Source organism: Melospiza melodia, unplaced genomic scaffold, assembly GCF_035770615.1.
Source record: "Melospiza melodia melodia isolate bMelMel2 unplaced genomic scaffold, bMelMel2.pri scaffold_18, whole genome shotgun sequence".
In the NCBI taxonomy this organism is placed as follows: Eukaryota; Metazoa; Chordata; class Aves; order Passeriformes; family Passerellidae; genus Melospiza; species Melospiza melodia.
Window position 1 is genome coordinate 12,174,626 of NW_026948525.1, and position 287,164 is coordinate 12,461,789.

The 287,164-nt window shown below is 50.2% G+C and overlaps 1 protein-coding gene and 1 pseudogene across 1 annotated transcript; both read left to right on the forward strand.

Annotated features, from left to right (window-relative positions):
* Positions 1-719: 719 nt before the first annotated feature.
* On the forward strand, positions 720-174,786 carry LOC134433444 (zinc finger protein 271-like; the record flags this gene model as incomplete). Its single annotated transcript, XM_063182293.1, has 5 exons — positions 720-1,078; positions 35,559-35,788; positions 69,023-69,646; positions 80,095-80,104; positions 174,663-174,786. Coding segments are annotated over 5 exons (1,347 nt in total), but the record flags the coding sequence as incomplete, so codon positions are not given.
* Positions 174,787-264,505: 89,719 nt separating this feature from the next.
* LOC134433447 (olfactory receptor 14A16-like) lies at positions 264,506-265,278 on the forward strand (annotated as a pseudogene).
* Positions 265,279-287,164: the final 21,886 nt, after the last annotated feature.

Genomic DNA, 287,164 nt, shown 5'->3' on the forward strand with positions numbered 1-287,164 from the left:
GGGGACCACCAGAACCCCAGAGGGATGAGACTGAAAATGGGATGCTCCTGGTGGCTTTTTTTAATTCACTCTTGATTTTTGGAAATTTTTATGGGCACCAGATAACTTCTGGAGATGGATTTGGTTGGGAGGAATTCCCAATCCAAGGATTCACACCTTGTTTTACCCCAAACCAGGATTTCCCATTCCCAAACCTTCACCTGATGGAGGAGAAGGCTGCGAGGAAGAGGAAGATGCCCCAGGATACCCAGGCAGGTGAGGAGGAAGTCAGTGCCCCTTTCCCCCTTTCTCCTGCTCCATCTCCCAGCCCAGCATGGCCCCCAGCTGCAGGACAACCCTGCTGCCAACGCCGTCCTGCCAGGGATGCACTGGGGGGATCTCCTTCCCCTTCCCTCTGGCACGGAGGCAAATCCCATCCTCTCCTTGTCCTTCCTTCCCCAGAGAAGGAGCTGAGGATGGAGACCAGGGAGGACAAATCCCTGCACCAGAACCTCGAGGAAGAGGCTGTTTTTAGTGGTGCCAGAGTGCAGAATTACAATGGGGAGGAAAAGTTCCAGAGATCCCACAAGAGGAGGGGCTGCAAACCCAGCCCAGGCTGCTCTGAGAAGGAAAGAACCGCATTGAGCCAGGAAGGTGGACAGAGCTTCAGCCAGAGCTTGGAGCTGGTGGCTCATGAGCAACTTCATGATGGGGAGAAGCCCCACAAGTGCTTGGAGTGTGGGAAGAGCTTCAGGCGGAGCTCCCACCTGATCCGCCACCAGATAATCCACACAGGGGAATGGCCCTACGAGTGTGGGGAGTGTGGGAAGGGCTACAGCTGCAGCTCCGCCCTCATCACCCACCAACGCATCCACACTGGGGAGAGGCCCTACGAGTGTCCCCAGTGTGGGAAGAAGTTTCAGACCAGCTCCAATCTCCTCCTGCACCAGTGCATTCACACAGAGGAGAGGCCCTTCCGCTGCCCTGAGTGTGGGAAGGGCTTCAAGCACAACTTTACCCTCATCAGGCACCGGCACATCCACACTGGGGAGAGCCCCTACGAGTGTCCCCAGTGTGGGAAGAGCTTCTCAGACCGCTCGTTCTTTACCCAACACCAACGGAGTCACTGGTAAGGGCAGCCCTGTGAGTGCCCCAACTGCAGGAGGAGCTTCATGCACTGCTCCAGCTTCATCCCCCATGGGAGGACCCACGTTGGTCAGAAACCTTGCACTCTACATTCTCTGTGATGCATGTTGGGAAGACACTGGGCTGGTTATTCTTTTGTTTTGGCCCTAATTTTCTTTGCATTCATCTTCATCCCTTTAAAACAGAGAAAATTGGGGTAAAAATCAAGAAATTCATCAAAGACATCTAAAGGCTCACTTTTTACTTGTGTTTCAGGGGAATCTGGGATTCAGGGAGATAATTGGGAGAATTTGGGGGTTTTGGGGGTATTTGGTGTACTTGTTTCCCTTTCTTGGCACTGAAAGAGACAAGAGGGTTCAATCTGTCACCTAAATGCCACTTAAAACTACTCAATCCCACCCCAAAATTCCTTGATTCCACAACTCTTTGGTGTGGAATGGTGTTGGAAGGGAATTGAGCAAAGTGGGCTTCAAATCAGGAGGGTTGAGATGGGCATTAGGTGGGGCAGGATGGGTGGAATGGGGTTTGGGAGGTGGGAAATGGGGGAAATATGGCTTGGGAAGGGGGTGTTGATGTTCAGGAGTTGTGGGATGGGTCAGGGTTGGGATTGGGGAGGTGGGTTGGGGTCTGCAATGACACAGCCAAAGTTTGGGGATGATGAAGGGAGGGGGAGCCCATTACTGAGTGAGTTTTTTATTAATCCACATTCCTGAAGAGATTTTTAGGTATCTCATGTTTCTGAGGCAGTTTTGGGGCACTCCTCAGCTTTTGGGGGCTTTCCTGAGAGCAGCTCCACGGAGCCCCATTGCCAGGGGTGGTTGCCTTGGGCATGATCTCAGAGCTGTAGCCAGAGTCCATTGCCTCAGTGCTGGAGAGCAGAGAAATGATGAACGGCCCCAGACATCTCCAGTGTGTGTTTGGGGCAGGGAGAGTTCTGCATAGGTGGGGTGGTCACTGCCCCACCCCAGCCACTGCAGCCTCTGGCCCAGCCCCAAAGTGGCTGCCAAGCCCCTGGCACCCCAAAAACCCCACCTGGGAGAGGGACCAGAGCAGGTCAGGCTGTGACAGGGGTGTGACACTGACACGTCCCATGGCCCTGGAGCTCACAGCAGCTGAGACCCAAGACTGACTGTGGATCTCTCTGTCCCTCTCTCTCTTCTCCTGACTTCCTCTTCTCGAAATCTGCATAACTTGAAGTTGAACAGGTTAGAGTTTGCGAAGTCAGTGCTTTGTCAAGTGATTTACTGTAATTCAATGCTGTTTAAGATTTCCCAAGTACCTCATTCTCTGAAGTTTGCAACTAGAAGTTTGTTCTCCACCCTCCTGAGCAGTTTGTTGTTTTCTCCCCTTGGCCATCTGTCCTGCAGGCTCTGCCCCCTGTGTGTGCTGCTCCTCTGCCCTGGCCGGCTGCACTTGCCCATCTCGCTGTGCCCCAGCATTTCTCACCCAGCGTTTCTGTGCCCTCCCTGGGCTCCCTGCACCCAGCGCTGCCGGCTCCTGGCACACAGAGCCAGGGCAGGAGCCCACCCTGCCAAGGGGTTCTGGGGCAGGGCGAGAGCTGCGATGGCTTCTGAGCTCAGCAGCTGCTCCTGGCATGGTTCCATGGAGACGGAGCACAGCAACGCTGCTGAGCATTGTCCCTGCTGAGGGTCACACACTGCCGGGGCACATTCCCTGCCTGCAGGATTGCTGAGCATTGTCCCTGCTGAGGGTCACACACTGCCGGGGCACATTCCCTGCCTGCAGGATTGCTGAGCATTGTCCCTGCTGAGGGTCACACACTGCCGGGGCACATTCCCTGCCTGCAGGATTGCTGAGCACTGTCCCTGCTGAGGGTCACACACTGCCGGGGCACATTCCCTGCCTGCAGGATTGCTGAGCACTGTCCCTGCTGAGGGTCACACACTGCCGGGGCACATTCCCTGCCTGCAGGATTGCTGAGCATTTTCCCTGCTAAGGGTCACACACTGGCAGGGCACATTCCTGCCTGCAGGATTCGTGCCCGACCCAAGCACTGCACTGATGACTCCAGCATTGCTTTCCAACAAAAACGGGAAGGCAAACTGTGTGTAGGTCATGGTATTTTAGAGTGTCTAAAACTCGCCAAGTCATCGATCTTAGAGGTGAGATCCATTTGGAATTAAGTGGATGGGAAAGTAGTGCAAGATGGAAAAGGGGAACATGGAAATAAAGAGAGGAAAACATTTCAGATGGTTTCTTTCCATTTTCATTGCACTTCTGGAAAGCTGTTTCAGTTTTCCAGGAATCTTCTCCACAGTCCTGTCTGCTCTTTTCAAGAACCTTTCCTAGGAAATGAGGTCAAGCTCCTGTCACAAGATGTGTCCCCAACTGCAGCTTCTCTTGGCTTTCAGCACTGTCCGTGCAGCAGGATTCTTGCAGCAAAGCAAGACAAAGGTTTAGAGAACTGGACAACTTGTCCTTTCTTTTCCTGGTGGACTGGGGAGTTGTGCTGTTGGTGAGGTTTTCATTGTGACTGTTCCAACCTTGGAAAACAGGATGTGGTACCAAGACTTGTTGGGGAATGCAACCCTGACTGAATTCAGAGAAAGAATCTCCAGAAGCTGCAGCCGGAAATGGAGAGTTGTGTGATAATCATTCACACATCTCCACAGACACCTGGAAAGTGATCTAGAACATGAAAATTGATTGTCAGAGGCAGTTTCTTTCTGTTTTCAGTTTAGATGATTGTACATCTCTTGTGCTGGTATAAATCAAGAGCATGAAAACAATAGGTTCATGATAAGCAGCAGAACAAGCTGCATCTCCCAGAGTAGAAGACTGAAAGGATCTGAAAAGGAGAAATGCAGGGAATGACTTGGTGAACCTTGCCTGTAAGAAGGGTAATTTTTTCTAAGATTTTCCAATCCATTTCCTTTTGCTTTTCTCCTTCTTATTATGGCCATTTCCATCTAGACTCACCATGAAATGAGTAGCCTGACCTTGTGGAAGTGCATGAAAAATGCCCCGTTCCTCTGCAGGGACAGTCAGGGTGGAACAGGAAGCAGTTTTGATATAATTGTGTGATAGATGAGTAATGCGATGGTTGAGTCTCACAATTAAAAGGCAGATATTATGGATATGTTAAGACAAGTTTTATAGATTTACAATTATGTTTTACACCCCCTTGTGTTGTTATCACAAGGTTACCTGGTAGTTGGGGTATTTGGGAGGGTTGGCTTGTTACTATGGCAACACCTGACTGTCAATCAAGATGTAAGGAAGTGACCTCCACCACTGGACAGTGAAGAAAGAGTTGATTAACAAGATTTGAGAGGGGCTAAAGGGTTAAAAGGTGAAACATCCATTGTGTGGACAAGCACATAGTGGGAAAAAATCCTTTGCTTCCAGTGCCGTTATATTTTCTGTATTCAGTCTTCTGTTGTATTTTTTGAGAAGGTTTTAATAATCCTTTTAAATTTTTGGAAGTGAGCATCATTTCTCACAAATGGGGGCTTGTCCAGGAAATACACCTGGCGGCCTTAGGAGTTTTCAAAAGGGACGCCTCCCGCTACAGATTGGGCGTAGTCTGTCGGACTCTCCCAGTTCCACCAGTGGTTGCAGGCTGTAAGCCCAAAGACACCAGGAGACTGGATAATGAAAAGAGGGGAAGAGCGGTGGGTACCATTCACATAAATATTTCTGGCCAGATTGTGACTCTGTAATTCCAGTATATGAAAGTGAGCTTCATATTAGTAATATACTGGATCCATCCTGGTCCCTTGAAGCATCAGGATATTGGACGGTAGAAAGGAAAAAGGAACAGTGGCACTCATGGGGGGCAGGAAAGCGGGTATCCCATAGACAAGGACCCCATGGCCGGCAGGACACGTAAGACTGAAGGGTTTGTGGGGACTTGTGAACGGGGTTCACCCATTGGGGAAACTGTGTTTGTGCCAGGATGGGGACCCACAGCGGGATTCCCAGCCGGCACACACCACGGGAGCCAGTGAGCTCTGTTGTTACCATATTTCTAGAGTCCGGTACCTTATGGGTGGTTTCCTCACAAGCAGCTCTTCACAGCAGTGTTGTTTCTGCTTCTTCATCAGGGCTCCTCTAAGGCTCTCCCTGACCGGCCAACCCACCCTTTTATCCCAGTTATCTTCATTAGCCACAGCTGCCGCCCATTTAGAACAACTAGGATCGGGGCAAGGCCACTTATGCAATACATATATTTTACTAGGATTCAAAGGCCACCTATACAATACACACTAAGATTCAATGGCCACCTATAAGCTCCACGTGACACTGTGGCTCGCACGGTGCTCAGAGAGGGGGCAGCCTCTGGGGTGCAGCCAGTGCTGTAATTTCCAGGGCCAGCCAAAGCCGGGCTGGAAGCAGGGTGATCACCAAGGGGTTTGCTGCAGGGGATCACCCAGGAGCTGGTGCAGCAGTTTGTGTGCTGCCAAGCCAAGGGGGTCGGGGCAGTCTGGCCACCAAGCCAAGTCGTGTCAGGGCGGAGCTGCTGAACCGAGGAGGTCAGGCTGGGCTGGCTGCTGAGCCGAGCCAAATCAGGGCAGGTGGAGCCGCTGAGGATGAGCCGAGTCAGGCCAGGGGCAGGACCGCAGCTGCCGAGCTGAACTGGGACGGGCAGAGCCTCCGAGTTGAATTGGGGTGGAGAAACCACTGAAAGCTGAACCAAGTTGGGTTAGAAGTTGGATGGAAGCTGCTGAGTCGAATCAAGGCAGGCGGAACCACCAAAGCTAAGCCAGGTCAGGCCAGGGGTGGGACTGCAGCTGCTGAGGGGAATTGGGCCAGGGGCAGGCCATAACCGAGCTGAGCCAGGCGGGACAGGGAGCAGAGTGTTACTGTGAGACCGGAGCATTGAACCGAGGAGGAGAGGAAGGGCAGACACCAATCCGCTGATGCAGAAGCCCCTGGATCGTAAGTTTTTTTTGTTTTTACTTGTCAAAATAGAAGTACAGATTTTTGCTTTTTTTCTCTCCCTTCCCTTTCCTTCTCTTTCCTCCTTTCCTTGTTTCTTTTTTTCCCACCCCGCTTTCCTTTTCCCTTCTGAGAGAGGCAGGCTCTGTCCAGGGCAGGGCCTGTGGTTAGAAAGGTGAGCTCTGTCAGGGCAGGGCCTGTGATCACCAGTCAGGATGGGACTATGTGCAAATAGAGAATCCCCAAGGGGAGGAGTAGAAATTGAAGAGGTACCAATAGGTATACCCCCAGATGGCCCACTGGGAAGGAAACTAGCCCAATGGAAATATGACCCAAATACCAGAGACAAGGATCAGCTCAAAGTGATTCACTATTGCATGGTAGAATGGACCAGAAGGGAAATTAGGAGCAATCATGTATACTGGCCGAGATACAGGTCAGATGAAGGGTGGATGTGTCAGGCATTAAACATCCATGTAAGAGCTAAGAAACCATTCAATCGGGAAGAGAGTGACTACGCTTCCTGCTGTGGGAGGGGGAGACCTCACCCTCAAAGGTGTCATGGTCCGCCCGAGTGAATGGGTAACGGATGATTTTTTGTGCAAAAAAAATAACCAGCAAGGCACAGGGGGTTTGCAGTAACAAATCGACAAAATGCAATTTTATTGAAATAACCACAGCTGATATGCGTTGGTGAGGGAATCTGGGGAAGAGAAGGGTAAGACCAGGGAAGAGGGAGGAAAGGAGGACAGGTAGGGTATAGCTACTGAAACGAGTCGTCATCCTTCGGGGGTCCAGCTGTCGAAGCTCACTGGTGCATGTTGCGGGGAGATCTCAAAGCACGGTCAGATTGCACCCCAAAATATACCGTTTTTCACTGGGGGAAGGGTGGCCGAAATAAGGTTTCCAAGGAGGGAAAAAGAACAGGAACAGAAGGAGGGGTGTTTATTCCATTGTTTTCATGGCTGAATGCTCGCAGGTGCGTTTATTCTGGGCAGTATTCCCCCCTTCGTGCACATCTCCCCCCTGAGCTGGCGAGGTGTTCAGTCCCAGTCTCTGGAAGGGGGTGCCAAGGGGGTTTCTTGTCTTGTCTTGGTTCCTTGATGAGGGGATTCGCATCTCTGTTTGTCTGTCACGGTGGTTGAAGGCAGGCAAGAGGGGTCTTCTCTTTGAGGGGGAAACCACCCCAGAGCTCAGACCAGCCAGGTCAGGAGGGAGGGAGAAAGTCCAGATCTATTGTTCAGAAAGGGAAGCATCCCCCTTTCGAGTTCAGCATGGCATGTTCTGCAAACAACACCTGTGAACACACTGAATAAGGATAATATTTTCTTTCCCAACTGGCTCAACAGTTTTTAACCTTTCAGTGGTCTTTTCTCTTCATGACAATTGTGAGGCAAAAATGAAAGATTTTCGGATAGACTTTCACATAAGGTATCAGAAAATAAAGAATGGACCCATTAGAACACTTACCCCCTCCACCTCCAATAGCTGCAGATGCACCTCCCCTACCCCCTGATGGGCTTAGTCAAAACACCAGAAACAGGGTGGCACAATGAGAGGAAAGCAGATCAGGGGATGGGAACCAAGCAGCAGGAATATATGCCCTGAGGGAAGTACCCCTGTGTGGGATGCAGGGAGGAATTAGATTTGCAGTTGTGACTCTCAGTTCTTCTGAAGTGAGAATGTTCAAGAAATAATTGAAAGGATTACTAGAGGACCTCACTGGGTTAGTGGAACAGTTAGACGGGTTTCTGGGGCCCAATATTTATACATGGGAAGAGATGCAATCAGTAATAACCATTCACACCAGAAGTAAGGCACATGATCCAGGCAGCTGGGATATGGATATGGGAAAGGGGGCATGTGCAAGGACCTCCTGGGGATCTGAAAGTGCCCATAATGTGCCCCACCTGGGACCACAACAGCGCTGGGGACAGGCGTGACATGGAGGAATATAGAACATTGATTATAAGAGGTATCAAAGAGGCAGCTCCCCATAATTAAAATGCTCATAAAGCTTTCAATGAGCAACAAAGAATGAAAGAAACCATGACAGAGTGGCTAGAGAGACTGAGAAGGAATATGAGGCAATATTCAGGGGTTGACCCTGGCACGGTGGCCAGACAGATCTTACTAAAGATAAATTTTGTCACTCATGCCTGGCCAGATATATGGAGAAAGTTAGAAAAGCTTGATGGTTGGCAAGAAAGGAGGTTAGAGGATCTTCTAAGGGAAGCACAGAAGGAGTATGTAAAGAGGGATGAAGGTAAGACCAAGGCAAAAGCCAAGGTAATGGCAACTGCCATTAGGGAAGGAAACCAGCACATGAAGAACAATCCAGGTAAGGGAGGGGGATTCTAGTGTGGGAAGATAGAAGGAGGGGAGATGCAGCTCCTTGGGACTGGGCACAAAAAGGTGAGTTTGGGAAACAGGGGAACTTAGGACCAGACTGCTTTTACTGTAAAGAGAATGGACATATTAGAAGGAATTGCCCCCAGAAGGAAAAGGGTCTATGAGACTGGGCAAAAAGGAGAAGTGGAAGACTAGGGATGTCAAGGGCTCTACCTTCTCATGACAGACTACCATCAGGAGCCCTTGATAACTTTAAAAATAGATTCCAGGAGAAAGAATTTGAATTCTTAGTAGACACGGAAGCTGAAAGAACTTGTGTTTTTAGAATCCCAAAGGGGGCAAGTAGTAGATGCAAAAGGAGAGGAGTTCAAGGTCTCAGTTTTAAAGGAAGTAAAGTTTGAAGGGGCAAATAAAGGAGGAATCAGGGATGTTCTATTAGTTCCAGAGGCAGGGTGCAATCCATTAGGGCAGGATTTACAGGTGCATTAGCAGTTAAGCATTGGAGTATTCTCAGAGGAAGGAAAAATTGTAATTAATCTTCTCCCATTAAGGGAAGAGGATGAGGGCAAAATTAATGAGATGATGTGGGCAAAACTGAAAAATCAAGGCAAATTGAACATGAAACCTATAGTAATAAAATGAATTGATGAGAGCCATCCAGTCCAGGTACGACAATATCCACTCTCCCTGGAAGGGAAATGAGGACTACAGTCGGTGATCCAGGACCTACTTGAGGACAGGACCTTAGAACCTTGTATGTCCCCCCATCATACACCCATATTGCCAGTAAAGAAGTCAGATAGGACTTACAGGCTTGTCCAAGATTTGAGAGAAGTGAACAAAAGAACTCTGAATGGATGCCCAGTAGTGCCTCACCCCTATACACTACTATTTGCCAGTGATAGTAGAACAGGTGACTCATTGGGTAGAGGTGGTACCCACTGTGAAAGCCAATGCCAATGTTTTGAGTGAAACCCTTCTAGAATCAATCAGTCCCCAATATGGAATGGCAAACAGGAATGATTAAGACCAGGGAACTCATATGACATCGAAGATATTGCAGAAAGTTGTTCAGACCCTGGGAATAAAATTGGAATTACACACTCCATGGCGTCCACAGAGTTCCGGTCAGGTTGACAGATGAATGAATGAAACTTTTAAAAGAGCTCTAGTTAAGCTAATGATTGAAACCCAAATGTCATGGACAAAATGTCTCTCTTTGGCCTTATTAAGAATTAGAACCCAACCCCAGACAGATCTGGGGGTGTCACCCTATGAAATGATGTTTGGGTTACCCTTCTGGACCTCACCCCAGAAGGTTGCCATGTATGAGGAAGGGGAAACCAATGCCAAGAAATAAGTTATGTCCATAGCACAAACCTTAGAAGGGCTAAGACATAAAGGGGCAATTCCTCAAACTACTACCCTGGATTTCAGAATCCGTAATATTAATCCTGGAGATTGGGTGATGATTAAGTCATGGAGAGATCAGCCTCTAACTCCTCAGTGGGAAGATCCCTTTCAGGAACTGCTCACCACCAAATCGGCCATGTGAACTACAGAGCAGGGATGGACTCATGGCAACATAGTCTAAGGCCCAGTAGAAGAGCCCAAAGAGTGGACTGTAACATCCAGGCCAGGTGAAACAAGATTGACTCTCAAGCAGAGACTGAAAGACAACCAGAAAAACACCAAGATGCCCAAAAAGTGGAGTCAAGCTTCCACCAGACACCTGTTTTCATGGGTGAGAATTACCAGCATCTTTTGAGGAGAAGTACACAAGGGACTGTAAAAGGTAATAGGACAGCTTCTTTAAGAAAAGAAGACAAAGGAAGGAGGGCAAAGCTGGGTTGGCCTCATTGTTTGCTACCAAGAAGGCTCCATAGTCCTGCTGCGGGTAGCAACCCCGTAGGCATGGTAAGGTAGGGACAAAAGGACATACTGGACCTCTATAATTCCTCAATTGTCTTTTCATTCAACAGGGACTCTTGGGCAGGACCGAGTTGGCCACTGTACTCACCCCTAAGATACACTGACTATGGGTAGCAGCCACATAGGCACGGTAGATGGGAGTCAAAGCCATACTGGACCTCTGTGATGTCCTTTTGTCCATTCCAAATAAGTGTGTCTGAGGAAAATCTGAGATTTTTTTTCACCTGTTCCCACTGTCCTTGCCCACATCAACAGATGGTGGTGTGACTCATTCAAGAGAGAGAGAAAATTTTTTACTTAATTGTTCAAGCAAAATGACTTAGAGAAAAAGAAAAGGGGGAGTTTTATAGATGAGTGATTGTATGGTTGACTCTCAAAATTAAGGGGTGAATATTAAATATATGTTAAGAGAAGTTTTGTAGATGTATAATTATCCTTCCCCTCCCCCTTGCATTGTTATCACAGGACAGCCTCAGTAGTTGGGGAATTTGGGAGGGTCAGCTTGTTACTATGGCAGCATCTGACCTCCAATCAAGGTGTAAGACAGTGATCTCCGCCACTAGACAGAGAAAAAGGAGTCGATTGACAAGACTTTTGGAGGGGCTAGAGATATAAAAGACAGAGCATCCATTTTGTAGATGAGCACATGGTGACTGAATTCTTTGCTTCCGGCACTGTATTCTTTTCTTAATTCAGTCTTCTGTTGTATTTGAAAAGATATGAAAATCAAGACCCTTCTGTTGTATTTTGATAAGGACTTAATAAACCATTGAAAATATTGAAAGTGAAAATCATGTCTCACATGGGGTTGGGGAATCTGAGGCATGGCTGTCCACAATGGACTCCAGTTCCAATGTATAACTCTTCTGACATGGCCAGACCCCCTTAGGAGCAGCACTACAGCAATATCAGGAACAGAATGCTGCAATCACCTCTTCTCAAAAGAGAAAAGTAATAAAATACAGTCTTTAAAATAGGATTACATATTTCTTAGAAGCTCATTGAAATATTTCTCCGTAACTGTAAAAGGAAATCTTCCTGATGAACTGCTCCAGACCAGAGGGAAATCAAGGCAGAGCCATGGTTTGTCAGGATTTGCCTGATCCTAATGAGCTCTGAGTGCATTTGAAGCTGAGCCCTTGAACCTCAGGGCCTGAGAGGAGATTACACAAACCTTTCCAGGAGTCAAAGTCAGAGGAAAGACCCAAAGTGTCTCAAAGCATGAATGGGTCCCACTGAGGTCCCTCTCCAACACAGGCTCCTCATGGACTCCTTGCAGGAGAGAATTGGAGGCCAGGATGGCACAAAAACCTCTCAGAGATGGAGAGTGGAGAAAGAAAAATCCAAAGTACCTTAAAACCTTGAGTACCTCAAAGCATTAATGAGCCCCACTGAGTGTCAGTACAAAGCTCTCAAGGGACTCATTAAAATAGATAATTGGGGCCATGATTGCACAAACCTCTCACAGAGTCTGTATCCAAAGGGCAACAGCAAGTACCACAAAATAACTGAAGTACCTTGAAGCATTAATGAGCCCCACTGAGTGTTGTTACTGACAAAGCCTCTCCAGGGACTAATTACAACAGATAATTGGAGGCCATGATTGCACAAACCTCTCAGAGACTCCAAGGCAAAAGCCAAACCCAAAGTCCTTTCAAAAACCTGCAGTCCCGGGGACCATTCAGGAGCCCCCAGGGCCATTCCTGAGCAAGGCTCCTCAGGGACTCCTTCCAGCAGATCCTTGAGGCCACTGGGATGTGGGCTAGGGGGGGATGCTGAGGGCAGGACAAAGGGCTGACAGTGCCCAGCCTGGCTGGGGCTGTTCCAGGAGGCCCCAGGGCCTCAGCACAAGGTGTCTCCTCCCAGCCCTTGGTGGCACAGCCGTTGGTGGCCCTTGCTGTGCCCCAGGGCACCAAGACTTGGCTTCTCTTTTTCCCCACATGTCATCACTGCCTCCAGTTCTCTGTTCAGCCTGGGACCTGGGGACACTTTCTCTGTTGTGTTCCTCAGTGGGACCCATTAAAAGTCCAAGAAACCTTGGATTTGGATTCTGACTTGGAGTTCTGGAGAGGTTTCTTCAGCTCCCTCTCAGCGACTGATGTTCAGGGCCTGAGCACAAAGCCCCAGAGGCTCATTAAAGTCCTGGTGCTGTGTCTGTGCTGCTGAGCTGGGCTGGGCTCCTGACACAGAGGCAGCTCCTGGTAACCAAAAAGAGCTTCAAAAGCACATTTCTCTTGATGAGCAGCTCTTCTGCCAGCCCAGCAGGGCTGGGGCACTGCCTGCAGCCACCCTGGGCACAGCACAGAGACACAGAGATCTTCAATCAGTCAGGGCTGGGAAGGTGCTGAGAAGTGCCTGGGGCAGAATCACTGCCAGCCCTTGGCACAGGAACCTCTGGCTGCAGGACAATGCAGCTGCAGCTCCTGCAGCCATTTCCTACAGCAGGAACATCGCAATTTTACAGACCCTGTGAGTACATTCTCTGATTTTCTCTTGTGTAGAGCAGTTAGGGGTGCCCAGGGCTGCCCTGCAGAGCAGGGTCCTGCAGCCCAGGGCGATGTCCTGGGGCAGGGACTCTGCTGCTGCCAGGGACAGCTCTCAGCCAGCCCTGGCAGCTGCTCCCGTCACTGGGGGACAAGATCTGGGTGGTAGGAGACAGCTGGTAAGGCTTAGAAGTGTTCTCCTTGTGTGGGGAGGATGCTGCATTGTTCAGAACTGCTCCCAGCATGGCATTTAACTGCACGACATTTCCAAGTAGATCATACAGGGAGCACAGCAAGTCAGGGGCAGCATAGCAGAGGAATTCCTGCTTTTTTAATCTAATGCTCTGGTTTGCCTTGCTGGGAAATTGCTCATAGATATTCATCTCTCAATTCAGGCTGAGAAAAATAAAAAAAAAAATTCTCACAGATCTGAATATACCATGCAGTAGAAGAAATCAGCACAGGGCCCCTTAGAGTAGCATCAGTGTCACTTTTCCAGCCTCATCAGGGTTGCTCTTACATTGCCATCAGAGCCTGCAGAGCCAGAGCATCCCCTGGGCAGTGCCAGAGCTGGGAGGGGTCTGCAGGGCAGAGCTGAGCCCCCAGGGCTGGGCTGGGCTCTGGCAGCACTGGCAGGGCCCAGCCCTGGGCACAGGGAAGCAGCTGCTGGCAGGGACTGCTCCAGGCAGCAGAGCCCTGGGCAGGCAGTGGGGGGAAAGTGCCCCCAGGCTGTGCTGGGATATTTCAAGTCCTCTCCAAACTCAACTATTCCATGATTACTTTTGTTACAGATCCTCATGCCAAGGCACAGCAAATGTCCAACAGCAGCTCCATCAGCCACTTCCTCCTGCTGGCATTGGCAAACACGCGGCAGCTGCAGCTCCTGCACTTCTGCCTCTTGCTGGGCATCTCCCTGGCTGCCTTCCTGGGCAACGGCCTCATCATCAGCGCCGTAGCCTGCGGCCACCACCTGCACACGCCCATGTTCTTCTTCCTGCTCAACCTGGCCCTCAGTGACCTGGGCTCCATCTGCACCACTGTCCCCAAAGCCATGCACAATTCCCTCTGGGACACCAGGAACATCTCCTACAAAGGATGTGCTGCACAATTTTTTTTTTTGCCTTTTTCATCTCTGCAGAATTTTCCCTCCTGATCATCATGTGCTATGACCGCTATGTGTCCATCTGCAAACCCCTGCACTACGGGACCCTCCTGGGCAGCAGAGCTTGTGCCCACATGGCAGCAGCTGCCTGGGTCAGCGCCTTTCTCCATGCTCTCATGCACACAGCCAATACATTTTCCCTGCCCCTGTGCCATGGCAATGCCCTGGGCCAGTTCTTCTGTGAAATCCCACACATCCTCAAGCTCTCCTGCTCACACTCAAACCTCAGGGAACTGGCACTTCTTGTGTTTTCCATCTGTTTAGCACTTGGTTGTTTTGTGTTCATTGTTTTCTCCTATGTGCAGATCTTCAGGGCTGTGCTGAGGATCCCCTCAGAGCAGGGACGGCACAAAGCCTTTTCCACCTGCCTCCCTCACCTGGCCGTGGTCTCTTTGTTCCTCAGCACTGCCACATTTTCTGACTTGAAGCCCCCCTCCATGTCTTCTCCATCCCTGAATCTGGCCCTTTCACTTCTGTACTCGGTGGTGCCTCCAGCCCTGAACCCCCTCATCTACAGCCTGAGGAACCAGGAGCTCAAGGCTGCAGTGAGGAGACTGATGAGTGGGTGGTTTCACAAACATTATACTACTGGCCAATTTCTGCAAATCATTTGGAATAAGAGTCATCTTTGATACTTCTTACGGGTTTGGTTGTGAGAGTTTTTTTCTTTGTTATATTTTTTCCATATTGTCCAAATAGAAAGGTCATTGTTTGTGCCATTTTTCTTTTTGTTTCTCTCTACCCTCCCTGTAGCCACAGATGGTGTCAATGACGGGGTACCCACTTGGTGGTTTTAAAGGAACAAAAGGATCTCCCAGCAAAGTTTTCTGCAGAGATGCCCTTTTGTTACCTTCTCTGGAGCTGCGGCAGCAGTGTCTGTGTGCAGAGCTGGGGGCAGATCAGTGCTGGCACAGCAGCTGTGCCCAGCAGCAGCAGCACTTGGTGTTGCCAGTGCTGCTGCCGTGGCCCTGCCCCGCTGCCCTGGTGGCCCTGGTGTTGCTGTAGGGCCTGAAGTACTAGCAGCACAAGAAATGCTGATCTTCCCCTCTACTCGTGTCACCATTATTCAGTGTAATATTTCATGACCCTCTTCCCTCAGGTGTTTCCAGCTCTCCTGGAATAATTAAATCTCTCATGTTAAAATGACCATGTCTAAAGACATCTCTTCACTAGACCAGCTGCATCAATGCCCTTCCCATTCCTCCCAGATTTCCTCCTCCTGATGCTCTCTGGTCATTCCAGTGCCTCTCAATTGACTGGCTTCATGCTTTGAGCTTCAGGGAGTCGCCATCTTTCTGAAGTTCAAATAAATACCACATTAGTCTACATCTTAATTGCCTTTATATCCATCAGAGAATTACCTTTTCTTTTATCTTTGTATATAACTGTTCTGTACAGAAATCCCTTTGGGATTGTGGACATGTCAGATGCTGCTGGGACATCCCAGAGAGCTGAGGGAAGAGCGGTGATGGTTATTAAACTGTTCACATGTTCAACTTGTGTTTGTTGGCAAGAAACCTTTCTGTGCCTCTGAGTGTCACCAGTCCCTGACCCCAAAGGACACAAACCTGATGATTTGGGGTTTCCACTGCAAGTGCTGCACTTGGACCTTGGCTCTGCACAGGAGAGCTCTTCATCCACTTTCTCTCTTTTCCTCCTCTGGCCATGGAGGGAGCTCCTGACTTCAGTGTGTGACTCGTGTGTGCAAAGTGCAAATCTGGGCAGAATTGGGGCAGGGGGGGTTTGGGGGAACCTTGGGATCTGTGCTGGACACAGGTGTTTTCCATTGCTCTGAGATGTCTGCTGTGGAAAGTGGCCTTAATATCCAGCAGAGGAATGACTTTTGAATTTGATGGAGCTGTGCCTTCCCTTGGCTTTGTTGGCTGACAATAAATGAACATCCCTCTGTGTCTCGGGCAGCTCCTTTTCCAAGGAAAGCAGGTGGGAGCTGGAGCCAAGGAGCTGAAAGCTGCAGGTGCAGCCTGGGCTGGAGGGAGCTCAGATTTGCACAAGGCTGCTCTGAGTGGCAGGGCTTGGATGGGGGAAATGGTGGGGTGGGGGTAGGGACAGAGTCTGATTGATTGTCAGCCATGAAGGGTCTTGATTTTCATATCTATTCAAACTGCATGAGGAGGTACTTGGATTCAATGTCAACTGGAGATTGCTATTAACAGAGGGAAAAAAAACCTAAACAAGACCTAAAATAAGTTTTTCTCCCTGTCTTTTAAAATAGAACATATTCAGTTAAATGCACTTCTAAAATCTGTCTAATTAACCAAAAAATATTTGAAAACTGAAATCAAATTATTCCCAGAGTCTTGGCTTGTTAAGGTGTTCTGAATGTTAATGAGCCCTGGGACACTGAATTCCTGCACTGAAGCTCTGAAGGCTGAACAAGCCTCTGGAGCAGGAAAATTCAGCAGCAGCCTCCAAGTTGCTGAGGATGTCAGCAGCCCCCACTGAGGCCATCCCTGCCCAGAGACCGTGGGGGAATGGGCAGACAAGGAGAGCGTCCCTGGGGCTGGGGCAGCACAACTCAGAGGCACCAGCGGCTCCAGCTGGGAAATGGAGTGTGGAATGTGGCTGGGAAAGCCCTGCCTGGGCTGTGCCAAGCAGGACAGACAAGCCCTGACCCCCAACCCCCAAACAATTCTTGCACGGAGACATTTAAAAGGAATTAAAATTGTTTGTGTACTCTGAGCTGGACTCCCTGGAGAAATACCAACAAGAGATGCTCAGGAGCTCAAAAACAACAAAACAGGAACTTTACTGGGAAATTTAGAAAATGAGAGAAACTTTGGCAAAAGGTTTAATAGGACACTTAATCAAAAAAAAAAAAAAAAAAAAAAAAAAAAACAAAAAAACAAAACACCTCTCAAAGCATGAATTTGGCCTATTCAACTTCACAACCTCTCAGCCTGTTCAGTTTTAGGTAACTCAAAATTTGCAAGAAGAGGGAATTAGAAAGAGAGAAAGACAAATAAGATACGGAGAAGTGCCCACACAGCTACCAACTCCTGTATTCCAGCATTGTTCAAAAGGAAATTCTAAGAGGAGGCAGGGTCAAGATGTGTGCTTGCCTTGGGGTCAGCTTTGAATACCCCTTGGTCTTCCTGGGCCCTTCCCCCAGGGGGCACTTGGGCTCATTTGGTCCCTCAGGAGCTGGGCTGGGGGCTGCAGAGGTGGCTGTGGAGCATTGCCTGTGCTGTGCCAGGGACTGGCAGCCACTGCTGGGCTGGGATAGAGGCTCTGGGGGAATTGGGGTTCCAGGGCAGGGCAGGGCTTGGGTTCCAGGGCAGGGCAGAGCTGGACCCGCCCCTTCCTCCCCCACACATGAAATGTTTTGAGCCAACAATCTCCTCCAGTCTGTCACAACAGGGAATGTTGGAGGTGGAACCCAAATTTGGCCATGGGCACCTGGATGAGAAAGACTGCTCTTTTCCATAGCACAGAGCCCCAGTGTTTGGAAGGCAGATGAGAGCCTCACTAGGCCAAGGTCAGCCAGACTTGTCAGGAACGGCAGAATTTGTCTTGGTGTCGTCTTTGGATTAAGGGAATTTTGAGGTGGAACCCAATCTCAATGGGTACCTGGAGCAACTGGCAGCGACTGAGTCTACACTGGGGGCAACTGGGATTGACTGGGACCATGCTGGGGGAGACTGGGATCAGAGTGGACTAATACTGGGATCATACTTGGAGTGACTGGGTCAATGCTAGGGCCACTGAGAGCAACTGGGATCAGACTGGGAGTAGCTAGGACCATGCTGGGAGTAACTGGGATCAGACTGGGAGGAAATGGCACCACACTGATGGTGACTGTGGTCATTCTGGGATGATACTGGAAGTGACTAGGTGAAGGCTGTGGGCAACTGGGATCATGCTGGGGCAACTGGGATATAGAGGAAGTGACTGTAATCATGCTGGAAGTTACTGGGAGTGGTTATGAGCAACCGGAATCATGCTGGAAGCTACTGGGAGCGACTGGGAGTGAATGGAAACACACTGGGGGCAACTGGGATATACTGGAAGAGACCAGAAGTGACTGGGATCACAGAGGACCCATAGAGGAAGTTAGTGGAAGAATACTGGGGGTATCTGGGAGTGACTGAAATTATACTGGGTAACTTAGGATGACTGGGACCATACTGGAGGCAAATGGCACCATACTGAGAGTGACTGGGTTCATACTGGAATCATACTGGGAGGGACTGGAACTATACTGGGAGTGCCTGGAACTATAGTAGGGGTGAATGGGAACACCTGGGACCATGCTGGGATCATGCTGGGATCATACTGGGAGTGACCGTGATGATACTGGGATCATATTGAGTGTAACTGGAAGTGACTGGGAGCATCCTGGGGGTGACTGGGAGACACAGGGCCCATGCTGGGGCTCAGGGTTGGGGGGAACTGGGGGAACTGGCCCTGCTGGGGCTCAGGGTTGTTCTCCCCCAGGGCTGCCCCGGGTCCTGCTGCCACCCCTGGCCAATAGAGCCAAGGGAAAGGGGACTGCTGAGGGACAGGGGACAGGGACAGCTGAGGGACAGGGGAAAGCCATGGGACAGGGCACAGCTCAGGGACAGGGGACAGCCGAGGAACAGGGCACAGCTGCAGAACATGGCCTGGCCGAGGGACACTGAGCTCCAGCACTTCAGGCTGGTGTCTTTGGGCTCCCAGCACAGTCCCAGGGGCAGAATCCCCTCCAGGAACTGTTTACTTTTAGCTTTGCTCTGGAATATTCCCCAGGAGCCCCTGCAGTGGCTGCAGCCCGGCCGGGTGCCCACGGCCACCAGAGCTGCTCCGGCAGTGCCCTCCTGCCCCAGGCAGGGACAGAACAGCCAAGGAAAGGCTCGTGCTGGGCTCAGAGCAGGGACAGGACACTCCCCTGGCACTGCCACGGGCACAGCAGAGCCAGCCTGGGCAAAGGATTGGGATTGATGTCCCATGGAATCCCAGCAGGGATTACTTCTCATTGCACTGCTGGCATTGCATTGGTCATCCATTCAAATAATTTCCCCATGGAATTCCCATGGCAGTGGGTTAGAGTGGGATCCATTCATGGAATTCTAACCTGACTGGAATGAGAGTGAGATCTGGCCATAGAAATTCCATGGTAATTCCTGCATTCCCAAGTACCCCATTCCTGAATCCCCCATTCCCATAGGAATTGCCCTTCCCCTCCCACACTCACCTGTGTGCTCCAGAGCCACCCAACCCCATCTGATGTATTTCCACCCGGGTGTGTCCCAGGTAATGCTTCGTCTGCTCCACCATGATCCCTTTGGATTCCCAGCACCTCTGGCTGATTCAGATGGCACCATCAGACACTGCAAAGCTCCTGGATCACAGCTGGAAGGAGATGAAATCCCAGCCCTTGTAGCCATACTGGTGAGATCCATGGACGCTCCACTGGACAGGAGGTCACAGCTGGAAACCACTTGCAGCATGTGGAGACCTGGGAACAAGGATAGCACGTATCCATGGAGTTGTGTCCCAGCCTCAGGGAGCCCCTTGGATTCTCATCCCAGCCCCACAGATCCCCCCCCATCCCCAGAGATCCCATCCCAGCCCCTCAGAGCCCTCCATTCTCACAGCTCCCAGCCCAGCCCTGGCTCCCCCCACTCCCCCCACTCTGGTTGTACCGGCCCCGTCTCCAGGGCATTGTCGGCCATGGGCCAGGTCCTGTCCTTGAGCCAGGGCTGGATATCCCAATATCCCAGCTCTGGCCATCCCAATATCCTGACTCAGGCTATCCCAATATCCCAGCCCTGGCTATCCCAATGTTCCAGTTCTGGCTATCCCAATATCCCAGCTCTGTTTATCACAACATCCTGGGTCTGGCTATCTCAATATCCCGGCTCTGGCTGTCCCAATGTGCCATCTCTGGCCATCAGCCAGAGCCATCAGCCCTGGCTATCCCAATGTTCCAGCCCTGGCTATCCCAATATCCCAGCTCAGCTATCCCAATATCCCAGCTCAGCTATCCCAATATCCCAGTTCTGACTATCCCAACATCCCGGCTCTGACTATCCCAATACCCCAGCCCTGGCTATCCCAATATCCCAAATCTGGCTATCCCAATATCCCGGCTCAGGCTGTACCAATATGGCAGCCCTGGCTATCCCAATATCCCAGCTGTGGTCATCCCAGCTCTGGCTATCCTGATATCCCAGTTCTGGCTATCGCGATATTCCAGCTCTGCCTATCCCAACGTCCTGGGTCTGGCTATCTCAATATCCCAGTTCTGGCTATCCCAATCTTCCAGCACTGGCTATCCCAATATCCCAGCCCTGGCTATCCTTATATCCCAGCCTGGTTTATCAATATCCCAGCTCTGGCTATCCCAATATCCCAGCTCTGTCTGTGCCAATATCCCAGCCCTGGCCATCCCAATATCCCAGCTCTGGGTATTCCAATAGCTCAGCTCAGCTCCTCCCACCATCCCTGCTTTCTGTGGCTCCATCCAGCCCTGCTCACTCCCCCAGCGCTCCTAGGCGGTCTCTGAAAGTTCTGAAATTTTCCATTTCAGAACTTTCAAGGAATGAAAAGCTCATTTTGCAGAGAGAATGTTGCTTCTTGATAGTAGCCAGGGCGAAATGTCTAATTCAGAACTATTAGCAATTCTGTTGAATTAGCCCATTTAAATTTAGTTGCAGTGACTTAGAATCCCATTGTTACCAAAGTTTCTGATTTGTCCTTAGCAGCGCTGGTTGTAGAAATAGAGCTGAATAGCATAAAGTGCTGAATAGAAATAAGGTTATAAATTATAGGTAACTTTCTGTCCCTCACACTGCTGTCTGTCCACAGATCACAGAACCAACAGCAGTCTCTCCCCTGGCTCCCTCTGCTCATGGAGAGGAGGCCGAAGAGGAGGCAAATGAGGTGGATGAGTGCCAGCCTCCAGCTGTGCTCACACCACAGCCTGAACATTCTGAGCCAGTAAGTGCCAGCTGTGTGTGCTGCTGTCTTTAGTGCAGGGCAGAGCTGCAAGTTTCTGACCAGCCAGCACTTGCTGTTGCTGGCTGAGGATGCTGAGTGCTGGAGTCCTGCCAGGACCCAGTGTTTGCCCCCAGCCTGTGACAGCTGGACAATGGGCTTTGGTCTGTCATGTTTAGGGACCAGCTTCCTGGCATTTTGATAGGGGCCAGCCTGAAGCAGGAAGGCTCCCTGTTCCCAGAGCAGGGAGCATGTCAAAGACACTGTGCTCAGCCTTGTTGGATACACAGGGGACACTGTGGCATGGAGAGACCTGTCCCCCTGCACAGACTGGCCAAGTAGCTGCAGGCACAAAAAAAAAGTTGATCTGACCACACAAGTTCTTTCTGGTGCTTTGTCTCCACAAACTTCTTGGGTGTGTTTACTTGGGAGTATTTCAGAGACACACTGGGGATGTGGAGTTGCTGCTTGAAGTCAGGGATTTTGGTGCCTTTGTTGCCAGGTTGCTCTTTTGCCTCTTCAGGCAGAGCAGCCAGTAGCAGAGCAGATAGGTGTTTTGAGTCTGCCTGTTTCTTGGTCTTTGATAAGCTGCAAGGAGATGACTGTGTTGTCCATGAAGCTGTGGGGGACCATTCTTGTCAGGCGTGGCAAAAGAAACAAAGGGAGTAGTTCTGAACCCTTCTTCTGAGGCAAAAACCAGACACTGCATGTGTCTGTCGATACCTTCTATTGTGTAGTCTCCTTTGAAAACCACATTTGAAAACTGCATTGGAGCCTAGAGTGGGAGCAAAGCTGCAAGTCCTTGACTGCTGTCCTGTAAAGCTAAAACCAGGGTGTACACCTTGCAATGGTGCCTGCAGTATCTGAAGTGCAATGGGCACCTTTGTGGCTGGGGAGCTGCGTGGGCCCAAAGGACGCAGGGCTGGCGGCCGTGAGCAGCTGAAGATGAGGCAGCGTGGGGCCAGGGGGCCCAGAAGGCCAAGGGCACGGTGGCTGTGCCAGCAGCAGTGGGGCAGCAGGAGCAGGGCAGGGAGCGTGGCCTGTGCTGGGCAGCGCTGCGGCCACAGCTGGAGTGCTGTGTGCAGCTGTGGGCCCTGGGAAGCAGAAAGTCATGCAGGGGCTGCAGCGTGGGCACAGAGGGACAGGGGACCTGGGAAAGGGGCGCAGCACAAGGCCAGGGAGGAGGGGCTGAGGGAGCTTTAGCCTGGACAATGGGGGCCCATGAGGGACCTTCAGGCAGACTTCCATAGATCCCTGCCTTAGATCCATAGAGCCAATGCTCAGCACAAGGGCTGTTTCCCTGCCAAACATCCCTTCACTTCATCCAAGTGCTTTAGACACTGGAGTAGGTTACACTTTCATATTTTGTTGATTTGTTTGTTTGCTAGAAGGAGAAGCCTTGTGCAATTTCTCCTTCTCCAGGGAGCAAGGGAGCTTTTTTCTCAATCTTTCCTGCCCTTTTATAGCACTGGCAGAAATTCTGCTAGAATTTTAGTGTTCAAGGAGGCAGTTCTGGATAATGCAGTATTTTTGCACAAGAACACATAGTTTGGGGCAGGGATGTTGGTGCAGAATGAGCTGTTCTGGTGCCAGACCAGCCAGTAGGGCTTGCCCATCATTTTCAAGTTAACGGCTCCCGTGTCTTTTTGGTTGCCCAGGCAATCAGTGTGTGTTGTGTTTGGGAACTGAGTAGGAAATCAATGCCCTTGCATTTCAGCTGGTGCTCAGAGACTAGAGGAGCTGGGAGGGGCTGGGCTGCATTTCTGATTCCAGCCACTTCAGCACCATCAGTGTGGTCCAGTCCAAGCGAAGAACTTGCCCGAGCACAGATGCACAAAGAGAGCCGTTCCCAGTGCAATGCTCTGGGTCTGATTGCATTCCATAAGGACCCACACGCTCCAGATTCCCCAAGAGTGTGGGTTACTGAAGAAACAGGAGAGCAAATTCAGGATGGCTGCTGATTGGGGCACTGCTACCGAGTGCTGATGTGTGTAGCGACAGAAAGGACAGGATTGATTCATGGTGACTCCCACGTGGGGAATAATGTGCTTTTGCTCCATGATTTAGAAGGTTAAAGAAATGCTTTCTTAAGATATGTTATATTAAACTAGTACTATATTAAAACTATACTAAAGAGATACTTCACTAAAAAGCTACTGAAGAAAAACTCGTGACTGTCTCCAGGCAGTCTTTTATCTAATTAGCTAATCAATCTAAACAACTATCACTAAAATCCAACTAACAAATCACTTTCAGAAAACAATCACTATAACACATTCTTCATATACTAAAAAACAAGAACAGCCAGTACAGATTAGAATTGTTTTCTCTTCTTCTCTAAGTTTCTCACTACCTTCCCTTAAAAAAAACCTAGGAGAGAGAATTATATCTCTCTCCATTCAAAGAATGTAAATACCACAGTACAGTAAAGAGAGATTATAAAAGTGAGATCTGTCTGTCCATCTATCTATCTTTTTAAATCTTCCTGACTCTGCTCCAAAGCAGTGGAAGATGCAAAGCTCACCTAAAGGCATCCCTTCAGGAGAGACAAACAGGCCATGGCAGAAGCAGAGGGAGGCCCTCACCAGACCCTTGAGAAATGCCACCCCTTCCCGGTCAGCTGCCTGAGAGGCTGCTGGAGCTTCAGTCCCAGTGGCCCCTGATTGTAGGGCCAGGGTCACTTTGGAATCTGTGCCTCCCCTCGGGCAGAGAACGACCCAGGAGAGCAGCAGCACAGTGCTTTGGGAATGTGTGAGCCCAGCAGTCTGTGAGTCTTGGCCCACAAAGGGCGTATGGGAAGTTGAAACCCATCTTCTCTTGCTTTCTGTGCAGGTGCTTCTAGAGAAAGAGCAGGAGCACACTGCCTCATCTGAGCTGCCATGCCAGACTCAGGGAGAGCTGTTCCCAGCCCGAGAGCAGGAAGAGCAGCTCAGGCAGCAGGTGGAAGAGCCACAGGAGAATGGCCAGGTGAGCCTGACTGGCCAGGGGACAGAGGGAAGGGCAGGAAGAGGGGCATAAACCAGAGCTCTTGGGACTGAGGAGGCCAGGAGTCCCACAGGCACTGGAAGGACAGAGCCTTGGAATCTGCAGAGATCAGCACCACCACAGGAGGGTTACAGTGGAAACAGAGCTGGGTAGGGAAGCAGAAAGAAGGGGCTGAATAAATGTGATTTTGAGGCTAAAAGAGGGAAAAGCTGAGCTTGATGGCAGCTCTCAGTCACTTGCTCTGCTTTTGTGTGAACAGAACATCAAGGCAGAGCCACAAGCAGAGCTGCCTGAAGCTCAGAGTGCCATCATGGCAGTGAAGAGGAGGAATGAAGACATCCAAGAGGAGAAGAATCTCCCTATGCACAGGAGTAATCAACATAAACAGGTGAATGAAGGAATGGCAGCCACTCCACTCATGAGAGAGAGTCCTTTCCGTTGTTGTTTACAGAAAATTGACGAACAGATGGAGGCACAGCTGCAAGAAACTGAGGCTAGGATAAAAGCAAGGAAGAAGAGGCTAGATGAAAAAATTAAAATCATCAAAGAGAAAATGAATCGCCTCCTTCAGGAGCAAAAGGCTCTAGAAAAGCGAGTGAAATAACAATAGGCACTGCAGTCACCCAAGGGGTGGTTTCTGCCTGCCCTGCCTTTCCAGTGCAGAGCAGCAGCAGGGGGTGGGTGATGCCTCTGAGTGCCATCCTGATGAGGCCTCTGTCAGAGCTGCTCTCAAGGACACTTCCTGCTCTGCTGGATCTCAGCTGATGCTCTAGACAGTGGCATTACTCCTCTGGCCATTTAGCCAGCAGTCATGCGAATGAACTCCTGCTGGCTTCTTCCAGGTCACCCTTTTTCTTGAGGTGTTTTTGCAGGTGAACATGGTCACTCACATAGATTTGGAATACGAGCCACAAGCTGTCTGTATCCCTTGTGAATGCTCCTGTCCTTTTCTTTCCTTTCTTCCCAGTCGATGGCTCCTGGCTGACGGGGACAAGCTGTAGTCTCTGACTGCTTTGTTCTGTTTGACTTGAGGTGGAAGTGTCGCCATCCTACCTGGCAGCCTGCAGAGAGTTCCAGCAAATGACGGGCAACCAAGAGCCCCGAGGCTGGCATGAGGCCCAGGCACTGAACCATCCAGAGATGCTCCAGGATAAGCTCGACCCGAAGAAGGTGCAGGAAAAGAGAATTTCATGGCAGGAGGTAGAACATTAGAATGAGGAGCTGCAAATGTATCTGCAGACCTAGGAGGGGGAAAGGAGTCTTTGGGAGGAACTGGAGCGGTCGTTGCTGCAGTCATCCTTTAGAACAAGAAACTGGCTATGAACTCGAGTAAAAGCAGCCTTTGGTTTTGACCATTTGGTTTCACAAGTGGACATCCAAAGCAATCCAGTTGAGGAGCTCTGCATGTGACTGACAGCAGCTTCCTAAGGGCTTGCATTTCAAATGGCAATCACTCTTGCATTTCAGGGCAATCTCTGCCACACCTTCCTGACATCAACTCATTTCTTGTCTCAGATCTACACCGACTCTGACACTGAAGCTGCTGCAGAAGCCGCAGTGCCGTCCCAAGGAGCCTTTGCTCCCCAGCTGAAGAAGTGGAGCCTGAGCCCTTGGTTTACCTGCCGTGCTGACCCAGCTGCTGCTCAGCAACAGGAGATGGCGGGTGACTCCCTGGAGCAACAGAGTACGTCTGGTATCTTTCTCATCTGAGGGACAGTGTGTTGTGTGCATGTGTCAGCATAGCTGTACCAAAGGGTTCTGCTCAGTTTAGTGTCACAGAAGTGCTGGCAGTGCTCCGAGGCAGCAAGAGAGAGCTCTGGGTGTTCCTGCTGCCTCTGAGGGCAGCTTAGACTGGCTGGAGTTTGCCTGAGCTTCCCTCTCTGCCGAAGGCAGAAGCAGGGATTATTCCTGGATCAGCAGAAGGCTGTGACTGCTTGAGTCCTAGCCACTGGCAGAAGTCCTGCTGCGATCAGTCTCTAGGAGAACACATCAAGCCCTTTGTGATTCTGCAGCACAACGCAATGAATCTGCTTCTTGCCCTTAATAGCTGCCAGTGCTGTGCTCTCAGATAAGATCTGGTAGGGTTGAGACCAGAGCCCAGTGGATTCTGTGTCTACCATCACCTGTTGGGACAAAAAGGGCACTGATCTGTGCCTCAGTGTGGCTGATCTCAAAGCCCATCCTGTTGTGTCTTGAATGGGGGCAACACCTTGTCCGGGGCTCAGGCTCACTCTGGCTTCTTCCCATCAGTGCCTGTCAGTGCTCATGCTGGGGCTTTGCCAGCCTTGTTGTGGTCTCTGCCCTGCCCCTGAGGGCTGTGGGAATGCAGAGGCTGGAGTCTTCCTTAGCTGGGAGGGTCCCGCTGCTGCCCAGCTGCTGCAGCGCGGAGCTGCCTGAGGCCGCAGCCCCTGCTCTGGGCCGGCTTCTGCCTCGCACGGCCTGGACTCACAAGAGGGTCAGCATCTCCTCTGGGCAGCTCTCTGTGTCACAGGGACGCCTGAGGAGCACTGCTGTCCTCTGTGCCCGAGCCCGCCGTGCCGGGTTGGGAAGATGGGGACTTGTGCGGTGCCGAGAGGGCGAGTGCAATGGGAGCAACTGATCCGCGCTGTCAGGGTGAAGAGAAGCGGCGCGGTTCTTCACGCAGGGCACGGGCAAGGGCGTCTTTGGGCTCAGCCTGCTCATAAAGGGTGAGGGTCCTGATGCTGGAAGCCCCGTGGGGATTGGTTCTAGCATGAGCTGCTCTGGTTTACAAACACAGAGGCATTCTTCTGGCAAACTGCTGCAAGGTGGAAAAGATGGGAACACTTGGCAATATTCTGAACTTGGCATCTGTTCAGAGGAATTGATTCTAGATGTCCAGGTGCATTTAATCTTAGCAAGTAAGAAACCTTTTCTAAATCTCACAGTGTTTATTCCCAAGAAAACAAAGGCACTGTTAGTTCCAGCTCTCCTTAATGTTTCTAGATGACAAACTTACTTGCCTAGGTAGGTATTCTCTTCTGGTCTCAGTCTCCTCTGAATGTATCTCCCTGTGCTTCCCTGTGTGCCTGCTGTCAAGAGGTCTCTCACTTCAAAGGATGTTGGAAATCAGTCTCTGTGCCAGCCACTTGTGCTGGGGGCCTGCTGTTCTTTTCTTGGTGTTCCAGTTCCTGTTCCTATTGTTGTTAGCCAGCTGTCCACCAAGGGAGGGCTCAGAGCCCCAGACAGTGGGGCTGCCTTTTGTATCTCCTAGAAGGTGGGATCTCTGCTTTAAAGTGAACATCTTGCATTTTGTTTCCCTCAGGGAGAATGGTGAAGATGGAAAAGCCTATTCTAAAGTATATTGAACTGGAAAATATTGGCAGTGGGTGAGTCCAAGCAATGTTAATTGTACAAAACTATGCATCAGGTGTTTTTCTGGTGGAATAGGTATCAAGTGTGAAGTCAGACAAGCTGCAAATGTGTTCAGGTACTGGGCTCAGATTGTCAGTGCTGATCAGAATTTCTAAGTGTGCTCTGAAGGCATTGTCAGATATCTCCATGCTTCCAGTGTCCTGCAGGTCTTAGGCATTTCCAGCACTGATCTCACACTGTATGGGCTGGCTTTCACTGCAAGATCTAAATGGCTTCTCATTTCTTTGCTTCTGTTTTGTTTCTAGGAGTTTTGGAGACGTTTATAGAGCACTCAACACTGCCACAGGAGGAGAGGTAAATGTCAACAGCCCCTGCAGACTCTGCTGCACTTGAGGGCTTTCCCCTCTGGTGTGAGCTGTGGCTGGAGCTTTGGGCAGAGCTGTGCTGAAAAGGCACACGAAGCACAGACTGGTGCCAGCCCACAGAACACATTTGGGACTTTGTCCTCCTCAGCTGCCGGAAGGAAGGCACGGAGGGCAGCAGTTCCTTTCAGAGAAGGACGCGCTCACTCGCTCTCCATTGCTAAAACAAAGGTGGTGCCTGCGAGCACCTCACTACTCTTTGGGGCTACAGCTTCAGAGTCCTGAATTCTCATTTCTGGCTTCCAGCAAATCCATCTGAAAGTTACTGGTAGTTCCTTAGCCACCTGCAGTTCTGCACTTGGGAACTGCACATAGGGAGAGATCTGCAAGGCATCCCTGAAAGCCCAAAGCCCTGCCCATAGCCCAGGATGTATCCACAGAGTATTAAGGCATGGATTACTTCTTCTGAATCCCAAACCAAGCAGCAGAGAGTGTGGTCAGAGGTCTGTGGGTGATAACTGAGACACCGCTGTTACCAAGTGGTCAAGGCAAAATGTCAGTGGCCCCACATGTCCTGTAACTGGCTCCCAAGGGAGCAGAGAAATGGGCTGTTGGAATGTCAGTTCCTAATTACTGCAGTGCCTAATCACAAGGCAGTTTGGCACAGCTCAGCTGTGCCATTGCAAAATCACTCGCTCCACGTGCCTTGTGGTTTCGTGCCGCCAACCTGTCAAGTTACTGATTTTCAATGTCATTTTAGGTGGCCATCAAGAAAATACAGCTTCAAGGACTGAAGATGAAGGAACTAAAAGTCAATGAACTCATGGTCATGAAGGTGAACAGGAATCCCAACCTGGTCAACTGTTTAGACAGGTGAGTTGTGCTTTTGTCCTATGAATATTTGTTCACATATTGCAAACACGCAAGGTAAAATCCCACTTTGGTCACTGGCAGAAAATAGAGCTGTAATTATTGGCTAATTATTATTGCTCTTTTCATCTCCAGTGGATGGGAAGAGATTGCATTTTGTTTGCATGAGTCTTTGCTGGCACATGGCATTTGAAAATTGTTCAAAAACCCGGATGAGTCGTGTCTTACTAAATCAATGATCTCTATATTCACAGCCACCACTTTGGTTTGGAGCTTGATTTTTTTCAAGTGTCTTCTTACGTCCAGGTAAACTAACAAGGATTTCCCTTGGATTGTTGCCACTGTTTTCCATTGCTATGCATTCCAGGAAGACTAGGTGCTTTTTCCCAGAAACACCATGCATGACAGGCTTTTTATCTGGGCTGTTACTAAACTGCACATTTTGCTTGCTGCCCATCTGAGCCATCTCCTTTTTCACAGCTGCACCTTTCTCCTTGAGACTGCACAGACGGCAAACAATGCACAGCCAAGAGGGGATGTATATTCCTTTATTTTGTCTTTGTCTCAAAGGGATCTGAAAAGAAGGATCAACCCTTCTTTTCCAAACAGCAACCTAGCCATGTACATTCATCTCCATGCCCTTGTTTCCTTCTTTCAGCTACCTTGTGGATGAGGAACTGTCCCTGGTTATGGAGTACATGGATGGAGGCACTCTGAGCAATGTCATCAGCCAGACCTACCTGTCGGAAGATGAGATGGCAGCCATCAGTCGGGAGGTCAGCAATCCCATCTGTGTTTCCAGGGGCTTGGGCAGCATTGTCTGGGAAACAGGGGCTCAGAGCTGGAGTGATTTCCTGTGCCAAGCTTTGTTTCTGTGTTGCTGCTATTCTATGGGCAAGTAAAAGCATCTCAAGGGAAAGGCCTGCCAGTGCCCCTGCACTCCCTGTACTCACTGCCAGTACTCTTCTCTCCTGCTGTTGTATTCTCGCTCTGTCTCTTGTATTTGTATTTGCTGTTCTCCACCTTGCCTCTCTAAATGTTTGCCTGGAGTCTGTCTTCACTGCATTCCTTGCCTGTGAAAGCAGAGGTGCTTGTGGCAGGATTTGAAATGATCAGCAAAGAAAAACGACTCATTTCTCACAGTCCTCAGCTGAAAAGGATAGTAGTGCAGCCAAAATGCTCTTTGCTTCTGGAAAGTGACTGGTGTGATACATCCAAGCCTGTGCTGAGGCCAGCAAGAAAATCTTTGTCATGCAGCCTCCCACCCAAAAGTGATCCGCTTCGCACCAAAGGGAGGGACTTTTCCTTTCCAAACCCCTCCTTTGTCCTCTGCAAGGAAAAAGCACGCCCACTGCAGCAGGAGTCGTCCTGGCTGGTTGGCAGGGGACAGCCTACAACAGCAGGTGCTGTTGCTCTTTCAAAAGCTGATGTGCCTTTCCTCAGAAAGGTCCTGCCCTGCAAGTGTTGGAGCAGCAAGCTCTTCCTCTCAGTGGCCATTACTGTTCTGCCCTTACTCCCCATTCCCCTGGAGAGGGAATCTTTCAGGTTCTTTGTTTTCTTTCTTGTGGGATGAAATCACATCACTCATTTTTGACCTCCTCTTTCTGTTTTCTCTCTCAGTGCCTGCAAGGACTGCAATTTCTTCATTCAAACCACGTCATCCACCAAGATGTGAAGAGCAGAAACATCCTTCTCAGAACTGACGGCTCTGTCAAGCTGGGTCAGTATATTCTTGGTCAGGTGCAGCGTTCCAGGGATGTGGGTGTGGGGCTGCTTGGCGTGACTGCCAGCTCCCCAAAAATGGTGCTGGTGGCAGTGCAGGGACCCCTGCTGCGAGCTGAGGGCACAGTTGCAACATGCACAGAGGTATAAGGAACCACAAGCAGTCAAGAGTAGCCCTGCTCTGTGTGTGTCCCTTCCAGACAGAGGGAGCTATAATCTAAAGCTTCAGGGGAATAAAGTCCACTGCTGTGAGCAGCGTTAAGAAACCTGGGTTTTTTTGGAGGTGGCCAATTCCATACTCCCTTGGCTAAAGCCCCAAGGAAATCGAGCGTGGACAGTTCAACAGGAGATTCAACAGCACATTCTTAGTCTGAGAGTGGGGAATTCTTTTGCTTGGTTTCCTAATTGGAGCTGGCTTTCATGGTTTGCTGTTTTCTCCACAGCTGACTTTGGCCTCTTTGCTCAGCTCAGCCCTGAGCAGGGCAGACGGAGCTCCGTGGCCGGCGCTGCTGGGTGGCTGGCGCCTGAAGTGGTGACAGGTCAACCATGTGGCCCCAAAGTGGACATATGGTCTTTGGGAATCGTGGGCATTGAAATGGTGGAAGGAGAAGTTCCTTCCTGGAATGCAACTCCTGTCTTGGTAAGGTGCAAATACTCACCGATCCCACTGTCTTTCTCACCTGTCCCGTGTTCTGTGTGCCATTGGACAAAATCCCATTGCCATCTGCTGGCACCACTTCCACCAAGGTCCCCTTCTAAAAATGCCCCTGCAACACATCAGCACCTGCTGTAGCTTTGGTTGTATCAGAAAGGGAAGTGGCAGTTCAGAAACCTAACCAGTTCAGAAACCTGCCATTTTGGCCTCCAGCCATGCCTGGCATTTCTCACTTGTTTTTTGAACAATGTTGGAACTCTGTTTCTGAAGGACAAGAATTTTTCAGTGGACAGGGTAGACATGTGATAAACATCCTGAGCAATGGAGGTTAGACCTTCCCAGTTTCAATTTTATAGAAAACATAAGAAAAAAAGGAAAAAGAAAAGTAAACAAAAAGGAAAAGATAAAAAACCTACTACCAAAGCAATGCCCAAGCAGTTCTGCTTGCTTTTTCATTTTTTAAACACAGCTCTTCTCTTCCATTCTGTAGCATCTTTTCCAAATCCTGTGGATCTTCAAAACTTTCAGGCTTTCAAGTCATCTGTACATTGTTCAGTCATGTGTGTGGGTGGCCTGGATAAGTTTAGGATGTGTTTTTCTCCCACTGCAGTTAGAATTGTTTGCCAAACCCTTGGCTGTTTCTGGGTACTTTAACAAGTTGATGAGCTTGCAGGCAGGTGCCTGGGCTGGGATCCAACATGGGCAGTTGACACCGGTGCTGTGTTTCTTTACCACAGGAGCAGGGCCATCCCTGGCCTGCACAGTTCTAATGACAGGGAGGGCTCCAGCTCCCCACCATGGCCAGTGGCTGAGCTCAGCTGAGAGTCAGGATAAAACCCTCTTTGTCCCCTCTGGTGATGTGGGAAAAGGACAGAAAGCCGCATAAATTATTTGTACACAAGGGGAGTGCATTGCCATTTCCGGCTTTGAAATTTTCCTTTGGGTTAAGGAGGATAATAGCAAAGTCTCTTTGGTCACCATCTATTTCAGTGCCACGAGCACAGAGTTATCATGACAGTGGTGGGCATTTTTATGGAGACTCCAAGGCCTCTTGCCATTGTTATTTTTGTCTATTTGAGATGGATTCTGCAAGTTGAGGTTTGAATAGTTCCAAGTTGGTGTCTTATGTTTCTAAATACCATCTTGAAAAAGCAGAATGAGCTCTCTCTCTTGTAGGCCTCTCAAATTGCAGCCCATTGCATTTAGCTGCAAAATCCTAAGTCATGCTAACAGGATGCCTGAAATGGACACTGGTAGAGAGTAAAAAAACTTGCCTGATACAGATGCTATCAACTATTTTTAGTTCCTGACAGTCCAGTATTTCCCTTACCCAAGGACTGTTCATATTTCTTTCTCTTTTTCTTGCAGCTCTCAGTTCTGTGATAACTGAGAAACAAAAATACAAAGTAAGCGTATGCAGAGTAGATGATGGACTTTATGAGAATTAGGGGGCAATTTGACCATACGCTGATCTGTATGATTGCCTTCTTCTGTGAGATTGTAGTGGTGTTGTAATATATGTTGGGAAATAACTAATGCTATAAAAGCATGTATTTCATAAAGATTGCAAAATCCAACCAAGTCTCTGATCACAAGCAACCTGAGAGGCAGGAGTCTATTCAAATTCCAAAATTCCTGAAGGTGGTCAGATAACGATCAGAACTTTAGCCCAAGAATAGACACACCCAGCGTAATGATCACCATTATCCCGAGTCATCGGAAGACCCCTAAGAGCGATCATTGCCCTATTGATAACATCGATCAAGATAGCCAAAGTCACCAGAAAGATATCTGTGAATACGTGACTTCCCTGAATCTGATCAGCGCTGGCTATCAACAAGGAAATGGCGATTGTCCAGCTCTGCACACTGAAAGAACCAACTATGAATATGCAGTTACAAAAGAAACTGGGACTTCTTTGCTCAGGCATAATAAACTATATGAAGCATCCCTACAAGAAGCAGCTCTCGTGAATGGTGGAGGCTCCGATGCAATAGAGGTGGGATCCAGGTTCACCCAGCACTGAACCCGGGCTCGACACTGTCTCTTTGGCTGTGGTGGTTTTGAAGACCATATTTTAGTCGTGGAAAAAGATAAAGAAATCTTTTCGCATTTTTTATAATTTGGCTTTCGACTGATCATTCATAACACTCCCATATAGATGATTCAACATTTGGTGTTTTGCTGCATAAATCAAGAGCACAATCAGTTCATGATAAGCACCAGTACAAGCTGGACTTCCCAGAGTAGCCAACTGAAAGAATCTGAAAAGAAGAAATGCAGGAAATGACTTGGTAAACCTTGCCTGAAAGATGAGTGACTTTTTTTTTCAGTAATCTATAACCCATTCCCTCGACTTTTGGCTTTCTTAACAAGGCCATCTGCATCCCAGATTCCCGATGAAGTGAGAAGCCTGGGCTTGTGCAAGTGCCTGAAAGATGCCCTGTTCCTCTGCAGGGACATTCAGGCTGGATGAGGAGGTGAAGCCCACTCTGGGGCAGCCTTCTCCAAGCTGGAATTTGTGCCGTGCTGGGAGAGAAGGAGGAGGGGGAAAAGGCTGGCGCTGTGTGGCAGGAGCAGGAGTTTTGGCCGCAGGACATTCCGTCTGCGCCGCTGCCCCGCAATGGGCAGCCGTGCCCGGGGCTCTGGGCCTGGCCCCGTGTGTGCTGAGCTGCCTGGGCTGGGCTCAGGTTCCCGCTGGGACTGGGCAGAGCCTGGGCTCAAACTGGGGGCAGCAGCAGTGCAAAACACCTCTGGGTATCTGCATTTCCTGCTGCTGGGAAGGAGCAATGAAGTGAGTCGAGAAGTTCTTGTTTCTTTTTCTCCTCGTGGATTTTTCAATTTAATTCCACACTGCGGAGGCAATTTCTGTGATGGCCTCTGTCAGTTTATTCTATTTCAACAGTGCCAGCAACAGGGCTCTGTTGGAGCGCTGCAAATGTGGCCTGTGTGGCTTTAATTCCCCTCACTTTAGTGCTCAGGGGCTGGTGGACGTTCCAGTATCTGCTGATCTTTATGTCCGAGACAAAAATACTGACTTCACTGTCATGAAAGCACTGTGGGTAGCACCAACTGAAAGAGGCACTTGCAGTTTTATGGATAAAATTCAGGTGGCAAGCAGAAGAGGGCCAAGAGCAGCTGTGATCTCCAATTGCCAAGGCAAAGGCACCAGCAGCCTGCTGTTGTCACCTCAGGGTGAGTAAAACAGTGCTGTAAACAGCGCTGGAACCCGATCCTTTCTTCCTCTGAGGGCTGGCTCAGGGCAGCACAGGCAGGCCCTGAGCAGTCAGGGCTGTGTGTGGGTGCTGGTTGCTCTGCCCCAGAGTTCAGCTGGGAAAAGCCCTTGGGAGCCGAGGCAGGAGCAGGCGGGAAGGGGCCGGCGCTGCTGCTGCTCCTGGCCGGGAGCCCCGGCTGGGCCGGGCCGGCGCCCCCTGCACTGCGGCTGCTGCTGCTGCCAGAGCTGGGCGGGACTCGCGGCTGTGAAGGGACTGAAATGAAAGGAGAACAAGCAGGACTTGACCCCTTCCCCATTTTGGAGGAGCCCTGCACCTAGGGCTGTGAGGGGCCATGAGGGGCTCTGAGGGGCCATCAGTCATGAGGCACCATAAAGGGCCTTGAGAGGCCATGAGGGGCCATGGGGAACTCTGAGAGGCCATAGGGGTCTGTGAGGGGCTGTGGGAGCCCAGGCACCTCATGCAACCAAGGGTCCATCATGTCCCAGCAGGGCCTTGTGCAACCAAAGGGACCATGGTGACACTATGGAGCCTCATGGTATCACAGGTCCATTGTTACACAGCAGCCACAGCAGGACTGCAGAACCAAGGAGGTCATTGTGACACTGCACAACTGTGCAAACTTGTGAGCCTACCAGGGAAAAGGCAGTAGCAATGCCCTGGAAAGACACACCACAGGCTCTGGGCACTCCTCACAGCTCAAGGTGAGAAAAAAGGCTTCCCCATGGTGCTCTGCAGCACTGTGTTAATTTGTCCCAGTTCTGTCCTCTCCATTGGCCTTCTCTACCCCTTTTACACTTACATGTTCATGTTCTGGCGAATTCTCCCTTCCCATTGGTGTGTAACCCTGTCCATGTACCCTGGCATTCCCTACTGGTCCCTTCCCACTGTACCACCCCTGCGCCCTCAGACCATTGGATACCTGGTGCCCTCCATTGCACCCTCTTTCCCTTCATTTATGCCATGGACAATCCTTTCTCTTTGGCCTCTGGACACTTACAGCGTTTCTCTTTCTTTCTCTGTATGTGTGTGTGTGTGTGTGTGTGTGTGTGTATCTGTGTGTCTGTGTGTGTGTCTGTGTGCTGGTGCTCTTCGTGGTTCCTACGCATTGGCACAAGACACTCTCGGGGAAGGTTTTGTCCAGACCACCTAAGACTGCAGCAATAACTCATTTTTTTCATTGACTCTGTGGTGTAAATAAACCATTCTGTCTAATCATGATCAGAAAAAAATCAGAACTGTATTTATATAAATTTATCTGCTATTCTATGATTAATCCTGTGGGACAAATAGCGATAAAGACCAATTCCAATGTCCAATCTTTTACACCTTTGAGAAAGACTGGGGCTGGGATTGGATCCAGCCATTCCCAGTCTCCTCCCTTAGAAGGAATTTTAGAAGTCTAGGGGCCCTGCACAAGTTTGAGGATCCATGGTGGCTGTTTCGTGTAATATCTGCACGAAATATCTACAAGTGTGGGGAGTGTGGGAAGGGCTTCAGCTACAGATCCAACCTTGTGACCCACCAACGCATCCACACTGGGGAGAAGCCCTACGAGTGTCCCCAGTGTCAGAAGAGGTTTCAGAGCAGCTCTAGTCTCCTCCAGCACCAGCGGATTCACACTGAGGAGAGGCCCTTCCTCTGCCCTGAGTGCAGGAAGGGCTTCAAGCACAACTCCGACCTCATCAAGCACCGGCGCATCCACACTGGGGAGAGGCCCTACCAGTGCGCCACATGTGGGAAGAGCTTCAACACCAGCTCTCACTTGACCAGTCACCAACGGAGCCACCAGTAAGGGATCCCTGCAAATGCCACAAATGCAGGAACAGCTTCATCCACCACTCCAGCTTCATCCCCCATGGGAGAACCCACATTGGGAAGAACCCTGGTGATCCATGTTCCCCATGATCCATGCTGGGAAGACACCAGTCCCTTTCCCTGCCCCTACCAGTGTCATGATGTGGCAGTGAAAAACATGAGGGTCTTATCATGGCTGTGTCATTACATTCACTCCCACCTCAGAGAATTTCCAGGTGCAGAAAAGGGAAACTCTCTCTCTCTCTCTCTCTCTCCCTGAGAAGAAGGGTGTCCTTTCCAGACAGGGGAAATTGTGGCCAGGAAGACCCAGTGAGTTGTGTTTTCCCAGGAAACTGTTTCATTTATCCCTTCTGTTATCAATAATGTTTCAGTTCTGTTTGTCCCTTAACTTGTTCCTGTTCCTAATAAATTGTTCTTATCCCAGCCCAGGATCTTTGCCTTTGTGCTTTCCATGGGAGACGGGAGGGCAGTGAGGGCAGCGCGGTTTTAGTGGGGGCAGGAAATTGGGGAATCCCATTCCTGAACCCCCGCCCGTGGAAAACAAGCATCCCAGCCGGTCCCAGCCCTGGTGGCCATGGCAGCAGCCTTGGGAACGGGTCCCTGGCTGGGGCTGTGGGAACCACTTCCCTCTGGTGCCTAGGGACTGGAGTGGAGGGAACGGCTGCAGCTGAGTCGGAGCAGGCTCCGGTTGGATGTCAGGAAAAGGTTTTTGCCCAGAGGCTGCTGGGGCCCTGCCCAGGCTCCCCAGGGAAGGGTCCCAGCTCCAGGGCTCTCTGAGCTGCAGCAGCGTTTGGACAGCACTGCCAGGCCCAGGCTGGCATTGTTGGGGTGTCCTGTGCAGGGCAAGCAGTTGGACTGGAGGATCCTGATGGGTCCCTCCCAGCTCAGCCAATTCTGTGATTCTGGGATCCCATGAGCCTGGGGATGGGGCTGCCAATGGTTGCCATGGCAACGGGCTGTGGCTGTGGCCTGAGCTGGTGTCCATGGCAACCACCCCTGGCATGGGGTCTCCATGGAGCTGCCAAGGGACTGACCATAGCAACAGGGGGGCTGGTGATGGTTGCCTGCTTAGGATCAGATTTGTCACAGGCCCTCAGAGGGATTCCATGGGGACCTTCCAAGAGTCTCCAGGCTGTTCTAGAGCTGGAATGTCACAGGCACAGACAGGGGCTCCATGGAGACCTCCCAGGGCTTTCTGGGGATGGTAAAGAGCCCTGTCGTCAGAGGCAGTCTCAGCCATTCCATGGTGACATCCCAGGGGACCTTGGGCTGCAAAGGCACCGAACTGTCACAGGCACTCACGGGGGCTCCACGGTGACATCCCAGGAGTCCCCAGGCTGCCAAAGACCCAGGATGTCTCAGACATTAACAGGGTTCCTGTCATGGGCAGATATATTTATATAAATATGTATTACCTATTATGGTAATAATTGGCCACAATTGCCTTAATCAGAAATATTTATGCCAGGATGGCATTGGTTGGACTTGATGATCCCAAAGGTCTTTTCCAGTCTATTTGATTCTGTCATTCTGTGATAATTGGGACACTCTGGGGCCATTGTGACACTGCAAGGCCTCATGGAACTAAGAGGACCATGGTGACACCATGCAGCCCCACAGAACCAGGGGTCCACTGTTTTGCTCTGGGGCCAAATGGAACCAGGCAGTGCACCGTGACACTCTGGGTCCTTGTGGAACCACAGAGGCCATTGTGATACTGCAGGGCCTTGTGTAACCAAGGGGTTTCACCATTTTGACACTAGAACACCAAGGAGACCATTGGGAGACTCCAGGGCCCAGTGGAACCAAGGGGCCATTCTGACACTGCGGGGCCTCATGGAACCACGGGGACATTGTGACAGTGCAGGATCCTGTGTCACCAAGGGGTCACTGTGACATGAGGGCCCTCAGGGGATCTGGAAGAACGTTGTGACACTGTGTGGCCTCGTGGAAACAAGGAGTCCATTGTGACACTGAGGGGACTTGTGGAACTACAGAGACCATGGTGACAGTGTGGGACCTCATGTACCCATGGGGCCATTGTGACACTCTGGGGCCTCATGGAACCAAGGGGCCACTGTGAAACTGCAGCACAAACAAGAACATGTGAAGCCCCATGGAACCAAGGAGACCATTGTCACATTTTGGGGCCCCACGGAACCAAGGAGACCATTGTTGCTCTGCATGGTCTCATGGACCAAAGGAGAACAGTGTGACAGTGCAGGGCCTTGTGTAACCAAGAGGCCATTGTGACACTGAGGGGCCCCCTGGAACCTAGGACATCTTTGCAGATGACACCAAGGTGGATGTGAGTGTTGATCTGTGGGAGCATAGAAGGGCTTTGCAGAGAGACCTGGACAGGCTGGATTGAGGGGCTGAATCCAGCAATTTCAGGTTTAAAAAATCCAAGTACCCGGCCCTGCAATTTGGCCCCAGTGTTATAGGCTGGGGATGGAGTGGCTGAACAGCAGCCAGGCAGAAAGGTACCTGCAGGGACTGATGAACAGCAGGCTGGACATGAGCCATCAGTGTGACCAGGTGGCCAAGAAGGCCAGTGGCTCCTAGCCTGGCTCAGGAATGGTGTGGCCAGCAGGATCAGGGCTGATGTGCCAGAACTGATCTGCCCCCAGCTCTGCACACAGACATTGCTGCTGCAGCTCCAGAGAAGGCAACAAAAGGGCATCTCTGCAGAAAACATTGCTGGGACATCCTTTACTTCCTTTAAATACACCAAGAGAGCAGTTCCCCATTGACACAGTCTGTGGCCACAGGGAACATGGAGAGAAACAAAATGAGAAATAGCACAAGCAATGATGTTTCTTTGTGGACAGAATGGAAAAACTAAAACAAAGGAAAGAAATCTCCAAAATGAAACCAACAAGAAGTATCAAAAACTAGTTTTATTACAAGTGATTTGCAGAAATTGACCAGCAGTTTAATGTTCCTGAAAGCACCCAGTCATCAGTCTCCTCAGAGCAGCCTTGAGCTCCTGGTTCCTCAGGCTGTAGATGAGGGGGTTCAGGGCTGGAGGCACCACTGAGTACAGAACTGACACAGCCAGATCCAGGGATGGGGAGGAGAGGGAGGGAGGCTTCAGGTGAGCAAACATGACAGTGCTGATGAACAGGGAGACCACAGCCAGGTGAGGGAGGCAGGTGGAAAAGGCTTTGTGCCGTCCCTGCTCAGAGGGCATCCTCAGCACGACCCTGAAGATCTGCACATAGGAGAAAACAATGAACATAAAACAACCAAATAGCAAGCAGGCACTAACTGCAATTAGCCCCAGTTCCCTGAGTGAGGAATTTGAGCAGGAGAGCTTGAGGATCTGTGTGATTTCACAGAAGAACTGGCCCAGGACATTGCCATGGCACAGGGGCAAGGAAAATGTATTGGCTGTGTGCAGCAGCGAATAGAGAAAGGCACTGGCCCAGGCAGCTGCTGCCATGTGGGCACAAGCTCTGCTGCCCAGGAGGGTCCCGTAGTGCAGGGGTTTGCAGATGGACACATAGCGGTCATAGCACATGATGATCAGAAGAGAAAGTCCTGTTCCAAGGAAGAAGTAAATCAGAAATAACTGTGCAGCACATCCTTTGTAGGAGATGTCCCTGGTGTCCCAAAGAGAATTGTGCATGGCTTTGGGGACAGTGGAGCCCAGGTCGCTGAGGGCCAGGTTGAGCAGGAAGAAAAACATGGGCGTGTGCAGGTGGTAGCTGCAGGCTACGGCGCTGATGATGAGGCCATTGACCAGGAGGGCAGCCAGGGAGATGCCCAGCAAGAGGCAGAAGTGCAGGAGCTGCAGCTGCCGCGTGTTTGCCAGTGCTAGCAGGAGGAAGTGGCTGATGGAGCTGCTGTTGGAAATTTGAGCTGTCTTGGCATGGGGATCTGTAAGAAAAGTAATCATGTAATAGTTGGGTTTGGAGAGGACTTGAAATATCCCAGCACATCTTGGGGGCACTTTCCCCCAACTGCCTCCCCAGGGCTCTGCTGCCTGGAGCAGTCCCTGCCAGCAGCTGCTTCCCTGTGCCAAGGGCTGGGCCCTGCCAGTGCTGCCAGAGCCCAGCCCAGCCCTGGGGGCTCAGCTCTGCCCTGAAGACCCCTCCCAGCTCTGGCACTGCCCAGGGGATGCTCTGGCTCTGCAGGCTCTGATAGGAATGTCAGAGCAACCCTGAGGAGGCTGGAAAAGAGACACTGATGCTGCCTCAAAGGGGCCCTGTGCAGATATCTGTCACTGCCTGCTTTATTCAGATCTGAGACAAAATGTTTTTATTGTTCCATTCTGAACTGAGAGATGAAAATCTATAGGCTCCATCCAGGCAACCCTGAGCAGTATATTAAAAAAGCAGGATTTTCGCTTTTATGCAGCCCCTGCCTTGCTATGCTCCCTGTATAATCTACTTGCAAATGTGCTGCAGTTAAATGCCATGCTAAGAGCAGCCCTGAACAATGCAGCATCCTCCCCACACAAGCAGAACACTTCCAAGCCTTACCAGCTGTCACCTCCCACCCAGATCTTATCCCCCAGCACTGGGAGCAGCTGCCAGGGCTGACTGAGAGCTGTCCCTGGCAGGCAGCAGAGTCCCTGCCCCAGCACAGCACCCTGGGCTGCAGGACCCTGCTCTGCAGGACAGCCCTGGACACCCCTGGCTGCTCTGCACAAGAGACAATCAGAGAAGGTACTCACAGGGTCTGTAGGCATTGGGATGTTCCAGCTTGAGGAGATCATTCCAGGAGCTGCAGCTGCATTGTCCTGCAGCCAGAGGTTCCTGTGCCAAGGGCTGGCAATGATTCTGCCCCAGGCACTTCTCAGCCCCTTCCCAGCCCTGACTGATTGAAACTCTCTGTGCCTCTGTGCTGTGCCCGGGCTGGCTGCAGGCAGTGCCCCAGCCCTGCTGGGCTGGCAGAAGAGCTGCTCGTCAAGATAAATGTGCTTTTGAAGCTCTTCTTGCTTACCAGGAACTGTCTCTGTGCCAGGAGCCCAGCCCAGCTCAGCAGCACAGACACAGCACCAGGACTTTAATGAGCCTCTGGGGCTTTGTGCTGAGGCCCTGAACATCAGTCCCTGAGAGGGAGCTGAAGAAACCTCTCCAGAACTCCAAGTCAGAATCCAAATCCAAGGTTTCTTGGACTTTTAATGGGTCCCACTGAGGAACACAACAGAGAAAGTGTCCCCAGGCCCCAGGCAGAGCAGAGAACTGGAGGCAGTGATGACAGGTGGGGACAAAGAGAAGCCAAGTCTTGGTGCCCTGGGGCACAGCAGGGTCTGTGCCACCAAGGGCTGGGAGGATACACCTTTTGCTGAGGCCCTGGGGCCTCCTGGAACAGCCCCAGCCAGGCTAGGCACTGTAAGCCCTTTGTCCTGCCCTCAGCATCCCCCACTAGCCCACATCCCAGTGGCCTCAAGGATCTGCTGGAAGGAGTCGCTGGGGAGCCTTGCTCAGGAATGGCCCTGGGGGCTCCTGAATGCTCCCCGGGACTTCAGGTTTTTCAAAGGACTTTGGGTTTGGCTTTTGCCTTGGAGTCTCTGAGAGCTTTGTGCAATCATGGCCTCCAATTATCTGCTGTAATTAGTCCTGGAGAGGCTTTGTCAGTAACAACACTCAGTGGGGCTCATTAATGCTTCAAGGTACTTCAGTTATTTTAAGGTACTTGGTGTTGCCCTTTGGATACAGACTCTGTGAGAGGTTTGTGCAATCATGGCCCCTATTATCTATTTTAATGAGTCCCTTGAGAGCTTTGTACTGACATTCAGTGGGGCTCATTAATGCTTTGAGGTACTCAAGGTTTTAAGGTACTTTGGATTTTTCTTTCTCCACTCTCCATCTCTGAGAGGTTTTTGTGCCATCCTGGCCTCCAATTCTCTCCTGCAAGGAGTCCATGAGGAGCCTGTTTTGGAGAGGGACCTCAGTGGGACCCATTCATGCTTTTAGAAACTTTGGGTCTTTCCTCTGACTTTGACTCCTGGAAAGGTTTGTGCAATCACCTCTCAGGCCCTGAGGTTCAAGGGCTCAGCTTCAAATGCACTCAGCTCATTAGGATCAGGCAAGTCTTGACAAACCATGGCTCTGCCTTGATTTCCCTCTGGTCTGGAGCAGTTCATCAGGAAGATTTCCTTTTACAGTTACGGAGAAATATTTCAATGAGCTTCTAAGAAATATGTAATCCTATTTTAAAGACTGTATTTTATTACTTTTCTCTTTTGAGAAGAGGTGATTGCAGCATTCCATTCCTGATATTGCTGTAGTGCTTCTCCTAAGGGGGTCTGGCCATGTCAGAAGAGTTATACATTGGAACTGGAGTCCATTGTGGACAGCCATGCCTCAGATTCCCCAACCCCATGTGAGACATGATTTTCACTTTCAATATTTTCAATGGTTTATTAAGTCCTTATCAAAATACAACAGAAGGGTCTTGATTTTCATATCTTTTCAAATACAACAGAAGACTGAATAAAGAAAAGAATACAGCGCCAGAAGCAAAGAATTCAGTCATCATGTGCTCATCTACAAAATGGATGCTCTGTGTTTTATATCTCTAGCCCCTCCCAAAGTCTTGTCAATCGACTCCTTTTTCTCTGTCTAGTGGTGGAGATCACTGTCTTACACCTTGATTGGAGGTCAGGTGCTGCCATAGTAACAAGCTGACCCTCCCAAATTCCCCAACTACTGAGGCCGTCCTGTGATAACAATGCAAGGGGGAGGGGAAGGATAATTATACATCTACAAAACTTCTCTTAACATATATTTAATATTCACCCTTTAATCGTGAGAGTCAACCATACAATCACTCATCTATAAAACTCCCCCCTTTTCTTTTTCTCTAAGTCATTTTGCTTGAACAATTAAGTAAAAAATTTTCTCTCTCTCTTGAATGAGTCACACCAGCATCTGTTGATGTGGGCAAGGACAAGTGGGAACAGGTGAAAAAAAATCTCAGATTTTCCTCAGACACACTTATTTGGAATGGACAAAAGGACATCACAGAGGTCCAGTATGGCTTTGACTCCCATCTACCGTGCCTATGTGGCTGCTACCCATAGTCAGTTGTCGGTTTCTCGGCTGTTTAGGTGACCTGGAAAGGCCCGGGGTGGCCTTGGACAGCCCACACTTCAAAGGACAAGAAGAGGCTTCAGATCTTTTCTCGGTCTCAGTGTTTATTAATTGTTTATCTAAAAGATTTTCTCTTGGCCCAACAGAGGTCTGCTCAGCAGCCAGCCATGAGCACACTGCGAGCCCCCGAGGCGGTCACCTATCTTTATACTCGAAGTTACATATACATATGTACATATTTATCATTTCTCCCCAATACCTTTTACCCTTATTAACCAGTGCACTTTTAGTAATAACCAATCCCAAAGTGCCAACATCACCACAGAAGATGGAGACAAAGAAGAAGAAGAAGAAGAAGAAGGACAGGACACGCCCCAATTCCTCCATCTTACTTCTTTAGACCCCCCTGTACATAAATCCTAAACCCTGTGTTTCACTCTAATTAACTTATCCCTTCACCATTCACCCAGTGAAATCCTCCCATCCTCATACAGGTGTCGTCTCCTGTGTAGGATCAAAGTCCAGCCACCAGACACTTCTGGCAACATTCCAGGACTCCCGAGCCCCCCAAGGGTGGTCTCGGTCACTCTGCACCTCAGTCCTGAGGTGCTGAGATCCCACAAGGTGGCAACCTTCTGGGGTGAGGTCCGGAAGGGTAACCCAAACATCATTTCATAGGGTGACACCCCCAGACCTGACGAGGCTGGGTTCTTATTCTTATTAAGGCCAAAGGGAGACATTTTGTCCATGACATTTGGGTTTCAATCATCAGCTTGACTAGAGCTCTTTTAAAAGTTTCATTCATTCTGTCAACCTGACCAGAACTCTGTGGACGCCATGGAGCATGTAATTCCAATTTTACTCCCAGGGTCTGAACAACTTTCTGCAATATCTTCGATGTCATATGAGTTTCCTGGTCTGAATCAATCCTGTTTGCCATTCCATATCGGGGACTGATTGATTCTAGAAGGGTTTAACTCACAACATTGGCATTGGCTTTCACAGTGGGTACTACCTCTACCCAATGAGTCACGTGTTCTACTATCATTGGCAAAAACTTCCACCATTGTACCTGGGGAAGCTCAGTAAAGTCTACTTGGATGTTTTGAAAGGGCCTTAAGGCTAGTTCTCAACCTCCCCTGGGTGTTTTCCTAATAATTTTGTTACTTACTTGTTGACATATCACACACCATTCACTTACTTGCTTAGCTATTCTGAAAATTCCTTTGCATCCCCAATCCCTTAGAAATTGATCACTTAGCACTTTTGTACCCCATTGTGTTGTTCCATGTATGCCTTCTAGTATTTTCCTGGCAAAGGCCTTATTCAACATTTGCCTCGCATCTGCTAATCTCCACTTCCCTTTGTTATTTTTCTTGGCTCCCATTTTGAGGCGTTCTTCCTTTTATGTCCCACTGAATATCAGGACTTTTTGCATTTCTCTCATGGGTGTTAGTACTATTATTAGTTTTTCTGTCTCTGATTCAGTTGCATTTTTAGCTTCTAAATTGGCTAAGTTGTTCCCTTGCTCCCCTTTTTGATGTCCTTTAACATAAACCACCATTACTTCCTCTGGTAATTGTAAGGTTTCTAACTCTTGTAAAATAATTTTTTTGTTAAATAGTCCCTTTCCCTTTGAATTGAATAGCCCCCTCTCTTCCCAGATTTTTCCAAAGGTATGCACTATTCCAAAAGTGTATTTTGAATCTGTATATGTTGTTCTCCATTTCCATGCTAATATTTCCAGAGCTCACTTTAGGGCATATGGCTCACACCTTGGGCTGATCAGTTGGAAAGTAACTTTCTCTTTTTTATGGCCACCAACCCTTCATGCACTATAGCGTACCCCAATACCCTGTGCCCCTTTATTACCCGGGAAGATCCATCGATGTACAATCGTTTTCCACCTTGGAGTGGTTGATCTGTTAGGTCCTCTCTTCCTTCAGTTTGATAGTTTATAACCTCTAGGCAATTATGTATTAGTTTCTCATCTGGTTCTCCATACAAAACTGGGCAGGGTTGATTTGGTTACTCAATATTAGCTCTAAACCATTTTGTATTAAGACGGCTTCATAATTTAGCACTCAGGAATCAGTGAGCCATTTCTCAGCCTTTTGGCTCAGGATACTCCTTACTGAGTTTGGGATATATATCTTCAATTTTCCCCGAGAAGTTAATTTTTGCTTTCTGCTAGGAGCAGGGCAGTCACTGCCACAGCCTGAATGCAGGTTGGCCACCTCCAGCTGATAAGGTCTCGTAATTTTGATAAATTAGCCACTGGTTTCCTGGATCCTCCCCAGTCCTGGGCTAACACTCCATGTGCTACCCATTTTTCTATAGCGACAAACAATAGAAGTGTTTGTCTAAGGCAAGAAGACTCAGTGCCAATGCACTGACTAATTTTTGCTTCAAAGCTTCAAACTTTTGTTCATCTTCTTCCCATCTAATCTCTTCTTCAACGAACTTTTCATACAAGAACTGAATGGTCTGCATGTATTCTTCAATCCATAGCCTACAATATCCCAACAGGCCTAAAAACCTTCTGACTTCTCTCTTAGTTTTTGGCCATGGGTGTGACACTATCCCTGTAATTCTCTCAGGGTTCAGCCACCAGCTCCTTTGACAAATCACATGTCCTAGGAATTTACTTCCCACTCTACAAATTGGAGTTTACCTTTTGATACCCAAAGTCCTTGGTTCCCCAGAAAATTTACAACACTATGGTGGATTCCCAAACTTCTTTTTCTTCCCATCCTGAGAAAAGCAAATAATTTACATATTGGATGAGCTTTATCTCAGGTTTAATGGAAAAGAGTTGTATTATTTCTCCTAGGGCTTGACCAAAGAGGTTTGGGGATTCAGAAAACCCTTGGGATAACCCAATCCACTGAAGCTGTTGCTTCCTCCCAGAATCAGGGTCTTCCCATTCAAACGTTAATGTATCCCTACTTCTACTTTCCTCTGCCAGTGGGCACACCCAAAAAGCATCTTTTAGGTCTGTCATGCTAAACCACTGGTGTGCTGTAGGGATAATAGTAGTGTATAGGGGTGAGGCACTACTGGGCATCCATTCAGAGTTCTTTTGTTCACTTCTCTCAAATCTTGGACAAGCCTGTAAGTCCCATCTGACTTCTTTATTGGCAATATGGGTGTATTATGGGGGGACATACAAGGTTCTAAGGTCCTGTCCTCAAGTAGGTCCTGGATCACTGACCGTAGTCCTCATTTCCCTTCCAGGGAGAGTGGATATTGTCGTACCTGGACTGGATGGCTCTCATCAATTCATTTTATTACTATAGGTTTCATGTTCAATTTGCCTTGATTTTTCAGTTTTGCCCACATCATCTCATGAATTTTGCCTTCATCCTCTTCCCTTAATGGGAGAAGATTAACTACCATTTTTCCTTCCTCTGAGAGTACTCCAATTCTTAACTGCTAATGCACCTGTAAATCCTGCCCTAATGGATTGCACCCTGCCTCTGGAACTAATAGAACATCCCTGATTCCTACTTTATTTGCCCCTTCAAACTTTACTTCCTTTAAAACTGAGACCTTGAACTCCTCTCCTTTTGCACCTACTACTTGCCCCCTTTGGGATTCTACAAACACAAGTTCTTTCAGCTTCCGTGTCTACTAAGAATTCAAATTCTTTCTCCTGGAATCTATTTCTAAAGTTATCAAGGGCTCCTGATGGTAGTCTGTCATGAGAAGGTAGAGCCCTTGACATCCCTAGTCTTCCAATTCTCCTTTTTGCCCAGTGTCATAGAACCTTTTCTTTCTGGGGGCAATTCCTTCTAATATGTCCATTTTCTTTACAGTAAAAGCAGACTGGTCCTAAGTTCCCCTGTTTCCCAAACTCACCTTTTTGTGCCCAGTCCCAAGGAGCTGCATCTCCCCTCCTTCTATCTTCCCACACTAGAATCCCCCTCCCTTACCTGGGTTGTTCTTCATGTGCTGGTTTCCTTCCCTAATGGCAGTTGCCATTACCTTGGTCTTACCTTCATCCCTCTTTACATACTCCTTCTGTGCTTCCCTTAGAAGATCCTCTAACCTCCTTTCTTGCCAACCATCAAGCTTTTCTAACTTTCTCCATATATCTGGCCAGGCATGAGTGACAAAATTTATCTTTAGTAAGATCTGTCTGGCCACCGTGCCAGGGTCAACCCCTGAATATTGCCTCATATTCCTTCTCAGTCTCTCTAGCCACTCTGTCATGGTTTCTTTCATTCTTTGTTGCTCATTGAAAGCTTTATGAGCATTTTAATTATGGGGAGCTGCCTCTTTGATACCTCTTATAATCAATGTTCTATATTCCTCCATGTCTCGCCTGTCCCCAGCGCTGTTGTGGTCCCAGGTGGGGCACATTATGGGCACTTTCAGATCCCCAGGAGGTCCTTGCACATGCCCCCTTTCCCATATCCATATCCCAGCTGCCTGGATCATGTGCCTTACTTCTGGTGTGAATGGTTATTACTGATTGCATCTCTTCCCATGTATAAATATTGGGCCCCAGAAACCCGTCTAACTGTTCCACTAACCCAGTGAGGTCCTCTAGTAATCCTTTCAATTATTTCTTGAACATTCTCACTTCAGAAGAACTGAGAGTCACAACTGCAAATCTAATTCCTCCCTGCATCCCACACAGGGGTACTTCCCTCAGGGCATATATTCCTGCTGCTTGGTTCCCATCCCCTGATCTGCTTTCCTCTCATTGTGCCACCCTGTTTCTGGTGTTTTTACTAAGCCCATCAGGGGGTAGGGGAGGTGTATCTGCAGCTATTGGAGGTGGAGGGGGTAAGTGTTCTAATGGGTCCCATTCTTTATTTTCTGATACCTTATGTGAAAGTCTATCCGAAAATCTTTCATTTTTGCCTCACAATTGTCATGAAGAGAAAAGACCACTGAAAGGTTAAAAACTGTTGAGTTAGTTGGGAAAGAAAATCTTATGCTTATTCAGTGTGTTCACAGGTGGTGTTTGCAGAACATGCCATGCTGAACTCGAAAGGGGCATGCTGCCCTTTCTGAACAATAGATCTGGACTTTCTCCCTCCCTCCTGACCTGGCTGGTCTGAGCTCTGGGGTGGTTTCCCCCTCAAAGAGAAGACCCCTCTTGCCTGCCTTCAACCACCGTGACAGACAAACAGAGATGCGAATCCCCTCATCAAGGAACCAAGACAAGACAAGAAACCCCCTTGGCACCCCCTTCCAGAGAGTGGGACTGAACACCCCCCCAGCTCAGGGGGGAGATGTGCACGAAGGGGGGAATACTGCCCAGAATAAACACACCTGCGAGCATTCGGCCATGAAAACAATGGAATAAACCCCCCTCCTTCTGTTCCTATTCTTTTCCCCTCCTTGGAAACCTTATTTCGGCCACCCTTCCCGGTGCAATCTGACCATGCTTTGAGATCTCCCCGCGACGTGCACCAGTGAGCTTCGACAGCTGGACCCCCGAAGGACGATTACTCGTTTCAGTAGCTATACCCTACCTGTCCTCCTTTCCTCCCTCTTCCCTGGTCTTACCCTTCTCTTCCCCAGATTCCCTCACCAACGCATATCAGCTGTGGTTATTTCAATAAAATTGCATTTTGTTGATTTGTTACTGAAAACCTCCTGTGCCTTGCTGGTTATTTTTTTTGCACAAAAAATCATCCGTCACCCATTCACTCGGACGGACCACGAAACCTTAAACATGCTCACCTTTGAGGGTGAGGTCTCCCCCTCCCACAGCAGGAAGCGTAGTCACTCTCTTCCTGATTGAATGGTTTCTTAGCTCTTACATGGATGTTTAATGCCTGACACATCCACCCTTCATCTGACCTGCATCTCAGCCAGTATACATGATTGCTCCTAATTTCCCTTTTGGTCCATTCTACCCTGCAATAGTGAATCACTTTGAGCTGATCCTTGTCTCTGGTATTTGGGTCATATTTCCATTGGGCTAGTTTCCTTCCCACTGGGCCATCTGGGGGTATACCTATTGGTACCTCTTCAGTTTCTACTCCTCCCCTTGGGGATTCATTATTTGCCCATAGTCCCATCCTGACTGGTGATCACAGGCCCTGCCCTGACAGAGCTCACCTTTCTAACCACAGGCCCTCTGAACAGAGCCTGCCTCTCTCAGAAGGGAAAAGGAAAGCGGGGTGGGAAAAAAAGAAACAAGGAAAGGAGGAAAGAGAAGGAAAGGGAAGAGAGAGAAAAAAAGCAAAATCTGTACTTCTATTTTGACAAGTAAAAATAAAAAAACTTATGATCCAGGGGTTTCTGCATCAGCGGATTGGTCCCTGCCCTTCCTCTCCTCCTCGGTTCAATGCTCCGATCCCACAGTCACACTCTGCTCCCTGTCCCGCCTGGCTCAGCTCGGTTATGGCCTGCCCCTGGCCCAATTCCCCTCAGCAGCTGCAGTCCCACCCCTGGCCCGACCTGGCTTAGCTTTGGTGGTTCCACCTGCCTTGATTCGACTCAGCAGCTTCCATCCAACTTCTGACCCAACTTGGTTCAGCTTTCAGTGGTTTCTCCACCCCAATTCAACTCGGAGGCTCTGCCCGTCCCAGTTCAGCTCAGCAGCTGCGGTCCTGCCCCTGGCCTGACTTGGCTCAGCCTCAGCGGCTCCACCTGCCCCGATTTGGCTCGGCTCAGCAGCCGGCCCTCCTCAGTTCGGCAGCTCTGCCCTGACATGACTTGGCTTGGTGGCCAGGCTGCCCCGACCCACTTGGCTTGGCAGCACACAAACTGCTTCACCAGCTCCTGGGTGATCCCAGGTTGGCCGGTCAGGGAGAGCCTTAGAGGAGCCCTGATGAAGAAGCAGAAACAACACTGCTGTGAAGAGCTGCTTGTGAGGAAACCACCCATAAGGTATTGGACTCTAGAAATATGGTAACAACAGAGCTCACTTGCTCCCGTGATGTGTGCCGGCTGGGAATCCCGCTGTGGGTCCCCGTCCTGGCACAAACACGGTTTCCCCAATGGGTGAACCCCATTCACAAGTCCCCAAAAACCCTTCAGTCTTATGTGTCCTGCCGGCTATGGGGTCCTTGTCTATGGGATCCCCGCTTTCCTCCCCGCCATGCGTGCCACTGTTCCTTTTTCCTTTCTACTGTCCAATATCCTGATGCTTCAAGGGACCAGGATGGATCCAGTATATTACTAATATGAAGCTCACTTTCATACACCAGAATTACAGAGTCACAATCTGGCCAGAATCAGTTATGTGGATGGTACCCACCGCTCTTCCCCTCTTTTCATTATCCAGTCTCCTGGTGTCTTTGGGCTTACAGCCTGCAACCACTGGTGGAACTGGGAGAGTCCGACAGACTACGCCCAATCTGTAGCGGGGGGCGCCCCTTTTGAAAACTCCTAAGCCCACCAGGTGTATTTCCTGGACAAGTCCCCATTTGTGAGAAATGATGCTCACTTCCAAAAATTTAAAAGGATTATTAAAACCTTCTCAAAAAATACAACAGAAGACTGAATACAGAAAATATAACGGCACTGGGAGCAAAGGATTTTTTCCCACTATGTGCTTGTCCACACAATGGATGTTTCACCTTTTAACCCTTTAGCCCCTCTCAAATCTTGTTAATCAACTCTTTCTTCACTGTCCAGTGGTGGAGGTCACTTCCTTACATCTTGATTGACAGTCAGGTGTTGCCATAGTAACAAGCCAACCCTCCCAAATACCCCAACTACCAGGTAACCTTGTGATAACAACACAAGGGGGTGTAAAACATAATTGTAAATCTATAAAACTTGTCTTAACATATCCATAATATCTGCCTTTTAATTGTGAGACTCAACCATCGCATTACTCATCTATCACACAATTATATCAAAACTGCTTCCTGTTCCACCCTGACTGTCCCTGCAGAGGAACGGGGCATTTTTCATGCACTTCCACAAGGTCAGGCTACTCATTTCATGGTGAGTCTGAGATGGAAATGGCCATAATAAGAAGGAGAAAAGCAAAAGGAAATGGATTGGAAAATCTTAGAAAAAATTACCCTTCTTACAGGCAAGGTTCACCAAGTCATTCCCTGCATTTCTCCTTTTCAGATCCTTTCAGTCTTCTACTCTGGGAGATGCAGCTTGTTCTGCTGCTTATCATGAACCTATTGTTTTCATGCTCTTGATTTATACCAGCACAAGAGATGTACAATCATCTAAACTGAAAACAGAAAGAAACTGCCTCTGACAATCAATTTTCATGTTCTAGATCACTTTCCAGGTGTCTGTGGAGATGTGTGAATGATTATCACACAACTCTCCATTTCCGGCTGCAGCTTCTGGAGATTCTTTCTCTGAATTCAGTCAGGGTTGCATTCCCCAACAAGTCTTGGTACCACATCCTGTTTTCCAAGGTTGGAACAGTCACAATGAAAACCTCACCAACAGCACAACTCCCCAGTCCACCAGGAAAAGAAAGGACAAGTTGTCCAGTTCTCTAAACCTTTGTCTTGCTTTGCTGCAAGAATCCTGCTGCACGGACAGTGCTGAAAGCCAAGAGAAGCTGCAGTTGGGGACACATCTTGTGACAGGAGCTTGACCTCATTTCCTAGGAAAGGTTCTTGAAAAGAGCAGACAGGACTGTGGAGAAGATTCCTGGAAAACTGAAACAGCTTTCCAGAAGTGCAATGAAAATGGAAAGAAACCATCTGAAATGTTTTCCTCTCTTTATTTCCATGTTCCCCTTTTCCATCTTGCACTACTTTCCCATCCACTTAATTCCAAATGGATCTCACCTCTAAGATCGATGACTTGGCGAGTTTTAGACACTCTAAAATACCATGACCTACACACAGTTTGCCTTCCCGTTTTTGTTGGAAAGCAATGCTGGAGTCATCAGTGCAGTGCTTGGGTCGGGCACGAATCCTGCAGGCAGGAATGTGCCCTGCCAGTGTGTGACCCTCAGCAGGGACAATGCTCAGCAATCCTGCAGGCAGGGAATGTGCCCCGGCAGTGTGTGACCCTCAGCAGGGACAGTGCTCAGCAATCCTGCAGGCAGGGAATGTGCCCTGGCAGTGTGTGACCCTCAGCAGGGACAATGCTCAGCAATCCTGCAGGCAGGGAATGTGCCCTGGCAGTGTGTGACCCTCAGCAGGGACAATGCTCAGCAGCGTTGCTGTGCTCCGTCTCCATGGAACCATGCCAGGAGCAGCTGCTGAGCTCAGAAGCCATCGCAGCTCCCGCCCTGCCCCAGAACCCCTTGGCAGGGTGGGCTCCTGCCCTGGCTCTGTGTGCCAGGAGCCGGCAGCGCTGGGTGCAGGGAGCCCAGGGAGGGCACAGAAACGCTGGGTGAGAAATGCTGGGGCACAACGAGATGGGCGAGTGCAGCCGGCCAGGGCAGAGGAGCAGCATGCACAGGGGGCACAGCCTGCAGGACAGATGGCCAAGGGGAGAAAACAACAAACTGCTCAGGAGGGTGGAGAACAAACTTCTAGTTGCAAACTTCAGAGAATGAGGTGTTTGGGAAATCTGAAAAAGCATTGAATTACAGTAAATCACTTGACAAAGCACTGACTTCGCAAACTCTAACCTGTCCAACTTGAAGTTATCCAGATTTCGAGAAGAGGAAGTCAGGAGAAGAGAGAGAGGGACAGAGAGATCCACAGTCAGTCTTGGGTCTCAGCTGCTGTGAGCTCCAGGGCCATGGGACGTGTCAGTGTCACACCCGTGTCACAGCCTGACCTGCTCTGGTCCCTCTCCCAGGTGGGGTTTTTGGGGTGCCAGGGGCTTGGCAGCCACTTTGGGGCTGGGCCAGAGGCTGCAGTGGCTGGGGTGGGGCAGTGACCACCCCACCTATGCAGAACTCTCCCTGCCCCAAACACACACTGGAGATGTCTGGGGCCGTTCATCATTTCTCTGCTCTCCAGCACTGAGGCAATGGACTCTGGCTACAGCTCTGAGATCATGCCCAAGGCAACCACCTCTGGCAATGGGGCTCCATGGAGCTGCTCTCAGGAAAGCCCCCAAAAGCTGAGGAGTGCCCCAAAACTGCCTCAGAAACATGAGATACCTAAAAATCTCTTCAGGAATGTGGATTAATAAAAAACTCACTCAGTAATGGGCTCCCCCTCCCTTCATCATCCCCAAACTTTGGCTGTGTCATTGCAGACCCCAACCCACCTCCCCAGTCCCAACCCTGACCCATCCCACCACTCCTGAACATCAACACCCCCTTCCCAAGCCATATTTCCCCCATTTCCCACCTCCCAAACCCCATTCCACCCATCCTGCCCCACCTAATGCCCATCTCAACCCTCCTGATTTGAAGCCCACTTTGCTCAATTCCCTTCCAACACCATTCCACACCAAAGAGTTGTGGAATCAAGGAATTTTGGGGTGGGATTGAGTAGTTTTAAGTGGCATTTAGGTGACAGATTGAACCCTCTTGTCTCTTTCAGTGCCAAGAAAGGGAAACAAGTACACCAAATACCCCCAAAACCCCCAAATTCTCCCAATTATCTCCCTGAATCCCAGATTCCCCTGAAACACAAGTAAAAAGTGAGCCTTTAGATGTCTTTGATGAATTTCTTGATTTTTACCCCAATTTTCTCTGTTTTAAAGGGATGAAGATGAATGCAAAGAAAATTAGGGCCAAAACAAAAGAATAACCAGCCCAGTGTCTTCCCAACATGCATCACAGAGAATGTAGAGTGCAAGGTTTCTGACCAACGTGGGTCCTCCCATGGGGGATGAAGCTGGAGCAGTGCATGAAGCTCCTCCTGCAGTTGGGGCACTCACAGGGCTGCCCTTACCAGTGACTCCGTTGGTGTTGAGTAAAGAACGAGCGGTCTGAGAAGCTCTTCCCACACTGGGGACACTCGTAGGGGCTCTCCCCAGTGTGGATGTGCCGGTGCCTGATGAGGGTAAAGTTGTGCTTGAAGCCCTTCCCACACTCAGGGCAGCGGAAGGGCCTCTCCTCTGTGTGAATCCGCTGGTGCAGGAGGAGATTGGAGCTGGTCTGAAACTTCTTCCCACACTGGGGACACTCGTAGGGCCTCTCCCCAGTGTGGATGCGTTGGTGGGTGATGAGGGCGGAGCTGCAGCTGAAGCCCTTCCCACACTCCCCACACTTGTGGGGCCATTCCCCTGTGTGGATTATCTGGTGGCGGATCAGGTGGGAGCTCCGCCTGAAGCTCTTCCCACACTCCAAGCACTTGTAGGGCTTCTCCCCATCATGAAGTTGCTCATGAGCCACCAGCTCCAAGCTCTGGCTGAAGCTCTGTCCACCTTCCTGGCTCAATGCGGTTCTTTCCTTCTCAGAGCAGCCTGGGCTGGGTTTGCAGCCCCTCCTCTTGTGGGATCTCTGGAACTTTTCCTCCCCATTGTAATTCTGCACTCTGGCACCACTAAAAACAGCCTCTTCCTCGAGGTTCTGGTGCAGGGATTTGTCCTCCCTGGTCTCCATCCTCAGCTCCTTCTCTGGGGAAGGAAGGACAAGGAGAGGATGGGATTTGCCTCCGTGCCAGAGGGAAGGGGAAGGAGATCCCCCCAGTGCATCCCTGGCAGGACGGCGTTGGCAGCAGGGTTGTCCTGCAGCTGGGGGCCATGCTGGGCTGGGAGATGGAGCAGGAGAAAGGGGGAAAGGGGCACTGACTTCCTCCTCACCTGCCTGGGTATCCTGGGGCATCTTCCTCTTCCTCGCAGCCTTCTCCTCCATCAGGTGAAGGTTTGGGAATGGGAAATCCTGGTTTGGGGTAAAACAAGGTGTGAATCCTTGGATTGGGAATTCCTCCCAACCAAATCCATCTCCAGAAGTTATCTGGTGCCCATAAAAATTTCCAAAAATCAAGAGTGAATTAAAAAAAGCCACCAGGAGCATCCCATTTTCAGTCTCATCCCTCTGGGGTTCTGGTGGTCCCCTGTCTCAGGGCTGCTGGGGATCCCATGGGTCCTGGGGATCCCTCTCTCCAGGGTCCTGCTTAGGGATGCTGGGGGATTTCAGGGTCCCCCACTCCAGCCTCCCCCCAGTCCAGTCACTTGGGGGTCCTCTCTCTTCCCGCAACCCTGTCCTGGATTAGGGCAAATTTGGGAGAAAACCTCCAAAGGGGTTTTCTCTAAAAAGCAAATTCAAGCAGCCACTCCCCCAACCAGATCAGGAAAAGACTTCCTCGGAGAAAAGGGGAAAAAACCTCTTTATTTAACAGGCAAAGCATTCATCAGCACAAAAAATGAACAACATTAAACAATAAAACCTCTTGCCGCTACAAAAGAGATGACAATCTCAGAAAGTCCTTCTGTGGGCTGTAGCTCTGCTCACTCAGTCTCTAATCAGTCTCATGTCAGTCCTTCCACTGCTGGAAATGCTGCGGCCCAGGCTCAGCCTGGTGGGCCACAGGTGGGAGCTGCCAGCGGTGTTCTGGGTGTTCAGTCCAGAGCAGGTTTAAACAGCTCCAAAGAAAAAGAAAAACCATACTCCAGGGAACTTCTCTGCCTCAGAGAGTTAAAACTAACGAAAAGCAAAGGAGAGCTCTGTCCTGCTGTCTGTCAGCAGACAACTGATACCTTAGGTTTTAAGTTTTTCTGTTCTGTTTTGGTGTGCAGCTTTTAGCTTTATATTAAGTGTTACTGGGATCTTTTCACAGAGTGTTGAAGACAAAACAATCATCTTCTAGCTGGAGACTCAAGGACAATCTCTTCAAACTTCAGGCCCAAAGCATAAACAACATGAAAAGAGGAGGGCGGGCAAGCAAGCAAGGAGGATTAAACTTCATAATTTGAAGCTATTAATTGGGCAGTTAACTCCTATATGCAAATAGACTAAAACTCATAAAAATGTGAGATCTCATGACCAAGCCCTCTTTTGCTCCCATCTTGGAGCCATCCAGGAAGAGCCACAGCTGTGCCTCCAGTACTGCCAGGGTGTGGCCTTTGAAAGCATTTCAGTAAAAATCCACTTTATTCCTATCAGCTCCATCTGGCCACTGTTCCAGCTCCTTAAGGCATCACAACAGTCCAGGAGCAGGAATGTGGAGGAGTGAGTGCAGTGTATGAAAACAAACTACTGCTTCTCCCTCCTCCCCTGCGCTCTCAGAATCAAACTTAAAGGTGCAGAACTCATTTCTGGGCTAAACAGACTGATGGGGTCCGAGCATCATGAAGTCACCCCAGGACACCCCTCTCAGGGTCAGGGGGTCCCGTCCCCGCCTCATCTCCGGGCTGCCGGGGGTCCCCCAGCTCCGGTATCGCCCCTTCCCCTCTCCCCGCCCCGGGGGTCCCCCGTTCCACAGCCCCGGCTCTCATGGGAATCCCCAAAACCAATGTCCCGCCCCGTCGGTACCGGGCCATCCCCACATGGACCCCCCGGACCCTCCCGAGGGGCGATTGCGGCTCCTCTCCCCGCGAAAAAGCTCCTCTTGGGGAGCCCGGGGATATCCGGGGCTCGAGTCCGGGATCTGCCGGCTCCGAACACTCTCCAGAAAATCCTCCCTGAGACCCCTGGCTGGAGCCGGGGCGAGCTCGGCCTCCGCCCTCCCCTGCGGCTCGGGGCTGGGGGCGATGCTCCCGGGGCAGGGGGTGCTGCAGGCTCGGCGTGCGGGCGCTGCGAGCGCCGCGATTCTCCCGCTCCTGCTCCTGCTCCTCCTCTCCCTCCTCTTCCTCCCGCATTTCCTCCGCTGCCAGCCCGGACCCCCCTTTCCCACCGCTCTGCCCCGCGGCCCCGCAGCACCGGCTGCTGGCTGGGGGAGCCCCCGATCGGCCCCAGGGCTGGGCAGGGGCTCGGGGACCCCCCCGGGGCGGATCCGTCCCCCCGGCCCGAGCCCCAAATTCCGCTCCGGGGCCGCCGGGCTCTGCGGGCCCGCCTGGCAACCGGTGAGTCATCGGCGAGAAATGCTCTGGTTGGCTGGAAATTGGTTAGCGCCTCTTCTGATTGGCTGGAATTCTGAAAGGCGCTGCGCCCTGCGGGTGTCCCCGAGAGCTGCGGAGTCCGGGTTGGGGCTTTTTCCTCTTCCTTTCGCTCTGAGAACATTTCTGATTTCTTTCTCTCCCTCGCTCCTTTCCATTTCTTGTTCAGTACAATCCGAGTTCGAGCAGATCGACAGGTTGCGTTCTCACGGTGTCATTTGCACCTTCACTCAGGCGTGAGAACGTCGGAGAGCCCCCCAGCCCCGAGCACCCTCAGCGGTGAGAGGGACACAGAGCCCCTGGTCCCCAGCCCTGCACAGGCATTGCCTGAGGCCAGAGGGATGAAGACTCCCCGAGCATCCCCCAGAGGGAGGGGACAGAGACTGCCCCGAGCATCCTCTGGGCTGAGAGGGACAGAGACTGCCCCGAGCACCCCTGGTACAAGGTGAGAGGGAGGGAGACCCCCCAGGCATTCCCTGGGGTGAGAATGATGGAGACCCTCTGGGGAATGGCCTGGGGTGAAAAGGACAAACGCCTGGGGAATGGCCTGGGGTGACAGGGACAGGGACCCTCCCCAGCCCCTTCCAAGCATCCCCCAGGGTGAGAGGCACAGAGCGTCCCCTGGGCACCGGACAAAATAAACTTTGCAGAAATCAAACTTAACTCTGCATAAAATACTTCAATGAATATTTGCTTTTCCCACAAGTCACGTAATGAAAACGCAAACAAATCCCAAAATTTTATAAACTGACAATAGAAGCTGTTTTGTGGCAAATCTAAATTCTATTGGTCCTGCACAGCTCCAGCTCAGCTGCTGGCAGGTTCCAATAAAATAAAAGTGGAAATTAGGCCCAATACAGAATATGAAAAGGAAGGGGAAGCTCTGTGTAGCTGTCGCAAAGGTGACAGGGACAAAGAGAAAAATTATTCTAACATTTGACAAAGTCGCCCAGCCTGTGAAAAAGCGTGACAGGGACCGAGACCTCCCCTGGAGGGGGCAAAGTGTGACATTGTCCCCTGTGTGTGTGGCCTTCCCAGGGTGGGGGTTTTACACCTGAGCCAGTTTGGGTAAGGGGGGTGGTGTTCACCCACCCAAGCAGGGATTACCCCACTGTTTCAGGTTGCAATGCAAGATGTAACCAAATGCATGTTTTCAATCACCATCTTCATCAACTGCTATAAACAGGTGGGGTAGTGTTCTTTATGGCTTCCATGACTCATCCCTGATAATGCTCTCCAGGTGAGATACGTTCTGCTAATGGGCCATTGAGTGCCACTGCAGGACTGATAAAATTCCATCCTCCCATTGTGGGATGCTCCGCCCAGGGGGAGGATCCAAGCATTCCTACATGGATATAGGCTGAGGCTTTCAACATCAGGAGCAGCTCGCCTACTGGATTCCCAGAGGACAAGAGCTCTATAGCCACCATTGGACCTTCAGAGGAGGACCAGACCCTTCTACAGGATCACTCCTTCGACAGAATCACGTTGATCACTCCAACAGGACTGCAGCCACCATTTAATAAGACTGCTTCCACCACCCTGCCCAGCAGGGTGTCAGGTTATATCCTGACTCTGTCAGTTTAAGGCAGTGTTTCTGTATCATTGCCTTGATCCTTATTTTGTTATTGAATTGGAATTCGTGCCCGACCCAAGCGCTGCACTTGTGGCTCCAGCATTGCTTTCCAACAAAAACAGGGGAAGGCAAACCTCGTGCAGCTCATGGTATTTTAGAGTGTCTAAAACTCGCTAAGTCATTGATCTTAGAGGTGAGATGCATTTAGAACTCATGGCATGGAGAAGTAGTGCAAGATGGAAAAGGGGAGAACAGAAATAAACTGAGGAAAACATTTCAGATGATTTCTTTCTATTTTCATTTCACTTCTGGAAAGCTGTTTCAGTTTTCCAGGAATCTTCTCCATAGTCCTGTCTGCCCTTTTCAAAAACATTTCCTGGAGAATGAGGTCGAGCTCCTGTCACAAGATGTGCCACCAACTGCGGCTTCTCTTGGCTTTCCACACTGTGCCTGCAGCAGGACTATTGCAGCAAAGCAGGTTTGGAGAACTTGACAACTTGTCCTTTCTTTTCCTGGTGGACTGGGGAGTTGTGCTATGGGTAAGGTTTTCATTGTTCCTGTTCCAGGCTAAGAAAACAGGAGGTGGTACAAAGAATTGTTAGGGAATACAAGCCTGGCTGAATGCAGAGAAAGAATCTGCAGAGCCTGCAGCCACAAGTGGAGAGTGTTGTGATGATCATTCCAACCTGTCACTGGACATCTTGAAAATTATCTGGAATGTGAAAATGCTCTGACAGAGGGAGTTTGTTTCTGAATTCAGTGTGGATGATTCCACATCTGGTGCCTTGGTGCATAAATCAAGAGCACAATCAGTTCATGATAAGCACCAGAACAAGATGGACCTGTCAGAACAGCCAACTGAAACAATCTGAAAAGGAGAAATGCAGAGAATGACTTGGTGAATTTTGCCTGGAAGAAAGGGGAATTTTTTATAATAATTATTAATACATTTTGGCTTTTGGTTTTCTTAGCAAGGCCATTTGCATCCCAGATTCGCCATGAAGTGAGAAGCCTGAGCTTGTGGAAGTGCCTGAAAGATGCCCTGTTCCTCTGCAGGGACATTCAGGCTTGAACAGGAGCCGGAGCCCTCTCTGGGGCAGCCTCCTCCGAGCTGGAAATTGTGCCATGCTGGGAGAGGAGGAGGAGGGGGAGAAGGCTGGCGCTGTGTGGCAGGAGCAGGAGGTTTAGGCTGCAGGACATTCCATCTGCGCCGCTGCCCCGCAATGGGCGGCCGTGCCCGGGGCTCTGGGCCTGGCCCCATGTGCGCTGAGCTCCCTGGGCTGGGCTCAGGTTCCCGCTGGGACTGGGCAGAGCCTGGGCTCAAACTGGGGGCAGCAGCAGTGCAAAACACCTCTGGGCATCTCCGCTTCCTGCTGCTGGGAAGGAGAAATGAAGCGAGTTGAGAAGTTCTGATTTCTGTTTCTCCTGATGGATTTTTAAATTTAATTCCACATTATGGAGGCAAATTCTGTGACAGCCTCTGTCAGTTTATTCTATTTCAACAACGCCAGCAACAGGGCTGTGTTTGAGTTCTGCAAATGTGGCCTGTGTGGCTTTAATTCCCCTCATCTTAGTGTTTAGGGGCTGGTGGGCATTCCAGTATCTGATGATCTTTATGCCTGTGACAAAAATACTGACTTCACTGTCATGAAAGCACCGTGGGTAGCACCAACTGAAAGAGGCACTTGCATTTTTATGGATAAAGTTCAAGTGGCAAGCAGAAGAGCGCCAAGAGCAGCCATGATCTGCAATTCCCAAGGCAAAGGCACCAGCAGCCTCCTCCTGTCACCTCAGGGTGAGTAAAAGAGTGTTGAAAACAGCGCTGGAACCCGATCCTTTCTTCCTTTGAGGGCTTACTCGGGGCAACACAGGCAGGCCCTGAGCAGTCAGGGCTGTGTGTGGGTGCTGGTTGCTCTGCTCCAGAATTGAGCTGGAAAAAGCCCTCGGGAGCCGAGGCAGGAGCAGGCGGGAAGGGGCCGGCGCTGCTGCTGCTCCTGGCCGGGAGCCCCGGCTGGGCCGGGCCGGCGCCCCCTGCGCTGCGGCTGCTGCTGCTGCCAGAGCCGGGCGGGACTCGGGGACAGGGACCGGACACGGGGGAACAGCAAAGGCCCGGCGGCTGTAGGGATGGTGGCACTGGGGCCGGGGCCAGCACAGAGCTTCAGCCTACAGTTAACCCTGAGGGAAACGCCGGGGAAAGGCTCCATTTCAGCCTTTCTGCACTTGTGGCTGTGAAGGGACTGAAATGAAAGCAGAACAAGTAGGGCCCAACCTGTTCTCCTGCCTTGGGTGGAGCCCCAAGCCTGAGGCTGAGAGGGGCTGTGAGGGGCTGTGAGGGGCCATCAGTCATGAGGTGTCATGAAGGGCCTTGAGACGCCATGAGGGGCAATGGGGAACTCGGAGATGCCTTAAGGCCCTGTGAGGGGCTGTGGGAGCCCAGGCCCCTCATGGAACCAAGGGTCCATCATGTCCCAACAGGGCCTTGTGTAACCAAATGGACCATGGTGACACTATGGAGCCTCATGGTATCACAGGTCCATTGTTACACAGCAGCCACAGCAGGAATGCAGAACCAAGGAGATCATTGTGACACTGCACAACTGTGCAAACCTGTGAGCCTACCAGGGAAAAGCCAGCAGAAATGCCCTGGAGAGACACACTGTAGGCTCTGGGCATTCCTCACAACTCAGGGCGAGGAAAGAGGCTTCCCCATGGTGCTCTGCAGCACTATGTTAATTTGTCCCAGTTCTGTACTCTCCCTTGGCCTTCTCTACCCCTTTAACTCTTATATGTTCATGTTCTGGTGAGTTCTCCCTTCCCTGTTTCCCACTGCTGTGTAACCCTACCCATCCACACTGGCATTTACTATTGGTCCCTTCCATGTGTACCGCCCCTGAACCCTCAGAGCATTGGATCCCCGGTGCTCTACTCTGCACCCTCTTTCCCTGTATTTGTACCCTGGACTCTACTTTGTTTTTGTCTTTGGCCCCTGGACACTTTCAGCATTTCTCTGTGTGTGTGTGTCTGTGTGTATGTGTGTCTGTGTGTGTGTCTGTCTGTGTCTATGTGCTGGTGCTCTCGTGGTTCCTACCCATTGGCACAAGAAACTCTGGGGGAAGGTTGTGTGCAGACCACCTGAGACTGTAACAAAAACTCCCTTTTTTCATTTACTTTGTGGTGGGAATGAACCATTCTGTCTAATAATGATCAGAAAAAATCAGAGCTGTATTTATATAAATTTATCTGGTATTCAATCTTTAACCCTGGGGGGAAAATTGCATTAAAGTTCAATTCCACGTGTCTAATCTTTAACACCTTTGACAAAGTCTGGAGATGGGATTGGATGCAACTGCTCCCAGTCTCCTCTCTTAGAAGGAATTTTAGAAGTCTAGGGGCCCTGCAGGGGTTTGAGGATCCATGGTGCCTGCAGTATGTAATTTCTCCATCTCATGTCTCAGCAGGAGTTTCTCCAAAAAAGAAATAAAGGTTTTGCCTGAAGCTCCCACTGTGCCCATGACAGGAACCCCTGTGAGTTTCTGGGACACCCCAGCTCTTTGGCAGCCTGGAGACTCCTGGGATGTCACCGTGGAGCCCCCGTGAGCGCCTGTGACAGATCGATGCCTTTGCATCACAAGGTCCCCTGGGATGTCACCATGGAATGGCTGTGACTGCCTCTGACCACAAGGCTCTTTACCATCCCAAGAAAGCCCAGGGAGGTCTCCATGGAGCCCCTGTCTGTGCCTGTGACATTCCAGCTCTGGAAGAGCCTGGAGACTCTTGGAAAGTCCCCACGGAACCCCTCTGAGTGCCTGTGACAAATGTGATCCTTAGCAGGCAACCATCACCAGGACCCTGTTGTTATGGTCAGTTTCCATGGCAACCATCCCCAGCCCCCTGTTGCTATGATCAGTTTCCATGGCAACCATCCTCAGCCCCCTGTTGCTATGATCAGTTTCCGTGGCAACCATCCCCAGCCCCCTGTTGCTATGGTCAGTCCCTTGGCAGCTCCATGGAGACCCCATGCCAGGGGTGGTTGCCATGGACACCAGCTCAGGCCTGCAGCCACATGTGGCCCGTTGCCATGGCAACCATTGGCAGCCCCATCCCCAGGCTCACGGGATCCCAGAACCACAGAATTGGCTGAGCTGGGAGGGACCCATCAGGATCCTCCAGTCCAACTGCTGGCCCTGCACAGGACACCCCAACAATGCCAGCCTGGGCCTGGCAGCGCTGTCCAAACGCTGCTGCAGCTCAGAGAGCCCTGGAGCTTGGACCCTTCCCTGGGGAGCCTGGGCAGGGCCCCAGCAGCCTCTGGGCAAAAACCTTTTCCTGACATCCAACCGGAGCCTGCCCCGACTCAGCTGCAGCCGTTCCCTCCACTCCTGTCCCTGGGCACCAGAGGGAAGAGGTTCCCACAGCCCCAGCCAGGGACCCGCTCCCAAGGCTGTTTTCACGGCCACCAGGGCTGGCACCAGCTGGGGTGCACAGTTTCCAGGCGCCGGGGTTCAGGAATGGGATTCCCCAATTTCCTGCCCCCGCTAAAACCACGCTGCCCTCACTGCCCTCCCGACTCCCATGGAAACCACAAAGGCAAAGATCCCGGTCTGGGATAAGAACAATTTTTTGGGAACAACAATGATATAAGGAACGAATGGAACAGAAACAATATTGATAACAGAGTGTATAAATAAAACTGTTTACAGGGAAAACTAAAACACAACTTACTGGGTCTGCCTTGCCACGTATTTCCTCCTGCCTGGAAAGCACACCCTTCTCCTCAGGGACAGAGAGAGAGAGAGAGAGAGTGTCCCTTTCCTGTCCCTGGCAATTCTCTGAGGTGGGAGTGAATGTAATGACACAGTCATGGCAAGACCCTCATGTTCTTCCATCCCACATCATGTCATTGGCAGAGGCAGGAAAAGGGACAGGTGTCTTCCTAGCATGGATCCGAAGGAAAAATGGATCACCAGGGCTCTTCCCAACATGGATCCTCCAACTATGGATGAAGTTGGGGCAGTGCACAAAAGTCCTCCTGCATTGGGGCATTGGCAGAGCTTCCCTTCCAGGTGCCTCCGTTGGTGTCTGGTTAAGACAGAGATCTGGGTGAAGCTTTTCCCACACTGGGGACACTCGTAGGGCCTCTCCCTCTCCCCAGTGTGGATGTGCCGGTGCCTGATGAGGTTGGAGTTGTGCTTGAAGCCCTTCCCGCACTCAGGGCAGCGCAAGGGCCTCTCATCCGTGTGAATCCGCTTGTGCCGGAGAAGACTGGAGCTGCTCTGAAACCTCTTCTGACACTGGGGACACTCGTAGGGCCCCTTCCCAGTGTGGATGCGTTGATGTATGACAAGGGCAGAGCTGGAGCTGAAGCCCTTCCCACATTCCCCACACTCATAAGGCCAATCCCCAGCGTGGATCCTCTGGCTGATCAGAGTGCTGCTCTGCCTGAAGCTCTTCGCACACTCGAAGCACTTGTGGAGCTTGTGCCCATCATGAAGCTGCCCCTGGACTACCAGCTCCAAGTTCTGGCTGAAGCTCTGTCCACCTTCCTGGCTCAGGGTGGGTCTTTCCTCCTCAGAGAACCCTGGGTTGGGTTTGGAGCACCTCCTCCTCATGGGGGATCTCCAGGGCTTTTCCTCCCCATTGGATTCTTTTCCCATGGAGCCACTCAAACCGGTCTCTTCCATGTAGTTCTGCTGTGGGGATTTGTCGTCCCTGATCTTGATCCTCAGCTCCTTCTCTGGTAGAGTAAGGACAAGCACAGGATGGGATTTCCCTCCGTGAAGAGGGATGGGGAAGGAGATCCCCACAGTGCATTCCCAGCAGGATGGCATTGGCAGCGGGGTTGTCCTGCATAGAAGGGATTTTCTGGGCTGGGAGATGGAGCAGGAGAGAGGGGGAAAGGGGCACTGACTTCCTCCTCACCTGCCTGGGTGTCCTGGGGCATCCTCATCTTCCTTGAGGTGTCTTCCGCCATCTGGCCGAGTTTTAGGAATGGGATATTCCAAAACAAGGGAGGAAAACAAGGGATGAGCACAATGAGCTTTGTACTGGTTTAAAGGCAAACCTGAGGAAGAGTCTAAGCCAGAATTCAAATTCAGTAACAAAATAAGGATCAAGGCAATGATACAGAAACACTGCCTTAAACTGACAGAGTCAGGATATAACCTGACACCCTGTTGTTCAGGGTGGTGGCAGCAGTCCCAGTAAATGGTGGTTGCAGTCCTGTTGGAGAGATGAACACGATTCTGTCGAAGCAGTGATCCTGTAGAAGGGTCTGGTCTTCCTCTGGAGGCCCAGTGGTGGTTCTGGAGCTCTTGTCCTCTGGCAATCCAGTAAGCAAGCTGCTCCTGGTGTAGCAAAGCGTCAGCTTATATCCAGGTAGGAATGCTTGGATCCTCCCCCTGGGTGGAGCATCCCACAATGGGAGGATGGAATTTTATCAGTCCTGCAGTGACACTCAATGGCCCATTCACAGGAGATATCTCCCCTGGAGGGCGTTATCAGGGCTGAGTCATGGAAGAGATAAAGAACACTGCCCCACCTGTTTATAACAGTTGCTGAAGGTGGGGATTGAAAACATGCATTTGGTTACATCTTGCATGGCAACCTGAAGCAGTGGGGTAATCCCTGCTCAGGGGGTGAACACCACCCCCCTTACCCAAACTGGCTCAGCTGTAAAACCCCCACCCCAAAAAGGCCACACACACAGGGGACAATGACACACTTGGCCCCCTCCAGGGGAGGTCTGTTTCACAGGCTGGGGGACTTTGCCAAATGTTAGAATAATTTTTCTCTTTGTCCCTGTCACCTTTGTGACAGCTACGCATAGCTTCCCCTTCCTTTTCATAATCCGTATTGGGCCTATTTTCCACTTTTCTTTTTTTAGAATGTGCCAGCAGCTGAGCTGGAGCTGTACAAGACCAAAGGAATTTGGATTTGCCACAAAATAGCTTCTATTATAAGCTTATAAAATTTTGGGATTTATTTGCCTTTCCATCACAAGTGACTTGTGGGAAAAATAAATTCAAGGCATTTTATCTACGGTCAATTTTGATTTCTGACAAGAAAAAACATTACTTTGTCTGGTGCCCAGGGGATGCTTGTGAAGCCTCTGTTCCTCTTGCCCTGGGAGATGCTTGGGGGGGTTTTTCCCTGTCCCTGTCACCCCAGGCCATTCCCCAGGGGGTCTCCATCATTCTTACCCCAGAGAATGCCTGGAGGGTCTCCCTCCCTCTCACCCCTGTGCCAGGGGGTACTCAGGGCAGTCTCTGTCCCTCTCAGCCCAGGGAATGCTTGGGGCTCTCTGTCCCCTCCCTCTGGGGGATGCTCGGGGGGTCTCCATCCCTCTGGCCTCAGGCAATGCCTGTGCAGGGCTGGGGACCAGGGGCTCTGTGTCCCTCTCACCGCTGAGGGTGCTCGGGCCTGGGGGGGCTCTCCGACCTTCTCACACCTGGGGAGGCCGAGGGGGGTCTCTGTCCCTCTCAGCCCTGCTGTGACCCCACCCAAACATCATCGGGCTCAGAGGGACAGAGACACCCCCAAACCCCCAGAAGGGCTGAACCTGGGATTTGGTTTGGGGCTGAGGATTTAGGAAGGGGCTGGAATTGGGGCTGGAATTGGAGTTGGGGTTGAGATTTGGATTAGTGCTGGGATTGGGGTTAAGGCTAGACATGGGATTGGCTTTAGGGCTGGGGTTGGGGTTGGGTCTTGGGATAGATGAGTCTGAAACTGGGATGAGAATAAATACAGAACTGTGAGTGTGTCTAAATGTGGAGTGAGACTGAGACCAGGATCAGGGTTTGGGATTGAGCTCACCCAGAGCCCAATGATGTTTGGGTGGGGTCACACCAGGGCTGAAAGGGACAGAGACCCCCCTGGCCTCCCCAGGTGTGAGAAGGTCGGAGAGCCCCCCCAGCCCCCAGCACCCTCAGCGGTGAGAGGGACACAGAGCCCCTGGTCCCCAGCCCTGCACAGGCATTGCCTGAGGCCAGAGGGATGGAGACCCCTTGAGCATCCCCCAGGGTGAGGGGACAGAGACTGCCCCGAGCATCCCCTGGGCTGAGAGGGACAGAGACTGCCCTGAGTACCCCCTGGCACAGGGGTGAGAGGGAGGGAGACCCTCCAGGCATTCTCTGGGGTGAGAATGATGAAGACCCCCTGGGGAATGGCCTGGGGTGACAGGGACAGGGACAAACCCCCAAATCCCTCCCAAGCATCCCCCATGGCGAGAGGCACAGGGACCCCTCGAGCATACCCTGGGCACTGGACAAAATAATTTGGCAGAAATCAAACTTGACTCTGCATAAATCACTTTGATGAATATTTGGTTTTCCCACAAGTCAGATGTGATGAAAATGCAAACAAATCCCAAACATTAATAAACTGACAGTACAAACCATTTTGTGGCAATTCCAAGTTCCACTGGTTCCTGCACAGCTCCAGCTCAGCTGCTAGCACATTCTGATAAAAGTGTAAATTCAGCCCAATACAGATATCATTAAAAGGAAAGTAAACTCTGTAACTGTCACAAAGGTGAACAGGGATGAAGAGAAAAATGATTCTCACATTTCGCAAAGCACTCAAGCCTGGGAATTCAGGAGTTATTTGGGAATTTAGCTACTTGAGCTGAGCTTCTTGTAGGACTTTTAGCAGCCTTGTGTTCCTCACCATGGGGTGAATGAACCTTGTCAGTCTCGCTGGTATCATTTGCTCCCTTTCCTCCTGTGATTTTAAAAAAACATTTCAAGGAAGGATGTCACAGACATTTTTTCATAAAATCCTCTCTTTTAGGATTTGTCCTTTCTGTGAAGCTGGGGCCCCAGAAGAAAAATGCAAACAATAATTATCTGCTGATTTGGAATGTAACAGGAGCATCTGTGATTGGTCTTCTGTGAGTGTTTGGATTTGCTGACCACTCACGGGAGAGTTGGTCCTTGCTTTCTGCTGGACACAGAACTTTGTTATTCATTCTCTTCTTTCTATTCTTAGCTTAGCAAGCCTCTGCAACTTTTCTCTTTATTCCTTTTAGTATAGTTATAATGTATTATATATCATATATCAATAAATCCAGCCTTCTGATCATGAACCAAGATTCTCATCCACTTCTCTCACCCTGAAGACCTTCATCAGGTTGCTGTAATAGAAGGACAACAAAATATTTTCTTTACTCTCCAGGCCCACAAAGGCGATTTACCTCATTGGTTCTCCCATAAGTCACTCAGAGAAATCTGCAGCCCAGTTTCAAAGAGTTCCTCCAGAGAGAACCACAACCTCCTCAGAGGAGGGAACCATGGTGTTGTCAAAGGAACTTGGGGTCAGAGAACAGTGCCTAAACTCACTGTGCCAAAATAATTTCACAGTCTGGTGAGTCTGGTTAAGAAAAGTGTTAGAGAGATTCCTCTGCCCCAATTAAGGTGATAATGAGACCAAACCCAAAATGAATTTTATTGAAAAGTAAATGGGATAGAAAAGGGGGGACAGGAAGGGAATGACAGGAAAAAGAGCCCTCCCCTGGGGCAGGGCAAGTGTGACATTGCCCCCTGTATGCGTGGCATTCCCAGGGTGGGGGTTTTACAGCTGAGCCAGTTTGGGTAAGGGGGGTGGTGTTCACGCCCTGAGCAGGGATTGCCCCACTGCTTCAGGTTGCCATGCAAGATGTAACCAAATGCATGTTTTCAATCACCATCTTCATCAACTGTTATAAACAGGTGGGGCAATGTTCTTTATCTCTTCCATGACTCAGCCCTGATAACGCCCTCCAGGGGAGATATCTCCTGTGAATGGGCCATTGAGTGTCACTGCAGGACTGATAAAATTCCATCCTCCCATTGTGGGATGCTCCACCCAGGGGGAGGATCCAAGCATTTCTACCTTGATATAAGCTGACGCTTTGCTACACCAGGAGCAGCTTGCCTACTGGATTGCCAGAGGACAAGAGATCCAGAACCACCACTGGGCCTCCAGAGGAAGACCAGACCCTTCTACAGGATCACTGCTTCAACAGAATCACCTTCATCTCTCCAACAGGACTGTAACCACCATTTACTGGGACTGCTGCCACCACCCTGAACAACAGGGTGTCAGGTTATATCCTGACTCTGTCCGTTTAAGGCAGTGTTTCTGTATCATTGCCTTGATCTTCATTTTCTTTTAAATTGTAATTCTGGTTTAGACCCTCCCCAGGTTTGCCTTCAAACCAGTACAAAAGACAATGTGCGCACCCTTTGTTTTCTTCCCAGAACAGGATTTCCCATTCCCAAACCTTGATTGGATGGAGAAGGAGGCTGTGAGGAAGAGGAAGGACACCCAGATAGGTGAGGAGGAAGTCAGTTCCTATTTCCCCCTCTCTCCTGCTCCATCTCCCAGCCCAGCACAGCCCCTGGCTGCAGGACAACCCTGCTGCCAAAGCCATCTTGCCGGGGATGCACTGGGGGAATCTCCTTCCCCTTCCCTCTGGCATGGAGGCGAATCCCATCCTGTCCTTGTCCTTCCTTCCCCAGGGAAGGAACTGAGGATGGAGACCAGGGAGGAAAAATCTGCATGGCAGAACCTCGTGAAAGAGGCCGTTTTGAGTGATTCTAACGCACAGGAATCCAACAGGGAAGAAAAACCTCAGACATCCCCCATGAGGAGGGGCTCCAAACCCAGCCCAGGGTGCTCTGAAGAAGAAAGAGCCACCCTGAGCCAGGAAGGTGAGCAGAGCTTCAGCCAGAGTTCAGAGCTGGTGGTCCATGAGCAGCTTCATGATGGGGAGAAGCCCCACAAGTGCTTGGAGTGTGGGAAGAGCTTTAGGTGGAGCTCCCACCTGATCAGGCACCAGAGGATCCACACCAGGGAACGGCCCTACGAGTGTGGGGAGTGTGGGAAGGGCTTCAGCTACAGATCTGTCCTTGTGACCCACCAACGCATCCACACTGGGGAGAAGCCCTACGAGTGTCCCCAGTGTCAGAAGAGGTTTCCGAGCAGCTCCGGTCTCCTCCAGCACCAGCGGATTCACACAGATGAGAGGCCCTTCCTCTGCCCTGAGTGTGGGAAGGGCTTCAAGCACAACTCGGACCTCATCAAGCACCGGCGCATCCACACTGGGGAGAGGCCCTACCAATGCGCCACATGTGGGAAGAGGTTTCAGACCAGCTCCAGTCTCCTCCAGCATCAGCGGATTCACACAGATGTGAGGCCCTTCCACTGCCCTGAGTGCGGAAAGGGCTTCAAGCACAACTTCACCCTCATCATCCACCGACGCATCCACACAGGGGAGAGGCCCTACGAGTGTCCCCAGTGTGGGAAGAGCTTCACCACCAGCTCTCACTTGACCAGTCACCAACGGAGCCACCAGTAAGCGATCCCTGCAAATGCCACAAATGCAGGAACAGCTTCATCCACCACTCCAGCTTCATCCCCCATTGGAGAACCCACATTGGGAAGAACCCTGGTGATCCATGTTCCCCATGATCCATACTGGGAAGACACCAGTCCCTTTCCCTGCCCCTACCAGTGTCATGATGTGGCATTGAAAAACATGAGGGTCTTGCCATGGCTGTGTTATTACATTCACTCCCACCTCAGAGAATTTCCAGGTGCAGAACAGGGACACTCTCTCTCTCTCTCCCTGAGAAGAAGGGTGTCCTTTCCAGACAGGGGAAATTGTGGCCAGGAAGACCCAGTGAGTTGTGTTTTAGTTTTCCCAGGAAACTGTTTCATTTATCCCTTCTGTTATCAAGATTGTTTCAGTTCTGTTTGTCCCTTAACTTGTTCCTGTTCCTAATAAATTGTTCTTATCCCAGCCTGGGATCTTTGCCTTTTGTGCTTTCCATGGGAGTCGGGAGGGCAGTGAGGGCAGCGTGGTTTTAGCGGGGGCAGGAAATTGGGGAATCCCATTCCTGAACCCCGGCGCCTGGAAACCGAGCACCCCAGCTGGTGCCAGCCCTGGTGGCCGTGAAAACAGCCTTTGGAGCGGGTCCCTGGCTGGGGCTGTGGGAACCTCTTCCCTCTGGTGCCCAGGGACAGGAGTGGAGGGAACGGCTGCAGCTGAGTCGGGGCAGGCTCCGGTTGGATGTCAGGAAAAGGTTTTTGCCCAGAGGCTGCTGGGGCCCTGCCCAGGCTCCCCAGGGAAGGGTCCCAGCTCCAGGGCTCTCGGAGCTGCAGCAGCGTTTGGACAGCGCTGCCAGGCCCAGGCTGGCATTGTTGGGGTGTCCTGTGCAGGGCCAGCAGTTGGACTGGAGGATCCTGATGGGTCCCTCCCAGCTCAGCCAATTCTGTGGTTCTGGGATCCCATGAGCCTGGGGATGGGGCTGCCAATGGTTGCCATGGCAACGGGCTGTGGCTGCAGGCCTGAGCTGGTGTCCATGGCAACCACCCCTGGCATGGGGTCTCCATGGAGCTGCCAAGGGACTGACCATAGCAACAGGGGGCTGGGGATGGTTCCCATGGAAACTGACCATAGCAACAGGGAGCTGGTGATGGTTGCCATGGAAACTGATCATAGCAACAGGGGTCTGGTGATGGTTGCCACGGAAACATCCCATAGCAACAGGGGTCTGGTGATGGTTGCCATGGAAACTGACCATAGCAACAGGGGGCTGGGGATGGTTGCCATGGAAACTGACCATAGCAACAGAGGGCTGGGAATGGTTGCCATGGAAACTGACCATAGCAACAGGGGTCTGGTGATGGTTGCCACGGAAACATCCCATAGCAACAGGGGTCTGGTGATGGTTGCCACGGAAACATCCCATAGCAACAGGGGTCTGGTGATGGTTGCCATGGAAACTGACCATAGCAACAGGGGGCTGGGGATCGTTTCCTGCTTAGGATCAGATTTGTCACAGGTCCTCAGAGGGGTTCCTTGGGGACCTTTCAAGAGTCTCCAGGCTATTCCAGAGCTGGAATGTCACAGGCACAGACAGGGGCTCCATGGAGACTTCCCAGGGCTTTCTGGGGATGGTAAAGAGCCCTGTGGTCAGAGGCAGTCACAGCCATTCCATGGTGACATCCCAGGGGACCTTGGGCTGCAAAGGCACCGATCTGTCACAGGCACTCATGGGGGCTCCACAGTGACATCCCAGGAGTCCCCAGGCTGCCAAAGGGCCAGGATGTCCCAGACATTCACAGGGGTTCCTGTCATGGGCAGATATATTTATATAAATATATTTTCTCTATTATGGTAATGATTAGACAAAATTTCCTTAATCAGAAATATTCATGCCAGGATGCAAGAGACGTAAAATATATTATACAGAGCACTAGGAAATTATTTCAAAGCAACTGTATTAAGGAAAATCTGTAATTAAGCAGAGATTTATGTCACTCCCCCAGACCAATGACCATGGGCAATTCCCTTTGGCTCAGCCTGCAGCAGTGACCTTCAGGGTGTCCCCACCACTGGGAGGAATCCCCACACCCCTCAAGAAGGGAAATGTCAGGAGATGCTGCCATTAAAATTTGGGATGGGGCTTTTCTCATCTGAAGTGCTGCCCTGTCAGTCAGATGTGCCCAGGCTGGGCCAGCTCAGCAGCTCTGCAGAAGCTCTCAGTGGTGTCACTTGGTTGTTCCTTTCTCTGGGGATTTTTCCAGCTCTTCCACAGCTTCCCCTCCCTCTGAGGATGTTGAACTTTGAGATGGAGGAGTCAGGCCGGTTTCAGCATTATTCACCCCCAAAGCAGTGTGACTGCCCTCCTTCATTGCTTACTGGGGGCTTTGCAAACAGGACCTTGCTGGAGTTGTTGGAGCCCATTGCAGGCAGAGCCTCCTGCTCCAGCAGGAACTGCCTTTCCTGTGCCATCAGCAGGGCAGGTCCCACTGCAGGAAAAGCCCCAGGCCAGCCCCAGCACAGGGAAGGGCTCGGGCACAAGGGCAGAGTGCCGTGCTGGGAGCTGTGCCAGGGAGAGCCTGAGGCACCAAAGGCACCTTGGCAGCAGCAGCTGCTTGCAGGCCATGGCCAGAAGCCTCCCTTGGCAGCCCAGCCTGGTGGCCACCACTGCAGAGCTGCTGCCTCAGGGCTCATTCCTGGCTGGGCTCTGAAAAGCCACTTCTGCCCCAGGAGCCTGACTGGGAAGCCATTGGCCCCAGCACCTTGGGGACAAGATATTAATGACAAAACTCTTCATGGCAGCAGAGCCAAGGCAGGGGCAGAGGAAAGGGCAGAGCCAGGCCCAGGGGACAGGGCTACCATGGTGATGGCTTTGAGGTCACTGCCCCAGCAGCAGCCTGGCTGCCCTCAGCAGACATTCTGGCCAGAAGCCTTGTGAGGGCACCCAGCACATCAGAGAACCCACAATGCAGGAATTCTGTCACTGGGGATGAGCGGGTTTCAATGGGAGAGGTTGCACAAAGCTCCTGCTCTTGGACAATTCCAGGGATGGGGAATCCACTTCTCTGGAAAAACAGCTGCATTTTCCTGCCACTTTCTTAATTGTAAAATATTTCCTCCTTCTAACAAATGTTATTTTGTCCCCATTCAGTTTAAAGATACTGACCCATTTTCTGTCACGGTAGGATTTAGGAGAAAATAACTAAAAATGCTATTTTTCCCTTTTCACAGACCTTGGAGAGGACTCAAAAATCTCCCAGAATGGGGTTTGGAGGCCTCATCACAAAACCAGCAGGGAGAGTCTGCGGCCTCTGTGGTCAGTGGTGTAGAGACTGAGGATTGAAAGGGAATAGCCTGGGAGGGATGGATGGGTGGTTTCAGAGAGGCTGGAGCTTTTCTTCATAGTAGGAATAAGACTGAAGAAGACCTAATAGCACCAAGTGCAGCTTGGGAGGTCCAGACTGAACACCAGCAGAAAGGAATTTCCCTGTCAGGGCAGGGCTGTGGTGCAGCATGTCCCCAGCAGGAGCCTGGAGCAGCCCCAGGCTTTGTGTGGGCAGGCAGAGGCAGGCAGGAGGCAGAGCTGTCAGCAAAGGAAGGGCCCAGCCAGGTGGGGCAGCCGGGGATATTGACAGCCTGCAGGGGCAGAGGCGAAGGTTTGCTCAGCAGCAGAGACACCTTTCCCTTGCTTGTCCCCACCTGTCATCACTGCCACCAGTGTTCTTCTCTACCTGGAACCTGGGGACATTTTCTCAGTCCTGTCTCTCAGATGGATCTATTTAAAGTATGAGAAACTTCAGTGTTTCACCCTCTTTTTGAGTCCCTGAGAAGGTTTTTGGAGCACACTTTGAGGGACTGAGTCTGATGCAAAGAGCACCAAAGTCCCAGAGGCTCATTAAAGTCCCTGTGCTGTGTCTGTGCTGCTGAGCTGGGCCGGGCTCCTGGCCCAGAGGCAGCTCCTGGCAAGGGCAGCGCTGCAGAGAGACAGCTCTGGCCAGGAGCAGCTCCTGTGCACAGCCCAGCAGGGCTGGGGCACTGCCAGGGCCCCTCAGGGACACCAGCAGGGCACAGACAGAGCTCACAGGGGCTCAGCACTGGCAGGGGCTGTGGGATGGCCCAGAGGGGGCTGTGTCACAGCAGCACCTCTGTGGCTGTGTCATAGAGGCACAGAGCAGCTGCGATGTCAGCAAGGGGCTGAGTGACAGCACAGAGTGGGCTGTGTGAGGTCACAGATTGGGCTGTGACATCACAGAATTTGTTGTGTGAGGTCACTGAGCAGCTACAGCGTCATAGAGGGGACTTTGTGACATCACAGAACAGGCTGTCAGATCATGGCATGGCTGCATGACATCATAGAGCTGGCATTGAGGTCAAAGTATGTGCTGTGACCTTACAGAGTGTCAGTATGACATCACAGAGAGGGTTTTGTGACATCACTGAGGGGGGTTGTTACATCACAGAGCTGGCTGTGACATAATAGAGTGTGAGGCCATAGAGCAGATCCTGCCATCTTAGAAGGTGGCTCTGTGACATCAGGGAGTGGGCTGTGACAACACTGGGTGGCTGTGTAACATCACAGAGCAGGCTGTGACATCACAGTAGAGATTGTGAAATCATAGAGTGACTTTCTGACATCACAGAGACTTCTGTGACATCACAGAGCAGCTGTATCACATCATAGCGTGGAGTCTCAGAGTTGGCTCTGGGATATCACAGGGGCAGTGTGACATCACAGGGGCTGTGTGACATCACAGGGGCAGTGTGACATCACAGGGGCAGTGTGACATCACGGGGGTAGTGTGACATCACGGGGGTAGTGTGACATCACAGGGGCAGTGTGACATCACAGGGGCTGTGTGAGGTCCCTGGGGAGGTCACTCTGCCCCAGCCCCCCTCACAGTTCCCCCCAGAGCAGTCCAACCCTGTTCGTGCACAGCAGGGTCCCCTGTCCCCCCGGGTCCCCCCGCCCCCAGCCCCACAGCCTCCCCCAGAGGATGTTCCACGAGATCGACCCCAGAGCCTGACACTGGGACGGGGGGCCGGGGCCCTGGGGTGGAATAGAGGGACAGGGACCCCCCGGCAGCATCCCCGTGTCCCCCAGGGCCAGAGCCTGGGCCAGGGCTCCTTCACCCTGTTACCAACGAGGCCTTGAGAGCGCTGAAAAAATCCCCAGCAAGGGAGCAGCAAAAACCAGACTGAATATTAAGGGACAGCAGCACAAAGTTCCTTGGCAAGAGTCACTCTGCTGGTGACTGGACACTTCAGGCACAACAATGAAACAAAGCAACAACAAAACCAAACAGAATCCAAACAATCAAACCAGAAATTTACTGAGAACTGGGGCTTTCATTCCTAAGGAAAAGAACTGTCCTTCTTATCTAGGTGCCCATGGCCAGAATTGGGATTTCACCTCCAGTATTCCCTATTGTGACAGAGTGGAGGAGTTTCTTGGCTCAAGACATTTCCTGTGTGGGGAGTGTTGCAGTGTGTTGCAATTTCCTGTTTTAAACTTCCCAGCCCCTTCCCAGGTGTGGCAATATCTCTCTTCCCCTTCCCCCTCGCCCCCTGCAGGGCTGTCAATCAGTCTTAACATTCCAGCAAGGTGGTTGCTCAGGTTCAAAAGATGCCCCTGTGCCCAGAGGTCATTGGTCTGTCTGGGTGTCATCGTTGCCTGAGACCCTGCCCCTCCCCCCTGGTTGGTGGCTCACCTGTCCCTTCCCTCCCCCTTCCCCCGGAGCCTAAAAAGTCACTCAGGCCATGCGGTGAGGATTCTGTTGGAGATGTTACCTAAGATTCAGACGTCTGTGACCATGGAATAAACTCTTGATATTAACCCTCCGGCAGAATCTGTCTCCTTTTCCTCCTCACCTTAGCCTGAAGCCTTCTCACCTGAGGCAAACTGAGTTTCTACAAGCCAGGACTTGTTTCGGTGCTCAGCTGCACCATCCAGCCAGCCAAAAGTGTCTCTGAGGTGAAACACCACAGTTGCCGCCTTTGGCCCAGGAGCAGGGGTCAGAGGAGCCCAGGCACAATCTACCTGGTAATATTGGATCTTATTCCAATAGGGGAGGAAGGGGCAGGTCCAGCCCTGCCCTGCCCTGGAACCCCAGCCCTGCCCTGCCCTGGAACCCCAATCCCCCCAGAGCCTCTATCCCAGCCCAGCAGTGTCTGCCAGTCCCTGGCACAGCACAGGCAATGCTCCACAGCCACCTCTGCAGCCCCCAGCCCAGCTCCTGAGGGACCAAATGAGCCCAAGGCCCACCTGGGGGAAGGGCCCAGGGAAACCAAGGGGTATTGAAGGCTGACCACAAGGCAAGCACACATCTTGACCCTACCTCCTCTTGGAATTTCCATCTGAACGCTACTGGAATCCAGGAGTTGGTACGTCTGTGTATGCTCCTCTGTATCCTTTTTGCCTCTCTCTCTTTCTGTCCTTTTCTTCTATTTTGTTCCTTTTGCAAATTTGAGAATTGTAAAATTCAAATAGCTCAGAGTTTGTGAAGTTGAAAGGGCCAAGTCATTGCTTTAAGAAGCGTTCTGTGTTGATTGAATGTCATATTAAATATTTTGCCAAAAATTCTCTGATTTTCTAAAGTTACCAGTAAAGACTGTTTTGTTCTTTTGAGCTCCTGAGGATCTCTTGTTGGTATTTCTCCAGGAAGTCCAATTCAGAATACAGAAACAATTGTAATTCCTTTTAAATATCTCCTTGACAGAGTTTTCTACTGGATGGAATTTAAGGCTTTTGTGCCCTGCTTGGCCCAACCCAGGCAGTGCTTTCCCAGCCACATTCCACACTCCATTTCCCAGCTGGAGCCGCTGCTGCCTCTGAGTTGTGCTGCCCCAGCCCCAGGGACGCTCTCCTTGTCTGCCCATTCCCCCACGGTCTCTGGGCAGGGATGGCCTCAGTGGGGGCTGCTGACATCCTCAGCAACTTGAAGGCTGCTGCTGAATTTTCCTGCTGCAGAGGCTTGTTCAGCCTTCAGCTCTTCAGTGCAGGAATTCAGTGTCCCAGGGCTCATTAACATTCAGAACAGCTAAACAAGCTAAGCTTCTCAGAATAATTTGATTTCATTAATAATTTGTTCAAATCAAATGTGTGGTTAATTAGTCAGATTTCAGAAGCCAATTCAATGTGAATACCCTGAATTTAAAAAAACAGCAAGAAAATATTTTTTAGGTCCTGTAATTTTTTTTTTACTAGTAATTCATTGAAATGTGCAATCTCCAATTGACATTGAATCCAAGTACCTCCTCATGCAGTTTGACTGGGTATGAAAATCAGGACCTTTCATGGCTGACAATCAATCAGACTCTGTCCCTACCCCCACCCCACCATTTTCCCCATCCAAGGCTGGCACTCAGAGCAGCCTTGTGCAAATCTGAGCTCCCTCCAGCCCACACTGGACCTAGCCAACAGACCACAGCTGAACAGGATATAACTTAGTAAAAATTACTATATTAAAATAACAATCACACAATTACAAACTCTTCCCTGAACTATGTGCAATGTCCCAGCATGTCTGATGAGTCCACTGTTCACAACTGATTTGCATACTAAAATTAATTTTTGACTATTGTGGTTCTGTGATAGATATAAACACAATTAAGTTCTTGTATCAGGATTCTTGTCCTGGACTGAGGACAGAACAGCTCAAACAATTCCTGATTTGCAAATCTATCAGTGGTGGATGGAGAAGGGAGGTCAGGCTGCTCTTGGTGTTGAGGAAATGCTGAAAGCAGCCTGACTCATTTCATCTGCTCATGCCCTGGCTGATCTCCCCTCTTTCCCCTTCCACCCATTGGATTTTGTCTCCCCCCAGTCCCCTGTGAAGAGCCTGGCTCTGTGTTCTCCATCCCCTCCTTGCTGGCACTGCCAGGCTGGGATGAGGAGCCCCTCAGCCTTCCCTGCTCTGGGCTGCACAAGCCCAACTCCCTCAGCCTCTGCCCACAGCCCAAGGGCTCCAGCCCCACCTTGGAGGCCCTTCCCAGACCCTGCTCCAGCTGCCAGACATCTTTCCTGCCCTGGCCAACCCAACCCAGGCCCCAGTGACCTGGATAATCCCCGTCCTTGATGTCCTGGTCACACAGCCCTGGTCCCTTGTCCCCTGTCAGGCTCTGGGGTGGATTGTGTGGAACATCCTTTGGTGGAGGCTGTGGCTCCAGGTGGGCTGGGGGGATCCTGGGGGACAGGGACCCTGCTGGGCATGGACAGCGTTGGAGTTGTTGGGAGAAACTGTGAGGGGGAGCTGGGGCAGAATGACCAACCCAGTGACCTGACAGAGCCCTGCTGGGATGTCACACAGCGCCTCTGTGATGTCACACAGCCCCTCTGCGAGGTCACAGCCTCCTCTGTGATGTCACAGCCCATTCTCCAATGTCACACAGCTGGTCTATGATGTCACACCAGAGTCTGTGATGTCATTGTCTGCACTGTGATGTCAGACCTCTGCCCTGTGATGTCAGAGCTGGATCTCTGATGTCACAGAGGCAGACTATGATGCCATGGCTGCTCGATGACCTCACATAACCCACTCTGTGATGTCATAGCCCACTCTGTGACCACATGGTACCAGATGATAAATTGTCTTCACCAGGTGAGCTCACACCTGGAGCTTGTTCTCCACAACCCCAGGCCTGTGGAAACCACACAATGCCCATTGTGTGAGAAGGGGAACTGGAAGTTCAGCAGCCTCAGTGTCCTGCCAGCTCAGCCAGGCCCACTGGAACATTGGGATCCACGACCACCAGGGACCACCAGGGAGACCCCCAGTACAGGAGAATGCCTGGGTAAGGGGGAGGGGAAATATATTAATGATTTCAGGGAAATGATTATCATATGTATTTTTAGTCCAGGACAATCAATGAATATGTATGCAAAATACAGAATATAAACAGAAACTTTCCTGTACTCAGCATGCACAGCTTTGGGAGGAGCTCTCCCCCGTGCATCCAGCTGAATAAAGAATGCTGCTTCTTAATGCTACATTGGGGTTAAGGAATTTTCTGTTTTACTAAATTTTTGGTAACACTCCCACTGCCAAGGAAAGCTCTGTCTGCTGCTGTTCACAAACAGAGAAGGGCTGGTGGCAGATGTGTGGCTCAGAGTCTGCCTGGGGCACAGTGACCATGAAATAATGAAGTGTTCAATGTTCTGTGAAAGAGGGAGGGGCAGCAACAAAAATTCTGCACTGGAAATAGGAAGGGCAGACTTTAGCCTGTTTAGGCTGCAGATTTGGGGAATACCAAATCAGGTACTGATTGCTTTAAGGGAAACAGCCCTTTACAACAAAGGGATCCAGGAAGAATGGACACATTTCAAGAAAGTAATCATAAGGGGGAAGAAGCAGCCTGTCCCAGTGTGGCAGAAGATGAGCTAGTGAGGAAAATGACTGGCCTGGCTGCCCATGGAGCTTTTCTGGAGACTCAGGGGTGGAAAAAGGACCAGCAACTCAGGAAGTCTTTAAGGGTGTTGCTGGGTCATACAGAAAGAAAAGCTGAGAGTTGAAAACTCTAATAAAACTTAACCTGGAGGGTTCAGCAAAAAGAATAAAAATGTTTTCATAAAAAAAATAACAGCAAAAAGGAGGAGTAGGAGAACCTCTACTCTTTATTGGTTGCAGTAAAGAATATAGTAACAAAAGATAAGGAAAAGGCTGAGCTACTTTACCCCTAGTTTGTTTCAATTTTCAATATTAGGAAAGGATATCCTCAGGACAAGTGTTCTCCTGAGCTGGTAGATGGGCACAGGGAGCAGAACAGCCCCTGGAATCCAGGAGGAAGCAGTGGGTGACCTGCTGAGCCACTCAGATGCTCAGAGGTGAATGGGATCAGACAGGACCCATCCTAGGGCAATGAGGGAGCTGTGGATGAGCTCCCCAAGCTGCTCTCCATCATTTACCATCAGTGCTGGCTCAGCAGGGAGATCCCAGAGGACTGGAGGTGCCAGTGTGAGCCCATCCCCAAGAAGGGCTGGAAGGAGGATCTGGGGACCTCCAGGCCTGTCAGCCTGACCTGGGTGCTCAGCAAGGTTATGGAACAGATCATCCTGAGTGCCATCACAGGGCACCCCCAGCTGATGGGAACAAACTTTATGGCTGAGTGCAGAGGCCAAGACAAACCTGGGTGGTTTCCTGCCATCCCCCAGCCCTTGCTGGCCCCAGAGCTGATGGCATTTGTGCTCCCTCAGGTTCATGTCCCACACCAACAGCATGGGGGTGCTCCCCCTGCTCTGTGCAATGCGAACAGGGGCTGCTGAGCCAGTGCTGCTGTGTCTGTGCCTGCAAGGATGGGGCACCTGTGTGAGCTGGGGGAGAGGCCAGGGCTGCAGAGGGGGGATGTTGTTGGCAGCTCCATGGGGACGCTCTGGGACACTGCACTGGGCTGTGCAGTGCACTGGGGATGGATCAGCCCCTGCTCTGCTGCTCCTTCCCATCTGCCCCAGGGCCATTGCAGAGCACCAGCTGTTGCTGCCCTTGGCTGCCATGGCAACCCTGGGACAAAGCGGTGCCAGGGCTGTTCCAGGTACAATTGCAGTGACACTCGTTGGTGCCACCAGGTGCCATGGCAACGGCCACAGGGACCCGGTCATTGATTTGGTGCCATGGCAACCAATGCCCGGCGCTGTTGTGGTGGTTGGTGGCCATGGGAAGCTGCCCTGGCCCCTGGCTCAGGGCTGGTGTCAGTGCCCAGAGCCAGAGGGGATCCCTTGCTGGGGGCTGTGCCATGGCCACCTGCCCTGTGCCGCGCTGGCCGCTCTGGCACCAGGAACCAGCAGCCACCGACACTGCCAGGGCCAAAGGCCAGGTCAGCCAGACAGAAAGGGGCGGGGCTGGGCACTGTTTCCATGGCAACCGGCACTGGGGGGACACCTGGGTCACCTGTCCTGGCAGTTGCCATGGAAACCCCTGGCAGGGACTGAGGGCACAGCCCCTGGCACTGAGACACTGCTGGGCCGGGTGCTGAGCACAGGGCTGGGCACGCAGAGATGGTTTTGTTCTTGCTGAGCTGCAGCACAGCCAAGGCCTGTCCTGCCCCTTGTCCAGCCACGCTGGGGAGGGGCTGGGGCTGCGGGGGAGCTGGGCAGGGGACCCCAACTGAGCCCGGGCACACCCCAGACCAGAGCACATCATGCTCAGGGTGTGAAGGGGGAAATTTTGGAGGGAGGGCTTTTGCCTTGCCAGGTAACACTTAGGCAAGAGGGGGCCCTGTGTCCCCAGTGGGCAGGGTCACTACCAAAGACACAGACACCAACTGAAGGAATTGTGTCATTTCTATCATGCACAGTTGCAAAGAATTACAAAAGGATAAGCTCAGCAATCCATCATAACTCATCATTACATTTTGATGACCAATCCCTTGGTGAAACACTGGAGGTGTTTGTGACAGACAAAGATTCTGGCTGACTTTCAAGGTACACCTTACAGACATCAGGAGTACTTTAGTGACACCGTTCTTCATTCTTTTTTCTCAATCCCATTGGAGTTAGGAACAAGAATTCTGTTGTGCCTGGAGCTGGCACTTTTTTAATTCCAGAATAATGCCCCAGGCCCTTTGCTGTTCAGCTTTCCCATGCTGTCTGTGGCTAACAAGGCCTGGGGGGCCCTTTCCCCTCTGGCTGGAAGGGGCCGGGTCCCAGTCCCTGAGGGACACCCAGGCTCCTGGATGGAATTCCTGTGCAAGTCCCTCAGTGTCACAGCAGCCTTCAAATGGAGCCCTGTGGATCAGAGCATTTTCCACAGGGGCCCGTGGGGCAAACAAGGAGATCTGGTCTGGCAGGATGTGTAAAACAGTATCCTGGCAGATCTACTTGTTCTCACACAGAATCCTTGGCTGCAGGGACACATTCCCATTGTTCCTGCCCAGGTTCCAGGACTCAGAGTTGTCTTTCCTAGGAGCTGCTCCTTCAGCTGCCTCAGAAGGGCCTTTTGGCCTCTGGACCCACAATCTGGCTCCATTATCAGGTCTGCTGCATCCAAACCCTTTATCTCCACAAACGGTGGTGACTGGAGGTGGATCTCCTTTTTTCAAAATCGTTCTTAATATTGCAAGATCAATAATTGTGCTACCCTGTCATGGGGTTGAATAATCCAATCCTGGTCACTATAGCTTAACAGAATTACTGTAATTTCTCCTTAATATTCTGCATCAATTCCTCCTGCCATGACAGGAACGCTTTGCAAGGCCAAGCTCCAAGGGAGCAGTTACCAAAGCAAAGTGTCCTGGAGGAATCTGAACTCCTGTTTCAGTACTGATAGCTCTCATTTGCTTTGAATTTCTCCTAATGAATTCCAATGCATGAAGGCCCAGCCCTGCAGCCTCTGGGCTGGCCCTGCCAGGGGCCATCACAGCCAGAACAATTTCCCAGGCAGCCCAAGTCTCACTGCCCATGGTTGGATTTGCAAACTGGGGGCAGCCGTGCACAGCCAGGGGGTTTCATTTTCCCAGTGGGCCATTGTGAAGGGCATGGAGCACATCTGGGAGATGGGTTCTCCATGGACAAAGGTTCCCATCTCCTCATTTTTCCAACTGCTCTTTTAACAACCCCTTCACCCGTGCAACCAATCCTGCAGCTTGTGCATAATCTGGTACATGAAAAACCCTGCAGGCTTAATCACTGTATTTTTCATAGGAACAGACAAAGCACTCTGCATCACAGTATCAGCAAACGCTGCAAAAATAGCCAATTTCCTCCCTTCCTCCTTTTTCATTGTATACAATCTCACAAAGTTGGCAACTGACATTAAGGTCCTGGCCAATCCTGTTCTGTAGGGTATTTAGTGTTACATCCTTGAGCAGCCAAAGATACCAAATTAGTATTGTCAGCACTATTTCACATTATTCTTATTTTATATGTACATATTGTTATAGAAATATAGATATAGATATGTAGATATAGACACATATATATATAAATCCATAAATATAAACATGAAGGTCTTATTATCCTATAAATATGTATATACTTATTTATTATATTATTATTTCACTTGCACAGGTGCATATGAGCTAAGATTAAAACCTTCTTCTGTTGATCCATGTGGGAGCATTCCAACAATAATTGTTCCTTCTGAAGGTGCTGTGTCCAATGGACTCTTAACAAATTCATCTTTGTCTGCCTAAACCCACAAGGTCTTTTCCTTTTCCATTTGCAATTTTTGGGTGCATTTGAAGCCATCCAGGGGTGCAGCTTCTTTTACCCGACTGCCCCACTGCCCACACAGGGCTCCAACCTCAGCCCATTCCAGAGCCAGGGAACTCCAGGGAAGGGCTTCCCAGCTGGGAATTTCTGATGGCACTGATTCCTCACATTTACATTGAACAAGTGACATTTTGTTGGGATCTGGCCAGACTGTGACAGTTTTGTTTTACCAGTGGGCAAAGTCAGCACCAAAGACACTGACTCCAACTGAAGGAATCAGTGTCATTCACTGCAGCTCCAAGCAGCAAAGAATCACAAAAGGAGCAGCTCAGCAATGCACCCAACCATCCCCACCACAGATTGCCTGCAGTGATTAAGAAAGGTCCAGCAGCATTTACCCTCAGCCTTTACCATCCCCCAGACCAACACAGCAGCTGGGGAAGCTGTCACAGCCAAGGGCTGCAGAGCCACTCCTGGGCACTGGGAATTCCTGCAGGTGCCTCCAGCCCCAGGTGAGGCTCCAACCCCGCTGGGAGAGGGCCCAGCTCTGACAGTGCTGAATGAACAAACTGACAGCACTGCTAGTGTGGCAGCATCTGCTTTCATCCTCCTCTTGGGTCCCTCCCAAAGCCTGGCCAGGGCTCAAGGAGGAACCAAGGGAGCTGACTTTGATCCTTCAGCCCCAAACAAGGCCAGATGTCAGATTTCATGGCCTTGTCTGGCTTCTAAATACACAAAGGTCAATACATGTCTCACTAATGAGTGGCTACATCTATTACAGGGCCTAATGACCATGCATATTTCATCAGGGAGCAGATACAAAGATAACCTTTGCTTGGAAGGTTCATCCAGAGGCCACCTTTGGCTCAGGGCCTGCTGTCCAGGCCTCACTCAGGGCTGGTGTCCAGGCCTTGGCACTTCAGGGACGTGGTTTAGTGCTGGACTTGGCACTGCTGGGTGAGCGGCTGCACTGGGTGAGCTCAGAGGGCTTTTCCAACAGAAAGGATTCTGTGATTCCATGATTATATCCACTGCATACAGCTGGGGCTATTTTAGCAGCATTCCTTTGCTCCAAAAGTTCCCTCTTGCCCAGCTCCTGTGGCCTGAGGCTTCAGCTCCTTCAGCTCCTGGTGCTGAGCTGCTCATGCTGAACGAGACGGCTCGGAGAGAAGAACACAGTCCATGCAATTCCTTCTGGGACACGGAGAGGGGAGGCTGTGCAAACAGGAGCATTGTTTGCTGTGGCCTCCTCTCTGCCCTTCACGCCTTTCAGCGCTTTGAACCAGCCAAGAGTTTTCTCCAAGAGTGCAATGGAGCAGCTGCTCCTGCTCCCGGGCCTGGCTCTCTCCAGTCTCTGCCCTTGCCTGCTTCTGTCCCTCATGCTGTGCCCTCTGTTCCACCAGGGCTCGGTGGCTGCTGCCCAGGACTGTGGCACTGGCACAGATCCAGTGCTCCAGAGCCTCCTTTCTGTGCCCTTGCAGCTGCCTGGGCACAGCAGCCTTTTCCATCTGGAAGCTCCCCATGCACAGGGAGTGCCCAGCTCCGTTCCTTGCACAGCCTCCAGGAGCCCAGGGCTGCCATCTCCAGTCCCTGCTGGCACTGGGGGCTCCCAGGTGCCTCAGGCTGCTGTGACACCGCTGCACACGGGAGGCAAGAGGGGCAGGGGCTGTGCTCAAAGTCAGCTCCATCTGCTGCTGCTGCTGCTGCTGTGGGGTCATTTGTGCAGTCCTGGCCCAGAGTCAGGGATCCGATCCTGCCAGTCTCTTCCAGCCCTGGCTGCTCAGAGTTTGGGCCTTGGAGCCTCAGGTGGCCAAAGGCAGCTGCTGCTGGTCCCTCTGTGTGCCCGGGTTCAGCAGTGCTGCTCCATCAGTCTGTGCCCAGCAACGGGGAAAAGCCTCAGCCCTGCAGGGCCAGGAGCTGCCGGGCTCTGCCTGAGCAGCTCAGCCAGCAGGGAGGGAGCTGCTCCACACGGGAACCAGGAGCAAAGGACATTTCTTCTGTAGGACATGTTTTCTATTTAGAGGGAAAAAAAAGGAAAAAGGAAAAAAATAGGTAAATTGTAAAAGATAAGAATAAAATCCAAGTGTTAGTGAAAAAACATAACCCAATGTTAGTGAAAAAACCAAAATATAAATGCAAAGATACATTCTTTGCATTAAGAGGTAAATGATCTTTTTCAAAAGAGAACTCAGTTCTTTACATTGTAAATGTGCTGATGGCATGGATCCATCTTACTGACCTCAGCAGCCTCTTAAAAGATTTTGGGCTTTGTTCCCAACACTGGTATTTGAAATTGTGGTCAAAGCAAGAGGAAATCGCTTTGTGCCCTTCCAGCTCCAAGCCGGACTGGGAATGGAAACTCTGTCAAAGCCCAAATCCTTTAGAAGATGACCTTCCTTCTCAGCCTGGGAATGAGCTGCACATTCCCTTTGAAACTGCCAAGAGTTTCTTAGAGTCACAAAGTCCCACTTACGGCTTTTTGCTCTGGTTTGGAAGTGCAGAAGGGCAATTCTCCATCCACCAGCTCCAGACTGCACTGCCTCAGGAGCACGGCCCACTCGCCAGCTTTGGCCCACTCGTGGCACTTCTAGAGGAGGAACAAAGTGCAATTGCACAATTCCAGCCAGTCAAGAAGGAAGAATGGGACAGACAAAACACCCTGTGCAGATCCAGGCGTTCAGCTGGGACTGTGGAGAGTTTGGGTCCTTGCCAGTTGGATGTGTGTCCCCAGCTGCAATCTCTGGGCCTGCAGCACAGTCTCACTCACCTGCCAAAGCAGAAAGCTCAGGCGCTGTGCTCACAATGGGCTCGTCTGATGCAGAGCTGTCAGAGCAATGTGAGTGCAGAGCCAGCCCAGCTGGGCCCAGGGCTGAGCCCAGCAGAGCCCTGGCAGAGCCCAGAGCAGCCTCAGCACCCGCAGAGCCCGGCTGCAAGGAGAGAAAGCAGAAACCGCCCGTCAGCTGAGGGCTCCTGTGCCCTTGTGCCAAGGTCTGCGGTGCCCAGGCCATGCTGGCTGTGCCCAGAGCTGTGCCCAGAGCTGCCCATCCCTGCTGCCTTTGGCACAGAGCAGGAGGGCAGTACATGTGCCCAGCCTGCAGCCAGCCACGGCACATCCAGCCCTCAGCAGCTGCCCAGAGCAGGATGCTCCTGTGCTCGCTGCCATCTCCCAAAAGCTCTGATCCCACCCTGCCAAGCACACAGGGACCCACCTCACGCCAGCCACAGCTGCAAGAAAAGCTGCTCCCAAACCATGGCCCCAGCCTTCTCCAAGGGCACGGCCCATCCACGCCACAGCTGCTCCCCAGCACTTCCCCATCCACACTGGACCACCTGGAATGCTTCCTCTGGAAAAACAAACAACACATTATTGAAAAGAGATTAGATGCAAAAAGGGAAAACAAGGAAAAATGGAAAAACTCTTATCTCTGTCAGAGCCTTGAGGAAGGCCCAACTCCTACATGGTAGGGAAAAACCCAGCCATGGCTGAGGAAAGCCCACATTTTCTCTCTTCCCCCCTGCACTGCCCCCCAAAATCACAGTGATCCCAAAGCAAACAAGGGCTGCTTATGGCCTCTGACAGCCCATTGCTCAGGGCTTGCCAGCGCCCCAGCCCCTCAGGGGCTGCCCCAGCCCGGCCAAGCTGCCCGGCAGCAGCGCCGCAGCCCCACAGCAGCTCCAGAGCAGCCCCATCCAGAGGCACCTGGGAGCCCTCAGCAAGGCAGCCAGCAGCACCCGGGCAGGAGGATACAGAGGGTGGTTCCTGCCTGGCACAGGGCTTGTGGCCATCTCCAGGCACCGCTCTCACAGGGATCCCCGCAGCCCCGGGCCCTGTCCAGCCACTCTGTGGGCAGCACAAAGGCTGCAGCAGAACCATCACAGGCCAAGGGCCTTCTGGCCATTTCCCTTTACCCACTGCACGCCTGGGCAGCTGGCTGAGCGCAAGCACCCTTTTCCCCCTGCAGGGCCTCAGGACCCCTCAGCCTGCTGTGCTGCTGAGCACAAGCTCCCTTTTCACCCTTTCCTGCCTCTTGCCCTGCAGACCCTGGGCAGCAAAGAAAAGCTCCTGGCAGTCTGTGTATCATAACACATTCTAGAATTGAATTATTTACAATAATCTATAATATATACAAATATATATCATGACATATACTCTATATTATTTATTTACAAACTAGATAAAAAAGGGAAAAGAAGAAAAGAAAAATCTTCAAGAAAAGGAAAATTACCCCTGGCTCAGGTTGCCCCAGCAAAGACAGCCTCCCAGATCAGCTCTCCTCCTCAGTCATCTGGCAGTGCAGCAGCCGAGCCCCGACAGGCGAGGCCGACTCCGCCATGCCCTGTGCAGCTGATCATGCAGCCTCCAGATGGTGGAATATCGCCCACGCTGTATTGCCCGGAGGACATGCAGTGTTTCAAGTGCCAGCTGCGACACGGCACTGCTCGTGTCCTCTGTCAGGGGTTCCAGGGCTGCAAGAGGGAGGAACAGAGGCACGGTCAGAGCCGGATCTGCGGGGAGCCCAGGAGAGCCCCCTGCCAAGGCCATCCCAGCCGGGTCTTGCCATGGCCAGGAGGGAGCAGAGAGCAAGGGGATCAGCCCAAAGCTGCTGTCCACCAATGGCCCACGTGGCCCTGAAAGCTCCGTGTGCTCTGCCCATGGGAGCAGAGCCCTCCGCAGCCGGGGCAGGGCTTGCAGCTGCCCCGGCAGCCCCCGCTGTCAGCCGGCTGCCCTCACTCACCAGTGCAGATCAGCTGCAGCTCTTGCTGCTGCCCCCTCAGGCGCCGCCCAGCCATGCCTGTGAACACAGAGCCTGTCACGGCCCCAGCGGCACAGCTCCCTGCCAGCGGCGCTGCCGGTGCTGTGGCCACACGGGCTGCTGGCCCGGCAGGGCTCAGCCCGGCCCTGTCCGCACGCTGCCGCCCCAGGGCACGGCTGCCAGAGGGCGGAAGCAGCGATGCCCAGGCCAGGTGGGGCTCCACAGCGCCCCAGGGCACGGCTGGCGCTGCCGGGGCAGCAGGCGGGGCCGGGGCCGAGCTGCGGCGGGCCGGGGAGGGGAGGGGCAGCCCGGGCTCGGGACTCACCCATGAACCTGATGGCCGCCTCTCGCAGGGGCTCCTGTGGGCTCTCGAGGTAGCGCATGGCCTGGCGCAGGTGCTCGGCCGCTCGGCTCCTGTCCTCTGCCAGCTGCAGAGAGCGGCAGGAGGGAAGGGTTGGCGCGGGCTCAGCCCCTGGGCCGGGCGCTGCCTGCGCCCAGCCCCGGCCCCCCCTGCCCGCACAGCCCTGAGGCGCGGCCAGCAGCCGCTGGCCAAGGGCTCCCGAGAGGAGGGGGCAGCGGGCCGGCTGCTGCCCGGGGAGCCGCGGTGCCGCCCTGCAGCCCCGCCGGGCCGGGGCTCCATGGGCACCCGGCTCGGGCCCACGGGAGCCTGGAGAAGAGCCCGCGCGGCCTCTGCGTGCAGCACCGGGCAGGGGCACAGCTGCCAGCCCCGCACACTGAGCACCGCCCTCAGGGGCCTTCTCCAGGCTGAGGCTGGGGCTTGCAGGCCATCCTTACCAGGAGCTCAGTGAACTTGGAGAGTTTCTCTTTCTTCACAGTTTTTTCAAGAGCTTTCCTTTTCAGGAACTTGACCGCACAAAGCAGCGTTTCCCGAGAAGTCTGGAGAACAGCAGAGATGCGGAGATGGCCCCAGAGCCCAGGGCACAGGAGCTGCAGCCTGGAGGAGGCTGCAGTCCAACAGGCGCAGGGCAGGAGGCAGCCGAGCCCCCTGCCAGGGGGACAGCAGCAGCCCACGAGTCCTCACCTGTGCCACAAGCAGATTCTCATTATGGCAATGGAAGAGCAGTGGCAGCAGGCTCTCACACACTTGTGTCATCAGGAGCGTTTTTCCTTCTTCTTCTACAGCAGACATCAAGTTTTGAAAGACAGTCATGGAGAGCTGCTGCACCTGGCTGTCACCCTGTAGAACAGGAAGGCAGCAAGAGCTCTGCAGCAGCTGATTCTGGACCACATTGGCACAGGCCTGCATCTGCACAGGGCACCAAGTGACCGGGCAGCAGCCAGTGGCCGTGGCTGGGGGCACAGAGCCTTACGTTGTCAAAGAGTGGCAGGAACACCTTAGCCAGCTGCAGGGCCATGGGGCTGGGTATTGGGGCACCATTATCCAGGAACAGATAGTCCAGTAGCATGGTGGTCACCCTGACCTGCGGGAGCTCCACGAGCCCTTCAGTCAGGCCCCGCATTCTTTCGGCCTGCGTGGAAGGCAAGTTTGTGAAAGGCCACCCTGCTGCTGCAGGGCCCAGAGGCCAAAGGCCTGTCCTGAAGCACTGGGGCAGCTGAAGCGGGAGGCAGGAGAGCTGGGGGCAGCTGCCCCAGCGCACAAAGCCCAGGCAGGGCCAAGCGACTGCGTTGCCCAGCCCCACGCTGCCTGCACGGCTTCTGCCACTGCCCCCTTCTCACCAGTGGGGAATGGTCCCTGCGCGGGAGGAGGACCCTGAGCAGCTGGCTGCCAATGTCTGCACGCTCCCTCCGCAGCTGCCATGACAAGACATCCATGATGCTGTCCCTGCAGTCCCTCAAGTCCAGGCACTCGAGGACCTGCAAGGCACAGGGCAGTGACGGGGGAGCCGGCCGGCAGGAGCCCGGAGCCGCATGGGGCTGGGCCCAGGCAGCAGCGCAGGGCACGGGCACCGTCCCAGGCATCTGAGAGGGCAGAGAGCTGGGAGGCAGCTCAGCCAGGTCATGCTGGCCTTCAGGCTCACCTCCGCAAGGAATGCCAGGGCAGGGAAATCCCAGTATGGCATCTCTTCACTGAGCATGTCAAGGAGGCAGCATAAGATGCTTTTACACAAGGGCCTGGATGCATGGCACATCTCCCTGCAAGGCAGAAAATGGCATTATGATCCTGAGCCAGGGGGCAGGGGGGGGAAGCCTCTCCCAGCACTGACTCACACGGTTCTTGTCTTTCCCCACCACCCACTGCCAGGGGACCTGGGCCCTTTGAGGTGTGGCCGCTCCTGGGCACCCCCTTTCCCAGCCTTTTCCAGTCTGCTTGGCTGTCGCTCGTCCCTTTGGCCCCAGCCACGGGGACTGTGTGGGACAGCCCGGGCACAGGGCACAAATGCCAGGAGCAATGGGGAGAAGGGGGGTCTCACCCGGCCAGCAGAGCCATGGCAGAGTGGTGGGTATCGACGCAGAGCAGCGTGTCCCAGCCACACTTGCCTTCCATTGAAACCACCACCTGCTCACACTGGAGAAGGCAGAGCAGGGACTGCAGGGTCTGCACTGCAAACCTGTGGGCAGAGAGCAAAGCCCAGGTCACACTGGCAGCACTGGCTCCTTTGCAGGCCACATGGCAGGGACAGGAGGAGTGGGATGGAGCACCTGTTGGGGCTGGTGGCAAGGCCGTGCTCTTCCTGGCATTTCTTCCAGAAGGTATCCACCTCCTCTGGCATCTCTTCTGTGCTGAAGAACACTTGGAAGAGCAGATGCACAAACAGGTGGGGGAAATACAGCGTCACTACACGTGGGACACGGGGCTCCTGGAGGATCTTCCACATCACCACGGTTGCCTGCAATGGACAAAGCCCCCCGAGACAGCGCTCAGTGCCGAGGTGTGCGTGTGGCAGAGCCTGAGCAGGGCAGGGAGAGACCCCGAGAGACCTTGGCAGGGGGAGCACGGGGCCTGGTGGGCCTGAAGCTGCCACTGGGGCAGGTTTCAGGCCAGCGCCTGAGGCAGGGAGATGCAGTGGGGGAAGGAGGAAGGAGAGCTGCTGGAGAGGCAGCCTTGGGGCCAGCAAAGGCCAGTGTCAGAAACTCACAGCAAGGCCAAAGACACCCGTTTCGTCCCCATCGGAGGTGCACGTGCTGCGCTCTGGCCAGCTCCCCAGCACATCCAGGAGTATCAGCTGCACTGGCTCTGCAGTCCTGGGCGAGCACAGGATGGTCTTCCACATGGTGATGGCAGCTCTGCAGGGTTAGAGCTCTGTCTCAGGGCGGGTCTCAGACACAGCACCGTGGCCTGGGCATCCCCAGGGGCCCGGGCTGACCACCGGCTCTGCCTCTGCCCACTGGCCCTTGCCAGCAGCAGCCAGGCAGCCCAGCCCTGTGGGGACAGAGCCCTGAGGGGCGGCAAGGCAGCATGGGAGCAGGCTCGGGGGCTGATGTGCCAGGGCTGGGAAAGGCAGCAGCCAGAGGGCCCTGGAACTCTCTGTTGGTCACACACCTGGGCCAGGTGGTACAGGGTGATGGGCTGGGGAGGCCTGAGCCCTCTGGGCAGGTGGGCCCCATACCTGTCACAGGACGGGGCCACACGCAGGAGCGTCACCACTGCGTCATCCGGGTGTGCTCTGGTGAGATTCAGCAGGGCCTTGTCCAGCCTCTGCTCGGCAGAATCATTGGCCACAAGCCACTGGTGGATGTACCTCACCATGGCAGGCACCTGGAGAAGGCAGGGGACACTTGGAAAGCTGCCAGAGGGAGGAATGTCCCCAGCTGCCCCAGAGAAGTGCTTCCCTTGCCTCCACACTGCCATGGCCTCAAGGCTTACAGTAAGCAGCAGGCGTGGCTTGGGAGGCCAAGCAATTGTTGGGAGGATGGAAGTCAGGCCACAGGCTGCTTACTTGCTTTGCACGGGAAGGACCCTCCTCCACAAGCATATCCAGCAGGGCAGCACTGGTGTTGGTTTTGAAGATGGGAGGGTATGCTCTGAGCTCAGTGCCCATGACGCTGGTCTCTTCCTCCCGAATCCTCTTCATGAATTTGCCAACAATCTGTAGCAGAAGGGCAAGAAGCCGGGGATGTTGCATGGAGTGCTGCACACACGGTGCTGGGCTGAGCAGGGACAACAAGCCCAGCCCAGGTGGGGGTGGCTGCAGGTACCTGCGCTGTGCTGCGGAAGAGGCCACGGGTGCGTTCCTGCTCCTGTGTGCGCTCCAGGGCTGCATCTGGCAAAGAGCGAGCGCAGTCAGAGCTGAGGGGCTGCAGGAGAGGCCAGAGAACACAGCCCAGCACTGTGCTCCCCAGGCAGGGATGCTCCAGGGCGATGGAGCACGGCCACTGCAGGGTGTATGCCCGGCCCCTCTTCCATCCTGTCCGTGGGCATTTTCCCAGGGGATGGGATGGAATGGGATGGGGCCAAGTTGGCTGCAGGCTCCAGCCCTGCAGCCCATCTCTGCCACTCACCCTCCTGCGGTGGAATGAACGGCACCACCTCTTCAATCTCCTGCGCTGGGGTAGCTCCAGGGCCTTCTTCCTCCTCCTTCTCCACCCAGGCCAGCTTGGGCGCTCTCGGGGCTCTCTGCTCCATGGCTGTGCCTGGAGCGCGCCCCAGCAGCGAGCCCAGCCGGTGCCGCTCCTGCAGGGCCTCCTGCGCCTCACCTGCGGGCGGGACGCGGCGGTCAGCGCTCGGCCCGGGGCCAGCAACGGCCCCCGAGCGCCCCTCACCCGCCCCGGGCCGGCCATGCCCCGGCGTTCCATCTTCGGAACGCGGCACGGGAGGCTCGGGGCCGGCGGCCGCGCTGCCGAGCGGCGGAGCTCGGGCCGGGGAAGCCGCAGCGGAGGCGGCGGGAGCGGCCGCGCCGCCTGTGTCCTCCGCGGGCCCCGGGAGGAGCCGGGGCCGGGACCGGGGCCGGGATTGGAGCCTGCCTCGGGGCCGGGGCCGGGCTCGGGCCAGGCGGAGCCGAAGGGCGGCGGTGCTGCCCCCGCACCAGGCACTGATGCCCGCCCAGCCGCGCCACCGCCAGCACGGCCAGAGCCGGGCGGAGGCGAGACCGCGGTGGGACGGCCGGGGCCGGGCACGGGGCAGCCCCGCCCGGGGCCGGGGGCGGGCCGGGGGCATGGCCCGGCCCGGCAGGGGAGAGGGAGGCGGGGAGAGGAGAGGGACGCCGGGCAAGGGACCCCGAGGGAAGGGTGCCCGACAGCGGGAAAGGGAGAGAGAGAGCAAGAAAGAGAATAAGAGAAAGAAAAAGAGAAATCGAATCTGTTTTTGTTGCTTCTTCCGCTGCTGCTGCCGCCGCTGCTGCCGCTGCTGCTGCCGCCGCTGCCGCCGCTGCAACTGAAGCACCGGGGCCGTTCGTCCCCGTGTCCGTTCCCCGCTCGCCCCACGAGCCCCACGTTCGAGCCCCGCGCGCCCCGGGGACAGCCCCTCCGTCTGCCCAAACACGGGAACTTTGCAGTGCTGAGCCCGGATGCAGAGCCCTGACTCCTGCGCACTGGCACAGCGATCCCCTCGCTTGCTGCTGGGCATTGTCCTTGCTGAGCGTCAAACACTGTCGGGCCACCTTCCCTTGGGGTAGGATTCCTACCTGACCCCAGCACTGCACTTACATCTCCAGTGTTGCTTTTTAGTAAAAACAGGGGAAGGAAAACTGTGTGTGGCTCATGGTATTTTAGAGCGTCTAAAAATTACTAAGTCACCAATCTTAGAGGTGCTATGCATCTGGAATTACTGGGGTGGAGAAGTAGTGCAACATGGAAAAGGGGAGCATAGAAATTAATAGAGGAAAACATCTTGGATTGTTTGTTTCATTTTCATTTCCCTTCTGGAAAGCTGTTTCAGTTTTCCAGGAATCTTCTCCTGTCTGCTCTTCCCAAGAATCTCTCATGGAGAGCAAGGTCGAGCTTCGGTCACAAGATTTTCCATCAGGAAATTATGCCACGGGTGAAATTTTCATTGTGACTGTTTGTGCTGGTTTAGGGCAAATTTGGGGAGGAAACCTCCAAAAGGGGTCCGTCTAGAAAGCAAGTTCAAGCGGCCTCTCCCCCTACTAGTTCAGGAAAATTCTTCCCTTGAGAAAAGTGAAAAAACCCCAGTTTATTTCACAAGTAAAGTATTCACAAGTATGATAAATGAATAATATTAAATCAAACCTCTGACAGTGCTGAAGAGATGGCAAATTCAGAAAGTCCTTTTTGTGGGTTGTAGTTGGCTCACTCGGTCTCTCCTGAGTCCCTCTGGTGCTGGAATGCAGCGTCCCAGAGCTCGGTGGGCCACAGGTGTGAGCTGCTGCCAGGGTTTGTCTGGGTTTTCAGTCCAGAGCAGGTTTAAACAATTCCAAGAGAAAGGAAAGTCACAGTCCAAAGGAACTTCTCTGCCTAAGCTAGCTAAAACCAAATTGCTAGACCTGGGCTGTGAAGGCATCGGGAAATTTCCAAATCTGGGCACTGGCGGTCCCAGCAAACACCAGAGCTGGATGGTGCTGGAGCCAGAACCTGCAAATTTCAAAATTATGGCTTTCTGTGCCAGCAAATCACTGCACTTGGGCTGTGCTGGCACCAGGTATTTTCCAAATCTGGGTACTGGGGCAGCAAACACAAGATGTAGTCGGTGCCAGACCCAGTAGCAGAAAGTTGCCGGGTTTTGGCTTTCTGTGCCAGCAAATTGCTGCACTTGGGCAATTTCCCAGCACTGGGAAATTTCCAGATCTGGGCACTTGCGCAGCAAACACCAGATCTGGGTGGTGCTGGTGGCAGCACTGGGAAGCTGCTGGGTTCTGGCTTTCTTTGCCAGAAAATTGCTGCATTTGGGTTGTGCTGGCACTGAGAAATTGCCAAATATTAACTTTCTGTGCCAGGAAATTGCTGGAATTATGCTGTGCAGGCATTTGAAAAATTCCGGATCTGGGCACTGACGGTGCCAGCAAACACAAGATCGGAGTAGTGTAGGCACCAGGTATTTGCCTGGTTTTGCTTTCTTTGCCAGCAAATTGCTGCACTTGGGCTGTGGCGGCACAGGGAAATATCAAGATCTGGGCATGGGCGGTGCCATCAAACACCAGGTCTGGGTGGTGACAGTCTTGGCACCAGAAAATTGCTGCCTTTTGTCTTCTTTTTACAAAAAATTGCTGCACTTGGGCTGTGTTGGAATAAGAAATGTCCAGACTGGGGTACGGGCAGTGGCAGCAAACACCAGATCTTGGCATTGCCGGTGCCGGCAGCAGAAATTGCCAGATTTTGGCTTTCTTTACCAGAAAATTGCTGGACTTGGCTCTGCCAGAACAAGGGAATTTCCAGATCTGGGCACTGGTGGTGGCAGCAAACACCAGAGCTGGGCGGTGCCAGGCCCAGTAATGTTGGAAATGAATTTGTAGAGAATTTTTAAGGTTTGATAGAAGGTTTCTATAGTATGTATACAAGTGTCACGATCCGTCCTTACGAACGCGTTTTGTGGTAGCTTGTGGGTTGATCTCAGAGTGCAAAAAACACCGACACGGTAGAGAGAGTTGCTGCTATAACCAAAACAAATGTACCTTTATTGAATAACCACAGCAAAATGCATTGAGGAGGAACTGGGGGAAAAAGGAAAAATAAGGAAAAAGAGGGAGGAAGAGAAAGGAAGGTATAGAGCTACCAACTGTTTTACTAGGCCAGGACTAGACCCAGAGCTAAGCAAACTCATTCAGCCAGGTGACATTGTGCGACATCAGAAGCTGGCAACCATGAGTACTTTGCTGTCAAAAGGTTACAGTTTGCACTGGGCCCAGAAGTGTTTTTCCCTAAGGCAAAGCAAATTGAAATGTGAAGTTTCAAAGCTTCAAATGACTATGAAAGGAAACTGCAGAATAATTTCTGGAAGGGCAGCATTGTCAATGATCATGCAGCCCACCAACAGCTGGAGCTGAATCCAGAATTGCTTCTTCCAGCTGTTCAGGAATTCATTCCACTGGCAAGCACTGGTCCATGGGAACAAATGATCCCCTAGCTCTGGGCTGAATGGCAGCCAGGCTGCAGTGCAGATTGGAGGAGCCCTTGTCACTTGTTTTTGGCCTCCCAGTGCACTCATCCTTCTGTAAACAAGGTGCAAACAACACAGCTGCACTGCTGTCCTGGGTAAATATACGTACAGGTGACTTTGCCAAAGCAGTGTATCATTTCCCAGTGAAATACACGACCTCTTCTTACCTATGGAATTGTGATTGAAGACATCTGTGAGCCAGATCTGTGAGAGATTGCAAAGGAGCAAAGCTTTGGGATTTGGGCACACTTCTCTTGGTTTCTTTGCTCAGGCCGTTGGTGAGCACAGAACACACCTAGGTAAAAAACCTTTGACTAGACAGGATCTTTTGGATCTATTGTCCCCCAAACATGTCAATGTGTGGCCCTGTTACAATGACAAGTTGAAAACAGCAGCACAAATGACACAAAGAAACCATGGCCAAAGAGGAAGAGGAGAGGCCCAATGAGGAAAGGATGTGGTGAGACACTGGCACATGGAGTGAGCTGCACTCCCATAATCTCTAGGCTAGCAGGTCATGGTCTCACATTCTCCTCCTGATTTATTTAAATGTTATTTATTTATTTTTGTTTTTCATCATCAAAATAAAATATATACCATTAAAAATATGTCATCAAAACTTAAAGACAGAATCAAAAGACATTAATTCAAAACTACATCTAAAGATCAGAACATATGTACAGCTGTAACTATCAAGCCTAACACATCAATCCTATTCTTCAAACACTCTTCACACAGGCGGCAGCTTCTTCCTGAGCTTGGAGGAAAGAGAGCTCTTCTGGATGGGAGGCGAGGACTTTGTGGGTGAGGGAACATTGGAAGTGTCCGGAGAAAACTTCCCAGTAAGACTGTAACCAGCCAGATCTGCAAAATGGAGACACAAAGTTTAACAGAGAGGCAAAGTTTAACAGAGGCCACCATGCAAACCTAAAGCATCTGAAGCTCCATAATTCCTGGGACACATTTCCTGGAAATGTCCAAACAGCTGCACAGGGAAACATGCTCCTGCTGGCAGACACTGAGGCAGGCCAGGGCAAACCCTGAGCCACTTGCCCAGAGCTGGCACAGGCCCAGCCTGGCCTCTGGGCTGCCCTGGGACAGCAGGGAGCCCAGAGCCCTGTGCTCCCCAGGAATGGCTGAGCTGCACATGCACCCTCCTGCTCCTCTGCCTGCCCCACAGCTCAGCAGCCCCACAGCTCCAGGGGCACTGGCAGCAGCACAGCTCATTGCAGGGGCACATGCAGGGCACAGCTGTTCCCTGGCAATGTGCGCAGCCTCTCTGGGCTGCCACAAGACCCTTCCTGCCAGCAGAGATTGGCCCAGCTCCCCCCTCACCTCTGCGTGAGGCTGAGCCGTGATTGCCTTCACCTTGTCCTCAATCTGGAGTTGCTTCAGGCCCCCCATGCCATGACTAGGAAATGTGGTGGAGAGAGTGGGGGCAGATGCACACCCTTCCTTAGGATTTTGTCATTTTTGGCACAGCTCAAAAGGCAAATCTAGAGGTGTCCAACTCAGCGCTTCCTCAGCTTTCTGGAGAACATCTCGCCTTCACCAGCCCAGCATTTTGGAGAGGTTTTCCCGCACGTGTGGAGGCTTGCTGGCAGCACATTCCTTCAGCGGGGTGCCCATCACCTTGCAGAGGGCAGAGGCCAGCTTGGTGGCCACGGTGCGGACGTTGGCGCTCCGCACAGGCAGCGCCTTGTTCTCCAGGCAGGGCCAGAGCACGGGCAGGGCGTCGCGCTGGGCGACTTCAGGACTCCTGGCATGAACCCCCTGCACAAGCACTGCCGGGACAGACACAGCTCCTTACCCACCAGCCTCAATGCAAACAAGGATCTGCCTCTGCTTCTGCTTCTTGCCAGCCTCTCTGGCCAAGAGCAGCAAAACAGCACCCAGAGCCCCTTGGTCCAGAAATGGGCAAAGCAGCTGATCATCCTGGAAACAGAACCACCCACGCCTCAGCACTAACTGTTTCAACCAGAGCCCTTGTCCCCATGGCAGACTTCCTACCTTTACTAAATTATTTCACAATCTCTGCATGAACAATGAATGAAATGTCCAATTGCCTTTGATTTCCATTAAGAAGTTGTCTAAACCCGCACTGAAGATGTGGAAATGTACCATAGAGAGGAAATGGAGAGATTTCTAATAAAAGGGATGATTCAGTTTTTGTAACTTTGATGTCAAGTGCCAGATGCTTAATCTGGCTCCTCCCTTTGCTCAATGGCACACAGCAAAGGGCAGGATTAGAACACACCTCAAAACTCCAGCCCACCAGAGATGGCTGCTGCCTGACAGCTGGATGAGAAACATCAGTGACCAGCTGGGGTCTTTGGCAGAATGCTTTTGGGGCTTCCAACAAAGAGCTGTTTCAAACCTCAGGGCATCTCTAGAGAATTACCCAGACCGCATTGCCTTGGCATTTGGGCATCTCCACATTTTAATGCCACTTCCCCTCCCAATGGTAATGGCACTTTTTCTTATATGTCCACTGAAATAGGGGCATAGAGAAAGAAAAATGCTACACAGGGGACTGAAATGTAACCAAAACACGAGTGTTTTCTCATATTGTCTCTGAAATCTCTCTGCCCATTTTCTGAACTGAACTGTATCAAACACGGACAAATGTTTACTAGCAACAGGCTCCTTGCAACAGGCAGATTTGGCTAAGAGATGAAAACCTGAAATGCTCTGGAGACCATTCTTATTTTCTGATTGGACAAAATGTTATTCAGCAGCAATTTAATATTCTGCGCCGGAAGAGACTTGATTTTCTCTATGCTGTTAATCCACCAGCAGACATCAACATTGAAAGAGCTCCTGCAAGTACTCAAAACCAATTCTGCTAAGCAAGAAAGGGTTATGGTACCCATTTTAAAATGGGAATTCATTTGAATTTAAATGCAATTAAAGACATCAGTGACTACTGAATGTGAGGAACAGCTGTCCGGTCCTGCTAAATCTCAGAGAGAACATCTGCTTTTTCTAAAGTAGTCCTAATTTATGGTTAATTCCTTTATTTGAAAAAGAGATCAAAAGAAGTGCTAAACTAAATGTCCTATTGCTGGAGATCTATATTTTTCAAATGCTCTTTAAAGGGCCTTTGACATTCCCAATCGCTGAACATGCCCTTTTGAGATTCCTAATGAAGATACAAAGTGTATTAAACCTTGCATTTAAAGATGTTGGCATAATTAGCAGTGGATTTAGCCCCAGTTAAAGCAAGGCTATCAATAATCTTCTCTGCTATGTATTGAGATTATCCTTTTTCCATTCCTTGGCTATTGCTGACACAGCAAGCTCCTCTGAGGAATCAATTATCAGCTGCATTTGTAGCATTTTGGGCAGCGCTGACACAGGCAGACACTGCTTGCACACCCTGAAAGGCTCAGTCCAAGGCCCCTCTGACAGCACAGGCAGGGAGCCTCAGCACTCTGCTTCTGTCCCTGTGCCCCAGAGGCTGCCTTGCACTAAACCTGTGCCTCTGATACCTCTGTTGAGTTCTGGCCTAAGCTGTGACCCCCAGGCTCTGCACGGTTCAGCCTCAAAACTTTCCAAGAGAAAAACAAGAATTCTGTGAGGACAAAACAAACTGATGCCCTGAAACAGCATTTGCCACCATTTCCCCTCAAAGATCACAGATGTCCCTGAGCTCCCCAGAGAGGAGCCAGCTGGGGCATTTTTAGCCCTCCCTTTGTTGGAGGTGGTTCTGAGATGCCCCAGTGAGAGCTCAGCCCCAGGCCGAGCGCTGCCCCCATCTCAGGTGCTGCCCAGCTCTGCAGCAGCCAGGGAAAACCTGCCAAACCCACCTGCCTTGGCTATGGGGCAGCAGGGACACGCTCAGCACCTCCTGGTTTGGAGGAGCTGCTCTGCTGTGTGCTCACAGGCATTCCCTGTAAATGCTCCCTGGGAAGAGCTCTTGGCTCAGAAGGGGAGGCCAAACCTGTGATACGCTCGGTGACATCCAGCAGGGCTTGGCCACTCAGGTGATTCCATTGGTAGCTGAACTCTTTCAGCAGGGACACTTTATCTACAAGGGAAACACACGCTTCTGCTCACTTTTCTCGGGTCATAGGAGAAAGGGCAGGGCCAACCCCATTCTATAAAATCAAGCACATTTCTGCAGATGTTTGAATCCTATTCTTTCCTTCTAGCATACGTGGCAGAGTTTTAAATTCCAAAAGAAAAGCTCTCCTCTCACATTTGTAAATCCAAAGTTGTCTGCTGTAGCAGGAGCTGTGTTAAAACATTTCACATCAGGGACCTTGAGAGTTCAGTCACATGGAAGCAGTGAAAAGGTTTTGCATCCCAGAGCACAAAGGAAGAGCCCCATACTTGGGACACAGAAAGGCACTGAGTCAGGCAGTTCCTGAGATCACAGAGCAGCTGGGGAGGAGAAAGTGGAAACTCCTCTTGAAGACCTGCCTCTTCAACACGCCTTTTTTCAGGCATATTCCCCCAGTATGGAATTTTCAGAGCTGACATAAATGTGTGTGGCAAAGGAATTTAGAGCAGCCCTTGCCTATGTAGTTAATTGCTGTGGCCATCTTGCCCCATGCAAAACAACAGGTGGAACAAGGCGTCATTGACAGCTGGGTTTATACCTGTTTGTTCTAAAGAAATGAACTTGGTGAATCACAAGTTCCCCTTTGAAAATAGAAGACAAAGAAGAAAAGTGGAAAATAGGCAGCTAATGCCTCTAATGTAGAGCCTCCCAGGTGGCTGCTCTGCAGAAGCTCTGATGGTCAGTGTCCCTTCATGCCAACAGCAAAGCTGTTCACTTGGGAAGTCAGACGGGGCCCAAGCAAACTCCAAACCCCCTTTGCCTCTGAACTGTAGCAGAGCTGCAGTCCAGGACTTGCTCTTCAGACAAGCAGCACAGAGCCAAGGGCTCCTGGGACTGTTGGGAAATGCTGATCCCATTCCAGCCTGTTGGGGATGGTGCATAAGGACTGCACCTGCACAGCCTCTGGTGGGTGTCAGCTGGAGGGTTCCACAGACAAGAGCAGCTGTCAAGGCACTCAGCGCTCTCTTGTGCAGGAGAGACAGAGACGAAGCTGAGGAGAGTCCCTGCCAGGGCTCAGCCTTAGCCAAATGAGCAATGGATTCTCCCAGTGCTTTCACAGCTGCCCCACCAACCCTGGGATCCTTTGAGTTCAGGCTCTTTGTTATTCCCTCCACCAAACCAATGATCACCGGGTTCAAGGCATCTTTCAGGGCTCCTGTGATTTCAGCCAGCACATCCAGCGCCCTCTGCTTCACTTTCTTGTGGCTGTCAGATATTCTCAGGACAAAATAATCAAAAATTTGTGAAGAGAACAAGCAAGGTGAAAGCTGGATTCAAATGTCCTTGTTTGAAGAGTGGATGGAGCAGTCAGCAATGTCAAAGATGAAAGTGATTCTTTCTGCCAGGTCAGCACTCGCTTGCACAATTTCACTGTTTTCCTGGGGGCAACTCACTGGAATTGTGGCACAACCTCATGCTAGTTGAAAGATTTTCTTCTGTTTTTAAGAGGTTTGGCTGGGGACAGAATAGTTCCTATGGTATTTCTCTCCATCTATAAATCATTAAATCAATTCCATTTCTAAATGCTAAAGAGTACATTTGCTTTGAATGGAAGCAGATGTTTACAATGCCTGTTTTTCTATACAGTTGCCTCAAGTACTGAGGGCAATTATGATTTTTCCAAAACTATGGCTGGAGGAGATCTAAGTTTTCTTTTGTTTGTTTCTGAGCCAGTGTCTGGAGAAGTGCAGGGCCCTGATCAACTCTTCCAGGATCCAGACCATTTCTCTAAGTAACAAGTAGACTTCTGAAATGTCATGTGCTGTACAGCTCTCATTAGAGCAGGTTCAGTCCCTTGACAGCCTCATTATCAGGCACCTTTTGCTGGAAAAAGGGAAAAAGCAGCTACTGGGAGGAGAAGGTAGAGATGAGTCCTTAGCTGTTTTCCTCCTTTCCCAAAGAGAAAAACAGACCCCCAAGAAGGGAGAGCACTGTCTTTACCAAGAGGAATAGGAACAAGGATGGAAATGAGTAGCCAGAGCTGTGCCTGTGTAAGACAAAATGGAGTATATAGAAGTGTTCTTAAAAAAAGCAGCTGGGTTTAAACCAATCCAGCCTGATACTTCTCTTCCCTGTACAAACCCATTTTTGGTCTAGAGAACAATTGCCATGCTTTCAGGGGCTGGATTCCCTTCACTTCACCCAGCTGGGAGTAGGAGAGAGCAGCAGTTACACCAGCAGAAAATTCTGACATCATCTGATGAACAGCAGCAATAGGCACCTGCCAGAAAAATACAGCTGGACTGAAACAACTTGTCCTGAAGCCTGGACCTGAATTAAATTTTTTCTGGGTAAGAGGGACCAGCATGTCCCAAACAGCCAGGACAGAGTGCCAAGACACACTGAATTAACTTTGCTGCTACAGGCTTAGGAAAGGAGCTAAAGGAAAGGAGCAGTGAAGATACCCTACATACTTGGGCAATGTTAGTGGAGATGAGCTGGGGGCTGGTTTTGCAGAGGTCTAGGAGGAGTTCCACTCCTTCCATCCTTGTCTGAGACCCCTTGGCTTCCAGGAGATGGTAAAGCTTCTGGAGCAGCTCCGTTTCTTCCACAGGTGGATGTGACATGACCTGGGCTTTTGCACAGTGTAGGAGGTCTCCATCAGAGGGAGATTTCACCCTGGAAAATAAAACCAAATGAGGACCTGTTGGTTATAATTATTGTAGCATGGCATCCCTGTCGAGGAAATAATTAGCATTGACTCCATGATTCCAGAAGGCTGATCAATTGCTATGCTATGCTATGCTATGCTGAAACTCATTGCCCTTAGAGACAGTCTGATAGAGACAGACCAGATTGGTCAATTGAATCCAAAACACCATCACCAGTGGCCAATTAAGAAATTACCCTTTGGTAAACAAATCTCCATAGCACATTCCACATGTTCCACCCAGAAGGTATGAGACTCTGGAAATATGATATACATCAATATGATTACAACACTGTTTGAATTTACTTGTCCCAAGTCATGCAGCAGAAACTTGGCCCTCTCCCAGCCTCCACAACACTGCCCTTGCCACGGCACTGGATCGTCTGAGCTGCAGCCAATGGGTGTCTTTTTGTCTCTCCATTTTTGTGGAAACCCCTCCAGAGAAGTTGTGTTCAGCACAATGCAGAAGTAGACATTTTTTATCCTAGAGCATATCCTAGAGTAGGGAAAGGAAACAATCTGTGGCATTGGTCATCTCTGCCAGAAAGTTTTTCCTGAGGAAGAGACGTGTAAAGCCTGTCATGTGCTTTGTCACATCTAAGAAAAGTGCTCAGTACCATTTGGTAGCAGACAATGTGGCCTGGGGCTCCTTTGAGCCATCCTTCCTCTCCTTCACCGGCTCTTTGACAGATGGGCATTGAGCCTTCTGGTTTTCCATCTCCTACAAAGACACAGAGAAACCTCATCAATCTTTAGAATATAAAACAGGAAATTCCCTGTTGAAAACATAAGTTAGAACGAGGATCACTGCTACCAAGGCTTAGGGAAACATTTCCTAACTTACAGATGGAAACAGACCAGAGATTCAGTGATGCCAACTCTTTGTTTTCAATAGCCCAAGGCAGGTTATGGTCGCTACCAGACTGAGCAGCAATCTAAAATCCCAAATTCCTTAGTCTTGAGCACAAATGGGAATAATGCAAACTGCTAGGTAACAAGTGTTTGTAAAGGAATCAACAGAATAAATTGGACTCTTTTGGGGGTTGGCCCGTTGTGTTGGAAGTCAATTTGGTTCAACACTCACTCTCCCTGTGCCTGCACAAAGGCAGGTTCCCTTCTGAAATGTCGATAACAAAATATAAAATCCTCCCCCAAACAAACAAAGGATTTTCCACTTGATGCTGCTGAATTCACCAAGCTTCTTCCAGCTCCACAGGGCTGCACAGCAGGGCAGTATTCTCAAAAGACAGACAGTAATTGTAGTAACTAGGATTGACTTGGATATCTTTTGTAAATTTGGGGATTTTCTTGGCCCTACTACTTCCAGTGTCGTTTGCAAAGACTCTGTTATCTTCAGAAGCACAGTTCTCACTTAACTGCTTTACAGGGGGCAGGGTAGGGAGAGCATGGTGGGGGCTTACACTTAAATGTAAACCCATTTTCCCCTCTTTCCCTTTCCTCTCTGTGACCGATATTGAAAATATTCAAAACCCCACTTTTTCCCTAATAATATCAGTTCCTTTGTGGTCTGCAGATGAACAGGCTGAGGATTAACAGCTCATTCCCAGGAGCAAAATGATTCAGCAGATGAGCTAAAGACAGATTGGGTATCTTTGATCTCATATTAGCAGAGGCAATACTTGCACAAAGGAGACATTTCTCCTGCCAAGCTCTTACTTTCTTCTTAATTCTTGTCAGAATATCTTCCAGGTCACGGGGGGAAAGAGATCGTTCCAAAAGATTTTAAATTGTTGATGGTTGAGCAACATCTTCACCATCTCCTGTCCATTATGCCTAAGGAAGGAAGGCAGGAAGGAAGCAAAACAAAAGTGAACAAACATAGGAAGAGTGTTAACAGAAGGGGCTGATCCCTTAAACTCATCAAGTGCAATCCCGGCACGAGAAGGCATTACCTACTCAGCAAAGAGGGAGATTTACCTCACTTGACACTGCACAGTGCTGTCAGCTGAACACAAGAGGCAAGAGGAGAACAGAACAGAAAAATACCATTTCACTCTGAAACTGGGGGTGTGCTTCTGTGGCATCAAAGGATCCCAGGGAACAAGCAAAACACATCTGCTTTGTTGTCAGAACCTATTAGCAGTGTCTTGTGGCCATTGCACAGTAATTTGCCTTTCTTTAACTGGCAGGGAAACCAGGACAAAACACCTCATGCATCCTATTGATTATTCTATACTATGGGTATGCACAGGGGCAGCTAGTTGCTCTGCTAGTTGCTCTTGGAAGCTATTAATTGGAATTTCATCACCAAAGGAAGGGGATTTTGGTGGTTTGGGTTGATTTTGCCACTAGGAAACCACAGTTTTCTTCAAGAAGAAATGTGGAGCTCACTGAGCCACAGATAACAGCATTCTAGAAATCTGCAGAACAGGTTTAGAAAGACTGAATATGTTGGCTAAAGACCCCTGATATATTTCTAGGATAATCTGAAGTTAATGAGAAATGGATGTTTGGGATCCTTCAGTGATGAACATCAGCCAACACTTTGTCTTTTTCTTGTGCACCTAAGGCCAAACAGAAGTGTTGGACTGGCTGATCTGAGATCTTTGGATCTCAGTAAAGAATCCTTCAAGCCACAGGAAAAAGGTGGCAATGCTCCTTTTTGCTGGCCAACCTCAGGTTTCCCAGTACAGCCATTTGCCCAGGCAGCCCAGAGCAGTGGTCACTGTGCCAAGGCTGACAGAGCTCAAGATGAGTTTGGATAATGCTCTCAAGCACATGGAGTGACTCTTGGGGTCACTGCACATGGCCAGGAGATGGACTTGATGATCCTGATGGGCCCCTTCCAACTCAGCATATTCCACGATTCTATGACCCTTGTTCACACCGTGAGGTAACTTCATATTCCCTTTAGTTTCCACTCTTGTGTGGTTTCACCTTTACAGCCAGACACAAAGCGGTTTTCCTGTTTTAGGAGGTGAAATGAAGATCATTACCTTGTGTCCTTGTGACAGTCCTGAGCAAGCTTCCCTGCCACGTGTGGCAGCCTCTCAGCCCTGGGGGTGCCTGCGAGCTGGGTGACTCCAATTCTCTCCACCAGGGACAGGAGGAGTTGGGCCGCACACTCGCGCACCGGGGCGGGGCGGCTGCTGGGGAGGAGAGAGCAAACCCTGGGCACAGGGACAAGGAGCAGCGGCAGCGCCGGCCTTGGCCAGAGCTGCTCCCTGCCCTTGCTGGGGGAAGGAGCCTGGGCTCTCCCTGCACCTTCAGACACCTGCAGAAGGCTCTGTCCTCAGCTAAACACAAAGGTAGCATTGCACACTAGGCCTGCCTGCACGGAAGAGGGAGGAATTCAGTCTCCCTGCACTGTCTGATACTCAATTTCTTTCACAGTATTTACTCTGAGAAAGATTAAAGAAATAGATGACAGATGAATAATTTAGAAATTTGGAACAATTGATGCTGACCCATCAGAGGGCACCCAGTACACAGAGCTGCAGCAGGATTGAGGCTCTTTCCACCCATTTATCCCCAAATCTGCAGACCTTTGGACAACAACAAATGAAGGGAAAACACCTTGTGGGCCATGAAGTCGCAGAATATCCAGCAATGCAGCCTGTTTCTTCTGTGAGGCTTGGCAATGGATCCATCTGAATGTTTTACCCTATTGCAAAGCTGAGGAAAGTGTGGCAGGCAGTTTAGCCAGGCTGTCCTGTTCTAGAGAGTGTCTCTTGGGAACTATCAGGCCCAGCACCAACATTTAAGGCAGCATTTGCTTCAACTGTCCCATGGCAGTCAGCCTGTGAAGGTGCCTGTAAATTGATTCATCATCTCAAGGCTAACATGAAACATCACTTTGAATAGAAAGTAGAGCTCTAAGGCCATGACAGTCATACAAGACTCCTTTGGCAGGAGCTGCACCTGCTGTGCAGGCTGTGCCACACCCAGCAGATTGTCCCCCATGTGCTCCACGCCCCAGCAAGGAGCCTCCTCATTTCTCAAGTTAATGGCATCATGAGGAGACATGGTTTTCCCAGGGCCTCAGTGGTTAGCGCTGTGAAATACCAAACACTGCTCACAGCTGCAATTGCAATTGCCCCTCTGCCCACAAAAGCACAAGGCTCTATCCTTGGCCTTTGCAGGCACTTTCCCTTCCCCATCAGTCACCACATCTAGGAAAATCTGACCGACTGGGAGAACTCCAGGAAGCAGCAGGAAGCTGAGTCAGAGGAGCTTTAGTTTGGACATCAGGGAAAAAGGTTATTCACCCAGAGGGTGGTTGGGCACTGGAACAGGCTCTCCAGGACAGTGGTCACAGCACCAAGCCTGACAGAATTGAAGGAGCATTTGGACAACAATCTCAGGAACTTGGTGTGACCCTTGGGCTGTTCTGTGCAAGGCCAGGAGCTGGACTCGATCGTCCTGATGGGCCCATCCAACTCCCCATATTCTGCAGTTCTGTGATTCTGAGAGCTAATAGGCTGCAGGAGGGCAGAAATAGGTGACAAGAGGAAAGAAGTGAGGTTGGTTGGAGAATCAAGTCACTGAGTTCACAGAAGATGCAGGATACAGGACCCTTCCCTCCCACATTCCCATTCTCTGTCTCATCCCTTCTCCCTCCCACACACACAAAGGTGAAAAACATCACTAAAAGAAGAAGAACCTACTTGACTCCCATGTCCGTGAGAGCAGTCATTGCTCGTGCAGGAGTCACATTCTCCACCAGGATCCCCAGGGTCTGACTGCCCGCTTTCTGAACAAATACTGGGGAGTTGGACACCATCTGGAGAAGGAGCCGAGCAACCTCATCCACCTCAGAGTCCATGTCCTTCTTCAAGGTCACAGAGAGCTCGCCCAGAGCGACAATGGCAGAGCAGGACACCTTGGAACGGAGGTTGGTCACCTGGGGAAGTCAAGAGGGGAAACATAAGAATCACCTTGAAAAGAAAACCAGTTGCCTTCAATAGAAGTCCCAGGAAATGACAACATATCCCACTGTGTCCAGAGGAGCATAAAATTACAAGAAGAGCAGGAGAGCACAAGCACAGAAAGGCACTTACTCTGGCACCAATTTCAGGCCTCAGAGCTGCTCACTGCAAGCCAAAAAAAAAAATTTCATTCAGTGTTCTACTTAACCCTTCTAAAATGTCCACAGCTTTGATTTTAGGCCCTTTTACTAGAAAATTATAGCAAGGGCTGCTTTCAAATCATAAAGGCACAAGTCATAAAGATAAAAGAGTCAGGTGCTCCTGTTCAAAAAGCCAACAAGCTGTTGAAGCACTCAGCCAGGAAACAGAAAACACAGGCTCAGGTCTACAGAATAATTTGCAGTGTTGAATTACAGCTTGGGCAGAGACTGGGACTCTGGCAAATAACATCATCAGCATCTCAGTTTCTGCATTTGCACATTGCATTATAAAGGCACCACACACAAAGATGAGTGTCAGATACCCGACCTGCCAGTAAATACAGCTGCATGTACCCACAGATCCTACAGACAGCTGACAGACATTAGAAATCTCAGATCTAAAACCAGAAATGAAGGCAAACCCTGAGCACACATGGAGATGAACAAGCACATACCTACTCTACACACCGTGTATGAAGTATGGGGGACAGTTCAGAACAATGTTCTCACCTTGCTGGTAACTGCCTAGCAAACCTCACCAAGTCTGCAAAGCAGGACCTCTGAATGGGACCCAGCCAGGTGTTGGATGGTGAAGAGTCCCTTCTCGTTCAGCTCCCTGAAAGGCAGAAGATTGATTTTTCTCTCCACCAAGGCAGCACCCTCTGGAATGACCAGGCTGGCAGCTCAGTTGAACAATGGGAGGTGCTTTTCAAGGAGCGCTTAATGAAATCGTGGAACGCGTTGCCCCAGGATGCTGTGGCTGTCAAAAGCACACACAAACCCAAGAGGCAAAGAGAGGGGTTTCAGAGTGGCCATTTGAGAAGACAGCCTTTCTGAAATCTCTGGCACATGAGGCCCCTCTGTCACTGCTTCCTAGGAGCTGTGAGACCGGGCCATGCTGCTGTTTGTTGTCACCTCCCTGTACCTGTCCCTGAGACACAGTGCCACCAGGCTGTTATTGGGGCATTTTCCTTCTTTGCCAGCCCCAGCAGGCATTCAGCAGAGAGAGTCTGCACTGCCACTCTGGAGCTGAGTTTCCACTCTGTGATCTCGGCCTCTCTGTCTCCCCCTCCACTCCCCCTCACACATTCCCCAAAAAAGCAGCAGGATATCTGCTGGGACCCCCTCAGCCTGCAGGAAGGACAAGTGGGTCCTGGCCTCTCCTGACCCACAGCACAGCTTTTTTCATCCCAGCATGGAAATATAAAAACTGTATTATCACATCACACAGAGGGCCAGGAGCTTTATATTTTGGCCGCAAGTGTCCACAGGGCATTGGGGAAGAGGAGAAAAAGAGTGTTTTGCAACAAGCAACCCGGCTACTCAGGCAGGATGGTAGGAAAAGTGTCTGGAAGCTGCTTTTAGGACTTTGGTTGTTCTGCTGAAGCTTCTGACAGAGCTGATGGGCAGATCCCAGAGCTGTGGAGAGTTCCTGAGAAATTTGTCCTTGGATATGCCTACGAATGCTCTCCCAGCCATGAACTGCCATCTGTGTCCTGTCCATATGTTACTGCCTTGACTGTTGAGTGTCTGAGGTGCCTCTTGAGGCTGCTATGGACCTCCTTCACCAAGGAATGGATTGTGATACAACATCCCTTTCTGCTGATGTTTGGGCACTGACAGAGCCTGGACCACTCTGGCTGGAGCTTGGGCTCTGGCCAAGCAAGATTGCAAATGAGAGCAGCTCATGGTCCTCAGCTCTTCCCTGCTGCTGTGACACACAGACATGGCCATGGGGACAGAATGGAGCTGCCCCATCTGCCAGGGCACTAAGAAGGATGTGAATTTTTCTCTGCCCTGTCACCACCAGTTCTGCCTGGGCTGCATCCTGCAGTGGGCAAAGAGAAATCCAGCGTGCCAACTCTGCAGAAGAATGATAGAAGGTGTCAGGTTTTCTGAGTAGGATGAACAGGACTATATACAATTTGCCATCAGCTCCCCCAAACAATTGCTAGAGCCCAGCAGGGAGAGAGCCTGGCCCCCTGTGAGAGTCTGGCAGAATTTTCCCTCATCTGCCTCACGATTGTCCTTGGGAGACCACTGAAGAGAAGACCCCCCCCTGTCTAGAATCTGGCTCTGAAGGAGAAAAGTCACACGCCACGGGCCCTGAGACCTGAAAGCTCAGTGTTGAGCTATTGTTTTCACAGGAGTGTTTGCTGTATGCTAAGAAGAGGGCACCATGCCCTGTTTGCAACAATAGCAGCTTTGGAAGCTGTCCCATCCCTTGGCCTGGCTGGACATCTCCTGAGTTTCAGGTGGTCTCCCACAGAAGACCCTCACCTGTTTTACAACCACTGTGACAGACAGACTGAGATGTAAGATGCTTCCCCACCAAGGACTGAGACATGAAACTCCTAACAGGCCCCTCTGCTCCTTCCAAGGACTGGGACTGAAACCCCCAGCCCGGGGGAGGTGTGTGGGGGAGGCAAGCTGACCAAAGCGAGATGTTTGCCTGCAGGTTGTGACCACTGGACCGAGAACACAATGGCTCTCATTTACTGCTGAGAACATGGACTACCTGTTACATCTGTTCCCTACTGTATCTGTTTCCCCCTCCCCCTCACAATTTTCAGTAATAAAAACCTCTGAGTTAGCTAGAGCCTTTGAGATCTCCCCAGCGTAGCAGGCGGATCCTCGGCTAGACTGGACCAATAGACTTCGTCTCTGCCTTGGTAGCTATATCCCCTCTCCCTCTCTCTCTCTCTCTCTTTCTCTATCTTTTTCTACCCCTAATCCCTCTATTGCATTTTTGCTGTAGTTATTTCAATAAAACTACATTTTATTTGATTATCACTGCAAACCCCCTTGTACTGTGTTGGTTTTTGCACTCTGAGATCATTCCTATGAACCATCAGGTCATCTGTTCACTAGGACGGACCCTGACACCCCCTTGCTGAAAGCAGCCCCGCAGACCCTGTGATGGCTGCTCCATCTTCCCCACAGGGAACACTGTCCCCAGCTGAGCAGGGGGCTGCAGGACCAGAGCCTGTGGATGGCCTCCTGCCCAAGGAGTGGGCCGAATTTTTCAAATAACAATGTCATCTACTGGACCAAATGTGGCCCTGGCTGCACCAGAAGCTGGAGGGAATATGCCAGCACCAGAGATGGCTGGTTAAGGAATCCATAGAGCAGCATCCTGCACGCCCTCTGTGCCTATGGTCAAGTTGCCAAAATCTTGGTGCCAGTACTGCAGCTTCTCCTCTGTAGCAGTCTGAATTGCTGCTAGCATAGTCCAGGGTAAAGAAGCAAAAAGGACCTTTGCATAATCTCCACAGATGTTTTATTCAGCTGTGCAGGCTGTCTCCACAATTCCTCCTGTTTTATATTATTAGGAAAGCTTCTCTGAAGGATCAGCTGAATCAACACAAAATGACAAAAACCATCAAAAGCGCTCATAGGACAATTGTTCAAAATGCAAACAATTCTGAGTTCCCAAAGTTCCAACAGCTTTCTTGGAGTGTCTTAGATCTGGCAGGAGGGATGCAGAGTTTTCTTAGCACAGTTTATCAGGAAGCTGAGTCATACATACTGAACCTCTGCTCCATGGCCTCCTCACTGCCATCGTGCAGCAAAGAGGCCCAGAGGCTGCTGTGCTCTGGTCCTGTCAGGGATGAACACAGCGGCTCTGTGGCCAGTGCCAGCTCCAGCAGCTCACAAGAGGAGACTCCTTCCAGAAGCTCTGCTGGCTCCAGTGTGGCAGACCAGCAGAGCCCACTGGAAGCCCCCCTCCATTGCAGCCGCCCCCAGCTGCGCCCATGATCACTGCAGAGCAGGAGCTGCCCCAGAGGAGCCGCGGCAGGAGCTCGTGGCAGTGGCAGGTCCCTGTGCCCCGGGCAGAGCCAAAGAACCTCTGCTCCTGCCTGGGACAGGGGCTGCTCACCCTGGTGTCCCACCGAGAGGAGGGATCCTGGGCCCCAGACTCTGCCCAGCCCTGCAAAAGGCCACCCCGCCAGCAGTGCCAGCAAGGTTCCTGCAGCCATTCAGCCAAATCAGAGGAAACAAATGTTTCTTTAGCTGACACAGTCTCTGCACACAGCTTCCTCCCCCTTCTCCTGGTGCCTCTCCCTGGCTCCAGCAAGAACTGCAGGAAATGCTGTGTGAGCCATGATGATGGAAGAACTACTGATAAAAACACTGCGGCGATGCTTTCAGAGGAGTCATGAATGGAAGACTGACCAACCTTCCAGCCAATGGTATGCCAAAAGTTTCCATTCTTTAAATAATTGATTGTAATTAATGACTAAAAAGAAAGATACAGAAACAAATTAAATCTCCCACAGCTGCTGGCTTTCCTCAGGCTCCATGGTCTATGTATTGCTAGACTTGCTTCATCTAGGCAGAATATTAACTGCCCTGACTTGTTGGAGACTGACCACAAGGTCTCATCTGTGGTGGGCAGTCACTAAAATTAGCTCAGCAGAGGCATCTTCAGCTGTCCAAGTGTAGCAGAAATACATATTCTCTGCTTCATGGCTGTGTGGCAACAGCTGCTGGTGTGGATTTGTCAGCGTTGCTTCATGGATTACTCCTGGGAAGGAATTGTGTGCACAGGCACAGTATGATGGCTTCGATCTGCTCTAATTACTCCAATTGGATGATGGCCAGAACTTTTAGGCAAAAAGCATCATGACAGAATAATTTACAATATTCTCCATACTACTCCTGTGGTTTGGATTTTCTTACTGATTAGGTTCAGTGTCTGGCCTCAAAAAATCAGTCCAGAGAGAACAGGCAAACCTCAGCTTGCAAGTTAGAGTGCAAGTCTTTAATCTGCTGGTTTTGCAGCATGTACAAACAACTTTTCAACATATTTGCAAATAAATCTCTTAGTTCTTGCTATACCTATCCAGAACCTGACTCTCCCCTCGTTTTATTCTGAGTTGAAATCCAAGCATTATTTTTTTTTTCTGGACAGGAAAGTAAGAACCAGCTGCAAATACAGACTACAAGTGTGAATCTGTACTGCAGGAACTGAGCTGTAGCTTGGAATTAAAGGCAAGAAGTGATGCCATGTTAAATGTGAACGTTTAGTGCTGACAATAGAGCCTTCTGCAATGCTCCACCAACCCATGGTTCACATTGCTACAAACTCTTTCTGGTGTTACAAAGAGTGTTGAAGAGCTGGCTGTAAGTAAAAATATAGCCAGAATGTTAATTTTTGTTAATATGACAGACAATGACTATCTAATAATTCAGAGCTCATGGAAGTGAGTATTCAGATTTCCACTTAGTATGTGCTGGCAGTTTTAATTTGAAATCAACAGGTTTCTCCAAATCAAGTTATCCATAGGAATTAATTTACTCTATGATCTATCTAAAAATGCCTCATTGTCTGCTAAGTTTAGTAGAAATTTGCAAAGTCAACAGTCCACAGATTTTCTTGTTTAGTGGCTATTCTGCAAGAAAGCTTTTACAGACTAATCAGTTTGGATGTAATTAAAATGCCAGTACATTTCATCTAGCCATTTTGGTATTAGAACAAAACCATATGACTGCACAGCCTGTTAAAAAATATTTTCAAATAAATTTTCAAATCAACAGTCTGAGTAGGACTCAGAATAAAAACTCTACCAAACTTCAACTCCATTGGAAGATTCCCTTGTCACCCTGTGAATCAGCTCTACATTCAGAAGATTAAAAGTCCCAATGATGGTGGTTTTGGTATGGTTAGGAATTGGGGAAGGGTCTTCTTCCTTCTCAGCTCCATGCTGCAGTGCCTTTGGGATGTGGCCTGCTGGCCGTTGTTTGTGCACCCTGGTGTTTCTCCATGAGGCAGAAAGTGCAATTGCATTTCCAGCCCAGAGCCCATGAGGAGTGGGGCGTGCAGAGCTGTGCCAGACCCAGGCCAGCAGCTGTGCCTCAGAGGGTTTTGGTTCCTGCCCAGGGCAGCTGGTGCATCTCTGCCGTGAGTGCCTCCCCTTCCAGGTGCCCATGGACAGCAGGTGCAGGGTTCTGCAAGAGGCATGGAACAGGGTGGGGATGTCTGCTGGCAACAGAGTGCAGCGGAGAGCAAACAGTCCAGGATGGTCCTGGAGTGTGTGACAGAGAACTCCTGACACAGCTGGTGACTGAGCCAGTGAGGGAAGGCACTGCTGGGCCTGCTGTTTGTGAGGAGAGAAGGGCTGCTGGGTGACAGGAGGGTTGGAGGCGGCCTTGGGCTCAGGGATCACAAAATGCTTGTGTTTGATTCCCAGAGAAGGAATGAGAGATGTTGGGGAAGTGTTGACCTGCAACAAATTGTGAATTTGTTAAGCTTTAACAGGCAGTGCTTAGTCGTACCTTCCCTCACAGCAGTGGTTAATGTGTGCAAGTGGATGTCTTAGCCTTGAGAATAAAGACAGTGGGCCTGCTGAGGAGGTAGCTGCAATGCATTCAAGGAGAAGGCTCTTAACCATGGAAGGAGAATTTGAGGAATGGGATGTTCACCCCATGACCACCAGAGACCCTCACAAGAGACCCCTACTCTAAATGTCAGTAATTTTGGGGAAGTGATTTAAACATGTCAAACACTTTGTGAGAATGTTTAGCCTGTGAGTTTGAGCAAAGTAATGAATAAAAGTAATGAAAGTAATGTCTTAGTTCCATGGATACTAACCCGTGGGTGTGCATGTTTCAGGGAAGTGATTCCTCATGAACCCAGCACTGAAATAAAGTAATGCCTCTTTTCTCACACTGAGCTGGCAGTGTGGATTGGGCCCTGCTCGGTGACGTTCATTTTGGTCATTTCTATTGAAGCATAAGGAATTGTTGAAATGAAATCTTTTCCAGCTGTTTCCTTTGGTTTACCTGTTTGAGGGTTAAAATTGTGTGCTGCAGGTGTGCTGGGTGTGTGCAGAGCAGTGCAGCCCCAGAAACCCCTTGGCTTGCCCACAGGTGATCATGCCTTGTTGCCAGGTGTGCCCAGCTGTGGCAGGGGAAGGAGCCCGCAGCGCAGTGGGCACCGTGCCCTGCCCAGCCGGGGCTCTCTGGCACAGAGCAGCAGCAGTGCCAGCACCGTTCAACCCGCTCCCTCCTTGGCTTCCCCTGGCACACAGAAGCCTCTGGAAATCAGCACCGCCAGTGGCATTCCCAGCTTGGAGCAGCTGCTGCTGGCAGGCAGATGCTGCCATTTTAACTGCTGCCAAAGGAGAAGAAAGGCAGAGATGTACACGCACCGGAGCCCTGGGCATGTCCAATAAAGGTGAAAATATGTGGGGAGATTTGTTAGGAAACATTTCAGCTGTGATGCCAACAGTGGCTTCTCTCCTGGTTCTGTGTGTTCTAGACGAGTAATGCAATGGTTGGCTCTGACAATTAAGAAGCAGATGTTATGTGGATGTTCAAATGTGTAGTGATGGTATTGTAATATATCCTCCCATAGTCCTCTTTCCCGTCCCCCTTGTAACAGCCTGGGTAGTCAGGACATTTGGGGAGGGCTGGCTTGTGACCAGCAGGCAGGGTGTAACAACACCTGACCTCCAGTCAAAATACAAGAAAGTAATCTCCACCAATGGACAGGACAGAAAGAGTTGACTGACAAAACTTATAGAGGGGCTAAGGGTATAAAAGGCAGAGCATCGTTTTTGTAGATGAGCACATGGCTGCTAGTCACAGAGACTCCCAATGCTGCAATTTTTCCTTATTCAGTCCTTTGTTAAGGTTTACTAAGCCTTTAAAATGTTAAAAGTGAGAGTCATTTCTCACATGTGCAATGCTGTGGGCCATTGTCTTGGTCTGGTTTCCTTTGCTTGTGTCCCATCTGAGTGCTCAGCTGGGGTACAGGCTGTAGGTGCTTGGGGCACCCTTGGAGTTCCTATTGGATCCCTGAACAACAGGGTTTGGCCCATGAGGGGAATTTGTGCTCCTTTGTGACAGAGGAGAACTTCCCAGGCTCTTTTGTGTTTGCTGTAGGGAAATTGCTTTGTAGGGTTATTGCTTGGCATAAATTCACAGACCAACATGGAGCGTTTGCTTTGTGATGTCAGGGCATGGTTGCCACCTTGTTGTAGTGACATCAGAAGGTTGCCTTGGTGCACAGAAGGCCTGAGTGTCAGAGCAGCCCTAGTGTTTGTTCAGTTGTGAACTTTTCTGGCTGGGGAATTTGTCAGTGGGTAGCTGCCCACTGACAAGATCATTGTTTTTTCTATTATTTATCTAACTTTCAAAAATGACTATGTTTCACCAACTGGCCATGGCAGCTTTTGCTGTATATGGCATTTCTTTCTCCATGTATTACATGACACACTTCACCCATAAGTAGAGGTTTCCCTTCTACTAAGGTTTGGATGTAACCTAACCTGGCTTTTGTATGTATTCCTGCTCTTTCTTGGTGGCTGAGTTTCTGATTTTGAAACAGAAAGAGCATTAGGATGCCAGTGGTTTGGTAAAGCTCCTGTCAAGAGGTTCAGCTAAAAAGGGTGTGTCTGTAGCCACAGGGGCAGCATTTGCAGGGGAACCTGCAGGGCTTCCGTTCCCTCCACAGGAGAGTCTGTGGCAGCAGAGTCTGTCAATTCCTCAGGTTGCTGGGACAAGCAAGACACCTTTGAAATTGTAGACTGGCAGAGCTTCTTGGAAGGCCTTCTAAAAACTCTGTAGTTGTTCCCAGAATTCAGAGAAAGCTTATTTCTTTTTAACTTTTGTCATGAAAGGATTTGACTGTCTAACTTAATAACCTTTTACTGAGTGCTAAATAGTTATTCCCTTTGAAAGGTAGTGCAAAATCTAAAGCAGTGAGTGTCTGCTCCTGAACCCTAGAGGTGCTGCTGTGCTCTTCCACAATAGAACTGCCACAGCTCAGGGGAATTTTGGGAAGCTTTTCTGGGCAACTGTTTCCTGCAAGTTAATCAGAATTAGTGTGTTTAACTGACCAGAAAAAAAAAAGAGTACCTGAAGGAGAGGATTTTAGAAGCTGTTTTATGTGTTTGGTAGAACAGGAGCATTGAGTGTTAATGAACAATTTGAATTTTCTTGGTCATATTTGTATCCATTTACTGGCAAAACAGGCTGAAGCGTAGGCACAAGCAAGAATATTGTCCTGATCCCTTGCTGGATGTGTAAATGAAATGTGTCTGCTGGAGGGATGTTGTGAAACGGGAAATCATCTCTGTTTGGGTTGACTTGTTCTGTGGGATTCAGCAGCCCAGGCAGTTTTCTGACAGCATCTGGTTCATTTTCCCTTCCCACTACAGGTCACCTGAAGCGTGTATTCAGCAGTGCTGAAGATCCTGAGGTGAGTGAGAAAGGAACATTTCATGCTCCTGGTGTTTAAGAATTGTGGAGCAAGCTGAGAGCTTGGCCAGTAGCAACAGAGTGTAGACAGCCAGCTAGGAAGGCTGAAAGAAAATCCATTTTCATGCCTGAAGAAAAATAACAAAGTGCGAAATGGATATTTTAAATTTCTATATCAGAGCTTTGAAGAACTACAAACCTAGTGTTGCAGAGAGAACCTTGCTTGCTGACGACAGATAGGGTGGAATATTTACATAGGAGCAATTTCCTGTACAGTTGAATTAGACCATTTTAATTTAGTCAGAGTCCCTTAGAATTCTATTCCTATCAAACTTTATGATATCTGCTTAGAAGATATCGTTGTAGAACAGGAAGGCCATCTTGCAATGGTGCCTGCAGTATCTGAAGTGCAATGGGCACCTTTGTGGCTGGGGAGCTGCGTGGGCCCAAAGGACGCAGGGCTGGCGGCCGTGAGCAGCTGAAGATGAGGCAGCGTGGGGCCAGGGGGCCAAGAAGGCCAAGGGCACGGTGGCTGTGCCAGCAGCAGTGGGGCAGCAGGAGCAGGGCAGGGAGCGTGGCCTGTGCTGGGCAGCGCTGCGGCCACAGCTGGAGTGCTGTGTGCAGCTGTGGGCCCTGGGAAGCAGAAAGTCATGGAGGGGCTGCAGCGTGGGCACAGAGGGACAGGGGAGCTGGGCAAGGGGTGCAGCACAAGGACAGGGAGGAGGTGCTGAGGGAGCTTTAGCCTGGACAATGGGGGCTTATGAGGGACCTTCAGGCAGACTTCCATAGATTCCTGCCTTGGATCCATAGAGCCAGTACTCAGCACAAGGGCTGTTTCCCTGCCAAACATCCCTTCACTGCATCCAAGTGCTTTAGACACTGGAGTGGGTAACACTTTCATATTTTGTTTGTTTGTTTGCTAGAAGGAGAAGCGTTGTATAATTTCTCCTTCTCCAGGGAGCTTTTTCTCAGTCTTTTCTGCCCTTTTCCAGCACTGGCAGAAACACATCACTTTCAGGCTAACAGCTCCCGTCTCTTTTGGCAGCCCAGGGAATCAGTGTGTGTTGCGCTTGGAAATTGAGCAGGAAATCAATGCCCTTGCATTCCAGCTGGTGCTCAGAGATTAGAGGAGCTGGGAGGGGCTGGGCTGCATTTCTGATTCCAGCCACTTTAGCACCATCAGTGTGGTCGAGTCCAAGAGAAGAACTTGCTCGATCACACATGCACAAAGAGTGCAGTTCCCGGTGCAGTGCTCTGGGTCTGATTGCAATCCATTAGGACCTACATGCTCCAGATTCCCCAAGAGTGTGGGTTACTGAAGCAAAAGGAGAGCAAGTTCAGGATTGTAGTTGAGCAGGGCACTGGCTACCAAGTTCTGATGTGTGTAGCAACAGAGAAGACAGTAAAGAGAGATTTCAGTAATGAAATCTATCTATCTATCTATCTATCTATCTATCTATCTATCTATCTATCTATCTATCTATCTATCTATCTATCATTTACATAATTGAATCTTCCTGGCTCTGGTCCAAGGCAGTTGGAGGTGCAGAGCTCACCTAAAGCATCCCTTTCAGGAGAAGATTAGAGACATGTTCCCTCGACCAATTCTGAGCAGGCAGAGATGTTTTCCCCTCCAGATATTTTTTTCCCCTCAGAGTTGTTTTCCTCCTCCAGCCTCTTCTGCCCTCAAGTCCCCAGTTAATTCTTTAAATTTCTGCCTGTCCTAGAGAAGTGCAACCATTCCATGTTTAGGTGGTGTTTGGTGACTCTGGTCACACATGCATTACGGGACACATGGTTTCCTTCACTGGCATCCCCAGGGCTGTGTAACTGCATTCGTTCATGGGGCCTTAGGAGAGTCTTCTCTTTCCCTCAGCAGCAGCAGCAGGGAGCGGTGGCAGGGTCAGGACCAGGAGGAAGAGGTGGCTGCCCTGGCCCTTTGCTCCCGGGCCCCAGGCCAGGAGGGCTCTGGCTGCAGCAGGGCGCTCTTCGGGCAGCCCCTGGCAGCCTCTGCACGGAGCACGGCACGCTGCCCTGTCCTGCTTGTGCCACTTTTCTTCAGCAATACCCTAGCTCCTCCTCACAAGGAAAAAACTCCAGCAATCTAAAAAGAGATCATTCAAGTACAGTTCTACCTGCCTTTGCATTGTAGTTCAGGGCATGTATTTTTTTGTCTATAATTTCATTATTTTTATGAAAACATGCATTCATATCTTCACATTTTTGTGGTTTTAATTCATATAGCTAAACACTGTGTTTTAAACTCTTGATTTATTGCAGTTGGTAATTTTCAGTCAGTATATTTTAAAATGTCACCAAACAACACCTTTTGGGTAGTTTTTCTCACTCTTAAAAAAAACCCCATAAGCCATTTTAGTCTCTGTCTCTCCAAGTTGGTTCATATCGGCCTATTTTAAATCAGAGCTACAATACTTTTATAGGATTTAGAGAGGTCCAATAAAATGCACACCAGTGATTCCTCTTGTGGAATATCATGGCCCTACCATAAATCCTCTATTTACTTTTTTTTCTCTCATTAGCTCAACTGCAAACACATGTTTAGTTGCAAAATTACAAGATAAGCAAAATCAAAAGGATGTGAGGGGGCTTTGGGAGCTCCTTGCTGATCTTTCTGCTTTTTCAGCTGAGCAAGTCCCTGATCCAGGCAAAGAGATTGCACTTAGTGCTACACAACCATTTGGCTGGAACTCTGCTGATTTCTAGGAACAGCTGGAGGCCTCTGTCTCCCCAGGATGTTTTGGCTGAGCCAGGCTTTGCTGGGTTTTGGCTGCAAATACCATTGCCCTTGCTCTCCTATATCCACAATACCATGGCTGGGAAAAAACTGCCACGTGGACCATCTTCCAAAGGCACTTTGGTCTGGAGTTTGTCAATGAACGAGAGCCTCATCCACTTCCAAACCACATGAAAAAAATTATGAAAGAGAACTTCCCATCCTTAACAAACAACTGACAATTCACAAGTGGATCTAGAGCTTCTTTACAGAATGAAAAGGAAGGCAATCTTCCAATGGAGTTGTGCTTTCGGGAGTTTTTTTCTGACTCCCACTCCCAGCTGGCACTGGAAAAAGTCACATCTCTGCAAGTGTCAGCATCTTCTGTCTGCCATCAGTTGTTTTGCTGCAACAATCAGAACAGGCATCAGACTGGAGAGAGGCTCAGCTGATGCTAGGAACAGGAGCTGCCCCGAGGAGAAAAAAGACATGAACTTTTACCTCCCAAACCCATCTCCCCAGAGGCTCAAGCAGGATTCCTCTGGTTCCCAGAAATACAAAGAAATAGGGCTGAGAAGACCCTTTGCAGCTATGTGTTCATGCCCAAGACTTTGCTGAAGGCATTTGGGTTTTGCCTTTTTTTCTTTCCTATCTTTTCTGTATTCCTTGCACATCAATTTAGAGCTCTGTAGGCGACTCAATTTGGGACTACTTTTCCCAGTCCTTTTCCATGGCCTTTGCCTAAGCAGAAAGACAAACTTCCAGAGCTCCAAGCGCCAGGGGGTAGAAGGCCCCAGTGTTATCTTGGTTCTTCCTGGGACAGACCCCTCCAGGGAGATGGTGGACTCACCATCCCTGCAAGCCTTTGAAAGAAGATTGGATGTGGCACTCGGTGCCGTGCTTTAGTTGAGGTATTAGGCCATAGGTTGGACTCGATCATTTTTAAAGTGTCTGTCTTCCAAGCCTGTGATTCTGTGATTCTGTGACTGAGGCAGCTTTTCCTGCAGCCCTGGAAAGGGCTGCGGGGGCCCTTGGCCAAGGATGGGGATCAGGGCTCATGGAAAAGAAGCAAAGGGCAGAAGGTGAAGGCTGACAGGGCAGAGCTGCCCCAGCGCGGCGCAGAGCGAGCCTCATGACCTCCTCACTGTCCCCGATGGTGACCCAGGCATGGGATGCAGCATGGGAACAGAGCCTGTCACTGCTCCCAGTGCCCTGCCCTGCTCTTCCCTGCCTGCCTTGCCCTTCCCTGTCCTGCTGGATCCTGATGTGCTGTGCCGAGCTGAGCCGAGCCCGGCCAGCGGTCACGCATTTCGGGAATGACCCACCCCTGTGCCGGCCGCTGGTGTAATGAACATACCACTTTGTAACTTTGACTAGTTAGAGAGTCTTTGTCCCTGATTTTCAGTTTTAACAATTCAGGGAGCTTTTGTTTTCCATGACAGAAGTAGAGTTCCTGCAAAGGGAAACACACCCAAAAACTAATAGTGACCCAGCCTTCCCTTTGCTTCCCTTTTCCTTCCCTCACTGCTACACCGCGCTCTCATACCAGGACCTCAGTGCTGCCTCACCTGAGCATTTAGAGCTGCCTCCAGGCCTTTCCAGGCTAAGTGCAGGTACTCAGGATTCTGAGGTTTTCCTAGCTTCTTGGGAGAAGGTGTTTGCTTCATCTGGACTTCTTGGGGTTTCATCGGAGGAGCCAGGCACAGGCAAATTTTATCTCCACTGTGAGCTCTTGATTCTTCTTGTTCCCATGAAACTTAAATGCCAGCCTGAGCTCATTGTTCCTCTGGTTCCCGTAGACCCTCACAACCCTTCCATGACCTCTCCAGAGAGGAGCAGCTGCACATCTTCAGAGCAGCAGTTGCCAGCCCGCATCCCATCAGGTAGGGAAAGAGCTTCTACCCTTGCTTTTTAGAGAGTTATTTTAGGCAAGAGTTAATACACAGATCAGTGTTCTATTTGTCCTTGATTTTCTATAGTTTAAATAATTTTTCTGCTGACCTATCTCATGACTTCTGCTTAGCTCTAATCACAGTTCTGCTGCCTCTGGGGCCTTCCTGTTGCAGCTTTCCCCAAAACCCTCTAATTTTGTGGATTCCCACAATTCCCCCTCCTGTTCACCTAAAAAGAAACCTTCACAATTATGTTGTTTATTACTTGTGTTTCGTAGCCTTACTGTAATATTTCTGCTTATTACCTATTTAAAGCATTTTCTCGCTTGCACTAAGCATTGCTATATTACAACACAGCAATTTTAATGCTGTGGAAGTCCAGTCAGTTCAAAGGACATAAATTATGCCTGACAATAGTTAGAAGTCATTGTTCAAAAAAGTCTTGTTGATTCACAGGTCTTAATTCAAAACCTTCCTCCATGTCCATACCTTCATCGACCATCTCTGTGAGATTTTGAGAACTCTCTGTGAATCCATTTCCTACCTCTCTCTCTCTTGTGTGATAAAAACTTCTTTGATAGTTTTGTCCATCATTTGTCACACACACCAAAGTATGCAAGGTGTGACTACTAGTATCCCTACCAAAACCCCCAACACATATAGAGACCTATTCTACAAAGTTCTGTTAGCCAAGGTGCAAAGCTCCATTCTTGGAACAGATCATCTAACCATGACCCACCATCTTCTTTAATTGGAGCTGTCAAATCTTTCAGCTTTTTTATGCTTTTGTGGATAGATTCAGAATGATCTGACAAGTTCGTACAACATAGTCCTTCAAATTCCTCACAACCATGCCCATATACCAGTAAAAGAAAATCAATTGCTGCTCTTTTGAAGGGTAGCAGGTCTGACAACACTATTAACATCAGTCAACATATCACTGATTGCAGTGGATGTGGCATTAGTTTGTTTACTCAGCCAACATTCAATCCAATCTTACTGTTTCAATGCCACTGCTGAAGCCAGTTGGGGTAAAAACAAACCTGCTGAAACTCTTTTTGCAGCCCACCAAGGCATGAAATCACTCTTACGGTTTTCATTATAATGACAAGCAGATCTTGTTCCCCTTAGTTTCTTCTTAATGACTGCCTTGGCACTAGGTGCTATCACAGTGAGCATTCCAATGCTACATGGGCCACCCTCAAGGTGTGATGATGGATTGCCTTGCCAAGCCCAATCTCCACAAATGAACAATATCCCTTGGGCAATTGTGGTGGATATTGGTCAGCCTCAGAAAGCACATCCCAACTTTTTGAATAATTACACCAAAAACCTAGGTTTCTGTGTGCAAAATTATGGGGAGTAACATTGTACTTTGGAGGATCACGTTCTCGCTAATCATTAGCTATAAATGTAAGGCAAAAATCTATTGTTAAAGAACCAAGGATTTCTAATTCTTGGGGTTCAGGAACTGCTTTGGAAAGTTCTTTGGCCCAAACGTTCCAATTCAATACAGGATTGTTTCCATTGTCAATTTCACCAGGCTCACCGTTGGATTGCTTTTTGATCAATGGCAAATCTTTTACGGGCACACCAACCAGACAGGTTGAGAAAGGCTTTTCTGGTTCCGAATGAGACAAACATATGGTATCCGAGCCTGCTGCCTTAGCTAAGGTCAACCAGACATTTGGTTTTGGTGGTTCAACAGGCAAATCTGCACGACAAGAAGCAATTAAAACCCACCAACACCAGCATATAATTTGATTTTGCTCTATCTTTTTCATGACATAATTTTTTGGCAAAATCCTCACATATATATATCAATTTTAAAACTTTGCTTTTAAACTAAAGATAAGATTTCACCTTTCAGATACAATAGATGGGATCTAAGCTGTAACAAAAAAAAACCAGCCCTTCAGGGCTCCGTCCCATCCCATCGTGTCCCATCCATCCTGACAGTCTCACAGGGCTGCTGTCCCATCAACATCTGCTCTGCTCCAGTGTAAAACAGGGCCCAGCATGGTGCCGGGATCATCAGAGAGCTGAGGTGTGTGCTGGAATTCAATGCCCTCCCCATCCCACAGCAGCCCTGCATTTCCCTCCTGCAGCCTTGGTCTCCAGCACAGCCATGGAGGCTCTTTGGGCTCGGGACTGTTCCTGCAGCCCCCAAGGGCAGCTGAGCTCTGCCTTTGGCACAGTCAGGCCTGGCCAGCGCAGGCCATGCTCAGCAATTGCTTGTGTGTGCCTGGCCTTGCTGTCAGCCCTGGCAGCGGCTGTGGGGCCCCTTTGTGGCCCTGTGCTGGCCCAGCCATGGTGGCCCAGCCCCTGTGCAGGCCCAGCCCAGGCCAGGAGCATTGCAGCTGGGAATGTCCCCTGTGCCGTGGTGCCCACAGCAGCCTTGGGGCTCTGTGCCCCATGGCCTCCCTGCTGGGCAGCCTCTGCCAGCTCCTGCAGAGCCCATGGCCCCTCTGGGGCTGAACAGACAGCCCTGCCCCAGGCTCTGCCAGCCTCTGGGCCAGCAGAGAGGCAGTCAGGGCTGGCCATGGCCGGGAACAGGACCTGAGCCCTGCAGGAGGATGGAGCTGGGCCACAGCCAAACTCAGCCCAGGCCAAAGCTGGGCTCAGCAGCCAGGGCTGCCAATGCATGGGCACAGAGGCTGGTGCTGACAAATGTCCTGCACCCCCTCCCTGCTCTTTCCATGCCACCAAGTGCACAGAGCAGCCTTCTCTCTGGGCCACTTGCCTGTTTGCAATGCCTTGCACAGGCGCTGGCCCTGCCCCACAAGGCCTGGCCTGAGTCCTGCCCCTGCACGCTCAGCCAGGCTGAGATGGACACTGATGGTTTCTGGGCCAGGCTCTCTGAGCCAAGCCCAGCTCCCTGCAAGCTCTGCCAGCTGCCCTGAGCTCTGGGCAGCACCAAGGGCCTCTCCCCAGCCCAGCCCTGCCGGCTCTGGCCCCACAGCTCTGCTCAGGCCAGGCTGCTCTGGGCACTGCCCCACAGCCTCAGCCCCTGGCAAGGGCACAGCAGCAGCTGCAGCTGCCACAGGACTCAGCCCCAGCCATGGGGGAAGATACTTGGCCAAGGCCAAAGGAGGCTCCCTGGCTGCCCTGCTCTCCTCGGGCTGAGGTGCTGAGAGCTCTGCAGCCCCTGCTGCCAATCCCATCTACCCAGGGCAGCACAAGAGCCCCAGCCTTGGGGCCCTCAAGAGCTGCTCCTGCTCCAGGCCCAGGGCCCATGCCAAAGGTGGGGCAGCCACAAAGCTGTGCCCATTTCTGTTCTTTGCTGCTCTGATGGGGATTGGTTCTCAGCCACTTGGAGTTTGATGATGAATTTTCCTCCTGCAGAGGCCTCTTCTTTCTTGAGCTCTTCAGTTCAGGAATTCACGGGAAAAGGCTCATAAACATTTGTTCAAAACACCTGAACAAGAAAAGCCACAGGGAATACTCCAGGTTTTCAATTCTTTCGTAGTTAATTAGACACATTTCTGAAGTGTATTCAAACTGAATATACTGTATTGAAAACAATGAAGAGAGAACTGATTTATCCTGTTAAATTTTCTTTTCCTGTTTATAGAGTGATTTCAGCAATGTCCAATGGATATTGACCCCAGCACCTTCTAATGCAGTCTGAATAAATATTAAAATCAAGAGCTTTAAAGCTGATGATCAGTAACGCTTTGTCCCCACCACTTACCCACAATTTCCCTCATCCAAACCCTGAGAATCCTCTGGATCAGGAACAGGTAAGATACCATCCCTGGAAGTGTATAAGGAAAGACTGGATGTGGCACTCAGTGCCATGGTCTGGGTGACAAGATGATGTTGGGTTCCAGGTTGGACTTGATGCTCTCCAAGGTCCTTTGCAGCCTGGTTGATTCTCTGATGATTGTGACACTAAGCAAGGCCCTGGGGAAGCAAGGGGCCATTGTGACACTAAGCAACGGGCCTGGTAGCACTAAGGGGCCAATGGTGACACTGTGTGTGACATGGCAGCACAGAGCCAAGGGGCCACTGTGACACTGTGGGGCTGAATGGAAGCAAAGAGTCCATGGTGACAGACAGTCTGGGTCCTGCTGGAACCACAGAGGCCACTGTGACCCTGCATGGCCTTTTGGAACCAAGGGGCCATTGTGCCACTGTGGAACCAAGGAGACCCTTGGGAGAGCGTGGGGACAATGGAATCAAGTAGACAGCATTGCAGCATTGCAAGGACTCTGGGAACTGAGGGAACAATTATGACACTGTGGTGCCCCATGGAACAAAGGATCCCTGGTGATACTGCAGGATCTTGTGTCGCCAGGGCTCCACACTGCAGCACCAAGGAATTCATTGTGGCAATCTGAGGCCTCATGGAACCAAGAGGCCACTGTGACTCTGCAGGGCCTTGCGGTATTACAGCGTCCTGAGTGGGTCGCTGGGGATGGTGAGAGAAAGACGGTGAAGAATCTTGTTTCTTGATCAGAAGGCTGGATTTATTGATATATGATATATAATACATTATAACTATACTAATAGAATAAAGAGAGAAGTTTGCAGAGCTGCTAGCTAAGTTAAGAATAGAAAAGAAGAAACTATAACAAAGTTGTGTCCAGGGACTCGGTCCCCTGCTTGTTCCTGTGATTGGCCGTTAATTATAAACAAGCACATGAGACCAATCACAGAGGCCCCTGTTGCATTTCACAGCAGCTGATGATAATTGTTTACATTCTCTTCTGAGGCCTCTGCCTTCCAGAAGACGCAGAAATCTGAAAGAAAGGATTTCTGTGAAAAAATGTCTGCGACATTATGGAACCATGCAGAGCATTGAGACGGAGCTGGACCTGGTGTCATGATGGGGCCATTGTGACACTGCAGGGCCCCATGGAAGCAAGGGGCCAGTGCAGCTCCTCAGGGACTCCTGGAATGAAAGAAACATGTTTGAAACCATGGTGGCCCTTGGGAACAAGAGGCCATTGTGACACTATGGAACCAAGGAGAGCATTGCTGCACTGCCAGACCTCGTGGAACCAAGGATCCACTGTGACACTGCAGGGCCTTGGGGGACCAAGGGCAATTGTGACACTGTGGGGCTCAGGGATCCAAGGGAATTTGTGACACCAAGGGGCCCATGGAACCAAAGGGACATTGTGACACTGGGAGGCCTCATGGAATCGTGGAGACAATGGGACACTCTGGGGCCCAATGGAACTGTGGGGACACCAAGATGTTTGGGAGTGTGGATCACCTGGAGGGTAGGAGGGCTCTGTAAAGGGCCCTGGACAGGCTGGATCCAGGGCCCAAATCCAACAAGGTAAGGTTTAACAAATCCAAGTGTCAGGTCCTGCACTTTGGCCACAACAACCCCTGCAGTGCTGCAGGCTGTGGACAGTGTGACTAGACAGCAGCCAGGCAGAAAGGGACCTGAAGGGACTGATGGACAGCAGACTGGACATGAGCCAGCAGAGTGCCCAAGTGGCCAAGCAGGCCAATGGCTCCTGGCCTGGATCAGGAATGGTGTGGCCAGCAGGGGCAGGGCAGTGATTCTTCACTTGTGCTAGGCACTGGCTGGGCAGTACTTCGAGTGCTGTCTCCAGTTCTGGGTCCCCCAATTTAGGAACGCCATGGAGGGGCTGGAGCATGTCCAGAGAAGGACAACAAGGCTGGGGAGGAGTCTGGAACACAAGTCCTGTGAGGAGTGGCTGAGGGAGCAGCTGGGGTTGTTTATCCTGGAGAAGAGGAGGCCCAGGGCAGACAAGGTCGAGTCAGGGCACAGGTTGGGCTTTATGATCTCCAAAGACTTTTCCAACCTTGCTGATTCTGGGATTCTCTGAAACCACCCTTGGAGCAGTTGCAGGAGGAGCCCTGGGCCTCCTCTTCAGAAGCTCCAGCTGCCCAGGTCCCTCAGTTTCTCCTGCCAGCCCCAAAGCCCATCCTGTCAGTCCTGCAGAGCCTCTGCAGCTCCTCTTCACTGCCCAGAACAGGGAGCCCCAGAGCCAGACACAGCAGCCCAAATGTGCCCCCCTGGCCTGGGGTGCCTCTGGCAAGGGAGCAGCACCAGGCACTGCAGGAGCCTGCAGACAATTCCTGCAGCACTTGTAGGATGATCCTGCTCCCCAAGGGACATTCCCATTGTGCCAAGTAAGGAACTGCAATGGGGAGTGGGGCCAGAGAGGGAAGGGCAAACAGGGATGGGCTGTTTGCAGGGCAGGGAACAAGGCTGTGTTATAGGAAGAGATTTGTAGTAGGAAGAGTAAAGAAAGCAAAGGTGAAGCCAAGGAAATGCTCAGGGCAGTTTGGAGGTGGATGCCAAGCAGCCCTGGCTCTGAGCAACAGCGTCTGCAGTGGGACAGGAACCTCCCAGCTGATGGGAACAAACTTTCTGGCTGACTGCAGAGGCCACAACAAATCCGAGTGGTTTCCCTGGTGTCCCCAAGCCCTTGCTGGCCCCAGGGGCTGATGGCATTTGTGCTCCCTCAGGTTCATGTCCCCACAGCAACAGCATGGGGGTGCTTCCCCTGCTCTTTGCAATGCAAACAGGGGCTGCTGAGCCAGTGCTGCCATGTCTGTGCCTGCAAGGATGAGGCACCTGTGTGAGCTGGGGGAGAGGCCAGGCCTGCAGAGGGGGGATGTTGTTGGCAGCTCCATCAGGACGCTCTGGGACGCTGCCCTGGGCTGTGCAGCGCACTGTGGATGGATCAGCCCCTGCTCTGCTGCTCCTTCCCATCTGCCCCAGGGCCCTTGCAGAGCCCCAGCCATGCTGTTTGCCCCCAGCCTGCCCACAGCCAGCCTGGGGCTGCTCACGGGGCTTTTCTGTGCTGAGCATTAGCCTGGGTGTGTTCTTGAGAGAGCCTGGGCAAGGAGCCTGGAGCCCCCAGAGCCTCGCCTGAGGCGTCAGCGCTGCCCCAGCAGTGCCCATGGCTTCTCCCTGCTGCAGCCCCAGCACTGCCACCCCCAGGACTGTGCTTGGCCCCGAGAGCACTCAGGCCCTGCAGCAACACCAGGGCCACCAGGGCAGTGGGGCAGGGCTATGGCAGCAGCACTGGCAACACCAAGTGCTGCTGCTGCTGGGCACAGCTGCTGGGCCAGCACTGATCTGCCCCCAGCTCTGCACACAGACATTGCTGCTGCAGCCCTAGAGAAAGCAACAAATGAGCAAAAAGATTCTGCAGTTTTCTGTAGAAAACTTTTCTGGGAGTGATCATCATTTCATTTAAAGGCACCAAGAGTGCAGCCCCTCATTGACACAGTCTGTGGCCACAAGGAAGGTGGACAGAAAGAAAATGGCCAATTGCCCAAACAATGAAATTTCTTTGTGACAATAAGAAAAAAGTAAAACAAAGGTAAAGAAACTCTGTAATGAAACCAAGAAGAAGTATCAAGTATTAATTTTATTATAAGTGAATTGCAAACACAGGCCTGCAGTTTAATATTTCCAAAACCATCCAGTCATCAGTGTCCACACTGCAGCCTTGAGCTCCTGGTTCCTCAGGCTGTAGATGAGGGGTTCCAGCGCTGGGGGCACCACAGCGTACAGAACTGACAGGGCTAGATCCAAGGATGGGGAGGACATGGAGGGGGGCTTCAGGTAAGAAAACATGGCAGTGCTAATGAACAGGGAGACCACGGCCAGGTGAGGGAGGCAGGTAGGAAAGGCTTTGTGCTGTCCCTGCTCAGAGGGGATCCTCAGCACGGCCCTGAAGATCTGCACATAGGAGAAAACAATGAACACAAAACAGCACAATAATAAATTACCAGTAACTACAAGAAGACCAAGTTCCCTGGGGTAGGATTTGGAGCCGGAGATCTTGAGGATCTGTGGAACCTCACAGAAGAACTGGCCTAGGGTATTTCCACGCCACAGGGGCAGGGAAAATGTATTGTCTGCGAGCAGCAGAGCATTAAAAAAGGCACTGGCCCAGGCAGCGGCTGCCATGTGGGCACAAGCTCTGCTGCCCAGGAGGGTCCCGTAGTGCAGGGATTTGCAGATGGACACGTAGCGGTCGTAGCACATGACGGTCAGGAGGCAAAAATCTGTCGTAGCATAAGAAACAGAAAAAAAAACCTGGGCAGCACATCCAGTGTAGGAGATGTTCCTGGTGTCCCAGAGGGAATTGTGCATGGCTTTGGGGACAGTGGTGCAGATGGAGCTCAGGTCAGCGAGGGCCAGGTTGAGCAGGAAGAAGAACATGGGCGTGTGCAGGTGGTGGCTGCAGGCTACGGCGCTGATGATGAGGCCGTTGCCCAGGAGGGCAGCCAGGGAGATGCCCAGCAAGAGGCAGAAGTGCAGGAGCTGCAGCTGCCACATGTCTGCCAATGCCAGCAGGAGGAAGTGGCTGATGGAGCTGCTGTTGGACATTGGCAGTGCCTTGGCACACAGATCTGTATAAAAAGTATCCATGGAGTAGTTGGGTTTGGAGAGGACTTTAAATATCCTAACAGCCTGGGGGCACTTTCCTCCCAACTGCCTGCCCAGGGCTCTGCTGCCTGGAGCTTCCCCTGCCAGCAACTGCTTCCCTATGCCCAGGGCTGGGCCTTGCCAGTGCTGCCAAGGCACAGCCCAGCCCTTGGGGCTCAGCTCTGCCCTGCAGACCCCTCCCACCTCTGGCACTGCACAGGGGCAGCTCTGGCTCTGTCGGCTCTGATTGCAAAGTCAGAGAACCCTGAGGAGGCTGGAAAATTGCCACTGATGGCGCCTGTGAGGGGTCCTGTGCTGATTTCTGTCACTGCATTATTCAGATCTGAAAAAAAGGTGTTTTTTTCTCAGCCTGAATTGAGAGATTAATATCTATGGGCAATTTCCCATCCAGGCAACTGAGGGCAGTAGGTAAAAAAAGCAGAAATTCCTCTTTTATGCAGCCCCTGCCTTGCTGTGCTACACGTATAATGTACTCGGAAATGTTCTGCAGTTAAATATCATGCAGGATCAATTCTGAACAATGCAGCATCCTCCCTACACAAGGAGAACACTTCCAAGCTTGACCAGGTGTCTCCTCCCACCCAGATCTTGTCCCCCAGCACTGCCAGGGCTGGCTGAGAGCGTTCCCTGGCAGACAGCAGAGTCCCTGCCCCAGCACAGCGCCCTGGGCTGCAAGACCCTGCTCTGCAGGACAGCCCTGTGCACCCCTGGCTGCTCTGCACAAGAGACAATCAGAGAATATACTCAAAGGGTCTGCAGGCATTGGGATGTTCCAGCTTTAGGAGATGGCTCCAGGAGCTGCAGCTGCATTGTCCTGCAGCCAGAGGTTCCTGTGCCAAGAGCTGGCAGTGATTGTGCCCCAGGCACTTCTCAGCACCTTCCCAGCCCTGACTGATTGAAGCTCTCTGTGCCTCTGTGCTGGGCCCGGGGTGGCTGAAGGCAGTGCCCCAGCCCTGCTGGGCAGGCAGAAGAGCTGCTCATCAAGAGAAATGTGCTTTTGAAGCTCTTCTGTGTTACCAGGAGCTGCCTCTGTGCCAGGAGCCCAGCCCAGCTCAGCAGCACAGACACAGCACAAGGACTTTAATGAGCCTCTGGGGCTTTGTGTTCAGGCCCTGAATATCATTCCCTGAGAGGGAGCTGAAGAAACCTCTCCAGAACTCCAAGTCAGAATTCAACTCCAAACTTTCTTGGACTTTTAATGGGTCCCACTGAGGTTAACGACTGAGAAAGTGTCCCCAGGCCCCAGGCAGATCAGAGAACTGGAGGCAGTGATGACAGGTGGGGACAAAGAGAAGTCAAGTCTTGGTGCCATGGGGCACAGCAGGGTCTGTGCCACCAAGGGCTGTGAGGAGACACCTTGTCGTGAGGCCCTGGGGCCTCCTGGCACAACCCCAGCCAGGCTGGGCACTGTCAGCCCTTTGTCTTGCCCTCAGCATCCCCCGCTAGCCCACATCCCAGTGGCCTCAAGGATCTGCTGGAAGGATTCCCTGGGGAGCCTTGCTCAGGAATGGCCCTGGGGGCTCCTTAATGCTCCCAGGGACTGCCGATTTTTCAAAGGACTTTGGCTTTGGCTTTTGCCTTGACGTCCCTGAGAGGTTTGTGCAATCCTAGACCTCCAATTATCTGTTTTAATTAGTCCCTGGAGAGCCTTTGTCAGTAACAGCACTCAGTGAGGCTCAGTAATGCTTCAAGTTACTTCAGTTATTTTAAGGTACTTGGTGCTTCCCTTTTGATACTGACTATGTGAGATGTTTGTGCAATCACAGCCCCAATTATCTACTTTAAAAAGTCCCTTGAGAGCTTTGTACCTACACTCAGTGGGGCTCATTAATGCCTTGAGATACTCAAGCTTTTTAAGGTAGTTTATGGATTTAGGAATACTTTCAGGTACTTTTAAGGATTTTCCTTCCTACACTGAGTCTCTAAGATCTTTTTGTGCCTTCCTGGCCTCCAATTCTCTCCTCCAAGGAGTCCATGAGCAGCCTGTGTTGGGTATCATCTTCCCCTTTTCCGTTTTACAACAAAGATGGAACTGAAAGAATTTTGTAACACTGTTTAAAAGCAGCCAAACAAAGATGGGAAAATTAACAATACAGGAACAACCACTAAGAGAGTTAAATGTCCTGTTTTAGCTAGACATCATCCAACCCTTTTGTCCATTGCATTGGAAGAGGTTATTGAACGAGTCTTTGTTTTCCACTTGAAGCTTCTTGAACCCTTTCTTCAGTGCCTGAATGCACTTGTGGATTGACTAGCTGTGGCTGGAGAGGTTCATGCAACACATACCCTCAGAGTCTACACAGCCATGCCCATGTGCCCAGAGTAAAAATTTTATCACTGTTCTTCAAAGTGGCACGTCTGATGGCCCCTATGTCTGAGAGCAGGCCACTCAATGTGAGGGAGGTAGCATTGGTTTGCTTATTTAACAGGCACCCAAGATGGTCTAATTGTCCTAAAGCTTTAGCTGCTGCTACCTAAGGTAGTCCACACTGGGAATGCTACCATCCAATACCTGGATTAAAGCTTGCAAAGCCATCTCTTTGATATCATCCAATACTTCTCTGAAGATACTTGCTGCTTGATCATCTGGTAGGTGTTGCCTTCTGATGCAAGGCAAGGCAACCTGGCTCTGAGGAAACGGCACAGCGACCCAAACTCTCCAGGGTCACTCGGGCCAAGAACACACGCAGGCACCAGTATGGTGGACGGTCCAAGGCCCTTATTGTCCTGCCTCGTCGGGTTTTATACTTGGGAAAGTTTTTCTCTACGTCAGGGTGTCTTACCTTACTGTAATTGGTTAGTAAGGAGTAGAAAGTTACTAATGTTAGGGGGGACTACATTCTTGCGTGATCCCTTATCAGTAGGCGTTAGGGGGAGAGGAATCCTGCTGCTTTCCGTGACATCACGAGATTTTCCGAACGCCTGACCCTATCTACTACAGGTAGGCTGTGTTGTCCTTCTCTAGCTAGATGGTTGATTGTCAATTCTACCCTTGCCTCATTATTAACATAGTCTGCTATTAATTGATTTAGTAAACACTTCCGTCTCCCTTCCCACAGGGTGTATTCTGTAGGTGACAAGAACATGGTCATATCATAATATATTTTAAATCATAGGGAGTTAAGATGTGCTGTAAACATGGCCCTCATTTGTCCATTAAAACAAGGTAAGTCTTTTCTATGGTCTTTAACTGCCCTACACAGATCCTTGATTTGCTTGTAAACCAATGGCTGATACCTGGGATTCTGCCCCCTACTTTCATAAGATACCAGGACAATGAAGAATTTCGAGACTATTTGCCAGTCTTCTTCTTTTCCCAGGGATCTTCTGGGGTTGAGGGGTGAGGTGGCTCTGAAGAGTCCAAACTGTCCTCTGGGGAGGAAGATTAACTCAGAGCAGAAACATTCAGATTAGAAGTAGTGTGACAGTGGAGCTTAGTATCTTTGATCCTGGGGTTATATTGTTGCTGGAGGCAGAGGCAAAGGGAACTGCCATTTTGTCAGGTGTTGGGGAGGAAGGGCCTTGATCAGGATAGCAGACTTCCAGGCTGGCCTTCTGGAGGCATGGCCCAGGGTGGATGTGGAATGATTGGCAGTGGGGCATGACCCACAGTTCTGGGGGTGGAGTCTGGAGGTTCATTCAGGGCAGAAGAGAAGGTTGTGGTAGCAGGAAGTGGAGGACCCAAGATGGAGGGAGGATGGTCAGGCTCAAGGGCATCTGGAAAAATTTTAATAATCCACTTCACGATTGATTTTAATTTTTTCTTTGAATATATTTGGGCATGATCGTGAGAATTAACTTAAAGCATCGCTGTATGCTCCTTTCTACTTTGGGAATCCGGCTGTCCATTTTTCTCTTTCTCTGCCTCAGGTAGAACAGCCACTGGAGCACTTCAAATCAATTATGGGATGTGGATGTGTATTATAAAAACACAGTGGCAAAATGGGTGATAATTGTCCTGCATTTCCCCAAACCCACCTGCAATCCTACGCAGGTGAGACCGTCGTTGTCCCTGGGGATCCTGGCCAAGGTCCCTCAAAGCAATGATGAATCTTTGGGCCCAGTACAATCAAAAATCCCGGAGAGCGCTGGTCTATCCATCAGCTTACCTCAGCTGACATGACTGAATATCAGGGTCTCAAGGTTCAGGCTACAAGGGTCTCAATGAGGTTGGCTGTAACAAACCATTCTGGTTCCCTAACTTCACGGCAAGGGTGGTGAAAATGAAAAGAAGCAGATGCTGGGGAAGAGGAAACAGGAAAGCCTTATAAATATGATTGCCTGGCAAAAGATTTTGAGAATATGGAAACTATAAGCGAGATTGAAATGAAAGCAAGCTTTGAAATACCAAGCCTTAGTTACTGAACAAATGGAAAACAATAGTGTGGCCAGCTGAAGGTAATCTTCTTTTGAAGAAACAATACCTCCTGCTTGCAGACAGGTCCAAAGGTCAGAGAAGACCCTACTAGTATGGCAGAAGATGTCCAAAGAGTAGTTTTTATGGTTTAAAATGTAACACAGTATGGTAATGTAATGATTCTAATAGTCTGTTTGTAAATGCTAAAGGATTTGTATCTTGTATTATATTGTTTAGTGAAAATTAGAATATGCAGCAGAGAAGAAGATTTATTGTATTGTAACGGGAACTCCCCTCCTCTTTTGGGCATCCATTTTGGGCGCCTCTTCTGAGCTTCTCTTTCGGGCCTGCTCTGAGCTGTGGCTGACAGTTCTAAACAAGGCTCCTGCTGCCACACCCATTGCAACAAACCCCAAGTTCCAAGACCTGGCTTCAGAGATCTTTCATCTCCGTCTGTCCCAACCGTCCTACCTGCCAATGCTACAACAAGCAGGATCAATGGAGTTGCTCAAAAAGAACTTTAGTAACAGGCTGAAAAACAATTAACATGGAAAAGTTGAACACAGTATGAGGGGTGGGATTCAAAGACCTGAGGTAAAGGCGAAGCAACAATATATACACTTGAGGGTAGAACACTCTAGAACAATAACCATATAGGTGACACAAGTAACCAGTAGGGGAGGAGAACTTGGACAACTTAGCATAACAACACTAAAGGCTTATGGGGGAACTCTCAAACTCACCCTAAGTTAAAGAAATGATTCCCAGGGCTTGAAACTCGCGCCAGTTCTACCAGTGTAAAATCTGGCTGACTCTGAGTTACAGCCGGGCCAACTCCCACACTGCTGGTTTGCTCTGGTCCTTTGGGACTATGTGGCCCAAGAGAGCCACAAAGATGTCCTGGGTTCCACAAGGCTCTACAGTGTCACAATGGTGCCTTGGATTCATGGTGCTCTGCAGTGTCGCAATGGCCCCTTCATTCCACAAGTCTCCCAAATGTCCCATTGGTCTCCATGGGAAGGAAACCATGGAGCCCTCATGTTTCAGGAGCTGATGAACAGCAACCACCAGAAGCCAAGGCAAGACCTGTCTGTCCTGGCAGGTTTGCTTGGACCAACTCTTGGATATTTGAAATTATGAATGTGGAGTCCTAATTTAAAACATTTGTGTCTGGAGAAGAGGGATGGGGGTTTCTTCATAAAAAGAAAAGCAGAGAGCCCTTTCCAGTGTTTGGAAAACAGGTGAGTGCTGCCCCTCAGGAGTCAAAGACCAGCCAGACTTGTCTGTCCTGGCAACTTGTCTGGCAGGAATACTTGGATACACAGAAATTTGGAGGTGGAATACTAATTTTGGCCATGGATACCTGGAAAAAATGGACAGTTCTTTTCCATAAAAAGAAGAGCCCAATGTTTCAGGGGCAGATGAGAATGGCCTTCCACATTCCAAGGTCAGCCAAACCTGTCAGGTGACCCCAGGGAAACCAAGGCAGCCACACCTATTTCATGTTGCCTTGGTTCCACAGGGCCCTGCAGTGTCACAATGGTTTTCTTGCTTCCATGATGCCCTAAGGTGTCATAATGGCCCCTTGGTTAGTCAAGTCCTAAAGGATCTCAATGGTCTCCATAGTTCCACAAGGCCCCACAGTGTCCTAATGGCCTTCGGGTTCCATGAAGCCTTGCTGTGTCACCATTGCCCCTTGGTTCCATTGGAGCTCAGTAGTACAACAATGATTCCCTTGATTCCACAACTTCCCATAGTGTGACAATAGCCTCATGGAAGCATGGGACCCTACAGGGTCACAATGTTCCTTTGGTTCCATGGGGCCCCACAGTGTCACAATGGTCTCCATGATTCCATGGGGCCTTGCAATGCCACAATGCTCTCCATGGATCCACAGCGCCCCGCAGGATCACAAGAGCCCTTTGGCTCCACAAGGCCCTGAAATGCAGCAATGGCCTCTTGGTTCCACAAAGCCCTGCTGCTTCACACTGGGCCCTTGGGACCATGTAGCCCAAGAGAGACACAAAGATGTCCTTGGTTCCATGAAGCCCCACAGTGTCACAGTGGTCCCTTGGCTCCATGCTGCTCTGCAGTGTCACAATGATCCTCGTGGTTCCACAAGTTCCTACAGTGTAACAATGCGCTTTTGCTCAAAAATGCCCTGCAGTGTCAAAGTGGTCTCCATAGGAAGGAAAGAACCGAGCCCCAGGTCAGATGAGAGGCAGTCCCGAGAGGCTGAGGCTAGCCAGAATTGATTGTATTGGCAGATTTTGTTTGGGAGCAACCCTTGGATATAGGGAATTTTAGAGGTCGAATCCTAATTTTGGCCATTGGAGCCTAGACAAGAAAGACTGTTCTTTTCCATAGAAATGGAAACCCAGATCCCCAGTGCTTCACAGTCAGATGAGAAGTGGCCCTTGGCGTGTCAAATTCAGGGGGACCTGTCAGACAGTCCCCAGGAGGCCAAAGCAGGCAGACCTGTTCCATGCTCCCTTGATTTCATGGGTCCCTATACTGCCACCCCATACTGTATTCTCCTTGATTGCATGAAGTCTTGCAATGTCACAATGGCTTCTTGGTTTCATGAGCCCCAACAGAGTCACAAGGATCCATTGGTCCCACGCAGACCTGCTGTGAAACAATGGCTCCTTGTTTCTATTTTAAATCAATCACAATCAAACCTCAGTTTGATCATTCATCCTTGCTTCCATAGGGCCCATGATTTGCACAATGGGTTCCTTGATTCCATGATTCCTGGATTCCACAGTCTCACCATAGTTTCCTTGGATCTCCATTGTCACAACTGACCTATGGTTCCATGAGGTTCTGTAATGTCACCATGGTCACTATCAGAGGCTGGATGAGATCAATGTCCCGAGACACCTTGGGATGCTCGGAATGCCGGTGTGGGGCCAGGGCTGGGGCGGGCCTTGGTTTGTGGTGGCACAGAGCCCCGCCCCCGGGCCAGCCCTGGCAGAGCTGTCAATCACACAGCCGGAGGAGTGATAACTTTCACAGACTTGCTTCTGTGGCCACTGGAGCTGACAGGTCGGTTAGCTGCTCTCAGAGTGACCGGTGGAGACTACGAGTCCTTCCACTCCCAGGTTCTCTATGAGAATCCCGAGTAGTGGCTCCGTCTGCGGCGTGGTGATGCAGGCGAGAGCAGGACTGCGAAGAACTGTGGTAAAGGAATGAAGGAGCGGACATGCATGTGGATGCCATGGCGCTTTATTTGACCCAGGCAGGGCCAGTGACGGTGTCAGGGAAAAGCCGTTAGGGAGGCATTTGAAAAGGGGAAGGGGGTAATGGAAGGAGACACGAGGGACCAATGAACAAAGCCCAGGGGATGAGCGAGAGACACAACTAAACCAATAGGAAGGGCCAAGGGGAGGGAAGAGGCTCGGGAGAAAAATCATATGCTAGGTGAGGAATGATTGACATAAAAGATTCTCGACATAGAGGGGATGGTTACAATGATTGACAGGTAACAGGTGGGAGGAACAAACCATTAGGATGGAGAACGTGGGGGGAACTGAGGGTCAAACAAAAAACTTAACTTATGAAAACTAACCAACTTTACAATAAACCCATATAAAACACACACAATGCTACAATTTTCTGCTGATTGGCAGAGCTGCCAATCAATAATACAACAGGCAGAGCTGGTGCTACTCTGACTCTGACTGGGCAAGTGACTGGCAGTCCCACCTCAGGGGCAGGCCCATGAAGGTCCAGGGGGTTAAAAGCCGGAGCACGAGGCCAACCTGTGGTCTGGATCCTGCCTTCTAATGGGGTTCCTCTGTCGGCAATGCTGGAACCCCAGCAGTTGGCACCTATGTGCGTGTCTTTCTGTAGATCTTCTGTCTTTCTGTTCTCTATTTCTTCTTCTAATCCTACTTACCTGGAATATTTTTGAGTAACTAAACATCTTAAGGGTAAATGTTTTTAGGTTAAATGGGCAAAGTAAATGAAGGCAATGCTTTGATAAGAGTTTTATGTTGAAGGGGATGTTGTATTAAATGCTTTGCCCAAGTTCCTTGATTGTCTCTATTTTGCCAGTAAAATTTTGTGTAATTTTGACCTCTTAGCTCAGTTGGTTAGGGCAGGGTGCTGGTATCACTGAGGCTGTGGGTTCAATTCCTGAGTGGGCCATTCACAAGAGCTGGACTTGATGATCCTTGTGGGTCCCTTGCTATTCTATTAAGAGTATTCTTTAGCATCTGTCCGTGTTGAGAATATCTGGTTGGTGTTTCTCCTGTCCACCAAACTCAAGGGAAGGAACCTTTCGTTACCCCCAGCATTTCAGTGTTCTGGGGTGTTCCAGCCCTGCAGGCTCACAATGGCCTCTTGTTTCCATGAGGCCCCACAGTGTCCCACTGGCCCCTTGGTTCCATGGGCCCCAAAAGTGCCACAATGATCCCCTTGGTTCCAACTCTTCCTACTGTGTCCCATGGGCCATTGGTTCCATGAGGATCTGCAGTGTCACAAAGGTTTATTACATTTGTCCTTGCTGCCCCTCACATCCCACTGCCCCACAAACAGCCCCAAGCCACCCGTGAGGGACAGGCCCTGCTGTCCCAGGCTGGGCTCAGGGCTTGGCCTTTCTGCTTCCCCCAACCAGCCCAGGCCTTGCTCAGCATTGCAGTTCCCTGCTCAGAGCCTTTGGCTCCCTGCAATCCTGGCCTCAAGGATCTGCTCTCACCAGGCCCTGGGCAGCCTTTGGCACTCCCTGCCCTTACTGGGGCCCAGTGATGCTCCAAGGGACTTGGACTTTTTCTGCTGATTCCTTGAGCAGCTTCTTCAGCCTCCTCTCAGTGCCTGAGGGTGCTGGACTCAGCCCCAAACCCACCCTGGGGCTCAATAAAATACAGAAAGCCCTCAGGGGCTCTTTCTCTTCCTTCAATTGTCTTGAACTCTCCAGTACTTGAACAGCTGATGGGAGTCAGTTTGGAGTTCTGTTAAGGAGGAAGACTTCGAAGTGCACCTCATGACATTTTTTGTTTACTAAATGAATCTTTTTTTATTTTCCATTTCAGAGAAGAGCCAATAGAAGCATTCCCTAGATGATCTTGATGCTGAATGTCTCCTTAGGAGGTCTGTGCATGGAAAAGAATGAGCTCCTTGAGGGCTGACCCTGTTTGGACAAGTTGCTCCTCCCCCCAGCCTCACCATGTCTGACATGGCCCACTGTGCCCTGCAGCAGAACCTTGTGCCCTGAGCTCTGCAGCTCCATGTCCCAGCCCATTGCACCATGTCCCCCCTACTCTCATCAGGGCTCTGCCTGCACACAGGCCCAGGAGAAGTTTTCCTTTTGGGAAGGAAAGAATGGAAAAGCCTGAGCAGGTTTCCTGAACAACAAACCCCACTCAGGAGCCACCTGCTCAGTCCAGGCTGCCTGGAATGGTGTCACCTTTCTCCAAGGGACAGTGTGAGCAGAAATGATCTCTGGAAGCAGAATTCTCTGAGTCTCTGTGAAGGTCCGCCCGAAATAAACGGGTGATGAATGATTTTTGGGTGCAAAATAACCAACACAAGGGGCACAGGGGTTTTGCAGTAACAAATCAACAAGGTATATTTTATTGATTATAACCACAGCTAAGTATGCGTTTGGTTAAGGGATCCGGGGAAGAGAAGGGTAAGACAAGGAAAAAGGGAGGAAAGAAGGTCAGGGAATGGGGTATAGCTACCAAAACGTGATGTCTTCGGAGTCCCGCCGCCGAAACTCGCTGGTGCACGTCTTGGGGAGTACTCAAAGGACAGTCGGGCCGAACCCCAATATATATACTGTTCTTGGTTGGGGGAAGGTAACTGAAATTAGGTTTCCATGGAGGGGAGAAGTCCATTGTTTTCATGGCCGAATGCTCACAGGTACGTTAAGTTTTCCCCCTCCCTGAGTTGGGAGGGAGTACAGTCCCAGTCTCTGGAAGGAGGTTGCCAGGGGGGTGCCATGGGGGTGCCATGGGGGTGTCAATAGGATGCCAGAGGGGTTCTTGGTTCCTTGACAAGGGCATTCGCATCTCTGTTGGTCTGTCACGGTGGTTGGAGACAGGCAAGAGGGGTCTTCTTATGGAGCGGAGGGGAACCACCCCAGAGCTCAGTCCAGCCAGGTCAGGAGTTTGGAAGAAAGTCCAGTTCAATTGTCCAGAAAAGGGCAGCATGCCCCCTTCGAGTACAGCATGGCGTGTTCTGCAAACATCACTTGTGAACACAGTAGATAAGCAGGAGACTTTCTTTCCCAACCGGCTCAGCAGCTTTAACCCTTCGGTAGTCTTTTCTCATGACAATTGTGAGGCAAAAATGAAGGATTTTCGGATGGACTTCTACACGACCCCGTGACTCACGATTGTCTTGAGGAATCTTCATCAGCAGAGCTCTAGAGTGTCTTCGAAACTCGTTGCACGTTGGTAGCATAACCCCGGAAAAGTAGGGATGACAGGAGAGAGGGGATAAAAGGGGAAGAGAAGGAAAAGAAAAAGGGAAAAGGGGAACCAACAAACATAAACATAATTAATATTGATCATCATAACAACTTCACACGTGGTTATTTGTTACAACAATCTCAAAAAAATTAAGATTAATTTTAACAATTTCATAAATATTAATCAATTAAAAAGCAATATAACAGTTTCAAAATGATTAAAACAAATCATAAATAATCAAAACAACAAACAAATCATAATATAATCATCGTCTTTTAAAATTATTTACTAAAGTAACTTTCAGTAAGTCATACTTGATATTTAAGAAGTTGTTCTAAAGCACGTATGCTTGATTCATAACCGTTTCGTATCAAGTGTTTTGGGGACATCTATTGTATCTAGTACATCAGCTAAGCGATGTGCATTGACTACAGCTGACAGTTTCTTAAGCTTTTTCATCATTCTCCAATTCAAAATGAATAGGGCTGCTGACAAGATAAAGCCAAGCGTAACTAGGATCAAAAGAACAACAATTGGATGGCACACACTGTTCAGGACACCTGTGGCAGTAGGTGACCACCCAAAGAGAGTATCCCACCACCTATGCTCAGCATCCTGCTTTACCCTCTCCATAACCCGGTGTATTTGGTTCACGTTGTGATGAACAGTCACCAAGGTCTTCTGTCCGCTCTCCTTGATTTTCTCGAGGATGTCAATCAGGTCTTGATGGAGCAATAGTTGTCTCACGAGGGTGAGGTTCATTCCAATAGGAGTGGGCATCAGTTTCTGGATCAGTGTGTAGTTGGATTGCAGTAGGTGGTGAGAAGTAACTGGAGCTTCATAAGAGAAATCGCATCCTACTATCTTAGTAAAGTTACAAGCACAAAAATTTGAATGATTCTTTGTATCTACTACAACATCTTCTACAAAGACAGAATCACATGTCGTTCTAAAGCACGCACAGCCATTGCCTATGTATATAAGAACTGTCTGGGTATCCTCCTGTGGACGAATCTCGAAATGACAGATGTTCTGCTCTGTGTCTAAACAGATATCCTGAGCTACAATTGCATTGCTTTCACAGATAAACCCTTGCTGTTCTCGGACAACACAAGTTTCCAGGTTAACCATTTGTCATCAACCTGACGGGCCCATCCCCTATGTTCAGTAGGATAGAGAACAGCTCCGTCATGATTTAATCCTAATGCAATAACAGGGAAGACCAAATGTACAGAGGCATTGCGTATGGTTAGGACAAAAGCAGTGGCTATGTTTGAAATGGGATCATAGGTAAAGTTCACCAGGTTCCACCAGGATTGGAATTCTCTTTCAAATTCAGTGGCACTGTCCCAGATTATTTTCCGAATTTCTGTGGGGAAGGTGCCTTCCTCGCCCTCTCTTATGATTGCAGCAGAGACAGATTGCATCCACAATTGTGCCTGGACACAGCTGAGGGCTAAGGAAACATTGTTCTGTGTAGCACTAAGTGCATCAATTACCAATTTGTGATCATCCACATTCACTCTTTCCCAATTTGGCAAAATGTTTGACAGCAGCCACTGGTGTGTCCCTAAGGCTGACAGAGATGACCTCAGTGGTTGCTGCAGTCCGGCCAGATCTCTAGTTGTAGCAGCTAATTTGTTCATTAGTACTTCAGAGTCAATGCTATTCAGAATTCCCAATCCTGTACCCACAACACCAGTCACATCCCTTGGTGTTCTCTTAAAAGATCTTCGTTTCCGAAGCCTAGTGGTCCAGCCTTCAAAAGAGGTTTGCAGGAATGGAGAACAGGCTGGTTCAATATCTGAAACATTGTTCTGCATTAGCAATTTGACTTGTTTGAGAGACCATGCCGGATTGAACAATATTTGTTGTTGGCCAGTTTTCCTGATCACATAAGGTCCAATCTCGAAAATTATTGGGATGAGTATGACCGGTGGTATGGGTGTAGTGGTAACAGTGGTGACAGTGGGAGCAGTAGTTTCAACATTAATTATAAATTTAAAAGAAAGGCCTTGAGTATCTTTGGCCCAGAGACAAATTACTTCTGTAGTGCCAGTTAATGTGAAACTGTACCAGCAATCCCATATGCTTGGGTGTGTGCAGATTTGCTGCTGTTCGTTTTCCCGATCTGTGGAAACACTGATTGACCTTGCTTTGCTGTAATTAGACCCATTAACCATTCGGCACCCAACACTAATTTTTTCACCCACTACTCCATGAACCTGCCAGGTTCTGCGTCTTTCCCATTCTTGTCTGGTGTACAGCATATCCTCATGTGTAACTACTGTTAGCAAGTTCAGACCCGTGACATCTCCCATAGATCCGGTGGATTGCAGGAAGGCATGAGACCAGGGCCACTCGAAGGAGTTCCCTGCTGCTCCTGCCATTCGAGATGTGAAGGTAGAAAAAAGGCTCTCACTTAGGGTCTGAGAGAGTGTAATTACAGCACTCGGTGTGGGTTTTGGTACAGTGTTTATCTTAAATGTGTAAACCAAGCCTCTCAGTCCTAATGGACTAGCTGTGTCATTCTCCCAGCGACATGTCACGTAAGTGGATTTGGCCAAAGTAAAACTGTACCAGCAATCAAGTGATCCATCATTACAATCTTTTGTAATTGCAACATTGGTGGTTTTGGCACTAGAAACATAACTACCAACATGTTCCTGGCGACAACACAGAGTAAGGGGACTTTCTATTTTGGAACAACCCCATTTCTTTGTGGGACACAATCTTGCTGAGGGGATGTTCAGATAATTCTTTCCGCCTGCTTCCATAAAATTTCCAGCAATTATGATGGAGGTGGCCTTTTCATGGAGGGTTCCTTCCACTTTTCTGCATGTTACTACAATTGACTCACCAACCGTTCCCGTAAGGGTTCTCATCAACTCATTCTGGTCCCACCTCCACTCATTCGGGCGGTACACCTTGGAGTCATGCTGCACTAGGGTTGCCAGGCTCGGGTAACGGCCCTTGGGATAGGTTCCAAGGGCACTGGTGTGCTGAACAATGGCTTCAAGCCACAGCTGCTCACCAGGGGGTTGTCCTTGAAATTGCGGTAAAATGCAGAAAAGTATTAGCAAGGTTATCATGTTTTCAGACGACTCTCATGTCCCTCGGGGTTCACCTGTAAAAGCAAGAACAACAAAAAATCCTGCCACTGAGAGGCAGAAAGGAGTTTAAAATGAGGGGATTATCCAGCGTGTGTGTATGCGGTGGTCTTTTCCAAGAGCGTCAGAGGCTACCCATGCATATTTATTCAGAGGGGTTTTCAGCACAAGTGGTACTTCGCCCACCGAGGGGAGGTCCACTAAGACAGGTTGTCCAGGGTAATGCGATGGATTGTTTGCATCGTTGGGACCTTCCAGCGAAGGGATGATGCTTGGAGGTGTGGGATAAAAGGCAGTGACTTTGGGGCAGCCATTCACCCCCCACCTGCTATTTACCCCTTTAACAGCCTCCCACAGTCGACAGTCCCAGCTTGCTTTGTGGGGCTTAAGGAACCGCTTTAAAAGGCCATTTGTCCTTTCTACGATCCCGTTAGCCTGAGGGTAGTAAGGAGTGTGAAAGGTCCACTTTATGCCTTCGGCTTTGGCCCAATCCTGAACCACCTTGGCAGTAAAGTGAGACCCGTTGTCAGACTGAATTTCTTGTGGCTTTGGAAAAGTTCCAAACCACCCCTGCAAAGCTTTGACTGTATTTTCACCTGTGGCCCTTTTAAAAGCATCAGCTTGTACTAACCCAGATACAATTTCCACTCCTACTAACACAAAATGTTTACCTCCTGATTTCTTAAAAGGGCCAATATAATCTATCTGCCACGCATCCCACAAGCCTTTACCTTTCCTCAAATGCAGAGGGTCATCCTCTAAAGGATGCCTTTCCAGTCGCTTGTGGCACTGTTCACAGGCCGATATGCATGTTTTACACATTTCCCTGGTGACTGGCCAGCCACGGGCATGTGCTTCCTGGTACAGATCTTTGGCACCTGTGTGCTGCCTTTTTACATGTAACCATTCTAACAGTTGATTCCAATCCTCTGAAATAGTTTCTTTTTTCAGGGGGCTAAGCCTTGCTAGTTCATCAACTTTGTTGTTCCATTCACCTGCTTGATTCCCATCAGTTTGATGAGAAGCTACCCAACCAACCAGAAAGTTTCCTTTACTGGTGATTTCTAGGATTTCTTTCCATTTATCTTTCTGCCAAACTGGAATTCTGTTAACTTCCCAGCCATTCTGTTGCCAGAAAGGGAGCCACTCATTGCAGCCTTTGTATACCGCATATGAATCAGTATAGATGTAAACAGGAGAAGTGTTTTGTGCCTCACGCTGGAAAACACTCCAGAGGGCTATGAGTTCTCCTACCTGAGCGCTGCCCTCCCCTTCTGTGATAATCTTTTCACCAGATGAAATATATAAGGCAGCCGCCTTATATTTCAAATTTTTCCTTCCCGCTTTGAGGAAGCATCTGTAAACCAACAGTTCGCTGCTATTTCAGGTGAGAATGGTGGTGCTATTTTTATTACAGAAGCAGGTTTGTCTTGGCTACTATCTAGGCTCTCAGTATCTTGTATTGCTAAGAATTTTGCAGCATCTTCTGTGACAGAAAAGCTATTGCAGTAATTGTCGACGGAAGGGAACCAGGACATCAGTTTGATCATCACAGGCTCGATTTTATTGATCAGTACGGCGGGTTAAATACAGTTAATAATGAGCTTCATACATATTGCAAAAGTTGAGCTCAGGATTGGTCAGCTTGCATATCAGCACCTACGCCTACTTCTACATTCCTATGGTTCTACTTTTGATACTTTCTACATATTCTTAGGATGTATTCAGGACTAATCTCAACTCCCTATCCTCATGTTGCAGCAAGGTCGCTGCTGACTCTTCCTTTTAGCTTGCTGACTGCTGACTTTTCTCCTTCAGTTTAACCAGTGGCATTATATCAGTGTGGCCTTTCTCAGCTAACCAATTATTAATAATGCTCTCCACATTTCCCCCGTTTTCTTCTTGTGCAAGGAGATTAGTTTGCCATGTTTTTGCTATTGTACGGCTGACCATGTTTTGAATACAGTTAAAAATACAAGGCAAAATAAGCAAAAACAGTAAAATTACACCCAGCAGTCCTATAGCATAGATCACAAGGTTCCTCAGCCACGGTCCGAGTCCTAAGCCTTTAAGCCATTCGTCAATTCCTAAACCGTCTTCTTCCTTAAGTTTGTGAAGTCCCTGTTGTAACTCTTTTATCTTAGTGTGAATGGACACTGAATGATCAGACAGATTCATGCAACACATTCCCTCGAACTCTTCACATCCATGCCCTTGTGCTAAGAGCAAAAAATCTACAGCAGCTCTGTTTTGCAAAACAGCATGGTTAACACTTTGCACATCTGCAGTTAGCATGTCTAGAATTTGTGATGTCTTGTTCAGCTCATTCTTTGCCCAGCATCCTAATTGTTTTGCCAAATTCATGGCTTTATTGGCAGATCCTCCTGGTAAGATAGTTGAAACCACTACCTGTTTGAATGTGCCCCAAAATCGTGGATCTCCTATCTTGCTGCAGTCTAAGTCATGTATGCTACGTTTTCTCCTGTTTGAATTTTGACTCAGCTGCATTAGCAAGGACACATTAGGATGAAACAGTGACAATTTTCCCAAAAAACAGGGTCCACCTTGTGGTTTAGGTGGTATACCATTCCATGCCCTGTCTCCACAAATCAAAAATATTCCTGTGGGTAATTTCATTGGTGCTGTGATATTTGTGCCGTTACATTGACTGTAATGCTGTGGAGAGAATTCACTCACATTCAGGGATGAATCTAGGGTGGCCCATGTTTCTTTAGGTTGGTTTAAATTCTGAGCACCCAAAAGTTTGAAGCTAAACCATCCACCAGCTGTAGTGTTAGATATGCTGGCATTTGTACTTCCAAAAAGATCCAGTTCTTCAGGAGGAGAATGCAAAGAGGTGTTAAGTGATTGGATTAGTAAGCATTGACGATAGCCATCACTCTGACCTGCAGTATACCCTTGTTGCACCGGCAATGTGATGTTTGACATGTTAGACATACATAAGGTTTGATTGTTTATCAAACTGCAAAATTCTCCAGGAGACCACATCGGAAGTCCCACCAGGCGTGTTCGAAATGGGTTAGTGACTCCTCCAAGACTAAGACAAAGTGATGATTGGTTAGTTTGATTAGCCAGTGTTACCCATAAATTTTCCCTTGGTTGACTAAAGTGTGTTACTCCTACTGCTTCACTTGCTACAGCATTGAGCAGTATAACAAAAACAAACCTCATTTTTCTTTCTGCTTGCTTTGCTCCTCCTTTTCTTCCTTCTGCTTACGTTGTTTTTCCTTTCTTCGCTGTCTTTTCCCTGGTTTGCTAGATTGTCTATTGTAGGGCTGAGTCAATTCTTGAATATACTGATCTAGTTCTAAATCAGCATCCTTGCTCACAAGTATAGCACGAGGTAAGTTTGAAGGCAAATCAGCTTTGCAGCGAGCCGCTATGATGCGTGAGGCTTTAGTAATTTCAAATATTCTAAGGTTTTCCTGTAACTTCCACCTAAGATATGCTATAACCACTTGTTCTGCACTCTCAAAGAGCTGTAATCCTGTCCGTCCTGGCAGGCCAGTACTTTGTTCAAGAGCTCTAACCCAGATATGATTTCGAATCCACTTTCCAAAACAAGATGTACACCATAAATATCCCAATGTCTTCTGTGAATACCAATAAACCTGATTACAATCTGCACAATGCAAAGCTACCCATGCATAGCATTTATCTTTATCCTTTTTGCAAACATAACAAGGAAGCGAATGTAAGTAAGGACCAGTATAAAATTGTGTATCTTCAACCCAAAGCAACCAATTCAATGGTGGTGATCACAAAGCCTCTTCAGCCTTTTTACTATATGAGGCTAACAACTCAAGGTCCTTCTTTAACACAAGGTGTATCTTATTTCGTAATCGTAGTTCTTGTTCGTTATCCTCCTCAACAACTATATCCTCCCGAGGGTCCCACAACAGTAAAATTGTTCTAATCATAGAAAATTAATTAGCAATCACTGATACCCCTATTCAAATGAGACCGTTCCCTTTTTTGCCTTCTTTTTCTTATCTGTCTTCAATCTTGCTGCTCCTAATTTCACTGGTCCTGCCACTTTCAAACTTAATTTTTGCAACTTATCAATGCAGCAATCCAATGCTCTATCAGGATCCCCTTGGAAGGGTCCTACAACTGAATGCTGTGTTAAAGGCACTAATTTCCTACACCTTATAGAAACTATATGTGATTTACTTTGAACCTTAATTCTATTTACAATACATTGTATTTCCCATCGATAATAAGCAAGAACCTTCTGTTCAGGAGACTCATAAAGATTTAAAGCTATATATGCGTTTTGCCCCGTTTGTCTCCTCAATTCATCTTGCCAGCTCTTTCCCCACGTATGCTCATGTTTACAAGTATGACACCACAAGTCCCGTAATAATGATTGTTCTATCCAAAAAGTTCTTTTACAACCCCCACAACGTAGAGCTATCCAGGCAGCACAATGTGGATTGTGACAGTCAAGGCAATGTAGTTTCGCTGGATCTGTTAAATGAAAAGTTGATAATGAGTCAATGAAACCAATCAACTCCAGGCCGTCCGATAGTGACGTGTCAGTGCTCTGTCCACCGCTTCCGAGTACCCCTTCAATTGAAACAGTAGTGGTTGTAGGACTAGAAGCAGTTTCTTCCCCAGTCGCTCCCTGTCCTCCTCCGTAAGGCGATCCACCAGAGGCTGCATCAAAAACAGGTTTAGTCCACTTAGCAGGCACCCACAAAGGCCCTGTAGGTGAGGAAACACAAAGATACCCCTGACCCCAATATAATACTTTTGCAGGTTTTTCCCATAATCCTGTACTTGGGTTCTTATACTTAACCCAGACCTCTGTTTCCTTAGTATTTTCCTGACCTGACCTTGGATGATGTTTCATTGCAGGGGGGGTATCATCTTCCCCAAAAATGCATAAATGATTAATCACATACAAAACCTTAGCCAAACATGCTTGTGGATCTGTCAAATCTTGATGTTTTTCAATATACTGCTTAAGGGTACCGTTTGCTCTTTCCCGTAAAGCTTTCCTTAACTGTATCAGTAACTCATACAATCGTTTATTGTTCACTTCCTTAATTGCTGCTTCCTCTATTCGTTTGACTACTCCTGCAACATACATGGAGTCTGTGATCACATTTAAAGGCTCCTGTAAGTTGGACACTGCCCATACTACTGCTAACAATTCCAAAGTTTGTAAGCTATCTGCAGGGTCTGCTGTGAGGAGTTGATGCTTCCATTGTCCTTTTTCTTGCCAGGTAACAGCAGCACGCCTTGATTTCTTTCCTGCATCTGTAAAAACTGTAATAGCTCCTTCTATGGGGTTTTCTTCTCTTAAAGGTCGAGTAATCCAGTTCCATTCTGTCATCCATTGCAAAACTCTAGGCACTAATTTACTAGTCTCTACTTTAGCAGGTGACATCAATAATGCTTCTTGTAAATTCTTTGAATTTATCAAGTACCAGTCCAAGGTTTCTTTTTCCATAGGCAATCTAATAGTAGCAGGTTCTCTACCATCCACTTCAAGAATTCTGAGACGCCCCTTTTTGATTAATGCAGCCAATTGTTCAATTTTTGAAGATATTGTTTTCTTATGCTGTAGTGGTGGTGACAACCATTCCAACACCCATATCTCCCCCGTTTTCTTTTGCAACTGAGAGAGAGCACCAAGTAAGTGGCAAGGGCTATTCCAAATAGTTAAGGTCAATGGGGTGGTCGAGTTGTCGACGAGACACATACCCTTGCTGTACACAGTTACTAATTTGCTGCAAGGCAAGACGATGCTCCTTTGTCAGGTGTACAGGAGTAGTAGGGTCCACACCTTTTAACAAGGGCCGTAGGGCTTCTAATAAGTGATTTGGTATTCCCACAATAGGCTTCAGCCACTGTAAGTCTCCCAGCAACTTCTGTGCATCATGTAGAGTTTTAATGTCCAATTGTAATTCCAATTTTTGTGGTATCACTATTTGATCCGTCAAAGTCCATCCCAAATATTTCCAGGGCTTTGTAGTCTGAATTTTCTCTGCAGCAATAACAAGTGAATATGCAGCAAGAGTATTTATAATGGTGTTAATCTGTAAAGAGGAGAATGGCTGTTGCTGTGCAAACAAAATATCGTCCATGTAATGATATATTATAGTTGCTGGCCATTTACGACGTAGTGGCTGTAATGCTGCATCAACATAAAGCTGACATAAAGTGGGAGAGTTGCGCATGCCCTGCGGAAGAGATGTCCATTCAAATCTTTTATCTGGTTCCCCACGATTTATTGCTGGTAAAGTAAAAGCAAATCTCTTCATGTCATCAGGATGCAGGCCAATAGTGAAAAAACAATCCTTTAGGTCAATAATTAAAAGTGGCCAGTGTTCTGGAATCATAGCTGGATTTGGAAGACCAGGCTGTAAGGCCCCCATAGGTTCCATTTGGTCATTTACAGCCCTCAAATCATGTATCAAACGATATTTCCCTGATTTCTTTTTGATTACAAAAATAGGTGTATTCCAAGGGCTTGTGGACAGTCGCAGGTGTCCCTTTGTATATTGTTCCTGTACCAATTCATGGGCATGCATAAGACTCTCCCCTTTTAATGGCCATTGCTTAACCATCACCGGTGTATCTGTTTTCCAGGTGAGTGGAATGGGGAAAGTCCAAGCAATGGCAATTACCCCAAAGGGTGCTGATTAGTTAACACCACTCCCAATTGTGTTAAAATGTCCCTTCCAATTAAACAGGAAACTGTAGGAGGCAATTGAACAATTGAAAACACAGCAGATATTTGTTGATTCTCAATGCACACAGACAAAGACGGCGACCTGCTTGCCAATGTAAATCCTCCCACTCCTGTGAGCATGTTTGATGAGGGAAATAGAGGCCAATGTTGTGGCCAAGCTTCTGGAGAAATGATGCTAGTATCTGCTCCTGTATCCAATAATCCATAAAGGGTTATGCTTTGATGCCCATAGGTAATTTCAACCTTTTGTTTTGGTCTATTTTGTAAATCCACAGTTAACAGTGTAACACCAGTAGAGCCAAAACCTTTTTCATCCCGTGTTTGCCCAGTAAATGATTGTATTCCTGATGTCATTTGTGACAGTGGTACCAATTGTGCAATGCGTTGTCCTTTTGTAATTTTAATCGGAGGATAAAGGGTGTAAGCCATAATTTGTATTTCCCCTGTAAAGTCCGCATCGATAACACCAGGCAAAACAAATAATCCCAACATAGTTATAGAGGAACGTCCCAGCAACAATGCTCCACATGTTTGTCCATTTAATATAAGAGGACCCTTTATTCCAGTGGGTATCCTCTCAGGCCGGTTTGTCATTAGTGTGACGTCTACTGCTGCTGATAAGTCCAGGCCGAGGCTCCCGGTTGTTGCGGGTTGCAGACAGGAGGTAGCAGCGATGTCATGGCAGCTGCTGGTGTCTCCGATGTCACGGCGGCAACTTGTATCTGTCCCTCATTGCCGCATCAGTAACACTTGATGAATGGTCTCGAGCCTCTTTACGTGACTGCCAGTGAGCCGCTTTGGAGAGGAGCAAGAGCAGCTAACACCTGATTTTGAGTAGACTATGCTTTTGCAACCCTAATCCTAATTCCTTTCAGGCTTCTGCTATAAATGCCTGTGAAGCTGTTGGCATTAATGCCATTCGCTCTAATGCTTCCTCAATAGTCCAATTTGCCCCTAAAGTAGCTAACACTCTCTGGGTTGCTGGATTGCTATTTTGCAAGGCACACCTGCTTCAATAGCGCCCCCTTCATGTAATCTGCCACACCTGCACAATCTATAGCAGTAGCTGCTCTATCAATAAAATTTCCAAATGATTCTTCCCTTCCTTGCTTAATACCCATATAAGCCGGTAACCCTCCTGGCTCTTTAACCATATCTATTGCAGCAGGCACCAACCTCATAGACTCTCTAAGTTTATCAGCTCCCGATATCATCTGTGCCTCTGTACGCAAATATGCCCCTAAGCCCATCAGCTCCTCTACTGTCACCCCATGTAATGGGTCTCCCTGGGCTCGTTGTACAGCAACCAATTCATTTACCAACGCGTGCCAATGGGCATTAAATAATAACTGCTGATGCTGAGTGAATATCAACCGAACTATTCCTCTTAAATCATTAGGACATAAAACCTGAGTATTAAAAAGATAATCTAACATTTGCTTAACAGGTTCACTTTTTACTCCAAACTGACTAATCGTAGAACGTAGCTGAGTTAACAGCTTCCAATCTAAGGGAGTATATTCTGCTATATTATGCTTAAGGTTCCCCTGTGCATCATACTGTGGTGTGTATGTAACTGGACATGCAAGACTAGAAGCTATTTCCACCGCCTCACCATCCCCCATTTGCATCACTTCTTTCACCAAAGCAGCCCAAGCTTGCCTCCTCTGTTTAGCCATCTCCCCCCATGGATCACGGTGTGCCCCTGGGATGGGATCTGGCCCTTTAAGGGTGCTATGCTGCTGGTGCTTCGGTGCAGACACCGAGGTTTCGCGCGGGGGGGGCAGTGAAGCAGAGGCTGGCTCGTGCGGGGGAAGCGGGAGCCCCCCCTCCCCCGCTGGAGCTGACAGTGAAACCGGAGCCGGCTCACACGGAGCCAGCCTGCGGGGGGGAACCAGCCCCCCCGCTGGAGCCGGCTCGGGAGGGGGAGGTGACCCCCCCACCGAAGCTGTAACCGGAGCCGGCTCACTGAGGGGTAGCGGCGGAGGCAAGGCTGGCGGCGGAGGCGAAGCTGGCTTGCCCCTCCCCCCACCATCCAACCCGCCTGAAGCTGGTGGCGGAGGCAAAGCTGGCTTGCTTCTACCTCCACCATCCGACTCGCCCTCCCCCTCTGACAGGAAAGGTGCAGACGGTTCCACTGCGCCTATAGAGAAATCCTCCACACCATTTTGCTGGGGACTCTTAGGCATAAGTACTTTAGTTACAGAGGGTGCCAGGGGATCATCTTCACGACCATACCCTATATTCCTCTTATGAGCTTCTGTTGCCCTTTCTGCTGCCTTTCTCTCAGAGACCTGCTGAAGTAACGTGTTATACACCACCCGCCATAACTTCCCGAATTTCTTTGCTGACTTATCATCGTCTAGTACTGTATCCCACAATATTTCCCCAAACTTTCTCCACTCTGATAACTCATGAACTGTATGAGGATTAGAAAAGATACCCTTAGCATGGCCATAAGCTAATAACCCTGGTAACTCCTTTTTTAAATCTATCCCTTTTATCCCACGCCGCTCTAAATAGGCGGTAAATAAATCATATGCCGCTTGCCTATCCATACCTATTAATCAGCGCGCGCTGTTGCAGCTCTCCAGGCTCCGGCGGACACGTATTGGCTTAAGTCACAGTTGTGAACCTTAAGGGTGCTTCAAATTCCGGCACCATCCCGGCTGCTGGGACCCAAACCCAACTTCAGGACCGTGGCGTAATCCCTTTTTCTTTTAATCCGAGAAAAAGGGCAGAGATTCGGTTATGCCCGCATTCTCCACCATTTGTCGACGGAAGGGAACCAGGACATCAGTTTGATCATCACAGGCTCGATTTTATTGATCAGTACGGCGGGTTAAATACAGTTAATAATGAGCTTCATACATATTGCAAAAGTTGAGCTCAGGATTGGTCAGCTTGCATATCAGCACCTACGCCTACTTCTACATTCCTATGGTTCTACTTTTGATACTTTCTACATATTCTTAGGATGTATTCAGGACTAATCTCAACTCCCTATCCTCATGTTGCAGCAAGGTCGCTGCTGACTCTTCCTTTTAGCTTGCTGACTGCTGACTTTTCTCCTTCAGTTTAACCAGTGGCATTATATCAGTGTGGCCTTTCTCAGCTAACCAATTATTAATAATGCTCTCCACAAGTAATGCTCTATTTGAGCATACCATTTCCTGACTGATGATTTTTGAGCTATGCCGTCAGGTGGAGGGGTCCCATTTGTGACAGCTTTAATTACCTTGAAGGGACCTCTCAAGATGATAGCTTGCTGTCGTGTGATTTTTTCTAGTTCAATGAGAGCTAAGCTAACAACAAACAATCCTTTTTCCCAGGTAGTGTATCTTTTTTCAGCATCTTTAAAACCACGGGAAAAGAAGCTGACAGGCCTTGTTGGGCCTTCGGGACCTCGCTGCCAGATGTGTATTGATAACCCTGAGGAGGCAAATCCCCATTCCACTTGGAAAGGGTCTTTAGGATGGATGGGCCCCAATGCCTGATGTGCAGTGGCTTCAAAAATCAATAACTGCAGTGCTTCCTCCTGAGAAGGAGTCCAATCCCATTTGATTCCTTTCCTCAGTAAATTGTAAAGGGGCCTAGCAATGATTGAGAAATCTGGGATGTGTTTCCTCCAGAATACTGACAGTCCTAAGGCTTGCTGGAGGTCTTTCTTGTTTTCAGGCATTTTCATCTGCTCTAGAGAAGTTAAAGTGTCAGGTGGGATGCATGTGCTGCCAGATCGCCACCAAATTCCCAGGAATTTCACTTCCTGAGAAGGCTTTTGGATTTTCTCTGAGGGGATCTTTAAATCAAGGCTCTCCAGATGAGAGATTATATTCTGCTGGAGATCCCCCACCTCTTTAATTTCCTCTCCTCCTACCAAAATGTCATCAGTGTATTGTTACACAGCTACAGTGTCAGGTTTAGTTATTTTTTCTAATTCTTTTGCTAAAGCATGATGTGCTAGAGTTGGAGAGTGTTTGTATCCCTGAGGGAGTCTGGTGAATGTGTACTGTTGTCCCTCCCATGTGAATGCAAAGCGATCCATGTCCTCTGGCTGTATAGGTATCATGAAGAACATGTCTTTAACATCTATGGTTGCCATGATTGTGTGAGCCTTTTCTTGTATTGATGTTATCAGTTCAGCTAAATTTGGCACTGCTGCAGTCAGAGGGTCAGTGTTGGCATTCAGCCTACGGTAATCAACCGTAAGCCTCCACTTCCCGTTAGGCTTTCGGACTGGCCACACGGGTGAATTGTATGGGGAGTGTGTGTTAACAATTATTCCTTGATCACGCAATTCCTGAATAACTGGTTTGATGCCTTCTCTAGCTCCAGAAGGCAAGGGATACTGTTTCACATTGATTGTTTTACTGTAAGGCAGTGCGGGTGCGGTCTGAAGCAGTCTAATGTTAAGTTGTGGAGTGCCAAAAGACCAGAGGAAACCCTCAGTGTCTTCCCACTGTCTTCCTGAGAGGACATCCATCCCTAGCAGATTATTCGGTATGTCCCCAATTATCATTTTGATAATCAATTGATTTTCTTCTCCAGGGAGTGTTATTTTGACTAAAGCAACGTTCATGGGTTCTATGGTTCCTAAAGCATTAAGAACGCAGCATTGCTTTTTTGTTGGAACAACTCCACACTTCTGGGCATCTCTGTGTGTTAGTGCAGAGATCTGGGCTCCCGTATCAACAATGTAGGTTACCAGAACTTTTTTAGGACCCGTGATTGCTGTAATTAACATGTCTCCTGATTTATTTTTTGTGAGCCTTCGTAAGTAAACCCAATCTCCACCCCTTCGCTCACCTGTAAGCGGTGGAGATATTAGTTTCCCGAAAGCTCTGTTGGTGAAGTTTCGTTGTTTGTGATTTGGGGCACGGGCGGGTGGGCAGTTACGTTGCTTAGATTCTGTGAAAGAAGTTGCGAAAGAGTTACTTCCGGCTTACTGCTGGTGCTTTTCAGGAGACATGCAGCCAGGGTTTCACTGTCCAAGTTCTGTGAAGGAAGCTGAGAAAGAGCTAATTTTGGCTCACTGGCTGTGTTCTGTGGGAGAGGCTGAGATGCAGCCTCACTGCCCAGGTTCCGAGGGAGAAGCTGGGGAAGGGTTAACTTTGGCTCATTGCTTGTGTTCTGTGTGAAAGACTGTGATGTATTGTGTGTACTGAACTGTGTACTGGTAGGAGCGTTTGTTAATTTCTGGTGAGGGAGGGGGATCGGTGCACTGGGCTGGGTATTTGATCTCCTGAAATTCCAGTTAGTTATGATTTTCTGCAATTTTTCAAGTGGTAAACCATCCATTATGTCCCGGGGAACCCCCTTCTTTATTCCCAGCATCCACCAGCGTTGTCTGTTGGAAATCTGTTTTCTTGGTTCTATGTTTTCAGTGTTAGGGGTTCCCATAAACCGGACACCTTTTGTTTTTTCAGATTTTTCTTCCAGGGTTTTTACAGGCCCATACTGTCTGCAATAATTTATTAAATCAACTGCTACCTCACCCCATGTCCAAATCTTGCGGTTACTGTTAGATGTGTCAGATGGTGTTGTGGGAGCATGTGTTGGTGTGTAGGGTGAAGGTGCAGTGTCAGTGGATTCAGACTGATCAGTGGAGTTGTTAAGAAGTCTTTCTAATCTATCTATTGGGCTAAGAGCCATAACTGTTTTCTGAATAGTGATTGCGGTTGATTTCAATGTTTCTGGAAGCCCACGAATTAAAGGGGTCATAATTTCAGGCTTCACAGGCAATTGCATTGGGGATTCAAAACCAGGAATTAATTTTTTCTCATGAATCATTTGCAAACATGCAGCTTTTTGTACACTTTCTAGGATTTGGTCAGGGGTAGTGGCAATTGCTACGGGATCACCCCTTTCCAGGGGATTTATTCCCCCGGCCCAATAGGCTGCACGTTGTGTTAGAGACCAGGCATCACGCTTATCGCCTGTTGTTAGGAAAACACCGTGTCCCCAGTAACCACTGGCTTCTTGTTCAGTTAACTTAATCTGGTCTCCACCAGTGAGAGAAACACGGAACACATATTCTGTTTCTGATTCGTGGGGGAGGCAACCAAATTCCTTTTTCAATTTAGCTAATTCGGTAGCGCTGAATGGTGTTTGTTTGGTTGTTATGTGGGGATCCGTGTCTTCATCATTAATGTAATTATATTCAGTTTTAATAAAAGGTCTCAAATGAGGACAACAATTTTCCCCACAATTTTTAGCTATTTCAGATTCTTTTTGTTTTGCTGCCTCAAGTTCTTTGTAAGGATAAATCTTTTTAATGCAAGGTGTTACTTTTTCTTCCTCCTCTGTAGAGGAGTTGATTTTGTGTATGGCTTTGGTGTGTTCTTCCCTAAGAGCAGCTCGCAGTGTGTAAATTTCATTTCTGTCCTCATTTAACTGTTTTTGCAAAATTTCAACCAAATTTTGAAGGGAATCTATAATTACCGTTTCCTCAGTTCTCCGTTTACAGCGGTTTTCTATGGCTGCAGTAAGGCATGCTCCAAGAACTGAGCAAAGAATGTTTTTATTTTTACCCATTTTGAATTTTGATTCAGGTTGCAGAGAACATATTCTATCAATGACATTTTCCAAATTAAACCAATTGTTCTCTGCCCAAGTTTCTCCGCCAGACGACGGTTTGGCATGATATTTAGCAAGCAAGGTGTAAAAGTCAGCTTTTGCTTTAGAATTGAGATTTTCACTCATTTTTGTGTGAAGGGACTAGGACTATACCAGGGAGCTGATTTGCGAACTCAAGTTACACAATCATACAGACTTTTGTTCCACTCTGTCTCCCTAGCTAGCTGAAGAAACCAAATCTGTCTGGAAGGCACTGTTTTAATCGCTTCAGATTGTCCCTTCCTTTCCAGACAGTCCAGACACACACACTCACACACACAAATGTTTTCTCTGTGAGGGGACCAGAAACCTAGAACAGGGAAAAGCCACTCAGCCTTCGCTGCGCCGCCCCTCGCTCCCTGTGTAGGTGAAGGGACAATATCTGTCTAAAAGGCACTGCTTAATTACTTCAAGTCTGCCCCTTCCCTTTTAGACAGTCCAGGTACACAAAATACAGCAGTAAAAAACAGTAACAGGTTCAAATTCAGCTCAAAAACAACAGTAACAGGTTCAGATTCAGCTCAAAAACAACAGTAACAGGTTCAGATTCAATTCAAATACAACAACAACAACAACAACAGTATCAATATCAGTATCAATATCAGTAACAGCATCAATATCAGGATCAGGAGAAATATCAGTGTCAGTGTCCGTGCCGGTAAAATCAGTATCAGAAATTACAGTAACAATTTCCCCTGCTTTTGCGCCGAAAAATCTTTTGTGTCAATTCCGGAGCCTGTGTGCTCAATCGAGCATGAGATTTGGCTTTGGCGTGTGTAGTCTGTGAAAGGTTACAAACCACACAAAACCTGCAAAATCTCACTGGCTGCTGGAATCCTTGTCTGTGACGCCAATTATGTGAAGGTCCGCCCGAAATAAACGGGTGACGAATGATTTTTGGGTGCAAAAATAACCAACACAAGGCACAGGGGTTTTGCAGTAACAAATCAACAAGGTGCAGTTTTATTGATTATAACCACAGCTAAATATGCATTTGGTTAAGGGATCTGGGGAAGAGAAAGGTAAGACAAGGAAAAAGGGAGGAAAGAAGGTCAGGGAATGGGGTATAGCTGCCAAGACGTGATGTCTTCGGAGTCCCGCCGCCGAAACTCGCTGGTGCACGTCTTGGGGAGTACTCAAAGGACAGTCGGGCCGAACCCCAATATTTATACTGTTCTTGGTTGGGGGAAGGTAACTGAAATTAGGTTTCCATGGAGGGGAGAAGTCCATTGTTTTCATGGCCGAATGCTCACATGTACGTTAAGTTTTCCCCCTCCCTGAGTTGGGAGGGAGAACAGTCCCAGTCTCTGGAAGGAGGTTGCCAGGGGGGTGCCATGGGGGTGCCATGGGGGTGTCAATAGGGTGCCAGAGCGGTTCTTGGTTCCTTGATGAGGGGATTCGCATCTCTGTTGGTCCGTCTCTGGTGGTTGAAGACAGGCAAGAGGGGTCTTCTTATGGAGCGGAGGGGAACCACCCCAGAGCTCAGTCCAGCCAGATCAGGAGTTTGGAAGAAAGTCCAGTTCAATTGTCCAGAAAAGGGCAGCATGCCCCCTTCGAGTACAGCATGGTGTGTTCTGCAAACATCACTTGTGAACACAGTAGATAAGCAGGAGACTTTCTTTCCCAACTGGCTCAGCAGATTTAACCCTTCGGTAGTCTTTTCTCATGACAATTGTGAGGCAAAAAATGAAGGATTTTCGGATGGACTTCTACACCAAGGCACTCCAACCCCTCACAGAGCAGCATTTCTGCCACATTTCCCCAGCACAGGCACTCCTGTGTACACACAGACACAAAGAGTCAGTGCAAGGCACCTGCGAGAAATTCCCCTGAGGGCAGGGAATGCTCACTGGTGATCTTTGGTATCTCCCCAGCGGGCGAAGGTCTGAGCCTGGAGGAGTGGGGGGATCGGCCCAGGCTCTGTCGTTGTTCAGGATCCCCGAGTGCAGCAAACGGGAGAGTTCCTGGCTGGGAGAGGCCCCACTCAGAGGGAGTCGCTGGCCCAGGAGAGCTCCAAGGGCTCCTTTTGGAGCGCTGTTTGCAGGGCCCCAAGAGAGGGGCTTCAGTCCCAGCAATGGCTCATCCTGGCCACACTTGGCACCAACAGCTTTCTTTGGCAGTGTGAGAACAGGGATGTTGTGCCACGGAGGGAACAAACACAGTTCCCAGGGCTACTCCTACAGAAAGCAGGAGCTGGTTGGGCAGCAGCAGTGCCTGGAGCAGACAGTGTTTGTGATGAGCTGCAGAGGAGCTGAGCCCAGGGGCTGTTGGCCAAGGCCGAGGCCCAATGAGCATTTCTCAGCTGGCAGGGTGGCCTGAGAAGGGGAGGGGGGAATGCAGCAGCGCAGGGCCCATGGAACCAAGGGACCATTGTGACACTGTGGGGCCCTTTGAGACCAAGGGACCATTGTGACACTGTGGGGCCCTGTGAGACCAAGGGACGACTGTGACACTGTGGGGCCCTGTGAGACCAAGGGACCATTGTGACACTGTGGGGCCCTGTGAGACCAAGGGACCATTGTGACACTGTAGGGCCTCATGGAATCATGGAGACCACTGTGACATTGCTGGGCCTCATGGAACCAAGGGAATTGTAGTGATACTGTGTGGTCCATGAATGTAGGGATCATTGTGACACTGGCAGGCCCCATCAAACCAAGGGTCCACCGTGACTCTGTGGAGCCTCATGGAACCAGTGAGACAATTGTGACCCTGGGATTCCTTACAGAACCAAGAGGATCATTGTGATACTGTGGGGCCTTGTGAAACCAAGAGGCCTTTGTGACACTGCAGGGCTGCATGGAACCAACCATTGTGACATTGTGGGGCCTCGTGTCATAATTGGTCCCTTGTGACACTGTTGACCCAAAGGAGAACATTGTGACACTAGAAACCCCCCGGGTCCAAAGGGCCATTGTGACATTTCAGGGCTCATGGAACAGAGGAGTCACATGATATTGTGGGGCCTGGAGAGCTACGGAGACCATTGTGACACTGCAAAGCCTCATGGATTCGTTGGGACCATTGTGACACCACTGGGCCTTATGAAACCCAGGGACCACTGTGACAATGCTGGACTTCATTGAACCAAAGGTCCATTGTGACACTGCAGGTCTTCTTGTAATCAACAGGCGATTGTGCCTGACTGGTCCAGCTGAACTTGGTACATTGAGAGTCTCCTCATCTGCTACTGAAATACTGGGGCTCTGTGTTTTCCTTCTCATGGAAAAGAACTGGCCTTCTCCTCCAGACACCCATGGCCAGAATTGGGATTTCACCTCCAAAATTCCATATATCCAGAGATTGTTCCAATAGGAAGATTGTCAGGACAAATCTGGCTGGTAATGGTTTCACAAGGGTCACCTTTCATCTGTCCCCAAAACTCTGGGGAAGGCTTTGTGCTTTCCTTCCTTTGGGAAAGAACTGTCCTTCTAGTCCAGGTGCCCATGGCCGAGATTGGGATTTCACCTCCAACATTGTCCATTGTGACAGACTGGAGGAGATTGTTGGCTGAAAACATTTTGTCAGGGGCGGGGTGGGGAGGAAGGGGTAGGTCCAGCCCTGCCCAGCCCTGGAACCCTGGCCTTGCCCTGTCCTGGAACCCCAATCCCCCCAGAGCCTCTATCCCAGCCCAGCAGTGGCTGCCAGTCCCTGGCACAGCACAGGCAATGCTCCACAGCCACCTCTGCAGCCCCAGCCCAGCTCCTGAGGGACCAAATGAGCCCAAGATCCACCTGGGGGAAGGGCCCAGGGAGACCAAGGGGTATTTGAGGCTCACCACAAGGCAAGCACACATCTTGACCCTACCTCCTCTTGGAATTTCAATCTAAAATGTGCTGGAATCCAGGAGTTGGTACCTCTGTTTGTGCTCCTCTGTATTTTTTTGCCTTTCCCTCTTTCTGTCATTTCCTTCTATTTCTGTCCATTTGTAAATTTGAGTAATGTAAAATTCAAATAGCTTAGAGTTTGTGAAGTTGAATGGGCCAAGTCAGTGCTTTAAGAATTGTTCTGTGTTGATTGAATGTCGTTTTAAACCAGTTGCTAAAATTTCTCTCATTTTGTGAAGTTACCAGCAAAGTCTGTTTTGTTGTTTTGGGGTCCTGAAAATCTCTTGCTGGTATTTCTCCAATACATCCTACTCAGAGGACACAAACAATTGTAATTCCTTTTAAATGTCTCCTTGAGAGAGTTTCTTGGGGAATGGGAGTCAGGGCTTGTGTGTCCTGCTTGGCCCAGCCCAGGCAGGGCTTTCCCAGCCACATTCCACACTCCATTTCCCAGCTGGAGCCGCTGCTGCCTCTGAGTTGTGCTGCCCCAGCGCCAGGGACGCTCTCCTTGTCTGCCCATTCCCCCACGGTCTCTGGGCAGGGATGGCCTCAGTGGGGGCTGCTGACATCCTCAGCACCTTGGAGGCTGCTGCTGAATTTTCCTGCTGCAGAGGCTTGTTCAGCCTTCAGCTCTTGAGTGCAGGAATTCCGTGTCCCAGGGCTCATTAACATTCAGAACAGCTGAACAAGCCAAGCCTCTGGGAATAATTTGAGTTTAATTTTTAAATCTTTTGTGGTTAATTAGATGAATTCCAGGAGTCTTTTCAAGGTGAATAGATTCTATCTAAAAAGACAGTGAGAAAAGATTACTTAGGCCAAATTTCGGAGTTTTTTCCCTGTCAATTTATTGATACATGCTATCTCCAGCTGACACTGAATCCAAGGAACTCCTCATGCAGTTTGAATAGATATGAAAATCAACACCATTCATGGCTGACAATCAATCAGACTCTGTCCCTACCCCCACCCCACCATTTCCCCCATCCAAGCCCTGGCACTCAGAGCAGCCTTGTGCCAATCTGAGCTCCCTCCAGCCCAGGCTGCACCTGCAGCTTTCAGCTCCTTGGCTCCAGCTCCCACCTGCTTTCCTTGGAGAAGGAGCTGCCCGAGACACAGAGGGATGTTCATTTGTTGTCAGCCAACAAAGCCAGGGGAAGGCACAGCTCCATCAAATGCAAAAGTCATGCTTCTCCCTGGCTCTATACCACACCTGATTCCTAAAGCCTGTCCTATTTCCTTCATTCCTCCTTTGCCAGGGACTTTCTGGTACAAGGGAGCTCTGCTCTGGCTATGGAGAAAGGTGGAAGTGCCACCACTGGAGTGGGAAGCACAGCTCATCAGGTTTGTGTCCTTTGGGGGTCAGGAACTGATGAGACTCAGAGGCACGGAAAGATTCTCTTCATGGCCAACAACCACAGTTGAACAGGACACAATTTAATAACAATCACGCTCTTCCCTGAGCTATGTGCAATATTCCACCAGCGTCTGATGAGTCCACCAAACACAAGTGGTTTCCATATTAAAAGTAATTTTAGACAAACGTGGTTCTGTGATACATATACACACAAATGAGTTCTTGTATCAGGATGCTTGTTCTGTAGTGGGGACAAAATAGCTCAAACAATTCCTGATTTGCAAAGCTGTCAGTGATGAATGGAGAAGGGAAGTCAGGCTGCTTTTGGTGTTGAGGAAATGCTGAAACCAGCCTGACTCATTTCATCTCCTCCTGTCCTGGCTGATCTCCCCTCCTTCCCCTTCCACCCATTGGCTTTTGTCTCCCACCAGACCCCGTTGAAGAGCCTGACTCTGTGTTTTCCATCCCCTCCTCGCTGGCACTGCCAGGCTGGCATGAGGAGCCCCTCAGCCTTCCCTGGCTGGACAAGCCCAGCTCCCTCAGCCTCTGCTCACAGCCCAAGGGCTCCAGCCCCACCTTGGAGGCCCTTCCCAGACCCTGCTCCAGCTGCCAGACATCTTTCCTGCCCTGGCCAACCCAACCCAGGCCACAGTGACCTGGATAATCCCTGTCCTTGATGTCCTGGTCACACAGCCCTGGCCCCTTGTCCCCATATCAGGCTCTGGGGTGGATCCTGTGGAACATCCTTTGGTGAAGGCTGTGGCTCCAGGTGGGCCGGGGGGGATCCTGGGGGACAGGGACCCTGCTGGGCATGAATAGGATTGGACTTGTTGGGAGAAACTGTGAGGGGGAGCTGGGGCAGAGTGACCAACCCAGTGACCTGACACAGCCCTGTTGGGATGTCACACAGCACCTCTGGGATGTCACAGCCCGTTCTCCAATGCCCCACAGATTGTCTGTGATGGAACAGCCTATCTGTGATGTCACAGCTGGCTGTGTAATGTCACAGAGGCAGTCTATGATGTCCTAGCCCACTCTGTGTCCTCCTGTAACCAGATGATAAATTGTCTCCGCTAGGTGAACTCACACCTGGAGCTTGTTCTCCACAACCCCAGGCCTATGGAAGCCACACAATGCCCATTGTGTGAGAAGGGGAACTGGAAGTTCAGCAGCCTCAGTGTCCTGCCAGCTCAGCCAGGTCCACAGGAACATTGGGGTCCACGACCACCAGGGACCACCAGGGAGACCCCCAGGGTCTGGAAGAACACATGGATAAAGGGGAGGGGAAATATGTTATTGATTTTGGGGAAATTATTATCATATGTATGTCTAGTCAGGGACAATCAATGAATATGTGTGCAAAATACGGAATAGAAACAGAAACTTTCCTGTGCTCAGCATGCACGGCTTTGGGAGGAGCCATCCCCTGTGCATCCAGCTGAATAAAGAATGCTGCTTCTTAATGCTACATTGGTGTTAAGGAGTTTTCTGTTTTACTAAAGTTTTGGTAACACTCCCACTGGCAAGGAAAGCTCTGTCTGCTGCTGTTCACAAACAGAGAAGGGCTGGTGGCAGATGTGGGGCTCAGAGGTTGCCTGGGGCACAGTGAGCATGAAATAATCAAGTGTTCAATGTTCTGTGAAAGAAGGAGGGGCAGCAACAAAACTTCTGCACTGGAATTAGGAAGGGCAGACTTTGATCTATTTAGGATGCTGATATGTGGAGTACTAAATCTGGTACTGATCTTTTTAGGGGACACAGGCCTTAAAACCAAGGAATCCAGGAAGGATGGACACATTTCAAGAAAGTAATCTTAAGGGGGAAGGAGCAGCCTGTCCCAGTGTGGCAAAAGATGAGCTAGTGAAGAAAATAACTGGCCTGGCAGGGCATGGAGTTTTTGTAGGAACTCAGGGAAAAAGAGCGAGCAACTCAGGAAGTGTTTAAGGATATTGTTAAGTTATGCAGGAAGAAAAGTTGAGAGGTGAAAGCTCAATTAGAACTTAACCTGGTGATTTCTGTAAGAAGAATAAAAAATGTTTTTATAAAAAATTTATAGCAATAGGAGGGAGCAGGATAACCAAAACCCTTTATTGATTGCAGTTGAGAACAGAGTAACTGAAGATAAGTAAAAGACTAAGCTACTTAATATCTTGTGTCAATTTTCAATATTAGGACAGGCTGTCCTCAGGACAAGTGTTCTCCTGAGCTGGTAGATGGGCACAGGCAGCAGAACAGCCCCTGTAATCCAGGAGGAAGAAGCTGGGGACCTGCTGAGCCACTCAGATACTCACAGGTGTGTGGGATCAGATGGTATCCATCCCAGGGGGATGAGGGAGCTGTGGATGAGGTCCCCAAGCTGCTCTCCATCATTTACCATCAGTCCTGGCTCAGCAGGGAGGTCCCAGAGGACTGGAGGTGCCAGTGTGAGCCCATCCCCAAGAAGGGCTGGAAGGAGGAGCTGGGGAACTCCAGGCCTGTCAGCCTGCCCTGGGTGCCCCCCAAGGTTATGGAACAGATCACCCTGAGTGCCATCACAGGGTGCCCACAGGATGGCCGAGGGATCAGAGCCAGCCAGCATGAATTTAGGGGTGGCAGGTCCTGCCTGACCAAACTTATCTCCTTTTATGATCAGGTGACCCACCTGTGGATGCAGGAAATGCTGTGGATGTTGTGTGCCTGGACTTCAAAGCCTTTAAAACCATGAGCCACAGCATTCCCTGGAAAAACTGCAGCCCATGGCTTGGACATGTTCACCCCTCCCAGGGTAAAGAGCTGACTGGAGGCTGGGCCCAGAGAGTGGTGGGGATGGTGCTGCACCCAGCCGGTGTCCAGGCTCTGGTGGTGTCCCTCAGGGATCTGTGTTGGGCCCAGTCCTGTTTAATATCTTCACTGATGATCTGGGTGAGGGGATCGAGTCCACCATTCACAAATTGCAGATGGCACCAAGCTGGGTGTGAGTGTGGATCTGCTGGAGGGCAGGTAAAGACGACACAGCCTTAAGCTGCACGAGGGGAGGGTTAGGCTGGACAATAGGAAGAAGTTCTTCACAGAAAGGGTGAGTGGGCATTGGAATGGCTGGCCAAGGGGGAGGTGGCAGAGTCACTGTCCCTCTGCAGTGGCACTTAGTGCCATGATCTGGGTGACAAGGCAGTATTAGGCCAATGGTTAGACTTGATGATCCCAAAGGTCTTTTCCAGCCTATTTGATTCTGGCATTCTGTGCACTCTGGGGCCATTGTGACACTGCAGAGCCTCGTGGAACTGAGAGGACCATGGTGACACAGTGCAGCCCCATAGAACGAGGGGTCCATTGTGGTGCTCTGGAGCCAAATAGAACCAGGGAGTGCGCCATGACACTCTGGGTCCTCGTGGAACCACAGAGGCCATTGTGACATTGCAGGGCCTTGTCTAACCAAGGGGTTTCACCATTTTGGCACTGCAAAACCAAGGATACCTTTGGGAGACTCCAGGGCCCAGTGGAATCAAGGGGCTGTTCTGACACTGCGGGGCCTCATGGAACCAAGAGGACATTGTGACAGTGCAGGATCCTGTGTAACCAAGGGGCCACGGTGACATGATGGGGCCTCCAGGAATCTGGAAGAACGTTGTGACACTGTGTGGCCTCATGGAAACAAAGACTCCATTGTGACACTGAGGGGACTCGTGGAGCCACAGAGACCTTGGTGACAGTGTGGGACCTCATGTAACCATGGGGCCATTGTGACACTCTGGGGCCTCATGGAACCAAGGGCCCACTGTGGAACTGCAGCACCAATGAGAACATTGTGACACTGTGAAGCCCCATGGAACCAAGGAGTCCATTGTCAAATATTGGGGCCCTATGGAACCCAAGAGACCAGTGTGACAGTGCAGGGCCTAATGGAACAAGGAGGCCATTGTGACAATGAGAGGCCTCATGGAACCAAGGACATCTTTGCAGATGACAAGGTGGGTGTGAGTGTTGATTCAGTGGGAGCATAGGAGGGCTCTGCACAGGGACCTGGACAGGTGGATCTTGGGGGTGAATCCAACAAGGTGAGGTTTAACAAGACCAAGTGCCGGGTCGTGCACCAGGGCCACATTAACCCCTGCAGTGATACAGGCTGGGGACAGAGTGGCTGGACAGCAGCCAGGCAGAAAGGTACCTGCAGGGAGTGATGGACAGCAGGCTGGGCATGAGGCAGCAGTGTGCCCAGCTGGCCAAGAAGGCCAAAGGCTGCTGGCCTGGATCAGGAATGGTGTGGCCAGCAGGAGCAGAGCTGCTGTGCCAGCACTGATCTTGCCCCAGCTCTGCACACAGACATTGCTGCTTCAGCTCCAGAGAAGGGAACACAAGGGCATCTCTGGAAAAAAACTTGGCTGGGAGATCCTTTATTTCCTTTAAAGCCAAAAGAGTGTGGCCCCTCATTGACACAGTCTCTGGCCACAGGGAAGTTGGAGAGAAACAAAATGAGAAAAGGCAAAAACAATGACATTCCTTTGTGGACAATATAAAAAACTAATACAAAGGAAAAAAAGAACAAACCACAACCAAAGCAACAAGAAGTATGAAAGATGTCTTTTAGTAGAAGTGATTGGCAGGAACTGGCCAGTAGTTTAATGTCCCTGAAAGCATCCAGTGATCAGTCTCCACACTGCAGCCTTGAGCTCCTGGTTTCTCAGGCTGTAGATGAGGGGGTTCAGGACTGGAGGCACCACCGAGTACAGAACTGTCACTGCCAGATCCAGGGATGGGGAGGAGATGGAGGGGGGCTTCAGGTAGGCAAAAAACCCAGTGCTGATGAACAGGGTGACCACAGCCAGGTGAGGGAGGCATGTGGAAAAAGCTTTGTGCCGTCCCTGCTCAGAGGGTATCCTCAGCACAGCCCTGAAGATCTGCACATAGGAGAAAACAATGAACACAAAAGAGCCAAAAGCTAAACAGGCACTAACTGCAATGAGCCCAAATTTCCTGAGATAGGATTTGTAGCAGGAAAGCTTCAGGATCTGTGGGATTTCACAGAAGAACTGGCCCAGGACATTGCCATGGCACAGGGGCAGGGAAAATGTATTGGCTGTGTGCAGCAGAGCATGGAGAAAGGCACTGGCCCAGGCAGCTGCTGCCATGTGGGCACAAGCTCTGTTGCCCAGGAGGGTCCCATAGTGCAGGGGTTTGCAGATGGACACATAGCGGTCGTAGCACATGATGGTCAGGAGGAAAAGCTCTGCTGAAATGAAGAACATAAAGAAAAACACCTGTGCAGCACACCCTGTGTAGGAGATGTTCCTGGTGTCCCAGAGGGAATTGTGCATGGCTTTGGGGACAGTGGTGCAGATGGAGCCCAGGTCGCTGAGGGCCAGGTTGAGCAGGAAGAAGAACATGGGCGTGTGCAGGTGGTGGCCGCAGGCTACGGCGCTGATGATGAGGCCGTTGCCCAGGAGGGCAGCCAGGGAGATGCCCAGCAAGAGGCAGAAGTGCAGGAGCTGCAGCTGCCGCGTGTCTGCCAATGCCAGCAGGAGGAAGTGCCTGATGGAGCTGCTGTTGGACATTTGCTGTCTCCAGACATTGGAACCTTTTCAAGAAGTAATTACGGTGATAATTGAGGGGAGATTTCTCACAGAAAAGGCAAAGCCCTTTCTCATAGATCCTTTCCTGCCACTAAACAACTACCCCTGTCTATGTCTCAGAGATCTTCCTTCAACTCTGTTGCTGGAGCCCTGATTGCTGCTGGCCAATGTTGTGTGAGGAGCTGGACCTTGGTCTGCAGGACACCTGGGAGTCAGCCCTGACCCCCAGTCAGTGCAGGGGCACATTAAGGGCAGAGGCCAGTCCTGGTTTTGGGATTTGTATAAAGAATGTTGAGTCAAGGCAGAGGAGCTGCCTGCATGAAGGGATGGGGATTGCAGGAGGTAGAACAAGAGATTCTGCTGCATCTAGGGAGAACAGAGAGTCCAGGGAGTCAGGCGGATTGTCTGAGGCTTAGTGCAGACTGAGGGGAGCTGCTCTGTCCCTCTCTCTTGTTCCAGCTGCCCTGCACTTGCACCTTTCTGAAATCCACTCCTGCGTTAGCCTGGGCAGCCAGGAGACACTGCTGAGAGCAGAGGGATCCCTGGCACACAAAGTGGCTCCTGCCTTTCCCGGAGTCAGGACAGTGGGCTCATTGCCAGCCTCCCAGGCTGCCCTGCCCAGAGCTCTCCGAGCACAGGGAGCTGGGACACCCCATTGCTGTGCTCAGCCTGCACAGGAGGAGCCCAAGGGCTGGGCCTGGCCCTGCAGCTGGAACTACCATTGCAGAGAGCCCCTCAGCAATGCCAGCAGCACCTGGGCAAGGCAAGGAGACAGAGAGAGAGCCGGGCCCAAGGAAAAGCCTTTCCCTGGCCAGCCCCTGCCAGGCAGCAGCAGGGCGGGACAGTGGCCCTCAGGCCCTGGTCAGCAGGGAATGGGCACATGGCCGCAGAGATGCCCTTCATCTCTGGGGCTGCTCTGCCGGCCCAGGAGGGACTGAGGGCCCCGAGCCCCCGGGCTGAGGGCTGTGCTGGCTGCGAGGGGACACAAGAGCTGTGCTGCTCAGGGCAGTGTGTGCCCTGCAGGGCAGGCCCAGCATGTGCCACATCTGGCCTGCAGCAGGGCTTCCCTCAGCACTGCTTCCCTCCCTCCCCGCCCACGGCTCTGCTCCTGTGGCCCCGGGCTCCTTCCCTGCCAGAGCTATCAGAGCCCAGCCCCTGGGCCAGCCCTGCCCTGCAGCTGCTGGGCCCTGCAGGGATTAAAGAACAGCTCCCCCAGCCTGGGCACCATGGAAAGCTGACCCTGCATGGATCTGGAGGCTGGGCAGGTGCAGACACTTGCTGAGGTGCCAAGGAATCCTCAGGGTGATGATTTAAGAGTCCCAGCCCCTGCTCTGCCATGAACAGCCGAGTTTCCATTGCCCCCAAGCTGAGCCAGGGAAAAGTGGAAGCACAGATTCAGGAAAGCAGAGACCTAGGTAGGAAACTCCTGCCCTGAATGAGTTCATGACAGGTCCTCTCAGAAATGAGCAGGGCATGAGCTGGAGCTCTGGGCAGCCTTGGCTGCAGCCCCAGCTTCACCGCCTGCAGCCGTCCCTGGCAGCAGGAGCCATCCTGCCCTGTCCCTCTGACGGTGCCCAGGGCAGCACTGCTCTGCAGGACATCCGCCTTCTCCTCCTCCTCCTCCTCCTCCTTCTCCTCCTCCTCCTCCTCCTCCTCCTCCTGTGCCACAGAGAAACTCAAAGAGTCCTCCTGACACATCCCCCAGGCTGTGGGGTGTGCTGGCTTCAGGACATCCCTCCAGGAGCACAGGGGACATTGCCCTGCACCCACACACTCACCATGCACAGGGCTGTGAAGATCTTTCCCCAAGTGAAGTCTCAGCTCAATGTCTACCCAATCCTGACTGCCTTCAGCCTGTCTCTGCCTGGCTCCTGTCCCCTCAAGTGCCTGCAGGCAGAGCCCTCAGCCCTGCTGGGCTGGGAGAGGAGCTGGCCCTGGGAAGAGCTGTTCCTTTAAAGCTCAGCAGCACAGACACAGCACAAGGACTTCAATGAGCCTCTTGGGGCTTGGGTGTTGTTTACATCAGACTCAGTCCCTGAGAGAGCGTTCAAAAAACTTCTCAAGAACTCAAAATTAAATGAAACACTGAACTTAAAAAAAAGTTTTAATGGATTCTGTGGAGAGACATGACTGAGAAAGTGTCCTCCACTTAGAGCAGGACACTGGAGGCAGTGATGACAGCTGGGGACAAACAAGGCAAAGGTGTCTCTGGTGCTGAGAACACCTGGATGTGTTTGAGGAATGCAAAGGGCCCAGGCCTGAGCCCCAGCCCCTGGCCAGGCAGATGCTGTCCCTCCCTCCTTGCTCAGGGCTCTTCCCGGGATAGGCACTGGCATGTGGGGATGTGCAATGCCAAGGGCAGGAGCATGGGGCAGCCCCTGCCAGACTGCTGAGCAGGAACAAGGAGGCAATGAGGCCCCAGCCCTGCAAGGGTCACTTGTCTCCTGCTCCTGCCTCAGGCCCAGGCCCAGCAGCCATGGCCAAAGTGCTGCCCAAGTTGGCTCTGGCAGGGCTGTCTTGCAGCTGCTGCCCATCCCTGTGCCCTGTGCAGCCCAGGCTGTCCCACGGTGTCCCTGCCCTGCACCTCTGTCCCTGCAGGCTGTTGGCATCCCCCATCTGCCCCAGCTGGCTGAGCCCTTCCTTTGCTGACAGCTCTGCCTCCTGCCTGCCCACACAAAGCCTGGGGCTCACCCAGGCTCCTTCTGGGGGATGTGTTGCACCACAGCCCTGCCCTGCAAGGGAAATTCTCATCTCCTCATTTCCAGTCTTGGTCTCCCCTTCTGCATTTGTGGTATAATTTCTCTATCTGGCTGTTTCCCATTATGGAGAAAAAGCTCAACTGTTTCATAATCCACCCTTCCAGCCCTTCCAGGCCACTGCTGTTCTATCCTCAGTCTCTTCACAGGTGAGCCCTGGTACATCAGCCTTCATACATGAGTTATGTTCTTGAGGCCTGCAAATCCCAGCCTGGGAGATATTTCCGCACACTCCAAGATGTTTTCAGATGAAAACATTCTGCTCATAGTCTTAGAATATCACCAGAGGCCAAGACCAGGCAGAGCTGTCTATCCGGCCAGCTTTTGTCTGGGAGCAATCCTGGGATAGATGGAATTTTGGCAACCAAATTCCAATTTTTGCCATGGCCACTGGGCAAGGCCAGTTCTTTTTCCATAGGAAGGCAGGCACAGAGCCCTGGTGCTTCCAAGGAAGATGAGATGTGACCACCAGAAGCCCAGGCCAGGCAGATCTGGCAGGTTTTTCTTCTGCAAATACCCTTGCATACAGGAAATTTTTAGTGGGGAATACCAATTTTGTCCATGGGGTTCTGAAAAGAGAGACAGTTCTTTCCATAGGAAGGAAAGCATGGAGTCCCAGTGTTTCATGGGCAGATGAGAGGCAGCCCTTGACATTCCAAGATCTGCCAGACCCTGGCCCCTGGGAGGCCAAATCAGGCAGAGTTGTTCCATGTTCCCCTGGTTCTATGAGGCCCCACAATGTCCCAGTGGCTCCGTTGCTTCCATCAGGGCCTGAGGTGTCACAATGGCCCCGTGGTTACATGAGGCCCTGAAGGGTCCTAATGGTCTCCATGGTTCCATGAGGCCCCACAGAGCCATGGTGGTCTCTTGGTTCCATGAAGCCCCACGGTGTCACCATGGTATCCCAAAGTGTCACAATGGTCTCCATGGTTCCACCAGGTCCTCACAGTGTCACCATGGTCTCCATAAGAAGGAAACAACCAAGCCCCAGTGTTCCAGGGGCAGATGAGGGGAAGCCACCAGAGGCCAAGGGCAGCCAGATTAGATGATGCTGGCAGATTTTGTCAGGGAGCAATCTCTGGATATAGGGAATTTTAGAGGTGGAATACCAGTTTTGGCCTGGAGAAGAAGGACGGTTCTTTCCCATAGGAAGCAAAGCACGGAACACTGGTGTTTCAGGGCCAGATGAAAGGCGGCCATCAGAGGCCAAGGCCAGCCAGAGCTCTCTGTCCTGGCAGCTTCGGTCTGAAAGCAGCCCTTGAATATAGGGAATTTTGCAGGCGGAATCCCAATTTTGGCCATTTCTGCACATATCTATGATATCTAGGATGGTTTTTTCCACAGGAAGGAAAGCACAGAGCCCAAGTGTTTCAGGGGCAGAAGCAGAGAGAGAAGGCTCCTGAGAGGCCAACTCAGCCAGACCTTTCTCTCCTGGCACCTTTCATCTGGGGGAAATCCTTCGATATAGGGAATTTTGAAGGTGGAATCTCAGATTTGGCCATGGGCACCAGGATAGGAAGAAGAGTTCTTTTCATTAAGATGGAAAGTACCGAGCCCCAGTGTTTCAAAGGCAGATGAGAGACAGCTCTTCAGAAACCAAGGCCAGCCAGACCTGTCTCTCCTGGCACCTTTTGTGAGGGAGAAATCCTTGGATATAGGGAATTCTGGAGGTGGATTCCCAACTTTGGTCATGGGTGCCTGGATGTGAAAGGTGCTTTTTTCCCATAAGAAAGAAAAGCACATTGATCCTGTTGCGTTCTCAAGGCGTGGCGACCTGGTTCTTAGTGCGGCACGGTGGCCCTAACCCCAGGGTCACTCAGTCCATATGCTCCTGACACCAACATGGTGGACAGCAAATGGCATTTATTGAGGGGTCACAAGGGTTTTTATAGCTTGGGCAGTCAGTGTCAATTCCTTCTGCCCACGTCTGGCTGGGTGTGGCCAGGTGCGGAGCAAAGGTCTGACTGCAGGGGGGGGATGTCCTGACTGACCGTACAGCCCGATTTCTTCCGCACGCAGATCTCTAACTCTCCACATTTCCCCCCTCCCTCATGATTAGTAAAAATCGTATAAAGTTATAAAATGTAGAGGTTACAAAATTTCATGGGTTAGTAAAATTAATATAAAATTGTAAGCGTGTCAGTAACTGGCACGCCTTAAAGTAATTGTCGGCGCTCGACAAACATAATATTAACCGTTTCTAAATGCTTTTTAACGAATAGCACCAGTTTGTTTAATATGCAAGGCCCGAAGATTAGGGTTAGTAAGATTATAGCGAGTGGGCCAATTAGGGTAGAAATCAGGGTGGTGAGCCATGGGGACCGGTTGAACCATGACTCGAGCCAGCCCTGTTGAGCTTCTCTGTCCATTTTTCTTAGGTTTAGCCAGTTTCTCAGTTCGGCCACGGAGTCTCTCACGACTCTGGTGTGGTTCGCATAAAAGCAGCATTCCTCTTTCAAGGTGGCACACAGGCCTCCTTGCTGCATGAACAAAAGGCCCAGTCCATGGCGATGGTCTGGCTATTACTTTGAAAGCAACACGAATGGCTTCTCGGGCAGCACGGGTTGTTGTCATAACCTCAGGGGCCCGCAGGCCCTCAGCTTCCGCCTGGGGGGTGATCATAGTGGGATCTGTGCCCATTAGCCTCTGTATGCTGGAGTTGTGCAGTGGATGGTCTGCCCCTGTTACTAAGGCTAGCTGCTTTACACAATTGTCCTCCCATTCCTGTTTAAAAACGATCATCCCCGCCCCATCGAAAATCATCCTGCAAGTCTGTTTGATATCAACAGGAAAGCATATAATTGCCTCCAAAAACGCTGTCAATGAGTGTGGAAACCATGGCAGAATTAATCCCCCTGTCTACAACCGCTTTAACAATTGCCTGCACGTCTTTCGGGTTTCCTGGGGACTAGGTTCTTTGATTTCTGTCTGCCCGCTTCCCCAAGGACCGGGAACACCAGTGTGGCAGACGGAACCCACTCCACGCAAGCCATTTTTATTTTCTGCCTGTCTGTAAGCAGGGTTTGATCTTTCTCTGATATCCCCTTAACCCACGCAGGAGCGCTGTAGCTAGTGATCTTGTATGCCGCTGCTCCCTTTTTGTTACAGCCCAAGTCGGTGTCGGAATCCTCCGACCAACTTTCGAGCCCATCTCAGCTTGAGTCAGAGTCCAAGCCAGAAGTTGACTGGCCGGAAATTTCCGGGCTGCTCAGCCGTTTTCTCGGGCTCCGACCCCGCCCCTTCTTGTAGGGGTTGGGCCGTTCCCTCCTGCTGGGCTCCCCCTGCCTCCTGCTGGGGGAGGTCCTTGCCCTATAAGGACCTAATTTAAATTGAGCGCTTTGATTGATCTTAGGCTCCTTCTCGGGGGCCGCCCCTCCTCCCCGCTCACCCACGCTTGCGCTGTTCAGCGAGTCTTCTGCATTTCTGCCCCCCGTGTCATCATTCCAGCCCTGGTCACTTGCTCCAGCGCCATTATCAAATGCATATGGCGGGGGTGCGTTTTTATCAACCGCTTCGGGGTCCGATACTATAGCAGCATTCCATGCCTCCTCTGCTAGCCCCTGCCAAAATGGCCACGCGTATTCCTCCCCCTCCGATGGTGAGTCCGGTCGCTGAGGGGGTTCTGGTGTTCGCGCCTCCGTGCACCCGACCGGGTCAAAGTCCTCCGCTGTTTGCGTCGCTGCCCCTACCCCCAACTGCGGCGTGGCTAATAAACAAGTTCGCACGGCTTTCCAAGTTTCTTGCTCTTGCTGAGCTTTTTGCAGAGCCTGGATAACTCTGCCCCATGATTTGAGGGCTTTCCCTGAGCCTGAGGACATGGTTTCCTCGACAAAACCTTCGTGCAAATATCCCAAATCTCCGGATGGAGAATTTCTACTGGGCTTTCTATAGCCCCAAGCTTAATCAGTCTCGGCACTACGAGACATAAATCCTTAAGCTTACACTCGATACCCCACTGCATGTGGATCTGACTTATGACCTTCGTGATAGCATCCATGCTCCTCGCTGGTCTGGGGGCGTCCCCCCCACTGCATGAGGCCAGCTGTACAGCCACCGGTCCCTCGTCCAGGCAATCCCTGAATCCTGGGCGACGATCGTGTCCCGGGTTTAAGGCACCAGATGTTGCCTTCTCAAGGCGTGGCAACCTGGTTCTTAGTCCGGCACGGTGGCCCAAACCCCAGGGTCACTCGGTCCATAAGCTCCTGACACCAACGTGGTGGACAGCAAATGGTGTTTATTGAGGGCTCACAAGGGTTTTTGTAGCTTTGGCAGTCAGTGTCATTTCCTTCTGCTCACGTCTGGCTGGGTGCGGCCAGGTACGGAGCAAAGGTCTGACTGCAGGGTGGGGGGGGGGGGGGTCCTGACTGACCCTACAGCCCGATTTCTTCCGCACGCAGATCCCTAACTCTCCACAGCATCCACACTGGAAAGAGGCCCTACGAGTGTCCCCAGTGTGGGAAGAGGTTTCACACAAGCTCCAATCTCCTCCAGCACCAGCGGATTCACACAGACAAGAGGCCCTTCCAATGCCCCGACTGCGGGAAGGGATTCAGAGACAACTCCACCCTCGTCACCCACTGGCACATCCACACTGGGCAGAGGCCCTACGAGTGTCCCCAGTGTGGGAAGAGCTTCACCCACAGCTCTCACTTGACCAAACACCAACAGAGGCACTGGTAAGGGAAGCCCTGGAAATGCTCCAATTTCAGGAAGAGCTTCATGTACCACTCCAGCTTCATCCCCCATGGAAGGATCCACGTTGGGCAGAGCCCTGCTGACCCACATTCAGTGATCTGTGCTGGGAGGACACCTGGCTGGTTATCCTTCTGGTTTGGCCCCAATTTCCTCTTGATTTTTCTTTATCACTTCAAAACACCTGGAATAGGAATAAAAAGAAAGAAATTTATCAAAGATGTCTAAAGTTCCATCAGTTAACAGATACTTGAGCAGCAATTTATCGTTTTGGGACATATTCTGGAAGATTTGTGGTCCTTGGGGGACTTCAGGAAGTGTTCTCCCTATCTTTGCACTCCAAAAGTCAAGATGGATTGATCTGTCACCTCAAAATGATTCAGTCCCACTGAAAACACCTCAATCTTACCCTCAAGGGGCTCAATCCCATTATAAATTGCCTTGTTCCCACCTCAAAAAAACTCAGTCCCATGCTAAAATTACTCAATTCCACAGCCTCCAGGCTGAGATGGGATTGGATACAGACTGGGAGAAGTGGCATCCAAATTTGAGGGTGTGGGATCGGGATTGTGGGGGACTGGGTGTGTGGGATGTATTTTGATAGTAAATAAAATTTTCAAAACTATTAGTTTCTGTCCCAATTATTTTCCATCAGTTCCAGTTCTGTTTTTCAGAGTGTCACCTTCTCAGCTGATTGTGTTTGTGTCCTCCTTTCTCTCCTGCCTTTCTCTGCCTGCTCTGTTTCAATCTCAGGGTCTCCCTTGAGCCAGGGCAGCTCCCACCAAACACCCTGCCCTGATTTAATTCCCAATCCATGAGCTTCAACAGCCATGGGTGAAGTTATGAAGGCTGGCTGTGAAATGTCACTGTAAGATCTTGCTCCACTTGGCCTTTGGCTCCTTCTTAAGAGCTTTGCCTTCAGAGGCAGGAACATCTTTTCCTGGCTGGGAACTGGAATTCCAGCCCCTGGGAGTGTGTGCCATGGATCCCAGAGGGGCATTCCTGAGGCTCCAAGGGTGCTGCTCCTGCCGTGCCTCCCAAGGAGCTGTGCAGGGCCAGGGGACAAAGTCCAGCAGCTCTCTTGCTTCTGCAGTGCCACAAGGGCCCCTGGTTCCATGAGTTTCTGTACTGTCAACAGCAGTTCCTTGGTTCCCATGATGCCCTGCTGTGTCACTATAGATATTTGGTGTCATGAAGTTCTTCAGTGTCACAATGGCCTCCCTCACTCCATGAGCTTCCGCAGTGTCACAATGGCTTCCTTGGATGGGCAGTGTCACCATGTAGCCCTGCTGGGTCACCATGGACTCTTTGGTTCCATGAAGTTCTGGGAGGTGTGTCCATGGTCTTCTTGGATCCACAGTGTCACAATGGACCACTGGATCCACGTGGCCCTGCTGTGTCACCATGGCCCCTTAGTTCCATGGCAACCCAGTGTCACAATTGGCTCCTTGCTTCCATGTCACTTCCTCAGTGTCAAAATGGCCCCTTCATTCCATGAGGAACACAAAAGTTTCGTAGAAACATTGAGCAAATCTGCTGAACACACCTGAGAACATTTGTTTGCATTCAAGAGAGAGGTTAAAGGTGAGGATGGCACCAGCAGCTTCCATCTGCAACAGAGATCCAGGGAAAGGACAGGGACAGAGAATTCAGCTGCAAGACTCAGAGAATTCTGCTTCCAGAGATCATTTCTGCTCACACTGTCCCTTGGATAAAGGTGACACCATTCCAGGCAGCCTGGACTGAGCAGGTGGTTCCTGAGTGGAGTTTGTTGTTTAGGAAACCTTTTCAGGCTTTTCCATGCTTTCCTTCCCAACAGGAAAACTTCTCCTGGGCCTGTGTGCAGGCAGAGCTCTGAGGAGAGCAGGTGGGACATGGTGCAATGGGCTGGACATGGAGCTGCAGAGGTCAGGGCACAAGGTTCTGCTGCAGGGCACAGGGATGTCTGTGCCAGGGGGGCCATGTCAGACATGGTGAGGCTGGGGGTGAGGAGCAGCTTGTCCAAACAGGGTCAGCCCTCAAGGGGCTCATTCTTCTCTGGGCCCAGACCTCCTAAGGAGACATTCAGCATTAGGATCACTTGGGGAATACTTCTATCAGCTCTTCCCTGATCTGGAAAATAAAAAATACTCACTTGATTAAAGAAAAAAAGTATGAGGTGCATTTTGAAATCTTTCTCCTTAACAGAGCTCCAAACTGACTCCAATCAGCTCCCAAAGCGATAGAAGGAAGGAAGGAAGGAAGGAAGGAAGGAAGGAAGGAAGGAAGGAAGGAAGGAAGGAAGGAAGGAAGGAAGGAAGGAAGGAAGGAAGGAAGGAAGGAAGGAAGGAAGGAAGGAAGGAAGGAAGGAAGGAAGGAAGGAAGGAAGGAAGGAAGGAAGGAAAAGAGCTCCTGAGGGCTTTCTGTATTTTGATGATCCCCACAGAGGATTTGGGGCTTAGTCCAGGACCCTTAGGCACTGAGAGAAGGATGAAGAAGCTGCTCAAGAAGTCAGAAGCAAAATTCCAAGTGCCTTGGAGCATCACTGGGTCCCACTGAGGGCAGGGAGTGCCAAAGGCTCCCCAGGGACTGCTGAGAGCGGATCCTTGAGGCCAGGATTGCAGGCAGCCAAAGGCTCTGAGAAGGGAACTGCAATGCTGAGCAAGGCCTGGGCTGGTTGCGGGAAGCGGAAAGGCCAAGCCCTGAGCCCAGCCTGGGACAGCAGGGCCTGTCCCTCATGGGTGCCTCGGGGCTGTTTGTGGGGCAGGGGGATGTGAGGGACAGCAAGGACAAATGTCATAAATGTGTGTGACACTGCAGATCCCCATGGAACCAAGGGGCCAGTGGGACACTGTGAGGCCTCATGGAAACAAGAGGCCATTGTCAGCCTGCAGGGCTGGAACACCCCAAAACACTAAAATGCTGGGGATAACCAAAGCTTCCTTTCCTTGAGTTTGGTGCACAGGAGAAACACCAATCAGATATTCTCAGCATGGGCAGATGCAAAGAACATTCTTGGTAGGAAGGGACCCACGAGGACCATCAAGTCCAGCTCTTAAGTGAATGGCCCACACAGGGATTGAACCCACAGCTTCGGCGATACCAGCACCATGCTCTGATCAACTGAGCTAAGAGGTCAAAATGACACCAAATTTTACTGGCAAAATATGGACAGTCAAGGAAATTTGGCAAAGGGTTTAACCTAAAAACCTTTAACCCTTAAGATGCTTAGTTACCCAAAAATGTTCCAGGTAAGTAGGATCAGAAGGAGAAGAAATAGAGAACATCAGAAAGACAGAAGATCTATAGAAAGACACTCACATATGCACCAGCTGCTTGGGCTCCAGCGTCACCTAATGGAAGAACCCCAGGAGAAGGCAGGATCCAGACCATGGGCTGGTCTTGTGCTCTGGCTTTTAACACCCTGGACCTTCATGGGCCCACCCCTGGGGTGGGACTGCCAGTTGCTTGTCCAATCAGAGTCAGGCTAGGCACCAGCTGTTACTGTGTGATTGATTGGCAGCTCAGCCAATCAAAGTGGGGTTGGCACAGCATCTGCTGTGTGATTGACAGCTCTGCCAGGCCAGGACAAGGGGCGGGGCTCTGTCCCACCACGAACCAAAGCCTGACCCGGCCCTGGCCACACACGGGTATTCCAAACATCCCAAGGTATCTCGGGACATCGATCTCATCCAGCCTATGACAGCGACCCGAGTGACAATATGGAACCTCATGGAGCCATGAGTCACTTGTGAAAATGCGGGTCCAAAGACACTATGGAACCTTATGGAATCAAGGAGATCATTGTGCAACTCAGGGGCCCTATGGGCGCAAGGGTCAGTAATCAAACACTGGGGTCCATAGAAACAAGGAACTGTTGTGACACAGCGGGGCCGCATGGAGCCAAGGGAACCCTGTGACTCTGTTGGGGCTCGTGAAACCAAGAAGCCATTGTGACACTGCAAGACTTCGTGGAATCAAGGAAACCGTTGTGACAGTGTGGGGAAGCATTTAAAAAAAGGGAACATGGAACAGGTTTGCCTGGTTTGGCCTCCTGGGGACTGTGTGACAGGTCCCACTGAATTTGACATGCCAAGGGCCACTTTCCATTTGACTGTGAAGCACTGGGGCTCTGTGTTTTCCTTCCTGTGGAGAAGAACTCTCTTTCTTGTCTACGCTCACATGGCCAAAATTAGGATTCTACCTCTAAAATTCCCTATATTCAAGGGTTACTCTCCAAAAAAATCTACCAATACAGTCAAGTCTTGCCAGCCTTGGCCTCTGGTGACTGCCTCTCATCTGACCCTGCACCAATGGGGCTCACTTGTTTCCTTCCTATGGAGACCATTGTGACACTGCAGCGTGTTGTGGAGCCAAAGGGCATTGTTACACTGTAGGAACCTGTGGAACCAAGGGGATCATTGTGACACTGTGAGTGCCATGGATCCAAGGGGCCACTGTGACACTGTGGGGTCTTGAGGAGCCATGGAGACCATTGTGACACTCGGGAGCCTTGTGAAATGCAGGGCATCATAGTGACACTGCAGAGTACCATGGATGCAATGAACCATTGTGACTCTGTGGGGCCTCATGGAACCAAGGACATCATTGTGGGTCTGGTGGGCTTCATGGTCCCAAGGGGCCAGTGTGAAGCAGCGGAGCTTTGTGGAACCAAAGGGCCGTTGTGATCCTGCAGGGCACCGTGGATCTGTGGAGAGCATTGCAAGGCCCCGTGGAATCACAGAGACCATTGTGACACTGTGGGGCCCCATGGAACCAAAGAGCCATTGCGATCCTGCAGGGGCTCATGGAAGGAAGGGGCCATTGTGATACTAAAGGAACTTGTGGAAATAAGAGGATCATTGTTGCACTACTAGGCCCCAATAGAACCAAGGGGCCATGGTGATAAAGAGGGGCTTCATGGCACCCAAAGACCATTAGGACACTGTGGGGCCTTGTGGAACCATATACACCATTAAGATCCTTAAGGACTCGTGTAACCAAGGGGCCATTATGACACCTGAGGGCATCATGGAAGCAAGGAGCCATTGTGATACTGCAGGGCCCTCTGGAAGCAAGGGAACATGAAATAGGTATGACTGCCTTGGTCTCCCAGGGGTCATCTGACAGGTCTGGCTGACCTTGGAATGTGGAAGGTCACTCCCATCTGCCCCTGAAACACTGGGGGCCTGGGCTTTTCTTTTTATGGAAAAGAACTGTCCATTTTTTCCAGGCGTCCATGGCCAAAATTTGGATTCCACCTCCAAATTTCTGTGTATGGAAGGATTGCTGCCAGACTAAAGCTGCCAGGACAGACAGGTCTGGCTGGTCTTTAACTCCATAGTGCCAGCATTCACCTATTTTCCGAATACTGGAAAGGGCTCTGTGCTTTTCTTTGTATGGAAAAAATCATCCTTCTCCAGGCACAAATGTTCTAAATTAGGATTCCACATTCATAATTTTGAATATCCAAGGGTTGCTCCAAGCAAACCTGCCAGGACAGACAGGTCAGGCTTGCCTTGGCCTCTGGTGGTTGCCGTTCGTCAGCTGCTGAAACATGGGGGCTCCATGGCTTTCTTCCTATGGAGACCAATGTGACATTTGGGAGCCTTGTGAAATGAAGGAGCCTTTGGAACACTGCAAAGCACCATGGATCCAAGGGACCATTGTGACACTGTGGAGCTTCATGGAACCAAGGACATCATTGTGGCTCTGTTGGGCTGCATGGTCCCAGGGGGCCAGTGCAAATCAGCAATGTGGGAGTTAGCCCGGCTGTAATTCAGAGTCAGACAGATTTTACCCCGGAAGAACTGGACGTGAGTTTCAAGTCCTAGGAATCATTCTTTTAACTTAGGGTGAGCTTGAGAAATCCTCCATAAGCCTTTAGTGTTGTTATGCTAAGTTGTCCAAGTTCTACTCCCTTATTGGTTTATTGGTTACTTATTTCTTCTATATGATTATTGTTCTAGTTTTCTAGCCCCAAGTATCTATGTTGTTGCTTCCCCTTTGTCTCAGGTTTTAGGATCCTGCCCCTTGTACTGTGCTGAATTTCTCCATGTTTATTATTTTTCACCCTGTTATTAAAGTTCCTTTTAAACAACTCTGTTGATCCTGCTCCTTTTCATTTTCACCACACTCACCCTGAACTCAGGGAGCCAGAGATGTTTGTCACAGCCACCCTCATTGGGACATTTGGTGCCCAAACAGGGACCATGACATTCCAGGATCCCTGTGTCAGTCACGTCGGCTGGGCTTAGCTGATGGATAGGTCAGTGCTCCCTGGGATTTTAGATTGTGTCGGGCCTGGCGGATTCATCGTTGCTTCAAGGGACCTTGCCCAGGACTGGCAGGGGCAACGATGGTTTCACCTGCATAGGATTGCAGGTGGGTTTGGGGAAATGCAAGATATTTATTGCCTATTTTGCCATTGTGTTTTTACAGTATGCACCCATGTCCCATAATTAATTTGAGGTGTTGTGGTGGCTCTTCTCCATAAGGCAAAGAAAGAAAAATGGCCAGCCATATGTCCACAGTAGAAAGGAGTGTATATGGATGCTTTAATTCTCACTGTTCATGATGAAATATTTTCAAAGAACGAATAAAAATCAATCACGAGGTGGATCATTAAAAAATTTCCTGACACCTCTGGTGTCGAAATCCATACCACTGAATTTTGAGACTAAGTGGAAGTTAAATTGTACTACCTTTTGATCAAAAGGGACTCCATTGCATCCCACATACTCCCCATCATCCACACCACCCTTGAGACCCTTCACCAGCCAGCAGTGTGTTGAAAACTCAATCCATTGGTCACTCCGAACTCGGGACCTCACCCCAAACCTGCCTTTATCAGACCTTCCACGATGGTCTAAGATGGCGATGGCCATGCTCTCTTGGAGTATCATGCCCTGGAGAGTTAAGATGGAAGGAGCCTGAACGTGGCTCGAGAGCCCGACCATCCTCCCTCCATCTTGGCTCCTCCATTTCCTGCTACCACAACCTTCTCTTCTGCCCTGAACGAACCTCCAGACTCCACCCCCACAACTGTGGGTCACACCCCCACGGTCAATCATTCCACCTCCACCCTGGGCCATGCCGCCAGAATGCCAGACCAGTTGTTTGCCATCCTAAATCAAGGCCCTTCCTCCCCAACACCTGACAAAATGGCAGTGCCCTTTGCCTCAACCCTCCGGCAACAATATAACCCCATGGTCACAGATACTAAGGCCAACTGCCACACTATTTCTAATCCAAATATTTCTCCTCCAAGTTATTCTTCCTCCTTAGAAAACAGTTTGGATTCCCCAGAGCCACCTCACCCCTTTAACACCAGAAGATCCCTGGGAAATGATCTGGAAATAAGCAGTTAAGGAAGGAGACTGGCAAACAGTCTCAAAACCCCTCATTGCCCCGGTATGTTATGAAAGAAGGGGGCAGAATCCCAGGTATCAGCCATTGGTTTGAGGGGAAATCAAGGATCTGTGTAGGGCTGCTACAGACCATAGGAAGGACTTCCCTTGTTTTAATGGCCTAATGAGGCCCATGTTTACAGCACATCATAACTCCCTATGATTTAAAATATATTATGACCATGTTGGTGTCACCTACAGAATGCACCCTGTGAAAAGGGGGATGGAAGTGTGTACTAAATCGATTAATAGCGACTATGCTAATAATGAGGCAAAAGCGGAATCAACCATCTAGCTGGAGAAGGACAACACAAGCCTACCAGATGACCAAGCAGCAGGTATCCCTAGAGAAGTATTGGATGATATCAAAGAGATGGCTTTGCAAGATTTAATCCAGGTATTGGATGGTAGCATCCCAAATGTCGACTACCTTGGGTGGCTGCAGCTAAATCTTTAGGACAATCAGACCATCCTGGGTGCCTGTTAAGTAAGCAAACCAATGCTACCTCCCTCAAATTGAGTGGCCTGCTCTCAGACATAGAGACCATCAGACATGCCACTTTGCAGAACAGCAATAGAGTTTTTACTCTGGGCACATGGCCATGGCTGTGTAGACTCTGAGGGCATGTGTTGCATGAACCTCTCCATCCACAGCTAGTCAATCTACAAGGGCATTCAGGTACTGAAGGATGGGCTCAAGAAGCTTCAAGTGGAAAAAAAAGACTGGTTCAATAAACTCTTCCAGTCCAAGGGACTAAAGGGTTGGATGATGTCTAGCTAAAACAGGACTATTAATTCTCTTAGTGGTTGTTGTTGTATTGTTAATTTTCCCATGTTTGTTTGAATGCTTTTAGAAAGTCTTACAAAATTCTTTCAGTTCCATCTTTGTTGTAAAACAGAAAGGGGAAAGATACCCAACACAGGCTCCTCATGGACTCCTTGGAGGAGAGAATTGGAGGCCAGGATGGCACAAAAACCTCTCAGAGACTCAGTGAGGAAAGGAAAATCCTTAAAAGTACCTAAAAGTATTCTTAAATCCATTAAGTACCTTAAAAACCTTGAGTATCTCAAAGCATTAATGAGCCCTGCTAAGTTTCAGTACAAAGCTCCCAAGAGACTCATTAAAGCAGATAATTGGGGCCATGATTGCACAAACCTCTCACAGAGTCTGTATCAAAAGGGAAACACCAAGTACCTTAAAATAACTGAAGTACCCTGAAGCATAAATGAGCCCCACTGAGTGTTGTTACTGACAAAGCCTCTCCAGGGACTAATTACAGCAGTAATTGGAGGCCATGATTGCACAAACCTTTCAGAGACTCCAAGGCAAAAGCCAAACCCAAAGTCTTTTGAAAAACCTGCACAGAGGCTCCCGGCACAGAGGCAGCTCCTGGCAAGGGCAGCGCTGCAGAGAGACAGCTCTGCCCAGGAGCAGCTCCTGTGCACAGCGCAGCAGGGCTGGGGCACTGCCTGCAGCCACCCTGGGCGCAGCACAGAGGCACAGAGTGGTTAAACTCAGCCTGGGCTGGGAGCACAGAGCAGAGCTCACTCAGGGCTCACTAGAGCAGAAATCAGCCCAGGTTTGAAACAGTCATTCCCTGGCTGTGGGAAGAGAAGCTGCAGTTCCTGCCAGGATCTCCTGGAGCTGGCACATCCCACAGCTTTGAGGACCTTTCAGGAGGACTCTCAGAGCTGCTCCAGGGCAGGGCTGTGGCCCTAGGGCAGGGCTGGCTTTCCCTGCTGCCCCAGCCCAGGCACAGCCCAAGGCAGCTCCTGTTGCCAGGCTCTGCTGCAGGGCTGAGCAGCCGGGGCTGCAGCCAGGGGTGCCCAGGGCTGTCGTGCAGAGCAGGGTCCTGCAGCCCAGGGCGCTGTGCTGGGGCAGGGACTCTGCTGCCAGCCAGGGACAGCTCTCAGCCAGCCCTGGCAGCTGCTCCCAGCGCTGGGGAGAAGCTGTGGGGGGAAGGAGCCACCCTGAGCAGGGCAGGGGCTGCTGCTGAGAGGGGCTGGGTGGGGCAGGGCTGCTCGCAGCTCCAGACCAGCCTGGGCACAGCTCCGGAGGACACTTCCCAAAGAAGGTAAGCCAGGGATTGCTGGAAAGGTCAGGAGCTTTCCTGAGAGTGTTTTCAATTTCCTACTTAGAGAAAGATGGGAATGTTGGGGTGGTGACAAAAAGTTTTTTGTATTTTTACATTTTTATATATTCGTAGGTCTCTAAATTACTATTCTATAGTTACAATACTATAATCCTTACTTAACTCTACTAAAATCTTAACTGTATTAAACCACTATTATATTCTTATATAGCTTTAATCCTGAATTAAATCTAGTATGTTTCTTTACCTTTCTCTTAATAACCTGACTGTCTAAATATATTCCTAAAATTCTATATAGTCTTATTCTTTTATATAGTCCTGAAATACTATATAGTCTTCTAGGAACTGGACATATAGGAGCATTTTGGGTTTTGAGAATGATCAGAATATGAGCAGTCATTATAAAAAGTGAAGGCAAAGAAGCCTTTGGACCTACTCCAATGGGTTGACCCAGGGGTGTGTAACTAGGGAAACTGAATCTCCTTTTGGATGTTCCAGTTAAATATCCTAATTATCAACCTTAATAAATCATTGAAATCAGGAGATCGGTGTACCACATCCTGAAAGGGACACCTGGAAGCTTCCAATAAGTGTCTGATTTTTACTTTACTTTACTCTTCTAACACTGCTGCAAGGTTTTTTTTTTTTCTCTTTGGATTATAGACAACAGGGGGGTGAGAGAAGCAGAACAGGAATTGTAATTCCAGAATCACAGAACATTCTGAGTTGAAAGGGACACACAGGATCATCAAAGTAATGTTTGAACATTTACAGAGACTCCAGAACTGTAACTTTGGATGGTCTGTCTCTCTGCTGCTAGCCTCCCAAAGGGCCCTCAGCCATTCCTCAGCCCTGGACAGCAGCAGCATCACCTCTGCAGGGCCCAGCAGGGCTCTCCTGAGCTGCCCTTGCCCAGCTGCACACAGAGCCTGCCCCAGCCAGGGCTCTGCACACAGGCAGGTTTCTGTAGGGCCCTGGCCAGGGCACACAGGCTGGGATGGGCTCTGTGAGCACGGGCAAGGACAAGGCTCCTGTCAGGAGGGAATGTGCAGGCCCAGGGAGATGCTCAGGGAAGGAGAGGGGGCTGAAGAGAGCAGAGCTGGGGCAGGATGAGGGCACGGTTGGTGTGTGGGAGGTGCCAGGCACAGCTGGGCACGGGAACACTGTCCTGAGTGCCCGGCTGTCTCTGCCCTGCCCTCTCAGGCACAGCACCACAACATCTTCTCTTGGTTCTGCCCTGCCCTGATATTGACCCTGTTACCTGCTGCTCTCAGGGAGGCTCTGGCATTTGCAGCAGCTGAGTCAGGCACTGCCATTGGCATTCCTGCCAGGCAGGGGTGTGTCCATGGGAATGGGGTGTCCAAGCTTCCCTGGCACCTGTGGGGCTGTTGGCAAAGCAGTCCATGGGAAAGGGGAATGAGCTGAGCCCCCTCCCTGAGATCCCATCATGGGCACAGCCAGGGATCTCCTTGCTGTGCCCTTCCAAGCTCTGAGCTGCCCCCCTGGGTGCAAATCTGTGCCAGAGCCTCTGGGAGTTGCCGGAATGTCCCCCGGGGAAGGGCAGAGCTGCCACAGCTGAGGAAATGCTGTTGGGTTTGCCAAGGGGGCCGTGAGTGTCCTTGGCACAAGGAGGTGCTGAGACCTTGCCCAGAGACCTTGAGAGAGAGTGAGAAATTCAGGGATCCCTCTGCTCTGGGTAGGGTCTGGTTTATCCCATGGTGATCCAGGAGTGTGATTGTGCTCTGATTGCAGCCTAAGGTGCAAAGCCAGAGCAGCTGGGAACAAGCCCATCCAGCCCCTCACCTTCCTTTAGCCACAGGGAATACTTTCCCTCTCACATCTCTAAATGGGAAACTCTGAGTGCAGCTGAAATGCTGGGGATTTCTGACCTCAGAGAGCCAGGAATGATGTGTGGGGAGGCAAACAATTCCTAAAACCAACTCCTGCCCTCTATTTCCTTTAGAAATGGGAGTGCAGACACTACCAAGCCTTTCTGCATTAGGAGTGGTTCCTCTGACAAATCCTGAATATCCAGCCTTGTCCCTCTGCCCCATGGCCACAAACCCAGGGCAGTGGGGCAGGGATGGCTCCTTGAGGGCCCCCATGCACAGGCCTGGCTGCTCCTGGCAAACTCAGCCTGCACAACTGGAGCTCAGGAAGGGGACCCAGGTGAAGGTTTTCCCAGAGAAGGAACAAGGGTGAGTCCCAGCAAGGCAGTCTGCAGGGAATGGCCCAGGTTTGGCTCCAAGCAGCCTCTCCTGACTTGTCACTGTCCTTTCTCCATGAACAGGTCCCCATGTGCAGCCCCAGCAAATGTCCAACAGCAGCTCCATCAGCCACTTCCTCCTGCTGGCATTTGCAGACACGCGGCAGCTGCAGCTCCTGCACTTCTGCCTCTTGCTGGGCATCTCCCTGGCTGCCCTCCTGGGCAACGGCCTCATCATCAGCGTCGTAGCCTGCGGCCACCACCTGCACACGCCCATGTTCTTCTTCCTGCTCAACTTGGCCCTCAGCGACCTGGGCTCCATCTGCACCACTGTCCCCAAAGCCATGCACAATTCCCTCTGGGACACCAGCACCATCTCCTACATTGGATGTGCTGCTCAGCTCTTTTTCTTAATGTTCTTCATTGGAGCAGAGCTTTTCCTCCTGACCATCATGTGCTACGACCGCTACGTGTCCATCTGCAAACCCCTGCACTACGGGACCCTCCTGGGCAGCAAAGCTTGTGCCCACATGGCAGCAGCTGCCTGGGCCAGTGCCTTTCTCTATGCTCTCATGCACACAGCCAATACGTTTTTCCTGCCCCTGTGCCATGGCAATGTCCTGGGCCAGTTCTTCTGTGAAATCCCACAGATCCTCAAGCTCTCCTGCTCCAAATCCCAACTCAGGGAAGTGGGACTTGTTGCTGTCAGTGCCTGTCTGGTATTTGGCTGTTTTGTGTTCATTGTTTTCTCCTATGTGCAGATCTTCAGGGCTGTGCTGAGGATCCCCTCTGAGCAGGGACGGCACAAAGCCTTTTCCACCTGCTTCCCTCACCTAGGTGTGCTATCCGTGTTTATCAGCACAGGCACGTTTGCCTATTTGAAGCCTCCCAACATTTCCTCCCCATCCCTGGATCTGGCCCTGTCAGTTCTGTACTCAGTGGTGCCTCCAGCCCTGAACCCCCTCATCTACAGCCTGAGGAACCAGGAGCTCAAGGCTGCAGTGTGGAGACTGATGACTGCATGCTTTCAGAAACATTAAACTGCTGGGAAATATCTGCAAAAAATTTGTAATCAAAGTCATCTTTGCTACTTCTTTTTGGCTAAACTGTGGAGGTTCTTTTCCTTTGTTTTATGTTTAAATATAGTCCAGAAAAAATGTCATTGTTTGTGCCATTTCCTATTTTTTTTCTCTCCATATTTCCTATGGCCACAGACTGTGTCAATGAGGGGCTGAACTCTGGGTGACTTTAAAGGAAATAAAGGACTTCCTAGTAGAGTTTTCTGCAGAGATGCCCTTTTGTTCCTTCTCTGGAGCTGCAGCAGCAATGTCTGTGTGCAGAGCTGGGGGCAGATCAGTGCTGGCACAGTAGCTGTGCCCAGCAGCAGCAGCACTTGGTGTTGCCAGTGCTGCTGCTGGGGCCCTGCCCCACTGCCCTGGTGGCCCTGGTGTTGCTGCAGGGCCTGAGTGCTCTCGGGGCCAGGCACAGCCCTGGGGGTGGCAGTGCCGGGGCTGCAGCAGGGACAGGCCATGGGCACTGCTGGGGCAGCGCGGACGCCTCAGCCCAGGGCCTGGGGGCTCCAGGCTCCTTGCCCAGGCTCTCTCAAGAACATTGCCAGGCCAATGCTCAGCACAGAAAACCCCCGTGAGCAGCCCTAGGCTGGCCGTGGGCAGGCTGGGGGCAAACAGCATGGCTGGGGCTCTGCAAGGGCCCTCGGGGAGATGGGAAGGAGCAGCAGAGCAGGGGCTGATCCATCCCCAGTGTGCTGCACAGCCCAGGGCAGCGTCCCAGAGTGTCCTGATGGAGCTGCCAACAACATCCCCCCTCTGCAGCCCTGGCCTCTCCCCCAGCTCACACAGGTGCCCCATCCTTGCAGGCACACACACAGCAGCACTGGCTCAGCAGCCCCTGTTTGCATTGCACACAGCAGGGGGAGCACCCCCATGGTGTTGGTGTGGGGACATGAACCTGAGGGAGCACAAATGCCATCAGCCCTTGGGGCCAGCAAGGGCTGGGGCACACCAGGGAAACCACTCAGCTTTGTCCTGGCCTCTGCACTCAGCCAGAAAGTTTGTTCCCATCAGCTGGGAGTTTCCTGTGCCACTGCAGACGCTGTTGCTCAGAGCCAGGGCTGCCTGGCACCCCCCCAAAACTGCCCTGAGCATTTCCTTGGCTTCACCTTTGATTTCTTTCCTCATCCGTGTTCCAGATTCCTTCTTGTTGCCCATTGCTGTCCCCTCCCCTGCAAACAGCCCATCTCTGTTTGCCCTTTCCTCTCTGGCCCCACTCCCCATTGCAGTTCCTGACTGGGCACCATGGGAACGTCCCTTGGGCAGCAGGATCATCCTACAAGTGCTGCAGGAATTGTCTGCAGGCTTCTGCAGTGCTTCCTTCTGCTCTCTTGCCAGAGGCACCCCAGACCAGGGGGGCACATCTGGGCTGCTGTGTCTGGCTCTGGGGCTCCCTGTTCTGGGCAGTGAGGAGGAGCTGCAGAGGCTCTGCAGGACTGACAGGATGGGCTTTGGGGCTGGCTGGAGAAGCTGAGGGACCTGGGCTGCTGGAGCTGCTGAAGAGGAGGCCCAGGGCTCCTCCTGCAACTGCTCCAAGGGTGGTTTCAGAGAATCCCAGAATCAGCAAGGTTGGAAAAGACTTTGGAGATCATCAAGTCCAATCTGTGCCCTGACACTGCCGTGTCTCCTCTGAGCCTCCTCGAGGATAAACAACTTCAGCTCCCTCAGCCACTCCTCAAAGCTCTTGTGCTCCCTCCCCAGCATTGTTGCCTTTCTCTGGACACGCTCCAGCCCCTCCATGTCCTTCCTAAATTGGGGGCCCAGCACTGCAAACAGCACTCGAGGTGCTGCCCAAGCAGTGCCCAGCACAGGGGAAGAATCCCTGCCCTGCTCCTGCTGGCCACACCATTCCTGATCCAGGCCAGGAGCCATTGGCCTTCTTGGCCACCTGGGCACACTGCTGGCTCATGTCCAGCCTGCTGTCCATCTGTCCCTGCAGGTCCCTTTCTGCCTGACTGCTCTCCAGCCCCTCTGTCCCCAGCCTGTAGTGCTGCAGGGGTTGTTGTGGCCAAAGTGCAGGACCCGGCACTTGGACTTGTTAAACCTCACCTTGTTGGATTTAGGCCCTGGATCCAGCCTGTCCAGGGCCCTGTGAAGAGCCCTCCTACCCTCCAGCAGATTCACACTCACACCCAGCTTGGTGTCATCTGCAAATTTGGTGGTTTTCTATTTTTTTCACACATTTGATAATCATTTCCCCAAAATCATTACAATATTTCCCCTCCCCTTAACCCATGTGTTCTTCTCTCCTGGAGGTCTCTGCTGGTCCCTGGTGGTTGTGGACCCCAATGTTGGGGCCTGGCTGAGCTGGCAGGACACTGAGGCTGCTGAACTTCCAGTTTCCCTTTTCACACAATGGGCATTGTGTGGTTTCCACAGGCCTGGGGAAAACGAGCTCCAGGTGGAGAACGAGCTCCAGGTGTCAGCTCAGCTGGTGGAGACAATTTATCGTCTGGTAACATGAAGTCACAGAGTGGGTTATGACATCACAGAGTGGGTTATGTGAGGTCACTGAGCAGCTATGTCATCATAGGCCATCTCTGTGACTTCAGAGATCCAGCTGTGACATCACAGGGCAGACTATGACATCACCGACTCTGGTGTGACAGTCGAGACCAGCTGTGTGACATTGGAGAATGGGCTGTGACATCTCAGAACAGGCTGCGACATCACAGAGGGTCTGTGTGACATCCCAGCAGGGCTGTGTGAGGTCACTGTGTTGGTCACTCTGCCCCAGCTCCCCCTCACAGTTTTTCCCAACAACTCCAATGCTGTTCATGCCCAGCGTGGTCCCTGTCCCCCGGGACCCCCCGGCCCACCTGGAGCCACAGCCTCCACCAAAGGATGTTCCACAGGATCCACCTCAGAGACTGACATGGGGACAAGGGGCCAGGGCTGTGTGACCAGGACATCAAGGACGGGGATTATCCAGGTCACCGTGGCCTGGTTTGGGTTGCCCAGGGCAGGAAAGATGTCTGGCAGATGGAGTAGGGTCTGGGAAGGGCCTCCAAGGTGGTACTGGAGCCCTTGGGCTGTGAGCAGAGGCTGAGGGAGCTGGGCTGGTCCAGCCTGGAGCAGGGAAGGCTGAGGGGCTCCTCATCCCAGCCTGGCAGTGCCAGCCAGGAGGGGATGGAGAACACAGAGCCAGGCTCTTCACCGGGGACTGGGGGGAGACAAAAGCCAATGAGTGGAAGGGGAAAGAGGGGAGATCAGCCAGGGCATGAGCAGATGAAATGAGTCAGGCTGGTTTCAGCATTTCCTCAACACCAAGAGCAGCCTGACCTCCCTTCTCCATCCACCACTGATAGATTTGCAAATCAGGAATTGTTGGAGCCGTTTTCCCCACACTCCAGAAGGAGCATCCTGATACAAGAACTTAATTGTGTTTATACCCATCACAAAACGCTGTTTGTCTGAAATTAATTTTAGTATGGAAATCACTTGTGGATATTGAACATCAGATGCTGCTGGGACATTGCACATAGCTCAGGGAAGAGCGTGATTGTTATTAAATTGTTTCCTGTTCAACTATGGTCTGTTGGCCATGAAGGGAAACTTTCTGTGCCTCTGAGTCTCACCAGTTCCTGACCCGCAAAGGACACAAACCTGATGAGTTGTGGTTCCCACTCCAGTGGCTGAACTTGCACCTCCCTCCATCCCCAGAGCAGAGCTCCCTTGTCCCTGAGAGTCCCTGGCAATGCATGGATGAAGGAAACAGGACAGGCTGGGGGATCAGGGGCAGGGCACAGCCAGGGATTTGGGGTGGCTGTGAGCCCAGGGCAGGACCCGGCCCTTGGCCTTGGTGAACCTCGGCCAATTGTTCTGGGCCCATGGCTCCAGCCTGGCCAGATCCCTCTGCAGAGCTTCCTGCCCTCCAGCACAGCCACACTGCCACCCAGCTTGGGCTCACCTGGGAACTGACTGAGGGTGCCCTCGATGGCCTCATCCAGATCAGCAATAAAGAGATTGAACTGACCTGGCCAAAATCCTGAGCCCTGGGGACAGCCCTGGATGTGACTCCATTCCTCAGCTGCTCTGAGTGCCAGGAGTTGGGTGAGGGAAATGGCGGGGTGGGGGTAGGAACAAAGTGTGATTGACTGTCAGCCATGAAGGGTCTTGATTTTCATATCGGCTCAGACTGCATTAGGAGGTGCTGGGGATCAATATCAACTGGGGATTGCTGATATCAATCTATAAAGAAGAAAATAAAACAGAACAAAACAGTTCTCTCTGCAGTGTTTTCAATATGGTGTATTCACTTTGAATAGACTTCTGAAATCTGTCTAATTAACCACAGAAGATCTGAAAACTTAGATTATTCCCATGGGATTTTCTTGTTTGGGGTGTTTTGAACAAATGTTTATGAGCATTTCTCACTTAACTCCTGAAGTCAAGAGGTACTGGGGACCAATATCAACTGGACATTGCTGATACCAATCTATAAACAAGAAAAGAAAACTGGACAAAACCAGTTCTCTCTGCTTAGTTTTCAATATACCATATTCATTTTAAATACACCTCTGAAATATGACTAAGTAACCACAGAACAATTGAAAACTTCAAATTTTCCCAGGTGGTTTTCTTGTTTAAATGTTTTAAACAAATGTTTAATAGCCCTTTTCACTGAATTTCTCAACTGAGTAGCTCAGGAAAGAGAAGGCCTCTGGAGGAGTAAAATTCATCAGCAACCTCCAAGCGGCTGAGGATCCATCCACATCAGAGCAGCAATGAACAGAAATGGGCACAGCTTTGTGGCTGCCCCACCTTTGGCATGGGCCCTGGGCCTGCGGCAGGAGCAGCTCTTGAGGGCCCCAAGGCCGGGGCTCTTGTGCTGCCCTGGGCAGATGGGATAGCAGCAGGGGCTGCAGAGCTCTCAGCACCGCAGCCCGAGGGGAGCAGGGCAGCCAGGGAGCCTCCTTTGGCCTTGGCCAAGCACCTTCCCCCATGGCTGGGGCTGAGTCCTGTAGCAGCTGCAGCTGCTGCTGTGCTCTTGCCAGGGGCTGGGGCCGTGGGGCAATGCCCAGAGCATTTGTCACAGCCAGCCTCTGTGCCCAGCCCTTGGCAGCCCTGGCTGCTGAGCCCAGCTTTGGCCTGGGTTGAGTTTGTCTGTGGCCCAAATCCATTCTCCTGTGGGGCTCAGGGCCTGTTCCCAGCCATGGCCAGCCCTGGCCAGTCTCTCTTCTGGCCCAGAGGCTGCCAGAGCCCGGGGCAGGGCTGTCTGTGCAGCCCCACAGGTTCCAGGGGCTCTGCAGGAGCTGGCAGAGGCTGCCCAGCAGGGAGGCCATGGGGCACAGAGCCCCAAGGCTGCTGTGGGCACCACGGCGCAGGGGCCGTTCCCAGCCGCAATGCTCCTGGCCTGGGCTGGGCCTGCACAGGGGCTGGGCCACCATGGATGGGCCAGCACAGGGCCACAAAGGGGCCACGCAGCCGCTGCCGGAGCTGACAGCAAGGCCAGGCACACACAGGGAATTGCTGAGCATGGCCTGCGCTGGCCAGGCCTGACTGTGCCAAAGGCAGAGCTCAGCTGCCCTTGGGGGCTTGCAGCAACAGTCCAGAGCCCAAAGAGCCTCCATGGCTGTGCTGGAGACCAAGGCTGCAGGAGGGAAATGCAGGGTTGCTGTGGGATGGGGAGGGCATTGAATTCCAGCACACAGCTCAGCTCTCTGATGATCCCGACACCATGCTGGGCCCTGTTTCAGACTGGAGCAGAGCAGATGATGATGGGTCAAGAGCCCTGCAGGGCCATCAGGGACCTGCAACTTACAAGGTGCTCTGTTCTCCCTCAAGTGCTCTCTGAGAGATCCAATCCCAGCTGGGCATCTCAGGGCACAAGTGGCACTGGCTGTTCATGGGCACATAACTGATGTCAGCCTGGATAGGGGCACAGCTTTTATTACCTGTTAGTTTCATAAAATACAAGCAAATCTTTATTATCTGGGTCATTTAAGTACTGTTAAGAAATGGCACAGTTTTCCCATCTGGAACAGGAATTTCCTGGAGGCGTACAGATGGCAGGAGGAAAAATACTGATCTTGCCTTCTACTGGTGTGACCAATATTTTGTTTATTACTTCCTCTCCATTTTTCTTCAGGTGTTTTCAGCTCTTCTGTTGAAATGGCCATGTCTAAGCACATCTCTTCCTTTACAGCAGGTGGATCTATGTACTTCTACTGCTCTCTGTTTTCCTCCTCTAGATGCTCTCTGGTCATTCAAGTGCCTCTCAATGACTGGCTTCATGCTTTGAGCTGGATGAAATTGCTCAATATTTCTGAAGTTCAAATAAATATATAATAAATATCATCTTAATTGTGTTTTTATCTATCACAGAATTACCTTATGTCTTTGTCTAAAACTGTTCCTGTACAGAAATCTCTTGGGGATGGTGGACATGTCAGATACCGCTGGGACATCACAGAGAGCTGAGGAAAGAGCTGTGATGGTTATTAAACTGTTCAAATACTTAATTTGTGTTTGTTTGCAAGAAACCATTCTGTGCCTCTGAGTGTCACCAGTCCCTGACACCAAAGGACACAAACCTGCTGAGTTGTGGTTCCCACTGCAGGGGCACTTGGACCTTGGCTCTGCACAGGAGAGCTCTTCATCTCCTTTCTCTCATTTCCTCCCCCTGGGCATGGAGGGAGCTCCTGACTTCAGCCTGTGACTCGTGTGTGCAAAGAGCAAATCTGGGCAGAATCAGGGCAGGAAGGGTTTGGGGGGACCTTGGGATCTGTGCTGGGCACAGAAGGTGTTTTCCATTGCTCTCAGGCTGTCTGCTGTAGAATGTGGATTTAATACCCAGCAAAGGAATGACTTTTGCATTTGATGGAGCTGTGGCTTGCCTTGGCTTTATTGGCTGACAAGAAATGAACATCCCTCTGTGTCTCAGGCAGCTCCTTCTCCAAGGAAAGCAGGTGGGAGCTGGAGCCAAGGAGCTGAAAGCTGCAGGTGCATCCTGGGCTGGAGGGAGCTCAGATTTGCACAAGGCTGCTCTGAGTGCCAGGGCTTGGATGGGGGAAATGGTGGGGTGGGGGTATGGACAGAGTCTGATTGATTGTCAGCCATGAAGGGTCTTGATTTTCATATCTATTCAAACTGAATGAGGAACTACTTGGATTCACTGTCAATAAGAGACTGCACAGACTGATTTGTGAACAGGAAATGTCCCAAACAGGACCTTAAAAATCTTTTCTCACTGTCTTTTTAAATATAAGGCATTCACTTAGAACACACTACTGAAATCTATCAAATTAACCACAAACATTTGAACACTTAAATCAAATCAACACTTAAATCAAACTCCAGAGGCTTGGGTTCTTAAGGTGTTCTGAGTGTTAATGATCTTTGGGACACTGAATTCCTGCACTGAAGAGCTGAAGGCTGAACAAGCCCCTGCATCAGGAAAATTCAACCGCAGCCTCCAAGGTGCTGAGGATGTCAGCAGCCCCCACTGAGGCCATCCCTGCCCCGAGACCGTGGGGGAATGGGCAGACAAGGAGAGCGTCCCTGGGGCTGGGGCAGCACAACTCAGAGGCACCAGCGGCTCCAGCTGGAAAATGGAGTGTGGAATGTGGCTGGGGAAGCCCTGCCTGGGCTGTGCCAAGCAGGACAGACAAGCCCTGCTCCTATCCACTAAAAAACAACTCTCTCAATGAGATATTTAAAAGAAATTACAATTGTTTGTGTACTCTGAGATGGACTCTCGTGAGAAATACCAACAAGATATTCTCAGGAGCTTAAAACAACAAATCAGCCTTTACTGACAACTTTAGAAAATCAGACAAGCTTTGCCAAAAGATTTATTATGACAGTGTAGTGGTTTTTAGTTTGTTAATTTAAGATTTTTCTAACCTTGAGATTTTTTAATTAATTTATTGATGAGCGTTCTGGGTTTTAGTTTCAGTTAATTATTTATCAATTTACTTTTATTACTTTTTAAAACTCTTCTATGTCAAACTATGGCAGATATTTGATCAACAAAAAACACTTCTCAAAAGCATTGACTTGGCCCATTCAACTTCACACTCTAAGCCTGATTAACTTAATGTTAATCAAAATTTGCATGAGCACAGAAACAGAAGAAGAAGACATAGAATGAGAAAGACCAAAAAGATACTGAGAAGCACACAGACAGCTGCCACCTCCTGGATTCCAGCACTGTTCAAATGGAAATTCCAAGAGGAGGTGGGATCAAGATGTGTGCTTGCCTTGTTGTCAGCCTAAAATACCCCTTGATCTTGCTGGGCCCTTCCCCCAGGTGGGTCTTGGGGTCATTTGGTTCTTCAGGAGCTGGGCTGGGGCTGCAGAGGTGGCTGTGGAGCATTGCCTCTGCTGTGCCAGGGACTGGCAGCCACTGCTGGGCTGGGATAGAGGCTCTGGGGGAATTGGGGTCACAGGGCAGGGCAGTGCTGGGGTTCCAGGGCAGGGCAAGGCTGGACCTGCCCCTTCCTCCCCCACACACTAAAAGTTTCAAGCCAAAAAATCTTCTCCAGTCTGCCACAGTAAGGCAATGTTGGACGTGAAATCCCTATTCTGGTCATGGGCACCTGGCCGAGAAGGACAGCTCTTTTCCATAGGAAGGAAAGCACAGAATCTTGCCAAGTGTTTTGCAAGATGAGAGGTGACCCTCATGAAACCACTGCCAGCCAGACTTTTCCTGGCAATATTCCTATGGGAACAATCCCTGGATATAAGGAAATTTGGAGGTGAAACTGCAATTCTGGCATACGTGCCTGGAGCAGCATGTCAGATCTTTTCCATAGGAAGGAAAGCACGGAGCACCACTGTTTCAATAGTGGATGAGACCCTCAACATGCCAAGGTCAGCCTGACCTCTTGGGCGGTCAAACCAGCCAGACCTGCACTGTATTCCTCTGTTTTTATGGGGCCCTGAAGTGCCACAATGGTGCCTTGGTTCTGTGAGGCTCCACACTGCCACAATGGCTCCTTGATTACAAGAAGATCTGAAATGTCACAATGGACCCCTTGTTTGATGGGATCCCACAGTGTCACAGTGGCTCCCAGGTTTCAAAATTGTCCCAATGATTCCATGAGGCCTTGCAGTGTCACAATGGTCTCCATGGTTCCCCAGGCCCCACAATGTCTCAGGACTCCTCTGTTCCATGAGCCCTGCAATGTCACAATGGAGCTTTAGACCCTGGAGTTTTGCAGTGTCACAATGGTCTCATTTTGGTTCCACAGTCTCACAATGGTCCATTGATGACAGGAGGTCCTGCAATGTCACAATAGACCTTTGGCTCCATGCAGCCGTGCAGTGTCACAAAGGCCTCTTGGTTTCACCAGGCCCCATAGTATCAAAATAGTCCTCTTGGTTTTGTGGTGACCCCCAGGGTCACAATGGTCTCACTGGTTCCATGAGGCCTCACAGTGTCACAATGATTTGCTTATGGATCCTCATAGTGTCACAATGATCTCCATGATTCCATGAGTCCCCTCAGTGTAACAATGATCTTCTTGGCTCCATGGTGCCCCACAGTGTCACAATGGCCCCTGGGTTCCATGAGGCTGTGAAGTGTCACAATGGCCTCTCCATGATTACATAAGGACTTGCAATGTCTCAATGAACCTTTGGATCCATGGGGTCTTGCTGTATCACAATGATCCCTACATTCCATGGAGCCACACAGAGTCAGCACGATCCCCTTGGATCCATGAGGACCAGCAATGTCACGGTGCTCTCCATGATTCCATGAGGCCCCGCAGTGTCACAGTGGTCCCTTGGTTCTATTTGCCCTGTGCTGCTGCATTCCCCCTTCCCCTTCTCAGGCCACCCTGCCAGCTGAGAAATGCTCCTTGGGTCTGGGCCTTGGCCAACAGCCCCTGGGCTCAGCTCCTCTGCAGCTCATCACAAACACTGTCTGCTCCAGGCACTGCCGCTGCCCAACCAGCTCCTGGTTCCTTAGCAGCAGCCCTGGGAAGTGTTTGTGTTCCCTCAGTGGCACAACATCCCTGTTCTCACACTGCCAAAGAAAGCTGTTGATGTCAAGTGTGGCCAGGATGAACCATTGCTGGGACTGAAGCCCCTCTCTTGGGGCCCTACAAACAGCGCTCCAAAAGGAGCCCTTGGAGCTCTCCTGGGCCAGCCACTCCCTCTGAGTGGGGCCTCTCCCAGCTGGGAACTCTCCCGTTTGCTGCACTCAGGGGTCCTGAACAACCACAGAGCCTGGGCTGCTTCCCCCACTCCTCCAGGCTCAATCCTTGACCCACTGGAGAGATGCCAAAGGATCCCCAGTGAGCATTCTCTGCCCTCAGGGGAATTGCTCACAGGTGCCTTGCACTGACTCTTTGTGTCTGTGTGCACACAGGAGTGCCTGTGCTGGGGAAATGTGGCAGAAATGCTGCTCCCTGAGGGGTTTAAGTGCCTTTGATAGCTGAGCCACTCAGGCCTGTAAGGGTGAGTCACAAGCTGTAAGGTATGTTAAATGCTCCTAAGGGTTGTTCTTTTACTAAGTAATGAAGTTTAGTATAAGTTATAAGCTAAGCTGAATATTGTTAAGTGTTATTCAACTGTGAAATCATTAAGTCCTAGGTTATAAGTAAGGTTAAATACTGTCAAGTGCTGTTCTTTTGCTAAATGCTGAAGTCTAAGGTATCAGTCAAGATCTGTTAAGTTTGGGCTCTGTTTAGCTTTTAGGCTGCATTCCTTTTTTCCTTGCCCACACTGTCCTTTAGCCACACACACATGCATGCACACACACATGGACATTTCATGGTTCATTTCTGGTTTGATTGCCTGAATTTTGTTTGGTTTTGTAGTTGCTTTGTTTCCTTGGTGTGCCTGAAGTGTCCAGTCAGGAGCAGAGTGACTCTTGCCAAGGAACTCTGTGGTGCTGTCCCTTAATATTAAATCTGCTTTTTGATGATCCCTTGCTGGGGATATTTTCAGCACTCTCAGCCCCTCGTTGGTAACAGGGTGAAGGAGCCCTGGCCCAGGCTCTGGCCCTGGGGGACACGGGGACGCTGCTGGGGGGTCCCTGTCCCCCTGTGCCACTCCCAGGGCCCCGGCCCCCCGTCCCCGTGTCAGGCTCTGGGGTCGGTCTTGTGGAACATCCTCTGGGGGAGGCTGCGGGGCCGGGGGAACCCGTGGGGACAGGGGACCCCGCTGTGCACAAGCAGGGTTGGACTGCTCTGGGGGGAGCTGTGAGAGGGGCTGGGGCAGAGCGACCTCCCCAGTGACCTCACACAGCCCCTGTGATATCACACAGCCTCCTGTGATGTCACACTGCTACCTGTGATGTCACACAACCACTCTGTTATGTCACACACAGTCTCCATATGATGGCATTCAGCTGCTGTGTGATGTCAGAGAGCAGCTTTGTGATGTCAGTCACCCTGTGATGTCACAGCCTTCTCTGTAACATCACACAGCTGCTCTGTGATATCATACTCCATGTCACAACCCACACTGTGATGTCACAGAGCCGCCTTCTATGATGTCACAGCTAGCTCTGTGATGTCACACCTCCCTCAGTGCTGTCATACAGCCCCTTGCTGACATCCCAGCTGCTCTGTTGCCCCATGACATAGTCCCAGAGGTGCTGCTGTGAGACAGCCCCCTCTGGGACATGCCACAGCCCCTGCCAGTGCTGAGCCCCTGTGAGCTCTGTCTGTGCCCTGCTGGTGTCCCTGAGGGGCCCTGGCAGTGCCCCAGCCCTGCTGGGCTGTGCACAGGAGCTGCTCCTGGCCAGAGCTGTCTCTCTGCAGGGCTGCCCTTGCCAGGAGCTGCCTCTGGGCCAGGAGCCTGGCCCAGCTCATCAGCACAGACACAGCACAGGGACTTTAATGACCCTCTGGGGCTTTGGTGCTCTTTGCATCAGACCCAGTCCCACAGAGTGTGCTCAAAGAACTTCTCAAGAGCTCAAAGTGAGACTGAAGCACTGAAGTTTCTTGTACTTTAAAGAGATCCCTTTGAGGGACAGGACTGAGAAAGTGTTCCCAGGTTCCAGGGAGAGCAGAACACTGGAGGCAGTGATGACAGCTGGGGACAAGCAAGGGAAACGTGTCTCTGTTCTGAGCACACCTGGATGTTTTTCAGGAATGCAAAGGGCCCAGGCCTGAGCCCCAGCCCCTGGCCAGGCAGATCCTGTCCCTCCCTCCTTGCTCAGGGCTCTTCCCGGGATGGGCACTGGCATGTGGGGATGTGAAATGGCAAAGGCAGGAGCATGGGGCGGCCCCTGCCAGGCTGCTGAGCAGGGACAAGGAGGCAATGAGGCCCCAGCCCTGCAAGGGTCACTTGTCCCCTCGTGGCCTCAGGCCCAGGCCCAGCAGCCATGGCCAAAGTGCTGCCCAAGTTGGCTCTGTCAGGGCTGTCTTGCAGCTGCTGCCCATCCCTGTGCCCTGTGCAGCCCAGGCTGTCCCACGGTGTCCCTGCCCTGCGCCTCTGTCCCTGCAGGCTGTCGGCATCCCCCGGCTGCCCCACCTGGCTGGGCCCTTCCTTTGCTGACAGCTCTGCCTCCTGCCTGCCTCTGCCTGCCCACACAGAGCCTTGGGCTGCTCCAGGCTCCTGCTGGGGACGTGCTGCACCACAGCCCTGCCCTGTCAGGGAAATTCCTTTTTCCTGGTGCCAGTCTGGGCCTTCCCAGATGCCCTTAGCATTAATTCTTCGTCTCTCTGGGTGTTTTCCATTATATCAAAATGATCCACCATCCCTGAAGTTGCTCTTTAAACACTCTCATGGCTCTGCTCCACTGTCCTCTGTCTCCAACCCACTGAGCACAGAGCTCCATTGTCCCTATACAGTGCTCATGTGCCCAAGGCCTCCAAACCCCTCCTTGGGACACCTCTGGGCCCTCTCCAAGGTGTTTCCAAATGAAGACATTCAGTTCATAGTCTAAAAAAATCACCAGAGGACAGGGCCAGCCTGACCTGTCTGTCCTGGCTACTTTTGTCTGGGAGCAATCCTTGGATATATGGAATTTGGGAGGCCAAATTCTAATTTTGGCCATGGTCCCTGGACAAGAAGGCTGGTTCTTTTCCAGAGGAATGAAGGAACAGAGACCCTCTGTTTCAGGGGCAGATGAGAAGTGACCACCAGAGGCCAAGGCCAGCCAGGGCTGGCAGGTTTTGTTTTGCAAGATACCCTTGCATAGAGGAAATTTTTTAGGGAGAGTACCAATTTTGGCAATGGGCATCTGAAAAGTGAGATAGTTCTTTTCCATAGCAAGGAAAGCACGAGCCCCAGTGCTCCAGGAGCTGATGAGAGGCAGCCCTTGACTTCCCAAGATCAGCCAGAGCTGTCATCACGTGGCCCCTGGGAGGCCAAGCCAGCCAGACCTGTTCCATGTTCCCTGGGTTCCATGGGGCCCCACAGTGTCCCAACGGTCCCTTGCTTCCAGGTGGCCCTTGGGGACGTGGTTTTGCGGTGATGATGGTGCTGCCAGGGTGCCGTGGCACTAGGTGAGCATCAGGGTCTCTTCCCACCTCGATGACTCTGGGATTCCCTGCTGAGCGCTCTGTCACCAATCGTGTCCCACGCGTGCTGTTTAGGGCCAGCCCCAGCAGTGACTGTGGGTGCTGGGGAGATGCTCCAGGCGGGCCGGGGCAGCTGAGGCTGTGGGGCCATGTCCAGGCCGAGGCTGCCCGTGTGGCTCCCTGGGGCCCCGCGCAGGGAGTAGCCGCCATCGGCTGGCCCAGGCTGGGCAGGGCCATGGGCACTGCTCCTGCAGCTGCTGCGCCAGGCAGGCCCAGCAGAGCAGCGCCCACAGTGCCCGCCTGAGGCGGCCGGGCCGTTTGCTCGGGGCAGCGCTGCTGCCTGCGGGCCTGCGCTCCCAGCTGGCCAGCTGAGGCGCCGCCAGGGCTCTGCGGGGCAGGTCCCTGGCTCTGTGGCCCTGCCTTGGGCCCCTGCTGGCCCACGGAGCCTTTGCTGCACAGGGAGGGAAGTGAGGCACACAGGGACTCCGCTGCCTGCTCCCCAACCCAGACCTCCTGAGGGATGGGTAGTGGTAGCCCATCTGCCACACGATCTGCCAGCCTTTGGGCCCTGCCTTCTCCTTTGGACAGTTCGTGGATGCTGACTTCATCCCAGTCACTGTCCTCCTCCTCCTACAGCAAGGGAGTGGGCCCGAAGCTGAAGATGCTGTTACCTTCACAGCAGTCCTGTGGCAGGTCTGTGCTGCTGCTTTCTTCCTCCGTGGAATCATCTCGGAGTTCTCTGAGCTCTGGTTCACTGCAGTCTTCCCAGCTGGAGAGGTCTTGGGAGCTGCTGAACTCTCCTTGGGACAGCTCTGGCTCTGCCTCACCTTGGCAGTCTTGGGACAGCTCAGTCTGGCTGTGGGATTCCCAGTCTTCATCATTGCCAGCTGAGGTGCCCTCCTCACTCTCCTTCTCTGCCAGCACTGAGCTCTGCTCTGCCTCTTCCAGCTGCTCCCTGGGGGTTTGGACTCCCAGTGGACTGGGTGAGGGGCTGGAGGGCAGCAGGGGCTGTCTGGAGGAGCAACTGGGCTCTGTGTCCCTGCTGATGGCACCTCCTCCCTGGGGGCAGGAGAATGTGCCTGGTTCTCCTGGCTGTTCACACTTCCTTCCCCTCACTGGCTCAGCTTTGGCTCAGTCACCTCCTTTTCCATTGGGGGCAGCTCCTGGACTGTTGCCCTTTGTTGCCACTGGCGGGGCTGTTGCTGTGCCTGATCTCCCCACAGCACCCTCACAGCCACCTTCCACTGCTGCAACTCATGGGCACTCATTGCTCTGCATGGGGACGCTTCCTTGGCTGCCATTGCTGGCACCGACTGGGAGAATTCATAGCTTGTGGCCTCTTCCCTCAGGCCAAGCTCTCGGGCCCCAACATCTCCCCACTTGTTATCTCTCTCAGGTTTCTTCTCTTCCTCCTCCTCCTCAGTGTCTGACCGTGGCCACGCTGAGGCACCCACTGCCCCCACCAAGTGCCCGCTGAGGGCCTGGTCTTGCCCCCAGCTGGGCAGGGGGCTGGGTGACTGGAAGGAGTTGAGCTTTGTCTTGCTCTCTTCCATCTTGGAGCTCCTGTAGCATGGACAGATCCCGGGAGCTGCTTCCTTCCAAGAGAGCAGCTGTCACGGGACTGGGCACCCCAGGGCTCTGCGCCCCTTATATACACCCTCAGTCACGGTGGGGCTCTCTGATGTCACAATGGTCTCTGGGCACTACCATGTCCTACATCATCAAGGGCCCTGTGTGACAAAGGGCCACACCCAGCAACCCTTCAGCGGCTGAGCCCACTGGAAGCTGCATGGAGAAGCCCCTGGCCTTGGGCACTTGCAGCCCTTGCTGTGCCCAGGCCCTTCCCACAGTCCCACTGTGCACCCACTGTATCATGGTCCTACTTGACAGCCTGACCTGCACCCTCAGAGCCCTGCCTTGGCAGAGTGGGCACGAGCCATTGGCCAGATGGACGCAGCCGGGCACTTGTGGGCAGTGGCTCCATGTGCAGCATCAGACTGAGTATGGGGGACTGTTGAGAGTTTTTTGCAGATTGAGGAGTTCTTGCTAGACAATGGCCATATTCAGCCGATGCACAATCCAGCCGGCTTGTACTAATGGACAATGGACACATCCACAAACAATGAATAATGGACATATTCAGAAATGGGGCCGGTACATCCTTGAAGAAGATACAAGAAGAAGAGTTGTTAAGACTCAGAAGGTTTGTCAGTGAGCTTGGGAAAGAAAGAAGAAAGTGAGCCATGGTTGGGCCAGATGACCACAGCAAGACACATGAAAAATTAGGTGATCCAAACAGCATTCTAATTTAGACGCGTGAGCAGCTAGGATTAACCAATCATGTATTAGCTAGAGACGCATGGACAGTAGAGATTTATTATAAATATAGTCTTTTTAGGGATAATAAATTTGGCTTCACTGGATCATATTGGTTATGGTGTGATGTCCCTGAACCTCCACACCGCACATTTCTAGTGAGAATGCAGGCAGGCCCAATGTCACAGCGCTAAAGGGACTCAAGGTCGGCAATTTTGCTGATGTGCAGAGGATCGGAGCCAACGCTCGAGGAGTGGAGAAGCTGGTCGAAAGTATCCTCACTGTCCCAGGGAGAGGGAAAGGTTACTGGAGCTCCGGTCGTAGATGACTTGAATCTCACTCTGATCAAGGTGAGCGGCCGGGGAGGAGATGGGGTCTGAACATGAAAGGGAAGGTGTTCAGAAACTCCTCCAACATATCCTCTCTAAGAGAGAACAAAAGTATGATGCTTCCAATTTGAAGGGACTACTGCACTGGGATTGGGACCATAATCTCATAGCAGGAGCACAAGTTTCTTTTGAGATTTCGACATGGGAAGCTGTGGGGCGGATGTTGTGGGATAGCATTGCATCTGGCAGGAGTGAGGCAAAAGAGGGGTCTAAATATGCTATTTTGGGGAAAATTATCATAGAGGTGTTGCAAGCCTTAAAGGCAGAGAGGAAAGCTGCTGCTGTGGCTTGCGGAGCCCTTGCCTCCGAGCCAGAACAGCCTCAGACATTTCCATAACTTCAGTTCAGCAACTGTTTTCTACCACCTTAGATATTCCCTCACACAGCCCACAACCCCTCAGCTCAGCATCGAGCATTACACCGACTGCGCCTCCAGCTCAGAGCAGGAATAAGGAAGCTGCTGCCTCTTTGGGGGGGTTAGCCTGCAGACCAAAGGACAGTTGTATTTAGAGTTTAACAGCTGTTGACCACAGAAACGAAACATGCTGTAAGGGAAAAGGATAAGGAAGGAGATGTTATTATGAATAGTGCTTCTATTGAAGAGGATTTAAAATCTTTAGTGGACAATTTGCAAAAAATGGTAATTCAACAAAAGGATTCAGTTGTCTCCAAAAGAGACTATTCTTTTGAGAAAATGGACTTGTCAATGACAGTGGGTTCAGACAGACAACCAGGAAAGCGGTTACCACCCTCTCAGTTTGTCTCTGAGCCAGCGTTCTTACCGGGTAAACGAAATCCTCCTTGTCATGCTGTAAAGAATGTGGAATTAGAGTTGGAATGTGACCCTGAAATTGAAGCAGCTCATAAACAAAAGTGAAAGGGAGTTATTACAGAAGCTATTGTAGAAGGGACTTTTCTCTCCAATGATGTAGAGGCTTTTCCTGTAGTAACTAATGCTGCAAGTAGAGTTTGAGAACCTTTCAACTGGAAGATTTTAGAAAAATTGAGAGCTGCAATTTCACAATTTGCTTGAAAATCCCAATGTGCACAGTCACTTCTGCAGTATATTTTTACAACTATCACATTAATTCCAGCTGATGTGCATACCCTAATAAGACTTAGAATGCCACCCCATCAGCAGGTGATGTTTCATAAAAGCTGGGAGGAAAAGTGTGCTCAAGAAGCAGCAAGACCTAGAGTGCAGGGTGATCCTCTGTATGGTTTAACAGCACAACAGTTACTTGTCAAGTGACCCTGGGCTACTGCCCCTGCCCAGGCTAGGAGCATTGATCAAGTCTTACAGATGAGCCAACAACTAGCATATAATGCTATCCTTGCACTTCCAGATAAGTTACACCCCATGTCTTTTACACAAATTCACCAAAGAAGAATGAAGACTTTGATAAATTTTTAGACAAATTGCATGAAGCTATCTATAATCATTCTGATTTAAATTCAGACACAAAGATACAATTGGATGGACTTTGGGATCATTTCTCCATTCCAAATGGCTTTCCCTTCAGTCACAAGAGCCTTCCATCTCTTCCAAAAATTGCCTGCTGAAACTCTTTTTCTCCCATCCAAATCAGTTCACTACTCCAGCATAACCCTTGAAGCATGGACAGACAACTCTTCAACAAATTATAGTAGAAAAGAAGGGTATTTATTGCAGCCCTGGTCACATGTGAACTAGTTTCCAAAGACATGTGCAAGGAGTTGCAGACTCCTGCTCTCTATTTCTACAGAAAAGGTTTTACATTAGGTTTCTAAGGACCCATAATACATAATTATTACCTGCCTGCTTCGCATTTTTATCAGCTGAATATATATTACAGCTGCGCAATTGTATTCCCTTAACTGGATTGGTGGGATTTTGAAATGAGGGAGTGGTTGTATGGGAGGAAGAAAGAAGTCTTCCTCATGGTGAACTCTCCTCCCATGGCCAGTTGGCAAGGCCTTTTGACCTGCTGCTCATGGTCCAAGCCTCTCCTAACTGTTCAATTATTCTTAAGGCAAGGTCTTTCTATGGTCTCTGCTTCTTCACAATTGCTTCCTCTATCCCTGTCACTCCTAGCTTTATGTTCCTAATATATTTGGTACTCTTTAACTAAGGCACATGATTTCTGCTAGCTGTATTACTAACTTACCTTCTTACCTCATTTTAAAATCTTAACTAAAATATGCAATCTTCTACTATCCCAATTCTATTCCCAGCTGGGCCCTCGACCCATCTGCACTTTTCAATTGTCCTCATTACACTTTCAGCTAACCCCTTGACTCACCTCAGGCCCATCCCCGACTGCCTCTCTCCCAGCAGCTCAGAGCTGCATTGCACAGCGCTTGCTGTGCACCACAGAGCACAAAGCAGGCTGGCCTGGTGGGCCTGAATATTTCTGCCAAACACTCTGCATCTCACACCTTTGCTCTGGCTCAGTGCAGAACTGCAGGATTGCAAGTGATTCCTCCCAGAGCTGCGTGAGGCGCTGGCTCCTGCAGATGGGCCCTGCCAAGCTGTCCCTGCCTCACGCTGGCCTGGCTTCCCCTGGCACAAGTGCTGGGCCTGAAGGAGCTGCCCTGTGCTCCAGCCTGCCGAGCAGCCCGGCTCCCTGCCCCGGTGCCCAGAGTGCTGCACACACTGCTGGCCTTTGCCAGGAGTTGCAGGGCAGCCGGCAGAAGAGGAGGAATCCTCAGCCAGCCCAGCGGCCCGTGGCTGCCCTTGGCCTTTCTCTGCTCCTGGGCACACTCCAGACGGCCAATGCCTCCAGGCCGGGCTGTGCCCAGCACGGCTGCACTTCCCCTTGGCAGCAGCCAGCTGCCACCTGGGCTCTGAGAGCGGAGGATTCGCCCGCTCCCAGCAAGAGGCACCCAGGGCCCGGCTGCTGCCTCTTGCAGCTCCAAGGGCCTCCTTCCAGCCTGCCTCTGCCGGGGCTCAGGCTGCTCCGGCCTCTGCCGGGGCTCTGCTGGGGCTCCAGCCCGGGCAAGGCTGGGCCCGCTCTCACCTCACAGGCGCTGACAGCTCTGCACCACAGGAGACCTTCCCGAGCACCCTCTCTGATCTTTCTGCTTTCTACTTGAGCAAGGCTTTCCTCCAGCCAAAGAGATGATTGCATTTAGGGATCCAAATCCAAGTGGCAGGAGCCCAAATGCTCTCCAGTCACAGCTGAAGGCCTGCATCTGCACAGGGTGTTTGGGCTGCCTCATTCTTCTTTTGGTTTTGCTTTCAAATGCCATTGCCCTTTCTGCCTCAAATAGAAGTACCAAAGCTGGCCAAAAACAGACCAGTGGTCCATATTCCAAAGGCAGTGTGGTCTGGAGAGGATGAATGAAGAACATCCTTCCCCACTTTCACACCATGCCAAAGACACTGTGTCACTTTCCACCTTTAAGAAACAAGAGACAACTCAGAAGGAATTTTTGAGCTTATTTGCAGAGTGAGAAGGAAGGGAATCTTCAAGGTGAGGTGTGGTTTCAGAAACTTTATTCATTTCCAATCCTACTCTGCAGTCCTATTAGAAAATCCTACTCTAACCCTAACCCTAAACCTATCCCAAATCCTAATCCTAATCCTAATCCTAATCCTAATCCTAATCCTAATCCTAATCCTAATCCTAATCCTAATCCTAATCCTAATCCTAACCTACAATCCTACTCTAAACTGGTTGAGGAATAAATGGTCCTGATGTGATTGTCACGTTCTTGTCTCCCTCCTCTTCTTCACTGAAACAATCAGTGGCACCAGGCTGGACGCAGGCTCAGCAAATGTTACAAATGGATGCTGCCCAAAGGGAAAAAAAACAAATCAACAAAAAACAATGGACCATGACTTTCCAAGATCAGTGCTTCACAGGATTCCTCTGGCTCCTAGAAGGATACAGGAGGAGGACCAATGGGACCATCTACACCTCCAACTTTATGTGCAGGAATTTGCCATCACAGGCAAACCTGGTCCAGAATCCCACTCATCCATTTATCCAGGTGTCTTCATCTTGCTGAGATTTTTGCCTTGCCAGTGCTCTAGAAATTGTGCTTTCTTTGTCCTTGGAGTTTCAACTTTTCAGGAAACTCCAAAGCCTCACACTGGTCCCTCTCTTTGAAAGACAGGCACTGTGCTGATTTCCACTGGGAGACAGAGCAGTGTCTACCATTCCATGCCCTGCCCCTCGTGTGCTGGATGGCACCTTCCTTCCTAGCAGGGCCAGCCCAGTGGCACTGGGCCCTGCAGTTCCCTCTCTGCCACACAACCTGCCAGTAACCCTGGCACAGTTCCCGTCTGCTTGAGCGTGCCAGGCAGCAGATGGGGCTGGGCCAAGTCCCTCCCAGCTGTCCCTGTTTGCATGGCAGAAACCTCTGAGGGTGGGCTGGGGGGCACCAACCAGGGCCCCTCAGAGGCTCACAGTGAGCCCCCCACAGCCCCTCCTGCCCACAGCCAAATCTCTGACCCCTAGGCTGGGACTGGCTTCCTTGGGTTCCTTCACCACCATTTCATGTCTCTGAATCCTGCATTGCTCTACTTCAATTCTTTTGCCATTAGATAAAACTGAACACCCCACCAAATTACAAAAGAAGGTGACAGAAACAGCCAGAGGACCTCTCTGACTCAGGAAATGCAGAGGGAGCTGGAGTTATTCAGTTTTGTGAAGAACGGGCCCCAGGGAGACTTTATTGCCACTTTCCAAGACTTCAGAGTGGCTTTGAAGAAAGTGGGCGACACCTTTTTTAACAGGGCCAGACACAATAGGATGGGGGTGAATATTTTTAAACACAAATAGGATCTAATCAGAACTTGTTTACTCGGAGCATGGTGTGACCCTGGCACAGCTTGCCCCAAGAACTTGTAGGAGCCCCATCCCTGCAACCATTCCAGCTCCGGTGGCAAAGGGCTCTGAGCAACCTGATCTCTATTTAAAGATGTCCCTGCTCATTGCAGGACACTTGCACCAGAGGACCTTTACAGGACCCTGCCAGCCCAGCCCAGTCTAGGATTCCTCACCATTTTCATTTGAAGAGCAGCAAGAGTGGAGGTGAGGAGGAAGGGGGCTCATCTGATGCCTTGGGCTTGAGTGGAGGAGGAGCCCATCCCTCAGAGCCTGTTTCACCTGCAGCCCCTTCACATTTTACCTGCAGGAGCTCCTTGGCAGACCAGCGCCGCGCCTCGTCTCTCTGCAGGCAGCAGCTCAGGAAGTCACGCAGGCAGGATGAAAATAGGTTGGGCTGCTTCAGCTTTTGTCTTCCTCCTGTGGCTATCAGGAGTTGAGGCTGGGGAAAAAGGAGACACCAGGCTCCACCTGCTTCTTTCCCATCTGTCACTGCTTTCCCAGATCCCATTGATTAAGCTCCACTCTGCAGTGGCAGTTTCTGCCCTGGCAGAGATCCGGAGATGACTTTTCTTTACCAACCAAAACCCCAAACCCCAATGCACCACAGCTTCTCCAACATCCCACAGATCTTGCCTTGGCAGCTGATTTCGTTGATTGACCTAGTTAGTGGGAACTACATCACCACAATCACATTTCCTTCCCTGAGGATTCATACCAACTTGAGAGGCTTTTTGGAAGAAGGACTTTGCTATACTAACTCTACTCTATCCAAGGGTTAGTATACGAAAAGTATTTCTGCAGTGCTTCTTGGTCCCTTAAGCACAGCTGCCATAAAACAAAATGAATCAAGCTTTTTGCTTTGTTCTTGAAAACAATGGGAATTGGAAGGAAAGAAAGGAAATGCACCAGGTATTCCTCAGGTAAGGAAACAAACATTGGGAATCTCATCTTCAACACAGACACATTAAGATGCATGCACAAATGTACTGGCATGAAAACACCTGCTTGGACATACAGGAGCCACCTGCAGCTCTGTCTCTCAGCAGTCTGAAAACTTCTGCTTTCCTTACATGGAAAAGAAAAACCTTTCATGGTCAAATAAGAAGGAGAGGTTCCATCCCTACGGTCACCCTCTGCTCAATTGGCTACTCAAGTCAATGCATGAATGCTAGGCCCATCCCAGAAAGTGCCAGGAAACAAATGGGGGGTTCTGACAGGCTCTCCACATCACCAGGCTCTGGCTTGGTGACGGGCAGATTGTGGCTTGGGCTAGGAGAGAAACACGGTCACTGAGTGTTTCAGCAGCACTGCACAAGAAGCAGAAGAGACTCTGTGGCCTTTACACCCTCATGCCCAGGTTTCAGGCATGTTTCCCAGTGAGAAGAAACTGCACAGGGGGTTAAGTTCCTCTCTAAAAACCAGTGCCTTAGCAACTTTCTTGTGTTTGGGCTTCTTTTCTTCATTTCTGGAAATGTAACACCACTTCTGAGAGGCTTGCCTTGTGGTTTTAGGGGCATCTTCGCAGCCAGATAAGTGGGAACAACTTGAAACCCAAAGCAAATGTTGCCTGAGAAGAGCTGGGGAGTGTTTGCCTGTGGTGAGGCTTGAGCTGTCTGGCAGTCCCCTTCCATGATGTGCAGAAACATCCAGCTGCTCCCCAGAACTCAGTCCCTCTGGGCACGCAGGCCTCTGGAAACACCTGAGGATTCCAGCCTTTCTCCTGCTCAAGAGCATCTAACCTAAACTGAGCTCCAGTTTCTTCAGCAAGGCCAAGGATGCTCACTTCCATGCAGCTGACAGTGTCCATGGAGCTCAGCAGGTCTTTCTGATACTCCTCAGGCCAAGGAATTACAGTGTAGATTGGCAAGACATCGACTGATCATTATCCAGTGTGGTTCATGTGGAACCAAGCTCTAACACGCTGACAAGTCAGAGGCAGAGAGCTCATTCTGCTTTTGCAAGATGGTATTTAGAAACATAAGACACCGACTTGGAACTATTCAAACCTCAACTTGCAGAATCCATCTCAAATAGACAAAAATAACAATGGCAAGAGGCCTTGGAGTCTCCATAAAAATGCCCACCACTGTCATGATAACTCTGTGCTCGTGGCGCTGAAATAGATGGTGACCAAAGAGACTTTGCTATTATCCTCTTTAACCCAAAGGAGAATTTCAAAGCCAGAAATGGCAATGCACTCCCCTTGTGTACAAATAATTGATGCGGCTATCTGTCCTTTTCCCACATCACCAGAGGTGACAAAGAGGGTTTTATCCTGACTCTCAGCTGAGCTCAGCCACTGGCCATGGTGGGGAGCTGGAGCCCTCCCTGTCATTACAACTGTGCAGACCAGGGATGGCCCTGCTCCTGTGGTAAAGAAACACAGCACCGGTGTCAACTGCCCACGCTGGATCCCTGCCCAGGCATCTGCCTGCGAGCTCATCAACTTGTTAAAGTACCAAGAAACAGCCAAGGGTTTGGCAAACAATTCTAACTACAGTTGGAGAAAAACACATCCTACACTTATCCAGGCCACCCACACACGTGACTGAACAATGTACAGATGACTTGAAAGCCTGAAAGTTTCAACGACCACAGGATTTGGAAAAGATGCTACAGAATGGAAGAGAAGAGCTGTGTTTAAAAAATGAAAAAGCAAGCAGAACTGCTTGGGCATTGCTTTGGTAGTAGGTTTTTTTCTCTTTTCCTTTTTTGTTTAGTTTTCTTTTTCCTTTTTTCCTATGTTTTCTATGAAATTTAAACTGGAAAGGTCTAACCTCTATTTCTCGGGATATTTATCGCATGTCTACCTTGTCCACTGAAAAATTCTTGTCCTTCAGAAACAGAGTTCCAACAGTGTTCAAAAAACAAGTGGGAAATGTCAGGCATGGCTGGAGGCCAAAATGACAGGTTTCTGAACTGGTTAGGTTTCTGAACTGCCACTTCCCTTTCTGATACAACCAAAGCTACAGCAGATGCTGCTGTGCTGCAGGGGCATTTTTAGAAGGGGACCTTGGTGGAAGTGGTGCAAGCAGATGGCAATGGGATTTTGTCCTATGGCACACAGAACATGGGACAGGTGAGAAAGACAGTGGGATCAGTGAGTATTTGCACCTTACCAAGACAGGAGTTGCATTCCAGGAAGGAACTTCTCGTTCCACCATTTAGATGCCCACGATTCCCAAAGACCATATGTCCACTTTGGGGCCACATGGTTGGCCTGTCACCACTTCAGGCGCCAGCCACCCAGCAGAGCCAGCTACGGAGCTCTGTCTGTCCTGCTCAGGGCTGAGCTGAGCAAAGAGGCCAAAGTCAGCTGTGGAGAAAACAACAAACCATGAAAGCCAGCTCCAATTTGGAAACCAAGCAACTGAATTCCCCACTCTCAGGCTAACAATGTGCTGTTGGATCTCCTGGAGAACTGTCCATGCTCGATTTCCTTGGGGCTTTCCAAAAAATCCCAGGTTTCTTAACGCTGCTCACAGCAGTGGACTTCTTTCCCCTGAAGCTTTAGATTGTAGCTCCCTCTGTCTGGAAGGGACACACACAGAGCAAGGCCACTCTTGACTGCTTGTGGTTCCTTATACCTCTGTGCACATTGCAACTGTGCCCTCAGCTCGCAGCAGGGGTCCCTGCACTGCCACCAGCACCATTTTTGGGGAGCTGGCAGTCACTCCAAGCAGCCCCACACCCACATCCCTGGAACACTGCACCTGACCAAGAATATACTGACCCAGCTTGACAGAACCGTCAGTTCTGAGAAGGATGTTGCTGCTCTTCACATCTTGGTGGATGATGTGGTTTGAATGAAGAAAATCCAGTCCTTGCAGGCACTGAGAGAGAAAACAGAAAGAGGAGGGCAAAAATGAGTGATGTGATTTCATCACAAAAGAAAGGAAACAAAGAATCTAAAAGATTCCCTCTCCAGGGGAATGGGGAGCAATGGCAGAACAGTAATGGCCACTGAGAGGAAGAGCTTGCTGCTCCAACACTTGCAGAGCAGGACCTTTCTGAGGAAAGGCACATCAGCTTTTGAAAGAGCAACAGCACCTGCTGTTGTAGGCTGTGCCCTGCAAACCAGCCAGGACGACTCCTGCTGCAGTGGACGTGCTTTTTCCATGCAGAGGACAAAGGAGGGGTTTTGAAAGGAAAAGTCTCTCCCTTTGGTGTTTAGTGGATCACTTTTGGGTGGGAGGCTGCATGGAAAAGATTTTCTTGCTGCCCTCAGCACAGGCGTGTAAGTATCACACCAGTCACTTCCCGGAAGCAAAGAGCATTTTGGCTGCACTACTATCCTTTTCAGCTGAGGACTGTGAGAAATGAGTCTTTTTTCTTTGCTGGTCATTTCATATCCTGCCACCAGCTCCTTTGCTTTTACTGGCAAGGAATGCAGTGAAGACAGACTCCGGGCAAACATTTAGAGAGGCAAGGTGGAGAACAGCAAATAAAAATACAAATACAAATACAAGAGACAGAGTGAGAATACTACAGCAGGAGATAAGAGTACTGGCACTGAGTACAGGGAGTGAAGGGGCACTGGCAGGCCTTTCACTTGAGATGCTTTTACTTGCCCATAGAATAGCAGCAACACAGAAACAAAGCTTGGCACAGGAAATCACTCCAGCTCTGAGCCCCTGTTTCCCAGACAATCCTGCCCAAGCCCCTGGAAACACAGATGGGATTGCTGACCTCCCGACTGATGGCTGCCATCTCATCTTCTGACAGGTAGGTCTGGCTGATGACATTGCTCAGAGTGCCTCCATCCATGTACTCCATAACCAGGGACAATTCCTCACCCACAAGGTAGCTGAAAGAAGGAAACAAGGGCATGGAGATGAATGTACATGGCTAGGTTGCTGTTTGGAAAAGAAGGGTTGATTCTTCTTTTCAGGTCTCTTTGAGACAAAGACAAAATAAAGGAATAGACATTTCCTCTTGGCTGTGCATTGTTTGCCATCTGTGCAGTCTCAAGGAGAAAGGCACAGCTGCAAAAAAGGAGATGTCTTAGATGGGCAGTAAGCAAAATGTGCAGTTTAGAAACAGCCCAGATAAAAAACCTGTCATGCATGGTTTTTCTGGAAAAAAGCACCTAATCTTCCTGGCATGCATAGCAATGAAAACCAGTGGCAACAATCCAAGGGAAATCCTTGTTAGTTTACCTGGACATAAGAAGACACTTGAAAAAAATCAAGCTCTAAAACAAAGTGGTGGCTGTGAATATAGAGATCATTGATTTAGTAAGACACAAATCATCCGGGTTTTTGAACAATTTTCAAATACCATGTGCCAGCGAAGACTCATGCAGACAAAATGCAATCTCTTCCCATCCACTGGAGATGAAAAGAGCAATAATAATTAGCCAATAATTACAGCTCTATTTTCCACCAGTGACCAAAGTGGGATTTTACCTTGCATGTTTGCAATATGTGAACAAACATTCATGGGACAAAAGCACAACTCACCTGTCTAAACAGTTGACCAGGTTGGGATTTCTATTCACCTTCATGACCATGAGTTCGTTGACTTTTAATTCCTTCTTCCTCAGTCCTTGAAGCTGTATTTTCTTGATGGCCACCTAAAATGACATTGAAAATCAGTAACTTGTTGGTGGCACGAGACCACAAGGCACGTGGAGCGAGTGATTTTGCAATGACACAGCTGAGCTGTGCCAAACTGCCTTGTGATCAGGCACTGCAGTAATCAGGAACTGACATTCCAACAGCCCATTTCTCTGCTCCCTTGGGAGCCAGTTACAGGACACGTGGGGGTACTGACATTTTGCCTTGACCACTTGGTAACAGCGGTGTCTCAGTTATCACACACAAACCTCTGACCACACTCTCTGCTGCTTGGTTTGGGATTCAGAAGAAGTAATCCATGCCTTAATACTCTGTGGATACATCTTGTGATATGGGCAGGGCTTAGGGCTTTCAGGGACGCCTTGCAGATCTCTCCCTATGTGCAGTTCCCAAGTGCAGCACTGCAGGTGGCTAAGGATCTGCCAGTAACTTTCAGATGGATTTGCTGGCAGCCAGAAATGAGAATTCAGAACTCTGAAGCTGTAGCCCCAAAGAGCAGTGAGGTGCTCGAAGGCACCACCTTTGTTTTAGCAATGGAGAGCGAGTGAGCGCGTCCTTCTCTGAAAGGAACCGCTGCCCTCCGTGCCTTCCTTCCGGCAGCTGAGGAGGACAAAGTCCCAAATGTGTTTTGTGGGCTGGCACCAGTCTGTGCTTCTTGTGCCTTTTCAGCACAGCTCTGCCCAGAGCTCCAGCCACAGCTCACACCAGAGGGGAAAGCCCTCGAGTGCAGCAGAGTCTGCAGGGGCTGTTGATATTTACCTCTCCTCCTGTGGCAGTGTTGAGTGCTCTATAAACGTCTCCAAAACTCCTAGAAAAAAAAACAGAAGCAGAGAAAGGAGAAGCCATTTAGATCTTGCAGTGAAAGCCAGCCCACACAGGAGATCTCTGCTGTAAATGCCTGCAGGACACTGGAAGCATGAAGATGTCTTTGACAATGCCTTCTGAGCACACCTAGAAATTCTGATCAGCACTGACAATCTAAGCCCAGTGCCTGAACACATTTGCAGTTTGTCTGACTTCACACTTGATACCTATTCCACCAGCAAAACACCTGATGCATAGTTTTGTACCATTAACATTGCTTGGACTCACCCACTGCCAATATTTTCCAGTTCAATGTATTTTAGAATAGGACCTTCCATCTTCACCATTCTCCCTGAGGGAAACAAAATGCAAGATGTTCACTTTAAAGCAGAGATCCCACCTTCTAGGAGATACAAAAGGCAGCCCCACTGTCTGGAGCTCTGAGCCTCCCTTGGTGGACAGCTGGCTAACAACAACAGGAACAGGAACTGGAACACCAAGAAAAGAACAGCAGGCCCCCAGCACAAGTGACTGGCACAGAGACTGATTTCCAGCATCCTTTGAAGGGAGAAACCTCTTGACAGCAGGCACACAGGGAAGCACAGGGAGATACATTCCCAGGAGACTGAGACCAGAAGAGAATACCTACCTAGGCAAGTAAGTTTGTCATCTAGAATCATTAAGGAGAGCTGGAACTAACAGTGCCTTTGTTTTCTTGGGAATAAACACTGTGAGATTTAGAAAAGGTTTCCTACTTGCTAAGATTAAGTGCACCTGGACATTTAGAATCAATTCCTCTGAACAGATGCCGAGTTCAGAACAGGAGGAATATTGCCAAGTGATCCCATCTTTTCCACCTTGCAGCAGTTTGCCAGAAGAATGACTCTGCATTTGTAAACCAGAGCAGCTCATGCTAGAACCAATCCCCACGGGGCTTTCAGCATCAGGACCCTCACCCTTTATGAGCAGGCTGAGCTCAAAGACGCCCTTGCCCGTGCTCCACGTGAAGAACCGCGCCGCTTCTCTTCACCCTGACAGCGCGGATCAGTCGCTCCCATTGCACTCGCCCCCTTGGCACCACACAAGTCCCCATCTTCCCAACTCGGCATGGCGGGCACGGGACAGAGGACAGCAGTGCTCCTCAGGCGCCCCTGTGACACAGAGAGCTGCCCAGAGGAGATGCTGACCCTCTTGTGAGTCCAGGCCGTGCGAGGCAGAAGCCGGCCCAGAGCAGGGGCTGCGGCCTCAGGCAGCTCTGCGCTGCAGCAGCCGGGCAGCAGTGGGACCCTCCCAGCTAAGGAAGGCTCCAGCCTCTGCATTCCCACAGCCCTCAGGGGCAGGGCAGAGACCACAACAAGGCTGGCAAAGCCCAAGCATTAGCACTGACAGGCACTGATGGGAAGAAGCCAGAGTGAGCCTGAGCCCTGGACAAGTTGTTGCCCCCATTCAGGACACAACAGGATGAGCTTTGAGATCAGCCACACCCAGGCACAGATCAGTGCCCTTTTTGTCCCAACAGGTGATGGTAGACACAGAATCCACTGGGCTCTCTTCTCAACCCTACCAGATCTTATCTGAGAGCACAGCACTGGCAGCTGTTAAGGGCAAGAAGCAGATTCATTGGGTTGTGCTGCAGAATCACAAAGGGCTTGATGTGTTTTCCTAGAGACTGATCTCAGCAGGGCTTCTGCCAGTGGCTGGGACTCAAGCAGTCACAGCCTTATGCTGATCCAGGAACAATCCCTGCTTCTGCCTTCGGGAGAGAGCAGGGAAACCCAGGCAAACTCCAGCCTACTCCTCAGAGGCAGTAGGAACACCCAGAGCTCTCTCTTGCTGCCTCGGAGCACTGCCAGCACTTCTGTGACACTAAACTGAGCAGAACCCTTTGGTACAGCTATGCTGACACGTGCACACAACACACTGTCCCTCAGATAAGAAAGATACCAGACGTACTCTGCTGCTCCAGAGAGTCACCCGCCATCTCCTGTTGCTGAGCAGCAGCTGGGTCAGCACGGGAGGTGAACCAAGGGCTCAGGCTCCACTTCTTCAGCTGGAGAGCAAAGGCTCCTTGGGATGGCACTGCTGCTTCTGCAGCAGCTTCAGTGTCAGAGTCGGTGTAGATCTGAGACAAGAAATGAGTTGATGTCAGGAAGGTGTGGCAGAGATTGCCCTGAAATGCAAGAGAGATTGCCATTTGAAATGCAAGCCCTTAGGAAGCTGCTGTCAGCCACATGCAGAGCTCTTCAACTGGATTGCTTTGGATGTCCACTTGTGAAACCAAATGGTCAAAACCAAAGGCTGGTTTTACTCGAGTTCATAGCCGGTTTCGTGTTCTGAAGGATGACTGCAGCAACGACCGCTCCACTTCTCCCAAAGACTCCTTTCCCCCTCCTAGGTCTGCAGATACATTTGCAGCTCCTCATTCTAATGTTCTACCTCCTGCCATGAAATTCTCTTTTTCTGCACCTTCCTCAAGACGTGCTTATCCTGCAGCATCTCTGGATGGTTCAGTTCCTGGGCCTCATGCCAGCCTCGGGGCTCTTGGTTGCCCATCATTTGCTGGAACTCTCTGCAGGCTGCCAGGTAGGATGGCGCCACTTCCTCCTCAAGTCAAACAGAACAAAGCAGTCAGAGACTACAGCTTGTCCCCGTCAGCCAGGAGTCATCAACTGGGAAGAATGTAAAGGACAGGAGCAGATTAGCAAGGGATACAGACAGCTTGTAGCTCGTATTCCAAATCTATGTGAGTGACCATGTTCACCTGCAAAAACACCTCAAGAAACAAGGTCACCTGGAAGAAGCCAGCAGGAGTTCATTCGGATGACTGTTGGCTAAATGGCCAGAGCAGTAATGCCACTGTCTAGAGCATCAGCTGAGATCCAGCAGAGCAGGAAGTGTCCTTGAGAGCAGCTCTGACAGAGGCCTCATCAGGATGGCACTCAGAGGCATCACCCACCCCCTGCTGCTGCTCTGCACTGGAAAGGCAGGGCAGGCAGAAACCACCCCTTGGGTGACTGCAGTGCCTATTGTTATTTCACTCGCTTTTCTAGAGCCTTTTGCTCCTGAAGGAGGTGATTCATTTTCTCTTTGATGATTTTAATTTTTTCATCTAGCCTCTTCTTCCTTGCCTTTATCCTAGTCTCAGTTTCTTGCAGCTGTGCCTCCATCTGTTCGTCAATTTTCTGTAAACAACAATAGAAAGGACTCTCTTTCATGAGTGGAGTGGCTGCCATTCCTTCATTCACCTGTTTTTGTTGATTGCCCCTCTGCATAGGGAGATTTTCTCCTCTTGGATGTCTTCATTCCTCCTCTTCGCTGCCATGATGGCACTCTGAGCTTCAGGCAGCTCTGCTTGTGGCTCTGCCTTGATGTTCTGTACACACAAAAGCAGAGCAAGTGACTGAGAGCTGCCATCAGGCTCAGCTTTTCCCTCTTTTAGCCTCAAAATCACATTTATTCAGCCCCTTCTTTCTGCTTCCCTACCCAGCTCTGCTTCCACTGTAACCATCCTGTCCTGGTGCTGATCTCTGCAGATTCCAAGGCCCTGTGCTTCCATTGCCAGTGGCACTCCTGGCCTCCTCAGTCCCAGGAGCTCTGGTTTATGCCCCTCTTCCTGCCCTTCCCTCTGTGCCCAGGCCAGTCAGGCTTACCTGGCCATTCTCCTGTGGCTCTTCCACCTGCTGCCTGAGCTGCTCTTCCTGCTCTCGGGCAGGGAACAGCTCTCCCTGAGTCTGGCATGGCAGCTCAGATGAGGCAGTGTGCTCCTGCTCTTTCTCTAGAAGCACCTGCACAGAAAGCAAGAGAAGATGGGTTTCAGCTTCCCATACGCCCTTTGTGGGCCAAGACTCACAGGCTGCTGGGCTCACACGTTCCCAAAGCACTGTGCTGCTGCTCTCCTGGGTCGTTCTCTGCCCGAGGGGAGGCACAGATTCCACAGTGACCCTGGCCCTACAATCAGGGGCCATCTGGGACTGAAGCTCCAGCAGCCTCTCAGGCAGCTGACCGGGAAGGGGTGGCATTTCTCAAGGGTCTGGTGAGGGCCTCCCTCTGCTTCTGCCATGTCCTGTTTGTCTTTCAGTAGTGACTGACACCCCGCCCTGTCCCACAGCTCCATCCTGGCTCTGCAGGGGCTTCCTGGGTGAGCTCACTCCTTGTGAGAGACACTTCTGGAGTTCACCTTCTCTTCAGGCCTGCACCAGCATTCCTTCCTCCTGACATCCACACTCTTGTTAGAAAACCGGGTCATTCAGGAGATAAGGATGCATGCAAAGATCTCTGATGGAAGTCAGAGAACCCCTATGGCCACCTCAGTATATGGAGGAGGACCAAGGTGTTTCTTTTCCCTCTTTTGTCAACGGAGAATTCTGACCAGCACTAACAGAGTTTCTCAGAAGGCCCCATTAATGAATGCACTTACACAGCCCTGGGGATGCCAGCGTAGGAAACCATGTGTCATGTAATGCAAACCATGTGTCATGTATGAGCAAAGTCACCAGACGCCAGATACAGCATGGGATAGTTCCACTCCCTCAGGACATGCAAAAATTTAAAGAATAAAAAGAAGGCTTCAGGGCACAAGAGGCTGGAGGAGGAAAACATGAGGGGAAAAAACAACCATCTCTGGATGGGGAAACATCTCTGCCTGCTCAGGATCAGTCAATGGAACTTGTCTCTACTCCTCTACTGAAGAGATGCCTTTAGGCGAGCTTTGCATCTTCCACTGGTTTGGAGCTGAGCCAGGAAGATTCAGTAGACAGATAGACAGACAGATCTCACTTTTTAAATCTCTCTTTACTGTGCTGTGGCATTTATATTCTTTGAATACAGAGAGATATAGTTCCTCTCTCTCTCCTAGGTTTTTTTTAAAGGAAGGTAGTGAGAAACTTAGAGAAGAAGAGAAAACAATTATCTCTACTGGCTGTTCTTGTTGTTTAGTACATGTAGAATGTGTTACAGTGATTGTTTACTGAAAGTGATTTGTTAAGTGGATTTTAGTGATAGTTGTTTAGCTTGATTAGCTAATTAGATAAAATCTGTGTTGTGACTGTCTGGAGACAGTCACGAGTTTTTCTTTAGTAGCTTTTTAGTATAGTATCTCTATAGTATAGTTTTAATATTGTACTAGTGTAATATAACATAGTTAAGAAAGCATTTGTCTAACCTTCTAAATCATAGAGTCAAAGCACATTATTCACCACGGGGGGGTCACCCTGAATCAATACTGTCCTTTCTGTCGCTACACACATCAGCACTCGGTAGCAGTGCCCCAATCAGCAGCCATCCTGAACTTGCTCTCCTGTTGCTTCAGTAACCCACACTCTTGGGGAATCTGGAGCATGTGGGTCCCTATGGAATGCAATCAGACCCAGAGCATTGCACTGGGAACTGCACTCTTTGTGCATCTGTGCTCAGGCAAGTTCTTCTCTTGGACTCGACCACACTGATGGTGCTAAAGTGGCTGGAATCAAAAATGCAGCTCCTCTAATCTCTGAGCACCAGCTGGAATGCAAGGGCATTGATTTCCTGCTCAATTCCCAAACACAACCCACACTGATTCCCTGGGCAGCCAAAAGACACGGGAGTCATTAATCTGAAAGTAATGTGTTTCTGCCAGTGCTGGAAAAGGGCAGGAAAGATTGAGTAAAAGCTCCCTTGCTCCCTGGAGACAGAGAAATTGCACAAGGCTTCTCCTTCTAGAAAACAAACAAATAAACAAAATATGAAAGTGCTACCCACTCCAGTGTCTAAAGCACTTGGATGCAGTGAAGGGATGTTTGGCAGGGAAACAGCCCTTGTGCTGAGCATTGGCTCTATGGATCCAAGGCAGGGATCTATGGAAGTCTGCCTGAAGGTCCCTCATGAGCCCCCATTGTCCAGGCTAAAGCTCCCTCAGCCCCTCCTCCCTGGCCTTGTGCTGCACCCCTTGCCCAGCTCCCCTGTCCCTCTGTGCCCACGCTGCAGCCCCTCCATGACTTTCTGCTTCCCAGGGCCCACAGCTGCACACAGCACTCCAGCTGTGGCCGCAGCGCTGCCCAGCACAGGGCCACGCTCCCTGCCCTGCTCCTGCTGCCCCACTGCTGCTGGCACAGCCACCGTGCCCTTGGCCTTCTGGGCCCCCTGGCCCCACGCTGCCTCATCTTCAGCTGCTCACGGCCGCCAGCCCTGCGTCCTTTGGGCCCACGCAGCTCCCCAGCCACAAAGGCGCCCATTGCACTTCAGATACTGCAGGCACCATTGCAAGATGGCCTTCCTGTTCTATAACCACATCTTCTAAGTAGATATCATAAAGTTTGATAGGAATAGAGTTCTAAGGGACTCTGACTAAATTAAAATGGTCTAATTCAACTGTACAGGAAATTGCTCCTATGTAAATATTCCACCCTTTCTGCTGTCAGACAGCAAGGTTCTCTCTTCAAAACTAGGTTTGTAGTTCTTCAAAGCTCTGATATAGAAATTTAAAAAAACCATTTCGCACATTGTTATTTTTCTTCAGGCATGAAAATGGATTTTCTTTTGGCCTTCCTAGCTGGCCCTCTACACTCTACTGCTACTGGCCCAGCTCACATCATGTTCTACAATTCTTAAACACCAGGAACTTGAAATGTTCCTTTCTCACTCACCTCAGGATCTTCAGCACTGCTGAATACACACTTCAAGTGACCTGTAGTGGGAAGGGAAAATGAACCAGATGCTGTCAGAAAACTGCCTGGGCTGCTGAATCCCACAGAACAAGTCAACCCAAAGAGAGATGATTTCCCGTTTTACAACATCCCTCCAGCAGACACATTTCATTCACACAGCTAGCAAGGGATCAGGACAATATTCTTGCTTGTGCCTACACTTCAGCCTGTTTTGCCAGTAAATGAATACAAATATGACCAAGAAAATGCAAATTGTTCTTTAACACTCAGTGCTCCTGTTCTACCAAAGACATAAAACAGCTTCTGAAATCCTCTCCTTGAGGTTCTTTTCTTTTTTTTAATCAGTTGCATGCACCGGTTCTCATTAACTTGCTTGAAACAGTTGCTCAGAAAAGCTTCCCTAAAATCCCCCTGAGCTGTGGCAGACACTCACTGCTTTGGAGTTTGCATTTCCTTGCAAAGGGAATCACTATTTTAGCACTTTGAAAAAGGTCAAGTTAGACAGTCAAATCCTTTCATGACAAAATTTAAACAGAAATAAGCTTTCTCTGAATTCTGGGAACAGCTGCAGAGTTTTAGAAGGCCTTCCAAGAAGCTCTGCCAGTCTACAATTTCAAAGGTGTCTTGCTTGTCCCAGCAACCTGAGGAAATGACAGACTCTGCTGCCACAGACTCTCCCGTGGAGGGAACGGAAGCCCTGCAGGTTCCCCTGCAAATGCTGCCCCTGTGGCTACAGACACCCCCTTTTTAGCTGAACTTCTTGACAGGAGCTTTACCAAACCAGAGGCATCCTAAAGCTCTTTCCCTTTCAAAATCAGTAACTCAGCCACCAGCAGGAAGACATACAAAAGCCAGGTTAGGATACACCCTAACCTAAGTAGAATGGAAAACTCTACTTACGTGCAAAGTGTGTAACGTAATACGCGGAAAAACAAACACCATAAGCAGCAAAAGCTGCTGTGGCCAGATGGTGGATCATATTCCCAGAGCTGTGCCAGTCTTCTCCAACACTAGAAAAACAAATGGCCTCTCAGAGTGCAACTACCCACTGACCAATGCTCCAGCCAGGAGGGTTCTCCTGATGTGAGCAAGGCTGCTCTGACACTCAGGCCTTCTGTGCACAAGGCAACCTTCTGATGTCACCACAACGATGTGGCAACCATGCCGTGACATCACAAAGCAAAGTATGACAAAGAAAAGCATCACAAAGCATGTTAGTCTGTGAATTTATGCAAAGCAATAACCAACCTTCCGTACAGCAAACACAAAAAAGCCAGGGAAGTTCTTTTCTGTCACAAAGAAGCACAAATTCCCCTCATGGTTCAGGGGATCCAAGGGGAACTCCAAGAGTGCCTCAAGCACCTACAGCCCGTACCCCAGCTGAGCACTCAGATGGGACACAAGCAAAGGAAACCAGACCAAGACAATGGCCCACAGCATTGCACATGTGAGAAATGACTCTCACTTTTAACATTTTAAAGGTTTAGTAAACCTTAACAAAGGACTGAATAAGGAAAAATTGCAGCATTGGGAGTCTCTGTGACTAGCAGCCACGTTCTCATCTACAAAAAGGATGCTCTGCCTTTTATACCCTTAGCCCCTCCAAAAGTTTTGTCAGTCAACTCTTTCTCTGCTGTCCATTGGTGGAGAATACTTTCTTGCATCCTGACTGGAGGTCAGGTGTTGTTACACCCTGCCGGCTGGTCACAAGCCAGCCCTCCCCAAATGCCCTGACTACCAAGGCTGTTACAAGGGGGACTGGAAAGAGGACTATGGGAGGATATATTACAATGCCATCACTACACATTTGAACATCCACATAACATCTGCTTCTTAATTGTCAGAGCCAACCATTGCATTACTCATCCAGAACACACAGAACCAGGAGAGAGGCCACTGTTGGCATCACAGCTGAAATGTTTCCGAACAAATCTCCCCACATATTTGCACCTTTATTGGACATGCCCAGGGCTCCGGTGCGGGTACATCTCTGCCTTTCTTCCCCTTTGGCAGCAGTCAAACCGGAACCATCTGCCCACCAGCAGCAGCTGCTCCCAGCTGGGAACGCCACTGGCGGTGCTGATTTCCAGAGGCTTCTGTGTGCCAGGGGAAGCCAAGGCAGGAGCGGGTTGAACGGTGCTGGCGCTGCTGCTGCTCTGTGCCAGAGAGCCCCGGCTGGGCAGGGCACGGTGCCCACTGCGCTGCGGGCTCCTTCCCCTGCCACAGCTGGGCACACCTGGCAACAAGGCATGATCACCTGTGGGCAAGCCAAGGGGTTTCTGGGGCTGCACTGCTCTGCACACACCCAGCACACCTGCAGCACAGAATTTTAACCCTCAAACAGGTAAACCAAAGGGAAACAGCTGGAAAAGATTTCATTTGAACCATTCCTTATGCTTCAATAGAAATGACCAAAATGAACGTCACCGAGCAGGGCCCAATCCACACTGCCAGCTCAGTGTGAGAAAAGAGGCATTACTTTATTTCAGTGCTGGGTTCATGAGGAATCACTTCCCTGAAACATGCACACCCACGGGTTAGTATCCACGGAACTAAGACATTACTTTCATTACTTTTATTCATTACTTTGCTCAAACTCACAGGCTAAACATTCTCACAAAGTATTTGACATGTTTAAATCACTTCCCCAAAATTACTGACATTTAGAGTAGGGGTCTCTTGAGGGTCTCTGGTGGTCATGGGGTGAACATCCCGTTCCTCAAATTCTCCTTCCATGGTTAAGAGCCTTCTTCTCCTTGAATGCATTGCAGCTACGTCCTCATTAGGCCCACTGTCTTTATTCTCAAGGCTAAGACATCCACTTGCACACATTAACCACTGGCGTGAGGGAAGGTAGGACTAAGCACTGCCTGTTAAAGATTAACACATTCACAATTTGTTGCAGGTCAACACTTCCCCAACATCTCTCATTTCTTCTCTGGGAATCAAACACAAGCATTTTGTGATCACTGAGCCCAAGGCCGCCTCCAACCCTCCTGTCACCCAGCAGCCCTTCTCTCCTCACAAACAGCAGGCCCAGCAGTGCCTTCCCTCACTGGCTCAGTCCCCAGCTGTGTCAGGAGTTCTCTGTCACACACTCCAGGACCATCCTGGACTGTTTGCTCTGTGCTGCACTCTGTTGCCAGCAGACATCCCCACCCTGTTCCATGCCCCTTGCAGAACCCTGCACCTGCCATCCATGGGCACCTGGCAAGGGGAGGCACTCACGGCAGAGATGCACCAGCTGCCCTGGGCAGGAACCAAAACCCTCTGGCAGCACAGCTGCTGGCCTGGGTCTGGCACAGCTCTGCACGCCCCACTCCTCACGGGCTCTGGGCTGGAAATGCAATTGCACTTTCTGCTCCATGGAGAAACACCAGGGCTGCACAAACAGCGGCCAGCAGGTCACATCCCAAAGGCACTGCAGCATGGAGCTGAGAAGGAAGATCCTTCCCCAGTTCCTAACCATACCAAAACCACCATCATTAGGACTTTTAATCTTCTGAATGTAGAGTTGATTCACAGGGTGACAAGGGAATCTTCCAATGGAGTTGAAGTTTGGTAGAGTTTTTATTCTGAGTCCTACTCAGACTGTTGATTTGAAAATTTATTTTAAAATATTTTTTAAAAGGCTGTGCAGTCATATGGTTTTGTCCTAATACTAAAATGGCTAGATGAAATGTACTGGCATTTTAATTACATCCAAACTGATTAGTCTGTAAAAGCTTTCTTGCAGAATAGCCACTAAACAAGAAATGAAAATCTGTGGACTGTTGACTTTGCAAATTTCTACTAAACTTATCAGACAATGAGGCATTTTAAGGTAGATCATAGAGCAAATTAATTCCTATGGATAACTTGATTTGGAGAAACCTGTTGATTTCTAATTAAAACTGCCAGCACATACTAAGTGGAAATCTGAATACTCACTTCCATGAGCTCTGAATTATTAGATAGTCATTGTCTGCCATATTAACAAAAATTAACATTCTGGCTATTTTTTTACTTATAGCCAGCTCTTCAACACTCTTTGTAACATCAGAATGAGAGTTTGTAGCAATGTGAATCATGGGTTGGTGGAGCATTGCAGAAGGCTCCTATGCCAGCACTAAATGTTCACATTTACCATAGCATCACTTCTTGCCTTTAATTTCAAGCTACAGCTCAGTTCCTGCAGTATAGATTCACACTTGTAGTCTGTATTTGCAGCTGGTTCTTACTTTCCTGTCCAGAAAAAAAAATAATGCTTGGTTCTCAAATCAAAATAAAACGAGGAGAGAGTCAGGTTCTGGATAGGTATAGCAAGAACTAAGAGATTTATTTGCAAATATGTTGAAGAGTTGTTTGTACATGCTGCAAAAACAGCAGATTAAAGACTTGCACTCTAACTTGCAAGCTGAGGTTTGCCTGTTCTCTCTGGACTGATTTCTTGAGGCCAGACACTGAACCTAATCAGTAAGAAAATCAAAACCACAGGAGTAGTTTGGAGAATATTGTAAATTATTCTGTCATGATGCTTTTTGCCTAAAAGTTCTGGCCATCATCCAATTGGAGTAATTAGAGCAGATCGAAGCCATCATACTGTGCCTGTGCACACAATTCCTTCCCAGGAGTAATCCATGAAGCAACGCTGACAAATCCACACCAGCAGCTGCTGCCACACAGCCATGAAGCAGAGAATTTGCATTTCTGCTACACTTGGACAGCTGAAGATGCCTCTGCTGAGCTAATTTTAGTGACTGCCCACCACAGATGAGACCTTGTGGTCAGTCTCCAGCAAGTGAGGGTAGTTAATATTCTGCCTAAATGAAGTAAGTCTAGCAATACATAGACCATGGAGCCTGAGGAAAGCCAGCAGCTGTGGGAGATTTATTTTGTTTCCGTATCTTTCTTTTTTCTAATTTATTGCAGTCAATTATTTAAAGAATGGAATCTTTTTGCATACCATTGGCTGGAATGTTGGTCAGTCTTCCATTCACGACTCCTCTGAAAGCATCACCGCTGTGTTTTTATCAGTAGCTCTTCCATCATCATGGCTCACACAGCATTTCCTGCAGCTCTTGCTGGAGTCAGGGAAAGGCACCAGGAGAAGGGGGAGGAAGCTGTGTGCAGAGACTGTGTCAGCTGAAGAGACATTTGTTTCCTCTGATTTGGCTGAATGGCTGCAGGAACCTTGCTGGCACTGCTGGCGGGGTGGCCTTTGGCAGGGCTGGGCAGAGTTTGGGGCCCAGGATCCCTCCTCTCGGTGGGACACCAGGGTGAGCAGCCCCTGTCCCAGCCAGGAGCAGAGGTTCTGTGGCTCTGCCCGGGGCACAGGGACCTGCCACTGCCATGAGCTCCTGCCACGGCTCCTCTGGGGCAGCTCCTGCTCTGCAGCGATGATGGGCGCAGCTGGGGGTGGCTGCAATGGAGGGGGGCTTCCAGTGGGCTCTGCTCGTCTGCCACACTGGAGCCAGCAGAGCTTCTGGAAGGAGTCTCCTCTTGTGAGCTGCTGGAGCTGGAGCTGGCACTGGCCACAGAGCCGCTGTGCTCATCCCTGACAGGACCAGAGCACAGCAGCCTCTGGGCCTCCTTGCTGCACGATGGCAGTGAGGAGGCCATGGACCAGAGGTTCAGTATGTATGACTCAGTTTCCTGATAAACTGTGCTAAGAAAACCCTGCATCCGTCCTGCCAGATCTAAGACACTCCAAGAAATCTGTTGGCACTTTGGGAGCTCAGAATTGTTTGCATTTTGAACAATTGTCCTATGAGCGCTTTTGATGGTTTTTGTCATTTTGTGTTGATTCAGTTGATCCTTCAGAGAAGCTTTCCTAATAATATAAAACATGGTGAACTGTGGAGACCCTGGGGGGGCATTCCCTGGTCTAGGGAGACACAAGAAGCTTCCCTCAAAGAGCTGTTAGACCCCATTGGCTCCTTCCCCTGTTCCTATGTCTGTTCCTGTGTTCCTGAGCCACACCTTCCCTATTCCCTGATCGGCCCCCTTATCTTTGTACTGCCCTGAGATCAGGGTCAGCCCCCAGGCCCCTGTGGAGACAAAGTGAGACCCTCTGTGTGTGGCTGCTGGGAGCTGAACATCTCCCTGCACAGCTGAATAAAACATCTGTGGAGATTATGCAAAGGTCCTTTTTGCTTCTTTACCCTGGACTGTGCTAGCAGCAATTCAGACTGCTACAGAGGAGAAGCTGCAGTACTGGCACCAAGGTTTTGGCAACTTGACCATAGGCACAGAGGGCGTGCAGGATGCTGGTCTATGAATTCCTTAACCAGCCATCTCTGGCGCTGGCATATTCCCTCCAGCTTCTGGTGCAGCCAGGGCCACCTTTGGTCCAGTAGATGACATTGTTATTTGAAAAATTGGGCCCACTCCTTGGGCAGGAGGCCATCCACAGGCTCTGGTCCTGCAGCCCCCTGCTCAGCTGGGGACAGTGTTCCCTGTGGGGAAGATGGAGCAGCCATCACAGGGTCTGGGGGGCTGCTTTCAGCAAGGTGGCCAGGCTCTCTCCCTACTGGGCTCTAGCAATTGTTTGGGGGAGCTGATGGCAAATTGTATGTAGTCCTGTTCATCCTACTCTGAAAACATGACAGCTTCTATCATTCTAATGCAGAGTGGGCACGCTGGATTTCTCTTTGCCCACTGCAGGATGCAGCCCAGGCAGAACTGGTGGTGACAGGGTAGAGAAAAATTCACATCCTTCTTAGTGCCCTGGCAGATGGGGCAGCTCCATTCTGTCCCCATGGCCATGTCTGTCTGTCCCAGCAGCAGGGAAGAGCTGAGGACCATAAGCTGCTCTCATTGGCAATCCTGCTTGGCCAGAGCCCAAGCTCGAGGCACAGTGGTCCAGGCTCTGTCAGTGCCCAAACATAAGCAGAAAGGGATGTTGTATCACAATCCATTCCTTGGTGAAGGAGGTCCATAGCAGCCTCAAGAGGCACCTCAGACACTCAACAGTCAAGGCAGTAACATATGGACAGGACACAGATGGCAGTTCCTGGCTGGGAGAGCATTCATAGGCATATCCAAGGACCAGTTTCCCAGGAACTCTCCACAGCTCTGGGATCTGCCCATCAGCTCTGTCAGAAGCTTCAGCAGAACAACCAAATTCCTAAAAAGCAGCTCCCAGACACTTTCCTATCATCCTGCCTGAGTATCTGGGTTGCTTGCTGCAAAGCACTCTTTTTCTTCTCTTCCCCAATCCCCTGTGGACACTTGCAGCCAAAATAAAAAGCTCCTGGCCCTCTGTGTGATGTGATAATACAGTTTTTATATTTCCATGCTGGGATAAAAGAAAGCTGTGCTGTGGGTCAGGAGAGGCCAGGACCCACTTGGCCTTCTTGCAGGCTGAGGTGGTCCCAGCAGACATCCTGCTGCTTTTTTGGGGAATGTGTGAGGGGGAGTGGAGAGGGTGACAGAGAGGCCAAGATCATAGAGTGGAAACTCAGCTCCAGAGTGGCAGTGCAGACTCTCCCTGCTGAATGCCTGCTGGGGCTGGCAAAGAAGGAAAATGCCCCAGTAACAGCCCGGTGGCACTGTGTCTCAGGGACAGGTACAGGGAGGTGACAACAAACAGCAGCATGGCCCGGTCTCACAGCTCCTAGGAAGCAGTGACAGAGGGGCCTCATGTGCCAGAGGTTTCAGAAAGGCTGTCTTCTCAAATGGCCACTCAGAAACCCTTCTCTTTGCCTCTTGGGTTTGTGAATGCTTTTGACAGCCACAGCATCCTGGGGCAACGCATTCCATGATTTCATTAAGCGCTCCTTGAAAAGCACCTCCCATTGTTCAACTGAGCTGCCAGCCTGGTTATTTCAGAGGGTGCTGCCTTGGTGGAGAGAAAAATCAATCTTCTGCCTTTCAGGGAGCTGAAGGAGGAGGGACTCTTCACCATCAGACACCTGGCTGGGTCCCATTCAGAGGTCCTGCTTTGTAGACTTGGTGAGGTTTGCTTGGCAGTTACCAGCGAGGTGAGAACATTGTTCTGAATTGTCCCCCATACTTCACACACAGTGTGTAGAGTAGGTATGTGCTTACTCACCTCCATGTGTGCTCAGGGTCTGCCTTAATTTCTGGTTTAGACCTGATATTTCCAATGTCTGTCAGCTGTCTGTAGGATCTGTGGGCACATGCAGCTGTATTTACTGGCAGCTCGGGTATCTGACACTCATCTTTGAGTGTGGTGCCTTCATAATGCAATGTGCAAATGCAGAAACTGAGACACTAATGATGTTAGTTGCCAGAGTCCCAGTCTCTGCCCAAGCTATAATTCAATGCTGTAAATTATTCTGTAGACCTGAGCCTGTGTTTTCTGTTTCCTGGCTGAGTGCTTCAGCTGCTGGTGTTGCTTTTTTGAACAGGAGCACCTGACTCTTTTATCTTTATGACTTTTGCCTTCGTGATTTGAAAGCAGCTCTTTATTTATTTTCTAGTAAAAGGGCCTAAAAACAAAGATGTGGACATTTAAGAAGGGTTAAATAGAACACTTAATGAAATTTTTATTTACGCCTGCAGTGAGCAGGTCTGAAGCCAGAAATTGGTGCCAGAGTAAGTGCCTTTCTGTGCTTGTGCTCTCCTGCTCTTCTGTCCTTGTATGCTCCTCTGGACACAGTGGGATGTGTTGTCATTTCCTGGGACTTCTGTTGAAGGCAACTGGTTTTCTTTTCAAGGTGATTCTTATGTTTCCCCTCATGGCTTCCCCAGGTGACCAACCTCCGTTCCAAGGTGTCCTGCTCTGCCATTGTCACTCTGGGAGAGCTCTCTGTGACCTTGAAGAAGGACATGGACTCTGAGGTGGATGAGGTTGCTCGGGTCCTTCTCCAGATGGTGTCCAACTCCCCAGAATTTGTTCAGAAAGCAGCCAGTCAGAGCCTGGGGATTGTGGTGGAGAATGTGACTCCTGCACGAGCAAAGACTGCTCTCATGGACATGGGAGTCAAATAGGTTCTTCTTCTTTTAGTGATGTTCTTCACCTTTGTGTGTGTGGGAGGGAGAAGGGATGAGACAGAGAATGGGAATGCTGGGAGGGAAGGGTCCTGTATCCTGCATCTTCTGTGGACTCAGTGACTTGATTCTCCAACCAACCTCACTTCTCTCCTCTTGTCACCTATTTCTGCCCTCCTGCAGCCCATCAGTTCTCAGAATTACAGAAGTGTAGAATATGGGGAGTTGGAAGGGGCCCATCAGGACCATTTAGTCCAGCTCCTGGCCTTGCCCAGAACAGCCCAAGGGTCACACCAAGTGCCTGAGATTGCTGTCCAAATGCTCCTTCAGCCCTGTCAGGCTTGGTGCTGTGACCACTGCCCTGGGGAGCCTGTTCCAGTGCCCAGCCACCCTCTGGGTGAAAAACCCTTTTTCCTGATATCCAAACTAAAGCTCCTCTGACTCAGCTTCCTGCTGCTTCCTGGAGTTCTCCCAGCCTGTCAGATTTTCCTAGATGTGGTGACTGATGGGGAAGGGAAAGTGCCTGCAAAGGCCAAGGATAGAGCCTTGTGCTTTTGTGGGCAGAGGGACAATTGCAATTGCAGCTGTGAGCAGTGTTTTGTATTTCACAGTGCTAACCACAGAGGCCCTGGGAAAACCATGTCTCCTCATGATGCCATTAACTTGGGAAACAAAGAGCATCCTTGCCCTCATGGAGCACATGGGGGACAATCTGCTGGGTGTGGCACAGCCCGCACAGCAGGTGCAGCTCCTGCCAAAGGAGTCTTGTATGACTGTCCTGGCCTTAGAGCTCTACTTTCTATTCAAAGTGATGTTTCATGTTAGCCTTGAGATGATAAATCACTTTACAGGCACCTTCACAGGCTGACTGCCATGGGACAGTTGGAGCAAATGCTGCCTTAAATGTTGGTGCTGGGCCTGATAGTTCCCAAGAGACACTCTCTAGAACAGGACAGCCTGGCTAAACTGCCTGCCACCCTTTCCTCAGCTTTCCAATAGGGTAAAACATTCAGATGGATCCATTGCCAAGCCTCACAGAAGAAACAGGCTGCATTGCTGGATATTCTGCAACTTCACAGCCCACCACGTGTTTTCCCTGCATTTGTTGTTTTCCAAAACTCTGCAGATTTCGGGATACATGGGTGAAAAGAGCCTCAGTCCATCTGCAGGTCTCTGTGGTGTGCATCTGCCCCTGCTCTCTCCATTGCCCTTCCTACTCATGGCATGGGGGGCCTGAAGCAGCTCCAGGTTGAGGACAAGATGAAGGGCAGTCATGGCTCAGCCTCACACAGAGGTGAGGGGGAGCTGGGCCAATCTCTGCTTGCAGGAAGGGTCTTGTGGCAGCCCAGAGAGGCTGAGCACATTGCCAGGGAACAGCTGTGCCCTGCATGTGCCCCTGCAATGAGCTGTGCTGCTGCCAGTGCCCCTGGAGCTGTGGGGCTGCTGAGCTGTGGGGCAGGCAGAGGAGCAGGAGGGTGCGTGTGCAGCTGAGCCATTCCTGGGGAGCACAGGGCTCTGGGCTCCCTGCTGTCCCAGGGCAGCCCAGAGGCCAGGCTGGGCCTGTGCCAGCTCTGGGCAAGTGGCTCAGGGTTTGCCCTGGCCTGCCTCAGTGTCTGCCAGCAGGAGCATGTTTCCCTGTGCAGCTGTTTGGACATTTCCAGGAAATGTGTCCCATGAAATATGGAGCTTCAGATGCTTTAGGTTTGCATGGTGGCCTCTGTTAAACTTTGTGTCTCCGCTTTGCAGATCTCACTGGTTACCGTCTTACCGAGAAGTTTTCTCGGGACACTTCCAATGTTCCCTCACCCACAAAGTCCTCGCCTCCCGTCCAGAAAAGCTCTCTTTCCTCCAAGCTCAGGAAGAAGCTGCCGCCTGTGTGGAGAGTGTTTGAAGAATAGGATTGATGCGTTAGGCTTGATAGTTACAGATGTACATATGTTCTGATCTTTGGATGTAGTTTTGAATTAATGTGTTTTGATTCTGTCTTTTAAGTTTTAATGACATATTTTAATTGTATATATTTTATTTTGATGATGAAAAAAGTAAATCAATTACAAAATTGAAAAAACCAAGAGGAGAATGTGAGGCCAGGGCCTGCTAGTGTAGAGATTATGGGAGTACAGCTCACTCAACGTGCCAGTGTCTCACCACATCCTTTCCTCATTGGGCTTCTCCTCTTCCTCTTTGGCCATGTTTACTTTGTGTCATTTGTGCTGCTCTTTGTTACTTAGCATTACAACAGAGTCACCTGTTGACCTGTTTGAGGGACAATGGATCCAAAAGATCCTATCTAGTCAAAGGTTTTCTACCTAGGTGTGTTCTGTGCTCACCAAAGGCCTGAGCAAAGAAACCAAGAGAAGTGTGCTCAAATCCCAAAGCTTTGCTCCTTTGCAATCTCCCACAGATCTGGCTCACAGGTGTCTTCAATCACAATTCCATAGGTAAGAAGAGGTCATGTGTTTCACTGGGAAATGATGCACTGCTATGGCAAAGTCACCTGTATGAATATTTACCCGGGACAGCAGTCCAGCTGTGTTGTTTGCCCCTTGTTTACAGAAGGATGAGTGCACTGGGAGGCCAATAACAAGTGACAAGGGTTCCTCCGATCTGCACTACAGCCTGGCTGCCATTCAGCCCAGAGCTAGGGGATCATTTGTTCCCATGGACCAGTGCTTGCCAGTGGAATGAATTCCTGCACAGCTGGAAGAAGCAATTCTGGATTCAGCTCCAGCTGTTGGTGGGCTGCATGATCATTGACAATGCTGCCCTTCCAGAAATTATTCTGCAGTTTCCTTTCATAGTCATGTGAAGCTTTTAAACTTCACATTTCAATTTGCTTTGCCTTAGGGAAAAACACTTCTGGGCCCGGTGCAAACTGAAACCTTTTGAAAGCAAAGTCCTCATGGTTGCCAGCTTCTGATGTTACACAATGTCACCTGGCCGCATGTGTTTGCTTGGCTCTGGGTCTAGTCCCAGCCTAGTAAAGCCCAGGCAGGGTGGCACGTAGCAGGGAAAACTGGTCCATGAGCTTATAGAGTTGCCATCAGCAGCAGAGTGAATGTGCCCTGTGGGGATTCCTCTGGAGACAAAATGAGGGACGTGCTCCATGCCACAATATTCTCTTAGATCTTTCTAAAATATCCTAGAAAAGGCTGTGAAACTTCACATCTCCTTGCACACCCACTGTTTGAAGAGGGGCATTTTTGTCCCTCCTCAAAGTCATTGCTCTTGCACATGAGAAACATGAACATCAACCAACAGGAATGATGCACGGTCCCGCTGCTGCTGCTGCAGAGCACTGGGCAGTGCAGACCGGGGTGTTACCAATATGAGCACTTAATTAGCATTTCATGCTCCTTCAAGCTGTCCAGATCTCAGGGCTTTTTGTTTCAAAGTAGCCACTGCACCATCTCTAGGGAAGAACAGGAAATGGTAAACAGCGACTGCCAGCCTTGCAGGGGTGTGGGGGAAAACCTGAGGTGTCTGCATCAAAAGATGAATGGGAAGAGTGTAATTGCCAAAGCAAACACTTCATTAGGATAGCAGCACCAGTTCTTTACTGCATGCTTGCATGAAGATCATGTGGGATCTCCTTTTTGTATCTCATGCAGAAAAGGAGCTCTTAATAATACCACGCCACTTAAACCAGATTGGGATGCAGCTCTGTAGTGGTTCACAATGAAGCAGACTGCCTGCTGTGTCACTGCCAGCCCTGGTGAGCCTGCGAGGGACTGTAGTGTATCCCATGCCTGTTTTGCCTCCAAGCAGAGCTTGATTTTCCTCATTAGTGTGGAGTAAATACAAGAGTAACAAAATGGACAATTAAACTGGCCACTTTGGAGGATATGCTCATGCTTTCACACATCAGTCCTGTACCTCATGCTCCCAATGCTTGTTACTCATCATTAAATATTTTAACAAAAAACCTCAGCTCTCATGTTACATCTGAATAAAACTGCATCAGATCATCAAGAATTCTGCTGTCAGGAACAAGACAAGAGCCTTCCAACACTCACCTGCAGCTGTCCTGGATTTCTGCAGCCCTTTGTGAAAAGATGCGGCAGACAGAGTGTTTGGAGTTGGTTTGGGCCTTTATGAAAGATCTGTGGAGCAGTGTGCAGGGCTCTCCTGGCAGGAAACTGTTTGTCCAAGCCCAGGGACACGGTGCCGGCAGGAGCGGAGCGGCCCCGCTCCCAGCCCGAGAGTCTGTGAGCTGAGCCACGCCGGGGAGAAAAGGCAGCGAGGGGCTCCAGCCCAGCTGCTTCACTGCCCTGCCCGCCCCATGGAGCTCTGCCATGGGAGAAAGCCGACGCCGGACGAGCCCCCGAGCTTCCATCAGCTGCTGGAACTGCTCCATGACAGCTCCTGTTCTTCCGAGAGAGACCCCGGCGCCTTCTTGTAACGCGTGTCATGGGGGGATTCTGTTTGATAATAAACTGTTGGGGTTTTCCACTTTCATCTATCAGTAATAATTTCCTATTGCTGGAAAGGGGTTGTTGGAACCCTTTAGAGGAGATGACTTATTGCACAATATCCTGTTTGAAGTTGTCTCAAACTGTGTGAGACAGATGGCTTCACACAGGAGCATCCCCAAGGCTGCTGAGGGGAAGGCACAGAGGAGGACAAACCCAGTATTTCTGAGGGAGACTCCTTGACAGCAAACCAACCTGAGCTGTCAAACAGCAGCTCTGATGTTTCAAGACATGGGCCACAGGGGAAACCTTGCAGTGTGTTTGGTCCAGGCTGGGCTATGCTCGAGGCAAAGGTGTGTCAGTGTGTTGGATAATACTCTTTTCTTGACCTAGAGATGGGGACACTGAGAGGTGTTTTAAAAACTTTTATTCCATTTTCAGTCTCATGAGAAGGATGAGACAATACAGATGTTATAATTCACGCCATCACAATCAGAAGCCAACTACTTCCTAATTATAATACATTTTAGGCGTTTCTTGGTCTATCAGCCTTTTTGCCATGCCATGTTGTAGATGCCTTAAAGCCAATTTTTTGATACTACTCCTAGTGGGTCCCACTACAATGCATCTTTCATAGCTCTGTTTTTCCAAAGTCTTATTTGCAAGGCCATCTTTTGAAACTTTTATCTAGCTCCATTTCTCTCTTAACAATATCTGTCCTATTCCATGGAAATTTTTAAGTTAGCATTCCTTGTCTCAAGATTTATATACATATTCATACTTTGTGGGCCTTCTATTAGGCTCTAAAAACTTCCTATAAAACCATTTCCCACATCAGTGCACTTGGCTCCTTCTCTCCTCATTGTGCCTGGCAAGCACAGGAGCCCAGAGCTCCTGCAGAACCCATCACAGCACTCAGTGGGAGCAAACTTGTGTCCAGTCCTCGCCTGGAGCTGTGGTGCCCAGCATTCCACCACATTGGAATGAGGAACAGTTCCTGCTCTTTCAGAAGGAGCTAAGGAGGTTTGGCCTTCAGATCAATTGTCTGCAGGCTCCTGCAGTGCCTGGTGCTGCTCCCTTGCCAGAGGCACCCCAGGCCAGGGGGGCACATCTGGGCTGCTGTGTCTGGCTCTGGGGCTCCCTGTTCTGGGCAGTGAGGAGGAGCTGCAGAGGCTCTGCAGGACTGACAGGATGGGCTTTGGGGCTGGCAGGAGAAGCTGAGGGACCTGGACTTCTGGAGCTGCTGAACAGGAGGCCCAGGGCTCATCCTGCAACTGCTCCAAGGGTGCTTTCAGAGAATCCCAGAATCAGCAAGGGTGGAACAGGCCATGGAGATCATCAAGTCCAGCCTGTGCCCTGACACCACCTTGTCTCCCCTGAGCCTCCTCTCCTCCAGGATCAACAACCCTAGCTCCCTCAGCCACTCCCCACAGCTCTTGTGCTCCAGACCCCTCCCCATCCTTGTTGCCCTTCTCTGGACACACTCCAGCCCCTCTATGCCCTTCCTGAATTGGGGGCACCAGAACTACAAACAGCCCTCGAGGTGCTGCCCAAGCAGTGCTGAGCACAGGGGAACAATCTCTGCCCTGCTCCCGCTGGCCACACCATTCCTGATCCAGGCCAGGAGCCATTGGCCTGCTTGGCCACCTGGGCACACTGCTGGCTCATGTCCAGCCTGCTGTCCATCAGTCCCTGCAGGTCCCTTTCTGCCTGGCTGCTCTCCAGCCCCTCTGGCACCTTGTTGAGGGAGGCGGGCAGGGAGGGAACAGGTCCAGATCCAGTCCTTCCTGAAATGTGGTGTTTGCTGGCACTGCCAGTTCCCAGATTTTGACATTTCCCTATTCTGGCACAGCCCAAGTGCAGCAACTTGCTGGCAAAGAAAGTCAAAACCAAGCAAAGACCTGGTACCTACAGCAACCCGATCTCGGGTTTGCTGACACCGCCAGTACCCAGATTGGGAATGTTTCAGATGCCTGCACAGCATAATTCCAGCAATTTGCTGGCACAGAAAATAAGCATCTGGCAATTTCCCAGTGCCGGCACATTCCGCACCAAGATCTGGCATGCGCTGGCACTGCCAGTGCCCACATCTGGCAATTTCCCTCTTCTGGCACCACCCATATCCAGAATTTGCAGGCAAAGAAAGTTAAAACCTGGCAATTCCCCCTTGCCAGCACCGCCCAATCTGGAGTTTGTTGGCAGCAGGATCCCAAGAAAGATGGAAGGAAAGAAGGAAAGAAAAGAGGAAGGCATCCAGACTCAGTCCTTCCTGGAGCCTGGAGCCTGAAATGGGCTGTTTGCTGCCACTGCCAGTGCCCAGATCTGGAAATTTCCCTATTCTGGCACAGCCCAAGTGCAGCAATTTGCTGGCACAGAAACCCAAAACCTGTGGCAGCTTCCTGCTACTGGCTCTGGCACCGCCCCCACATCTTGTGTTTCCTGCACCAGAACCCAGATTTGGAAATTTCTCAGTGCAAGCAGAGCCCAAATCTGGCAAATTTCTGTCGTTGGCAATGACACCACCCAGATCTGGTGTTGGCTGGCAGTGCCAGCGCCCAGATCTGAAAACTTCCTGGTGCCGGCACTGCCCAAGTCCAGTGATTTGCTGGCACAGACAGCCAAAGTTGGGAAATCTGCAGGTTCTGGCACCAGCATCATCCAGCTCTGGTGTTTGCTGGGACAGCCAGTGCCCAGATTTGGAAATTTCCTGATGCCTTCACAGCCCAGGTCTAGCAATTTGATTTTAGCTAGCTTAGGAAGCGAAGTTCCTCGGACTGTGGCTTTCCTTTTTCTTGGAACTGTTTAAACCTGCTCTGGACTGAAAACCCAGACAAACACCGGCAGCAGCTCACATCTGTGGCCCACCAAGCTCTGGGATGCTGCATTCCAGCACCAGAGGGACTTAGAAGAGACCGAGTGAGCCAACTACAACCCACAAAAAGGACTTTCTGAATTTGCCATCTCTTCACCACTGTCAGAGGTTTTATTTAATATTATTCATTTTTCATGCTTGTGAATACTTTACTTGTTAAATAAACTGGGGTTTTTTTCACTTTTCTCGAGAGAAGTCTTTTCCTGAACTAGTAGGGGGAGGGGCCATTTGAACTTGCTTTCTAGACAGACCCCTTTTGGAGATTTCCTCCCAAAATTTGCCCTAAGCCAGCACAAACAGTCATCATGCAAATTTCACCAGTGGCATAATTTCCCGGTGGCAAATCTTGTGACAGAAGCTTGACTTTGTTCTCCATGAGAGATTCTTGGGAAGAGCAGACAGGAGAAGATTCCTGGAAAACTGAAACAGCTTTCCAGAAGTGAAATGAAAATGAAAGAAACAATCCAAGATGTTTTCCTCTATTTATTTCTATGCTCCCCTTTTCTATGTTGCATCCCAGTAATTCCAGATGCACCTCACCTCTAAGATTGGTGACTTAGTGATTTTTAGACACACTAAAATACCATGAGCCACACACAGTTTTCCTTCCCCTGTTTTTACAGGAAAGCAACACTGGAGATGTAAGTGCAGTGCTGGGCTCAGGTAGGAATCCTACCCCAAGGGAAGGTGGCCCGACAGTGTTTGACCCTCAGCAAGGACAATGCCCAGCAGCAAGCGAGGGGATCGCTGTGCCAGTGCGCAGGAGTCAGGGCTCTGCATCTGGGCTCAAGGCTGCAAAGTTCCCGTGTTTGGGCAGACGGAGGGGCTGTCCCCGGGGCACGCGGGGCTCGAACGTGGGGCTCGTGGGGCGAGCGGGGAACGGACACGGGGACGAACGGCCCCGGTGCTTCAGTTGCAGCGGCGGCAGCGGCGGCAGCAGTAGCGGCGGCAGCAGCAAAGAGATATTTTGAATACTCTCTTTCTTTCTCTTCTCTCTTTCTTTCTCTCTCTCTCCCTTTCCCGCTGTCGGGCACCCTTCTCTCGGGGTCCCTTGCCCGGCGTCCCTCTCCTCTCCACGCCTCCCTCTCCCCTGCCGGGCCGGGCCATGCCCCCGGCCCGCCCCCGGCCCCGGGCGGGGCTGCCCCGTGCCCGGCCCCGGCCGTCCCGCCGCGGTCTCGCCTCCACCCGGCTCTGGCCGTGCTGGCGGTGGCGCTGCTGGGCGGGCATCAGTGCCTGGGGCGGGGGCGGCATCGCCGCCCTTTGCCTCCGCCTGGCCCGAGCCCGACCCCGGACCCGACGCAGGGTCCAGTCCCGGCCCCGGCCCCGGCCCCGGCCCCGGCCCCGGCCCCGGCCCCGGCTCCTCCCGGGGCCCGCGGAGCACACAGGCGGCACGGCCGCTCCCGCCGCCTCCGCTGCGGCTTCCCCGGCCCGAGCTCCGCCGCTCGGCAGCGCGGCCGCCGGCCCCGAGCCTCCCGTGCCGCGTTCCGGGAGCGAACGCCTGGGCATGGCCGGCCCGGGGCGGGTGAGGGGCGCTCGGGGGCCGTTGCTGGCCCCGGGCCGAGCGCTGACAGCCGCGTCCCGCCCGCAGGGACGGCGCAGGAGGCCCTGCAGGAGCGGTACCGGCTGGGATCGCTGCTGGGGCGCGGCGGCTTCGGCAGAGTCTTTGCGGCCACGCGGCTATCGGACGGCGCCCTGGTGAGCGGCGGGGCCGGCGGCGGGCGCAGGAGGAGGGGATGGAGGAGGAGGAGGGCGGAGGGCGGAGGATGGGGCTCGCAGTGCGGGCGGCGAGCTCACCCCGCTGCTGCCCTTGGCTTGCAGGTGGCCATCAAAAGGGTGCCACGGAACCGCGTCCGGCACTGGGGCAAGCTGGTGAGTGAGCGGGGCCGGCAGCCGGGGATGCCGGCCGGGGATGAGCTGGGGCCCGGCACGGTGGGAGCCGCCAGGACGCCCCGAGGGAGAGCGGGCGTGGGGCCAGCACAGGGCGCAGAGCATCCTGGGCTGGCTGAGGGCTTCCCCAGGCCTGGCACGGCATCGGCCCCACGGACGGCATCGTGCTCCTCCCGCAGCCCGACGGCACCAGCGCACCCCTGGAGGTCGTGCTGCTGGCCAAGGTGTCCACTGGCTTCCCCGGTGTGGTCCAGCTGCTGGAGTGGCTCGAGCTCCCCAACTGCATCGTGATGGTGCTGGAGCGGCCAGAGCAGTGTCAGGACCTGCAGCGTTTCATTCGGGCACGGCGGTTCCTGCCCGAGGAGGAGGCGCGGGAGCTGTTCCGCCAGGTGCTGGAGGCCGTGCAGCACTGCACCAGCTGCGGGGTCCTGCACAGGGACATCAAGCCAGAGAACATCCTGGTTGACCTGGACACCGGGCAGGCCAAACTGATTGACTTTGGCTGTGGCACCTACCTATAGGACGCAGTCTACACTCACTTTGCAGGTGAGCCTACACAGGGCTGTCGACGGAAGGGAACCAGGACATCATTTTGATCATCACAGGCTCGATTTTATTGATCAGTACGGCGGGTTAAATACAGTTAATAATGAGCTTCATACATATTGCAAAAGTTGAGCTCAGGATTGGTCAGCTTGCATATCAGCACCTACGCCTACTTCTACATTCCTATGGTTCTACTTTTGATACTTTCTACATATTCTTAGGATGTATTCAGGGCTAATCTCAACTCCCTATCCTCATGTTGCAGCAAGGTCGCTGCTGACTCTTCCTTTTAGCTTGCTGACTGCTGACTTTTCTCCTTCAGTTTAACCAGCGGCATTATGTCAGTGTGGCCTTTCTCAGCTAACCAATTATTAATAATGCTCTCCACATTTCCCCCGTTTTCTTCTTGTGCAAGGAGATTAGTTTGCCATGTTTTTGCTATTGTACGGCTGACCATGTTTTGGATACAGTTAAAGATACAAGGCAAGATAAGCAAAAACAGTAAAATTACACCCAGCAATCCTATAGCATAGATCACAAGGTTCCTCAGCCACGGTCCGAGTCCCAGGCCTTTAAGCCATTCGTCAATTCCTAAACCGTCTTCTTCCTTAAGTTTGTGAAGTCCCTGTTGTAACTCTTTTATCTTAGTGTGAATGGACACTGAATGATCAGACAGATTCATGCAACACATTCCCTCGAACTCCTCACATCCATGCCCTTGTGCTAAGAGCAAAAAATCTACAGCAGCTCTATTTTGCAAAACAGCATGGTTAACACTTTGCACATCTGCAGTTAGCATGTCTAGAATTTGTGATGTCTTGTTCAGCTCATTCTTTGCCCAGCATCCTAATTGTTTTGCTAAATTCATGGCTTTATTGGCAGATCCTCCTGGTAGGATAGTTGAAACTACCACCTGCTTGAATGTGCCCCAAAATCGTGGATCTCCTATCTTGCTGCAGTCTAAGTCATGTATGCTACGTTTTTTCCTGTTTGAATTCTGACTCAGCTGCATTAGCAAGGACACATTAGGATGAAACAATGACAATTTTCCCAAAAAACAGGGTCCACCCTGTGGTTTAGCTGGTATACCATTCCATGCCCTGTCTCCACAAATCAGAAATATTCCTGTGGGTAATTTCATTGGTGCTGTGATATTTGTGCCATTACATTGACTGTAATGCTGTGGAGAGAATTCACTCACATTCAGGGATGAATCTAGGGTGGCCCATGTTTCTTTAGGTTGGTTTAAATTCTGAGCACCCGAAAGTTTGAAGCTAAACCATCCACCAGCTGTAGTGTTAGATATGCTGGCATTTGTACTTCCAAAAAGATCCAATTCCTCAGGAGGAGAGTGCAAAGAGGTGTTAAGTGATTGGATTAGTAAGCATTGACGATAGCCATCACTCTGACCTGCAGTATACCCTTGTTGCACTGGCAATGTGATGTTTGACATGTTAGACATACATAAGGTTTGATTGTTTATCAAACTGCAAAATTCTCCAGGAGACCACACCGGAAGTCCCACCAGGCATGTTCGAAATGGGTTAGTGACTCCTCCAAGACTAAGACAAAGTGATGATTGGTTAGTTTGATTAGCAAGCGTTACCCATAAATTTTCCCTTGGTTGACTAAAGTGTGTTACTCCTACTGCCTCATTTGCTACAGCATTGAGCAGTATAACAAAAACAAACCTCATTTTTCTTTCTGCTTACTTTGTTTTTTCTTTCTTCGCTGTCTTTTCCCTGGTTTGCTAGATTGTCTATTGTAAGGCTGAGTCAATTCTTGGATATACTGATCTAATTCTAAATCAGCATCCTTGCTCACAGGTATAGCACGAGGTAAGTTTGAAGGCAAATCAGCTTTGCAGCGAGCTGCTATGATGCGTGAGGCTTTAGTAATTTCAAATATTCTAAGGTTTTCCTGTAACTTCCACCTAAGATATGCTATAACCACTTGTTCTGCACTCTCAAAGAGCTGTAATCCTGTCCGTCCTGGCAGGCCAGTACTTTGTTCAAGAGCTCTAACCCAGATATGATTTCGAATCCACTTTCCAAAACAAGATGTACACCATAAATATCCCAATGACTTCTGTGAATACCAATAAACCTGATTACAATCTGCACAATGCAAAGCTACCCATGCATAGCATTTATCTTTATCCCTTTTGCAAACATAACAAGGAAGCGAATGTAAGTAAGGACCAGTATAAAATTGTGTATCTTCAACCCAAAGCAACCAATTCAATGGTGGTGATCGCAAAGCCTCTTCAGCCTTTTTACTATATGAGGCTAACAGCTCAAGGTCTTTCTTTAACACAAGGTGTATCTTATTTCGTAATCGTAGTTCTTGTTCGTTATCCTCCTCAACAACTATATCCTCCCGAGGGTCCCACAACAGCAAAATTGTTCTAATCATAGAAAATTAATTAGCAATCACTGATACCCCTATTCAAATGAGACCGTTCCCCTTTTTGCCTTCTTCTTCTTATCTATCTTCAATCTTGCTGCTCCTAATTTCACTGGTCCTGCCACTTTCAAACTTAATTTTTGCAACTTATCAACGCAGCAATCTAATGCTCTATCAGGATCCCCTTGGAAGGGTCCTACAACTGAATGCTGTGTTAAAGGCACTAATTTCCTACACCTTATAGAAACTATACGTAATTTACTTTGAACCTTAATTCTATTTACAATACATTGTATTTCCCATCGATAATAAGCAAGAACCTTCTGTTCAGGAGACTCATAAAGATTTAAAGCTATATATGCGTTTTGCCCCGTTTGTCTCCTCAATTCATCTTGCCAGCTTTTACCCCACGTGTGCTCGTGTTTACAGGTATGACACCACAAATCCCGTAATAATGATTGTTCTATCCAAAAAGTTCTTTTACAACCTCCACAACGTAGAGCTATCCAGGCAGCACAATGTGGATTGTGACAGTCAAGGCAATGTAGTTTCGCTGGATCTGTTAAGTGAAAAGTTGATAATGAGTCAATGAAACCAATCAACTCCCGGGCCGTCCGGTAGTGGCGTGTCAGTGCTCTGTCCACCGCTTCCGAGTACCCCTTCAATTGAAACAGTAGCGGTTGTAGGACTAGAAGCAGTTTCTTCCCCAGTCGCTCCTTGTCCTCCTCCGTAAGGCGATCCACCAGAGGCTGCATCAAAAACAGGTTTAGTCCACTTAGCAGGCACCCACAAAGGCCCTGTAGGTGAGGAAACACAAAGATACCCCCGACCCCAATATAATACCTTTGCAGGTTTTTCCCATAATCCTGTACTTGGGTTCTTATACTTAACCCAGACCTCTGCTTCCTTAGTATTTTCCTGACCTGACCTCGGATGATGTTTAATTGCAGGGGGGGTATCATCTTCCCCAAAAATGCATAAATGATTAATCACATACAAAACCTTAGCCAAACATGCTTGTGGATCTGTCAAATCTTGATGTTTTTCAATATACTGCTTAAGGGTACCGTTTGCTCTTTCCACTATTGCCTGTCCAGTAGAAGAGTGTGGAATACCTGTCACGTGCTTAACAGACCACTGATTCAAAAATTTCCGGACCCTAGCACTTACATAACCTCGACCATTATCTGTTTTGATACTCTTTGGAACTCCCATAACAGCGAAACAACTTAACAGATGTCTGATAACCTGTATAGCTTTCTGTCCTGCCTGAGCCGTAGCCCATATGTAATGACTATATGTGTCTATGGTGACGTGCACATGCTTGACTTTACCGAATCTAGCTACGTGTGTAACATCCATTTGCCATATCTCATTTATTTTTAAACCTCGAGGATTAACCCCGATGCCTAGACCTATCCCACCATTATGATAACTACATGTTGGACATGCTCTGACAATGGCCTTAGCTTCTGACAAACTCAGCTCAAAGTGTTTTGCCAAACCTCTTGCATTTTGATGATATCTACTATGTGCTTCTCTGGCCAATGTGTGCTTGTCAATAGGACAAGAATTATCAATGGGTAGGGTAACCAATTTATCTGCACGTTCATTCCCTTCTCCTAAACCTTCAGACCACTTATGGCTCCTGATATGAATCACAGAATATGCTGCATTTCTTTCTCGTAAAGCCTTCCTTAACTGTATCAGTAACTCATACAATCGTTTATTGTTCACTTCCTTAATTGCTGCTTCCTCTATTCGTTTGACTACTCCTGCAACATACATAGAGTCTGTGACCACATTTAAAGGCTCCTGTAAGTTGGACACCGCCCATACTACTGCTAACAATTCCAAAGTTTGTAAGCTATCTGCAGGGTCTGCTGTGAGGAGTTGATGCTTCCATTGTCCTTTTTCTTGCCAGGTGACAGCAGCACGCCTTGATTTCTTTCCTGCATCTGTAAAAACTGTAATAGCTCCTTCTATGGGGTTTTCTTCTCTTAAAGGTCGAGTAATCCAGTTCCATTCTGTCATCCATTGCAAAACTCTAGGCACTAATTTACTAGTCTCTACTTTAGCAGGTGACATCAATAATGCTTCTTGTAAATTCTTTGAATTTATCAAGTACCAGTCCAAGGTTTCTTTTTCCATAGGTAATCTAATAGTAGCAGGTTCTCTACCATCCACTTCAAGAATTCTGAGACGCCCCTTTTTGATTAATGCAGCCAATTGTTCAATTTTTGAAGATATTGTTTTCTTATGCTGTAGTGGTGGTGATAACCATTCCAACACCCGTATCTCCCCCGTTTTCTTTTGCAACTGAGAGAGAGCACCAAGCAAGTGGCAAGGGCTATTCCAAATAGTAAGGTCAATGGGGTGGTCGAGTTGTCGACGAGACACATACCCTTGCTGTACACAGTTACTAATTTGCTGCAAAGCAAGATGATGCTCCTTTGTCAGGTGTACAGGAGTAGTAGGGTCCACACCTTTTAACAAAGGTCGTAGGGCTTCTAATAAGTGATTTGGTACTCCCACAATAGGCTTCAGCCACTGTAAGTCTCCCAGCAACTTCTGTGCATCATGTAGAGTTTTAATGTCCAATTGTAATTCCAATTTTTGTGGTATCACTATTTGATCCGTCAAAGTCCATCCCAAATATTTCCAGGGCTTTGTAGTCTGAATTTTCTCTGCAGCAATAACAAGTGAATATGCAGCAAGAGTATTTTTAATGGTGTTAATCTGTAAAGAGGAGAATGGCTGTTGCTGTGCAAACAAAATATCGTCCATGTAATGATATATTATAGTTGCTGGCCATTTACGACGTAGTGGCTGTAATGCTGCATCAACATAAAGCTGACATAAAGTGGGAGAGTTGCGCATGCCCTGCGGAAGAGATGTCCATTCAAATCTTTTATCTGGTTCCCCACGATTTATTGCTGGTAAAGTAAAAGCAAATCTCTTCATGTCATCAGGATGCAGGCCAATAGTGAAAAAACAATCCTTTAGGTCAATAATTAAAAGTGGCCAGTGTTCTGGAATCATAGCTGGATTTGGAAGACCAGGCTGTAAGGCCCCCATTGGTTCCATTTGGTCATTTACAGCCCTCAAATCATGTATCAAACGATATTTCCCTGATTTCTTTTTGATTACAAAAATAGGTGTATTCCAAGGGCTTGTGGACAGTCGCAGGTGTCCCTTTGTATATTGTTCCTGTACCAATTCATGGGCATGCATAAGACTCTCCCCTTTTAGTGGCCATTGCTTAACCATCACCGGTGTATCCGTTTTCCAGGTGAGTGGAATGGGGAAAGTCCAAGCAATGGCAATTACCCCAAAGGGTGCTGATTAGTTAACACCACTCCCAATTGTGTTAAAATGTCCCTTCCAATTAAACAGGAAACTGTAGGAGGCAGTTGAACAATTGAAAACACAGCAGATATTTGTTGATTCTCAATGCACACAGACAAAGACGGCGACCTGCTTGCCAATGTAAATCCTCCTACTCCTGTGAGCATGTTTGATGAAGGAAATAGAGGCCAATGTTGTGGCCAGGCTTCTGGAGAAATGATGCTAGTATCTGCTCCTGTATCCAATAATCCATAAAGGGTTATGCTTTGATGCCCATAGGTAATTTCAACCTTTTGTTTTGGTCTATTTTGTAAATCCACAGTTAAAAGTGTAACACCGGTAGAGCCAAAACCTTTTTCATCCCGTGCTTGCCCAGTAAATGATTGTATTCCTGATGTCATTTGTGACAGTGGTACCAATTGTGCAATGCGTTGTCCTTTTGTAATTTTAATCGGAGGATAAAGGGTGTAAGCCATAATTTGTATTTCCCCTGTAAAGTCCGCATCGATAACACCAGGCAAAACAAATAATCCCAACATAGTTATAGAGGAACGTCCCAGCAATAATGCTCCACATGTTTGTCCATTTAGTATAAGAGGACCCTTTATTCCAGTGGGTATCCTCTCAGGCCGGTTCGTCATTAGTGTGACGTCTACTGCTGCTGATAAGTCCAAGCCGAGGCTCCCGGTTGTTGCGGGTTGCAGACAGGAGGTGGCAGCGATGTCACGGCAGCTGTTGGTGTCTCCGATGTCACGGCGGCAACTTGTGTCTGGGCGCGGCCCCCATGATTCGCGCTCTGCAAATGGTTTCCCGACCGGCGCCTACAAGCCGTAGTGTTGTGGGAGCTGGATCGACAGTGTTGACACCATACCCCAGTTGCTCGGCACGTTCGGCGTGTATGTCCTTCGTTGCCGCATCGGTAACACTTGAGGAATGGCTTTGAGCCCCCTTGAGTGAATGCCAGAGAGCCATTTCGGAGAGGAGCAAGAGCAGCTAGCACCTGATTTTGGGTGGACTCTGCTTGCTTTTGCAACCCCAATCCTAATTCCTTTAAGGCTTCTGCTATAAATGCCTGTGAAGCTGTTGGCATTAATGCCATTCGCTCTAATGCTTCCTCAATAGTCCAATTTGCCCCTAAAGTAGCTAACACTCTCTGGGTTGCTGGATTGCTATTTTGCAAGGCACACTGCTTCAATAGCGCCCCCTTCATGTAATCTGCCACACCAGCCCGATCTATAGCAGTAGCTGCTCTATCTATAAAATCTCCAAATGATTCTTCCCTTCCTTGCTTAATACCCATATAAGCCGGTAACCCTCCTGGCTCTTAAACCATATCTATTGCAGCACGCACCAACCTCATAGACTCTCTAAGTTTATCAGCTCCCGATATCATCTGTGCCTCTGTACGCAAATATGCCCCTAAGCCCATCAGCTCCTCTACTGTCACCCCATGTAATGGGTCTCCCTGGGCTCGTTGTACAGCAACCGATTCATTTACCAACGCGTGCCAATGGGCATTAAATAATAACTGCTGATGCTGAGTAAATATCAACCGAACTATTCCTCTTAAATCATTAGGACATAAAACCTGAGTATTAAAAAGATAATCTAACATTTGCTTAACAGGTTCACTTTTTACTCCAAACTGACTAACCGTAGAACGTAGCTGAGTTAACAGCTTCCAATCTAAGGGAGTATATTCTGCTATATTATGCGTAAGGTTCCCCTGTGCATCATACTGTGGTGTGTATGTAACTGGACATGCAAGACTAGAAGCTATTTCCACCGCCTCACCATCCCCCATTTGCATTACTTCTTTCGCCAAAGCAGCCCAAGCTTCCCTCCTCTGTTTAGCCATCTCCCCCCATGGATCACGGTGTGCCCCTGGGATGGGATCTGGCCCTTTAAGGGTGCTATGCTGCTGGCGCTTCGGTGCAGACACCGAGGTTTCGCGCGGGGGGGGCAGTGAAGCAGAGGCTGGCTCGCGCGGGGGAAGCGGGAGCCCCCCCTCCCCCGCTGGAGCTGACAGTGAAACCGGAGCCGGCTCAAGCGGAGCCTGCCTGCGGGGGGGGACCAGCCCCCCCGCTGGAGCCGCCTCGGGCGGGGAAATGGGCCCCTCCCCCACCGAAGCTGTAACCGGAGCCGGCTCATTGAGGGGTAGCGGCGGAGGCAAGGCTGGCGGCGGAGGCGAAGCTGGCTTGCCCCTCCCCCCACCATCCGACTCGCCCTCCCCCTCTGACAGGAAAGGTGCAGACGGTTCCACTGCGCCTATAGAGAAATCCTCCACACCACTTTGCTGGGGACTCTTAGGCATAAGTACCTTAGTTACAGAGGGTGCCAGGGGATCATCTTCACGACCATACCCTATATTCCTCTTATGAGCTTCTGTTGCCCTTTCTGCTGCCTTTCTCTCAGAGACCTGCTGAAGTAACGTGTTATACACCACCCGCCATAACTTCCCGAATTTCTTTGCTGACTTATCATCATCTAGTACTGTATCCCACAATATTTCCCCAAACTTTCTCCACTCTGATAACTCATGAACTGTATGAGGATTAGAAAAGATACCCTTAGCATGGCCATAAGCTAATAACCCTGGTAACTCCTTTTTTAAATCTATCCCTTTTATCCCACGCCGCTCTAAATAGGCGGTAAATAAATCATATGCCGCTTGCCTATCCATACCTATTAATCAGCGCGCGCTGTTGCAGCTCTCCAGGCTCCTGCGACACGTATTGGCTTAAGTCACAGTTGTGAACCTTAAGGGTGCTTCAAATTCCGGCACCGTCCCGGCTGCTGGGACCCAAACCCAACTTCCGGACCGTGGCGTAATCCCTTTTTCTTTTAATCCGAGAAAAAGGGCAGAGATTCGGTTATGCCCGCATTCTCCACCATTTGTCGACGGAAGGGAACCAGGACATCATTTTGATCATCACAGGCTCGATTTTATTGATCAGTACGGCGGGTTAAATACAGTTAATAATGAGCTTCATACATATTGCAAAAGTTGAGCTCAGGATTGGTCAGCTTGCATATCAGCACCTACGCCTACTTCTACATTCCTATGGTTCTACTTTTGATACTTTCTACATATTCTTAGGATGTATTCAGGGCTAATCTCAACTCCCTATCCTCATGTTGCAGCAAGGTCGCTGCTGACTCTTCCTTTTAGCTTGCTGACTGCTGACTTTTCTCCTTCAGTTTAACCAGCGGCATTATGTCAGTGTGGCCTTTCTCAGCTAACCAATTATTAATAATGCTCTCCACACAGGGCTGTGCTCCCGCTGCTGACATCTCATGGCCCAACATCTCCCATCCCAAGCTGGCTGTGGCAGCGGGGATTCTCCTTTTGCTGCCAGTCAGGGCACTGAATCTTCAACTGAGTTGCTTTAGAGCGGGGTTGGGTGGGCAGCCATCTTCCAGCCCTGCTGGCAGCCTTTGCCAGCCACTCTGCCCAGGACTGGGGCTGTGCTGGGGCAGCCAGCCCGACCAAAACCCCCGTGGGTGGGGTAGCAGAGAGGGAGGGCGGAACCTGTGCCCCAGCCACTTTGGTGTGCAGAAAAGAGGAAGGGCTTGGGCTGCTCCACTCGCCCTGTTTCCCTGGCTTCATAATATTTTTGGGGCAATGCAGGCAGGGAGGATAAGGGCAGGTTTTTTCCCCAGCATGGAGTGGGTTTTTCCTTTGCATGTCATGGTCGGGCCTAGCCAGGGCTGCCCTCTTCCAGCACCAGAGGCTTCTTTTCCAACCCTAACTTTGTGCACAAGTCCCAGGTGCTGGCGAGAGGGCAGTGGTCACCCTGTGTGCCCCTGATGCAGCCCCTGCAGGCGCAGGGATACTGGGGCCAGGCTCTGGGAGCAGCAGCATCCCCCTGATGAACTCCATCTGTATTCCATAGGAACACTGTCCTACAGCCCCCCAGAATGGAACGACTTTGGCTGGTACCATGGCGAGGCAGCAACGGTCTGGTCCCTGGGCATCCTGCTGCACCAGATGGTCTGCGGGGAGCACCCTTTCAGGAGGGGCCAGAACCTCAGCTGGGGCCAGCTCCCGCTGCCACAATGGCTCTCTCAAGGTGGATCCTCTTCTCTGGGCATGGGGGGAATGCCAGTGCTGGGAGACAGCAGCGGGGTCGTGGGCATCCCACTCTGGCAGCTGCTGAGGAGGTGGCACATGTCCTGCTCTCCTCCAAAACAGGGAATTGATGGGAAAGTTTAGGCCCAGCTCTGAGCACATCCAGCACGGCCTGGGCACGGGAATAGTGGGCTAAATCAGACAGGAGCCTTCTCTGGCTGACTGCCACTTTCTGCTTTCTCTCCCCAGAGTGCAAAGACCTGATCAGGTGGTGTTTATCCGTGAACTCCTTGGACAGACCCGCACTGGAAGACCTGTTCTGTGATCCTTGGATGTGGGATATTCCTGTGCCATAGAAGAAGGGAGAGAGCCACAGGCACCCTTTGATCCAGAGCCCTGGTAAGTTCCTGCTCCACATATGCCTTGGCAATGAGAAGCAAAGGAACCCAGAGCTTTTTGTGCTGCCAGTGTCACTGCACCGGGGTCATGGGATGGGAACACGCAGCCCTTGTGCTGGAGCTGAGCTGCTCTGCCCAGCACTGGTGGCTGCCATCCCAGCTGGTTTTGCTTGTCCTGGTTCCCTGACAGCTGGGGCCCTGGGCAGAGCCCTGAGAGCCTGGTCTGCCCCCAGGGAAGGAGAAGGAGCCCCTGCAGAAGCTGTTCCGGGTGGGGATGCTGCTGCTGCTGCTGCTGGAGACAGCGAGGGTGACATCAGGGATGACAAGCTCTTCCTCAGCCTGGCCACGGGAGGCTGAAGGTGATGCACTTTGATTCTGGCACCTTCTTCAAAGCCAAACTCCACAGGGAATTTGCAGATGAGTCCCCACCCGGGGAAATTCTGCCAGATTTGGGCATTGCCCAGCCTGGCTTGGAGCCAAAGGCTCCCCCTTTGCTGGGGCAGATGCAGCTCATTCTTCAGTCGCTGCCCAGCTGCTTTTGGCAGGGCTGGGGCATGGGCTGGGGTGGGTACGAAATGGGAGTGGGCTCCTGGCTCTGCCAACAGCCCCCAGCACCCACCGTGCCCCAGGCTGGGGCTGGGGCTGGGGCAGCCAGCCCAACACAAACAAAGCCCCATGGTGGGAGCAGAGGTGGGGCTCCAGAACCTGTGCACAGCTGCTTTGCTGTGCAGGCAAGGAAGGGCTTGGGCTGCTCCACTGCCCTTGTTTGCTTCAGGGTCACTGTGATTTTGGGGGGCAGTGCAGGGGAGAAGAGAGAAAGTGTAGGCTTCCCTCACCAGTGGGTGGGTTCTTCCTTGGCATGCAGGGGTTGGGCCTTCCTCAAGGCACTGACAGAGATAAGAGTTTATAGCATTTTTATTGTTTTCCCTTTTTGCATCTAATCTCTTTTCAATAATGTGTTGTTTGTTTTTCCAGAGGAAGCATTCATGGTGGTCCAGTGTGGATGGGGAAGTGCTTGGGAGCAGCTGTGGCGTGGATGGGCCGTACCCTTGGAGAAGGCTGAGGCCATGGTTTGGGAGCAGCTTTTCTTGCAGCCGTGGCTGGATTGAGGTGGGTCCCTGTGGGCTTGGCAGGGTGGGATCAGAGCTTTTGGGAGCTGGCAGCAAGCACAGGAGCATCCTGCTCTGGGCAGCTGCTGAGTGCTGGATGTGCCCTGGCTGGCTGCAGGCTGGGCACATGTGCTGCCCTCCTGCTCTGTGCCAAAGGCAGCAGGGATGGGCAGCTCTGGGCACAGCTCTGGGAACAGCCAGCATGGCCTGGGCACCGCAGACCTTGGCACAAGGGCACAGGAGCCCTCAGCTGACGGGCGGTTTCTACTTTCTCTCCTTGCAGCCGGGCTCTGCGGGTGCTGAGGCTGCTCTGGGCTCTGCCAGGGCTCTGCTGGGCTCAGCCCTGGGCCCTGCTGGGCTGGCTCTGCCCTCACATTGCTCTGACAGCTCTGCATCAGACGAGCCCGTTGCGAGCACAGCGCCTGAGCTTTCTGCTTTGGCCAGTGAGTGAGACTCTGCTGCAGGCCCAGAGATTGCAGCTGGGGACACACATCCAATTGGCAAGGACCCAAACTCTCCACAGTCCCAGCTGAGCGCCTGGATCTGCACAGGGTGTTTTGTCTGTCCCATTCTTCCTTCTTGACTGGCTGGAATTGTGCAATTGCACTTTGTTCCTCCTCTAGCAGTGCCACGAGTGGGCCAAAGCTGGCGAGTGGGCCATGCTCCTGAGGCAGTGCAGTCTGGAGCTGGTGGATGGAGAATTGCCCTTCTGCAGTGCCAAGCCAGAGCAAAAAGCCGTAAGTGGGACTTTGTGACTCTAAGAAACTCTTGGCAGTTTCAAAGGGAATGTGCAGCTCATTAGCAGGGTGAGAAGGAAGGTCATCTTCTAAAGGATTTGGGCTTTGAGAGAGTTTCCATTCCCAGTCCTGCTTGGAGCTGGAAGGGCACAAAGCAATTTCCTCTTGCTTTGAGCACAATTTCAAATACCAGTGTTGGGAGCAAAGCCCAAAATCTTTTAAGAGGCTGCTGAGGTCAGTAAGATGGATCCATGCCATCAGCACATTTACAATGTAAAGAACTGAGTTCTCTTTTGAAAAAGATCATTTACCTCTTAATGCAAGGAATGTATCTTTGCATTTATGTTTTGGTTTTTTCGCTAACATTGTGTTATGTTTTTTCACTAACACTTGGATTTTATTCTTATCTTTTACAATTTACCTATTTTCTTCCTTTTTCCTTTTTTTTCCCTCTAAATAGAAAACATGTCCTACAAAAGGAATGTCCTTTGCTCCTGGTTTCCGTGTGGAGCAGCTCCCTTCCTGCTGGCTGAGCTGCTGAGGCAGAGCCCGGCAGCTCCTGGCCCTGCAGGGCTGAGGCTTTTCCCCGTTGCTGGGCACAGACTGATGGAGCAGCACTGCTGAACCCGGGCACACAGAGGCACCAGCAGCAGCTGCCTTTGGCCACCTGAGGCTCCAAGGCCCAAACTCTGAGCAGCCAGGGCTGAAAGAGACTGGCAGGATCTAATCCCTGACTCTGGGCCAGGGCTGCACAAATGACCCCACAGCAGCAGCAGCAGCAGCAGATGGAGCTGACTTTGAGCACAGCCCCTGCCCCTCTTCCCTCCCGTGTGCAGCGGTGTTACAGCAGCCTGAGGCACCTGGGAGCCCCCAGTGCCAGCAGGGACTGGAGATGGCAGCCCTGGGCTCCTGGAGGCTGTGCAAGGAACGGAGCTGGGCACTCCCTGTCCATGGGGAGCTTTCAGATGGAAAAGGCTGCTGTGCCCAGGCAGCTGCAAGGGCAAAGAAAGGAGGCTCTGGAGCACTGGATCTGTGCCAGTGCCACAGTCCTGGGCAGCAGCCAGCGAGCCCTGGGGAACAGAGGGCACAGCAAGAGGGACAGAAGCAGGCAAGGGCAGAGACTGGGAAGAGCCAGACCTGGGAGCAGGAACAGCTGCTCCATTGCGCTCTTGGAGAAAGCTATTGGCTGGTTCAAAGCGCTGAAAGGCGTAAAGGGCAGAGAGGAGGCCACAGCAAACAATGCTCCTGTTTGCACAGCCTCCCCTCTCCGTGTCCCAGAAGGAATTGCATGGACTGTGTTTTTCTCTCTGAGCCGTCTCGTTCAGCATGAGCAGCTCAGCACCAGGAGCTGAAGCCTCAGGCCACAGGAGCTGGGCAAGAGGGAACTTTTGGAGCAAAGGAATGCTGCTAAAATAGCCCCTACTGAATGCAGTGGATAGAATCATGGAATCACAGAATCCTCTCTGTTGGAAAAGCCCTCTGAGCTCACCCAGTGCAGCCACTCACCCAGCAGTGCCAAGCCTAGCACTAAAGCACGTCCCTGAAGTGCCAAGGCCTGGACACCAGCCCTGAGTGAGGCCTGGACAGCAGGCCCTGAGCCAAAGGTGGCCTCTGGATGAACCTTCCAAGCAAAGGTTATCTTTGTATCTGATCCCTAATGAAATGGGCATGGATTTTAGCACTGAGATAGATGTAGCCACTCATTAGTGAAACATGTATTGACCTTTGTGTATTTAGAAGCCAGTCAAGGCCATGAAATCTGACATCTGGCCTTGTTTGGGGCTGAAGGATCAAAGTCAGCTCCCTTGGTTCCTCCTTGAGCCCTGGCCAGGCTTTGGGAGGGACCCAAGAGGAGGATGAAAGCAGATGTTGCCACCCTAGCAGTGCTGTCAGTTTGTTCATTCAGCACTGTCAGAGCTGGGCCCTCTCCCAGCGGGGTTGGAGCCTCTCCTGGGGCTGGAGGCACCTGCAGGAATTGCCAGTGCCCAGGAGTGGCTCTGCAGCCCTTGGCTGTGACAGCTTCCCCAGCTGCTGTGTGGGTCTGGGGGATGGTAAAGGCTGAGGGTAAATGCTGCTGGATCTTTCTTAATCACTGCAGGCAATCTGTGGTGGGGATGGTTGGGTGCATTGCTGAGCTGCTCCTTTTGTGATTCTTTGCTGCTTGGAGCTGCAGGAAATGACAGTGATTCCTTCAGTTGGAGTCTGTGTCTTTGGTGCTGACTCTGCCCACTGGTGAAACAAAATTGGCACAGTCTGGCCAGATCCCAACAAAATGTCACTTGTTCAGTGTCAGTGTGAGGAATCAGTCCCCTCAGAAATTCCCAGCTGGAAAGCCCTTCCCTGGAGTTCCCTGGCTCTGGAGTGGGCTGAGGTCGCAGCCCCATGGGAGCAGTGGGGCAGTCGGGTAAAAGAAGCTGCACCCCTGGATGGCTTCAAATGCATCCAAAAATTGCATATGGAAAAGGAAAAGACCTTGTGGGTTTGGGCAGACAAAGATGAATTTGTTGTGAGTACATAGGAAACAGCACCTTCAGAAGGAGCAATTATTGTTGGAATGCTCCCACATGGAGCAACAGAAAAAGGCTTTAATCTTGAGCTCAGATGCATTTGTACAAGTGAAATATCAATATAATAAATAACAATATATGTATTTATAGAATAAGAAGGCATTAATATATATGTCTTTATATATATTTTTATATATATGTATCTATCTGTCTATATGTATATCAATATGTGTATCTATATTTAAAATAATAATAACGTGAAATAGTGCTGACAATACTAATTTTGTAGCTTTGCCTGCTCAGGGATGTAACACTAAATACCCTACAAAACAGGATTGGCCAGGACCCTCATGTCAGTGGTCAACTTTTTGAGATTGTATACAGTGAAAAAGGAAGAAAGGGAGGAAATTGGCTATTTTTGCAGGGTTTGCTGATACTGTGATGCAGAGTGCTTTGTCTGTTCCTGTGAAAAATACAGTGATTTTGCCTGCAGGGTTTTTCACGTACAAGATTATGCACAAGCTGCAGGATTGGTTGCACAGGTGAAGGGGTTGTTAAAAGAGCAGTTGGAAAAATGAGGAGATGGGAACCTTTGCCCATGGAGAACCCATCTCTCAGATGTGCTCCATGCCCTTCACAATGGCCCACTGGGGAAATGGAAACCCCCTGGCTGTGCACGGCTGCCCCCAATTTGCAAATCCAGCCATGGGCAGTGAGACTTGGGCTGCCTGGGAAATTGTTCTGGCTGTGATGGCTCCTGGCAGGGCCAGCCCAGAGGCTGCAGGGCTGGGCCTTCATGCATTGGAATTCATTAGGATAAATTCAAAGCAAATGAGAGCTATCAATACCAAAACAGGAGTTCAGATTCCTCCAGGACACTTTGCTTTGGTAACTGCTCCCTTGGAGCTTGGCCTTGCAAAGTGTTCCTGTCATGGCAGGAGGAATTGATGCAGAATATCAAGGAGAAATTACAGTAATTCTGTAAACAATAACAAACAAGATTGGATTGTTCAACCCCATGACAGGGTAGGACAATTATTGATTTTGCAATTTTAAGAACGATTGTGAAAACAGGAGATCCAGCTCCAGTCACCACTCTTTGGGGAGATAAAGGGTTTGGATGCAGCAGCCCTAATAATGGAGCCAGAGTGTGGGTCCGGAGGCCAAATGGCCCTCCCAAGGCAGCTGAAGGAGCAGCTCCTGGGAAAGACAACTCTGAGTCCTGAACCCTGGGCAGGAACAAAGGGAATGCGTCCCTGCAGCCAAGGATTCTGTGTGAGAACAAGTAGATCTGCCAGGAGATTGTTTTACACATCCTGCCAGACCAGATCTCCCTGTTTGCCCCTTTGGAAAATGCTCTGATCCACGGGGTTCCATGTGAAGGCTGCTGTGACACTGAGGGACTTGCACAGGAATTCCATCCAGGAGCCTGGGTGCCCCTCAGGGACTGGGACCCAGCCCCTTCCAGCCAGAGGGGAAAGGGCCCCCCAAGCCTTGTTAGCCACAGACAGCATGGTAAAGCTGAACAGCAAAGGGCCTCGGGGCATTATTCTGGAATTAAAAAGGTGCCAGCTCCATGGACAACAGAATTCTTGTTCCTAACTCGAATGAGATTGAAAAAAAAGAATGAAGAACATTGTCACTAAAGTACTGCTGATGTCTGTAAGGTGTACCTTGATAGTCAGCCAGAATCTTTGTCTGCCACAAACACCTCTGGTGTTTCACCAAGGGATTGGTCATCAAAATGTAATGATGGATTATGACGGATTGCTGAGCTTCTTTTGTAATTCTTTGCTAATGATGATGTGCTTTGCTGAGCTTATCCTTTTGTAAATCTCTGCAGCTGTGCATGATATAAATGACAAAATTCCTTAAGTTGGTGTCTGTGTCTTTGGTCATGACCCTGCCCACTGGTGAAACAGGGCCCCTTCTTGCCTAAGTGTTCCCTGGGAAGGCAAAAGCCCTCTCTCCAAAAATCCCCCCTTCCTCCCTGTTCCCCCCCTTCATACCCTGAGCATGATGTGCTCTGGTCTGGGCTATGCCCGGGCTCAGTTGGGGTCCCCTGTCCTGGCTGTGTCCCTGCCCAGCTCCCCTGCAGCCCCAGCCCCTCCCCAGCGTGGCTGACGAGGGGCAGGACAGGCCTTGGCTGTGCTGCAGCTCAGCAAGAACAAAACCATCTCTGCGTGCCCAGCCGTGTGCTCAGCACCCGGCCCAGCAGTGTCTCAGTGCCAGGGGCTGTGCCCTCAGTGCCTGCCAGGGGTTTCCATGGCAACTGCCAGGCCAGGTGACCCAGGTGTCCCCCCAGTGCCGGTTGCCATGGAAACAGTGCCCAGCCCCGCCCCTTTCTGTCTGGCTGACCTGGCCTTTGGCCCTGGCAGTGCCGGTGGCTGCTGGTTCCTGGTGCCAGAGCGGCCAGCGCGGCACAGGGCAGGTGGCCATGGCACAGCCCCCAGCAAGGGATCCCCTCTGGCTCTGGGCACTGACACCAGGCCTGAGCAAGGGGCCAGGGCAGCTTTCCATGGCCACCAACCACCACAACGGGGCCGGGCATTGGTTGCCATGGCACCAAACCAAGGACCGGGTCCCCGTGGCCGTTGCCATGTCACCTGGTGGCACCAATTCCAGGTACAATTGTCACTGGAATTGTACCTGGAACAGCCCTGGCACCGCTTTCTCCCAGGGTTGCCATGGCAGCCGAGGACAGCAACAGCTCTGCAGGCAAATGGCCATGGAACCTGGCTGCAGAAATGGCTCCTTGGGCTGGTTTCCAAGGAAACCTGAACTGATGGGGGTTGCCATGGGACCCAAACCCATTGGGTCATTGCAGTGTCCATGGCAACAGTCCCTTGCAATGGCACCACTGCGTGTTGGGATCATGATCCACCCTCACAGCTGGCCCAGGGCAGGTCTGGAGTGCTCCTGGTGGCAGCTTGGGCTTGGCACACGCTTGAGGAGGATGTCTGTTTGCAATGGGGAAACTCAGGAGTTTTAGATTGCTTCAAAAATCAAAGAAGGCAAATCCCTTTTTTGGCTGTGTGCAGCCACTTCTCCAAGCAAAGCAGGTTCCAGGTGAGTGAGGAGAGACACAATGGGCTTGGGGAAAGTGGAGCAAGGTTGTCCACACTGGCTCAGAGCTCAAGGCACCGCTTCTCTGAGCAGGCCAGACCTCCTTAGGACAGTCCCTGCATCAATATCAGTCACTGAATGCTGCAATCACCTCTTGTGTAATAGGAACAGCAAACAAAGACACCCTTTAAAATAGGACTACATATTTCCTTCATGGGCCCATCCCTGGGGTGGGAATGCTAGTTGCTTGTCCAATCAGAGCCAGGGTAGGCACCAGCTGCTAGTGTGTGATTGATTGATTAACATCTGGGCTAATCAGAGCTGGGTTAGCACAGCCCCTTGCTGTGTGATTGACAGCTCTGCCAGACCAGGGCTGGGGGCGGGGCTCTGTCCCACCACAAACCTGACCCGGCCCTGGCCCCACAGGGCATTCTGAGCATCCCAAGGTGTCTTGGGACATCGTTCTCATGCAGTCTCTGACAGCGACCACGGTGACAGTATGGAACCTCATGGAACCAAGGGTCAGTTGTGACAATGCATGTCCAAGGACACCACAGTGACACTATGGAATCTCATGGAACCAAGGGGCCATGGTGACACTGTGGTGCCTCATGGAATCAAGGAGACCATTGTGAAACTTGGGGGCCCCAAGGAACCAAGGGTCCGTGGTGACCTTGTGCAGCCCATAGTGTCACAGAGGAGCCCCTGTGACACAGCGAGGGCGCATGGAGCCGAGGGGCCATGGTGACACATCAGGGCTTTGTGGAACCAGGAAGCCATGTTGAGGGCTGCTTCTCATCAGCCCCTGAAGCACTGGGGCTCTTGGCTTTCCTTCCTATGGGAGAGAACTGTCCTTCTCCTCCAGGGGAGCATGGCCAAAATTTGAATTCCTCCTCCAAATTTCCGTATATGCACAGATTGTTCTCAGATAAAATCTGCCAGAAGAGACAGGTCTGCCTGCCTTGGCCACCCAGGGGCTACCTCTCATCTGCCTTTGAAACCCTTTTCTTGCTTAGGGGAAAATAACATCTATCTCAACCAGGTGCTCATGGCCAAAATTGAGAATCTGCCTCAAGAATTCCCAATATCCAAGGATAGCTCCCAGACAAAAGCTGCCAGGACTGACAAGTCTGGCTGGCCTTGGCTTCCTGAGGGCAGGCACTCTTCTGCCTCTGAAACAGTGGGGCTCTGTGCTTTCCTTCCTAATGAAAAGAACTCTTCTTTCTGTCCAGGCACCCACGACCAAAATTGATGTTCCACCTCCAAAATGCCCTATGTCCAAGGAGAGTCCCTAGATGAAAGGTGCCAGGACAGACAGGTGTGGCCTTGTTGGCCTAAGGATGGCCACCTCTCATCTTCTTCAAAAACACTTACACTTGGCATTTTTCTTTCCTATTGGTAAAAACCATCCATCCTGACCCGGTGCCCATAGCCAAACCTGGAATTCTACCTCCAAAACTCTGTACATCCAAGGATTGCTCCCAAATGAAAGCCAGACAGGTCTAGCTGCCCTTGCCACTTGGGAGCTGTCCCTCACCTGCCTCAAAACACTGTGGCTCAATGCTTTCCTTCCTATGGAAAAGAACCATCCTTCTTCTCAAGGAGTCCAAGGTCAAAAGTGAGATTTCTCCTGTGATATCCAAGGACCCTCCATGACAAAAGTTGCCATGACAATCAGGCCTGGCTGGCTTGGGAGCCAGGACAGGAGTCACCTGTCTCCTCTTTTGCCTTTGAAACACTTGGGCTCCATGCTTTCCTTCCTATGAAAAAGAACTGTCGTTCTTATCTACAAAGAAATGGCCAAAATTGGGATTCCACCTCCCAAATTCCCTATATCCAAGGGTTGCTTTCATACAAAAGCAACTAGAACAGAGAGGTCTGGCTGACTCAGGCCTCTGATGGCCACCTTTAGTTTGCCCCTCAAATGACGGTGTTCCCTGCTTTCCTTCCTATGTAAAAGAACTGTCCTTCTCCTCCAGGTGTCCATGTCTGAAATTGGGATTCCACCTCCAAAATTCCCTATACCAAGGGTTGCTCCCAGGTAAATCTGTCAGTACTGTCAAGTCTGGCTGGCCTTGGCCTCTGGTGGCTGCCCCTGCAACACGGGCTGGGTTCTTTCCTTGGTAAAGAAGGAAGATCCTTGGGACACTCTGGGGACCTCATGGAACCAAGGGGATCATTGTGGCCCCACTGGAGCCCATGGAACCAAGGGGATCATTGTGGCACCATTGGAGCCCATGGAACCAAGGGGCCATGGTGACCCAGCGGGGCTTCATGGAACCCAGAGACCATTATGACTCTGTGGGGCCTGATGGAACCATGGAGACCATTGTGACCCTTCAGGGCCCTGTGTCACCAAGGGGGCACAATGACACCTCAGGTCCTCATGGAAGCAAGGGACCATTGGGACACTGTGGGGCCCCATGGAACTGAGGGAACAGGGAGCAGGTCTGGCTGCAAGCACTGAGCCCGGCCAGGGTCACGGAACCATCTGCAGGCCCAAGGTGAGATATGAACTCTTTCAGTGCTTCCATCTTCCCTGGAGTGAGAGAAAAGGACAAAGTGCAGGCACATAGAGGAGCAACATGAAGACACCGAGGTCAGTGAAGAGGAAGTTGAGTCCCAGATGGGAGGGATGAGGAGATGTCCTGATCTTGGGGCTGAAATCCTCTTGTAAAGCCATGGAGAAGGATGTAAGCCATGGAGAAGGATGTAACTGATACATCAGACTCTCTTTTTCCCTGTATCGCATTGAAAAGTATGGGGACATGACTTGTTCAGCAAAGGCATCCATGCTAAAGAAGCAAATGTCAAAGTAGCTGTGATCCCATGAGAAGTTTGAAGGTGGAAAAAGGGAAGCGTGATGAGATCCTGTGCCTTCACAGAGAGAAGAAAAAGATGTTCTCAGAGATGAAGATGATTTCAGAAATAGATGAGGAGAATCTTTGCTCTTACACAGCTCATCTTTTAACTAATACCCCATAAGTTGACATGGCCCATAAACACAACTGTAGAAGAGCTTTGAACAACTGGGAGGGATGTCACAGTTGCAGATTTTTCTGGGCAGTTGCTATTCATGGAAATTGGGAGCCACAAGAGAAGTGTCTCTTCTGGACAAGTCTCCATAGCATGAAAGAGAGACTCCTCTCCCTAAGAGAACTCAAGAAAGACTATTCTAGTTGGGGTAAACTGACTGAAAATTCTAGGTTTATCTCTTTATAATGTCAGTAAGAAAGAAAAGGTTGTAGGGAGAGGAGAAGTTTTCTGAAAGTTGTGTTCTTATTACTCTTTCTTTTAGTTGCTATTAATGAACTTTTCCTTATACCCTCTTAAAGTTTTGAGCCTGCTTTGCTGTTCTCCTAATCTTATCACACAGGAGGAAATGAGTAAGTATATTCTAGTGAGTGCACTGGTAATTAGCCAACACTGAAGCCACCACAACAATTGCTGCATTCTCCAAGAAATCTCAAATTGGTGAACCAAAATCACTACAGAAATATTTCTGATGAACTGCACTAGAGCAGAGGGAAATCAAGGCAGAGCCATGGTTTGTCAGGACTTGTTTGATCCTAATGAGCCTTGTGGTGCATTTGGAGCTGAGCCCTGGAACCTCAGGGTCTGAGAGGAGATTGCAGAAACATTTCTAGGAGTCAAAGTCAGAAGAAAACCCCCAAGTGTCTCAAATCATGGATGCATCCCACTGAGGTCCATCTGCTACACAGGCTCCTCACGGACTCCTTGGAGGAGAGATCTGGAGGCCAGGATGGCACAAAAACTTCTCAGAGATTCAGTGTGGAAAGGAAAATCTAGAGTACCTTAAAAATCTTGAGTATTTCAAAGTATTAATGAGCCCCACTACATGTAAGTGCAAAGCTCTCAAGGGACTTGTTAAAGCAGATAATTAGGGCCATGATTGCAGAAACCTCTCACAGAGTCTGTATCAAAAGGGAAACACCAAGTACCTTAAAATAACTGAAGTACCTTGAAGCATTAATGAGCCCACTGAATGTTCTTACTGACAAAGGCTCTCCAGGGACTAATTACAGCAAATAACTGGAGGCCATGATTGCACAAATCTCTCAGAGACTCAAGGCAAAAGCCAAACCCAAAGTCCTTTGAAAAACCTGCAGTCCCTACAGGGAGAATTAAGGAGCCCCCAAGGCCATTCCTGAGCAAGGCTCCCCAGGGACTCCTTCCAGCAGATCCTTGAGGCCATTGGGATGTGGGCTAGGGGGGGATTCTGAGGGCAGGACAAGGGGCTGACAGTGCCCAGCCTGGCTGGGGCTGTGCCAGGAGGCCCCAGGGCCTCAGGACAAGGTGTCTCCTCCCAGCCCTTGGTGGCACAGACCCTGCTTTGCCCCAGGGCACCAAGAACTGGCTTCTCTTTGTCCCCACCTGTCATCACTGCCTGCAGTTCTCTGCTCTGCCTGGGGCCTGGGGACACTTTCTCAGTCGTGTCCCTCTCTGAGACCCATTAAAAGTCCAAGAAATTTTGGAGTTGGATTCTGACTTGGAGTTCTGGAGAGGTTTCTTCAGCTCCCTCTCAGGGACTGATGTTCAGGGCCTGAGCACAAAGCCCCAGAGGCTCATTAAAGTCCTTGTGCTCTGTCTGTGCTGCTGAGCTGGGCTGGGCTCATGGCAAAGAGGCAGCTCCTGGTAACCAAGAAGAGCTTCAAAAGCACATTTCTCTTGATGAGCAGCTCTTCTGCCAGCCCAGCAGGGCTGGGGCACTGCCTGCTGCCATCCTGGGCGCAGCACAGAGGCACAGAGAGCTTCAATCAGTCAGGGCTGGGAAGGTGCTGAGAAGTGTCTGGGGCAGAATCACTGCCAGCCCTTTGCACAGGAACCTCTGGCTGCAGGACAATGCAGCTGCAGCTCCTGGAGCCATCTCCTAAAGCTGGAACATCCTAATGCCTACAGACTCTGTGAGTACAACTCTGAGTATTTTTGGTGCAGGGGAGGTGAAAGGCTCATGAAACTCTGATATGCTGAGGGGTTCTAATCAGTCATAGAATATTTCCAAGTCAAGGATTTTAACAAAAACGAGAAAATTTCCTAAGACTTTGAAATCAGTTTCCTGCTTTTGGAGAATGGCAGGGAGGGGGGATAAATATTAAAGGTAGGTTATGAATTATTAATTATGAATTTTGACAAGTGTCTGAGACGTCTGAACTGTTACTTTTGGTGATTATAGGGTCACAGGAGATCCCTAATGTGCTTTCAGTCACTCTGCCCATGGACAGCACCAGCATCACCTTTGCTGGATCCAACAGACTCAGTCTGAGCTGTCGTTTCTCCCAGCTGCAAACAGAACCTGCCCCAGCCAGTGCCCTGCAAACAGGCAGGGTTCTGTCAGGCCAAGGAGAGGGCACAGAGATTTGGGGTCTGTGAGTGTTGGCAGGGAGAGATCAGGCACAGGGAAACACCTTCAGGAGGAAAATCTGCAGGAAGCAGAGAGAAGATCAGGCAAGGAGAGAAAACAATACCCAGAGATGCTGTGGCAGGGAGAGTTTAGAGATGCCCAGAGGATCCCCTCCAGTGCAGCCCCTCCCTCTGAACAAGCCCCCTCCCTCCTGTGCCCCAGCCCAGCCTGGGCCCTCAGGGCCGGGGCTCCAAGGCGTGCAGCCCCTCCTGTGCAGGCAGAGCTGCAGCAGAGCCGTGGGGCAGCTCTGCAGCCCCGGGCCCAGTTCCCTCTGCAGAGCGCAGGGCTGGGAGCAGCTACCCGGCCCTGGGGGCTCTGGAGGGGGCATAGCTGGCTCAGGGTGATGCTGTCCCCAGTGCCCGGCTCTGGGCAATGCTGTCAGTGCAGCCAGGGAAGGAGCTGCATCTCCCTTCATCCAAAGCCATCATAAGGACACTTGGAAGTGTCCCTGAGATTTCAGTCCAAGCTGGGAGCTCCAATCCAGGGTGCAAACCTGTCCTAGAGCATCTCTGAGTTATAAGATTGATGAGGAGATGCAGAGGTGTTCTGACACTGAAAATGCTGCTGGGTTGGAGAAATGAGCAATATGAGGTTTTGGCTTCAAATGTGGAGCTGGGCTGTGGTGGATCCATCTGCTCTCACCAGGACCTGGTGACATTATAGGGGAATCATTGGAATGTGACCCTCCTCCCCCTGAGAAAGGTTAAAGCCCAGAGAAACTCTGAACAGGTCAGAATGAGAGATCATCTACCCTCACTTTCCATTCATCACTTTGCCTCACAGAATGCACTCTGTTTCCCTGGAGGCAGCAGAAATTCTGAGGTTTCTGATATCCAAGAACAGCAGCAGAGAAAGGGAGAAGCTTTTTAAAAGAACCCCAGAACGCCAAATAAAAAAAAAAAAAAAGAGTGTGTGTGTCTATTCCAGAGGAGGGTATATGGGAAACGGCTTTCATTTTGGTGACAGGTATCTCCTCTAAATCTTTGCTGTCCTTTCTTCATGAACAGGTCCCCATAGCCAGCGGCAGCAAATGTCCAACAGCAGCTCCATCAGGCACTTCCTCCTGCTGGCATTGGCAGACACGCGGCAGCTGCAGCTCCTGCACTTCTGCCTCTTGCTGGGCATCTCCCTGGCTGCCCTCCTGGGCAACGGCCTCATCATCAGCGCCATAGCCTGCGGCCACCACCTGCACACGCCCATGTTCTTCTTCCTGCTCAACCTGGCCCTCAGCGACCTGGGCTCCATCTGCACCACTGTCCCCAAAGCCATGCACAATTCCCTCTGGCACACCAGGGACATCTCCTACACTGGATGTGCTGCCCAAGTCTTTCTGTTTTTTTTTTTCTTGCAACAGAGATTTGCCTCCTGACCATCATGTGCTACGACCGCTACATGTCCATCTGCAAACCCCTGCACTACGGGACCCTCCTGGGCAGCAGAGCTTGTGCCCACATGGCAGCAGCTGCCTGGGCCAGTGCCTTTCTCAATGCTCTGGTGCACACAGCCAATACATTTTCCCTGCCCCTGTGCCGTGGCAATGCCCTGAGCCAGTTCTTCTGTGAAATCCCACAGATCCTCAAACTCTCCTGCTCCAAATCCTACCTTAGGGATTTTGGGCTGCTTGGTGTTAGTGCCTGTTTATCATTCGGTTGTTTTGTCTTCATTGTTTTCTCCTATATGCAGATCTTCAGGGCTGTGCTGAGGATCCCCTCTGAGCAGGGACGGCACAAAGCTTTTTCCACCTGCCTCCCTCACCTGGCCGTGGTCTCTCTTTTCTATAGCACTGGCACATTTGCCTACCTGAAGCCCCCCTCCATTTCCTCCCCATCCCTGGATCTGGCCCTGTCAGTTCTGTACTCAGTGGTGCCTCCAGCCCTGAACCCCCTCATCTACAGCCTGAGGAACCAGGAGCTCAAGGCTGCAGTGTGGAGACTGAGGAGTGGATGGTTTCAGGAATATTAACTGCTGGCCAGTATTTGCAAATCACTTGTAATAAAAGTAACCTTTAATACTTCTTGTTAGTTCCATTTTGGAAGTTCTTTGTCCTTGTTTAAAATTTTAAATATTTTCTACAAAGTGATGTCATTGTTTCTGCCAACTTGGTGTTGCCAGTGCTGCTGCCGTGGCCCTGCCCCTCTGCCCTGTTGGCCCTGGTGTTGCTGCAGGGCCTGAGTGCTCTCGGGGCCGGGCACAGCCCTGGGGGTGGCAGTGCCAGGGCTGCAGCAGGGACAGGCCATGGGCACTGCTGGGGCAGCGCTGACTGCTCAGCCCAGGCTCTGGGGGCTCCAGGCTCCTTGCCCAGGCTCTCTCAAGAACATGGCCAGGCCAATGCTCAACACAGAAAACCCCCGTGAGCAGCCCCAGGCTGGCCGTGGGCAGGCTGGGGCAAACAGCATGGCTGGGGCTCTGCAAGGGCCCTGGGGCAGATGGGAAGGAGCAGCAGAGCAGGGGCTGATCCATCCCCAGTGTGCTGGACAGCCCAGGGCAGCGTCCAAGAGCATCCTCATGGAGCTGCCAACAACATCCCCCCTCTGCAGCCCTGGCCTCTCCCCCAGCTCACACAGGCGCCCCATCCTTGCAGGCACAGACACGGCAGCACTGGCTCAGCAGCCCCTGTTTGCATTGCACACAGCAGGGGGAGCACCCCCATGCTGTTGGTGTGGGGACATGAACCTGAGGGAGCACAAATGCCATCAGCCCCTGGGGCCAGCAAGGGCTGGGGGACACCAGGGAAACCGCTCAGCTTTGTCCTGGCCACTGCAGTCAGCCAGAAAGTTTGTTCCCATCAGCTGGGAGTTTCCTGTGCCACTGCAGAAGCTGTTGCTCAGAGCCAGGGCTGCCTGGCAGCCACCCCCAAACTGCCCTGAGCATTTCCTTGGCTTCACTTTCCTTTACTTCTTTACTCTTTGCTTTCTTTACTCTTCCTGCTACAAATTTCTTTGCTTTCTTTTCGCTTCCTGCTACACATTTCTTCTTATTTCCCACCCCTGTCCCCTCCCCTGCAGACAGCCCATCCCTGTTTGCCCTTTCCTCTCTGGCCCCACTCCCCACTGCAGTTGCTGACTTGGCACCATGGGAACGTCCCTTGGGCAGCAGGATCATCCTACAACTGCTGCAGGAATTGTCTGCAGGCTCCTGCAGTGCCTGGTGCTGCTCCCTTGCCAGCGGCACCCCAGGCCAGGGGGGCACATCTGGGCTGCTGTGTCTGGCTCTGGGGCTCCCTGTTCTGGGCAATGAGGAGGAGCTGCAGAGGCTCCGCAGGACTGACAGGATGGGCTTTGGGGCTGGCAGGAGAAGCTGAGGGACCTGGGCTGCTGGAGCTTCTGAAGAGGAGGCCCAGGGCTCCTCCTGCAACTGCTCCAAGGGTGTTTCCAGAGAATCACAGAATCAGAAATGTTGGATAAGACCTTGGAGATCATCAAGTCCAACCTGTGCCCTGACACCGCCTTGTCTCCCCTGAGCCTCCTCTTCTCCAGGATCAACAACTGCAGGTCCCTCAGCTGCTCTTCACAGGAGTTGGTAGCTTGTGTTCCAGACCCCTTCCCAGCCTTTTTGCCCTTCTCTGGACATGCTCCAGCCCCTCCATGGCTATCCTAAATTGGGGGGCCCACGACTGGACACAGCACTCGAGGTGCTGCCCAAGCATTGCTGAGCACAGGGGAAGAATCCCTGCCCTGCTCCTGCTGGCCAAACCATTCCTGAACCAGGCCAGGAGCCATTGGCCTTCTTGGACCCCTAGGCACACTGTTGGCCCATGTGCAGCCTGCTGTCCCTCAGTCCCTGCAGGTCCCTTTCTGCCTGGCTGCTCTCCGGCCACTCTGTCCCCAGCCTGTAGCACTGCAGGGGTTGTTGTGGCCAACATGCAGGGCCCAGCACTTGGACTTGTTAAACCTCACCTTGTTGGATTTGGACCCTGGATCCAGCCTGTCCAGGTCCCTCTGCAGAGCCCTCCTACCCTCCAGCAGATCCACACTCACACCCAGCTTGGTGTCATCTGCAAATTTGCTGATGCTGGACTCAGTCCCCGCATGCAGATCATCAGTGCAGACATTGAAATCCACGCTGGCTGGCTCTGACCCCTCGGCCATCCTGTGGGTGCCCTGCAATGGCACTCAGGGTGATCTGTTCCATAACCTTGCCAGGCACCCAGGTCAGGCTGACAGGCCTGGAGTTCCCCAGCTCCTCCTTCCAGCCCTTCTTGGGGATGGGCTCACATTGGCACCTCCAGTGCTCTGCGACTTCCCTGCTGAGCCAGCACTGATGGTAAATGATGGAGAGCAGCTTGGGGAGCTCATCCACAGCTCCCACATCCCCCTAGGATGGATCCCATCTGATCCCACACACCTGTGAGCATCTGTGTGGCTCAGCAGGACACCAACTGCTCCCTCCTGGATTACAGGGGGCTGTTCTGCTCCCTGTGCCCATCTACCAGCTCAGCAGAACACTTGTCCTGAGGACATCCTGCCGTAATATCGAAAATTGAGAGAAACAAGATGTTAAGTAGCTCTGCCTTCTCCTTATCTTTAGTTTCTATATTCCCCACTGCATCCAATAAAAAGTAGAGGTTCTCCTTATCCCATGTTTTACTATTAATTTTATTGTGGAAACCTTGTCTATTTTTTTTCACAGAAGTGGTCAGGTTAAACTCTAATTGAGCTTTCACCCCTTGACTTTTTTTCTGCACGACTTCACAACATTCTTAAACATTTCCTAAGCTGCTTGACCTTCTGTCCAAAGCTGATGCACCTCTTGTTACCCTTGAGTTCCCACAAAATCTCCATGGCCAGCCAGGCCAGTCATTTTCCGCACTAGCTCATCTTTTGCCACACTGGGACAGGCTGCTCCTTCCACCTTAAGATTACTATCTTGAAATGTGTCCATCCTTCCTGGACCCCTTTGTTTTTAAGGGATGTTTTCCTTCAAAAAATCAGGACCTGATTTGGTACTCCCAAAATCAGCATCCAAAACAGGCCAAAGTCTGCCCTTCCTAATTCCAGTGCAGAAGTTTTGTTGCTGCCCCTCCTTCTTTCCCAGAACATTGAAAACTTAATTATTTCATGGTCACTGTGCCCCAGGCAACCTCTGAGCCCAACATCTGCCACCAGCCCTTCTGTATTTGTGAACAGCAGCAGACAGAGCTTTCCTTGGCAGTGGGAGTGTTACCAAAAATTCAGTAAAATAGAAAACTCCTTAACAGCAATGCAGCATTAAAAAGCAGCATTATTTATTCAGGGGGATGCACGGGGGACAGCTCCTCCCAAAGCCCTGCAGGCTGAGTAAAGGAAAGTTTCTGTTTATATTCTGTATATTGCATACATATTCATTGATTTTCCCAGACTAAATATAAATACGATAATGGTTTCCCCAAAATCATTCAGATATTTCCCCTCCCCTTCACCCATGTGTTGTTCTGTCTTGGGGTCTCTCTGGTGGTCCCTGGTGGTTGTGGACCCCAATGTTCCAGTGGGCCTGGCTGAGCTGGCAGGACACTGAGGCTGCTGGACTTCCAGTTCCCCTTCTCACACAATGGGCATTGTGTGGCTTCCATAGGCCTGGGGTTTTGGAGAACAAGCTCCAGGTGTCAGCTCACCTGGTGTAGACAATTTATCATCTGGTAACATGAGGTCACAGAGTGGGCTATGACATCACAGAGCGGGTTATGTGTTTGAGCAGTATGACATCATATACTGCCCCTGTGACATCAGAGAGCCATCTGTGACATCAGAGGGCAGAAGTCTGACATCACAGAGCAGACTGTGACATCACAGAGTTGGCTGTGACCATCTGTTGCCAACCATCAGAGATCAGCTGTGTGACATTGGAGAATGGGCTGTGACATCACAGAGCAGGCTGTGACATCCCAGAGGGGCTGTGTGACATCCCAGCAGGGCTGTGTCAGGTCCCTGGGTTGGTCACTCCACCCCAGCTCCCCCTCACAGTTTCTCCCAACAAGTCCAATGCTGTTCATGCCCAGCAGGGTCCCTGTCCCACGGGATCCCCCCGGCCCACCTGGAGCCACAGCCTCCACCAAAGGATGTTCCACAGGATCCACCCCAGAGCCTGACATGGGGGGACAAGGGGCCAGGGCTGTGTGACCAGGACATCAAGGACGTGGGTTCTCCAGTCACTGTGGCCTGGATTTTGTTGCCCATGGCAGGAAAGATGTCTGGCAGCAGGAGCAGGGTCTGGGAAGGGCCTCCAAGGTGGGGCTGGAGCCCTTGGGCTGTGAGCAGAGGCTGAGGGAGCTGGGCTGTTCCAGCCTGGAGCAGGGAAGGCTGAGGGGCTCCTCATGCCAGCCTGGCAGTGCCAGCCAGGAGGGGATGGAGAACACAGAGCCAGGCTCTTCACCAGGGGGCCTGGGGGGAGACAAAAGCCAGTGGGTGGAAGGGGAAAGAGGAGACATCAGCCAGGGCATGAGGAGATGAAATGAGTCAGGCTGCTATCAGCTTTTCCTCAACACCAAGAGCAGCCTGACCTCCCATCTCCATCCACCACTGACAGCTTGGCAAATCAGGAATTGTTGGAGCTGTTTTGCACCCACTCCAGGATGAGCATCCCGATACAAGAACTTAATTGTTCTTTTGTCAGAAATTAATTTTGGTATGGAAATCACCTCTGAATTGTGGACTCATCAGATGCTGCTGGGATGTTGCACATATCTCAGGGAGGATTGTGATTGTTATGAAATGGTGTCCTGTTCAACTGGGGCCTGTTTGCCATGAAGAGAAATTTTCTGTGCCTCTGAGTGTCACCGGTTCCACACCCCCCAAAAGACACAAACGTGATGAGTTGTGGTTCCCACTCCAGTGGTAGCACTTGGACCTCCCTCCATAGCCAGAGCAGAGCTCCCTTATCCCACAAAGTCCCTGGCAATGCAGGGATGAAGGAAACAGGACAGGCTGTGGGGATCAGGGGCAGGGTAGGGCCAGGGATTTTGGGTGGTTGTAAGCCCAGGGTAGGACCCGGCCCTTGGCTGTGGTGAACCTCATCCAATTGTCCTGGGCCCATGGCTGCATCCTGTCCAGATCAATCTGCAGAGCTTCCTGGCCTCCAGCACAGCCACACTCCCACCCAGCTTGGGCTCACCTGGGAACTGACTGAGGGTACTCTCGATGGCCTCATCCAGATCAGCAATAAAGAGATTGAACTGACCTAGCCCCAGTTCTGAGCCCTGGGGACACCCCTGGATGTGACTCTGTCGACGGAAGGGAACCAGGACATCAGTTTGATCATCACAGGCTCGATTTTATTGATCAGTACGGCGGGTTAAATACAGTTAATAATGAGCTTCATACATATTGCAAAAGTTGAGCTCAGGATTGGTCAGCTTGCATATCAGCACCTACGCCTACTTCTACATTCCTATGGTTCTACTTTTGATACTTTCTACATATTCTTAGGATGTATTCAGGGCTAATCTCAACTCCCTATCCTCATGTTGCAGCAAGGTCGCTGCTGACTCTTCCTTTTAGCTTGCTGACTGCTGACTTTTCTCCTTCAGTTTAACCAGTGGCATTATGTCAGTGTGGCCTTTCTCAGCCAACCAATTATTAATAATGCTCTCCACATTTCCCCCGTTTTCTTCTTGTGCAAGGAGATTAGTTTGCCATGTTTTTGCTATTGTACGGCTGACCATGTTTTGGATACAGTTAAAGATACAAGGCAAAACAAGCAAAAACAGTAAAATTACACCCAGCAATCCTATAGCATAGATCACAAGGTTCCTCAGCCACGGTCCGAGTCCCAGGCCTTTAAGCCATTCGTCAATTCCTAAACCGTCTTCTTCCTTAAGTTTGTGAAGTCCCTGTTGTAACTCTTTTATCTTAGTGTGAATGGACACTGAATGATCAGACAGATTCATGCAACACATTCCCTCGAACTCTTCACATCCATGCCCTTGTGCTAAGAGCAAAAAATCTACAGCAGCTCTATTTTGCAAAACAGCATGGTTAACACTTTGCACATCTGCAGTTAGCATGTCTAGAATTTGTGATGTCTTGTTCAGCTCATTCTTTGCCCAGCATCCTAATTGTTTTGCTAAATTCATGGCTTTATTGGCAGATCCTCCTGGTAAGATAGTTGAAACCACCACCTGTTTGAATGTGCCCCAAAATCGTGGATCTCCTATCTTGCTGCAGTCTAAGTCATGTATGCTACGTTTTCTCCTGTTTGAATTTTGACTCAGCTGCATTAGCAAGGACACATTAGGATGAAACAATGACAATTTTCCCAAAAAAGAGGGTCCACTCTGTGGTTTAGCTGGTATACCATTCCATGCCCTGTCTCCACAAATCAAAAATATTCCTGTGGGTAATTTCATTGGTGCTGTAATATTTGTGCCGTTACATTGACTGTAATGCTGTGGAGAGAATTCACTCACATTCAGGGATGAATCTAGGGTGGCCCATGTTTCTTTAGGTTGGTTTAAATTCTGAGCACCCGAAAGTTTGAAGCTAAACCATCCACCAGCTGTAGTGTTAGATATGCTGGCATTTGTACTTCCAAAAAGATCCAATTCCTCAGGAGGAGAGTGCAAAGAGGTGTTAAGTGATTGGATTAGTAAGCATTGACGATAGCCATCACTCTGACCTGCAGTATACCCCTGTTGCACTGGCAATGTGATGTTTGACATGTTAGACATACATAAGGTTTGATTGTTTATCAAACTGCAAAATTCTCCAGGAGACCACACCGGAAGTTCCACCAGGCATGTTCGAAATGGGTTAGTGACTCCTCCAAGACTAAGACAAAGTGATGATTGGTTAGTTTGATTAGCCAGTGTTACCCATAAATTTTCCCTTGGTTGACTAAAGTGTGTTACTCCTACTGCTTCACCTGCTACAGCATTGAGCAGTATAACAAAAACAAACCTCATTTTTCTTTCTGCTTACTTTGCTTCTCCTTTTCTTCCTTCTGCTTACGTTGTTTTTTCTTTCTTCGCTGTCTTTTCCTTGGTTTGCTAGATTGTCTATTGTAAGGCTGAGTCAATTTTTGAATACACTGATCTAATTCTAAATCAGCATCCTTGCTCACAAGTATAGCACGAGGTAAGTTTGAAGGCAAATCAGCTTTGCAGCGAGCTGCTATGATACGTGAGGCTCTAGTGATTTCAAATATTCTAAGGTTTTCCTGTAACTTCCACCTAAGATATGCTATAACCACTTGTTCTGCACTCTCAAAGAGCTGTAATCCTGTCCGTCCTGGCAGGCCAGTACTTTGTTCAAGAGCTCTAACCCAGATATGATTTCGAATCCACTTTCCAAAACAAGATGTACACCATAAATATCCCAATGACTTCTGTGAATACCAATAAACCTGATTACAATCTGCACAATGCAAAGCTACCCATGCATAGCATTTATCTTTATCCTTTTTGCAAACATAACAAGGAAGCGAATGTAAGTAAGGACCAGTATAAAATTGTGTATCTTCAACCCAAAGCAACCAATTCAATGGTGGTGATCGCAAAGCCTCTTCAGCCTTTTTACTATATGAGGCTAACAGCTCAAGGTCTTTCTTTAACACAAGGCGTATCTTATTTCGTAATCGTAGTTCTTGTTCGTTATCCTCCTCAACAACTATATCCTCCCGAGGGTCCCACAACAGTAAAATTGTTCTAATCATAGAAAATTAATTAGCAATCACTGATACTCCTATTCAAATGAGACCGTTCCCTTTTTTGCCTTCTTTTTCTTATCTGTCTTCAATCTTGCTGCTCCTAATTTCACTGGTCCTGCCACTTTCAAACTTAATTTTTGCAACTTATCAATGCAGCAATCTAATGCTCTATCAGGATCCCCTTGGAAGGGTCCTACAACTGAATGCTGTGTTAAAGGCACTAATTTCCTACACCTTATAGAAACTATACGTGATTTACTTTGAACCTTAATTCTATTTACAATACATTGTATTTCCCATCGATAATAAGCAAGAACCTTCTGTTCAGGAGACTCATAAAGATTTAAAGCTATATATGCGTTTTGCCCCGTTTGTCTCCTTAATTCATCTTGCCAGCTTTTACCCCACGTGTGCTCGTGTTCACAAGTATGACACCACAAATCCCGTAATAATGATTGTTCTATCCAAAAAGTTCTTTTACAACCCCCACAACGTAGGGCTATCCAGGCAGCACAATGTGAATTGTGACAGTCAAGGCAATGTAGTTTCGCTGGATCTGTTAAATGAAAAGTTGATAATGAGTCAATGAAACCAATCAACTCCTGGGCCGTCCGATAGTGACGTGTCAGTGCTCTGTCCACCGCTTCCGAGTACCCCTTCAATTGTAACAGTAGCGGTTGTAGGACTAGAAGCAGTTTCTTCCCCAGCCGCTCCTTGTCCTCCTCTGTAAGGCGATCCACCAGAGGCTGCATCAAAAACAGGTTTAGTCCACTTAGCAGGCACCCACAAAGGCCCTGTAGGTGAGGAAACACAAAGATACCCCCGACCCCAATATAATACCTTTGCAGGTTTTTCCCATAATCCTGTACTTGGGTTCTTATACTTAACCCAGACCTCTGCTTCCTTAGTATTTTCCTGACCTGACCTCGGATGATGTTTAATTGCAGGGGGGGTATCATCTTCCCCAAAAATGCATAAATGATTAATCACATACAAAACCTTAGCCAAACATGCTTGTGGATCTGTCAAATCTTGATGTTTTTCAATATACTGCTTAAGGGTACCGTTTGCTCTTTCCACTATTGCCTGTCCAGTAGAAGAGTGTGGAATACCTGTCACGTGCTTAACAGACCACTGATTCAAAAATTTCCGGACCCTAGCACTTACATAAGCTCGACCATTATCCGTTTTGATACTCTTTGGAACTCCCATAACAGCGAAACAACTTAACAGATGTCTGATAACCTGTATAGCTTTCTGTCCTGCCTGAGCCGTAGCCCATATGTAATGACTATATGTGTCTATGGTGACGTGCACATGCTTGACTTAACCGAATCTAGCTACGTGTGTAACATCCATTTGCCATATCTCATTTATTTTTAAACCTCGAGGATTAACCCCGATGCCTAGACCTATCCCACCATTATGATAACTACATGTTGGACATGCTCTGACAATGGCCTTAGCTTCTGACAAACTCAGCTCAAAGTGTTTTGCCAAACCTCTTGCATTTTGATGATATCTACTATGTGCTTCTCTGGCCAATGTGTGCTTGTCAATAGGACAAGAATTATCAATGGGTAGGGTAACCAATTTATCTGCACGTTCATTCCCTTCTCCTAAACCTTCAGACCACTTATGGCTCCTGATATGAATCACAGAATATGCTGCATTTCTTTCTCGTAAAGCCTTCCTTAACTGTATCAGTAACTCATACAATCGTTTATTGTTCACTTCCTTAATTGCTGCTTCCTCTATTCGTTTGACTACTCCTGCAACATACATAGAGTCTGTGACCACATTTAAAGGCTCCTGTAAGTTGGACACCGCCCATACTACTGCTAACAATTCCAAAGTTTGTAAGCTATCTGCAGGGTCTGCTGTGAGGAGTTGATGCTTCCATTGTCCTTTTTCTTGCCAGGTGACAGCAGCACGCCTTGATTTCTTTCCTGCATCTGTAAAAACTGTAATAGCTCTTTCTATGGGGTTTTCTTCTCTTAAAGGTCGAGTAATCCAGTTCCATTCTGTCATCCATTGCAAAACTCTAGGCACTAATTTACTAGTCTCTACTTTAGCAGGTGACATCAATAATGCTTCTTGTAAATTCTTTGAATTTATCAAGTACCAGTCCAAGGTTTCTTTTTCCATAGGTAATCTAATAGTAGCAGGTTCTCTACCATCCACTTCAAGAATTCTGAGACGCCCCTTTTTGATTAATGCAGCCAATTGTTCAATTTTTGAAGATATTGTTTTCTTATGCTGTAGTGGTGGTGATAACCATTCCAACACCCGTATCTCCCCCGTTTTCTTTTGCAACTGAGAGAGAGCACCAAGCAAGTGGCAAGGGCTATTCCAAATAGTAAGGTCAATGGGGTGGTCGAGTTGTCGACGAGACACATACCCTTGCTGTACACAGTTACTAATTTGCTGCAAAGCAAGATGATGCTCCTTTGTCAGGTGTACAGGAGTAGTAGGGTCCACACCTTTTAACAAAGGTCGTAGGGCTTCTAATAAGTGATTTGGTACTCCCACAATAGGCTTCAGCCACTGTAAGTCTCCCAGCAACTTCTGTGCATCATGTAGAGTTTTAATGTCCAATTGTAATTCCAATTTTTGTGGTATCACTATTTGATCCGTCAAAGTCCATCCCAAATATTTCCAGGGCTTTGTAGTCTGAATTTTCTCTGCAGCAATAACAAGTGAATATGCAGCAAGAGTATTTTTAATGGTGTTAATCTGTAAAGAGGAGAATGGCTGTTGCTGTGCAAACAAAATATCGTCCATGTAATGATATATTATAGTTGCTGGCCATTTACGACGTAGTGGCTGTAATGCTGCATCAACATAAAGCTGACATAAAGTGGGAGAGTTGCGCATGCCCTGCGGAAGAGATGTCCATTCAAATCTTTTATCTGGTTCCCCACGATTTATTGCTGGTAAAGTAAAAGCAAATCTCTTCATGTCATCAGGATGCAGGCCAATAGTGAAAAAACAATCCTTTAGGTCAATAATTAAAAGTGGCCAGTGTTCTGGAATCATAGCTGGATTTGGAAGACCAGGCTGTAAGGCCCCCATTGGTTCCATTTGGTCATTTACAGCCCTCAAATCATGTATCAAACGATATTTCCCTGATTTCTTTTTGATTACAAAAATAGGTGTATTCCAAGGGCTTGTGGACAGTCTTAGGTGCCCTTTTGTATATTGTTCCTGTACCAATTCATGGGCATGCATAAGACTCTCCCCTTTTAGTGGCCATTGCTTAACCATCACCGGTGTATCCGTTTTCCAGGTGAGTGGAATGGGGAAAGTCCAAGCAATGGCAATTACCCCAAAGGGTGCTGATTAGTTAACACCACTCCCAATTGTGTTAAAATGTCCCTTCCAATTAAGCAGGAAACTGTAGGAGGCAGTTGAACAATTGAAAACACAGCAGATATTTGTTGATTCTCAATGCACACAGACAAAGACGGCGACCTGCTTGCCAATGTAAATCCTCCTACTCCTGTGAACATGTTTGATGAAGGAAATAGAGGCCAATGTTGTGGCCAGGCTTCTGGAGAAATGATGCTAGTATCTGCTCCTGTATCCAATAATCCATAAAGGGTTATGCTTTGATGCCCATAGGTAATTTCAACCTTTTGTTTTGGTCTATTTTGTAAATCCACAGTTAAAAGTGTAACACCAGTAGAGCCAAAACCTTTTTCATCCCGTGTTTGACCAGTAAATGATTGTATTCCTGATGTCATTTGTGACAGTGGTACCAATTGTGCAATGCGTTGTCCTTTTGTAATTTTAATCGGAGGATAAAGGGTGTAAGCCATAATTTGTATTTCCCCGGTAAAGTCCACATCGATAACACCAGGCAAAACAAATAATCCCAACATAGTTATAGAGGAACGTCCCAGCAATAATGCTCCACATGTTTGTCCATTTAATATAAGAGGACCCTTTATTCCAGTGGGTATCCTCTCAGGCCGGTTTGTCATTAGTGTGACGTCTACTGCTGCTGATAAGTCCAAGCCGAGGCTCCGTGTTGTTGCGGGTTGCAGACAGGAGGTAGCAGCGATGTCACTGCAGCTGCTGGTGTCTCTGATGTCACTGAGGCAACTTGTGTCTGTCCCTCACTGCCGCATCGGTAACACTTGATGAATGGTCTCGAGCCTCTTTACGTGACTGCCAGTGAGCCTCTTCGGAGAGGAGCAAGAGCAGCTAACACCTGATTTTGAGTAGACTATGCTTTTGCAACCCTAATCCTAATTCCTTTAAGGCTTCTGCTATAAATGCCTGTGAAGCTGTTGGCATTAATGCCATTCACTCTAATGCTTCCTCAATAGTCCAATTTGCCCCTAAAGTAGCTAACACTCTTTGGGTTGCTGGATTGCTATTTTGCAAAGCACACCTGCTTCAATAGCACCCTGCAACACCAGCCCGATCTATAGCAGTAGCTGTTCTATCGATAAAATTTCCAAATGATTCTTCCCTTCCTTGCTTAATACCCATATAAGCCGGTAACCCTCCTGGCTCTTTAACCATATCTATTGCAGCACGCACTAACCACATAGACTCTGTAAGTTTATCTGCTCCCGATATCATCTGTGCCTCTGTACGTAAATATGCCCCTAAGCCCATCAGCTCCTCTACTGTCACCCCATGTAATGGGTCTCCCTGGGCTCGTTGTACAGCAACCGATTCATTTACCAACGCGTGCCAATGGGCATTAAATAATAACTGCTGATGCTGAGTAAATATCAACCGAACTATTCCTCTTAAATCATTAGGACATAAAACCTGAGTATTAAAAAGATAATCTAACATTTGCTTAACAGGTTCACTTTTTACTCCAAACTGACTAACCGTAGAACGTAGCTGAGTTAACAGCTTCCAATCTAAGGGAGTATATTCTGCTATATTATGCGTAAGGTTCCCCTGTGCATCATACTGTGGTGTGTATGTAACTGGACATGCAAGACTAGAAGCTATTTCCACCGCCTCACCATCCCCCATTTGCATTACTTCTTTCGCCAAAGCAGCCCAAGCTTCCCTCCTCTGTTTAGCCATCTCCCCCCATGGATCACGGTGTGCCCCTGGGATGGGATCTGGCCCTTTAAGGGTGCTATGCTGCTGGCACTTCGGTGCAGACACCGAGCTTTCGCGCGGGGGGGGCAGTGAAGCAGAGGCTGGCTCGTGCGGGGGAAGCCCCGCTGGAGCTGACAGTGAAACCGGAGCCGGCTCACATGGAGCCAGCCTGCGGGGGCAATCAGCCCCCCCGCTGGAGCCGGCTCTGGCGGGGAAGATGACCCCCCCACCGAAGCTGTAACCGGAGCCGGCTCACTGAGGGGTAGCGGCGGAGGCAAGGCTGGCGGCGGAGGCGAAGCTGGCTTGCCCCTACTCCCACCATCCGACCCGCCTGAAGCTGGTGGCGGAGGCAAAGCTGGCTTGCTCCTACCTCCACCATCCGACTCGCCCTCCCCCTCTGACAGGAAAGGTGCAGACGGTTCCACTGCGCCTATAGAGAAATCCTCCACACCACTTTGCTGGGGACTCTTAGGCATAAGTACTTTAGTTACAGAGGGTGCCAGGGGATCATCTTCACGACCATACCCTATATTCCTCTTATGAGCTTCTGTCGCCCTTTCTGCTGCCTTTCTCTCAGAGACCTGCTGAAGTAACGTGTTATACACCACCCGCCATAACTTCCCGAATTTCTTTGCTGACTTATCATCGTCTAGTACTGTATCCCACAATATTTCCCCAAACTTTCTCCACTCTGATAACTCATGAACTGTATGAGGATTAGAAAAGATACCCTTAGCATGGCCATAAGCTAATAACCCTGGTAACTCCTTTTTTAAATCTATCCCTTTTATCCCACGCCGCTCTAAATAGGCGGTAAATAAATCATATGCCGCTTGCCTATCCATACCTATTAATCAGCGCGCGCTGTTGCAGCTCTCCAGGCTCCTGCGACACGTATTGGCTTAAGTCACAGTTGTGAACCTTAAGGGTGCTTCAAATTCCGGCACCGTCCCGGCTGCTGGGACCCAAACCCAACTTCCGGACCGTGGCGTAATCCCTTTTTCTTTTAATCCGAGAAAAAGGGCAGAGATTCGGTTATGCCCGCATTCTCCACCATTTGTCGACGGAAGGGAACCAGGACATCATTTTGATCATCACAGGCTCGATTTTATTGATCAGTACGGCGGGTTAAATACAGTTAATAATGAGCTTCATACATATTGCAAAAGTTGAGCTCAGGATTGGTCAGCTTGCATATCAGCACCTACGCCTACTTCTACATTCCTATGGTTCTACTTTTGATACTTTCTACATATTCTTAGGATGTATTCAGGGCTAATCTCAACTCCCTATCCTCATGTTGCAGCAAGGTCGCTGCTGACTCTTCCTTTTAGCTTGCTGACTGCTGACTTTTCTCCTTCAGTTTAACCAGTGGCATTATGTCAGTGTGGCCTTTCTCAGCCAACCAATTATTAATAATGCTCTCCACATGACTCCAATCCTCAGCTGCTCTGAGTGCCAGGGGTTGGATGAGGGAAATGGTGGGGAGGAGATAAAGTGTGATTGATTGTCAGCCATGAAGGGTCTGGATTTTCATATCTGTTCAGACTGCATGAAGAAGTGCTGGGGATCAATATCAATTGGACATTGCTGATATCAATCTATGAGCAAAATAAGAAAACAGGAAAAAACAATTCTCTCTGCATTGTTTTAAATACAGTATATTCACTTTAAATAGACTTCTGAAATCTGTCTAATTAACCAAAGAACACATGAAAACTTAGATTATTCCCAAGGGCTTTTCTTGTTCAGGTGTGTTTGGAACAAATATTTATTACCCTTTTACATTGAATTTCTGAATGGAAGACCTCAAGAAAAAAGAGGCCTCTGGAGAAATAAAATTCATCATCAACCTCCAAGTGGCTGAGAACCCATCCCCATCAGGGCAGAAATGAACAGAAATGGGCACAGTTTTGTGGCTGCCCCAGCTTTGGCATGGGCCCTGGGCCTGCAGCAGGAGCAGCTCTTGAGGGCCCCAAGGCCAGGGCTCTTGTGTTGCCCTGGGCAGATCGGATGGCAGCAGGGGCTGCAGAACCCTCAGCACCTCAGCCCGAGGGGAGCAGGGCAGCCAGGGAGCCTCCTTTGGCCTTGGCCAAGCACCTTCCCCCATGGCTGGGGCTGAGTCCTGTGGCAGCTGCAGCTGCTGCTGTGCCCTTGCCAGGGGCTGAGGCCATGGGGCAGTGCCCAGAGCAGCCTGGCCTGAGCAGAGCTGTGGGGCCAGAGCCGGCTGGGCTGGGCTGGGGGAGGCCCTTGGTGCTGCCCAGAGCTCAGGGCAGCTGGCAGAGCTTGCAGGGAGCTGGGCTGGGCTCAGAGAGCCTGGCCCAGAAACCATCAATGTCCATCTCAGCCTGGCTGAGTGTGCAGGGGCAGGACTCAGGCCAGGCCTTGTGGGGCAGGGCCAGCGCCTGTGCAAGGCATTGCAAACAGGCAAGTGGCCCAGAGAGGAGGCTGCTCTGTGCCCTTGGTGGCATTGACAGAGCAGGGAGGGGGCCGAGGACATTTGTCAGCACCAGCCTCTGTGCCCATGCATTGGCAGCCCTGGCTGCTGAGCCCAGCTTTGGCCTGGGCTGAGTTTGGCTGTGGCCCAGCTCCATCCTCCTGCGGGGCTTAGAGCCTGTTCCCAGCCATGGCCAGCCCTGGCTGCCTCTCTGCTGGCCCAGAGGCCGGCAGAGCCCGGGGCAGGGCTGTCTGTGCAGCCCCACAGTTGCCAGGGGCTCTGCAGGAGCTGGCAGAGGCTGCCCAGCAGGGAGGCCATGGGGCACAGAGCCCCAAGGCTGCTGTGGGCACCACAGCACAGGGGCCGTTCCCAGCCGCAATGCTCCTGGCCTGGGCTGGGCCTGCACAGGGGCTGGGCCACCATGGCTGGGCCAGCACAGGGCCACAAAGGGGCCACACAGCCGCTGCCGGGGCTGACAGCAAGGCCAGGCACACGCAAGCAATTGCTGAGCATGGCCTGCTCTGGCCAGGCCTGACTGTGCTGAAGGCAGAGCTCAGCTGCCCTGGGGGCTGCAGGAACACTCCACATCCCAAAGAGTCTCCATGGCTGTGCTGGAGAGCAAGGCTGCAGGAGGGAAATGCAGGGTTGCTGTGGGATGGGGAGGGCATTGAATTCCAGCACACACCTCAGCTCTCTGATTATCCCGGCACCATGCTGTGCCCTGTTTCAGACTGGAGCAGAGCAGATGTTGATGGGACAGGAGCCCTGAGAGGGTGTCAGGGACCTGCAGCTTGCAAAGTGCTCTGCTCTCCCTCAGGTGCTCCTGGAGAGATCCAATCCCAGCTGGGCACCTCAGGGCACAAGTGGCCCTGCCTGTTCATGGGCACACAGCTGATGTCTGGAATGGGGCACAGGTGTTAATACCTGTTAGTTTCATAATATACAAGTGAATCTTTATTTTCTTGGTCTTTTGAGAACTTTTGAGAAATGTAAACGTTTTCTCTTCTGGAACAGGAATTTCCTGGATGTGCTGGATTCTTCTTCTGATGGCAGGAGAAGAAATACTCATCTTCCCCTCTGCCTTTGCCACAAACATTCACTCTAATATTTAATCACACCTTCCCTTCAGGTATTTCCAGCTCTCCTGTTGAAATGGCCCTGTCTAAGAACATCTCTTCATTTAGAGCAGCTGCATCTATGCTTTCCATCTCTCCCAGATTTTCTCATCCAGATGCTCTCTGGTCATTCAAGTACCTCTCAACTGACTCGTTTCATGCATTGAATATCAGGGAGTTGTCAAATCTTTCTGATGTTTAAATAAATATCACATTAGACAGCATCCTAATTGTGTTTATATCTATCATAGAATTACCACTTCTTATGTCTTTGTCCAAAACTCTTGCTATACGACAATCCATGGGGAATGGTGGACATGTCAGATGGTGCTGGGACATCCCAGAGATCCAAGGGAAGAGCTGTGATGGTTATTAAACTGTTCAAATGTTCAACTTCTGCCTTTGGCAAGAAACCTTTCTGTGTCTCTGAGTATCACCAGGCCCTGAGCCCAAAGGACACAAACCTGATGAGTTGTGGCTCCCATTGCAGGGGCACTTGGACCTTGGCTCTGTGCAGGAGAGCTCTTCATCTCCTTTCTCTCTTTTCCTCCCTCTGGGTATGGAGGGAGCTCCTCACTTCAGCGTGTGACTCATGTGTGCAAAGAGCAAATCTGGGCAGAATTGGGGCAGGGAGGGTTTGCACAGGAGGATCTGTTGGGATCTGTGCTGGGCACAGAAGGTGTTTTCCATTGCTCTGAGATGCCTGCTGTGCAAAGTGGATTTAATACCTTGCAGAGGAATGATTTTGGCATATGATGGAGCTGTGCCTTCCCTTGGCTTTGTTGGCTGACAAGAAATGAACATCCCTCTGTGTCTCGGGCAGCTCCTTCTCCAAGGAAAGCAGGTGGGAGTTGGAGCCAAGGAGCTGAAAGCTGCAGGTGCATCCTGGGCTGGAGGGAGCTCAGATTTGCACAAGGCTGCCCTGAGTGCCAGGGCTTGGATGGGGGAAATGGTGGGGTGGGGGTAGGGACAGAGTCTGATTGATTGTCAGCCATGAAGGGTCTTATGTCGCAGAGAACTTTTATGAAAAATCCTTTCTTTAGGATTTTTCCTCCTGAGAAGCTGAGAGACCTCAGGAACCAAATGTAAACAATGATCATCTGCTGCTGTTGAAGGCAACATGTAGATCTCTCATTATTCTCATGTAGTTGTTTGTAATTAATGGCCAATCACAGCCCTGCTGGCTTGGACACGGAGCTGGAGCCACAAACCTTTGTTATAATTTCTTTCTTTTCTCTTCTTACCTTAGCCTTCTGATGAAACATTTTCTGCTATTCTTTTAGTATAGTTTTAATGAATTATATATCATAATATAATAAATCAAGCCTTCTGAAACGTGGAGTCAGATCCTCATCTCTTCCCTCATCCAAGAACCCCTGTGAAAAACGTCACAGTCTTGATTTTCATATCTGTTCCAACTACATGAGGAGGTACTTGGATTCAAAGTCAAATGGAGATTTCTATTAACAAGAAAAAAAAAAAAACAACTAAATAGGACCTAAAAAATGTTTTCTCACTGTCTTTTTAAATAGAATATATTCAGTTGAATGCACTTATGAAATCTCTCTTTGTTAACCACGCAAGATTTGGAAACTGAAATAAAATTGTCCCCAGAGGCTTGGCTTGTTAAGGTGTTCTGAATGTCAATGAGCTCTGGGACACTGAATTCCTGCACTCAAGAGCTGAAGGCTGAACAAGCCTCTGGAGCAGGAAAATTCAGCAGCAGCCTCCAAGGTGCTGAGGATGTCAGCAGCCCCCACTGAGGCCATCCCTGCCCAGAGACCATGGGGGAATGGGCAGACAAGGAGAGCGTCCCTGGGGCTGAGGCAGCACAACTCAGAGGCAGCAGCGGCTCCAGCTGGGAAATGGAGTGTGGAATGTGGCTGGGAAAGCCCTGCCTGGGCTGTGCCAAGGAGGACACACAAGCCCTGACTCCCATTCCCCAAACAAACTCTTTTAAGGAGACATTCTAAAGGAATTACAGTTATGTGCTCTGAGTTGAACTCACTGAAGAAGTACCATCAAGAGATTCTTAGGAGCTCAAAACTATAAAACAGCCTTTACTGGGAACTTGACAAAATCAGAGAAACTTTGGCAAAACGTTTATTATGACATTTTTGTTGGTTTGTTTATTCAAGATTTTTCTAATCTTGAGATTTCTTAATTAGTGTATTGATGAGTGTGTTGGGTTTTATTGTCAATTAAATATTTATGTATTATTTTTTGTTGTGAGATAGGATTGCGAGAAAAGTAAAGTAGGCTTAAGATTTTTAAATGGTAGAAAGAAAATTTTATTAAAAGTAACTAAAAGAAAAAATGTAGTAATAATTAAAATAAGCTCTTTAGAACACTTTTTTTTACAATTTTTTTTTTACTGGCAATATAAAGAAACTAAACTTAAAATTTCTACTTATTTACTATTTCTAGAATAGTCTTTTTTTAGTTTACTTTGGGAGAGGAGTTTTTCTTGTTAAGGTTATGGAGATTCTTTTACAAGAGGAAAAAATAGCTTTTTTTCTGGTTCTTAATTTTGTCATGGATAAGAGTGGTCTGGGGGACTTTGTTATTGTGAAGTTATTTTTATTGCCAGGAGGTTTTTTACAGCTTGTTGATGGGCCATGTTGACTTATGGGGTATTGTTTTAAAAATAGTTCTTTAAAGGTAAAAGTGTTCATAATTTACTTTTAAAATTATTTTTATCTCTTGGAATACAGATCTTCTCTTGGGAATACTGGATTACTTTTTTTCCCCCTGTTTAAGCTTTTTATGTTATTACAGTTATTTTAACAATTCTTTTCTTTTAGCATGTAGGTTTTTCTTTGATATTAATTTGAATTTTTTTATTAGTTTTATGTATTTTAATGAAAAATAGGTTTTATGGAATTTAATTTCTTCTTTACTGACTTTGATGGTTTTATGTTTATTTTTTATATGCTTGCATTTTGTTTTTCTTTTACTCGAGGGAGGACTGAATTATTGAAAGGATTAACACCTGACCTGCCAGTAGCTTGTGGTTGAAGTTGTGGTTGGGTTAGGATTGGTTTTATGGTTCATTTTTGTGGGGTTTTTTGTTTAACTTTAGTTCTAGGGTTGAATTTGTGTGCGTTGTAGGTTGTAGGAGTTTTTTGTTTTAATTGTCTTGGGGGGAGGGGACTTGATGGTAAGATTTTAATAGCTGTGGCTGGCTTTGTTCTGGTTAGGGGTTTGTAGCCTCTCTTGTTTTCCTGTTTGGTACTTGTTGACGTTTGGTTTAGTTAGAACGGGGCCGACTGGGGGGAGCAGGGGGCAGTCTGGGGAGGTGGGAAGGGGCTCACCCCATGGCAGAGTTGCTTGGTTTGGTTTGGTTTGGTTTGGTTTGGTTTGGTTGGGTTTGGTTTGGTTTGGTTTGGTTTGGTTTGGTTTGGTTTGGTTTGGTTTGGTTTGGTTTGGTTTGGTTTGGTTTGGTTTGGTTTGGTTTGGTTTGGTTTGGTTTGGTTTGGTTTGGCTTGGTTGGGTTGGGTTGGGTTGGGTTGGTTTGAATTGGTTTGGTTTGGGTTGGTTTGGGTGGGTTTGGTTGAGATGGGGGCTGGGGCCAGGGCCTGCTGCTTCTTTGTTGACTGGGAAAAAAAGAGGAGGTTCCTGGGTTTTTTCGTCTTTAACATTTGTGTTTCACAGAGGCGTGTTCAGTATCTTAGTGGTTTAACAGATTTTCAGTTACACAAAAATTTTGTATTACTTTTTAAAATTCTTCTCATGTCAAACTACAACAGACATTAAACCAAGAAAAAACTCTTCTCAAATCATTGACTTGGCCCATTCAACTTCACAAACTCAACTCTATGCCTGTTCAATTTAATGTTAAGCAAAATTTGCAAGAGAATCAGAAGAAGAAGACACAGAAAGACAGAAAGACAAAAAGGATACAGAGAGGCACACACAGAGCTACCAACTCCTGGATTTCAGTGGTGTTCAGATGGAAATTCCAAGAGGAGGTAGGGTCAAGATGTGTGCTTGCCTTGTGGTCATCCACCAATACCCCTTGATCTTCCTGGGCCCTTCCCCCAGGTGGGCCTTGGGGTCATTTGGTCCCTCAGGAGCTGGGCTGGGGGCTCCAGAGGTGGCTGTGGAGCATTGCCTGTGCTGTGCCAGGGACTGGCAGCCACTGCTGGGCTGGGATAGAGGCTCTGGGGGGATTGGGGTTCCAGGCAGGGCAGCGCTGGGGTCACAGGGCAGGGCAAGGCTGGACCTACCCCTTCTTCCTCCCCCACACATGAAATATTTCCAGCCAACAATCTCCTCCAGTCTGTCACAACAGGCAGTGTTGGAGGTGAAACCCCAATTCTGGGCATGGGCACCTGGCCAAGAAGTACAGTTCTTTTCCATAGGAAGGAAAGCACAGAGCCCCAGTGTTTGGAAGGCAGGTGAGAGCCTCAGTAGGCCAAGGCCATCCAGACTTTTCAGAAATGACGTATTTTGTCTGGGAGCTATCTTTGGATGTAGGGAATTTTGGAGGTGGAAATCCAATCTCAGCCATGGGCACCTGGAGAAGCAGGACAATTCTTTCCCATGGGAAGGAAAGTGCAGAGCCTTCTCCAATGTTTTGGAGACAGATGGGAGGTGACCCTTGTAAACCAATGCAAGACAGACTTGTCCTGGCAATATTCCTATGGGAACAATCCCTGGATATAAGGAAATTTGGAGGTGAAATCCCAATTCTGGCCATGGGTGCCTGGAGGAGAAGGAGAGTTCTTTTCCATTGGGAAGGAAAGCACAGAGCCCCAGCGTTTCATTAGCAGATGAGAAGCGACCCTCAACATGCCAAGGTCAGTTGGCCCAGTCAGGCAGTCCATGGGAGGCCAAACCAGTCAGACATGCTCTGTGTCTCCTTGTTTTTAAGAGGCCCCATAATGTCACAATGGTGCCTTGATTCCATGGGGTCCAGCAGTGTCATAATGGACCCTTGGTTCAGTGGAGTTGCACAATGTCAAAGTGGCCCCCAGGTTCCAGAAGGCCCCAAGTGTCAGAATGGTCCAAATGATTCCATGAGGCCTCGCAGTGTCACAATGGTCTCTGTGGTTCCCCAGGCCCCACAATAACATGTGACTCTTCTGTTCCATGAGCCCTGAATGTCACAATGGACCTGTGGACCTTGGGGGTTTGCAGAGTCACAATGGTCTCCTTTGACTCAAGAATGTCACAATGGATGATTGATGACAGGAGGCCTCTCTGTGTCACCCTGGAGCTTTGGTTCCATGCAGCCCTGCAGTGTCACAATGAACCCTAGTTTCAATGGGGTTCAACAATGTCACCATGGCCCCAAGGTTCCATGCATCCCTGCAGTGCCACAATGGCCTCCTTCGGTTGAGCAGTGTCACAATGGACCACTGATGACACGAGGCCCTGCAGTGTCACAATGGACCTTTGGTTCCATGCAGCCCTGCAGTGTCACAAACGCCTCTTGGTTTCATGAGGCCCCACAGTATCACAATGGGCCTCTTGGTTCTGTGGGGACCCCCAAGGTCACAATGGTCTCACTGGTTCCGTGAGGCCT